Source organism: Punica granatum, chromosome 1 (assembly GCF_007655135.1).
Source record: "Punica granatum isolate Tunisia-2019 chromosome 1, ASM765513v2, whole genome shotgun sequence".
NCBI classification, from domain to species: Eukaryota; Viridiplantae; Streptophyta; class Magnoliopsida; order Myrtales; family Lythraceae; genus Punica; species Punica granatum.
This window is the reverse complement of record NC_045127.1, coordinates 4042971-4289696: the sequence shown is the minus strand read 5'-3', so window position 1 is coordinate 4289696 and position 246726 is coordinate 4042971. Positions and strand designations below refer to the sequence as shown.

Here is a 246726-nt window from a genome sequence, read left to right as displayed (position 1 = left end):
GATTTGTACGTAACATTTTAAAATTAAATTTTAATTTTAAAAAAGAGTGGTATAAATGGTTATGTATGGAGTTCATTTTATGACTTTGTATGAGTTATGTGATTTTAATTTTAAAAAATAGTAGTATAAATGGGGCTTATCCTTTGACTTTGTATGAATTATTTTGTTTTATTATTGGTAGAATTTTATTTTGTTATGGATAAAATTAAGTTAAAGGAAGATTTTAAAATTCATCTCCGAATCCAAATAGAACAATTCTAGGAACCATTGAATATGTAGCTAAGGAAATTTATGTGGTTTTAAAGTAAAATTTTAAAATCAGATCAAAAGGAGTGATATAAATGAGGCTCAACCATTCATTTTGAATGAATTATTTTATTTTGTTGTGAAAAATGAGTGATATAAATTGAGCTCACCATTTGATTTTGTATAAATTATTTTATTTTATTATGAATAAGATTAAATTAAAGTGAAATTTCAAAATTCGACTTTGAAACCAAATAAGCCATTAGACTTTTCTGGTGTGGTTGTAGTAGATTCACAACTTTTTTCCATCAAAAATGGAATATTCCCCAAGCAAGATGCGATTCTGCCTATTTAAAATTTCCACATTTTTTTATAGGTGTATTTAAATATTCACATGTTCATCTAGCTTTATATAATTTAAGCGACTTCATTATTTCAATTACTTTTTTTTCCCTTCTCTTCTTTTTCAAGACAAGGATATTTCCATGCAAGTTAAAAATTCAAAATCCAATTAACGGCGTAGAACTATCGGAATTTTCGCTAAGTTGCAGACACAGAGAGCAACTTGGAGTATCACATCCTGCTTCCGAAAGAGATCTCTCTCATCTTCGGAATCCAATTAGATCTTCGTGAACTATTTGGTCACATAAAATTGGTGAACGTAAAATTCCCTTCTCATCTTCTATCCGTGGACACGAAACAAGAATAATGTAAATATATTGCCCGATGGGATCATGAATCACAATCGTAAACTGTCACATGGATTTTCTTTTATCAATTGTGAGGACCAGATCTGAAAACCCATTTGCTGCACGTGCAGATCGGACAAATTAAGGACCAATAACAGATAAGATAGATAATTAATTAAATTGAAAATTTCACATTAAAAAAAAGAGCGAGAGAGAGAGAGAGAGAGAGAGACCAAGCTTATCAAATAATTTCAAATAAATTGTTTGAAAACAAAAAACAAAAGGACAAGTTGAGTCTGACAGATGATCCCTACTTAAGATTCCGAATCTTGCCCATCCATAATTTTTTTAATATATATATTTCAATTAGTTACGGAAATACATGTTTCTCCGTTTTCCCTAAATTTCCAATTTTTCTACTTGAAGTGATAAGAGGGAATGAAGATAATATAGACTTCTTTGCAAACTAATTCTCATAATAGATTTTTATACTATATTATTTATTTATTTACATTTCTTAAAATATTTTGATTAGTTTGATTGAAATCCCTGGTCCAATAAAAAAAATAATATTATTCTTCTTTTTACATATATTCACAAAACATTTTAATCTATTTGATTTAAGTCCTTAATCCAATAAAGGATTTTTTTGATGAATAAAATGTTAGGTCAGGTTATTAGCCCGCTGTGACTACCTCAACTAATGGAACCTAACCATCGCGAAATATTCATTTCGCTATAGCTCGCTGAGACTTTAGCCCAACTTAGTAACCGTAGCCCCACCAACACACTAATGAATTAAGTCCAAGACCCACTGGATCAAGTATTATAGACTGGCTATCACCATCCCATAATACACTCACATAGTGACGAGTTTTATATCCTTAGTGAGGTTTGAACTCGTAATGTTCAAGTGAAGCGCTTGAAACTTAATCACTAGACTACCGTGCTAATGATTTAATCTAATAGAGGATAGGTGAAAAGTTATAACACTATTACCATTCATCCTTAAACGTTTGCTCATCCATAAATCCCCAAGGGTTGGTATGCTTGGTTAAAAAAATAAAAATAAAGGATGTAGGTCGAGGATCAATTCTACTTCAAATCGGTGTGTAGCCAACAACTGATTTGATTAGTAACTTACTATAATCCGTTTATCTACAGTGATCTTTAATCATAAATATTTTTAAAAATATAAATACTAAAATAATTTAAATAGTAAAAATAATTGAAAATTAAATTCACAAAACTAAAATATCCACAAAAATCGACTTCAATTTACATTTGACTCTTAAAAATTACATCCAACATAACCGAACTCGATTGATTTTTATGTAGATTTCAGTTAAACGAATCAAAAAACATGTATAGTAAATAAAGCACAGGAGTATCACTAGGGGTATGAAAATTGACTTTAATTTACGCTTGATTCCTAAGAATTTCATCCAAAATAACCGAATTGATTAATTTCTACATAGAATTCATTATTTTTTAAAATATTGATTAACAGATTAATTGAATTGGCAAAACGACTAAGATTTTTTTTAATGATTATCCGGTTATATTATTTTTATGGTGTTTTTAAAAGAGTTTAAAGAATAGGGATTGAATTGAAATAATTTTACATAAAAAAAAGTCTAAATTGAGAATTATTTTCAAATTAAATCTAATTTGAAAATAAGTTTTAAAAAGAAGTCTAATTTTGTGGAAAAAAAAACTCATCATTGTCCTCGATCGATGAAATGCCAAAGGACAGACTGCAACACACGTGCCGAGAGGTCATTCGCCGAACAAAAGTGACATGGCCTCACACTCCTCAATTTCTAATAAAACGGACCTATAAGAAGCCCCCAAGCTAAAAAGCATACATCTCAATTGAGATTTACGTGTTTTGTGGACGAATCATCTGATGGCAGAACATTGTTTGTTTTGTCCGGACAGTCAACAGAAAACGAACACGCGCGCACACGGCATTGGTTGCTGGTTCCTCTGCTCTAAAGGAAGTTTCGTTCCGTGGATGTTTCTATATTACGATTATCCTTTCGCTCATTTATGGTCAAGACCTTTTTTTTTTCTGTTTGATTTAAGAAAATAGATGATAAATTAAAAAAATTATAGAAAATAAAAACAGATAGCAAAAACAACAACCAGACAAATGATCTACCTTCGCATTCAATATTTCACTCCAACAAGGGAAACAAGCCAAAAAAAAAAAGTGCAGCGGATGGATGGAGTTTATCTAGTCCTCTCCAATCAAATATCGATTAATTAATAAAATAAACAAACAAAAGTTTGAAAAAATTTTGAAGGTTAGATTATAGAAATAATAAATTAAGTATTCACTTTTGGATTATTAGTATTATTATTATCGTTGTTGGTGCTGCTACTGCTGCTGCTATTATTTGAGATCGATGTATTATATATAGATTCTATAACATATATGCCAGGACAGAAGATTCAATTTCTTCTTGTTATTTATGCAAATATGATTAGAGATGAACATATGGTAGGTGTAATAGGACAAGTGGTAGCTAAAATGCTAATGTGGGGTGCATGAATATACCTACCATAGGTCTGTTACAGCGAGTCAACAACCGAAGTCGTATTCGTTCAATTTTGACACGAATGCAGCAATCAACCTTATGTCGTTGTTCTTACCAAAAAAAAGAAAAACTTATGTCATAGTAAATCATTGATTTAATCGCACAATTTCATCAAGCTAGTCAAATTGGGGCTAATTAAATTTATCCACGTGCGTAAAAAGATAACCCGTGAATGAACTTTCATATTAAAAAGAGATTTTCCTCGAGATATGATTAATATTTTACGAGGAAGAAAGTCTTTTGAGATTAAGAAAAGGCAGAACATGATATCACAAAATGATGTTATCATATGAGCTACTAGCTATGGTTATATTCTCCATAAGATATAGGAACATGGGCGGGAAAAGTGGCATGACTCTTGGAATATTGCTAAGTGATCCTCTTTTGTATTATTGCTAAAACAAAACAAAAAAAATAATATAATACATGTGAGAAGGTGGAGCTAATCAATCACATGAGTAAAATTACATTACGAGACCCAACTCTTACAAAAATTACAACCATAGTCCTTATCTAAGGGGGTAAACAAATCGAACCCAGCCTGAATGTACTAGGATCAAGCTCGGCTTGTTAAGTAACTCGCGAACTTGGGTCCAAGCTTGAGCTTGCGCAAGCCTAAACCTCCAAGTTTGGGCTCGGCTCGTTGTAATAAACGAAGGTTGGAGTTAGCTCGTTTAGACTCGCCAACAATTAAAACTCTATTCATGTTGGCTCGCAAGCTTGAACTCGAATGGGTTGAAATTTGTTCGAGCTCATTTAGGTTCATTATCAATACAAAATAAATAATTCTATACTTACAACCCACGCAACAAACAACATCATTGAAATATAATCTAAGTATCCAATGATGATAGTAATAATAATAATATTATTATTATATATAAAATAAAATGCTCATTTAGGATCGCGAGTTTCTTGAGTCGAAAACCATTGAGCTTGGCTCAGCTCATTTTACTGACGAACTCGAACTCATTAAGATCGAGTCAAATCTAAACTTTCATTGAGCCGAGCCCAAATAGTTCGCTAATCGTCTTATCTCATTTACACCCATACTTATCGCTAAGGTGAGAACTATTACTATTCGCTTCCTTAAAATATATGTAGCCACAATGACATATGTGACAAGAAATTAAAATATATAATATGCCGCACTCTATTTTGTCCATGTACTAGTTAATCAATTACAACTTCACGATGTTTGTGCAGCTAATGAAGATCGGGTTTTTCAGTTTCATCCGACAACTATGGTAAGTTGCTCAGTTGTTGTGCTCTGCTATTATCAAACTGTACTGTGACTTTATTTGTTAAAAATAAATAGTTGATGAGATGGGAAGTTCAACATTAGAGAATGTGTTCCTATTTAGGGAGCGATAAAGAGTAAATAGAATCCAAAATACGGGACTTAAATGCAAAAGTTTTCCTTATTATCAAGAAATTGCAGCTCAGTCCTTTTCCCTCATTTGATTAGCGAGATGGAGAAGTTGGCTAACCTCCCTAATAAACATTTATAAATACTAAATAGACAATCTATGCACCCACCGATTAAAAGCCTATTTTCTATGGCAAATAATTGAAGGGTTTAAATTAATTGAACGGTATGAATAGTGTGACCTTTAATGAATCTTCCCCGGATGAAGGAGGAGAAACAAAAGAAATAAAAAATATATATTCTAGAAAAATGGAAAAGAAAAAGAGGAAAATAAGATTAAAATTATTATTGGGAAGAATCTTTTGGTGTCGTCTTCGACCGTACAATTTGATTGGGCCCGGGCCAAGGCCGGTTGGAAGGCGAAGGAACGCACAAATCGACCTAAATTATTGGCCATTTGCAGGCACAATTACGAAAAGGCCCAGCTCCAAAGCAACTCAAGGCCGAAACTCAACCACCACACCTCCTTCTCTCCTAATAACCCAAAAGAAAAAAAAATCATAAAAAAAAGAAAAAAGAAATTATATTTTTGTGTGTACCACAATTTTTTTTTTCTTGGGTGCAAAGTGTGTACTACAATTAGTCTTTCTAAGTCGAGGTGGACACCGGAGCTTCGTGTATCGATTGCCATGTTGCATCTTTTGACTGATGTTGAACCGTGAAAGAGAGTTTAGATTATGAGAACTAGAAATTGATCAACACTAGTGATGTAAACAGATGGATTCCTTGGTTGCCAAGCGTGGGCTATTAGCGGACTCAATTGAAACACCCGGAAACTTGGAATCCTTTTGGATTGTTGTTACTATTGAGAAGGGCGTTTCGAAGTTGTGAAACTTCATTTGTTTATTCCAAGCATATTAATAATAGAAGACGCTAATTGCAAGGGTCTTTTACAATGCTCGCTCGTATTGATAGATACAACTTTATTGCCAATGGAAAAAATTTTGACATCCTCCACAAGCTAAGGCGATAATTCTATTTCTGATGGGAAAAAAGATATGCGAATTACATCATCGATGTGGAAATTCAATTTCTTACGCTCCCTCGATCATCGTATAATAATTTCAAAAAGTTCCCCTATACAATAATTATATATGTTTTTTTCCTAGCCAAGGGATATACATGTAATTACATTCCGGCGGCCAAACTAAAAAATTTACACGCCCCCGAAAAAAAAAATGGTACTAGTTATTATACAGTATATAATTTTTGGGACCACTAAATTATTATTATTATTATTAATTAAAAATAACAAGCGAAAAATATAGAAATAAATAAAGAATTATTATGTTAGTTAAAAAGAAAAAATAAAATAAAATGAAAACGAAAATTCCTCCCCTGCCCCTTACATGATTACATCTCTCCTCTGCTTGGTTCCTATATAACCGACCTGCCATCTTCCATCCACTTTCGTCTTCACCGGCCAAAGCTCCTCGTCACATCTTTTCTCTTCCTCCGGCGACTTCCTTCCCCTCTGCAGGCTTGCAGGTCAGCGAAACCCTAGAGAGAAAAGATCAGTCATTGTTGTTGAGGGGGGTAAAACCCGGGAGCAGACGAGTTGCAGACATCACGGCTATACACGGTGCACCGCGGCCCCTCCTACTTCATGCCCGCTCCATCCGTCGTAAGGGCTGTTGCAGCGGCGCTCTGAGCGAGCACTCCATCAGCTGCAACCCCTCGCCGCACGGAGGCCGCGGCGCCCTCCCCTCCGAAGGCGGCAGCCCCTCCGACCTCCTCTTCCTCGCCGGCGGCGGCAACAGCACCCTCCTCTCCGCAATCTGCTTCTAGATTTCTCAATTCCTTAGTGTTTCCTGCAGATTAGTTTTGTGTAATCGTAAGCGTACTGTTTAGAGAGAATTTTTGAACTGGGTCCTGCGTGCTTGGGTGGGGATCTTCGCGGGTAGTTGGTGTTTTCGGGGATAAAGCTGAGGAGGAGGAATCTCAGTTTGTCCGGAAAGATGATGCTCAGGATCAAGAGGGTTCCGACCATCGTGTCGAACTTCCAGGCTGAGGACGCCGGCGCTCGCTCTGGTTGCGGCCGGAACTGCCTCAAGAGCTGCTGCATTCAAGGTAAGGTTTGCCGTTATTGTCTGCAATTTAGTTTTTTTTTTTTTTTTCATGGTGGATTTCTGATTTACTAGTTGTCTTTGTGAATGCAAATGACAGGGGCAAAGCTCCCGCTTTATGCCTTCAAGAAAGAGAACTCCGTTGATGGAGAGAAGGCGCAAGAGAAGAAGGAGCCTCCCGTCGAGTTTCTTGACTCGCTCCTTCTCGGGGAGGTAAAGATTTTTGTTATTGCATGGAGGAAATTGAGCCCCAAGTTGTGATTTTTATTCGAAGTTGCCACTTCCGATCATAAGGCTGAGATGTCCTTTTGTAACTTGATTGTAGTGGGAGGATCGGATGCAGAGAGGCCTCTTTCGCTATGACGTTACTGCCTGCGAGACTAAGGTGTGGCTTTGATTTGATCCTCTCTCTTCTGCAACTCTATTTTCCTAGTCCTGTTGGCATTTTGGTTTATCAGCTGTTTTAGGAGTGTCGACAGATATTAGGATAGATTATGCATGAGAGAATGTTATAGAATGCGAGTAATAATGGCTAGTGTACCGTTACCGGAGTTTCATAATTGTAATTCAAATTGAGCTGCGAGCACTCATGCTTCTACTTCCTTGCCATAAAAGTTGCATCAGGAGATACTTGTCTGATTAGTTTTGAGTTAGTCTGAGTGCCCGTATTGGTCTCCTATAGGTTATTCCTGGGGATTATGGATTTGTAGCCCAGCTGAATGAGGGCCGTCATCTCAAAAAGCGGCCAACGGAGTTCCGTGTGGACAAGGTCCTGCAGCCCTTTGACGGAAACAAGTTCAACTTCACCAAAGTCGGACAAGAGGAGGTTCTCTTCCAGTTTGAAGCCAGCGAGGACGGGGATGTCCAGTTCTTCCCCAATGCTCCGATCGATGTTGATAACTCCCCCAGTGTTGTTGCCATCAATGTACACCAATTCACTTGACTACATCTCTAGCTCTTCCTAAGCTTGTTGCAAGTTTCTGGATTTACTGATTTGTGTTTTGTTGTGTTTCAATTTCAATTCAACTGAACAGGTCAGTCCAATCGAGTATGGGCATGTGCTGTTGATCCCTCGTATTTTTGAGTGCTTGCCTCAGAGGATTGACCGTGAGAGCTTCTTGCTTGCTCTTTACATGGCTGCTGAGGCCGCTAATCCGTACTTCCGCCTGGGTTACAACAGCTTGGGGGCATTCGCGACCATCAATCACCTTCACTTCCAGGTATGATTTTGCTATGGAATCATGTATTAAACTGTAATTAATCTGCTTGCCACACTAGTGGATGCGAGCCTGATGTTTTTTTTTTTAAATGGATGCAGGCTTACTACTTGGCCGTGCCCTTCCCGATTGAGAAGGCTTCTACAAAGAAAGTAACTACTCTTGATTCTGGTGTCAAGATCTCGGAGCTTGTGAACTACCCAGTCAGAGGTCTTGTCTTTGAGGGTGGAAACACCCTGCAAGATTTGTCCAACAACGTTTCAGAAGCCTGCAGCTGCCTTCAGGATAACAACATCCCGTACAACGTCCTTATTGCTGACTGCGGGAGGCGAATCTTCCTCCTCCCACAGGTATGTCTCTTCTGCAATAATTAGGTATAGATTTACCGCTGCATTATCATGCACAGGAATTTGAAGTGGTCTGGCTATTGGTTCTACCAGGGTCTCAGAGGTCAAGGCAGGATTAGGGAAATTAATGTAGAAATAATTTGCAAAACTACAAATCTAATACTATTCACTTAATTGGGGACTTAAATGCCTTCATTTTGATATTATGCTAATCTCTTTTAAGTTTGTAACTGCTCTTATGTTCTACTGGTTGAATAAAACAGTGCTATGCTGAGAAACAAGCCCTCGGGGAAGTGAGTGCGGAGCTCCTCGACACACAGGTGAACCCTGCTGTATGGGAGATAAGTGGACACATTGTGCTGAAGAGGAGGGAGGACTTCGAGGGGGCATCGGAGGGGAACGCATGGAGGCTCCTTGCAGAAGTCTCCTTGTCTGAGGAGCGTTTCCAGGAGGTGAATGCCCTTATTTTCGAGGCCATCTCCAGCAACAGCAGGCTGCTCGAGGAGGAGGCAGCTGATCTTGCCAAGAACAGGGAGGAGAGCGGCCCCATCAAGGGAAGCTCTCGCCGCCCCACAATGGTGAGCGGGACCCAGGAGTGCTTGGTTCTGCAGTGAGGTGGAACAGAGCCGGCACGTGATATTAAGTAGCACCTCATAGTTAAATAGCCAACTCCTGGCACATTGCGCCTGGTTTGGGTGTGCAAGGAATAAGCAAAAACTAGTGTTTTGCATCATTGCTCTTATCAGTGATGTTTTACTGTCTTCGCATATGTTGTTGCGGCTGTATGATGTTTTGGTGGTTTCCAGTCTGCGGTCTGATTGAGCCCGTTCTTGTTGGGCTATTGTGAATGAAGATTTGCTGGTTTTCCTTTTCTTTCTGCAGCAACTTGGTTGTGCTCTCCTCCCTCTCTCAGCCTTGTAACAGTGTGCAACTCCTCTCGAGAATAAGAAACGCGGTAAGTTTGATTAAAAGGGACCCCGATCGGCATGAAGGTGGGTCTGTAAATTATTCTTCACCAGGGAGACGTTGTACAGATCTTTTGAGCTCGCGATAATAATGAGTCTTGAGAGGGCCTACATTCATGTTGAAGCTAGCGAGGCCACAAATTTGTTTGAATCAATACAAGTTTGCATCAGCAAGACGATCAACTCCCGGTCATTTTCTGCAAAGTAGAAGAATCTTTTCGATAACGCCATCATTTAATCTACTTCTCTGCATAACAAGCAACCATAGACGTTGGAACCAATAAAAGGGATCGGGGAAGTCCTACGACTCCGGAGATCTCGCAATGTAATGGGTCGATTGCAGAGTCGAATTGATTCCGGTCGTGTAGATGATACTGGTCAGGTCAGGTGATCTGTCTCTCTTCTACAACAATACTGATAAGACAAGTAGAAACAATGAGGAGTAAAGTGAGACAGGGAAAAAGTCTTAGGGGGGTAATTCTGAATTAATCCTTTCTTTGCAACACTAATCGGGTCAATCGGATCCGACTGCCTTCCTTCGCCCGCATCATTTCCACCGATTCTCTCTCTCCCGCTATTTCCATGTTCGTTCCTCCAAGCTTCCGCCCTCTTCCTCTCAGGTCTCCGAATCTTCCGTCCACGGTGAGTTCTCCTTCTCCATTTTATCAATTTGAAGACGTACTGCATTCTCTATATTGTATTCTTGATACAATTCTGCGCAGCCATTTGTGCTTTGATTCAGCTGAGATTGCTTTTGTTTGGTATTTGATTGTTGGATGGTGAAGCTGATTGGTATTCAGCTGTTGATTGGTTTTACTCAGCTAAGACTGCTTTTGTTTGGAAGATATGATCGGAGAGATTTAATCAGTTGTGATGAAAGTAAAAGAAGAGACCTTCCAATGATTCATTGCGACTTGCTCAAGCTCTTGCCGTTTATTTATGGATTTTATTTTCGCCATGAAGTATTTGCTCGCTTTAGAAATGTGGGAATAGGAAGGTAAGCCGGAAGAACTGAACCACGAAAAACGTACGGCTGGCATCATCCTAAGATTCTGAAGTTGATTTTTATCGACTGTTTCAGACTGTAGATTCATAGAATTTTGAGATGAAGTAGGGAGTCCACTGGAAAATTCCAGTAATGGCGACCCAAAGTGCCTCAGTAGATTGTAATGCTCTTGAATTGTGTACTTCGATGTCAAGGATTCGATAGGAATATGTAACATAATGGCTCATGTGAGTATTGTCGTGATTCAATTGAAGCAGTTGCCATGACAAAGTTTTAGACTATAGTTGTCCTATGCTTTTGCTCTGAATTGCATTCCCGTTCAAGATCAAACAGGAAATACTGGAAATCTTAGTAGTTTTCATTACTTTTCCCAATTTGGGCAGTTAATCTCAGCTGTAGAGGTACTGCTAATGGTTTTGTACAAAGTTCCAGCTCCAGCCTCTTCTGTAACAATGCTCTAAATTGCTCGATTGATTTTGCGAGGTGCTCATTACTTACGACTGCAGGAGCCAAATAAATTATCAAGCCAAATACAATTGCTCTGCTTTAATTTGCTTTTGAACTGCAGAGGGAGCGAAAGAGTGATGATTAGAAAACTTCAAATGTGGCGAAGTCTGTCTATTCCTTTAAAGAGTAATAAGATGCGGCGACTGTGAGGCCATTGTAAGCTCCCGTTCCTTACACAACGGCCCTGACACAATTGAAGAGCTCTTGGACAGGCATGTGGTGAAGAAGGAGAAGTCTCTTGACGATGAAGAGGAGGAGCTGCAAGCTTGGCAACAGCTGACAAGCACCCGAAGAGAGGCACTGAGTCTCTACAGAGACATCCTTCGGGCCACTTGGTTCTTCATGTGGCCTGATTTCCGTGGGATGCTGTGGAGGGATGTCTTGACTCTTGAGAGAGAATGCTCGGAGAGAGTTCGAGGACGCCCGATTCGAGAAGGACCCAGAGATCATGATTAGATTACTCATTGGAGGGAGAGATGCAGCGGAATTGGCGTAAGAGAAACTCGCTGAGAAACAGCGAGAGCAGATTGACGAGGAACGTGGAGGCAGTGGAAGCCGATGATAGTCGATAGATGATAATGGAAGACGGATCTGCATATATGTGTATACTCCTTACAATAAACTAGATCCTACTAGATCATTTTTGTCTATCAGGTTTGATCTTCCTATTGAAATTGCGATTGTTGGAATGAATTCGTATCTTTTCCTATGCTTCTTCTACCGAGTGCAGAATCTGCGGATAATTACTGGCACACTTTCAATCGAGTATGCCATGCTCAGACGGTCATATATTGATTTATGGTACTCTAGTCTAAACCATTTTTAGCTTCGGGCATGTAAATCTGAATTATGTCTCGGGGAGTTGCACAGCGCCTCCTATTTATTAGATTAGGTTCTCCGTCATGTTGGACTTGCATCGAGACAGTCCCGACACTAAGCATTAGTAAGTGCTCGAATCCAAGTTCACGGGGTGATTCCGCCAGGGCCAGTAATGCTAACATAGGTGCGAGCTCCTTAGTTCTCCCGTTAAATCCCCGAAATAAAACGGAGATGGTTCCTTAAAGAAATCAGATAATCTTCCTTCCTGTCACAGGCAGATGGAGGGGAAAACGGCCCATCACGAACCATCAATGAATACAATGCTCAAGCAGCAGCACTCATCAATGTCGGACCAGAATCTCAGAACATCGGTCGGGACGTATTGATAATAATAAATCTCATAGTGTAGTGAAAAAGATATATGCGTATATTCTCTCTCTTCGTCCCATGATGATGACGAGCAAGAAAGGTCTCTCTTTTCCTCCAAAGCTCCAATTTTTAAGGAGATAAATCCCCGACCCAGCTCACCTCGTCCTTCGTACTTCTTGTTCATTATATTCTTCTCACCGCAATCTTCCTCCCCGCCGAACTCCCTTGGTTTCCTTGAAACACCGAGGAGCACTTTGAGCAGAGGCCGCCCAATTTCTTCACCTGTCAATTTAAGCTCCTGTCTCTGTTGCTGTGTCATTGTGAGTGATTAGTACCATAACGTCTCCCCTTTCTACTCGTCATCTGTCAGGTACAGGCTGTTGTTGGGGTGTTTGCGTATCGGAAAAAGTTCGTTTCTTTCTGAAGGGCTTTGATATTTGCGGGTTGATAACTGATAAGTGTAGTGAAGCGTGATGCTGTGGCTCTGTGTACTACTCTGCTAGCTTTCTGTTTTCTGTTTGGCTGATGAGAAAACTACCTGTTGTTGCGGTTTTGCTGATGGCTGATGGCCAGTGCTTTTAGTAATTATTGGTTGCAATGTGCTTTGAAGTTAAAAAGACTCGGTTGTTGTTGGAAAATCTCTATTGGGTTTCGTCTTTTACTGTCTTTAACGAGGCAAAGTGACTTTGGCTGTTCACTCTGTGACATTGTATTTCATTTCTTCTATGCCTCAGTGAGTAATGGTGAACTCATGCTCCTGATTTCCAGTTACTATTAGCGGGCTGAAGGTGGGCAAAATCTTCCCTTTTGGGCTCAACCCCGCCAGCCCTTTCTGATCATGCCTGGACACACTCAAATTGTTGTTCAATGTGCTGTAGATTGGATTCTTTTCACAGTTGAATTGCAGTATTGTACTGCCTGTTGTAGCTCAATGACTTGTTTATTTTAATTTTGATAGACTTGGTCATCACGATGGCTACTTCTTGCTCGTTCTCTGCGTCTAATCTTACGAGGCCCAGGACCTCTCTCGAAGCTGTTAATTCCCTACAGGCATCCTCGTTAAATCACTCCACCTTCTCCCTGAACCCGATCAAAACCTTAGGGGTCAGGAGATTCTCAGCATGGAACAAGATCCGTTGCTGCGCTGTGGAACTTGAAAACTCACGGCCATTTTCAGCGGGGAAGAAATTCCAACTCGATGACGTAATTGAAGCCCAGCAGTTTGATCGGGACATATTAAATGCCATATTTGAAGTGGCTCAGGACATGGAGAGGGTCGAAAAGAACCCTTTGCGAAGTCAGATCCTTAAGGGCTACTTAATGGCTACTCTCTTCTATGAGCCCTCCACTAGGACCAGACTCTCCTTCGAGTCTGCAATGAAAAGGTTAGGGGGTGAAGTTCTGACCACCGAGAATGCGAGAGAATTTTCATCTGCAGCCAAAGGAGAAACACTTGAAGGTTGACTCTAGGCATTAAGAAAGTGTTCTTTTGATCATGTTAATTAAGGTAGTAAATTTTCCCTGATCCTGTGTCTTGATTTGCAGATACCATAAGGACCGTCGAGGGTTATTCGGATATTATTGTAATGCGGCACTTTGAGAGTGGGGCTGCCATGAGAGCTGCAAATACTGCTGGAATTCCAATCATTAATGCAGGGGATGGTCCTGGACAGCATCCAACTCAGGTGTTTTACATATCCGTGTTTCTTCTTTGTTAAGCGTCTTAACTTTTATCGTAGTGAGGAGCTTTACGTAGCAGGAGGTTTTTAATCTTACCTCAGTTGGATATCAAGATAATGTAATGGATCATCTGCATGTGTACGTTCTTTCTGTTTCAACTGGAAAGAAGGGAGACAATTTGTAACTTTTCCAAAAACGGTTTGTTGCCGTTTGTTCTAAATTATAAGAAAATGAGTAGGGTACCAGTCTTTCATTCTTCCTTTACTATAGTGACTGTCCTCGCGATTTACTTTATATAATTATATTTGCTGACATAAGTTTCTGGGTACAATTCAGGCTCTTTTAGATGTGTACACGATTGAAAGAGAGGTCGGGAAACTCGATGATATCAAAGTTGCACTCGTGGGAGATCTTGCAAATGGAAGAACAGTCCGTTCGCTTGCATACCTGCTGGCAAAGTATCAAGATGTGAAGATCTACTTTGTTGCTCCTGACGTGGTCAAAATGAAGGTAAAAAGATTATGGGTGCATTTTCAAATCAGAAAAGAGTTCGTCTTTCATTCTCTACTTTTCCTTTTCCCTCTAAATTTATTTCGTATGGTGGTGTTTGCCTTTGTAGGACGATATAAAAGATTATTTGACATCAAAGGGAGTGAAATGGGAGGAAACTTCCGATCTCATGGAAGTGGCTTCCAAGTGCGATATTGTGTACCAAACTCGCATTCAACGAGAACGATTTGGAGAGAGAATTGACCTGTATGAGGAAGCTCGTGGGAAGTATATCGTGGATAAGGCCGTGTTGGACATGATGCAGAAGCATGCAGTGGTGATGCACCCACTTCCTAGGCTCGACGAGGTAATTAATTTGTTTCTAAAATTCACTAGCGATCAGTGGGGTCTTAGCTGCTATGAGCAACCTGGGCTCGCCTCTGTTTGCATACATTTGGTTGGACCGATTTCCCAGACGAGCTACACTATGATAATATGTTGCTTATAGTTTACTCGAGCTGCTAGCTGTTCTTGATCGAGTACTTGCAAAATGATTGTCATCTCTTCAAGGAAAAAGTTTGCCACTTTGGACTTTCGCTTGTGGTCGGTCATACATGACCATATTCCGGGTGGAAATCAGGATTCATTACGAGCAAAGCTCGTATGAACAATTATGCTCAATGGCTCTTCCTTATTAACCGAAAGCTTTTGTTACGTGGGGTAACTGGCTGCTTACTTTTTCTTGAACAAATTCTCGTGTAGATCACGGTGGAGGTCGATGCAGATCCAAGGGCTGCGTATTTTCGGCAAGCAAAGAATGGTCTTTACATTAGGATGGCATTATTGAAGCTCCTGTTGCTGGGTTGGTGAATGTTGCAACTTCATTTTTTTTTTCCATGTTTGCCTTTACCTCGATAATGACAAGGACATCAGCAATGTGTGCTACTCATTGCAATGAGTCTTTTGAGTTCGGAACCTTTCAGTTGAGGTTACTGTTATGCAGTTCTCGTTCGATTGTGGCAACCTCTTACACGATTGATGTTATCTTAACAAGTCGCAGGATCGTCTATACATGTTATATACCGTGTTAAGATTTTGTCCAGTCACCATCTCATCTCGGAAAAGACAATCATAATTGGTTCTTCCCCAGGGTCACTTGGTGAGAGTTCACGTTAAGAACATTTTCAAACATGCAATGAGAGAGAGAGTGGATTTCAATTCTTGATCCCACCCAGAATATCAGGAACATTAACTGCCAAGGTAACTCGATGAGGTTGAGGTTGTTATGCACAGCTGCATGGTCTGAGTGACATGGCAGCTCCCAGGTCCGCCACGTGTTAAGCGGAGTCTTGGAAATGACACGTCTCCTCGATCCAACCCTTCAAATTCTCTCAGGTGAAGAACTTCACCTCACCATTTCTGTGGATTGAGATGAGAGAGCTTTTGCTTCTGGTAACAAACAAGAGCGGGATGGGCTTTAATGGCCGTGGCCTCTCTTCTTTGATAATTCCGAGGTTGATCTTCATGCCTTCAACTCCAAGGCCACCTCTGTGCAATCACGTTATGGTAACTATAATTATTAATTATGTCTGTCGATTGTTGGTCTTTTTTTTTTCTATAATTCATCGATAATTTCAAGTATAGTTTGATTGTTGTTACGTGGTAGCAGAGATACAGCCACCGTGATCATAACGACGAGCGAGCCCCCTCCACGGCGCAGGAGTTCAAGAGGGTAGCGGAGGAGAGGCTGAGTGAGACCGAGCGAGGGATTGCCAGCCAGACGGTTGATAAGACCTATGACGGGACCGAAGAAGCCGTCATGGGGAATTCCGACAGCGAGTCTGTCAAGAAGAAGTACAAGGAACATGAAGAGAATGCTGATTACCCCAAGACCGGAGATGACGAACCGGGGGAAAGACGGGCAAATACCGTAAGAGGTTCTTAGTTTTGCATACCGATCTTCGGTCGACATAGCGCTATCATACAGTATCTACAGTGGTTGTTTGAGGAATTGTATAATGGGCAGTGATAGACCGTTGCTTGCTATTTAACTATGAGGTTGTAAAATGTTATGAGAGTTTGAGATATCAAGTGAGAGGTCTTACGTCTGTTTTTGGCCGATGAAACCGATGGTCGATCCGATTGTCCATTCCGCGTCAAAGTCTTGTTAATCTAGATAGGAGTACGTCTGGCGTCCGCTGTTTTTGAAATGTCGACGTACTGCTTTACTGGAAGATAATATGCTGATGGAATGCAACCGATCGATACATTGATAATGCTTTCGTATAACAAAGGACGTCGATACATTGATTTTTTTCTTTGGTTTGTGCATTAAAAAATCTGCCGACTTATGGGTTTGGTAAGTCTTCTTCCAATCAAATATAATATAATCTAATAATTACAAGCGGGAAATGGCCACAAACATGTGATGCCACAATCCCTAGACGAAGCCGACCTTCTTCCTTTACTTGCACCAAATACATTCTCTCTTTCACATCTAATATACAAATATATTTCTTCCTTATGGCTATAACTCTTGAATATTTCATGAGGAGCTTCTATGGACACTTGAAGTGGTCGACGTGGTTTCAAGAATTGTCGGTAAATGACTGTTCCAATGAAGTGCAATTGTTAGTGAGCGATGACGACACAGTTTGATCAATTCTTTTATGATCAATGTTGGAGTCAGTACTATTTTCATTTTGCCACGATGCATAGAGATTTGTGTACATGTTGATACGACACTCGTAAATCGTCTATTTTGGTAAGAATTCTTTGATAAGAAAGCATTAGCAACGAATGAAATAGTGCTGCATTACAAGGTTCAGTATCAAATTATATAATCTATGTTCATATATTATGTAATGGACTAATTCTTTGTCTACACAAGATATAAGATATAAGATATATACGTGCGTATTGCAAGTTAACGGAAGATAGAGACTTCGTGTACAAGGAAAGGATGGCGAAAGTAATCATAACTCATAATGGCATTTCTTCGTATATACTCCATGGAGTTCAGTGTCTGTCGAAGTACATCTTGTTGGGGATTTGGGTGGAAACGATCGATCCGGAGGCGATGTGGGGTTAACACGATAGGGTTCGAGGCGCGAATGACGCTTTCCAAAGAGAACTATTTATCTCCACACAAAGATGCTAGAGAGTTAAGGCAAAAGTCATCCCGGGATACAACGAAACCTAATGAATTCCTTCAACTAGCAAAATCGAGAATTCCTTAACATTCACTATGATTTCTGAAATTTTCTTAATTATATATTTGAGCACTATAACGTCTCTATTTATATGCACTCAATGTACACTATCGAAGAGTCAGAACCCTTCGTATTGGACGTAACTCTTAGATGGAACATCACCCATGGATAAACAATTAATGATCTTACATGAACACTTAGTTAATGTAGACACTTCCATATGCATTACTTGTCTTGCACTCAAATGTATTCATTGAATAAATGAACCTTCACTTCGTAACCCTAATTCGTCCAAGTACTCATGAATCACACTAAGTGACCCATTAATAAAATCCAATGAATTTGCAATTTATAATTTCCAACACATCTATATGTTCGTGCTCAACCAGATCGGTAGAATACGACCGTCTATGATTAATTAGATCTTTGTTTTTTTTGGGGTAAGAAATTAGATCTTGTATTTTAATCGACAAAAGGTTGCACGCTTTCTTGCCTTAGAAATCAAACACAGAAGTCAATCTGAAGTTGAACGAATCTTCGTGGTTAAGTTGTGAATTCATTTCTGCTCCATTTTCCTAACTAAACATCACCCACTTCCTTTGTCAATTTTGCTTGGGCCACTTCGTCTTCGCCTCACTTCAATTTTTTCTTAAGTATAATGTATTTATTTATTTATTTATTATTTTCGTTGTTATCCTTTTGCCTTATGTGTGCATGCAACGTGTCAAAATAGGTCAACTTATTGTACCAATAAGATAATTTCCCAATAATTAATTTATCAATAAATTCAATTCGTCAAATAATAATGAGAATAAATTGATTACTACTGGCCAAAGAAGCAGTTTGATCTCGGACAGTATCCTATGTACTCTTCTTTCATCCGGCCTTTCATCCCATTGCCATCAATTCCCGGTTAATAATTGCGATGATGGGATGGCCGACCTCATCGATTAACCGTACATTCCCGATTATTCGTCATAGAGCTCATGCGTTCGTGACGAGACTTATAGACGGTGTTCAGAACCAGAGTCTAGCTAGTTGTAATACGAGAACATTTAGAAGGTTGGTATATATTCATAATTTGTACTGTTCTATAATCGCATCGAGCGTAAATAACAACACGGCGATTCAATATCAATACGAGAATCCTCGAAGAGCGCTAGATTGTAACAGTCTCGAATTAAGAAAACTCGATGTCCTTGTCCTGGAATGTGAAAATGCAGAAATGAAGGATGACTTTCAGCAACATAAACACCAAAAGAAGGTACAATGGGCCGAAAACCCGACGGCGGCTAGCTTGACATTAATTCTTGTCATAAAAAAATTATATATATTCTTTTTCTTTGAAAATAATTTTTTGATATTTCTCCATCTCCAAGAGAAAAAATTGTTCAACTGGCCCCTTATCTCATCAGGGGATCCAAAGTCTCAGCTTGCATCTCTTTCTTTGGTTTCATATATGTTGGGCCATTTCATACTGCAGATTCTCTCATACAAGAAATTTCGGATACATTTTTGGCTCGAGAACATACGATCTTGCATTCAGTCAACTAGACAAACGCATTTGCGCTCCACATGGGCAAAAAGAAAAAAAGAGAGATAAATGATTAGGGGGAAAAAAAAGAAAATAAGAAGGGGAGGTTGAAAAAAATAGGAAAGAGAATGGGAGATAGAGGTGAAAGTGGGTAAGTAGATGTGGAAGTTATTTGATAAAATTATTAAAAAAAGAAGATTTTGGAAAATAAATTGCATTATGGAAGTTACTTGATAAATTGTCCAAAATATAATGATTGTAATTAATTAGAGAGAATGTATTATGAGTATTTTAGGGAATAAAAAAATTACAAAAAAAGATTTTGGCTTTATATAATAGTATAAAATAGTATAGATGAATATGAGCTAGAAACTCTTGTATATTACATGGACATGACCATTTTTCATATGTATCAATAATTTTCTTACGTGATACCCTTTTCAGGGCGTAAAAAGAACAGGAAAATAATCGCATGAATTAACGAGGATTAACCAGTCAAACCTTTTATTACAGGAGCTTTTTGCATTAAAACTCGGTTTAGTGGGTCGAATTTAATGGAATTTCATCATAGTAATAACTTGAATATTAAAGTGAAAAAAAAAAAAGTTAACACCAGTGCCACCAAAGGAGCAACGTGACAATAGTATTGTTGACCAAAACCAAAACATAAATGAGAAGATAACTGCTTCATTGACTCCTCTCTCATAGTCGTGTAAGTTTTTCGTCTACATATTCCTTCTAGGCATGATATAAACGTGATGCCTGTTAATCAATACGATACAAGCGTTACACATGAAATATGTAGCAAAGATTACGTATAGCACCAAGTACCATCCTTCGAATCTCGGCTGTCAAATAGACGCTCGATCCGACCGACTTACCGGGTTTGTAAGTTGCAAGAGCGAGCAAGAGTGAACGGTTTACATAGTTAATGATACCATTAGGGGGCCATCCATCCGTCGCCATAGAAATCAGTCAAATGGAGCGCTGATTGCTGTCTGTATGGGGGGAGGGAAGGACAAATATGTAACGGCTAGCTAGCCTGTAATTGGGCCCATAATATCAGGACTGGACTGGAAAAGCAAAGCAAACTTCCTGTCAATTAATGAAATCAATTATTTGTTCTTAAGCTCCCCCAAAAACCCAACAACGTTCATATTCTTCTTTTTGCAAATTCACCATAGTCACTGTTGAATTTCCAAAGAAAAAGAAAAACGAAGACAAAACGAGTACCAAAAATCATTCCCATTTCGATTACATTCAACCGCGAAATTATCGCATTAGCTTCTAACGATGGGAATGGGTAACGGCAAGGCGGCGTGATCCATGATAATAACTTGGCTGACCAACCAATTCCGTCTTTTACCTCATTGGCTAGTTCGAAATTTAGGCCGCGAACATGTCACATGAAAACTTGATTATGGGGAGGCAGGTGGAGAAAAGTTCGATCTTAAACCAACAAATCCCCAAAGCAAAATAAATAAATAAATAAATAAAAGCTACAGTTAATTTCAATTTACTCACCGAACTTTCTCCTCATCTCGATCCACTCCCTGTTGTTTTCGGGTTCTAATTACCTGTCCAATTCGGTCATCGGCCTGCCTGAATGCAACCAAAATTGCCGACTTTGAGTAGGTCTAAAATGCCAATGAGTTTCAACCTTAATTAGTTGGTAAAAAGAATTTTTAGGTAAACATCCCAAGAGCCAATTGAGCCACCTCATGTGCCCATTCGTTATTTTAGACACGGATACATAACCGAAAATCGAAATTATCAGACATTCTCGATAAATATCTATATATCATATCACACTAAACAGTGGATATGAAATCCATTTACCATTTAGAAAATTATACGTATCGTGTAACTCTTAGGTGTTATGCTTTCCGATACGTATGAGGGAACGATTACTAGCGGTGGGAAGCATATGAAAGAAAAGATAATCGGAAAGGACCCGAAACCGACCCGAGGAGGCATGTCCAAGAAGCAAATAGTAAGGTAATCTAACACGACCTGTTTGTTAGTGCAACTGAAACGGTCAAGAAGGTGGGTTCCGTTGGTTGCGGGAAGGAAGAGGAAGTGGATGAATGGCACTTTTAGCTGAAGCAACACAACTACATAAGAAGAAGAAAGCTGCACAAAAATGGCAGCTTCTGTTGTAATCTCTCTCTTCCCCGCCTCCCCACGTCCGGCCCCACCGTAACCACGGCCCATTATTGCACTTTCGGTTTCTCATTAAACCCCCCACTTTCTTCCTCCACTCCCTGCCGCCTATAAATTCACTGGACTTCGCCCCCAGGAAGAAGAAAAACAGCCCCTTCTTCCTCTGTCTCTGTCGAGCTCTGTTTCGGAGTTCGAAAACAGAGCATCGCAAATGGGGCTTCTCAGATCATCCTGCTTCCTCTTGCTCCTGTCAATCCTTTCCGTTGCAGGTGAGCTGCTTCCGTTCCATCCACCATTTACGTTTATTTTCTTCAATGTGGAGTTATTGAGAGACGTTTCTAGCTTGAACTTCGATGAGATTAGGTGGACAACCGAATTTTACCAACGCCCAACTGCTTCCCCTGAGGTCGTCCGCCTTGAAAGCTTATCCTTTCACCTCGACCTGCTCCGGGAGCTCAGAAAGGAACAGCCTTTTCGAAGTTCAACCTTTGTTTTTCGATGATTTTCCGGGGCAAAAGTTGTTCAGTCACTGGAGTTTGATTGATGCTCTGTTTTGTTTATGTACAGTGTTATGATTTATCAATGCATTCTGTGGGATGAAGTCTTAGTTACTTGTTGCTGTTTAACAGAGTCGGGGTCGATAGGAGTGAACTATGGCCGGATAGCGGACAACCTCCCGCAGCCGCAGAAGGTGGTCGAGCTCCTCGAGCAGAACGGCATCACGCGGGTCAAGCTCTACGACACCGATGCCACAGTCCTCTCCGCCCTGGCCAACTCCAACATCTCCGTCACCGTTGCCCTCCCAAACGAGCTCCTCTCCTCGGCTGCGGCAGACCAGTCCTTCACCGACAAGTGGATACAGGCCAACATCTTAAAGTACTCCCCCGCCACAAAGATTGAGGCCATCGCGGTTGGGAATGAGGTGTTCGTCGACCCGAACAACACGACGGGCTTCCTTGTCCCCGCTATGAAGAATGTCTATGCCTCCCTGGTCAAGTACAAGCTTGACTCGGGCATCTCGGTCTCTTCCCCAATCGCCCTGTCCGCGCTACAGAGCTCGTATCCGACCTCCTCAGGGGCGTTCAAGTCCAACCTGACAGGCCCGGTCATCGGGCCAATGCTCGAGTTCCTGCGCAAAACCAAGTCTTACCTGATGGTGAACGCCTATCCGTTCTTTGCCTACATCGACAATGCCGATAAGATCTCGATAGACTATGCCCTGTTCAGGAACAACCCGGGCGTGGTGGATTCCGGCAATGGGCTGAAGTACAGCAGCCTGTTTGATGCCCAGGTTGATGCTGTCTATGCCGCCATGTCCGCGCTCAAGTACGATGATGTCAGGATTGTTGTGACGGAAACCGGGTGGCCGTCTAAAGGGGACCAAAACGAGGTCGGGGCAGGGCCCGAGAATGCAGCTGCATACAACGGGAACCTAGTGCGCCGGGTCCTGACCTCCCGCGGTACACCGCTGAGGCCCAATTTCGACCTTGACGTCTTCCTGTTCGCACTCTTCAACGAGAACCAGAAACCGGGACCGACCTCGGAGCGGAACTACGGGCTGTTCTACCCCAGTGAGCAGAAAGTGTACGAGGTTCCGCTGACGCTGAAGGACCTGGCCAGTGCGCCGGCGTCCAATCAGAGCAAGAGCCAGGTGACACCGCCTCCGGCTCCCACTGAAGGGGAGGTGTCGACCTCTGCTGCTGGGCAGACATGGTGCGTGGCCAGCGAAAAGGTTGGGAAAGAGAAGCTGCAGGCGTCACTCGACTACGCCTGCGGGGAGGGAGGCGCCGACTGCAAGCCAATCCAGGAGGGCGCCACTTGCTACAATCCTGACTCACTCGAGGCCCATGCCTCGTACGCCTTCAACAGCTACTACCAGAAGCAGGCGCGTAAAGCCGGGTCGTGCTATTTCGGTGGTGCGGCTTACGTGGTCACACAGCCTCCTAGTACGTACTCTCGTATCACTTCCCTCTTTAAGTTCATCGATCTGAATAAGTATACTCATCGTTCGTATCAGTGTCGATTTTCTTAAACCATCTAGACTGAGCCTGTCAACTTGGTGTGCAAATCAAACCACTGAACATGAATACCCGGAAATGGATTTGTCGCAATTGCATTTGCATGGATTTAGGTCACCCTAGGCCTTGCCATATTTCCTAATAGTAGTTGCATTTCTTCACACAAAAGCAACATTATATTTGGAAAAAAATTCAAAAAAATGTCGGCTTTTAAAAATCATTGGTTGGTATGAACTTGCGCAAAGGCTTATGCATGTGTTAGGAATGCAATCTTTATCACCCTCGAGGGATTAATCGATCAATTTCGCCATTAGATGCGTAATCTAAGCAAATTTAAAGTATTTGAACATGTCAAGAGGTAGGTATCTTGTTGATCGGGCAATGCCATGAGTCCCGATCGATATCGTCATATCATTAATCGAAACAACGATTTCTTATAGCTTTCCTAAGCTTTGCAAAATTTCTTGCTTCATGTTGACTTGTTGGCTCATATTTTGTTTATCTGTTGATAATTTCTGCAGAATATGGGACCTGCGTATTCCCAACGGGCTACTGAAGAAGAAGAAGAGGATGAAAGGGGGTGGATTTGGTGAGACTTTAATTAGCCATAGACATAGGTTTAGATTTCTTGGAATTTTGGATTTTGTCCTTTTTTATTTTGGTGATGTATTTAATTTTATGTATTTATTATTATATTTATGTATTGGCATCATTGTTTAGGAGAACGAGCCGATTGGTCTGTAATTAAATCATGTTCCTTTCCCATATTCTATTCTATTATATTATTATAGCATTATCTCGAATGAATATTATATATTTATGATGACATGATTACGCACGGATTAAGGTGGAAAACGACATTGAAAGAAGAATTAATTGGACCATCACTTTGTCTGCTGCTCTCTCTGGTTGGCCACTTCTTCTCCTATGTTCTCATCTCATCCTCAAGAAGTCGTTGTCTTAGCAGCAATTTCTGAAAATGTCTCATCGTGAAAACCTAATCTCTACCGAAGTCATTAACCCTCTGAAATCATGAAAAGATCAATCATGCATGAACATGTCATGTTTAATGCGCAACATTGGACGCGCGAGTCATTAGTTTCAGGCTCATTATATTTTTTCTTATCGCAATATAGACTCATGTCCTAATAGGAGATAGGAGAACGGTAGATAAAATGATACGAAAAGTCTCCCACAAGTAAAAGTAGAATAAAAAATTTATTCTTTTAAGTTATAAATGAGGCTTGTGAGCTCATAAGTACAGAGGAAAAATATAAAGTTATGAGATTCCCGCTCATAAAATCAAACACATAATCGCTTAGTCGGACATCGATGACAATACCAAATCCTTTTTCTTCGAGCCCATAATATTTTGTAGTGGTAGCAACTTTCTTTGAACGTAAGAAGATTTAATTGCTGATTAACTATAAAAAAGAAAGATTTAATTGCTGATAGAATGGCCAGAGAACTTTTCGAGGTGTCATGGGCCGGGCCTTATTCGTAAGTGGGCTGACCTCGTGGCTGGCGGCCCACTCCTCTCAATCTGCCGGCTGATGGAGGCCCATCTTATGGCTCCATTTTTCCATTTCATATGATGCATGCAGCAGATGCAGTATGCCCACTTCCTAATGACTGCTTTCATGTTGTGGGGTTCATATAGCTTCATAAAATATCCAATCATCAAGTTGAATTATGAAAGCAATCGACACGCGATATACTTGGACACACACATGTATATATATAAATATATACATACTTGATTTAAAAAGATAAGATCCCAACTTTTGGCTCTTTTTTAAATATAGCCATATACATTTTTTTTGAAACTAAAGCATATATTTTCAAAATAGTTTCATTTATTACCACATGTAACTTTAGTTAAAAATAATTTTCTTAATTTAAGAAAAAACAGAAAGTATTTTAAAAAATACAACATGGGAAAAATTGAAAAGAAAAAAATAAAGATGATCAAATATATAGTGTATTTTTTATATATATATTGGCGCATATATATATGCGTGGGTAGCGTCTGCTGCATTATGTCAATGTACCAATATAATTTTCCTATAATAGGATATATATATATAGATATTTATGAAAGTATATAGAGTATATTTATATTTCTTTATTTATTATGGTATGTTCAACGACTTCATTTTGATATGAAAGTATACACATGTTTCCCTTTTTTTTTCTTGTATATATATGATGTATATTTTTGAAAAGATATGATATATTTAGTATTGATGTTTGATTATTTTTTCTTTACGCTACTTTAATATCTTGACATATTTACTTTGAAAATTGTATTTTTATTGGAAATTGCAGTATTTAAATAAATAAAACAGTTAATATCTTAATTAGCATACAAAATACTTATATAAGTACCTATCATCAAATTTTTAAAATCATCAGCTTTTTTATTTCATTCACATTCCGACATAGTAAAATTTTTTCTTCATTTTCACTCATATAATATACCTCTGTATATTTCCCCTTTTTTTATGGATTATAGGCTGATTTATTATTCATGATTGTTAGAAATATTCTATTTTAGTTATAAATGTTTATTCTATATGCTGTCGGATGCAATTAGTTATTTTGTCAGAACAATTTATATGTATCTTATATAAATGATTTGTTGTAATATAGCACGGATAATATAAATAAATATCATTCATAAAAATTAACCTGCTCGCGCAACGCATGAGTGTTCAATTAGTTTTAAAGGGAGAAAAAAACAAATTTCTCATCATTTTGACTGAAAAATTAATAATTTCTTCTCAATTTTTTTTTGGCCATTAATAATTACTCCTCATGGGGTTTTCTTTTTCCCGGAAAATAATGACGACGGAAATCAATAATTGAATTTAGGAAGAGCCACGTACGACGCCGTTCTGGAATTCCGGCCATTAAGCGAAGCCTCTCCCTCCCGGTACCGTTGACGTTACTTCGCGTCGGTGCGAAGGACTCTCCTCCCAAAGACAGATAGAGACAGAGAGATCCGCCGGAAAATTACAAGAACACAACTTTCTCTCTGGTTTCCGATTCCGTTTCTTCGCCGGAGATATCTCTGAAACTCTTCCTCTGGGTTCGACCTCGAAGCGCGGGAGAGGCTTGGCGGGGCAGCTCTGTGCTTCGTCATGGAGATCGCTCCGGGTCCGAGCGGTTCCTGCTCCAAGGAGCACCAGCAAATCTACCAGGAATGGTTCAATCTCGCCGATTTAGGTACATTCCGTACGCTTGTCCATCGCCTGGACAATTTCCGTTTGTTTTCCACTGTTGAGAGGCGATCGTGTATGCCGGTTCTCGGATTGTGCAGGAAGAATTTATATACGGTTTTCCTTTATCCATAAATGCTGAAGCTTCTTCATTCAATTGACTCAAGTGGAAAGTTGGTATGTTGGTGGTTGGTATATAGCATTTGTCGTTGGGATCTTGGAACTTACTCAAACTGTATATTTTTTTAAAAATGATCGGGGCCGATGGGAAGTCGTTATGAAAGTCATTGGCGGGAGAAGGTGGAGAGTTTAAGGAGTTTACCTGAACACGAAACTCGGATAACTGGTTCATGGCTAAATGTATCCATGAGTTGCTATATGTGACTTTTCGTCTTATGTTTCCATCCGTGTTTGTTTTGATTGATCAGATGGCGATGGCCGCATTACTGGAAATGACGCGATAAAGTTCTTTGGCATGTCGAATTTGCCTCGGCAAGATCTCAAGCAGGTTTTAATTTGTTTGTTTATAAACCTCCACTGACTTGGTCTTCGTTGGCTTTCTAATGATTCAATTTATTAATTAATATATACGCGGAATCTTCGATTCAGTATATTCTAAATCTTTCCAATGAAGATTATATTCCTATTTGCTTTTTTTTTTTTTTTGTGATTGGACCTTCCTTATGTTTTGTTTATGACATGAATTTCCCTCTTGTTGATGACCTGAATTTCCCTGTTGTATCATATCTTTTAAGGTATGGGCAATTGCAGATTCTAAGAGACAAGGATTTCTTGGCTTTGGGGAGTTCATCACGGCAATGCAGGTAGTTTATGTGGAAGTCGAGCTTAAGTGAGGAGTTTACATGATTGTTTCCCAAACCTCACTCTGCTTTTATTTGCAGTTGATGTCTCTTGCACAAGCTGGACATGCAATAACTTCAGATCTTTTGAGCAGTGGAAGTGAGAAGCTTTCCTGCATGCTTATTTAGCGTTTATCATTGGATGGGTTGAGATTCATGTTTTGTTGTTTTTGGTAATTTATTGTCTTTCAACTATTCTTAACCTGAAGTTGTAATAATTGTTACATTGCAGTTGACTTGGAAAATGTGAACCCTCCTGCAATGGATGGACTTGATGCTTTACTAGCAGTAAGTTGATTATATAACTCAGATGATTTTATTATTATTCTATGTTATTTTTTCCTTCCATATACTCCTATCTGATTTTTTTTCCCTTTCTTCTCCTGTAGAAAAAAAGGCGTTCACAAAAAACAAATGAGCCTGATACCAATGGTGAAGTTTTTTTCCCTTTCAATGTTGTATCTATGACGTTTTAATTTCAGAGAATTAACTTGCAATTTTTGCAGGCAGTTCTCACCTCCAACAGTTACCTTCAGCTAGTTGGTTTTCATCAAAGTCATCTAAAAAGGTATTTCTTTTAGCCATTATGAAAGAAATGTCTTCCTACTGGTAGCTGTACTATGTTTATTACGTACTTAAAATATGGGATCTTCCCAGGTGCCTCTTTCATCTGTGACATCAATTATTGATGGCCTGAAGAGACTGTACATCCAGAAGCTGAAGCCGCTAGAAGTTACTTATCGCTTCAATGATTTTGTTTCCCCGTTGTTGGTGAGTGGTCAACTTACTTTAGGCGCTATAAAGAATTTCATTCTTGTCTGATGAGTGCTAGCTATGTCAGTCCATGTTGTGAATGCAATGTTTGATGAACTTATTATTGCTGTTCAAACATTTTTCCTGTAGACAAATAGTGACTTTGATGCAAAGCCAATGGTAATGCTTTTGGGTCAGTACTCCACTGGAAAAACAACTTTTATCAAGCATTTGCTGAAGAGTAGTTATCCAGGCAAGATATCCTCTGTACTCTGTCTCTGCTTTCTCCTGCTATCCCATCTCCAAAATAATTATCAACTTTTTTTGCTTATTTTCTATTGTCAATTTTACAGGCGCTCATATTGGACCTGAACCTACAACAGATAGATTCGTAGTCGTAATGGTAATGTGAAACTTTCTGTCCATGTAGTTTCTCCCACCTTCACTAGCATGTTTCTTTAGGAATGTATTTTATCTCTTTTATATGATATTCAGGATCACTTGGAGAAGTCCTTAACCTTGCAACTTTGTTGTTTGAATATAATGTGCTTTGTCCATTTTCTATATTTCTCTCTATTGATTTCACTTGATTTTTGGGGCCCTTTGTTTATGTATTGGGGTCATGTACCAAAATACTTGTGTACATCATCTGCTCTATTTCTGTTAACTAATATATGATTCCATGCAGTCAGGCACTGATGAAAGAAGTATCCCTGGAAATACTGTTGCTGTCCAAGCAGACATGCCCTTCAGCGGTCTCACAACATTTGGAACTGCATTTTTGTCAAAATTTCAATGCTCTCAGATGCCTCATCCTGTAAGTCCTTGTCCAGTTTCTCGTCTTATTTTTTTTTAAAAGTAATTTCTTATTCTTCAATCCTAAAATTTACTCTTTTCTATGCCCAAACCTGAAGCTGCTGGAGCACATTACCTTTGTGGATACTCCTGGAGTCTTATCAGGAGAAAAGCAACGGACACAGCGAGCTTATGATTTTACTGGTGTAACATCATGGTTTGCTGCAAAGTGTGACTTGATCTTACTACTATTTGATCCTCACAAACTTGATGTTAGTGATGAGTTCAAGCGTGTAATTTCTTCATTACGGGGTCATGATGACAAGATTCGCGTTGTCCTGAACAAGGCTGACCAAGTAGATACCCAGCAAGTAAGAGTTCCGATAGACAATCCTGTACTGTTCAGCACAATTTAGTTCAAGCTTGATCTTCCCTCTGTTCTTGTTTCAGCTTATGAGGGTTTATGGAGCTTTAATGTGGTCACTCGGTAAAGTCTTAAATACTCCAGAGGTTATGCGCGTCTATATCGGGTAGGCTCCTTTATACATCGTATTATATATTCTATTGTGCTTCAGTTGCTTCAGCCCAGTGCCTGTTTTTATCTAACAGCGTTTGATCGATTTTGCAATAATTGCATTTGAGTTTGTAAGTACCGCCATATTCTAAATTTTATGCCTGAGCAGCTGAGCTAATTCTATTGTCTGTCAGAAATCCATACTATGAATATATTACCTCATTTCTGTGTAGATAGCATATAAGATTTATGTAGGGTGGAGAGTTATAGAAACATTCCCTGATTTTCGCTGCACTTATCTGATGCCTTGGCAGTTCGTTCAATGACAAGCCCGTGAATGAGGCAGCTACTGGTCCTCTTGGAAGGGAACTTTTCGAGAAAGAACAGGATGATCTTCTTGCTGATCTAAAAGATATTCCGAAGAAGGCATGCGATCGTAGAGTAAGCTCCTTGCCCTGATGTTGCACTGTCTTAACAGAAATGAGATGTTGGCTGAGACAATTAGTTATCGTAATATACTTGTCCCTTGCAGATAAATGAATTTGTGAAGCGGGCCAGAGCTGCTAAGATTCATGCCTACATTATCAGCCATCTGAAGAAGGAGATGCCTGCTATGATAGGCAAAGCTAAGACTCAACAGAGATTGATCGATAATTTGGAAGATGAGTTCGGCAAGGTCTCTCTGTCTCTGTCTCTCTCGCTTTGAGTTATATATTTATGTTTGTGAATGGAGATTTTGATTGCTTATGCCTTCGTTTACTGGATACAGGTTCAGAGAGAGTTCCATCTGCCACCAGGGGACTTCCCGAACGTGGAGCATTTCAGGGAGATCTTGAATGGGTACAGCATAGACAAGTTCGAGAAGCTCAAGCCCAAAATGATCCAGGCGGTTGACGACATGTTGGGTTATGACATTCCTGATCTCTTGAAGCATTTCAGGAATCCCTATGAGTGAACTGATTGACGAATATCTTGTAATTAAAAGCAATGTCTATGGTTCAGATTATACGAGCCGAGGAATTACTGAGAATGTTCAGCCCAATGTTGTATCGCCGAGTTAATTATGTAGCCTTGAAGATTGATTGTTGGTACATATATCCTCATTAGCTTGAGTTGATAAATAAATTTGTTTTCTGTAGTCTGAATGAGGACGTACGACAGTCCATAACATATTCCGCCGAGGTGTGGAGAGAGGCCTCAGAAGTTTGGTCATTGAAAGATAAGTCATTTGTTTAGTTAAAATAGATGAAATGCTTAACTCTCTAAGTGAATCTGAAACCTCGATTACTCGCTTTCTATCAGAATCATTGTCGTAAAGTTTGATACAACAGTTCGTGATGATTTAAGCACTAAAGAAAGAAGAATTAACAGATGGTCAGTACCCGGTTTTGTAGCTTAGCTGATTTGGAGCAGGGAGAAACGATCTGTGTTCATTATATCATGCCTCATGATGGAAAGTGATCATCCATCAGAGCTTGGTCGCTCTGCAGATGATTGATCCCTTCAGAAAATTGACTGCTGCCTGAAATGCGGAGCTTTCCGATTAACACGACGTGTTTCATCTTATTGCAACCCTGCAGAACTTGTACAAGAAGAGCTCCATGGATACGGCCATGTCACCTTCTATTCCTCATCACTTCTTAAAGCAGAGCCAGTCGTGACACCCTGACTTCCCACCACCACCTCCAGGGCTCGCCCCGCTGTTCCCTTCTCGTCCGCTGCCTCTATTAGTGCTGGCACTTCCGACTAATGCTTTGCAATCCTTGGAGCCGTTGCCTGCGCCATCTCTGACATCAAAAGTCAACCATTTAAAGAGCTCGTTTCGAAGTTCATCATTAGCAATCAGCATCGCACAACGGCCATATGGCCAGGGCAGGCAGGGGAGGAGAAGCCCGCCACCATTTTCCAGTCGAGATTCTTCTTGGCAATGTGCTTTCTCCACACCTTGTTCCGGTTCCCAGCCCTGGACCAGCTGCTCTGTCTCAGGGTCTTGCTGGATACTTTGTCTTTCCAATTCCATCTTCTCTGATTCAAATGAGCCATCCTTGTTGTCTATGTTGCATGCTTCCGGGTTGCTGTCTGGTCCAGCCATTTTCCAACCTTGTTAACCAAAGGCAAGAAGAATAGGCTGTGTTGTCACATTCATTCCCAACGTTGGCCCATATTTATAGTACAGCAGACGCAGCAAATAGGTAAAATATACTTCCCAGCTGTTCACAGCAAGTGCCTTGGGCGGCCTCACACGAGAGCAAAAAGTTATTCAATGTCTCATATTTCACGTCACCAGTCAAGCCATTGTCTATCATTATCTATCGCATAACCATGTCGCATTGTTTCTTCAGATAATAATAGCTTTTAGATTCACATTACACAAATTTAAAGTAACTAAAATGATTGGTTAGCAAGGGAGACAGTTCTCTGAATATCTCCTTCCTTTCCTTTTCTCGTGCGTTACATTTATCCCAGTTTTGTCGAACTATTCTGCCTCGTTAACTCCTCGTATGAATACTTATATATAGATATATATGTAATAAAAAAAACTTATCGAAAAAAAAAACTCCTCATATGAAAAGGGCAGTGATTCAGTGATCTTTATCTGTCCACTGGATAATTATTCTTTTATCTATGTAAAACTAAGCCTCTGCATTGGAAGTGTCGCATTGGCTTTTGTCCTCGACTCTTTGGACTCGAACATAACGTTAACAAGCGAAAGTTTCTCCTCGTAAGACACCGAACTATTAAAATACTACATGACAATCATGTGAGCTAACAATTAGACCAAAAGCTTACTCCTCTTCCTTAATGGGCTTGTTTGAGTCCCAATGACATTGATTATTGAATTGTTTGGCTGATAAGTCTGATTTGTAGAGGCAATGTATAGCCTTGATATCTGCTTTAGGTGGAATAACCATATGAGTTTCTTAGAACCTCTTAGACGGCAAGCTGGACCGAGTTATACAATCGATCGCTGATGCTCCCGCTGGTAGAACCAACTTACATGTTCAGGCAGGATGAGTTGTTAATCATTTGAACTAGTAGGAAAAACATCGATAGCGGAAAAGGAGATCCTTTCTGAGCACAATCAAATGAATAAATAAGCATTTTTAGTTTGATCTTTTATGGGATCTTCCCTTCAACCACCAAAGCCAACAAGAGGAGCTCCGTCCACCTGCTGCACCCTGTGGGTGTTGCTTCTCTGCCGTGATGCCGTCTTCTGGCTTTTGTCCTCCTTTGCTACCCTCTCCGACCCCTATCCCTGCTACAGCACCTTCCCAGACATCAAAAGTTCTCATTTTGAACCACTCGTTTCTACGTGAAACAGGTACGATGCTGGACCTGATGGCCGCCGATGTGAGACCAGGCATTTTTGCCACACATGCATCTCACACACACATATATCGTATTTATATACGTTGGAACAATATCACAAACACAAATATAAGGGTTGATATCTGTCGCAGGAAGGATGGCACCTAGAGAAAGAGAGAGAGTGCAGTGGCGAGCTCAGCTGCTCAGGTGCAACTCAGGAGAGGGGCGAACAAAAACAAAACATCATAGCTACTCCAAAATTTGCAGAACATTAGTCACCAAAAAAAATTTCAGAACATCACTTGTCGAAAAAAAAAAACGCACAACATCTTTGAGGAATTGGCTTCTGTAGATTGGTGTCACTCTATTAATTACTAACTAGCCCCTACGTGCCGGCGGTTTCATGTAGTCATTTTTCGATAATATTTTGTACTGTCGTTATAGACAGCACATTAGAACCGTAGTGTATCATATGATGCAAGAAGCATTTAGCACTTGCGCACCGTGAAAACATAAATTAAAGTATTGTACTTTTCGTATGAGTGCTTGATTGCTCCGAAATATAAAATGTTTAATTAATAATAGTTCATTTTATGCTCACAATTTCTTTCTTTCTTTCTTTCTCTCTTTTTTTTCAAAAAAGAGTTTGAGAATGATTTGGCTATGCTGGAGAATCATTTTTGACTTCAGGACCAGCTGAGAACCCTCCGGCTAAACCTTTTCGTTTTATAATTAAGTATAGAAGTTTTGAATAGAATTATTGTAAATCAACCAGGAAAAATTCTGTTTAGCTCTTCTTGGATTAGTGTGAGGAATTCATGAATGAATTTTTGGTGATTAATATTATTGAGATGTTTTATATGATGAATAATTGCTCGAGGGTGGAGCATATGGATTTGCTAAGAGGTTATTATTTGATGAAAAATTCTGTTCAAATTTTCGCGTCGTGGCAAAATTTTGTTCAAATGGACCTCGTCCATTTATTTCTTGTTCGTTTTCTATTGTCTTCCGCCCTCAGCAGAATCTGTCAATTACAAATTTTTAAATGTGATTTCGGCGAAAACAACTTGCATTGCAAGATGTGACAGGGACAATGAGACAGATTTTCACTCTCGTACCGATCGCCAGTCATTCCAGAACTACTATGCATGTTTCCAGCAACTCAGAGGACCATACCCCCCCGAATTCGAAGCATGAGGTACTGCACAGATATTGTTGTATAGGGTCTTCACATCTTAAGTGGAGTTAATTAAGTCTTACCGTGATATAAACAGATCTCTCAAAACAGCAACACTATCACAGTATGAATGGATATCTATCCTCTGATTATATACCATAACTATATGCAATCACGATGGAGAAAGGGATGGAACCCTCTCGAGAGACCATTACTTCAAGATAGGAACAGATTGCTCGGTTACGAATAGAATGCCACTGTATATATAGCCACAGACTATATACTAAAGATATGAAGGTCAGCCCTGGATATTATCTAATCAGTCGTCGAGCTGGTAAAAGGACGAGAAAACTTCAACACGATTGCTACACACAGTATCTATTCTACGGTGCTGCGTGATGAGCGGAACATGATTAATCTGCTTAGAAGAATTTGTAGAAGAAGAGCTCCTCCGGCTTTGGGGACGAGCAATTCACTTGCTCATCTTCTCTTTTCTGCTCCAAGTCCTCCATATGCGTGTCCATAATAGTGACGCCCCGGTTGCTGATTTGACCCCCTGATTCTGTATCCTTCTCTGCTGCATCCGTTAACTTCAGGCGCTTCTGATTCTCTCCCGACCCCCATGTACTCGTCTTCTCAGCAACCGCAAGCATGTTATAGCCGGCCATCAGCGTGGCCTCACCACCAGTACTTTGTTGTTGCCAGTCCCTCTTAGCCATCTCCGACAGAAAAGAAAACCGAACAAGAATTCTAATAAAGCAGCGGGGAACAGGAAACAATGAAAATCTTTTGTTTCTGTACATGACAGATGTGTAATTACTGAATGAATAGGATACAGAATGTTTGAAACATTCAACCCCATGTGAGATCTCCATCTGAGGTAAGCAAATTAATAAAGAATATGGAAGATGGGGCAAGTTGTTTGCTCTATAGTACTGTTATTTAATAACATATTAAAAGAAGGGAAGTCATAAAGAAGAGGATTAGGATAAGGCCCAAACTTTTTTTATTTTTGTTATACTTTTTGTTCCATGAATGTTGCTACAGTCAACTCCATGAGAGGCAGGCAGAGGGAACGGCATGTTTGGCAGTTGAGTTTGACTGCATCTTGTAAAGCCGAGAGACTCTTCTAGCTTCCTTTATGTGATAAGTTAACCTCTTTCTTTCAAGACTAGTCGATTAGGCCGGGGGTCGGTTATTTGGTAAATGTACGTAAAACATCAGGAAACACTCCCGTCCACGGCTTTTTGGGGTGCATAAAGTATGGAAACACCTAGTAACTACTCATCCGTGGCTCAAATTTAATGACTCGTAAAGTATCTGTCTACAAGTGACTGCATTTTATTGTCCACAGATGCAACTAATTACATGAGGCTGTTCCGCATGGTCTAATCGGCAGCTAAGGGAGAGACAAACACGGAAGGCGAACAGATTGATAGGATAATCATCACGGCTGTGGAGAACTCCGCTGTTACTCAGTTATTCATCGGTCTCAGATTTCCCTTATCGCACGCATGAATCCACTGCTTGATGATTGCTTCTCATTTGGCGTGACTGCCCTTACAGCACCACCATTGCCTCTTCCGCTTTCGCGACTTCCGTGACCAATCTGCACCATCAGCGCTGCCTCTGTTGACCCTCCTACTCTGTCCTTCATTGCCATTTTCCGCCATCCCACCTCCATCAGTACCATCCTCCTCTCCACCCTCACCTTCCATAAGAAACGTCCGCATCTTGAAAAGTTCATTCACGAGGGAAGCATCTTCTATATATTTCCCGAACTTCATTGGACCCAGAACAGAATCAAACTCAGAACTCTTCTCTTTATAGAATCAACATAATCAAAGAGAACATATATATAGAATGTCTTTGAACTTTGCAGTTATCGGACAACTAAGTCCAACCATTTCTTTTTTTTTACCATAAAAAATGTCAAGAACTAAGTATATACCCATATGCTTTAACCTCGTTATCATCGTTTTCAAACTTGAATGAACATGACAATCCTGCCTATTCCGGACTCCCCATATATTCTGAACTCTGAATGTATGGCGCATGCTATGATTAACTCGACCATTTCATGCATACGTAACAAAACATTAGTCCTATGTATTTCCTCATTTATAGCATTACTGGAGCTTTTCAGGTTTTTCCAAATCCAATTCTTTAAACAAATCATTTTTACGGGACAACTTGTCCATCGCCGCCAAATATTCGTTCCATCACCACCACCCGCAGCACTGCCACAACCATGATTGCCACCAGCCCCCACTAGCATGGCTCACTTCCATGAGACGCTCAACTCTGGTATCAGTAGGCACGATCTGGCACTGAATGGAGCCACTATATCCAGTTCGAGATGACCGTCCTTCCTTTCTCTGCTCGAGCGTCGACCAGGAAATTGGTTGTCCAACAGGGTGACGGGATCGGTCTGAGGCAAAGTATTGGCTGCTGTGAGAGTATCACCTCTGTTGTCAAATTATGATCTTGTACATCCTCAGCCGCCTCATCTTCCCGCTTGTTACCACTGGTTTGCTCGGGACACGCTGGTGGTGATAACCCTCTTTGCTCCATACAGGGAAGTAAAGAGAGCAACAGAGAGAACTCGGTGGGTCGAGAACTGACTTGAAATCACATGAGCAAAAGCTCCTGGTTCTAATCTCTCTTTGGAAACTCAACTCATTTGGAAGGAAGGAAGCAGTCAATTGGAGAAGATCGAGTAATAATGAACTTCCACACGCAAAAAACTTCTTCAAGAAACAATAATCAGAATTTCAATGATCAAAATACTATAAATCCCATTAAGAAACATAACTTTTTGCACAAGTCTTACAGGATCTTCAGGCTATAACATATTTTCTGTGAAAAAGGGAGAATTTTCTCCCGGAACCAATCTGCCAGATAGCGCAAACAAGGAACTCATGCATCACTATCAGTTCTACTTACTCCTAAACATCGATAATTCATGGAAAGACGCCCAACATAGGAAGTAGCTCATCAAGTTACATGTCTTGTTCTGACTAATCTCCTGTAGGACCATTTTTGGCCGGCTGTGCCATTCTGCCACCACAACAACCCTTCCGATCACAAACTCATAACGATCATCTCCAAGTATGAGTCCCAATTCAGGTCTGTCCCAGTTCAAACCAAATCATAGGATAACATGCCACGCTAGCTTTTTCCAAATGAGACTGGAAATGAGCTAGTATTTAGTCGATTAAGACTGATCACGGGTGAGTCAGTCTAAACAAAAATCTCGTCAGCACTAAATTCTCAAATTAGGTACCTTTCAAGTGCTAAATTATCCACTCAGTTCATTAATTATTTTACTCGCACGAAGATTAAATTTGTCCGGTTAGTCAATTTAATATATATATATATATATATATGTATATATTTTCATACTCAGAATTGGGTAGGGGCCGCGCGAACGCAGGCCCCCGCTGCCACAAATTATGACGTAGGCTCGACCACTTGGGCCGACCTTAGGCGGGCACCCCTTCGAAGTGCAATGAAGGTCACCAGCCTAGCCCATGGGCTTTCAGGATCGCCCATTGAGCCCGTCCAGGTAAGTATGTTGCCCCATTAGCTGACCCTTCATTTTATAATCCCCTCTTCCCCATCTTCTTCGCTAAGCTTTTCGATGTGGTATTCATATTTGACTTTCTGAAAAAAAAAATTCATTGGTCCGACAACTTCCTGCTGAGGGAGTACTCTCCATGTTATTCGCTTTGGAAATTCAATGTACTCGGAGCAAAAAAAGAAGCGGTGTTCGAGTTATAACTTCGACACGTAGACGTTGGTTGGACATGTTCAATAATCAGAACGTTTGAAATCACAAGGCAATGCAATATAGGTTTTGTGAATACTGAAAACAAAAAGTCATCCATTAAGCCAGCCGACTTTTGGACGGTGAATAACTGAAAGTCGCCTGACACCAGAAATAGCTCATCAAAATGCAGAGTCTTGCTCGAATTAGTTAACATTCTCCTGTACCTCGACATCCGCATTCTATCTCCCATTATATTCCATCCTTCCGCCAGCATCACAGTGCATCCGTAGCTACGGAAAGTCCTCCTCTCTTGGACAGTTCATTCCTTAATGGACCATCTGAGGGTGTATGTATACATGTGTAAACTCAATGGGATGTCATGTTCCTCTGCAAGCCCTAGCTACATCCGCGTGTCTCCCGAATCTGTTGTATCCGGCCTAGTGTGGTTGATTTGCAGGAAGAACCCAAATTTTCTCAAAGCAAAATTGTGCTGAACTATACTTAGCTAATGGTTTAAAACTATTTTCTGTGTAATGCACAATATCATATATTTATCACGCAAACAATCACGAGAAATATATACTTCGGTTGCACATCATGATTCGAACATTAAGCTATTAAACTGTAGATTAAACTTAGAAAGATATAAGAAATAAAGTACTGTTGCCACCAGCGTGGCTTCTCTGAGGGGCTTATGCAGCGGCTTGGCTCATTTGATAGGTGTTCGCTGCCAAAACCCGAACCACCATGGCCACCTCGACCAGTCGCCACTTTGATGTCACGAATGGCAACCAATGTTCCCTTTGCGAGTATCAAAAGTCAACATTTTGAAGTAATGATTTCGAAGCCCAATGTCATCGCCATGGCAGCTCCAAAGAGCTGTGAGAAGATGGTATTTGCATGCGTCGCGGGGGTCAAGCACGTCTACGTTATGTTCTGTAGGCATATGGACAGAAGCTCCTTGCGCATGTTCCCATGCTTTCACTTGACCATGTTCTTTCTCGGCTTCGGATTCCAATCGCAGTTTCATTTTCTAGCTCATTCCTTTTTCTTCCTCGTTCCAAATATCTATTTGATGGCTTCTTTCACCTCTTTATGGTCGAGGGCCATAATATGAAAGTGTTCTTGCCTACATTGTGGATATGCTCTGTTCCTGCTGGGCGCTCATTTCGAGCCATTTACGAAGCAACGGCGAGCAACTGCAAAGCTGACAAATACATACACATATTTTGTGTATAGCCAGGCTACGAGGGCCTAGGGCACCTAAGAGCCACCGGCAAAAAAGATTAATCATCGCTCCGGCGCAAACGCGGGTCCTTACGTAGTTTAATATATGAGAAAGGAGTCCAGACATAGGAAAGATAAACGTGATTGACCGGAAGCAAACAACTTCATTATAACGGGCAACTCAAGAATCACATAATTTATAAGCCAAATGACCAATGGAAAAATTAGGAAATTGAAATTTATATCTAATAAAATCTTCTACTATTATAACTACCATAAATGTTCTAAAAAAAAAAAAGCAAAAGGAAGTTTCAAGTACAATTCATTTTTCTCCTTTCTCGGCCTTTCCCTTGAGCCACCGGGGCAAATAACTATGTTTACCTCCTCTATCCCGTCCTGCTGCTCCATTCTCTTCCACCGTTTGTCTTCCGTCGCTACCCTTGCCAGCATCTGTTGCTGCAACGCCTTCCTCGACATTGAAGGTGCTCCATTTGATCAATTCATTTCTAAACGAACCATCTGAGGGTGGGACGTACCAATTCTGCCTGACTATCATCATTCCCTTTGGTTGCTTGCGTTACTGCAGCCTTGGAAGTCGACGTCGTGCTGTGAACGCGGAAGCAGGTGCCAAAACGATGGTCTTTGCGGAATTAATGCTTGTGGTATTCTCCTTCTTATAGTCAAGGAACTCATCCACATTTTCCTCGGACGAAACTGAGCCAGTGGCTTTCAGTTGCCGATGATGGAGCTCAGTGCCATGGACATCATCCTGAGCCAATTCCTCTGTCTGCGACTTGATAATAGCCGGAGGAAGCAGTGAACGGACTTCATCAACCATTTCTTGTCTGGGTTCCATTCCATCTTCAACCCTTTTGTTGTTGATGAGTGGATAAGGAAGAACCTCTCTGACTCTGTCGTTTACGTCTTTCTCCTGGAAAAGTTACGGGTGAAAAAGGCAATATGCACAGAAAAGGTTCTTCAGTTAAAAGGCGATGATCAGTCAATTTAATTACCTCGAGAAGGACAAGTCTTGAACTGATGATTACCTCGAAATTTAGTAGAAATTTTACATCTGTAGCTTTCAATATTGAACTCTACTTGACAGTGTGAGTAGAAGTTTGAATCGGTCCTGGAACTTCCTTCGGAAAGGACAACCTCCATGCCCGTCTTCCACACGTAAAGACTTCTATGAGAAAACAATAAAACAGTCAGAATTGAGGGCTGTTTGGATTAAAAGTTAATTTTAACTTTAACTTTAACTCAACACACTATATAATAAAAATATACATTTTTCAAGTTAAAAATTTTAACTTTAACTCAACACACTATACAACAAAAACACATATTTCCCAAGTCAAATTTATAATCCCAACTCATTTGTCCTTTTCCACGATCAAAATCAAAGTTACTTTAACTTTGAATCCAAACGCATCGTCAATGATCAAAATGCTAATAGCCCGTTTGATTTTAGAGTCGGTTTTTAAAATTTTAACTTTAACTTTAACTCTGTTCACTATACAACAAAAGTTAACAATACAATTATTACTTTTTCAATTTTTTTAACCATTTAATTCAATTTTTAATACTAAATTCTCTCAATTATTCATTACTTTTTCATATTTTTTCTCATAATTCAACAACATACTTATTACAACCCAATTAAAATCAAAATTCAACTCTACTTAACTTTAAAACCAAACACACTGTAAAAATCTCATTACATATTTTTTAATAATTAAAATTGATCACAATTATTAAATATCTGTTGTCTGACTTAACAAAAGAATATAGAATAACAATCTTTTTTAATTTTCCAAATAAAACAATTTCAGAAAATAAAAAAAGGGAGAAGACATATTTGGGAAGGGAGATTTATGATACGGTGGGGCTTGCCACCGGCCACCATAACCCCAGTTGAGGTCTCCAGTGAATTTTGGGTCCACCGATGACTTCGCCGGGGGTGGTGGTTGCCGGGCTTCAGGCCTCCACCGCCCATCTCCAGCTTCAATCATAAATATATATATATATATATATATATATATATATATAAGATAGCAGTTTTGGGAATTTTTAAACGGGGGCAAGGGGCATTTTCATCTTCTCGAGCAAAACTGGGGCGACGATCAAACATGGTCTCAGGGGATTTAATTTTCTACTGAGAATTAGTTAGGGGCCGCGCGAACGCAGGCCCCCACTGCCACAAATTATGACGTAGGTTCGACCGCTTGGGCCGACCTTAGGCTGGCACCCCTTCAAAGTGCAATGAAGGTCACCAGCCTAGCCCATGGGCCTTCAGGATCGCCCATTGAGCCCGTCCAGGTAAGTATGTTGCCCCTTCAGCTTAGCCTTGCTTTTATAATCCCCTTTCGCCATCTCCATTGCTAAGCTTTTCGATGTGGGTATTCATGTTGACTTTCTGAAAAAAAAAAAAAATTTCATTGGTCCGACAACTTCTTGCTGAGGGAGTAATCTCCATGTGCTTCTCTATTCGCTTTGGAAATCCAATGTTCTTGGAGCAAAAAAGGAAGCAGTCCTCAGTTTGGAGTACATGGTTCGAGTTATAACTTCGACACGTAGTCGTTGGTTGGACATGTTCAGTAATTGGAACATTTGAAATCATAAGGCAATATAGGTTTATGAATACTGAAAACAAAAAGTCATCCATTAAGCCAGCCAGCCTTTTGGACGATGAATAACTGAAAGTCGCCTGACACCAGAAATAGCTCATCAAAATACGTCTTGCTCGAATTACTTAACCTTCTCCTGCACCTTGTGCCGCACTCTATCACCGCTGCCATTGCGACATACTCTGTTGTCCCTAACCTCACCATCAATTATCACAGCCTTGTCTCCTGTTCCATAATTCCGCCAACATCACAGTGCATCCTTAGCTATTGGAAAGTCCTCCCCTCTTGGACAGTTCATTTCATTGCTCAATGGACCATCTGAGGGCAGTGTCATACGTGCTTGTGTAAACTCAATGCGATGTCATGTTGTCCCTCTACAAGCCTTATATTGGAAAAGAATATATTTGCATTTCTTAAACTTGATCGTCCAGCAAAAAAACTTGATCGTTCAGCTAAAGTTTAGCTCGCACAGGCTACGTATAGCTTTACATCTGCTTTGGTTTAGCATACTAATTGCTGTTGAGCAGTTGAAAAAAAAGGAAAGAGTAGCCTCATCCAGGTTTCTTACAACCCTTCAAAAGGCTGCTGGACCGGATTTTCTGAGTGAAAAATCGATGCTCACACCCGCGTTGCGGTTGAAGTGCCAGCTTACATTTTGAATGATAGTTTTGAGGTGAAATTGAGTTGTTAAGCAATCAAATAGTAGGCAAAAAATCGAGTTTACAACAAATAAAAAGAAAAAGAAAAAGTAAATTTCATGTACAAGCAAATTTTAACCACCATATGGGTGCATTTCGCGAAACATATGCTGACACCAGGCGAACTTTACTTGGAGGCTAAGATCAAAATCAACTATAAATAAATAGTTCGTGATCAGGGTCAGGACAAGCCAACACCAAGCCTGAATTATCTGACACCTTAATTTTGCCCTTTGTTGGTCTTTCCCTTGAACCACCGATGCCAAAAAGAGATGCTCCATCTACCCCCCATTGCTGCTGTGCCGACTTCTGCCTTTTGTCCTCCTTTGCTACCCCCACCGACTCCCATCCCTGCTGCATCATCTTCCCTGGCATCAAAAGTTCTCATTTTGAACCACTCATTTCTAAATGATCGATCTGTCGAGGCTAATGCTGAAGTGGAAGAGCTTTGGAATCCACTGCTGGGCCTCTCCTCTCCCTTTGGTTTCTTGCCTACCCATATGCTTTCGCATTGACGTTGTGTTGTAGGCTTTGAATCGGGTGCTGAAAGGATGGGACCGATGGTTGTGATATTCTCGTCATGACAATCAATGGATTCATCCACATTTGCCTAGGATGAAATTGAGCCAATGGTTTTGACATGCCGACCATAAAGCTCAGTGCCACGCTTATCTTCTCGGTCCAATCCCTCCACCTGTGACTCGGTAATAGTTGGAGGAAGCTGAGAATGAACTCCGTCGACATTTTTGGTTTGGGTTGTTTTCTTTCTTCACCCATTTTCTTCCCAGTTCCGAGTATCTGCTTGATGGCTTCTTTAGCGGGCTTTATTGTTGATGGCCATGCTATCAGAGGCTTCTTGCCTGCACTGTGGATGTTCTTTGTTCCTGGCGGGCATTCCTGCTAGTTCCACGGGGCGCAGCGGAAACGAAAAAGGAACAGAAATTCAAAATTTCCTACCCGTGAAACTAATTCCAAGATCTACTAGAAGAATAAGAGTAAATAAAAACGTACCTGGAATATTTAAAGTTGTCGACCGAGCGTCCCACGCGTGACGCCTCTACTGGAATCCACACCGACTTTGTCGACGAGTCTTCGAGATCGGCAGTGCTAGCGACCAACACTCGAAAGAAAACACTAATGCGACACCCGAAATTTTTCAGACTAATGGACCTAATTTGGATTGAACAATTCAACCCAAATTATTATATACATACACATATGCACGCACTATATATATCTGAGCACTTATATGAGTGCGTTTTATATATATATATATATATATATATTATGCATACATATATATCACATATATATGCATACCCTGTTACCCATACTTACTGCCATATATATACACATATATATAGGCTTGAGGATGGGGCAATTTGCTTGTCCCACCGATGTGGGATAAGAGAAATTAAGAATTTCAAGAGCCAAGTGCATGGCTAAGTGTCATTATACAATTGGCCCATGTGTTACATATAATAGACTCCAAGTGGTTCAATAAAAAAATAGCCACTTAGCACACCATTAAATCAAATAAATCGGGTCTAATTAATCGGTAAATTTAATCTCATTAAATATCCGATTAATTGGTCGCACCTAAATCATCTAATCTCTATTAGACGATTTTATTTTTTCAAAATATCTCGTCAATTTAGTCGTAGTGTGTGACCCTGTAGGTTCCCAATTACGTTGACAGTAATATCAAAATCTCTATTTCAATATTACAAACAGTGAGTGGCATCTAGCAATGCATCACTGTTACTCAAGTAATCGGAAAGTCAATTTCTCGACGAACCTTGTGACCTACGTTACCGTGTAATATAATCCCTTTGTCCTCTATATCTCTATTGAGCGCAAGGCATGGTCGATGACATCCTTGTATGGCTCAATATCTCTTTTTCTTGGTTTACCGGGTAAGTCTATCAGAACAAATGAGCTCGATATCGCTATATCGACTCATTTGGGTATGCATACACTTTTAGACTTAACCACCAAGTGGCCGTGAGATATCGCTCCCGTTTCGTAGGAGGGACAAATCCTATCTTGGTTACTCACATTCCTCTCCATGCTCTGTGATATACCCAATAACTGTCTTTATAACCATCCTGTTACAGTGGCGTTTGACAGTATCAAAGTATATGACATTACATGTAGGAATCTATGGTGACCTCAAGTCAAAGGACCATTACACTATAGTCACTTTGAGATATGCTAATGACAGTCACGTAACAACCCATGTAGCAATCTCATGGTGGGTCAGTCCAATACACATTACTCTTAATGTATACATGTGGTGTGATTTGATATCTCCATATCCATGACCTATGAGACTTGGTCATCAATCAACACTCACACTAGTCTAACCGTATTATCGTTGTCCTAATTAACGATAATACTTTTGACTATGGACATTTAGGAATAATGTTCATTAATTATAGGATCTCACAATCAAGTCACACTTGATGCCTATTGAACCTACTATTCCAAGGACATTATTGTGTAAAATCATATTTAGCGCAATCTACACAATAACAGATATGCCTCGTAATATAATGAAATAGATATCATATTACAGAACTGATTATAGATTGCCTCTAGGACATACACCAATTCCCAACTATCTCCCACTTGTACTAGAGCCAATCTGGCATCTGTCAAATGCCAATAGATCTAGTGTGAGCCTCGTGTTGCGCTGCACAAGAGGCTTCGTAAGGGATCTGCGAGATTCTATCTGTTGGTATTCTGAATATCTTCAAATATCCTTTGTCGATGATCTCCGAATGAGATGGAGCGTCAGTATTGGTTTGGATCGCTGGTGAGACTGGGTTCCTTAGCTTGCGCAATGGCTCCATTGTGTCACAATAGAGATCCACTGGGTCTGCGATGCTAGGAACCACAACAAGTTCTGTCAAGAAACTTCTTGATCCAAACGGCCTCTTTTGCAGCGTTAGAGGCAGCAATATACTCGGCCTCGGTGGTAGAATCGGCTACTGTCTCCTGTTTGGAACTCTTCCAACTCACAGCACCTCCATTCAGGCAGAAAACATACCCTGACTGCGATCTACTGTCGTCCTTATCGGTCTGGAAACTAGCATCGGTGTAACCTCTTACAACGAGCTCTTCTTCGCCTCCATATACCAAAAAATCTCCTTAGTCCTTCGTAAGTACTTAAGGATGTTCTTTACTGCAATCCAGTGTCTTTCACCTGGATCTGATGGTATCGACTCGTCATACTCAAAGCATACGGACATCTGATCGAGTGCATAACACATAGCATACATGATGGATCCAATAGCTGACGCATATGGAATCCTATTCATGCGGTCCTCTCCTCTCGAGTAGAAGGACACTGAGCCTTCGAAAGGCTTATGCCATGTAACATAGGCAGCGACCCTTTCTTAGAATCCTGCATGCTAAATCGCCGAAGCACTTTATCTATGTATGCACTCTGACTTAAGCCAAGCAGTCTCCTGGATTATCTCTATAGATCCTGATACCTGGCACGTAGGTAGCTTCGCCTAAGTCCTTCATAGAGAAACACCTCCCAACACCAAGTCTTCACAGACTGTAAGGAAGGAATGTCATTCCCGATCAGAAGTATGTATCTACATATAACACCAGGAAGATACTATGCTCCCACTAACCTTCTTGTAAACACAGGGTTCATCTTCATTCTTGATGAAGCCAAACTCTTTGATTGCATCATCAAAACGAAGATTCCAGCTCCTAGAAGCTTGCTTCAGCCCATAATAAACCGTTGTAGCTACAAACTTTTCCGGCACTATGTGGATCGACAAAACCTCAGGTTGTGTCATATACACATCCTCGAGGAGCTTCCCGTTCAGGAAAGCAGTTTTGACATCATTTGCCAGATCTCATAATCAAATAAGCTGGCAATTGCAAGCAAGATCCTTATGGATTTAAGCATAGCCAACGGGGAAAAAGTTTCGTCAATAAGGCAACAAAAAGTTTACGTCGTTAGTCAACACCATGAACTTGTTGAAACCTTTTGCCACAAGTCGGCCCTTAAAGGTAATCACATTACCGTCCATATCAGTCTTCTTCTTGAAGACCCACTTACACCCAATGGTTTTTGCCCATTCAGGGATCAACCAAAGTCCATACTTGGTTAGTGTACATGGACTCCATCTCAGATCTCATGGCCTCCAGCCATTTCTCAGAGTCAGGGCCTATTACGGCTTCCGCATAGGTTGTAGGCTCATCATTATCTATGAGCAATACGTCATTGTCTTGAGTCACGAGAAATCCATATCTCTCGGGCTCATGACGTATCCTACTAGACCTACGAGGCTCCTGTGTCACCTGTGTAGAAGATTGTGCCACAACAACTTTGTGATACTTGTTCTGCACATCGCCCGTCGATGGTCAATGTCATTTTGTGGTAGAACTTCCCCAAGTTCTAATTTCCTCCCACTAGTTCCTTTGGAGAGAAACTCTTTCTCAAGGAATACCGCAGTTCGAGCGACAAACACTTTGCCCTCGATGGGATTATAGAAATAGTATCCTCGAGTTTCCTTAGGATACCCCACAAAGTAACATTTGTCCGATTTAGGGCCAAGCTTATCCGAAGATAATCTCTTCACATAAGCTTCGCAACCCCATATCTTTAGAAAAGACACTTGGGTGGGCGCTTCCCATACCACATCTCATATGGTGTCCTTTCAACTGATTTCGACGGAGCATTGTTTAATATGAGAGCAGCTGTCTGTAGAGCATATCCCCAGAAGGAGTCAGGTAAGTTTGCATGACTCATCAAAGATCGAACCATATCTAATAAAGTTCGATTCCTCCTCTCAGCTACACCATTCCATTGTGGTGTTCCAGGTGGAGTCAGTTGAGATAAATCCCACACTGTTTAAGATAGTCAGCAAACTCATATAGCTCAAATATTCACCTCCTCGATCTGATCGAAGAACTTTAATGCTCTTACCCAACTGATTCTCCACTTCATTCTTAATTCTTTGAACTTTTCAAAGGATTCAGATTTGTGTTTTCATCAAATACACATATCCAAATCTACTGAAATCATCAGTAAATGTAATGAAGTAGAGATACCCACCTCTAGCAAGCTTGTTCACTGGTCCACATACATCAGTATGTATGAGAGCCAGATGATCACTAGCTCGCTCACCTTTTCCAGTAAAGGGGCCTTAGTCATTTTCCCCATTAAGCAAGGTTCGCATGTCTCGATCGATTCTAAATCAAACGAGTCCAGTAATCCATCTTTATGGAGTCTAGAGATGCGATTCTCGCTAATATGGCCTAAACGACAATGCCAGAGGTAAGTCGGGTTCGAATCATTAGATTTGAGCCGTTTTGTTTCCACATTATAAATAGGCGTATCTAGATCAAGAACATCAGACCATTACTTAAATGTGCACTGCCATAATATACATCATTCATGTACATAGAACAACACTTGTTCTGATAGTGAAACAAAATCCCTTCTTGTCCAAACAAGAAACAGATATTATGTTTCTACTAATAGCAGGTACATAATAACAGTCGTTAAGATCTAATACAAGCCCAGTAGGCAAAACTAGGTGATAAGTCCCTACATTTAATGTAGCAACTTGCTCCTTTCCAACTCGTAGGTCCACCTCGCCCTTTGCCAACGATCTACTGTCCTTTAGGTCCTGCATATTTCCACAAATATGAGCACCACATCCGGTATCTAATACCCAAGATGTAGAAGTAGTAGATACATTAATCTCTATAACATGGATACCTGAAGTGGAAGTCCACTTCCCTTCTTCTTCTTCACTCTTCCAGGTTATCTTACAATTCCGCTTCAATGTCCAGTGTTTCCACAATGGAAGCAGTAATCATTCTTCGCCACTTTGGCTTTAGCTTCAAACGCACCCAAGTCAAAATTGGATGCACCTTTAGCCTTCTTGCCTTTACTCTTGCTCTTGCCCTTTCTTTTGGTCCCTTGGACCATTAGAACGGATGTCCCCTTGCTGATATCATGCTCAGCTGTTCTCAACATGCTAAGCAGTTCAGGCAATGTTTATTGTAGTCATTCATATTATAGCTCATAATGAACTGACTATAAACTGCTGGGCAGCGACTGTAGGACTAATCTGTGGCCAACTCTTGACCAGAGGAAATCCCAGTCTTCCCAGAGTCTCGACGTACCCAATCATCTTGAGTACATGAAGGACCCCAGTGCTGAAAAAGTGCTTTAGAATTAATGCTTCTATAAGCTGCTAATGCAACAATAATAAGGCATCAAAAGGTGAATACCTACTGGATCCACAGGAAATGACGTATATTTTATAGCAACCAATCTAGTGATTGTGAAATTGAGAGCGAGTTTCCTGGGAACGTAGAAGTTTGAATTGGTCCTGGAACTTCCTTTGGACTCCCTGCCTTCTATTCACTCAGGAAATTCAATATGGGAAGGTAGGGAAGCAGTCAATTGGAGATGGTTGGGATATATCTTCCACAAACAAGACTTCTAAATAGCAACAATAATAAGGCAATCAAAAGGTGAATACCTACTGGATCCACAGGAAATGACGTATATTTTATAGCAACCAATCTAGTGATTGTGAAAACAAGAGCTCATCCATAAGGTCAACTGACTTCTAGACATCGATGATTGAGTAGACGACACCCAACATAGGGAATAGCTTTTCCAGCAGACCACGATAAGCCCGGTCTGTCCTTGACCTTTCCATTCCTACAAGCTTTTCGCCTGCCTGGAATTAGTATGCACCCTAGTCATTGCCAATGACTGGTCTGCCCGAATCGTTACTGTTATATATATCGGGAGTCCACTTGAACGGTTCATTTCTCCATGAACTGTCTGGAAGAAGTAGCCCACTAAATCTGATTGCAAACTCATAGCTAGCTATCATCTCCTGGCACCCATCCTTGTTCTAGTTCTGTCCCGGTTTTGAACAGATGCGTGCATGTTTGCAATTGCAACTTTCAGGCCTTCCAAGATCCTCTCAATTTATCATTGGGCCACGAAGTCCAACTCATGGTTATGCTTTACAGAGCAAATGGATTAATTTTCTTTTTGTAGTGAGGATTGAGTAGGGGCCGCGCGAACGCAGGCCCCCACTGCCACAAATTATGATGCAGGCTCGGCCGCTTGGACCGACCTCAGACTGGCACCCCTTCGAATTGCAGTGAAAGTCACCAAGCCTAGCCCATGAGCCTTCATGATCACCCATCCAGCCCATCCAGCCCATCCAGGTAAGTATGTTGCCCCTTAAGGTGGGCCTTCCTTTTATAATTCCCCCTCCACACACACACACACCCCAACCCCCCCCCCCTCTTTCCATTCTCTCTCGATGCGATATGAGATTATTTATTATTTACTTTTCTTTTCCTCCAACTTTTACTTATTGTTTAATCACTGATATGAACAGTGGAGCATGGAATCAAATTTATAAACGGACATTCCAATCACATTCATACATCACCATACGTCCAACCACAGCACTTACACCATCTGTTGCCAGTCATACCGTCTGCCACTCCCTCCCCGGTCCGTCACCACCGCAGCTCGCTGCACAAGGCCATACTTGAATCGCCATTATGCGCCACTTCTTTCACTACTCACATAAAACAACACATCCTCCTCATCCACAGCCTTCGCCACGGCCATCAATGGTAATGGACACAAAATCATGAAATTACATTCACACAATCTGCAACTTTTTGTTATCTGTATATGATATGAAATAGAAGTATATTCGGAAGGCTGGAGCTTCCCCGACATTTATAAGGTTTGCAACACGAACAGTTGATCCCCTGCAGACCTGAGAGAAATATATTCTTAGTCCTTTCGGAAGGCTGGAGCTTCTCTGACAGTTATAAGGTTTGCAACACGAACAGTTGATTCCCTGCAGACCTGAGAGAAATATATTCTTAGTCCTTAGCCGGGTCAATCATTTCCATGGCCCTTTTGGTATCCTCCAGTAATAGATATATCAATGCTCTCCTGCTTCCAGCTTGGTCATGTAGTAATCTCATCATCTTGGTCTCAATCAGCAATCCAATGATGACGGAAAACTTCCTTTCGAGGCAGCCATGTTCCCATCAGTTGAGAGAATTGACCATTTCCTACCATGCTAAAACAGGCAGAGGTAAGTTTCTCTTCACCATGGAAATGAAATTAAGTGATCATCGAGATTTAGCAGTCTTTTCAAGGAGAACAGAATGCCAGGGGGTTCTGTGAACGAGCCCGTTTTGCTTTCAATATTCACAAGCAGATGTTCTTATACACGTACACATCAGACAGTTTTACAGCTGGTCACCACAAAGGCTAGAAACACTTTATCCTCTCCTATTTTTTAAGTAGTACATAAAGAAAAACCAATAAATGAAAGGAAGGAACATACTAGGAAAGAAAAAAAAAGGAAAAAAAACACTCCGTATTAGTCCTATCTATCATCTTCATTTTGGTACCCAAAGCAACACCATTGCTTCCACGGTGACTTCCCAGGTCGTCGACCCTTGCTACTACCTTCCTGGGTGCCAGTCAAGCTTGAGCCTTTCTGTCCCTCACTACTGTTTATGCCGCTATCGCTACTTCCTTCTCCACCTCCATTGGGATCAAAAGTTGCCATTTTGAAAAGCTTGTTTATCATCGAACTGTCAAGGAAGGCCCCACAAGGGGCCCAATAATATGCTGTGTCATGAGCAACTGCTTTAGTTACATTTTCCACTTCATACCTCGTGATGATTTTAAGGATCGACTGACTGATAGGATTTCAGATGTATGCTGGGGCTGGGGCCAGGTCTGCCGTCTCTGCTGTAAAGCGTTCTGCTTCCTGGTTATGAGTTCCCCCTCCAACTTCCCGGCTTCTCTAGTAAGTTCGGATCTCCACTCTCATTCAGTCGTTCTGCAAGCTCTTCTGCTTTTGCCTGCTTTTCTGACGTCCACAACTCTGCTGAACTTTTCAAATCATTCTGAGCTTTTTCACCTTTTGACAGGTTGCGTCCAATTCCATTTTGTATTTCTTGATGTCATCGATAATTCTTGCAAGCGATTGCTATGAATCAGTCCTGATGATGCATTGTGTTGGGTTTCCCTCCAATTTGGAGGAAGTTGGGCTCAAATTGTATTGGGCTTTTATCGGGCTTTAATAGGCCCAGACCCATTTTAGTTAGGGTTTATATTTGTTAGGCGGCATATATATATATATATATATATATATATATATATATATATATATATATATATAGCAGCAGCGGCAGAAAAGTATATAGGAGAAGGCTGTAGAAGAAAGAAGCTGCAGACAGCAGAAAAGGGGCAGCCGCAAGCAGACAGCAGACAGCAGAACAGAGGAAGAGCAGAGGAGAATTCTGCTTAACAGTGGCAGCGCGCAGCTGGAGATCAAACCTCGATCGGGATATCAAACGAACTCCGATTGGGACGAAATTTTGACAGCAGCTTCACAACACGTGGGGCTAACTTCTGAACGGTCAGAATTTCTATTCGAGCTCTGTAGGTGCTGTTTCAGCTGATTTGTGAACCACCCGGTGTGGGTGACGAATTTAGTATTTGGGTGATCCAAGAGAGTGTTTCTCTTGAGTTTGGTGATCCAAGGGTTTACCCTTGATGAAAGACATTGTATAAACTTCATAGTGGATCGTTGATTCGGAGTTGGTCCGTGGTTTTTCCCCACATTGGGGTTTTTCACGTAAAATTCTTGGTGTTGTTTTACTTTACTGCTTGTTGGTTGATTGATTAGTTCCTATCTCGATTACACTAGAAGGGGAGGAAGATTAATCGCTGTGTTATTGTTTGGTTGGTTGAGTACATCCCTAACCCCAACAAGTGGTATCAGAGCTTCGGGTTAGAGAAGTTTGAGTTTTTTTTTTCGGTGTTTTCGAGATGGAGGAGTCTACAGGATCCATGTTCAAGTTGAATGCAACCAACTACTCTATATGGAAGTCTCGGATGGAGGATCTTCTATTTTGCAGGGATTTGTACGATCCCATTGAAGGGGATTCCGCGAAACCCAAAGATAAGGATGACAAGGCTTGGGAACGCACAAATCGGAAGACTATTGGTTTGATTCGGCAGTGGATAGACAATAGTATTTATCATCATGTTGCTCAGGAGACAAATGCAAAAGCTTTGTGGGATAAATTGACAAATCTCTATGCGAGGAAGATACCGCAAAATAAGGCATTCCTCGTGAAAAAACTGGTTCATCTTCGTTTTCAGGATGGAGGTGATATGGCTGCGCACATGAGTAATTTCCAGGATATTATTAACCAGTTGACGACCTGGAGATAATATTACCCGATGAGTTGCAGGCTTGTCTACTTTTAGGGACTCTACCGGATAATTGGGACACACTTGTGGTTGCATTAAGCAATTCTGCGCCAAACGGGAAGCTATCGTTGGCTACGGTGACAGACAGTTTATTTAATGAGGAGACTAGAAGGAAAGGCACGGGAATTTCCATTCAGTCTGAAGCTTTGGTTACTGAACAACGGGGAGAGGGGGAGAAGTCAAAGCAGAAATTTCTCTTCCAAGCATAGTAACTCACGTGGCAAATCGAGGGGCAGATCAAAGTCGAAGACGAGGAAAGTGGTCACTTGCTATCACTGTGGAAAAGAGGGACACTACAAAAGGGAGTGTAGAGCTCTGAAGAAAAATCAGAATGGCAACGGTGAGAGCAAGAAGGAAGAAGGCACTACAGCAGTGGCATCTGATGGAGAGACCTACATCATTTGTGATGAAGCTTATGTGAATTTCACATGTCAGGACTCTACCTGGGTTGCAGATACAGGTGCCTCGTTTCATGTCACTCCTCATCGGGATTTCTTCTCATCTTACACTACCGGGGACTATGGTTATGTGAGAATGGGGAATGGACAATCATGCAAGATTGTCGGTATTGGTGATGTCTGTCTAGAGACGAGCTTGGCTGCAAGTTGTTTTTGAAAAAGGTGAGGCATGTTCCAGAAATTCGCCTTAACCTAATCTCGACGGGTCAGCTTGATGATAAAGGCTACAGTAACGAATTTAGCAATGGGAGATGGAAGCTCTCCAAGGGTTCGTTGATTGTGGCACGGGGTCAGAAGACCGACACTCTCTACAGGCTGCGTGCCAGACACAATTCGGTCGAATTAATGTTGCTGAGGATTATCCTATCGAGCTATGGCACAGGAGACTCGGACATATCAGCGAGAAAGGTATTCAAATTCTTGCTAGAAAGCAGTCTTTGCCCGTTTAAAGGTATGCACTTGAGCACTTGTGATCACTGTTTAGCTGGTAAGCAGAGGAGAGTTTTTTTGTTAGAAGTCGTCCCTCTAGATGCGATAATATACTTGACCTTGTGCATACTGATGTTGTTTGTTTCATGTCGGATAGATCTCTTGGTGGTGCTATCTATTTTGTGACCTTTATAGATGATCACACCAGGAAGGTTTGGGCTTACCCTATAAAAACTAAAGATCAGGTGACTGAGATTTTCAAGAACTTCCATGTAGCAGTGGAAAGAGAAACGGGCATGAAACTGAAATGTGTCAGAGCTGATAATGGTGGTGAGTATAGGGGTCCTTTCGAGAACTATTGCAGGACTCACGGTATCAAACTTGAGAAGACGGTACCGAAGACACCACAACAGAACGGGCTTGCAGAGAGAATGAACCGCACAATGTTGAGAGAGTTCGTTGTATGCTTTCTCAGGCGAAACTGTCTAAGCCTTCTGGGGCGAGGCAATGAGGTCAGCGGTTGATCTTATTAATCTTACACCGTCAGTTGCACTTGATGGAGATGTACCCCAGCAGGTGTGGACCGGCAAGAAAGTATCACAAGCATCTCAGAGTATTCGGGTGCAGGGCATCTGTTCACATTCCTCGAGATGAAAGATCAAAACTTGATGCCAAGGCAAAACAGTGCATCTTCTTGGGTTATGCACATGAAGAGTTTGGGTACAGGCTTTGGGACCCTGATAGCAAGAAGATCATCAGGAGCAGGGATGTTGTCTTCTTTGAGGACCAGACAATCGAGGATTTGCAAAAGTTAGAGAAGGCCAGTGTAGGCAATCCTCACGAGATCTCTATTCCTGTACCGGTTGATGTAGAGAATCCAATGGAAGAGTACCTGGTGAGTATGAAGAAACCACGACTGGGGGGAGATTCCTCAGGTAGATGATGATGTGACTACGGATGATACAGGCTCGCAGTTACAGTTAGAGCCTGCAGATCTACCTAGACAATCTGATAGAATAAGACGACCATCTACAAGATATCCGCCTCATGAGTATGTGCTACTGACTGACGGGGGAGAACCTGAGTGCTATGATGAAGCTGTGGCACATGAGTACAAGGAGCACTGGTTGAAGGCGATGAATGAGGAGATGAACTCCTTGTCTGAAAATCACACGTATGACCTAGTGAAGCTACCGCAAGGTAAGAGAGCATTGAAGAACAAATGGGTCTACAGGTTGAAGACAGAGAACTCGCGACCTCGATACAAAGCTCGACTGGTAGTGAAAGGTTTCAACCAGAAGAAAGGAGTTGACTTCGAGGAGATCTTCTCGCCGTTGTCAAGATGTCATCGATCCGAGTTGTTCTCGCACTGGCAGCTAGTCTAAATTTGGAGATCGAGCAGCTCGATGTAAAAACAGCTTTCCTACATGGTGACTTGGAGGAAGAAATATATATGGAGCAGCCTGAAGGATTCCGAGTTAAAGGTAGGAGAGCATTTGGTGTGCAGGCTGAGGAAGAGCTTGTATGGGCTTAAGCAAGCACCTCGGCAGTGGTACAAAAAGTTTGACTCTTTCATGTTGAGCCATGGCTACACACGGACAACTTCAGATCATTGTGTGTTCGTGAAACAATTCTCGGATGGTGATTTTATCATTTTACTGTTATATGTGGATGATATGTTGCTTGTCGGTCATGATATGAGCAAGATTGCAGAGTTGAAGAAAAAGCTCAGCAAGTCCTTTGCCATGAAGGATTTGGGACCGGCAAAGCAGATCCTTGGGATGCATATTTCTCGTGACAGATCAAGTGGAAAACTTTGGCTTTCTCAAGAGAAGTACATCGAGAAGATTTTGGATCGGTTCAACATGGGTAATGCTAAACCAGTTTCATCACCACTTGCTTCTCATTTCAAACTTAGCTCGAAGCAATGTCCTACAAGTGAGAAGGAGAAAGAAGAGATGAAGAAAGTTCCTTACTCATCAGCTGTAGGAAGTTTAATGTATGCCATGGTCTGTACAAGGCCAGATATTGCTCATTCTGTTGGTGTGGTTAGTCGTTTTCTCTCCAATCCGGGGAAAGAGCATTGGAATGCAGTTAAGTGGATTCTGAGGTATCTCAGAGGAACATCCAAGGTGTGTTTACACTTTGGCACTGGTAAGCCGGAGTTAGTGGGCTACACGGATGCAGATATGGCAGGAGATATCGATTCCCGGAAATCCACTTCGGGATACTTGATGACTTTTGCAGGGGGAGCTATCTCATGGCAATCAAGGCTTCAAAAGTGCATCGCTTTGTCTACAACGGAAGCCGAATACATTGCGGTGACCGAAGGTTGCAAGGAGATGTTGTGGTTGCAAAAGTTTTTGCAGGAGTTGAGCTTGAAGCAAGAAAGGTATGTTCTACACTGTGATAGTCAAAGCGCAATTCATCTTTGCAAGAATCCCACTTTCCATTCGAGGTCGAAGCATATCGATATCAAGTTTCATTGGATTAGAGATGTGTTGGAGTCCAAGCTGGTGAAGCTAGACAAAGTGCACACTGATGAGAATGGAGCTGATATGATGACAAAACCTCTTGCTAGGGAGAAACTTCATGTTTGCCGAAGTATAGCCGGTATACTTGAAGCCTCCAAATAGTCGGGAGGGGGAGTTTGTTGGGCTTCCCTCCAATTTGGAGGAAGTTGGGCTCAAATTGTATTGGGCTTTTATCGGGCTTTAATAGGCCCAAGACCCATTTTAGTTAGGGTTTATATTTGTTAGGCGGCATATATATATATAATATAATAGCAGCAGCGGCAGAAAAGTATATAGGAGAAGGCTGTAGAAGAAAGAAGCTGCAGACAGCAGAAAAAGGGCAGCCGCAAGCAGACAGCAGACAGCAGAACAGAGGAAGAGCGGAAGAGCAGAGGAATTCTGCTTAACAGTGGCAGCGCGCAGCTGGAGATCAAACCTCGATCGGGATATCAAACGAACTCCGATTGGGACGAAATTTTGACAGCAGCTTCACAACACGTGGGGCTAACTTCTGAACGGTCAGAATTTCTATTCGAGCTCTGTAGGTGCTGTTTCAGCTGATTTTGTGAACCACCCGGTGTGGGTGACGAATTTAGTATTTGGGTGATCCAAGAGAGTGTTTCTCTTGAGTTTGGTGATCCAAGGGTTTACCCTTGATGAAAGACATTGCATAACCTTCATAGTGGATCGTTGATTCGGAGTTGGTCCCGTGGTTTTTCCCCACATTGGGGTTTTCCACGTAAAATTCTTGGTGTTGTTTTACTTTACTGCTTGTTGGTTGATTTGATTAGTTCCTATCTCGATTACACTAGAAGGGGAGGAAGATTAATCGCTGTGTTATTGTTTGGTTGAGTACATCCCTAACCCCAACACATTGGTCCTCCTTGACAGGCCTTTTCCACAACGATTTTTGGTGATAATGTATCTCTTGCTCCCTGTGCTCGGCTTTGGGGATTCCAAGGTTCGTGCATACCACAAGTAGCACAACCAGGATTGAACATAAGCAATAACTCCATCTGTTCAACATTTTACTGCGTCAAAGTTAAACTTTGTTTTGTCCTATATTTCTACTCAGAACAGAGGACAACAAGTTTCGTCTGATGTCTAAGCAATCAACTGAGGGTTGGCCGAGTAGATATCTGTCGTTGAGCTTAGAAAAGTAAGTCAAGTATAAAGTACTTCGCCTGAAACAAGAAAAACAGAAAACAGCAAGTGCCGCAATGGAAAGAGCTCCAGAATCAAATAACAACTTGTAAAAGATCTGAATAGGGGAAAGCATGTCCCGCATCGCCGAACAAAGCAAAATGGCCTAACAAGAAATTCTAGCTTACAGGTTCAAGTTTGAAGCTTTTAGAATAGCCGATGTTTCTTGAACACCACAAGAAATCCAAACTCAGCTATCTTTAGAGTGGTCTAACAAATAAGAGAAAGCCCTTTTTACTTCCCAGTTCCATGTTGTACGTTCTCTTCTGTTGATTGTATTCATATTTAGTTCCTTCAGTTAACTGTAGTTCACACAAGAGTTAGCTACAAAATCGTTATTATAGTCAATGAACTCATCCACATTTTCCTCTGACGAAACTGAGCCAATGGCTTTCACTTGCCAATGACGGAGCTCAGTGCCACGGACATCATCCTGATCCAATTCCACTGTCTGTGACTTGATAATAGCTGGAGGAAGTGGTGATTGGAGTTCATCAACCATTTCTTGTATGGATTTCATTCCATCTTCACCCATGTTGTTGATGAGTGGATAAGGAAGAAGCTCTCTGACTCTGTTGTTTACGTCTTTCTCCTGGAAAAGTGACGGGAAAAATATGGCAATATGCACAGAAAAAGGTTCTTCAGTTAAAGCCGATCCAATGATCAATCACCTCCAGAACTAGAAGGACGAGCCTTGAACTGATGATTGCCTCAAAACAAACTGCCTCCTCCAGATATCGGCTCTAGATTTACGTTGCAATCAACCTTGGAGACCCGACCCTATATATATACCATGTTCTGCGCGTCTCTGAAATTTCGTAGAAATTTTACATCTGTAGCCTTCAATATTGAACTCTACTTGATAGTGAAATTGAGAGCAAGTTTCCTGGAAGGAACCTTCACTCCGGGAACTTCATTCGGAAGGAAGAATCTCCATGCCCTTCTTCCACACACAAAGACTTCTTCGAGAAACAAAGAGAATTTCAATGATCAAAGTACTAAAATCTTATTAAATATTTTTTAATAATTAAAATTGATCACAATTATTAAATATCAGTTTACTTACCAAAAGAATATAGAATAACAATCTTTGTTAATTTTCAAAATAAAACAATTTCAGAAAAAAAAAATTTAAAATAAAGAGGAGATAAGACATATTTGGGAAGGGAGATTTTATGATATGGTGGGGCTTGCTGCAGGCCAGCGAATTCTGGGTCCACCGACGACTTTGCAGGGGGCGTTGGTTGCCGGGCTTCTGGCCTCCATCGCCCATTTCCAGCTTCAACCGCAAACATGGGGCAGGGGGCATTTTCATCTTCTCGAGCAAAACTCTATCCAGCCCACTCTATGTCGAGACGATCAAACATGATCTAAGCGGATTTAATTTTCTACTGAGAATTGGTTCAAACATGATCGAAGTGCATTTAATTTTCTACTGAGAATTAGTTAGGGGCCGCGCGAACGCAGGACCCCACTGCCACAAATTATGACGTAGGCTCGGCCACTTGGGCCGACCTTAGGCTGGCACCCCTTCGAAGTGCAATGAAGGTCACCAACCTAGCCCATGAACCTTCTTGATCGCCCATTGAGCCCGTCCAGGTAAGTATGTTGCCCGCTCAGCTTACCCTTCCCTTTATCATCCCCTCTTCGCCATCTCCTTTGCTAAGCTTTTCGATGTGGTATCATTATTCATGTTTGACTCTGTCTGTCCCCGACCTCACCATCCATTATCACAGCCTTGTCTCCCGTTCCATAATTCCGCCAACATCACAGTGCATCCTTAGCTATTGGAAAGTCCTCCCATCTTGGACAGTTCATTTCATTGCTCAATGGACCATCTGAGGGAAGTGCCATACCTGGTACAACATAAGTACGTGTGTAAACTCAATGCGATGTCATCTTGTCCCTCTACAAGCCTTCTGTTGGAAAAGAATGTACTTGCATTTCTTAAACTTGATTGTTAAGCTAAAGTGGCAAGGCCTGTCAAAGCCCCCAAAATAAAATCGGTTTCCCCATAACTTGTAGTAAGAAAAGAGTGAGAGCCGAGTCGAAATCCCAAATGAGGCTAAGGGATTCTCTAAACCAATAACCCAGCAAAAGTAACGAAAGGAGAATTTTGATAATCAAGAAATTAAATTGCAGCAAAAACAATTTAAAAGTGCAAGGGAGAGTCAGTAATCAATAACCAGGAGACATATGACTTGAGTTCGAAAACCACCTAGCGTTTGAGTGATCATAGAAGCATCAGAATGTAAATTTCAGTCGCTAAGAGTCGAGTTCCCGCAACGGCAAGGAATCAACTAGCATCTAAATTCTAACTAGTCAAAACACCGTCTAACTAGTAAGTTCATCAAGTAGTTAACAAGGTATCGACCGATTTCCTAATTAACTAAGCAACGGCTTTAAGCACAATGATGCCTTAACCCGAGCGATAAATCAATTCGTCAATTAATTGACTCGTCCTATCATTCTCTAACCAATTAGGGCGGCAACTATCGTTCGTTCCTAATTAGTCTTGCTTCAAATCGATTTCTAAAAACACCGTAGTAGTCGTCGATAAGCTAGCTTCCTAATATCCTATTCACGACCGTGAGAGAATACTTGTAACGATAACATTCAAGAATGAATAAGTGCTGAAATCAAAATATTAAAACCTGTTCCTCACAACCAAACAGTGAGATTTCCGTTCTCAAGTCAAACGAAACGAATTAACCACACATGGTTATGCAGGAACCCATGAAAACTGACGATCGTTGGAAGAACACTCTGCAACTACCTGCCTCCTTTCCCAGTTTCTCCTCTCCAAAAACTAAAAAACCCTAAACCTAGATGATCCTTAGGTTTATATATGTCCCTCAAAAATAGGAAACAGTAATGAACCTATTTCTTAAAAACTCTCATTGTAACTAAAGGGGAATCCTTGGAGTTGCAAATAAATCGGGGATTGATTATGAACTTCCTCCCGCATCAATTGTGCATCCGTGCAAGTTCCATGTTGATACTTCAATGGTCTCCAATTCATCCCGAACATGCATCAAATTGCCTCCAACACTTTTCTCGCACAAGTTTTCCTAGAAACCGTCATTCAAGCATCAAATACCATGAAAACAACATAAAACCAAGTCTAAATTGTACCAATTTCATGGATAAATCCTCCCTTATCATAAAGTTAAGTTTACTTCACACGGGCTACGTATAGCCTTACATCTGCTTTGGTTTAGCATACTAATTGCTGTTGAGCAGTTGAAGAAAAGGAAAGAGTAGTCTCGTCCAGGTTCCTTAGAACCCTTCAAAAGGCAGTTGGACTGGATTTTCTGAGTGAAAAGTCGATGCTCACACCCACGCTGTGTTTGAAGTGCCAGCTTACATTTTGAATGATAGTTTTGAGGTGAAATTGAGTTGTTAAGCAATCGAATAGTAGGCAAAAAATCGACTTTATAACAAATAAAAAGGGGGAAAAAAAGTAAATTTCATGTAGAAGCAAATTTTAACCACCATATGGGTGCATTTTGCGAAACATATGCTGCGCCAGGCGAACTTATCGCAGGCTAAGATCGAAATCAACCATGAATAAATAGTTCGTGATTAGGGTCGGGACAAGCTGACACCCAAGCGTGAATTATCTGACACCTTAATTTTGCCCTTTGTTGGTCTTTACCTTGAACCACCGAGGCCAACAAGAGATGCTCCATCTACCCCCCATTGCTGATGCCCCGACTTCTGCCTTTTGTCCTCCTTCCCTACCCCCACCGACCCCCGTCCCTGCTGCATCACCTTCCCTGGCATCAAAAGTTCTCATTTTGAACCTCTCATTTCTAAATGATCGATCTTTCAAGGGTGATACTGAAGCGACAGTGCCTTTGTAAGCATTGTTGGGCCTAAAAACTCTCTCATCTCTCTTTGGTTTCTTGCCTGCCCATAGGTTTGCACATTTACGTTGTGTCGTAGGCTTTGGATAGGGTTCTGAAGGGATGGGAACGATGCTTGTAGGATTCTCGTCATTACAATCAATGGATTCATCCACATTTGCCTTGGATGAAATTGAGCCAATGGCTTTGACATGCCGACCATAAAGCTCAGCGCCACTCTCATCTCGGTCCAATCTCTTCACCTGTGACTCAGTAATAGTTGGAGGAAGCTGTGAATGAACTCCGTCAACGTTTTTTGGTTCGGGTTGTTTTCTTTCTTCACCCATTTTCTTCCCAGTTCCGAGTATCTGCTTGATGGCTTCTTTCGCGGGCTTCATTGTCGATGGCCATGCTAACAGAGGCTTCTTGCCTGCATTGTGGATGTTCTTTGTTCCTGGCGGGTATTTGGTTCGGGTTGTTTTCTTTCTTCACCCATTTTCTTCCCAGTTCCGAGTATCTGCTTGATGGCTTCTTTCGCGGGCTTCATTGTCGATGGCCATGCTATCAGAGGCTTCTTGCCTGCATTGTGGATGTTCTTTGTTCCTGGCGGGTATTCCATGGTAGCCAACAAATACATAGGATTCTGACAACAAATACACTCCCGTGTATATCCAGAATATGCCTCGGCACCTTAGAGGCACTTGGAAGATATATATAGGATTTACCAAATAATTATTCTCCTGTCCAATAAATGCCACAGCATTCTGTCTTGGAGGGTCTCCTGGGATCGGAGATTTCACTAGCAGACATCTACGATTAATTAAGGCCTAGACAAAGAATAACAAAATATCCTTCCTTGCCATTGCTCCACTTTGATTGTTACATTTAGCCGAGTTTAATTTGTTGAATTTGTGTGCGTTAATTTTAATACGTTGCTTTGTTAACTCCTCAAATGCAAAGGACGGCGATTTCTCTAATCTTCACTTGTCCACTAGATAGTTATTCATTTAATTTTGGCAAGAGTGTCTCTCTGCATTGGAAATGTTACATAGCCTTTCTCGTCGTCTCTTCGGACAGGCTAACAAACATCTCGGTGTACCTAATGTTAAGAACGAAGGGTTTTTACTCATATGATACTTATACAAATGCTAAATGACAGTCATGCTGGCAAATAATGCAGAGGCCCTCTCCTCTTCCTTCAAAGGCTTGTTTGAGTCCAATTATAATGCAATTTCCTTCCATTACCTTTTGAATGTTGTTTGAATGACATCAGGAAACCTATCTTGGCAACAGCATTTGCATTCCTTAAACACGATTGCTTAGCTGAAGTTAAGTTCGACTCGTATGTGCAACATATAACTGTTACATCTAACATAGCTGACCTCGAAAAATCGATGCTCTCCCTGTGGTCATGGTTGAAGAGCCAACTTACATTTTCAATTGATAGCTCGAGGAGATATTGAGTTGTTAAACATTCAAATAGTTGGCAAAACATCGATGCTGACAAATGAAAAACAAAAGGAAGTTTTGAGTACAAGAAAATGATGAATAGGCAATTTATTTTTCTCCTATGTTGGTCTTTCCCTTGAGCCACCAGGGCAAACAAGAGGTGCTATGTTTCCCTCCCGTATCCCCTGCTGCTGCTCCATTCTCTTTCACCGTTTGTCCTCCATCGATACTCTCACCAGCACCTGTTGCTGCAGCACCTTCCTCGACATTGAAAGTTCTCATTTTGAACCATTCATTTCTAAAAGAACCATCCGAGGGTGAGCTGAAGAAATTAGGCGGGCAAGGTGCAGACCATTCGTCTATATCATCTATAACTATCACCTCTCTCTTTCGTTTCTTGCGTACCTGCAGGTTTGCAAGTTGACCTCGTGATGTGGACGCAGAAGCAGGTGCTGAAACGATGGTCTTTGCGGAATTAATACTCGTGGTATTCTCGTTATTATAGTCGATAAACTCATCCATGTTTTCCTCTGACGAAACTGAGCCAATGGCTTTCACTTGCCGATGACGGAGCTCAGTACCACGGTCATCATCCTGATCCAATTCCTCTGTCTGCGACTCAATAATAGCCGGAGGAAGCAGTGAATGGACTTCATCAACCATTTCTTGTCTGGGTTCCATTCCATCTTCACCCATGTTGTTGATGAGTGGATAAGGAAGAACCTCTCTAACTCTGGCGTTTACGTCTTTCTCCTGGAAAAGTTACGGGTGAAAAAGACATTACGCACAGAAAAGGTTTTTCAGTTAAAGGCGATGATCAGTCAATTACCTCTAGAAGGACAGGCCTTGAACTGATAATTGCCTTGAAACACTCTGCCTCCGATGGATATCGGCTCTAGATTTACACAATCAACCTTGGAGACCCAGCCTTATATATACACCTTGTTTTGCGTGTCTCTGAAATTTCGTAGAAATTTTACATTTGTAGCCTTCAATATTGAACTCTACTTGATAGTGAAATTGAGAGCGAGTTTCCTGGGAATGTAGAAGTTTGAATCGGTCCTGGAACTTCCTTTGGAAGGAACAATCTCACTGCCTTCTATTCACTCAGGAAATTCAATGGGGGAAGGTAGGGAAGCAGTCAATTGGAGATGGTTGTAATGTATCTTCCACAAGCAAGACTTCTAAATAGCAACAATAATAAAGCAATCAAAAGGTGAATACCTACTGGATCTACAGGAAATGACGTATATTTTACAGCAACCAATCTTGAGATTGTGAAAACAAGAGGTCATCCATCAGGTCAACCGACTTCTAGACATCGATGATTGAGTAGACGACACCCAACATTGGGAATAGTTCGTGGAGTTTTGTGTTTTGTTCATGGAGTAGTGTGTTTTGTTCTAATTATTCTTCTGCGGGGCCTTTTCCGGCAGACCACGCTAGCCCCCGTCTGTCATTGACCTTTCCATTCCTACAAGCTTTTTGCCTGCCTGTGAATTAGTATGCACCTCTAGTCATAGCCAATGACTGGTCTGCCAAAAAGCGTTACTGTTATATATCGAGAGTCCTCCACTTGAACGGTTCATTTCTCAATGAACTGTCTGGAGGAAGCAGCCCACTAAATCTGATTGCAAACTCATAGCTAGCTATCATCTACAGGCACACATCCTTGTTCTGGTTCTGTCCCGGTTTTGGTCAGATGCGCGCATGTTTGCAATTGCAACTTTCAGGCCTCCCAAGATCTTCTCAATTTATCATTGGGCCACGTAGTCCCAACTCATGATTATGCTTTACAGAGCAAATGGATTAATTTTTTTTATAGTGAGGATTGAGTAGGGGCTGCGTGAATGCAGGCCCCCGTTGCCACAAATTATTCCTAGTCCTTAGCCCAGTCAATCATTTCCGAGGCCCTTTTGGCATCCTCCAGTAATAGATATATCAATGCTCTCCTGCTTCCATCTTGGTCATGTAGTAATCTCATCATCATTGGTCTCAATCAACAATCCAATAATGACGGAAGACTTCCTTTCAAGCCAGCCATGTTCCCATCAGTTGAGAGAATTGACCATTTCCTACCATGCTAAAACAGGCAGAGGTAAGTTTTTCTTCTCCATGGAAAATGAAATTAAGTGATCATCGAGATTTAGCAGTCTTTTCAAGGAGAACAGAATGCCAGAGGGTTCTGTGAACGAGCCCGTTTTGCTTTCAATATTCACAAGCAGATGTTCTTAAACACGTACACATCAGACAGTTTTATAGCTGGTCACCACAAAGGCTAGAAACACTTTATCCTCTCTATTTGTGTAAGTAGTATATGGAGAAAAACCAAATAAACGAAAAGGAAGGGACATACTAGGAAAGAAAAGAAAAGAAAAAACACTCCGTACTAGTCCTATCTATCATCTTCATTTTCGTTCCCAAAGCAACACCATTGCTTCCACAGTGACTTCCCAGGTCGTCGACCCTTGCTACCACCTTCCTGGGTGCCAGTCGAGCTTGAGCCTTTCTGTCCCTCACTACTGTTTATGCTGCTGCTACCGCTACTTCCTTCTCCACCTCCATTGGGATCAAAAGTTGCCATTTTGAAAAGCCCGTTTTTCATCGAACTGTCAAGGAAGCCCCCACAAGGGAGCCCAAAAGGGACCAAGAGTATGCTGTGCCGTGAGCAACTTCTTTAGTTACATTTTTCCACTTCTCACGTCGTGATGATTTTAGGGATCGACTGACTGATAGGATTTCAGATGTACGCTGGGGCTGGGGCCAGGTCTGCCGTCTCTGCTGTACAGCGTTTTGCTCACTGATAATGAGTTCCCCCTCCAACTTCCCTGACTTCTTTAGTAAGTTCGAATCTCCACTCTCGTTCAGTCGTTCTGCAAGCTCTTCTGCTTTTGCCTGCTTTTTGACATCCACAACTCTGCTGAACTTTTGAATTCATTCTGAGCTTTTTCACCTTTTCCACACATTGCGTCCAATTCCATTTTGTATTTCTTGATGTCATCAAAATTCTTGTGAGCGATTGCTTTGAATCAGTCCTGATGATGCATTGGTCCTCCTTGACAGGCTTTTTCCACAACGATCTTGGTGATAATGTATCTCTTGCTCCCTGTGCTCAGCTTTGGAGATTCCAAGTTTCGTGCATACAACAAGTAGCACAACCAGGATTGAACATAAGCAATAACTCCATCTGTTCGACATTTTACTGCCTCAAAGTTAACTTTGTTTTGTCCTATATTTCTACTCAGAACGGAGGACAAGAAGTTTCATCTGACGTCTAAGCAATCAACTGAGCGTTGGCTGAGTAGATATCTGTCGTTGAGCACAGAAAAGTAAGTCAAGTATAAAAGTACTTCGCCTGAAACAAGAAAAAACAGAAAACAGCAAGTGCCGCAATGGAAAGAGCTCCAGAATCAAATAACAACTTGTAAAAGATCCGAATAGGGGAAAGCATGTCCCACATCGCCGAGCAAAGCAAAATGGCCTAACAAGAAATTCTAGCTTACAGGTTCAAGTTTGAAGCTTTTAGATAAGCCGATGTTTCTTGGACACCACAAGAAATCCAAACTCAGCTATCTTTAGAGTGCTCTAACAAATAAGAGAAAGCCCTTTTTACTTCCCAGTTCCCTGTTGTTCGTTTTCTTCTGTTGATTGTATTCATATTTAGTTCCTTCAGTTAACAGTAGTTCACACACAAGAGTTAGCTACAAATCGCATTCATAGCCTCAATTCTGTACATAAAAATAGATAAAACATTGATGCACTGGAATTGTTTGAGCAGCAGTTACCTCCAGAAGAACACGTCCCTAAACTGATGCTGAGAGAAAAGAACATGATGTTCGTCCTGAAATTATTGCCTCGGACTCACTGCTCCCTGTTAATGTCGGCTCTATATAAATATAAGCAATCAGCGATTGGGATCCGGCTTATTATATAACATATATTCTGTGGCTCTCTGACTTTCAGGTAATTTTTACATCCATAATCTTCTAATTCAACTCTACTTGAAAGTGAAACCTCGAAGAATTTTCCTGGAAATACACCAGGGATGATAGCTTGGATGCAAATTAATATAGTATAGCCAAATGTCAAAGTGAAATGCTTTTATATACAAGGGATATTATCATTTAGAATTACCTACCCTTGACAGCAGCTTTATGAAAGCTAGATATACCGAATCATTTAAAATACACCGAAGCAACAATGTTGTGTGTTAATTTAAGATACTTCCGTGCTCTGAAAAGATTAGTTTATTAGAATATGCGATCTATAATACATTCAATCACCTATAAGTAACTTGGAGTGGGACGCACACGTGTCTGGAACCATGGGATGAATCACAGCACCAGCACAGCCATGACAAAGCCTCGATATCCAGCAACCAATCTTGAGATTGTGAAAACGAGCCCTGGAAGTCCATGGTTGAGTAGAGACAGGATAGTTCGGGAGTTTTGTGTTGCAGAGTATGTGTTTCAAATTCTTCTGTTCATCAACCACCTAGCCCGTCTTCATGTTACCACTGCTTTTTGCTTGCTGGTGATGACCCTCGTCACTCCATATGACAAGCCAACATGACTCGGTCATCAAGAACTGGCTGGAAATCACCTGAGCAAGCTCATGATGAACGTTCTTGTCCAGATCGAACTCTCTTAATATGCAGGTTCCACTAAATCAGGTCAATCACAGCTTATCATGTAGACACACATCAAATTGATTGAAAATTTAATTAGTCCGAGAACTTCCTTCTGGTAATCTCCGAGTTTGTCATTCGGAATTCAATGCAGGCAAGATCTTCTCAATTTATCATTGGGCCACGTAGTCCCAACTCATGATTATGCTTTACAGAGCAAATGGATTAATTTTTTTTATAGTGAGGATTGAGTAGGGGCTGCGTGAATGCAGGCCCCCGTTGCCACAAATTATTCCTAGTCCTTAGCCCAGTCAATCATTTCCGAGGCCCTTTTGGCATCCTCCAGTAATAGATATATCAATGCTCTCCTGCTTCCATCTTGGTCATGTAGTAATCTCATCATCATTGGTCTCAATCAACAATCCAATAATGACGGAAGACTTCCTTTCAAGCCAGCCATGTTCCCATCAGTTGAGAGAATTGACCATTTCCTACCATGCTAAAACAGGCAGAGGTAAGTTTTTCTTCTCCATGGAAAATGAAATTAAGTGATCATCGAGATTTAGCAGTCTTTTCAAGGAGAACAGAATGCCAGAGGGTTCTGTGAACGAGCCCGTTTTGCTTTCAATATTCACAAGCAGATGTTCTTAAACACGTACACATCAGACAGTTTTATAGCTGGTCACCACAAAGGCTAGAAACACTTTATCCTCTCTATTTGTGTAAGTAGTATATGGAGAAAAACCAAATAAACGAAAAGGAAGGGACATACTAGGAAAGAAAAGAAAAGAAAAAACACTCCGTACTAGTCCTATCTATCATCTTCATTTTCGTTCCCAAAGCAACACCATTGCTTCCACAGTGACTTCCCAGGTCGTCGACCCTTGCTACCACCTTCCTGGGTGCCAGTCGAGCTTGAGCCTTTCTGTCCCTCACTACTGTTTATGCTGCTACCGCTACTTCCTTCTCCACCTCCATTGGGATCAAAAGTTGCCATTTTGAAAAGCCCGTTTTTCATCGAACTGTCAAGGAAGCCCCCACAAGGGAGCCCAAAAGGGACCCAAGAGTATGCTGTGCCGTGAGCAACTTCTTTAGTTACATTTTTCCACTTCTCACGTCGTGATGATTTTAGGGATCGACTGACTGATAGGATTTCAGATGTACGCTGGGGCTGGGGCCAGGTCTGCCGTCTCTGCTGTACAGCGTTTTGCTCACTGATAATGAGTTCCCCCTCCAACTTCCCTGACTTCTTTAGTAAGTTCGAATCTCCACTCTCGTTCAGTCGTTCTGCAAGCTCTTCTGCTTTTGCCTGCTTTTCTGACATCCACAACTCTGCTGAACTTTTGAATTCATTCTGAGCTTTTTCACCTTTTCCACACATTGCGTCCAATTCCATTTTGTATTTCTTGATGTCATCAATAATTCTTGTGAGCGATTGCTTTGAATCAGTCCTGATGATGCATTGGTCCTCCTTGACAGGCTTTTTCCACAACGATCTTTGGTGATAATGTATCTCTTGCTCCCTGTGCTCAGCTTTGGAGATTCCAAGTTTCGTGCATACAACAAGTAGCACAACCAGGATTGAACATAAGCAATAACTCCATCTGTTCGACATTTTACTGCCTCAAAGTTAACTTTGTTTTGTCCTATATTTCTACTCAGAACGGAGGACAAGAAGTTTCATCTGACGTCTAAGCAATCAACTGAGCGTTGGCTGAGTAGATATCTGTCGTTGAGCACAGAAAAGTAAGTCAAGTATAAAAGTACTTCGCCTGAAACAAGAAAAACAGAAAACAGCAAGTGCCGCAATGGAAAGAGCTCCAGAATCAAATAACAACTTGTAAAAGATCCGAATAGGGGAAAGCATGTCCCACATCGCCGAGCAAAGCAAAATGGCCTAACAAGAAATTCTAGCTTACAGGTTCAAGTTTGAAGCTTTTAGATAAGCCGATGTTTCTTGGACACCACAAGAAATCCAAACTCAGCTATCTTTAGAGTGCTCTAACAAATAAGAGAAAGCCCTTTTTACTTCCCAGTTCCCTGTTGTTCGTTTTCTTCTGTTGATTGTATTCATATTTAGTTCCTTCAGTTAACAGTAGTTCACACACAAGAGTTAGCTACAAAATCGCATTCATAGCCTCAATTCTGTACATAAAAATAGATAAAACATTGATGCACTGGAATTGTTTGAGCAGCAGTTACCTCCAGAAGAACACGTCCCTAAACTGATGCTGAGAGAAAAGAACATGATGTTCGTCCTGAAATTATTGCCTCGGACTCACTGCTCCCTGTTAATGTCGGCTCTATATAAATATAAGCAATCAGCGATTGGGATCCGGCTTATTATATAACATATATTCTGTGGCTCTCTGACTTTTCAGGTAATTTTTACATCCATAATCTTCTAATTCAACTCTACTTGAAAGTGAAACCTCGAAGAATTTTCCTGGAAATACACCAGGGATGATAGCTTGGATGCAAATTAATATAGTATTAGCCAAATGTCAAAAGTGAAATGCCTTTTATATACAAGGGATATTATCATTTAGAATTACCTACCCTTGACAGCAGCTTTATGAAAGCTAGATATACCGAATCATTTAAAATACACCGAAGCAACAATGTTGTGTGTTAATTTAAGATACTTCCGTGCTCTGAAAAGATTAGTTTATTAGAATATGCGATCTATAATACATTCAATCACCTATAAGTAACTTGGAGTGGGACGCACACGTGTCTGGAACCATGGGATGAATCACAGCACCAGCACAGCCATGACAAAGCCTCGATATCCAGTTCAAGATGATCGTCCTTGCTTTCTTTGCTGGAGCGAGCCCTGGAAGTCCATGGTTTGACAGAGTGACAGGATCGGTCTCGGGCAAAGTACTTTAGCTATTGCGAGAGTATGACCTCATCCTTCAAATTCATGATCCTGTACCTCATCAACCACCTTCCCGTCTTGCGTGTTACCACTGCTTTGCTTGAGTCTTGCTGGTGATGACCCTCGTCACTCCATATGGAAAACAAAAGACCGAGACATGGAGAACTCGGGGCATCAAGAACTGGCTGGAAATCACCTGAGCAAAAGCTCATGATGAAAAAAAGTTCTCTGTACCAGATCGGTCTCTCTTAATATGCAGGTTTACTAAAACAGGTCAATCACAGGGATTATCCATGTAGACATCACAATTCAAGATTTGATAGATGAAAATTTAAATTAGTCCGAGAACTTCCTTCAGAAGGAATAATCTCCGAGCTCTTCTGTTCTATTCGGAAATTCAATGCATATGGGAAGAGGTAGCAGTCAATTGGAGATGGTTGAGTTATTATAAACTTTCCATAAGCACACTTCATCAAAAAGTAAGAAGAAACAGTCAAAAGTTCAATAATCAAAGCACTGAAAATCTCACGGGATCTAGAGGCAATAACCTATTTTTACGGAAAGAAGGAAAATTTTCTTACTGAACCAATCTACAGATAGTGGAAACAAGAACTCATCGATCAGGTCTATTGACTTCTAAACATCGTTGATTGACGGAAGGTCACCGAACTCAGGAAATAGCTCATAGTTACAAGTGTTATTTTGACTAATCATCTGCAAGGCCTTTTCCGCCAGTGCACCACCACTTCTGCCACCACGATAACCCCTGTCTGGCCCAGACATTGCCACTGTTACAGCTCTGCCCACCTGTAGCAGTCACTCCACTGGCATCAGCACTGGCTGGTCCATCTGAGCCTCCACTGGTATCAAAGGTCCTCCACTTGAACAGGTCATTCCTAAATGAACGGTCTGAAGGTTCTGAGGGGCCAGAAAGTTCATCTGGTAAAAGCCCCGGTTCAAAGCCAGAACATTCGACTGGAAACTCATCGCTCGGTACAAGCCCCAGTTCAGGTTCCATCCCGGTCTTTTCCGAACCTTTACGGGGCTTGTGGCGCCTTTTCCTGCAGCAGCATATGTTTGTAATTGCAGTTCTGCAGAGCCATGTCCAGTTGGATTTGTACGAAAAATCCATATGCTGTTGGGTGTGAGAAAAACATGGATGAATAGATCGAGTCAATACTCAATATACATAATCTTCTGTAGGATCACCATCTTCGTACCCCTGTAACCTTACTGACCAGGCCTTCAAATTGATTGATTTTTGAACTACGTTTTCTATGGTCAGTTCTAGCAATATCAAGATTTTGTGGCCATGTGATTTATTTATCTGTTACTGATACTCCCCCCTCACACGTTGGCTAGAATAGTTTTTGGAGGCCTATCGTGTGGCATTATTAGAGGCCACAACCGTGTAATCTAAAATGTTTACCTCGTTGAATAAGATGTGGTTTTGTTACTTATTCACTAATATGTCTCCCTGTCTCTGGCAATTCACTGAGATTCCCCAGGCGACCTTTCATAGCTAAGCAAATGAAAACAAGCATATTCAAGTAGAAAATTGCTCGACTGGAATCGCGGGAAGGTCTAAGGACAAGATCACCTAATTATTTCCCAGTGGGAAGTAAGAAAGAATGGCCATCAAACTTCAAATAACACCTTCGTAAGCAGTGCAATCATGGGAAAGCATAGCCCCCCATCACCCGCCAAAGCCAATTTAGATCGAAGATATGGACAGGGTGCGCAGCATAGCTTTAGGTTTATAGATGAGCCACGGATCCTAGACAACATTACAGCATTAGAATTCGAGAAAAGTAATCTTGAATATAAAAATATGGAAACATAAAACAGATATGTGACGTTTGCAGAGAGATGCTTATAATATCCGCATCCAATTAACAGCTAAGAGAGTGATCAGTTCCATTAACCTTAAAGCAAGCTTGAAAAGCATCTGATTCGTTTGAGGAGCAGTTACCTCTAAAATAGCAAGTTGAACTAATGCCGAATGAAAAGAAAAAAAATGATAGCTCGTCCTAAATTCTTACCTCTAGCACGATTTTCGATCTAAAGTCAAGCAGTCGACCTTGGAGACCCTGGGAAAAAATTATAGCATACTTTGCACTTCCCTGAATTTTATAGGAATATTTTTTTTTTTATCAGTGGCCTTCAAAGTCAGCTCTACTTGAAAGCGAAATTGAGAAGAAATTTCCTGGAAATTAACTGGCGACGGTAGCTGTTATGCACAATGTTGTATTAGTCAAGGTCAAGAGTGACGTGCATTTTATACAGACATTGTAAGTTAGACCCACCTGGATGTCGGCTTGATGAAAGCTAAATATACTAAATATTGAATGTGGACGGTAACTCTTTGGCCATGTTTTCCCTGAGCTTTTCATTGGGAAAGATTTTTCCGTTCCAGCTACTTCTGTTTTCTTCTATGTTCAATCAGTTGGATGGCTTCTTTTACCAGGTTTCTGTTGTCACAGGCCGTGCCATCGAAGCAGTCTTGGCAACATAATGGATGTTGTCTGTTCTTGGTGGGCATTACTCGTTATCTGAACTAGCGGAACTACCGGCTTTCACGGAGAATACAAAGGCCATGTAGCCCACAGATAATATATGTGCATGCATATCCAGGACGAGAACGTAGGTGCTTGGGGAGAGCTTGCAAAGATATACTAGGAAAGCGTGCATGATTCATACGCCTGACATATCACTCAATTTTTCGCACGCAATCACTATCATTAATAGCATTTGTCAACAATAAGATCCTGTCAGATGAAAGTCACGAAAATCTGTAGGGAAGTACCTAAATTAAGGGGAAGTAGGATCTCTAATTCATCGGAGTGTCAAGTTCCTTAAAATCATCTCCAAAGGCTCTGTCCCCAGTATTTGTCACGTTTACTAGAGTTGTCCAACCCTTTTCTAAAAATTATAATCTTGCACAAACTGTTTCTTTCATCGATGTCGCTAAGAAAGACCCCGACAAGAATCCCAGAAACTGACTGAAATGTGCCTGACATCGGAAAACAACACTAATAATCAGAATACATCTCGTGTTAATCTAATATATGCATTTTCCTGCACACGACTATTGCTGCCATCACAACATCCCACTGCCCATGCATTGCATTCATTCCATTGGCATCGCCATCCGGCAGTCCTCCCCGAGCTTTCACAGTTATCAAAAGTCCTCCAGTCGAACAGTTGCGTTCGTGGACTAACCATCTGAGGCTGATGTGGATCATGCATATAAACTCGTTCCAGTTATCAAAAGTCCTCTGGTCAATGATGTCCCGACACAAACCTGGCTCTAGTTCCATAATCCATCCCGTGTTAGCAGCTATGATAGTTTCCGCTACTGTTGAATTACAAGGAATAATATTAGATTATGGGAAAGTAAGCTCAGAAATCTCATTTTAGAAAATGTTATATTACAATGTCGGTAAGTATATTATATTTCTAGAAAGGTACATCGTAATATAATATCTCAACATTTGGTATCAAATATAGATTGATGGGAAGTTAATGAAAATTTACAATAATACCCTCATTAATAAGGTATTTAGGCGAGTAAAAATTTAAAGTTAAATTAAATTTGTAAATAATCATAAATTTTAACTACTTATTTCAATTTATAATAATTTGCATATATCTATAAATAATTAAAATTAAGAATTTAAATATAACCTTTCAAATAATAATAATAATAATCAATTTTTAAAAATTTAGTTGAAATAAAAACAAGTAAAATATTTTTTGTCTATACATAGAGGCTCGTGGGGAGCAGCGGCACCTCCCGACCCCTGCCCAGCTCGAAGCTCCGATTATAGAGGAGGAGTAGGATGGCTATGAGCCGCGGGAGAGCGCAGGGAGAACTTAGGGAGGAGCGGCGACAGCAGAGGAGAAGCACGGGAGGAGCGGCGGTGGCAGAGGTGTCCGCAAGCGGAATCATGGCGGCGCGTGGCTCCGGTCGACCAGCAGAGCGCGTGGAAGAGGTAAGGATCAGGGGAGAAGAAGAGAAAGGTATGTGGAGGTCAAAGCAGAAGAAGAGAATGGTATGTGGAGGTCAAAGGAGAAGAACATAGTAAAAAAAAAAACCCTTCAAGTTGGAGGCCAAAGCCCACCTGAAGGAATGCAATCCCGTGAACCCCTGATCAAGCTTGTCACCGAGCAAACCCGAGAAGCTGCCCTTGAACGCGGAAATTTTCGCCAATGAACCTCCCAAGTCCACGGGAGGCTCGGCCACGTCCACGGGAGAGCCTCCCACGCCACATGAAGCTCGCCAAGCCTCCCATGCCTACAGGAGGCTCGCTGAGCCTGTCCAATACACGGAAGGCTCGCCGAGCTTCCCGCTCCAGCAGGGGGCTCGTCAAGCTTCTCCTGACTCGGGCCGATAAATTCCCGCGCCCGACTCGGCCCGATTTAATGGGCTCAGACCCAATTAGCTATCTAACAGGCCCAGGATAGTTGGGGCACAATCTCCGTCATCTCAGTATAAATATCAATCCTACAGTCATGTACAAGCCAATTCACTGTTCTTATATTGTGATTTGAATCTTCTCTCTAGTAAGACTCTAATTTGAGCGTCGGAGGGGGTCCTCGGGAAACCTTCCAAAGTCCCCAATTGACCTCGGGGTCCTTGGTCCAGGGCATTCAGAACAGTAACAACCAAACACGTGGGATTAACGAGGGCATGAGAAGTGGAAAACAAGAATAGAAGGAGATTGAATATCTATTGAGTGAGATTCGTCCTACCAGGAGAATGTTCCTTTTCCGATATTTTTCTCCAAAGTTAAAAAAAAAAAAATTTGGCTAATCCGGTGTGTTTGGGCTTTGCCAGACTAATCCCGAGACTCCGTAAATCCCCGGTAGCACACAAAACGGGTAATCACGCCAAAAACGTTACAGTGGCTTCAAGGGGTTTCGAATCCGGGATCGAGTGGATACTTAAATTCCTCCTTACTACTAAGCCAAACTCCTTAAAACGACGTGTACTGATTACGATAACTGCATAGGATATTTGGTCAACTTTGGCCAGAAGTCAAATATGCAGGGGTCTAGTTGCAACTCAATCTATACTTTGGGGAGGGAATTTTGTATTTTTCCATTTGCTTTTGGATATTATATTCTCTAGTCCAGCCCACTGATCTTCAAGTGGGCCGTATTCGGAAAATCCATGAGGCTGAAAACACTACTGCATTCGATAAGAGGTTCACGCGGAAAAAGTCGAATTTGCCAGGCCTCCATTCGCTTCGTCTAATTGCCTCGACGATATCTGGCGTGGATCAGCTATTTATAGAACACGAAGTTACATTAGACCCAGATGAGCCAGTTTATTATTAGGGTCAATGTAAGCTTAGAATCTTTGATTCGGCCAGCACCATACGAAGACTTCTGCCCCGCAACACCCCCATCATCCCACTGCCCCTTACATTCATGCCACCGGCATCTCCATTGGCTGGTTAGCCCCGAGCTTTCAAAGTTACCAAGGAAAGTCGTCCATTCGAGCAGGCTCATTCCTTCAGGACGAGTCACTCGACTCGAGTGCTGTGTGCGAGGATGCAATTGCATGTAACTCGAGACAGTTATGTCCCCTCACGGCCCGTCTTAAAATTCCATCCCTTGGTTTCTCCTCTAGCAGAAAAAGCCAACATCGGGCTGAAAACAGAAATTTGAACTGGAGATTGTATAGGGGCCGCGCGAACGCAGGCCCCCACTGCCACAAATTATGACGTAGGCTCGACCACTTGGGCCGACCTTAGGCTGGCACCCCTTCCAAGTGCAATGAAGGTCACCAAGCCTAGCCCATGAGCCTTCTTGATCGCCCATTGGAGCCCGTCCAGGTAAGTATGTTGCCCCTTTAGCTGACCCTTCCTTTTATAATCCCCATGTTCTCGTCTCCTTTCCTAAGCTCGCCGATGTGGTATTATTCAAATTTCTCTCCAGTCCTTTTTATACATTGCCCCTTCCACTCTCGTTAATTTGTGTCCTGTATATACTTTCTCAGAGCAATATTAGCGATGGATTTGGACCCTTGCACCAGCACGCACGCCATAGCAGCCGTCACCTGTTCAAACGTGCTAGCATTCGTTTCCTGCCGTCCATCACTGCCACGACGCGCTGCACCACCAGGTCATCCTTCCTCGTCCCCAGATGATGCTGCTGCTTCCACTGATTACAGCGAGAGTAAAGCTACTGCTATATCTTTTGTGAAGATAAAGCTACGGCAAAGGCAATCGCTCTTACATCAAATTTCTGCATCTTGAAAATTTAGTTCGTAAGGAACGATTCTTCGCCTTGTTTCCGGGATTTAGACCTATAATTCCATAAGGGTGTCCTGGAGGCCCATATGCATCTGATCGAATCCATCAACAGATCTCTTGAGCGGAGAGCAGGGATAAATGACATCCTAAGACAGCAACTACCAACCGGTAATCTCCACCCTTGATGGAACGAATAAAGCTTAAAAAAGAATTAGTAATATTTCTCGATTTAATTACAAGATATATATACATTTATCTGTTATTGAACTATATATGACTCGAGCATAGACTTTGTTTGCATGTTCCATAATCCATATAGAAAGCCAACAAGATATATGTTTCGTTGAGTAGCTTGGTAATACATATAAAAGCAGTGCTCCCTTTTGTCATCTTAAAAGAGTAACTAGCTGAATCGCGCGTCAGGGGATGACTTCCAAGGGAAACATGCTAACCCGATTCGCCAGTCAGTCTGCCATGTATCAGTTGCGTGCCCCGCCATACTGGCTGAGAAGCTGACGCATAAGGTTCGAACGAGTGGCTCAAGAGCCAACTCTACTGAAAATTATCCCTCCCTTAGCAAAAATCTTGTCCACCGAGTGAGAATCAGTCTCAGTTACATATCGACTGTGGCATTAACAACTTCTTTCTAGCCTAGCCCATCGCTGCCCTCCCTGCACTATGCCTAACCTTGGTTATCGCGCTCATCCAGATGATCTTACAAAGTGTTAAATTTCTGACGGGCCTAAAAGAGATTAGGTCAGTGTGCATTTTAAAACTCAAATTGATAAGATACGAAACCCAACTCTCTTATAAACTCGACATTTTCTCTTTATATTTTCCATGGGAGATCTAGGATCCCACGAAGCATGTAAGTGCTGATTCCGACTTTCCACAATAAATAAGACATTAAACCGAGCCTCCAATGCTGCAAGAAGATCTAGTCATTTTAGCATGGCCAACCAAGCATTAGGAAACTCCTGGCAGTCTTTCGATGACAATTTAGCTACTGATCCTCCCAACCCAACCATTAGAAAACTCCTAATTCCATCGAAAGAGTCTCATGGCTACTGATCCTCCCGATCCCAAAACAAAACATTATGCCCTCACATAGATCATTCAAGAGACTAGCTAGAGTCGAATCAATCAGTATTTAAAGAAATCGTGAATGTCACAGTTGGGTACGATGCGACAACCGCAAGCAACAAATGACAAAGTCAATCACGTATGGGCTGACATTATTTGAAATAATTCCCATGCTCATATTAATCCACAGATCATACAAAGATATAAGTGTCGTTATCAAATCATGTTCCGGAAGGATTCATCAGTTGCAAGTGCTTTGCCTGCAATCCTTATTATTGCTAATCAAGGATCTACGCGCATGATCATTTGCACTTTCCAGGAGCAGAAGAACCACTTCTTCTTCCACCGAGACTTATTCTTATGGCCAGCCGCTGCCGCCGTTCCTTCCTTGGCCGTTGGAACCATCAACTTTGTTTTTGCTGCTGGCCCCATCATCACCAACCGGTTCTCTCACATCAAAGGCCTTCATCCTGGAAATTTGGTTTCTTATAAACTCATCATTTCCAATAGGACGATGTGTACTGGGACCACTGACAGTCGATTTTGTTGTCTTCTGCACCCATATTTCTCGCTTACGATTCGATATTTCTCGCTTACGATTCGATTGTCCCATCGCCACCCCCTTGACCCGCATATATCAGATAATATGTTACAGCCAAATATGATAATCCCAAGAAATTTAATTTAGATTCCAGTAATTCACACGAATTATCTCGGATCAAATGCCCTCTAAATGGAGGGGAGGGGAGGGGAGTTAGGTCAGATCTTCTCACCAACTACACTGCCGAATCGAAGTAACGGGGGGGGAACGACTTTTCTTTCTTCTCAGCTATAAAGTATAAACAACCCACCAGCCACCTGGTCCTCCCCCTTCCTCCGGGTCTCTCCTCTCTCCACAATCTGTAACATATACACAATCACAGAGTCTCAGTGAGAGAGGGAAAGAGAAGCAAGCAGTAGTCAAATGGGTTGTGGGAACTTCTTCATCATGCTGGTGGCCCTCTCGGTGGCTCTTATCACTTACAACATCCTCATCTCCGCCAACGTCCCGCTGATGCTCGACCTCCCGGGCCCGTCCAACTCGAGCCCTCCGTCAAAGATATCGGTTGACCCGGTCATCGAGATGCCGATCGAGAGGTCGTCCAGGCGGTTCGGGGGGCAGCAGCAGCAGCGGAAGAGGATGTTCCACACGGCGGTGACCGCTTCCGATTCCGTCTACAACACGTGGCAGTGCCGGGTGATGTACTACTGGTTCAGGAAGCACAGGGACGGTCCCAATTCGGAGATGGGCGGGTTCACGAGGATTCTGCACTCTGGGAAGGCTGACAAGTTCATGGACGAGATCCCCACCTTCGTTGCTCAGCCTCTCCCTTCTGGGATGGATCAGGTCAGTCAGTAGCTTCAGTTGGGCTGTTTCGCTCTCTGCACCTCTTTTCCTTGAATCAGTTGACTTTGATGGATGGCATCACTGCCTTTTTTATTTTTATTTTATTTTTTTACCATCTTTTTCCTTTTCTATACCTCTGTCCTCTCTCTCCTTTCTGGGTTTGCTGAACTAGGTATAATCAGTCGACTCTGATGGCATCAGTGCCTCATCAGTGTTGAAACATGACAATTTTGGTACTTCTACAGTGTTGAATAGCTGGTAAATTGTCAGCGATTGATAACTTCCGACAAGTTGGCCGGAGTTATAATGGTTACAAGATAGGTTCTGGAGCTCTGTGACATGGTTGTTGATGAGCACCATCTGATGGTCCAGAAAGAAGTTTCTGAAGAAATGGAAGAAACTGAAGAAGTGGCATTGTGAGGCTGGAAAATGATGTCATTTTGACTCTACATTTGTAGCTTCTCCTCAAGGAAATGATCCATTTTTGTGGATTTGACATGTTTGACTACCTAACATAGTAGGCTGTTTTACACAGCAATTTGATCTTCGCCTTGCATTGGTATAGCTGCATGCGAGGAGTATTTTCTGCCATTTTTCCACTTGTCACCGAGAACTAAGAAAATTCAAACAACTAACTTGCCTTTCTGGGGCTCTTTGTGCAGTCCCAAGCAAAAATTTGGCCTAGATCTGTTTTTGCCGAGGTGCTGAAGCTAAATATCATTTGCTATACTTCTGGATTCTTATGTCCTATGTTGTATGTTGAAGGTTGTAATCTAGTTATATGTCATGTACTGTTATTCATCGAACTTTTAGCCATTTCTGAGTATTTGCTTTTCCCCATTCTCAGGGTTATATAGTCCTGAACAGACCATGGGCGTTCGTGCAGTGGCTCCAACAAGCAGAGATTAAAGAAGAGTATGCACTTAGAATTTCCCTAGAATTTCATCTGACTAGCTGAGATAATTTGGCATTTTGAAATTTCTTATACTGGAATATGTGGACTGCTCTTACATTGTCTCCAGTTACATACTGATGGCAGAACCCGATCATATTATTGTGAAGCCGATACCGAACTTATCAAGAGATGGGCTTGGAGCTGCCTTTCCTTTCTTCTATATTGAGCCTAAAAAGTATGAGAGTACTCTCCGGAAGTTCTTTCCTGTGGAGAAAGGACCAATAACCAACATTGACCCAATCGGAAATTCCCCTGTTATTGTTGGAAAGGTTTGTTTGTGTGTGGATTACAAACAGTAATTATATTTGCTGATCGTCTGATTTCTTACTTTTCTTTGGCAATTTCAGGAGTCTCTCAAGAAGATTGCTTCAACATGGATGAATGTTTCGTTGGCAATGAAGAAGGATCCTGAAGCGGATAAAGCTTTTGGTTGGGTTCTCGAAATGTGAGATCTCTTCCGTACATTGTGATGGTTTTGTGATTTTGGAGGTTAAATTGCAGGTTTACGTTTTCTTCATCTGGTGCCTTCCATCTATATAGGTATGCTTATGCTGTATCTTCAGCTCTGCATGGTGTTGGTAACATTCTATACAAGGATTTCATGATTCAGGTTCATCCTGCCCTTCCTTTTGCTGTTTCTGTTTCTGTTTCTGCTACTTGTCATGAACATTGAGGAGAGTTTGAATTAGAGTAGGGTAAATTTCAACATCACCCCTTATAATTTAGTAAATAGCCAACGACGCCCCCTCCTTTCAGAATTAGCCACACACCACCCCTCCTTCAGCAAATGTGGTTTCAAGAGTGCTTAATTTTTGCCACCTGGATGCTGTGTCACTATGCTCCTTAAAGTCGGATATGTCGGATCAGTTTATGGAGCAGGTTCATACAGCATCCACGCTGTGATGGTTAAGTACTCTTGGTGCCACATTCGTGGATGGAGAGGTGGTGTATAGCTAATTTTGAAATGAGGAGGTGTCATCAGCTATTTACTAAGTTGTAGACGGTGTCATCGAAATTTACCCATTAGGGTATTGAGCTGGCATTTTAATAACTTCATTTTCCATTTCCTTCATCTTTGTCTTTCTTGGTTTTAGTTTGTCAATCTTGTATTATTTTGCATCTTTAATTCTTCATTTTAAGACTGATGGGAATTTTTGTCTTAAATTTTCTGATTGTACTTCTACTGTGGCATGATATGATTGCAACATTGATCAGCTGATGCAAATATTTCTAATTTATGGCGTGTGACAGCCTCCATGGGACACAGAGTTGGGGGAGAAGTTCATAATTCATTACACTTACGGATGTGACTATAATATGAAGGTATCCCTTTACCTGAGCCCTCTTGTCGCTCTCTGATGTCATAGGAAAGACAAAAAGGGAATGTTTTGTAAAGATATATTCCCAGCTTATTTGTTATCTCTTGCGTTTCTTATGAAAAATCTATGTAGCCCATTTGTTTCATGAATGTCTTGAGGTTGGAATATATGCTCCTATAGGATCGGCATGAAAATTATTTTTAACGTGGATTTTGTCATGAAGTTTGATGCACACAAGACATCTTTATACTGTTAGTAATATGCATTGCAGGAATTTGTGTAAAAGGAGTACATTTTTTGGTTGGTTTTTGTGAATAGTTAAGATTTAAAATGTTAGAGCTTCTAATGGACTTTTGGATCTCACGGAGTCTATTATTTCTGCTTTGTTAATCAGGGTGAGTTAACCTATGGAAAGATTGGAGAGTGGAGGTTTGACAAGAGATCATTTGATCAAGTTGCTCCTCCGAGAAACCTTCGGCTGCCTCCAACTGGCGTGCCCGAAAGTGTGGTATGTATCGTTTCTCCAACTTCTCTAGGAGTCTAGGACTTCATTGTGATCTTCTTAGGTATACAGCCAGTATAATCTTTAGAGGACAATTTTTTAAAAGTCTGTTTCCTTCTAATATGTCTCAATCAAAGCATAGAACCTGATACCTTTTTTGTGAATGGACGAGACTAAAACCGGAAAATGCATACTAAGTTCTTGGGGCAGAAGCAGTGAAACAATAGTTTTCATTTGAAAATTTTGGTGATTCCTCCAATCACAAGCTTGAGCTCTCGAGTCAAATCTCTGGCAGGTGACGTTGGTGAAAATGGTAAATGAGGCGACGGCTAACATCCCGAACTGGGGCTCCTGAAGATAAATTCCACTTTGCAACTTTTACAGGGTAAAGAGATGGTTACCAAATCAGTGAAGGTACCGGTGAAAATAAAATTCAAAAGAATTTCGTGGAGCTTTAGACAAAGAAAAGCGTTCTGACTAGTTATCTCCTGAGACTTAAGCATACCAAAGAGCAGAGCCAATGCCTGAGCCTATGCCGACTGTAATGTAACTCTTGGATGTTGTGGGGTTCAAAGGGTATGAAGCGAATGAAGTTGTAATTTCTTTGTTCACAAGTGTATTTGACGCAGAGCGGATCACGATTACTCGCGCCTAAATCTGAATTTAGACATATCTGAAATAAAAATTGAAAATTTGGGTATTATTCTGAGAAATTAAAACATATTAAATTTAAAGATTAAAACGAAAATCTGGACATTTTGGTGGTAATTACTCTTTATAAAAATTGAATCGCATAAAATGAAAGTGCCACAAAAGTCGGAATCAAGAATTCAATGTTAAAAAGAACTGAATAAAAGATTTTTCAGTTCCATCTATATTAGTATCAATGAACTTTATGGCTTTCGTATTGGTGTTTGATTCCATGGATGATAGAAATGCACGTCATATGTAGACAGGGATGTCATTAAAAATTGTCATGACTTGAAGCTCAGATTAATTAGATCTCATTAAATTATCGGATAACAAATGGTGCACCTAAAAATAAAGAATTTTCATGGAAAAGAATGGCATTCACAATATCTTTGAAAATTTTCAATTAGTTGACAACAAAACACATATAAATTTCATTATATCATTCATTTTGGAGTATTGATGAAAAATAATATAAAATACCATTATTAAAATTCTCGTTATTTTTGAGGAAATAATCCCTGAGAATTCTCTCTGTTCCATACTATGATCACATAGAATTTCGAGGGATCTTACTCCTTGAAAAAAAAGCACTTTGAAATCTTTTACTGGGAAATTACCGATAGATTTTTCCCTTAGAAATTTATGAGGGAACATCCCTAGAAAGTTCTATATTTCTTTAATTTTTTGATATTTTTAAATTTTTCAATGGATTTTTTGAACAGAAATCCATCGGTATTTAGGGAAAAAAATATTGGACAGGCCCGACGAGAATGCTTAGGCACCGGCCTAAGCCTGGCGAGAATGCCTGGGCCGGCCTAGACAGCACAGGAGAAGCACTACCCAGCACGCTCTAGCCCCCTAGCAGCCCCGTTCCCCCTAATCGTGGGTTGCACGCTGCGGGGCTCTAGTTCAAGTTCTCCCCTTGACACGTGCACGTTTTACTGCTCCAGCTATTATCATTTCTCGTCACCTTTTAACTTTTTACTGCACTTGTTATATATATGAAATTTTTCATTTTAAAACTATTTTTTATTTTTTATTTGTTAATATGTTAAATACCCAGCAATAATTTTATATCTCGACCATATTATAGTTTGTACCTTTTTAATATGATTTTTCTCTAGTGTATATTTTATTTATTATTTTACCTACAAAACTTTTAATGTAAAATTAGTATTCATTTCTTTCATTTTGATAATTTTTTAAATACTTTACATAATTTTTTTGTTACTTTTTTGAAGATTTATATTTGTGGACCTAACTATTTGTGATTCATTTCTACTCAACATCACAACTAAGCATGAGCAACTTAATAGTTTGACAAATATTTGATGCATTTATAGAGATCAACCTATTTAATTTTTACTACCGAAAAGTATTTAATTTTTGAACTACTTATCAATTTTTTTATCAACAAAGAAATGTTAAACACATTTTTCTAGTATAATAAAAAATTAATTCCAATTATTATTTATAAAACTGAGCCTTTTAATATTTTTAAAAAATATTTTTTTTCTTTTAAAAATTTTTAAAATATATATTTTTGGACTTTTTATATGCTTTTAGTAACTGTTATTTTTTAGTTTTTTTTTTTGAAAACTTACCCATGGAATTTATCCCTCGGTAAGCCCTCAACAATATTGAGGGATAACCGAAAAATTTCCCTCTGTAATTTATTTTATTTAAAATTTTTTTTTAATGTTCTTAATTTTTAAAATTAATGAGGGAATGGATGGCTCGGTATTTTTTCCTTAATTTGTTTAAATTTTTTATTTGTTTTATTTACTTTTTCACTTTCTTTAAATTACAGAGAAATTACTGAATGATTTTCCCTAGGCAACATTTTTTTTAAATTACCGAGGGATTTAACCCTCGGATATCTCTTGGTAATTTTCGATGGTGCCATCCCCGGAAATTTTCTGAGAGATCCCTTTCTTCATAAATCTCTCGAAACAGCGCCATTTTTAGTAGTGTACATACTAAGTTCATACATGGGTTTACATTTTTATTTGGTGATACTACGGAAATTCTTATCATATTAGTTGAATTTAAGACTGCAGTGATTACAATATGCTTCCAAGAAGTAAACTCTATTGAACTGTACTATGATTTGCCACAAAATTCTACCGATGTACTCTTTCCCTCTCTCTGAATTAATTCTTTATAACTAATTATACCTAACTTTTTGATAATATTTCATTAAAGTTTGGTTTGCTCACATGTTTGGCTACGCTTATACATGCAGGTAAATGTGTACCTTCCTTCTAGCATTCTCCTAGGTGTGGGAAATTTTGGCACATCACTACCACTCTAGAGATCAACTGGTTCGGCAAGCCTAATTTATCCTCTCCCCTCTTATGGTGCTAAAGCCTGGAGAATGCACAATCTCTTATGTCCATGTCCTTATTTCGGCTCCCTAGATCAACTCTAAATGAAATTGACCGAGCTGCAAGTCGATTCTGGTGGGGGAACTCAAAAGAAATAGGACATACCTTCACTCCAAAAAGCTGGGCCGCTCTATGCCAGCCTAAAGCATCCGGAGGCTTGGGCTTTCGAAGGGCTGAAGACTCCAATCGCGCCATGCTTTCCAAAACGGCTTGGGCCCTCACCTCTAACTCAAATAGCCTAGCCTCGCGAGTAATGAAGGCAAAGTACGGGAGTCCCCTAGCACCAAACCAACGTACTCCAGCTTCCACTTCAAGCATTTGGAAAGGACTTCTATGGTGCAGAAATACACTTCAGGCAGGTACGTGTTTCTCCATTGGAAATGGCAGTTCCACCTCCGCATGGCATGACCCTTGGATCCCAGGTAATCCGTCCTTTAAACCTATCCCGAGTATAGGTATTCAAGCCGAACCAGACACCAAGGTACGTGACCTAATGCTCTTCCATCCCAAAAGATGGAACACCCCTCTGCTCCTGAATCTCTTCGATCAAGCCACGGTGAGAAATATCTTGAAAATCCATATCCCTCTAGAAGATTATGGTGATTCAATTGTATGGACTCCGTCCTCCTCAGGATCGCACAGTGTCAAATCTTTCTATCTTCTAGACCAGCACCACAGATTCAACACCTCCCAGACCACAATCTGGAAAAAGCTTTGGAGCTTAAAGATTCATGACCGCCTAAAAATCCATTTATGGAGAGTTGCTAGTGAATGCCTCCCCTGGTTCTCTCAAAGCGATACTCCTTGTCCGCTTTGTCGTACCAGTTCCGATAACTTTGCACATCTCTTTCGAGAATGCATCTTTTATCGTGTTACTTGGAGGGAATCACAATGGGATATATGCGCTGAAGCAATCCCATGCATAACTCCTGCTGATATTGTCAACTTCATTGCGAATCCTCCTGTTTGCATTTCTCGCCATTTGACTAACAGCTTACACTTATCTCTTTATGGCTCCATCATTTTATACCGTCTCTGGTCTCTAAGAAATGATGTTTTGTTTGCAGGACGCATTGCCGACCTATCCGAATGCCTTCGTTGCATCAGGCGCGCTTTCACAGAATACAGCACCTGTCGGTCTCCACTGCCTCATTTTGAGCCCATTTCGGGATCTGACCAGCGAGAAGAAGAAGCAGGCAGTCTCTCCGAAGAATGGAGCTTCATACACACTGATGCTGCATGGACCCCAGAAAACGCCACCCTTGCAGGAACTAGAAGCCAACCAAACAGGCTCATATCACACTCATGGATTTCTAAAGCAGAAACGGTCTCTCCCCTGCAAGCTGAAGCCCGAGCAGTCTTGCTCGCAATCTCCGCGGCGCTTGACCAAGGATGGCAAAAGATCTGGATTAGGTCGGATGCCCTGCTGCTAATTGAAGCTATTATTTCTCCGCATCGCTCCCCTTGGGAAATCAAACCTTTAGTCTCCGACATCGTTAGATTATTAGCTCTTTTCTGGGACTGGAAATGTACTTGGGTTCCACGATCGGATAACTCTCAAGCTCATGACTTAAGCCAGCTTGGCAATAAGTCAAATTTTCCTTCCTTTTGTATGTTTGAGGGTTATCCAAAGTTTGATGTACCTTTTATGAATTAATACAACCCCTATCTTATTTATCAAAAAAAAAATGTAGTTATGCCAAACTACATGGACATTAAGGGTTATGACTATGTTTGGTTATCGGGTTAAGGTTAAAGATAGATGGGATAAAACGGTATTTGAAATACCAAGATTAATAATTAATATCTTAATCTAGTGTTTGAGTAAACTGGTTGGATGTAACGTATTATTTAGGAAACTCCTAACAGTCTTTCGATGAAAATTTAGCTACTGATCCTCCCAACCCAACCGTTAGAAAACTCCTAATTCCATCGAAAGAGTGTCATGGCTACTGATCCTCCCAACCCCAAAGCTAATCAAGGATCTACGCGCATGATCATTTGCACTTTCCAGGAGCAGAACCACCTCTTCCACCGAGACTTATTCTTATGGCCACCACCAATTGCCGTGTCGCCACCGCTGCCGCCACCGTTCCTTCCTCGACCACCTCCGCCATTGGAACCATCAACTTTGTTTTTGCTCCTGGTTCCACCATCACCAACCGGTTCTCTCACATCAAAGGTCTTCATCCTGAAAAATTGGTTTCCAATAAACCCACTATTTCTAATAGGACGACGTGTACTGAGACTACTGACAGTCGATTTTGGTGTCTTCTGCACCCATATTTCTGCACCCGTATGCACGGGGCCCTGCTCTTCAGGAGGATGTTCTTGCTAGTGCTCGCGTGGTAATTTAACTAGTCGATACCCACATTTTACGCGGCAACTTTCTATCAATTTTTGTAGAATTAAAAGTAAAAAGAAACTAACACATATAACATACAAGTAGATATAAATATGAAGAAAAATGTTAAAAACTATATATTTTATCAGGTGGACCAAATAAATAATAGAAATTGTGAGTGCGAATACGGCATCTAGCCTTATAGAAATGCGAAAAAAAATAATCTTGCAATATAAATCCAATAGGTTAGCCCGATGGTTAGAGGAAACAATTTCATCGGCGGAGATCCGAATTCCCATTCTTGTATTTATATGCATATGGCACATTGAACTCGAACAATTTGACATACATCGTGGAGCTCTTTTCAATTATCAAGAAAAATTTTAATTTTTTCAGAAATTTAATTATTTATTATCATACACAAATGATATGGACACGTAATTAAAATACATCGAATATGGTCAAACAAAACATAATGTAAGTTCATTAGACTGAAACCGAAAGGTCAAAGCGACGTGGAGCTGTAGATTTGTGATTTTGTTTATGTGACGCTTTCTTGACTATATGCCCTGATTTTTATATATTATAATTGATTTATTTATTTGTGTGATCAGTGATGTGCTGCTTCCCCGCCGTTGATTAAAATACTTTACATATTGAGGCGGGATATGAAACGTCGCATCAAAGTGGAACGGAGGCTTGGCCTTGCATGGTGCTCAAGCGAACATAGATCAGATTGAGATATTCATAAACACGCAGGAATTGAATTCATAATATGAAGAGAATTGAGTTGAATAATCATAATCGACCAAACTCACAGTAAATTCGTTACGTGCATATTGGACGAACCTCAGACTCGGTAAATCATATCCTTGAATAAACTGTATGGGAGCTAAAACGAGGTGGTAATTTACGAGAACCACGTAGAGTGGTTGGTCAACTTTGGCCAGAGGTCAAATATTCGGGGTTCTAATTGCAACTCAATCTATACTTTGGGTTGGGACTTGAATTTTTCATTCTTTTCGGATATTATATTCTCGTCCCAAGCAAAAGTCCCATCAGGCAATCCAGAGCTAGTCCAGCCCACTCTTCAAGTGGACCGGATACGCAAATCCATGAGGCTGAACAGACTGCACTGGGCAACAGGTGCACCGGTAAAGTCGAGCTCATCCATCCGCTTCTTTAACCACCTCGCCGATGATATTCGGATCATGAATCACTGCTTTATAGAATGCGAGGATTACATTACAGGGGTAAAAGCCCGTTTTTGGGTTCAATGTTGCATTGAACCGACACCATACTAGTGAATGGGAATCACATAAACTTGTAAAGGCAAGTCTTAACGGCATGGCGGGCAACAAGCCCATTAGTTTTCTCCGTCGGGTGGAAGGAATCCCAGAACACGTACTTACTGGCATCTGCACAGGTGAACGGGTTGTTCTTGTTGCACAGATAGCCCATCTCGAACAAACCGGTCCCACAGCATGCTTCCACCGCATTCTCGAATCCTGATAAAAATCGTATATAGAAAGTGAGAGCTCTTCTTCAAAGCATAGAGTATAAAATGTTTCGGGTCGAAAAATACCTACCATAAGACTCCGGGTTCTGAATGATATCGAAGAGGATACCATACGGATTAGGAACTACTACTTGAATTCCTTCAAGCTCTTTGTTGAGCTTCTCCACCAAATCCTCCAACTTCCCATTGAACTCCTTAGCCACATTGTTATACTTCTCGACGCAACGATTCCCGAACATCACGCTCCTGGTCCGCTCCAGTGGCAAGCACCCCATTGGGGGGAGCCCGCTGAGTGAAATCTTCCGTGCCCCAAGACCGTAAAGCTCGGAGACAAAGTTCCTGGCAATCCCAAGAAGAAAGCTCTGGTACCCCTCGATCGAGTATTGCAGCGACCGGCCCGGGACCAGGTAGTAGTTTTCGAGGAAATCGTTGGTTCCCACACTGATAAGGTAAAGGGACTCTCTCAGGACATTGTCAGCTTTTACTCTGCCCATGTAAGCCCTCAGCTCTTCCTGGTACTTCTTGTAGTACTCCAGTTCTTTCCACAGAGGTATGACCGACTGTAAAGATACAAGAATTCGAGACTAGTTGCGCCGTAATTTCAGGGGACACGAACGGAAGAACAGTTGATAGGTGGAAATTCCAGAAATTGTTACATTTAATTAGCCTGGAAATGGTGCATGTGACTTACCAGAACATCAGAAGTTGAATTGTCATATCCAGTTCCAGCAGAAGCAAAGCAAACTCCGGTGGAGAAGTCTGTTATGTTAAAAGCTGGATCCAAGTAAGCCGGAATTGTGGGATTGATCTCGAACGCCTCGGAAATGAAGTCTGAGCAGACCCGGCCATTCGAGAACCGTCCTGTGGCTTGACCGCCATAGAAATCCCGTCCATATGGCTTGAAATTGCTCTTCACGACGGTGGAGATGTGATTGTTGTTCCCGGAGTCCACAGAGGAGTCCCCGAACACGATGATAGACGGTACTTTTGCAGAAGTTTCAAGGAGCTGGAGGACGAAATGCGATAGGAAGTACAAGTTAGCGATTATAGACTTACGAGCCATTGTAACTGATTTCCTGGAGGAGATTCGGATTTGTCATATACTTATTTTGAGAATTCAGGCAATGCGGGACTACTATCAGTCTAGCTAGTGAAGACATCAAGCTTCGAGAGGAAGTTCGCGACCACTGTCATATTTCTCATGGAAATTGCTGCCTGTCTCACGCAAAAGCGCCAGTGTTTTCTGCCCTCTTTTGTTGCAAAATGGACTGCAGGAATTAGACACTGGTTCACATTTCTATTGTGATCCCTCAATCAAAGTTAGCATGATCTGATCCCATTCTCACTATCATCCAGCAGAGGTGCCGTAGTTGCTTGCTGAGAACTGATCACATGAAATAAGTCCTTCGATTTCCCGGAATCATATCTTCAAATTATGAAATGATGTCCCCTCAAAACAGCTTCAAATTTGCCGAAAACACAGCATAACATGCTCTCAAGATAGGACACTCACGTCCATAATGCTGCACCAAAATTCTTTACGATCTGAACCAGTGTATATAAAGAGCGTGATCATACCAACAGGGATTAGAAAAGAAGTGAGTTTGATATATTTTTCCATCTGGAATTCGCATATTTAATAGATTATTACATTAATTATATAGTTAAGGAAGTTAAGCAGGATCAGCATAGATTAAGGTCAATAAGAAGATAGAGTTGACACGCACGATACACTAATTATGAATTAAGGCTAAGGACTTTACTGCAGCTGGTACACATCATCAGCTTTAAAATTATTTATCAGGGAACAAAAATCAAATCACAGTTACAAATTTCACGGAATTTCTGCCCCCTTTTTCCATATGATCTAAATCAGGTTCATAATTCGCCGGGCATTGCTGGGACTCAATCGCAACCGGTCCCTGTTGAGACTCTGTCACCCGATCCCTACCTCCATATTGGCATTACGCCCCGCGTAACATGGTCAGAAAGGGCATGGCATGGGTGGGAGATGGAGTAAAGTAATATTCGAAAGAGACTCTTTCGGAGTTATGTGTATATTGTACCAGCGGATCAGGTTGGAGTTGGAGATCCCTCTAATGTGTAAAGGTCTCTTTCTTGCTTTAAAGAAAGAGAAATTAATAAGAAAGCTCTTTAATTGGTCGAGCAACTTTGGCATTATTTTTTTTTAATTTCTTGTCTTTTTTTTTTCTTCCTCTCTTACTTGGATTTTTCTCTTGTATTGATCCTATGATTATTGAAACTCTCTGTACTACTTTGTCAAAACTCCAAGAATCCGATATAAATTATTCTGACATTTCACGTAGATTTCGCTGTATTATTGTATTTTAATCTTTCGGAGTAGTCCAAAATGGCAGGCCAGCGGCCACCAAGATTGGCCCCACCACATTCATCCGTGTGGTCCATCTCTTGGAACCAATCAGAACGTGATTTTTTTTATTAGATTTCCTTAATCGACATGTATATGAGGTCTGTCGAGGTACGATTCCCACATTTCTTGGGAAACCTCGGAGAGAGACATAAAAGGAAATTCCAGAACGAACACGGAGAAACAAAGTGGGGAGAGTCCGCCATGGGAGCTGCTTCAAAGCTCCAAGCTTTCTGGAACCACCCAGCCGGCCCGAAAACCAGTTTGTGCTCCACTCTTTGCTCTGCTCTGCTCTGCTGCCCTCTTCATTTCTGTTTTGTTATTGTTTTTCATATCCTGGTGATAGAATTGGAAAAAAAAGGAAAGTCTTCTGACTAATGAGATCATTCACGATTCGCGATATCATTCTGTGTCTTATCAGCTGATGAATTGAATCGGTTCATATTTGAATTTATGTGTTCCGCTAGCTGGCAACTAGAGTTCTTGGTAATAGATAACTTACATTAGGAAAACACTAGAAATCAGCCACTTTTATTTGGGAAAAGGCGGTGATACTTGATGCAGTCCCGGGAATATTAAGACTGACCATGGCGTGAGGGGCCTTGTGTACGGTGGATGAGCTGAATTCTGCTACTATTTTACTGCTAACAAAGGAGGCACTGTTAGGATTCAAAGTGAAATATTTGATCTAATGTGATTCAGGATAATGTTTATATGTATCTTGTTCTTGGGCAGTTCATTTTTGGGCCCCGACGTTCAAATGGGTGATCAGCATAGCAAACGCGGCCGACTTCACAAAACCGCCCGAAAACATCTCCTACCCTATGCAGCTTGGTGCTCACCTTCTCCTACAATATCCTGTGCTGTACTTTTTCCATTGGATTTCTTGTTTTCAGCTAATTCGACATTCTCCTCTTGGACGAGGACTGCTGTAAAGAGCCATTATTATAATGCCGTTTTCGTGCAGTGGTTGCTTGCAGCGGACTCATCTGGTCACGCTATAGCATGGTGATCATACCGGTAAGATTGGCTTCGACCAAATTCAGTGACCCTTTTCAGTTTTCAATCACACATACTAATCTATTTTTATATTTTTTTTCTGGTACTACTACATAAATTCTCTTGTGGATTTCTTCTTAATGCTTGGGAAAATTGCAGAGGAACTTGAACCTGGTGGGTGTAAACATGGCTATGGCTGGGACGGGATTTTATCAACTCTCTCGGAAAATCCGGTGAGTATTGCTTTTGAAGGTCTCAACGATGAGTTGCTTCATTCTTAACCCATTCTTTCTTTTTGTCAGGCATGATCACTTTTCCGAGACGGAGACCACTGCAGATCACGAATGACGGAGCAGATCAAAACGGATTGATGCTTGTTTGGCTTATCCTATGACCATGCTTTTGTTAATTAATCGGGATAACTTCTTGTTCTAGGTGAATGGGAGATGACCCTTGTTATTTATTAAAGTGGCTCTAATGTTTCAGCAAACTCTGATAAAGTTCAGCCTGAAGTCGGATAATTTCAGTTTTCTCATGATCGCATTTACTATCCGAGTTATGGATTTGTCGAAGTACAGTTCTCAGCTGCAGAATAGAATCCGAGATGAACTAGTCCAATCGAGGCAAAAAAGATGAACAGCAATCACCTAATATTTCCTTCAAAAAAATAACAGAGTGAAAATTATCGAACATTGGATGACAAAGCGATTTGATTGCAATCTAAACGAGCCTTTTCCTTGTATAAAGCCGGATAAATTTCTTGTACTAATTTCAAGAACCAAACACAGGATCCGCATTGATGGAGTTAGCATCAGCACTTGACGAGATGCATCTATAATGCATCATCGAAGAACTTGCTAGGACCCGAGATGCTCGTTAAGACAAATTGTGAGCGGTGTTATGCACAGTTGATGGGAAATGCTCGATGAGAAGAAATCTTCCCTTTTTTCGGTGAATGAGAAGAAATCTTCCCTTATCTATCAAGAAAGAGAAGATATCTTCACTCGTTCTCTAATATATCATAGAAGGGTAAAATCGTCAACAGATATATGTAAACCTAAAACCCTTTGGGCTGCGGTCTTCTTTCTTCCTTCTCAAGCACACTGTTCTGCTCAAAAACCCTTCCCTCAGCCCGCAGAATCAATCCCCAATTCCCCAAATCTCTCTGTGAAATCCCCCAATTTTATTCTTTGGTTGTAATTCATATTCAATTCTTCCTCCATCAGCTATGTCAGCGTCTAGGGTTTTGACTCGCGTCTCCCGGGGCCTCAGCCGTAGCGCTCTGCTTGTCTCTCCCGCGCAGAAGCAACGTTTCTCTGTCCTCTCCGGCCAATTCCACAGCTCCTCACATGATTCTCCGGTACAGGTTAGAAAAAAGTCATCAAGTTCGGATTTTTGCTTTGAATCGAGGTTTTGCTAGGGTTTAACAGTTATGTCAATTGGGGAGCGTTTGCGTTTTCTCCCGGTTCCTTGGTGACGTCTAATTTGGGATTTGGTGATGCTTAGCTACTGTGCTTTTGTTCTCCCGACAAAGGGGAAAAAAAATGATATTTGATGTTTATTATGCAGCTTAGGCTGTCATGGTTTGAGCTTTAAGTAGTTCAGAGCTTTGTATCGATGATAACCTCTGATTACGATGCTCTAAAAATTGATATGTTGTGCAAATTATTGACAATTGCACAAGTTGGAAATAATCATTATACTCTGAATCTCTTATCTTCCTTCATTGACACAATATATCTGCGGAAACTCGATTTTTTTGAGAGGATTCATTGGCTTATGCTTATAGCGAGCTAGCAGCTGAATTTGTAGGTTCAGCTGCCTTGTTCCCACTATGCTTATCATTTTATGTTCCTTTAAACGTTTGTCCAAATTTTGACTGCTGGATATAAGTCGGGATATTGAATTAAGTTTTTGGTTTTGGTTGTTGGATAAACGGACATGGCTTTTCTTTTTTTGGTTCTGAATATCAGCAATTATTCAGCTCAAAGATTACGCCTGTTATCTTACACTGAGTGCATGATTCAGTAGGATGCATGACTCACTCTTCTCCTATCTCTTGGCATTCGATTAAATATCAGGCTCATGTGTTGAATCAATTTCCTCATAGTTCATCCTTGTTGCAACGATTTGGAATCTCCTCATCTGCTACCCCTGAACCAGAAAAGGAGCAGGGGAATACTGCAGAGAAGGAGAGTGCTGAGGCCACAAAAGGAGGTGAGGAAACGAAAGCGCCTGATCAAGTGGGAAAATCAGGTTCTCATTTGGAATCAATTTGGGCAGTATCTAAAACTATTATAGAGGAGCAGAGGTAATAACGAATTGCATTTTTCTGGTTTAGATTCAGAGAGCGAGGATGAGCTATCAATGGAGGATTTGGTGAAACTTGTGGCGGAGAAGGAAGAACTTCTGAAAGCGAAGCACAAACAGATTGAGGAAATGCAAGACAAGGTCCTGAGAAGCTACGCAGAAATGGAAAATGTGATGGACAGGACTAGGCGAGAAGCTGAGAATGCAAAGAAATATGCCGTACAGGTTTGGTCTATTTAGCAGTTTCACTTTGTATATTGTTGCTCTTACTGTGTTATTCTGTTCATTAGTTGCCTTTTTTTTTTCTTCTCCCCATCGGTATGCTAATTTTGGTACATGCTACAGAGTTTTGCGAAAAGCTTACTGGATGTTGCTGACAATCTGGGAAGAGCTTCTTCTGTTGTCAAAGAGGGTTTCAGTAAGATTGATACTTCAAAAGATGCCAGTGGTGCAGTTCCGTTGTTAAAAACTCTCCTGGAAGGCGTTGAAATGACTGAGAAGCAGCTCTTGGAGGTACTTGATTTTCATTTTGATAGCGGTAACTACTTAGGTGGCTCAGGAGTGAGAATGATGGACCAAGATTCTGTTTAGTTACTATTAAAGTGATTGCTGAAAAGCATAGGATAAGTCGTGGTTATGGGAGTCCGATCAGATAGGTCCTTTGTAGCATGAGCAATTTTACAGTAATATATCACTTGGTTTTTGTGTATGGATCTCACAATGTGATTAATTTCTGTGGAGTTGTACTGCAGCGCATCATTTTTTCATGTTAAGTCTTATCTTTGCCTTTATTTTCAGGTATTTAAAAAATCTGGAATTGAAAAATATGATCCGACAAACGAACCATTCGATCCACACCGGCACAATGCGGTCTTTCAAGTACCTGATGGTTCAAAACCTCCGGGCACAGTCGCGGCTGTTCTAAAGGTATGCCATTAATATATCTGATGTTTTGAGCTGTCATAATGGAGTATTATGTTTGTCCATTACCTCTTATTGGAAAAAATATGATTAGAGGAATAAATATTGGATTCATTGCTTGTGTTTTCCTTGCTTTCTTTGCTTTTCAAGAAGGAAAACAGAAGATTGGAATAACTTGCCCATCTTATGTGCGTGTGTATATATATACCAAATAAAAGAGTGCTAAAGTCTCTTTTCAGCTCCTCTTCAGTTCTTCCTGTTTCTAGCAATACACCTTATTCTTAGAGAGGTCGACTAGGGATCAGTCTTTTTATGACGTATTATCTGACTATCTTAGTTACTCGGGTTTTTGGAGACTGCCATAGGCCCATAGTAGTTCATGGAGAAATTTAATGTATCGGATTTTTTACCAACAAAAGTAAGTCCGGTTTTTATGGTGTCATTTGCTAATTCATTCCAAAGACATCATGAAGACTGACTAATTGTTTTCTTTTTGCAGCCTGGGTACATGCTCTATGACAGAGTTCTGCGACCGGCTGAAGTTGGGGTGACCAAGGAGGTGGAGAACAACAATGACACATCTGACAACTGATAAGCTGTAGCTCGAAACACCATATGGCGCTGGAAAATTTGGTTGAGCAATTCAAGAAATGATGGAACACCTTCAAATCCATGTATCTGGAAATGTTGGCAGGAGGAGGTTTCTGACAACTTTCAAAATTTTGCATCTGCCTGTGAGAGAAACATAAACTGTTCTAGCATAGCTTAAAGAGGCATCTAGCGAGTTGAACCTTTTTTTTTTTAGCCTTTTTCCCTCATATTTATTGTGTATCAACGTAGGAGAAGATCTCCTTATTTTGGTTGCCAGAAAATTTTTTGCTTTTTCTTGCCAGTCCAGGATAAAATATATCAAGATGAGTCTGCTCATTTTCTGTACTTCTCGCTTCTACTGGAGATCCTTATAGCTGCTTTGCAGTCTTGCAAGATTTGCTTTCAAATCTATGTTTCCATAATGAAAATTAATACAACATTTCTAGTGGCTGATAATGCGCCGATGCTTGCATAACACCCGAGTTGAGGAACGTTTTACATTCTCCCCTCGAGATCTCGGAAATGAATCATCTTCGTCATGCTCCTTGAAAGACAAAGAAACTGATCATCTTCCACTCAGCAAGAAGCAATAAAGCTTCCTAACTATACGTACCCACATAAACACTATGTATTTTAACCGAGCAGAGTGAGACAGTCAGAACACTCTAGATTTTTCTATATGTACAGCTGCACCTGAAGCGCCTGAAGCCTACTAATTACAATCTAAAAACAAAGGTAGAAGACCCAACCCAATGCTCCAAATCAGTATCTTCTCTGGCCGGGACAACATCAGCATCAACCAGTGGACCAAAACCCACTTGAGCTTGCTTCCTTCAATTGGGCATCTTCATCCTCAATTCCACTGCTGTTTCCATTGTCTGTACCTTCCAAGTCCAATCCCAGATTCAAGTCGCTCTTTCTAGAATCCTGCAGGAAGAGATTACAGACATAATTTAATTTTTTTTCCCCGGCAGATTATTAAACATTCAAGAGTTATAAGCGGTCACAATATTCCTTAGTCACAAGCTGTTACATAAAATCCCGATAATAAACCCATGTCTTGTTGAAACAGCCTACTTCAAAAGGCCATATGGATCCCGTCCACATGCTAAAAACTAGTTCCCTCTCAAACGAATGGATCATTCAGTGAATTCTCAATGTTCCAGCATTTTTTTGCTCTCCCATTTTCTTTTTAAAAATTGATAATGTGTTCACTTGTGTTAGAAATAGCACCAAGAGGGCAGGAACCTATATCCAAAAGGATACATGAGAGAGGTACAAAAGAGAGAAAAGAATAAAAGTCGAACTGATGACAGAGAGCCAACCAGAACAGCAGCATCCTAATCCTATTAACCATTGTCCCAAAACACGTCCATTCTACAAGAATGCTTTGTAAACAAGCCTTTCAGAAAGGGCAAGGCAAACGAGTGAACTACAGAAAATAGAAATTTAATATCCTACATTCCTAAAAAGATTATAAACCACATAAATTGTATAATAAAGACTATTCAGCAAAGACAAAAGTCAATGAAGTTGGGTTTTCAGCATCACCTGCATCTCCTCATCCATATCACGCTTCTCAAAAATCTCATCATTCTTAACAATTGGCTTTCGAAGAGCTTCTTCATTAGACTTCTTCGCAACAGCCTTACTTTGTTCATCTAGTACAGCAATCTGCACAGGTATAAGGATCAAGCCCATGATCAATTTGACATATGACAAGCAACAGATGGACAAGTTAACTTTGCAAGTTGAAAATATTGATATGAAAACAAGGATCATAAACAGTAGTCTGCTCTTGAATATCTATCTACAATGAACCAGAAAACGAGCAAGCACTCTGGACATGTTTCATTCTGCAGAATTTTCTCATCAAATTCTAGAAAACTATTTTACTTTTACTTTTTCTTCAAAAAAAAAGAGAGAGACAGAAAGCAGAGAACCCTTTGAAAAATAAAACATACCTGAAAGTTTTCCCAGAAATTCTTTTCTGAAAACAAGTAAATATCCATAAACCATTGAATTGAACATGGTATATAATATATAGTGCCAAAATGAAAATCTGGGTATGCAAATCACTATTCTCATGATTTTGCCTAAAATTAAAGGTGGTGGCTTGTCCAACAAAAACTTTCAAACACATATGGGAATCTCCGACGAGGCAACTGTGGAAAAACTAGAAATCATAGAACTTCAGAGATAGGTTACCCAGAAAAAGAATTACACGACTTGGGAGCTGGGACTACTACTATAGAAACATGTTCAGCAGAACATGCCCAAATGGGAACCGGAACCAGAGCCAAAAACACCGACATGGTGACTACCAGGTTCACCAACAACATAACCCTAGGGACAAGCAAAGCAACAGCAGACTAATACTAAGAAATTCCCAGCAGAAAGAACAAGGAAACAACCATCGGTTCACTCTTCCAGACAAAATCAGAGGACAAGAACTCATTTTTCCAACAGAAGCTGGTCAATCGTCGCCCAAAAACCCTACAAAGGCATAGCATGCAAAAACAAAAAGAACAAAAAGGATAACTTACGGGAGTGTAGCGGAACTTGCGCCTCCGGGGCTCCTCCTCCTCCTCGGCCGCAGCTGGGGCGCCGCCACCGGAGGAGATTGGGGTCCAGCGGCAGAGGCAGAGGCTACTTCCAGAACCGTTGGCCTGGGAGTGAGAGCTGCTGAGGGTCGGCTTGGAGGGTGACACGTGGACCCACTTCTTCTTCCACCTCCTCACCGGGCCGTTGAACACGGTGGTGGAGCCATACCGAGACGACGACCGTCCCATCCTGGACCCCACTGCGTCCATCTCGGGCCCCCGGAATCAGCTTTCCAGGCCGGGTACTTTTGTTGGGCTCGGTCTCGTTGGTGGGGGGGTGGGGGGGAGAGGGAGAGAGGGAGAGAGAGAGTGATGAATAGTAAGAGAGCTGATTAAGCGCAGACAGACACAGAGACAGAGTGGCGGTTTTAGTTAAAGAAAAAAAAAAAAGGAATGTTCAACAAAATTATGCGTATGGCCTCTTGACTTTTTGACCTTTTAAGTTTCACCCCCCATATTTTCACCCCCAGACTCATTTGTACGGAGGAAAACTGCAATTAAGCTCCTAAAGCACAAGCATTTTTGGGAATGATGGTGTGCTCGATTTTGCCAACAATAACTTGTAATCACGTTATATTTTTAGATTACGATCATTTTTATTTTGAAATTGAAAAGTTCTAACGAATACCTTTATGTTTTATTTTTTTTATTCAATTCACGAGAAAAGAAAATAGTTCAAAATTTTGTTTTAAATTGAAAGTATTTTCCAACGACTTTCTCGAATTAGATAGAAGTTTTGTGATAATTAATTGCATGAAGTTCTCCTCATACCATTGAGAATTGCTTCAAGCTAGTCTCTGAGTGATAAAAGTTATTACAATCATTAAAATTTCTCATAAATAATCTAAAAGAGCTTGCTTGGTTATTTAAGAGCATGATTTTCATGATGAAAACTCATGTCCAAGTCATATTTTAAAGATCATGTAGGAAAATACTCCCTATTGAGTCACTTACACAATCTATAAGGCGGGAATGACCCATGCCAAGAGCTCGGTGCAAGGAGGCGCTAAACTTGAAGCTCCACTTTATGGGTTCGAACTTCGAATCCATAAAATGAAACAATTGAGGGGTGCAAAATTCGACTAACACAAAACATGGGGGCAAATGTATTTGCCTATTAAGGACCTGTAATTCTCCGCTCATGAAACGTACCGCATTGACTCATTTCGTTCCCCCTCGAAATATCTCTGTTTTATCTTCTTCTTTTTCTTCTTCTTCTCCATATCATCATCATCTCCGACGGTCCCAACAGAGCTCAAAGCCAGCAGCTTTCTCTATCCACTGCAGCAACAGCGAGCTCGTAAAAGCTCCTGCGGATGTCAACAATGGAGCTCTGTATCAGCTCCACAGCCCCACATCGCAGTCTTCACTCCTCCCTCTCTAGAGACTCTTTGTCTCTCCCAAGTTGCTCGAGCGTTCGATTCAGGCAGACGGGTCTCAATTTCCAGCACAAGCTCTCATTCCTCTCGGGCCACGCTCACCCGCTCGAGCCTCTCGTTTCACCTTCTATTCCTCGGCGCTTTGCTGCTTCTGTTGCCGTCGGTACCGAGAGTGACCGGCTTCCCGCGGACATTAAAGTTTCAGAGGTTGAAGAGCCCAACAGCAGAGTGAGTTTCTGTCTTCGATGGGGGACAATGATTTTGTCGTGGATTCATAGTTAGAATGATCTTTTGATGATTCATTGCTCAATATCGTTTATTTACTTTGTATTCATCAGGTTAGACTCAGTGTAGAGGTTCCACCTGCTGTATGCGAGGATTGCTACAGAAGGGTCATGAAGGAATTGACGAAGCAATCGAAGGTGAATAACTTCAATTTTAGTGCCTCCATTGCCATGCTAAATGCTAAGTAGTATCGACTCGAAGAAGCAAGTTTTCAGCTTTTGTGAGTTTCACGTTGAATTGGATGATATGCTGTGCCGATTTATACATGTAAATGAAAGGCAGCCTTAGTTTAAGTTCAGTCATTAGTGTCTCTGATATATTCTGGAACCCAGATCCCGGGATTTCGTCCAGGAAAGCATGTCCCCGAGAGTATTCTTCTCAGTTACGTTGGAAAGAAAAACGTACAGAAGGCCACGGTTGAATCCATACTAGAGAGGACTATTCCACATGCAATGTCTTCGGTAGGTCAAACTAATGTCACTGCCTTTATCATCGGGATGATCTAGTAGATTAATGTCTTTGACCGAGTGATCGTATTCTTAGAGAAAAAAAGTATTTGTATTACATAGGTGTCGGGGAGGGCTTTGAAGGATTCTGTTCGCATTGTTACCAAGTACTCTGATATGGAGCAGGCCTATTCATCACAAAGCTCCCTCAGGTTGTCCTTACATTCATGCTATTTCTTTTACCTATCTGTCAGTCAAAACGAGGAGATCATATTGCGAGTGAAATCGATGCTTACTGGAAGTTTTTGAGCATGTGCATCCTAATTGATGGTTTAAATTTTATTTTAGATACGACGTTATCGTAGACGTGGCTCCTGAAGTTAAATGGGTTCCTGAAGATGGATACAAGAACTTGAAAATTGTGGTCGAGATTGACCGCGATATTGATGCACAGGAAGCCTGCAAAGAAGAATTGAAGCGTAGGCACAAGTCACTAGGTGCATTAAGGATAGTAACTGATCGAGGACTACAGGTAACTAATGTTTAAAGCCACAATGACATTGCTAATATGCTCACTTTTTATTTCTATTATTGAAAAGTATTTTTTTGCTCAAGTGCAATGTATATTTAGGCTGAAAAGGACACTTCATGTGTACTGTGTATTCCCAGTGTGCTTAGCTCCATCATGAAACTTTTGCAGATGGGTGATGTTGCTGTCCTAGATATATCAGCAACAACAATTGATCAAGACGAGTCTAATGTCCAAAGAATTCCTTCAGCAGAGAGCAAAGGTTTGTGCAATTTTTCTAGAAAATGGTTAGACATGGCATAAAAGGAAAAAAAGAAACTACAGAAATCAGTGGGAATTTAAAAATGTTGTAGTTGAATTGCAAAATGAGAATTTTCCTCGGTCTACTGCTGATTCATCTACAGGATACCAGTTTGATACTGAAGATGGTGATAAAGTGCTCCCTGGTTTCGTCGATTCAATAATTGGAATTCGGCAGGGTGAGACGAAGGCCTTCCCTCTTGCTTTTCCTGAATCATGGAGGCAAGAAGATCTCCGTGGTGTCAATGCTTTATTTACAGTGAGTACACGCGGTATCTTGTTTCCAATATAGCTTGAGATTCATGGAAAATTTTGTTGTAAAGAAAGGTTCACAGTCAAGGGACTTGGAAGTGCTGTTCGGAGATACTCTTTAGGATGAGTTTAAAAGATGACTTCATTAACTTTTTGGATAAGTTTTTGCTCAAAGATTAATCTTTCGGATAAGTGGCAGACTTAATTAATTTATAATATGGATCGTATTTTTTTTTCCCCATAGTTTCTCAAATTTTAAATATCTTCACAAGGAAATGACTGAAAACTGGATCGTGATGTTTAGGAAAAAAGTTTCTGTTCTTGTTTTCTGAACACAGATCTGATGGAGTCAAAATTTTTTTTGGTCCTGTTCATTATGAAATAGTCGAATGGCATTTACTGTAACTGTACCAGATATTTTTTTATTGTGACTTTTTATTTTGGAAGGCAATATAAGAGAGTTGATCTAAAATTATTTTTCATTGTCTTCTCCATCTGCAAGTACATACAGGCCCTTATATGTTAGACGAAGCTTCTTCTCCAAAACTAAATATTTACGCCCATGTACAACTTGGTAGGTTGAATGCAAGGAGCTATTCTACAGAGAGTTGCCAGAATTAGATGATTCCATCGCCGAAAAGCTTCTTCCTGGATGCACCACCCTTAAGGAGGTAACTGCTTCATACAATACCTGCATAATTTCTTTAATGTAAAAACCCAAAGTTGGTTAGCCTATGACAAATTGTTTCCCATCAACCTTCAGGTTGAAGAGTCACTGTCGGCAAAATGCCGAGAAGTAGAGGAGACTGCTAGAGAACAAGCAACCGATAATGCTATACTAGACCAGCTCCGCAAGGTTCTTACAGCAATTTGACAGATACTTCTGATTAGTGTTCTCTCCTGACTAAAAAGGAGAAAAACTTCATTCATCAATGAAGCCAAATGAAGGAAAAATGGATATCTAGTAAAGAAAGCAAATATTATATACCTTGAGTATAACTAGACTTGTTTCCTTCTACCTTCTTTAGATGGTGGAGATTGATATACCGAGATCGTTGTTTGAGGAACAAGGCCGACAACTCTATGGAGCCCAACTTCTACAGATGCAGGTCAGTGTTCATAAACTCTCCGTTTCGGAAATTTATTCCCCTATGGCAACTCCATGTCTTTGTGGGTTATCTTGAGACAGGCGAGCATGAAGTTAAACGAGCAGCAGTTGGCCTCTCTTTCTAGCCCAAAGGCAGTGAACGAGTACTTGGAAAGCCAGAAGGAGAACATAATTAGCATTATAAAACAGAACTTGGCGGTGGGAGATATATTTAAACGCGAAAATCTCCAGGTAAATACGAGATTTTCATCATCTTTAGAAGATGATACATTTGTACTATTCCTTGCCTGGATAATAGTCAGACCTAACTAAGCGAATGGAATAAAATCCTTGCTTTGTCCATTCATGAGTTCCCGTTCTTGAACAGCCCCATGTCTCCTTTCTGATCATCGGAGATTGATAATTGCTTTCCCAACTTTATGCAGTTCTCCTCTGAGGAGCTTGTCAAGGAGGTCAGGAGCTCCATTGAAGAATTCAAACGGCATAAACAAGATTATGATGAGGATCGTATCCAGGAGCAGGTTCGTGTGGCCAACTCGATTTCAGTGAAATCATTTATTGGGTTTTTGTTCCCTTTGTTTTGAATATCAGAATCCCGGAGCATTTTTTGGTGTCTGAATCTTATCGGAATGAGAATGTGAATGATGATCAGGCTGCTAATTAGTTTCCTCTTTTTTCCGAAAAATGGTAGGTTCAAGAGATACTGGAAGGAGCCAAGGTGCTCGAGTGGCTGAAGGAGCAAGCAGAGATCCAATACGTAACACGGTGAAATTTACATCAATGGAGCCAGATGGAGTTTTGTTTCCTACGAGTAATATTCGTTCTCCTTTGTACAAATTGGCTTAGCATAATGAGGTTGGATTGTAAATTTCTTGGTGCCCCGACGGAAGAAGCTATCCCCGAGCATATGTCCGGATCCTCTTCCTTTTGGTTTCAACAACAGGGGGGGTTGAGCATACAGCCAATGGACCACTTCCTGGCCTTTGTTGTTTCAACCTAGACGGTTGATTCGTGGGGGATCGAACTTTGCACAAACCGAGAACATGAAGACCTCGCTCCAGAAAATCCGACACGAGACTGCTTCTTGTCCTCGTGCTCAGTGGCACTTATGCTTAAGCGAGTATCTCGATTTCTTTCACAATCTTAAAGGGTGTTGCTAGCGAATCGAGATCACAAGGATGCCAAAATCCGAGTTTCCCCGGACAGAAACGTCGAGATTTGAAGCATCGGGACTGATTGATCTTAGCTTAACAGTCCAATGGGCCAACTGGAGCTCAGCATTAAAAAAAAACTGTTTTAAGTTTTTCAAATAAATTTGGTATTTTAAATAAAATCAAGTGTGGAAAAATTGATTTTTTTTTACTATTATATCTTGTATGGAATGCATTTAAAATGTAGGAATTCATTAGCAAAGGTTTTCAAAATTTGAAATTAAAGTTGTTAGTTCCAAATGAATTGAATTCTGACTAAATCTTGTTGATTTTAGGCCGATTTAAATTCCAATGTAAATCTTACATTTTTAAAGCAAATCTGGTGTCATTTGGATTCCAAACAGCATATTTCATTTGAACTCTCGTGAAATGAATTGAATTTTTGTGTTTTGGAGGATTCTAAACGGACTGTTAAGCTCTCGAAATATATTAAGTGAAATTTGATTGAGTTTGACTAAGGAAAAAATATAATTAATAAATAACCTAAATTGATTCATGTATTTTGACACTTAATTCTTTTAAATAAAGTTTGGGATAAGCTTGGGAATGAAGAAAATTAATGTTTGGGGGAGTTTTGTTCATTATTGGGTCTCGAATATGAATTAGTCGGAATCAATTAAATTTTAATCCATCAACATACAGAGCACAAGAAAAAAGGGAAATCTAATTTCCCTGATTCTTAATGAATAATAAGGGAAAAAGAAAAGGAAAAAATAAAGAAATTGGAGACCACGTAGCTCACACAGAACAGCACAGTAGCAGCTGTGGTTAGAGAGAGAGAGAGAGAGAGGAGTGAACCGACTGTGTGTCGCAGATCGACTGGGTTCGTCTCTAGAGAGAGAAAGAGGAAGGACTGTAGAGAGAGAGAGAGAGGGTGGGAGCGTGAGGTGGGGGAGGTAGAGGTAGAGAGGTGGGGGAGAGAGAGGGAGATGTCGGACCTGGACAGACAGATAGAGCAGTTGAAGAGGTGTGAGCCGCTCAAGGAGTCGGAGGTGAAGGCTCTCTGCCTCAAAGCCATGGAAATCCTTGTCGAGGAGAGCAACGTCCAGCGCGTAGATGCCCCCGTAACTGTAATCCCCTTTCCCCTTCTATCTCACTCAGTCACTCAGTGTTTACCTACGTTCACTTCAATCTTCCCCCTTTTCAGTTAATTCAGTGCCTTGTTTCTTCTTCCATTGAATTTCTGCCAGTAGAGCAGTAGGGCAGACAGCTACTTGCTTCCTTTGGTCTTGTGGGGTTTGCTTGACTAGTCGGTTCTCAGTTGGGGTTTCGATTTCTTGATAGGCAATTGGTTATCGGGTGCTCTCTTGGTGTCTTATTGTTCCACTTCTTGATGTTTCGACCTAATCCTAATCTCTCACACGCACAAGAACGGCATGATAGAGAAAGCGTTCTATGCAATGTTCAGGTTCAGTCACCTCATTGTTGTTCACGCCCAATGAGATAATAGCAGGCACCGATTTCTTCGTGGTCGTTCTTTAGTATGTAAAATTTCGGAACTTTTGATTCCATTTCGGGTGTTTAGGTGGGGTTGAACTTGGAAAGAAAGTGATTGTTTTGTATGCTGTTCTAGGTTCAGCTTCTGGTGCAATGACTTGAATGATTTTGAGGCTCTTGAATCTTGAACTTATGCAGTCTTTGCGCAGATTTGCGGGGACATTCATGGCCAATTCTATGACATGAAAGAGCTCTTCAAAGTCGGAGGCGACTGCCCGAAGACCAACTACTTATTTTTGGGGGATTTTGTTGACAGGGGGTTTTATTCTGTCGAGACGTTCCTCCTTCTACTTGCTCTGAAGGTAAATCATTGATATCCTTTCCTCTCCCATGCAAGCTGCTTTTTGTTCTTCAATGATGCATCTGCTTTCTTTCCAGAACTGATAATTTTTTGCTCCAATTATAGTATAGGTTTCCCTTTGCTTTATGAGCTTACATTTTTGTCCCTCCACTTCTTTTCATGAATCACGCCAATCTCGTTTGCAAAGTTGACATTGACTGGATCCTTCTTCTGAGGTGCACTTTGTGACCTTCTAATTCTGGGTTACAACTTATACGAGGACAAGTGTTTGTTCCTCTGAGGACGGGGTGGTTTGGATTTCATTTTTCAGCTGCCTGCTCTGTGTAGTTCAATTATTCAAACAAGCACTTGTGCCAGTGCACAAACAACATTCTATTTTGATGATAAATTGTTGCATATAACTGAATCCACCAATCTTCCATTTGGTTGCTGGAGTGATGTCACAAAAGTTTCATGAGTTCCTTGAATGTTTGAGGAGATCTCATACGATCATTATAGATTCTTGATGGCTTATAATCTTTTCAGGACTGTACAGTGGGTGTTGGTGAAAATTCATCTCAGCTTCATTTGCACTTTCCATGGCAAATATTAGTTGCGATTTTGCATGCATGATCTGGATTCCTATCTTCTGTTTTTCTTCATTGCCATTTTAATCTTTATGTTTATTTTTCTCTTGACCATGTTATATCTGCATTTAGGTCAGATACCCTGATCGAATAACACTTATCAGAGGAAACCATGAAAGTCGGCAGATTACACAGGTGAACCCACATTCTATATTATTTTTCACCAGAGGTTTTTAGTTAATTTATGCTTTTGTTCTTTGTATCTTATGTATATTCAGTATGCTTACATTGTTATTGCGTTGTATAGGTATATGGTTTCTACGATGAGTGCCTGCGAAAATATGGCTCGGCGAACGTTTGGAGATATTGCACTGATATATTTGATTATCTAAGGTTTGTCATTCTTTTATGCTTTAGAAAGTCAAGGCATTTTGAAGTATTTGTTGCTACTGATTGTGCTGCAGCATTACAAATATTTCAAATTGTTATATGTTGTTTTTGTGGGCATTCTTTTGCACAGACTATTTATTGTTGCATATCGGAATTGGTTAAGCTATGATGAGCAGTTTTGCTTGTAGATTTTAATTATAATGTGTATTACAGTTTGTCTGCGCTCATCGAGAACAAGGTTTTCAGTGTCCATGGTGGTCTCTCTCCTGCCATATCGACACTAGACCAGGTAAGAGAACTCATCCCTGCATATCTTGACTTTTTGTCCATATCTTCTAATTGAGAATACTAGTATAGACCTGCAACTGTTGTCTTTTTACTTGTGGTAGGGCATTCGCTTCATGGTAGAGCCAGTAGAATAATTTAGGTTCTGCAAATAGAAATTGAATAACTGGGAGATCTTCAAAGAGTGGAAGACGCAAATGTAAGACCTGATACCATGTTGTTTTTTCTGGGTCTAGTATCCATGATGTTTTGGGTCTTCTAGGATGGCTATGAACAATAAATTAATGAAGAACAGATCATTCACATATAACCCCTGGCTACTTCTGTTCTTTATGTTACAGCTTCTATATATATTCATGCTTTATGCTTTTCAGATCCGAATAATTGATCGGAAGCAAGAAGTGCCTCACGATGGTGCCATGTGTGATCTGTTGTGGTCTGATCCCGAGGACACGGTTGATGGGTGGGGCCTGAGTCCGCGAGGTGCGGGTTTCTTATTTGGTGGCAGTGTTGTCACGTCTTTTAACCACTCGAACAATGTCGATTACATATGCCGAGCACACCAACTTGTGATGGAAGGATATAAGTGGATGTTTAACAACCAAATAGTCACAGTGTGGTCCGCCCCAAACTACTGTTACAGGTAAGATATAGTCAACTCATAGTAATTATATAAGTTCCAGGTCTCACTCCCCGTTGCATGTGCTGTAGGTGTGGTAATGTAGCTGCAATTCTTGAGCTCGATGAGAACTTGAACAAGCAATTTCGGGTGTTTGATGCCGCTCCGCAGGTTCGTGCATGTCTATTCCCCTTTAGATTGAATTGATGGAAGTTCTTCAACTTCAAACTAAAGAAATAATATTTCAAGGTTCCGGTTTCTTGTCGGTAATCATTATTTTCTAATGGTGTGCAGGAATCGAGAGGGGCCCCTGCCAAGAAGCCCGCACCAGATTACTTCTTGTGATTCTTCAGAGCTCAGACTTTTCTTCCCACTCGAGATAGCCGAAATTTCTCGGATCATGAAGATGATGCAGTGAGTTGTAACATGGAGATGGTTGTCTGACCTCTCTACGAATGTCTCCACACCGAAGTCGGGACTGCTTCCGGGTCACTGCTATTATTGAGAGAGTGCCTTCCATTTTTATTTTTTTCCCCCTCTTTTTCTCTACCCATCCGTGATGTTTTATTTTCAATTGTATGTATCCATAGTTCCTTCGTTGTGTGTGATGAAGGCTGGTTGATTCAATTGAAAACCCCACCATTTTTGTTTGATTGATGAAGAGATGATGATGATGTTTACGGTAGTTAATTTCCATAGAAAATTTGTGGAATGAAGAACACATAAAGAGAGGATTTTTATCACTACCATCCCTGCCTGTCCCGTCGGGTGTTTTATTTTTTGGCTCTGGACTTTGGAAAAATAAGGGTTTTTTTTTTAAATGAATAAGGTTGTGTTTGTTTGGACTTGAAATTTCAGCACTTAATGTAAGTGTTAAAATTTTAAATAAAAGTTGGGATTTTATAGTTACCTCGGACTCTCTCTCTCTCTTTTTTTTTTAATTTCAATTTTGATTCAGCATTTTCATATTATTTTAATATTTTCTGAAAAAAGGAAAATAAAAAAAGGGAAGTTGCAGGCATCAAGACATCAGGGGGCAGTGATGGCTCCGATTTCGGCCATCATTGCCCCCAACAAGGTCGTTGGCGATCTTAACCTCGTCTAAGGAAGTGATGGCCTAGATAGGGTAGGAGCCTCGGTCGCCCCCTCTCAGTGGCCGATGCTTGCCTCCCTCTCTCTTCCTCTTATCGGGTGCGTACCCAGATAGGACTATTCTGCAATTACGAAAAGCTTTTGGGGCTTTGCTGCAAATTAATAAAAATGGGTGCATGACTACGGGAATAAGTAGATTTTTAATTATTTAATTCATTAGGTGCTTTATTGATTTAAATCTATCTAATCAAGTCATCTTCTTTTTGTTAATCATAAAGCCGAACTATATTGAGTGCAAAAAAAATTAATTTAAACACTTATTTGTGGTAATCAAACACCATCTAAGTTTTTCAGTCGTGTAATATCTAATAAGCAATAGCCGGCATAGAGAAATTGAAAAAAAATGAATCGCCGTTAAGTGAGATGACATATGCTTTTGGCTTCCCGATATGAACCAAGGGTTGTAGCCGAGGACAAATTTGTGCATAAGTTTAATTAATCTCCAACTGCATGGACAAGCGTATGCTGTAAAATGTCGTAAAATGATAGTATTGGACTAACCGGAATTGATCGCAGGTGATTCAACGTATGTTATTTATGTGGCCGAAAAAAAAATCCTATTATTCATTAATAAGATCTAAAAAGTTCACGATTAGGATAATTTTATTCTTTAATAGTCCAATCAGGCTCAAATTAACAGTCCGTACGAATTCTAAAGTGCATATCGAAGAAATTTGACAACTGAATAGTGTTGGAGAAATCCATACATGGTAATTATCATGCTTTTTTCAAAAAAAGAAAGTGGTACCAAAACTTTATTTTTGGCAGCTAGTTTTTTCCCCCCCCAATAAATACATATCCGACGTGGCGGTCTGCGAGCGGTCACTGTACGCACCGCGGAGCCGTTTACTGGGACAAGGCGAAATCCCCAAATTGGCCGAACCCCGTGCCCTAATTTTTTCCCCCCATTGGACCGGTCCGCTGCAATCCCATCTCGTCTCTCTCGCTCTCTCTCTCTCTCTCTCTCTCCACTCTATCGCTGTGTACATCCGCGGCATCGCAATTTCTCGCTCGCAACGCTCAAATTTTACACGAACGAGGCCTTTACCCGCCAAAAGGTACAAACTTTAACCTTCAACACCCTCCATTTTCATCTCCCCCGCCCCAAACATTTCGAAGTCCTTCTTTCCATCTCTCTCTCTCTCTCTCTCTCTCCTCTTCTCATGTCTTCACTCTCTTTCTGTCTCTGCCGCAGGTCCTCCTGCGAGCTATTATGGATCCGGAGGCCGCCCCCTCTCCGAAGATGGAAGCCCCTGAACCGGAAATCCCAGAGGGTGTTCCGTCGCCTGGTGCCGGGGACAAGAGAAGGGTCTCCGATGGGGAGGACGCGGAGCCGACCCCGCCTTCGCCGAAGAAGCCGCGCCGTGGAGCTGGGGACCTGGGCAGGGTGGCGGAGATCGTGCTGGTCTTGTCGGCTATGGGGAGGATGCGAGGCGGGAGGGATCCCACCGAGGTGGAGCTCGGGCTTATGGCGGAGGCGAGGGAGAAGCTTGCTGCCATCTGCGAAACCCTACAGCCCAAGGATATTGTGGGTAGGGATGCGGTCGGGCGTGTGATTGAGGATTTGGGGCTCAATGGGAAGGCTAGAGATCAGCGGTTGGGGTTCAAGGTTCCCAAGTTGTCGATAGCTGAGAAGCTTGCTTTTACTCGGAGAAAGGTATACGCTTTCTGTTGTGTTCTTTTGTGTCGGTTTGACTGTGTAATAGTCATGGTCATTGGTTGAGTAGTCGGTAGTTCGATGTGTTTCCGTGGGAAATATGAGATTTTGAGTAGGGTATGTTTTGAACAAATGAAGTGCTAAGAAGGATGAGGAAGAAGTTCATGTCTGCCGTTTTAAATAGAGAAAGGACCTAGAAAGAAGGGGATGTTTGATTTAATTGCCGAGTATAGACCATTCAGATATCCCTTTACTTCTACCATTTGGTATATTCTATTGAGATGCCGTAGCTGGGTATATGGAGTACAAGGTTTGCTCCGATTGATGGAATTTTTAGGTAAAGATATTAGAAGAATTTAAAAATGATAACTGTATACAGTTTTGGTGCTATATATTGGGATAGATTTTCTTTTGGATAGTCCGAGATGCTGTTTTCCAAGTAACATTACGTTTAAATCCTAAATGTATGCTGTTCACGCCTTTTTTCAATTAGATGGAAGAATCGAAGAAGTATCCTATCCACACCACTACATATATGTCTCACCCATTGCAAGGAAGCTTCAGTGTGGGAACTGATAATAATCGGGGAACATTACCGGCACGCACATTTCAATCAGATAAACCCAGCCAGCCACCAATCTCTGCTGGAGGTATTTTGGGTTCTCCATCTCTGGGAAATGTTGCTTCATCAACCCTTGCCAATTTTTGTGCGGGAAATTCTACATCTATGACATATCACTTTGGCCCAAGTGAAGCAAGGACATCTACAATTTCCAGTGCATTACCTGTTGGCCATTCAGTTAAGGATTCTTCTTCAGTAGCCGTGCCTAAAGTTGAAGGACCACCGGATGTGGTTGAAATTGGATCTATTCCATCCAGAACATCAATTGTACAAGGTACATCGGTAGTACAAGGTAATTTTACCAAGCTTTCTGTTTGATGACCTCTCCGGTTCTATCTGTGGGCATACCCGTGTTACAGAATGAATTTCACCCTGACTTACTAAATACTTGCATGATTGTCAAAGGATGGCCTTACCGTTATTTTTCTATTATGGAAGACCCTCTTGTTTTGCTTTTTATTTCTTTAATTGGCGTGTCTTATTGTAAGTAATCTTGCAGCAAGTTCATCTTTAACTCAGCCATCGGTGAATGCTCCCACATGGCCTGTACAAGCACAACCAACTTCATTAAACAGAGTTGGACCAGAAAAGAATGTACTTAATCATACGCCAGGCAAGGTTCAGGAAGCTTCTAGTATGATGATATCACCAGCGCCTCTGCAAGCAGCAAGAGACCAAACCCGTAGACAACATATTACAAGAGCTGCATCAGGTCCACCACCTGGTGTGCATCACCAGCCACTGCAGGGTGTTACTGCTGCTGCACCTTCGAATTATTCCAATCACTATGAGATTGCGAAAATTGTTCAGAAGTTTTTACCTCCAAAGCTTCCTGAGCACCCCACCTGGACTCCTCCTTCAAGGGAGTACATGAATAAGGCTTTAGCCTGCCAGATCTGTCAGATTACGATCAATGATGTGGAAAGTGTGCTCCTTTGCGATGCTTGTGAAAAGGGATACCACTTAAAATGCCTGCAATCTCAGAATCAGAGAGGTATTCCGAAGGTTGAGTGGCATTGCCAGAAATGTCTTGCACTAAGCCACGGGAAGCCTTTGCCTCCTAAATATGGTCGTGTCATGAGAAATATGGCTGCACCAAAAGTGACCGCAAATGCCAGTGCTGTTCAGTCATCTTCTGAGAAAAAAGTGGGAACTGATTCAGAAGTCAATCAGCAGAAGGTGACATCGATTGAGAGCTCCGGATCACATAATCCTGCTGCTGGGGCTGCTGTCAGCAACAATCATGTTAAGTCTTTCTCTGACGTCCAATTGTTGAAGGGAAGAGAGATGCAGGGGAACAATCCATTTGTTAGAGAAGAAATGCAAGAGAAGCCTTCTTCTCAATGTGCTGCGAGCAATTCCATCACATCTGTTAGCTCAGCTTCTGGTTCTCCAGATGGTTCGTTCAATAGGCACATGAATAAATGTGAACCATCTAGTGGTGAAGCAAGACCAGATTCCCAAGCAAAGTCTGAGACTCCTGCCAATGAATCTGAACTTTCTTCGTCGCTGCAGAATCCATTTGATAAGAAAGGCAAAGATACAGCAGAGTGTGCTGGAACTGCTTTGGAAACATGTGAAAACAGCAACACAGAAAGGAAAGAGGCAGAAAAGTCTTACACGGATGATAATGTTGATTCCGATGTTGTAACTAATTCAAAGCAAGAGCAGCCTCGTGCAGAAGAAATTGTTGATACTAGTACTGGATCCGATGCAAAGGGAGAGAAGTCTTGTGCAGAAGAAAATGTTGATTCCAATGCTGGAAACAATGCAAAGGAAGAAAAGTTGTGTGGAGATGATGATGCTGGTTCTAATACTGGAGATGGCAAGCAAGAAAAATCTCGTGAAGACGATATTGATTCTAACACTAGAAGTGATACAAAGCAAGATGATGCAGATGCAGGACAGCAAGATCCTGGTCCAAGTCTTGTTGCTGATGTAGCGGGTACAGAGAATACTGGTCTTCCTTCAGATGTCTCAGACTGCGCTCAATGGCTTGGAGATGTTCTTGAGCTAGCTGATGGAAAGGCATTTTATGGTTCTTGCTGCATTGCTGGAGTTACGTATACAATGAATCAGCATGCCCTTTTCCATTCCGATAATGCGAAATTGGTGCCCTCTAAGCTTCAGGCAATTGTTCATAACATTCTCTACAGACTTGGAGCCCCTTGTTTCCTGACTAATTTATACAGTTAAATGATTGATTACTTTACTGATAGCATTAGAAAGTCTATATGACATTGTTTAATATTTTGGAGCTACTTGCTTTTGTTGCCTTAGCTTTTTGATATAGGAGATCTATGAATTTCGTGGCAGGCAATGTGGGAAGACCAAGTTACTGGGCTGAAGTGGGTAAAGGCTAATAGGTGTTACTTTCCTAGTGACTTGCCTGATAATGTTGGTCGCCCATTTACAGAAACTAATGAGGTAATTACTTATTTCATGTTTACCAGGTCAACAATTAGATCCAGACTTGATTACTGAGACACTCAAAATTGAAATAGAAAAAACAACCAGGTTATAACATGTTGGTAGAACCTTTTTTTATGCCCCAATGTCACACGTCGCACTCAGAAGATTGATTTTTGTTATTTTGGTGTTTTCTGAAGCCATATAAATTCTCAGGCACGTATCCTTCCAGGTTATATCATTGAGGGACACAGGATTGGCATATTATTGATTGGTTTCTATTCTGAATGCCTTATGAACTGTTGTGTTCGTCTGCTATAGGTTTTTGAATCAAACCGTGAAGTGACTTTCGTGGCTGGAACAATTCGAGGCCCATGTGAAGTTCTCCATCCAACCAAGTACAAGGAAGAAACTGAAAGGCGGAGCCATGAGGGAAATGTTGGACTAACGCCCGTCTTCTTATGCAAGTACGTAATTAATGCTTAAATATGCTTTATTTCTTTCTAACCATTTTTTCCTTCTAACAAAGTCGATATTGTGGAGAACATATGTAATGCCTTAACTAATAAGCTGAACTTATGTGCACGCTGTATTATTGTATATCTTTTAGTCACTTCTTCCATGAAGTTGATCAGGGAACGGCACAGCCAATTAGTATTGAAATGCTAACGGGCGGATATGATTGTTTTACAGATGGTTTTATGACGAAACTAAAGGTCACTTCCAGGCCGTCTCCAGTTAAAGTCTGTCTGATAATACTACAGGTGCTGACGATTTGTTTCCTAGGTAGCAGTTGCATGGTGAATCCTTTGTCAGGTACTAAATGGTACTATTGGAGTTGAAATTCTAGAAATGCATTCTTATCTTAAGCCCGGTTTCTTGCGTGAACGGTCGCGCCTTCTCTGTTATTCTCTACTGTTATGAACCGATCAAATTCCAATAAGCTGAAGTGTCATTCGGATTTCAGTTTTTCCATATGTTCTCCTCTGCCCCGTCTTCTTTCTAATGCGGTTGTTTTTTTTTGGTCGTAGCAGGTTCTCTTTTTATTCAACTTGGGCGCCTCAATGGAAGTATGGCTGTAAGGTTGTATGTGACATTAGTCCGAAAACAGATAGCAGCTTCTCAATAGCTTATTGTAATAGTTGCTTTTGTATTAGATTTCATTAGGTGTCCCTCTTAGGATAATGTGTCTTCTTCCGAAAAACATGGAATTTTCTCGACGAAGCAGTGCGGAATTCCGCTCGCCAAGTTATCAATTGAGTTGTAACAAATTGAAACGGTAGAAATTCCTCAGTTAAATGCCTATGATGTCTCGTCATCAAGTTCCTTTAATTCAAAGTCCTCAATCTTGTAAGATATCTATGCTAGCATTAAGGTTTTTCGACAATTTTTTTTTTATTTAGGATTAATATCTGTTTGAGCGTACATATATAATGGAATTTTCAAGATTTCTATGACCGTCGGATTGGAGGAAATTCGAGTGTGCTTTTCAATCTGACTGTTCCGAGGATAGACGATACGAAGTTCTCTCCCCTCACGGCGACATTTCTCGTACCATATGAAATCCAAAAATAGAAAAACAAGAAGATTAGTATTAAATTATTAAGGAAGGCAAAAATGAAAAAGAAAATCTAACATTATTAGATAATTTTTTTTTAAAAAAAATTGCACATACTGTGCTCCTGACTGGTCACTCTCCAGTCTCCCGCTCGTCGCCCACTCTCCTTTCCACTCTCTGTCTCAACATCGGAAGAAACTCTAGCAAGGCCTCAACGGAGTCATCGCCGACCTCGTCATCCTCACTTCTCAGTCTCAACAACAGAAGAAACCCTAAAACCCCAGCGAGACCTCAACGCCGACCTCGTCATCCTCAGCCTGCGGAACGCCGGCCTCCCCCGTCTTCACCCACGGTCTCGGTCGGAGCCGCTGAGCCTGCTCCTTGCTTAGTGTCGTCTCATCTCGTCCTCAGCCTCGTCCCCTCCTCCTCCTTGCTCATCATTTTCTGCCTCAACCCGACAATCTCCTCTGGTAGTTCCTCTCCTCTACCTTAGTCTATATTACGATATAACATATCTCGAGTATCACCAAAATCATGTAATTTTGTGAAGTATTTTTTGTTTTAGGCTAGACATTATTTGTTTCCCATTTAGACTTTATATGCCTAGGAAATAATTCAGATGAATGCGTCCATATAAGTGTAGCCTGACTGATGAATAATATGAGTGAATACACTGCAGATATTCATTCTGCAACATTGTCTCCATTTCATCATCGGTTTCATACCGATCTCTTCAGTCTAGTTGTTGCTAAATTCGAGTTGAGTTTCCTGAATTTTGCATGATCTATAAGCTTTCGGCCTCGTCATTATCTAATTGATTCTCCCTTCTTGATAGAGATGGAGAGTATACGAGTTGATATTGTCAATACTGAAGACAAAGGAGCTTCAATGGTTATGATTGATGGGGTCCAAGGAGATCGCCACTTGACAAAGATTTCCTTAAGAGAATATGATAAAAACGACAATGTGGGAGAGTTAGTGGAGGCTCACGGCATAACCCATCCGAATCTCATCCGCTCGTACGTATTCAACCTACAAGCTCGGACAGTACTCTGCGAGCCAAACGTAATTCCTCTCAGTCAGTGGGTTAAACACAATCATAGGATGCTGAATACGAGTCTACAACGTCCTTATCATGGAGCAGTTTTGTACATTTGTGATGATGTAAAGAGGATCATAAGGGGATTGCTGCACCTCCTGATTTATATCCACGAAGAGAAAAGGCTGTATGCGAGGAAGTTCACCATGGACAACGTGGTGGTCGTGGAGGGCGAAGCCAAATTTGCTAATCTACAGCTGTATAAGTTGGCTGGTAGTTCAACTCTGCAGGAGCGGGCTAAAACAAATGATTTCGATTGCCTCGGTAAAATTCTTGGGCAAATGTTTGGAAAAAGAAGTCTGCCTAGGGATATGACAAAGTTCATAGCTGCATTGGGGGACCCCCAAATCAGGTACTATTTTCAGTGAGTTAATAATTCTATTCGAGGAGAGGAGGGGTACAATGGGAATTTAATTGAAAATGCAAGGGTAGTATTGGAAAGTGAATTTGGAGAAACACCAATATATATCTGCTTCATATTTTAAATATAGTATGAGAAGTATGGATATGTATTACTTTTCCCTATCTGCACCGCCCATGAATTATCTATTCTTTTTTCTGATTTTTCTTGTCGTTCTTTTGAACAGGAATCGCTACAAATTGCTCCAGGTGCATGTGGCGCTCCAGAATCTTCAGGAATACATGGGAACCATTGTAGACTTGGTTCAAAATCGTAAATATCTTGACCAAAACGATGAACAAGCATATTTTTCTGTAATTAATCGGTTTAATTATCCAAATTGGCATCAAGCATTCTCGAGCACAAGTATGTTGTCTTGGACTTTAAATTACAAACAGGTGACATACTCGACGAGCAACCCTTTTAGCCTTTTAAGGTTTTTAAGGAATGTGGTCACGCATTTGCCGGAGCAGCTGGTGCAAAAGGTAAGTTCACCTCTTACTGATTTCTTTAATTTTTTATTTCATAATTTTTTTTTCTTATTTTTGCGTACTATGTATATGGCTTGAACAGAATGTGCAGTTTGTCTCGGATGATATTTCCCTCGCCATCTTGAACCATTACCCAGATTTTGTGGTAGATGTTCAGCGTAAACTCCATGACCGTGACGACAGCTTACTTGGCAAGCTGTGAGTTTCCTAATTACTTCATTTATCATAAATAATATATATGTGTTTTGTTATGTATGAATTAATCAACTAAAAGTTTCCTCTCTGTTAACGCAGGCTCAGATATAGCATTTACAAATAGATGCAGAGGTGCAGGGTAAAGGTTGAAGCTAACATGAAAGAAAGGTTCGGATTTGCACATGAGCGGTATATAGATATATATAGATATACACTATGTTTAGGTGTATTAATATATCTGTATTGTATATGCTGTGCATGTCGTGGCTTTCCTTTGATCTGTTGTCTTTTTGTAACTGAACTCGGTGGCCGTGACCAGGAGAGGAGAGGCTCAAAGTTCAGGGGGAGGTACTTCTATGGATTGATTCTTACTCAAATAGCAGCAGGTGCTCCTGCTGATCAGTTACAGGCATGCTATCGGGTATATGCATAAGTAGTAGTGAGATGTTCCATCTGCCCTTAACCCGAAGCGAAGCAAAGAAGAGGAAGAGGGGCAGGGGGAAAAGAAAAATATGGTTTATATATATATATATATCCGAGGACGTACAAATGTTCAAGCCAACGCGAGAGTATTTTCTCGCGCTTTTGCTAGTGATGATTAAGGACTCCATTCGATCATTTTGTTTACAAATCTTTTGTCTTTTTGGATAACATATTATATTTTTGACAATGATGGTTTTATTGGTTCTTATCAGCGTCTGACACTGAATTGCCCCCCAACTCACTAAAGCTTTAAATTTTGCACGATATTGGAAAATCTTGCTCTCTCTTTGTTTTGCAAGATAGGATATTTTTCTGCAGTCTATATGCAGACGAAGTCGAATGATAATAACCTGCTTGGAGTTTTATCAATGTCAATGTTTGTTCTTTCCTGTTTTGATGTGGCTATGTGCATTTTGGTGCAATAATCTTGTTTTTCGAGTTGAAAAGAGGAGGAAAACGGGATTTGTGACACTTCGGGACCTTCACTGCAGTGCAAATCCATGTCACATGCCTATGACTTTTCTATGCTGTCCGAAGTTACACCATTTTAGATGCGTTCGAACAAAGAACATAATGACTTTCACCTGTATGGCAGGTTTGACGAGGGATTTTGGCTTCTCCCGCTCTCAGTGGTTCCCTTTCTAGGGCCTGCTCTCTATCTCATTCTACGGCCATGGTTTCTCGGCAACACCGAGCTGTTGCTTCCGAACAAGAATAGAGGAACACAATCTGCCAACGTGAGAAAACAGGGTGCTCCCGGTTTCTTATCTTTTTTGTTAAGACTCCACACAAAAGAATTGCCCATGCAACGACTCGACAGAGATCACAGTTTGATTGAACATAGTGCTAATGTTTTGGTATTGAAGAGCAAATTCTGTATATCGACATTTCTGTAACTTATTATACAACCAAATACATACAGAAGGAAACGAAACGGTTTTAAGTGGAAAGCAGAGCAAACTAAAGGGGAACAATCCTTGACCAGACTATCAGGCATTGGCTGCCTCTTGTGGGCTCTGCTCTACTCTGCTTCCTTAGAGCCCTTGACAGGTATCACTACTCCCATACTGTTGTCCGATGCAATGGCTTGGACAGCCTCCGCATACAGCATTTTCCCCAGGTTCCCGAATCGCCGCCTGAAGGTTGGTAACCGAGCCATCGAAGCTACCATTCCCTGTAATCTAAAACATAACATGAGAGATTAATTCCTAGTTACGACAAAATCTTGGAGAAAACAAAACCGAGCCTGCCACAGACAGTGACGGACGTGCAGTCGATGGCAGTGATTGACTATTTGGCCAATCCAATTCCTACCCCCGGGGATCTTGCGTTTTTACGAGATAGAAACTGATGGTTATTCGATAAGCCAAGATTGAATCCCGACCATAAACAACACTCCAGAATTTTGGAACAACCGTACCTCCGTATTATGGCTTGCAGCGACATTACCACTAAATGGGAATCCTGTGTCGTCTCAGTCCTCGGGCTTCTCGTTCTTGTACCTCATGACTATCTTTGTCAGGCACATCTCTTCATCTTCGCTCAATCCAAGGAACCACTCCAATACTCTGTCCCTCGGGCTGTTCATCCTTGTGAGCTCCGCATCATCAGCCGCAAATCAACCAAGAAATACAAAGGTACAATTAAACACAAAGAAGCTCTTCTACCTGAGTCGGTTGGATATCGAAGAATATTGATTAGGAGTGACTTACAGACCAGCAGACTGGACAAGTTAAACTTTGCCGAAGCTCGCAGGCATTGTAAAATGGTCCAAGTGGGAAGTTTGATACCCATTTGTTCTGCTGCTAGAGGAGGAAGAGCCATACTGAGGAACCCAGGGGATAGCTTTTGTTTGAAGGAATATGAGAAGTCTCAGGACCTTGACAGTAAGAAGAATCGTGGGTCGTACTGATGGCAGGCTGCTCTCCGTAAAGCTTGGGTAAGATTGGTAGTTTGGGTAGGAGTAAGGAGGGTTGTCCTGAGACGGGTAATTGTTCGGTATGTGCTGCTGTGACTGCGGCAGATAATCATAATGGTCTGAGGAATAATTATGTGGGATTTGTGGGATCCGAGAGAACTGTTCCGAGGAGTAACCCGTGGACTGATGTTGCTGCTCGGAAGGGTAATTCTGGGGAATGTGTTGTTGAGGGGTTTCTTGATAGTACGAAGAATAGGTAGAACTTTCTAGCTGTGTGTTTGGAGGATGAGGAGCATGAAGTTCGCGGGAAGGATAACTGGAAGAAGAGTGGATCGGAGGAGATCTTGGTTTTGTGTTTGGAGGAGGAGGATGGGCATGAAAGTCGTGAGAAGGATGAGTGGAAGAAGGGCGGGGTGGTGGAGATCCCAAAATGTTGGCAGAATGTTGACGCCCTATTCTCTCATGAGGCCGAGGTGACAGGTCAGGCTCCGGTGCTGGATTCACACCAAGGTCCTGCAAAGTGAATTAACAGTCATAAACGATATCAACCTCTGATTATTTCTTGGTTCAATAAAAATGGTAGTTTAAACATCAAATAGGCAGGGCAATAGAACCAATAAGGCTAAACAAGGAACTAGATACAGGAAACATACATAAGATCCACCAAATGTACTCGGCGGCACAGACAGATCATCTTCACCAGCAGGAGGCCCAGGGACGGGCTTCCTTCCTTCCTTCGTTCAAAGCCTTTCTTATATCTGCTGCTTTCCAAGCTGCATACTTCTGTTTCTGCTCAAGCTGTATGAAAAGAAAAATCCTCGACGATTTGATTCATAAAGTAGAACTGACATAATAGGTCTTGGACTTCGACGGTTGCTAGCTACTTTGTATAAACACTTGGATCGATAAAGGTTTTACTAGTTCAGCTGACTGATTGAGTGTATATAATATAAATCAATCATTGTATGAGAAGCTTCTAATGGCGTGAAGAAGTGTAGAGACCCGACATGATTCGTGAAGGATTGCGAAATCCGGCCGAAGACCAAATCTGGCAAAAAAGGCAAGAAGAATCAAAACATCAACAACTGTAGCATGATAATTGACACTTGATGGGCTGTGTAGGCACATCCAGGTTCGGGCGTGGCAACGAAGAGCAATTATTGAATCATTTTATCAGTTTTTCTTTTTTCTTTTTTCTTTTTTTTTCCTTTTTTTTTTTATATAACATAATTCTAAAGCCAAGTTCATAGTGGGATAGCGTACATTACAAAGTCAAGAAAACAAAAGCCCGATATAATTGAAAAATACATTATGCAAGAGACTACATCATTGTGTGATCCTGTTGTATAGAAGATCTCTAGGTATGTCCCGGAGTTATGCATATATCAACCCGATCTCATAAAGCCTAACACAGAAAGATGACTCAGATAGGTTTGGCAGCAAAAAGGGCGTCCACTAGAAGCTACAATCTCCAAGGTGGGGGACACAAAATTCTTGAAAAGCAAGAAGCCAACAAATAAATTTCTAAAGAAAACTAAATATTATCAGGAAGAGAATGCATCATACAAGTCAGCTCGCCCAGCACGATCTTGTTTATCAGCCTTTGCAAAGACATTCAAGGCAAACCCTTCCATGCAAACTGTCTTCGGGCCCAAGATTTAGCGATTTCTTGTCCTGTAAATGACCATAATGTCAGCTAGAACACCCCGCGGGGGGGGAGCTCTTGTGATGGCGGATGCTCACTTACGGAGTTGAATCAGGCAGAGGCAGGAAGAAAATCTTACATTACCCCACTACTGTAAAATCAGTCGGGTCTGACCAGAGCCATCTCTTACCCAAAAAAGATTTTTGCAACATAAAGAGTTAAAATGACAAATTTAATAGTAATGCATGCAGGAAGAGAGGAGAGGCTCCTGAGACAAGAAGCTAAATAGTGCAATGCAATTGAAATAAGGTTTCTCCCAAGTCATTTTGGCTATGCTGCCTTACTATTGTACTGCCACACGACATTATATATCGCAAATGTTAGCGGCTACAAAAGTCTCAAGTTGAAGATGAGACATAATACACTAATGAAAAATATAATTATGACAAATCATCCAAGACCCTTCAGAAGTTGACAAGATCACGGAAAAACTGTGCAGGCATTACAGGCAGCCCAACACGACAATTAATTTGAACTGCAAACTGCAGCCCACCAATTGTTTTCCGCACATAAATATTAGGCAACCAGTCATTCAGAAAAATAATAATCTGGGGCCTAGGTACCAGTGCAATCGTTACTGGAACCAAATGAAGCCTCCATAGAAGTTCTCCCACTTAGTAATGTTAAAATAAAAATTATCTGAAGCTCACTAACTCCCAAAACTAGCTAATATATCAGCAGAACTAGAAATACTGAGACATGTAACTAGCACCAGAGATGGTCATTTTAACTTAAGCCCAAGGAAAAAAATAAAATTCCCAGTTGAAATCTAGCTGAAGCAAAGGATTATTAAAACTGCCACGAGTTTACAAATAATGTATGGGCATTACAGGCAGCATGAACAACTGAGAGATATTCAGCTGCAAAGCGGATCCCAGTTATCCAATTTAGCACTTGAAGATCGGGCAACTGCGCAACGTCAACACAGCACCCCTTAGTCAGTGCAAATGGGCCAGGAATCACGAAGAAAGCACAAATTCCACTTCGTGCGGTATTCACCTTCAATGGTAGAACTACATGGAAACGCATCGTTTCAATATTAAAGTTCCAGAAATGTCGGTCGAATCAGCTCAAAAGTACAATCAAAGATAATCTCGAGTTCGATAAGCAGATACTGCATCCCATTTACCCCACTCTCGACATATAAATGGATCGGTAGATTGATGGATTGGTACCTTTTCCAGCTGTTTGATGAGGGAATTCAAGAGGGCGTTGGCGGTCTTCGTACGCTCCCCTGCAGGGATCTTCGGACCACGATCCATCGCATACAGTCTACCTGACAAACAAGGTGGGGAGAAGAACAACAACAAACAGAAATGGAAGCTCGTCACTAATCAAACAAGACCTAGCACGAGCTACCTCCGAATGAATACAAGGGATTCTTGGATGAAGGGTTTTCACGGCCTTACAGTTGTAAGCGACGAGGGGCTCGTGCTCCTGCAGCTCATCAGCTCTCTGGAGGTACGGCAGTAAGATCTTCGCCGGCTCGTGATCACTGGCCATGGCTGATCCTTCAGCTCCTTCCCCTGCTGCTGTTCAGTTAGGCGACACGGAGAGAGAGAGGACCAAGAGAGGAGGAAAGAGGCTCTGTGAAATTGATGACTTTGACGTTTTAAACGACGACGTTTCTTTCCGCGGCCTTTAAAAAATGCGATCTTTTCTTTCCTCTTTTTTTTTTTTTTTTGGCCCTCCTCTCTTTTCTTTTAAGATCAGAAACGAATCAAAACTCGAACCCAACCCAATTGACGACATACAGGCGGCGCAGGGAGCCCTGGCAGAGCCAGTTGCCGTAGCCGAGGGGAGGCAAGCAAGCAAGCAAGGTTTGATCAGAGAAGGGAAGGGCAGCGTGAAAGAGGTAGGCGATCGGTGAATCTATCGTCAGCGACTATGAGTGAATGATTTTAGGGATAATTTGTAGTTTGTAAACCCTAATTATCCTCCTCCTCCTCCTCCTCCTTCCTCACCGATTGAATGATTTTGCGATTGTTGTCAGTTGCTGACGTTCAATTTCGAGACTGGTCTATTGCTGTGTGCTGCGGTTGTTGTTGCTTAATAATTAGTGTCAGTTTGATGTTTGAGCTCTATAACCCTCGATCGCTCCGTCTGTCGAGTCCTCTGTTTGTGTCGATCCTTTCCAATTTCCATCCACCTTGTTTTCTACGGGGAGCCTCTTCCCATTGTCTATGCTATGTATGTACCTGCCTTAGTTTTTGATACGATTCATCCATGGGCATGGTGTCTTCTTCTATCCGATAATATATATATATATATATATCTTGTCTAATTGCTTCTTTGCTTGCTGCTGCCTATCTATAAATTACAGGTACGTAGTAAGTTTCCTAGTTTCCGAGAGGGAGGGAGGGAGGGAGGGAGGAGCAACGATGCCCGACCAGCTTGTTACATGTGATGAGAGTGGGACGTCGGTATATGTGGTCTACTTCCACCCTGCTTACCTTGCCCCCAAAGACCTCAAGACCGAGTCACTCTACACAATCCATGCTTTCCCTGTTACCCATCTTCCTCATGAGCCCTTGCCACAACAGCCCGTCCTCACTCTCCGGCCCCGTGATCTCCCAATAGGAATGGGTTTCGCATGCATTGGCTCCTCAATCTACATGATTGGAGGCAGGTGGTGTTTTCCTTCCCCAAGAAAAGATCCCTCTCTTGACGTTTATATCCTCGACACACGCCTTCTCCCCCCAGCCACCTCACATCCCGTAGAGAACCCCCTCGCCTATCTGCGGAAGGGGCCTAGTCTGAGAGCCCCCAAAATTGACCCACTTGTCATCCCTCTCCTTGGGAAGCTGTACCTGCTCCCAAAGTCGTTCGCTCCTTCTTCTTCTGATAAGGACGGACCATGGGCTGAAGTTTTCGACCCATGCTCCGATGAGTGGGTGTCCCTCCCCGAACCCAAACTCGATCCTGATGACTTCACTTTACCGAGCGATTACATAGTGCGATCTTGCAATGCTATGGGATCTTGCATTGTACTGATGCTGGGCTGCTATCTGGTCTACGAGCTGGATTGCAACCATCCATGTGAAGGATGGAAGAAGAGCTCGAGGTTTGGCTGGTTGCCGGAGGTTCAGCAAACTCGTGGGTCCGAAGTTGTGGATGGTCTTTGGTATCCTTGGTTTCCGTTCCCATGGTTTCCGTTCCCATCTCACCTCGAAGGGGCCTGTCTCTTGGCCTGCGATCTTGCACAGGAGAACAAGGATCGGCCACCGGAATTCATCCCGGTTCGCCATACTGGACCTGGGAAAATAGGCAGTAAAATCTATTCTGGGCAGCGCAGGGTGCTGGATATTGGGGGTGGGCAGGCTGTGATTTTCTCGTGTGGTTTCATCAAAAATACTGATCTAATGGCACATGACTATGGAAAGTTGCGTTTCACTTTTGACGTTGTTCGTCTGGAAAAGAAAACTGGTGCTGATGAGAGGAAGAGAAAGCAGCGTGGCAATCCAAAGGGTCGTTTTATCAATTGTGTCCTGCTTAGATCATTGAGCTATGTGGTTGGGGAGGTCGGCTCTAGTGGATACCTCTGCGGTTGTTTTCCCATGTGAGTAAATACATGCCCGTTATCCCTCTTGAGGTTAACCGTGAAAAGAAGCTTTCGCGGTCCTATATTTTCTCGTTCTGGTTGGTCGTGACACCTTTTGTATATATTCCATCCCCTTTGTTTTCTGCCGGGGAGTTCTTAACCCTGTTATTTAATCAGGGGCTTTACCCGTATATTCACTTAGTTTTGTGCCCCCGTCGATTATATGTGTTTCTTTCTTCTAATTTCTCACATCGGGAAAGGAATGACTGGCTGATATCCATCCTGATGCTCGCCTGTACGTATATAATGTGTGTCTGTTTAATTGTACACCAAAACCTCGAGGACATATATAGCAGAAGCAACTGTTGTTGGCTCACAAGCTTGAATTTTGCGCAATTAATTAGTAATCATAGGTTATGATACGCATGCATTTCTTTTAATTGGTTTAGCTCGGGAACGAAAGGTTCAGATTGGCACATGAGCTGTATATATGTTTAGGTGTATTAATATATCTGTATTGTATATGCTGTGCATGTCGTGGCTTTCCTTTGATCTGTTGTCTTTTTGTAACTGAACTCGGTGGCCGTGACCAGGAGAGGAGAGGCTCAAAGTTCAGGGGGAGGTACTTCTATGGATTGATTCTTACTCAAATAGCAGCAGGTGCTCCTGCTGATCAGTTACAGGCATGCTATCGGGTATATGCATAAGTAGTAGTGAGATGTTCCATCTGCCCTTAACCCGAAGCGAAGCAAAGAAGAGGAAGAGGGGCAGGGGGAAAAGAAAAATATGGTTTATATATATATATATATCCGAGGACGTACAAATGTTCAAGCCAACGCGAGAGTATTTTCTCGCGCTTTTGCTAGTGATGATTAAGGACTCCATTCGATCATTTTGTTTACAAATCTTTTGTCTTTTTGGATAACATATTATATTTTTGACAATGATGGTTTTATTGGTTCTTATCAGCGTCTGACACTGAATTGCCCCCCAACTCACTAAAGCTTTAAATTTTGCACGATATTGGAAAATCTTGCTCTCTCTTTGTTTTGCAAGATAGGATATTTTTCTGCAGTCTATATGCAGACGAAGTCGAATGATAATAACCTGCTTGGAGTTTTATCAATGTCAATGTTTGTTCTTTCCTGTTTTGATGTGGCTATGTGCATTTTGGTGCAATAATCTTGTTTTTCGAGTTGAAAAGAGGAGGAAAACGGGATTTGTGACACTTCGGGACCTTCACTGCAGTGCAAATCCATGTCACATGCCTATGACTTTTCTATGCTGTCCGAAGTTACACCATTTTAGATGCGTTCGAACAAAGAACATAATGACTTTCACCTGTATGGCAGGTTTGACGAGGGATTTTGGCTTCTCCCGCTCTCAGTGGTTCCCTTTCTAGGGCCTGCTCTCTATCTCATTCTACGGCCATGGTTTCTCGGCAACACCGAGCTGTTGCTTCCGAACAAGAATAGAGGAACACAATCTGCCAACGTGAGAAAACAGGGTGCTCCCGGTTTCTTATCTTTTTTGTTAAGACTCCACACAAAAGAATTGCCCATGCAACGACTCGACAGAGATCACAGTTTGATTGAACATAGTGCTAATGTTTTGGTATTGAAGAGCAAATTCTGTATATCGACATTTCTGTAACTTATTATACAACCAAATACATACAGAAGGAAACGAAACGGTTTTAAGTGGAAAGCAGAGCAAACTAAAGGGGAACAATCCTTGACCAGACTATCAGGCATTGGCTGCCTCTTGTGGGCTCTGCTCTACTCTGCTTCCTTAGAGCCCTTGACAGGTATCACTACTCCCATACTGTTGTCCGATGCAATGGCTTGGACAGCCTCCGCATACAGCATTTTCCCCAGGTTCCCGAATCGCCGCCTGAAGGTTGGTAACCGAGCCATCGAAGCTACCATTCCCTGTAATCTAAAACATAACATGAGAGATTAATTCCTAGTTACGACAAAATCTTGGAGAAAACAAAACCGAGCCTGCCACAGACAGTGACGGACGTGCAGTCGATGGCAGTGATTGACTATTTGGCCAATCCAATTCCTACCCCCGGGGATCTTGCGTTTTTACGAGATAGAAACTGATGGTTATTCGATAAGCCAAGATTGAATCCCGACCATAAACAACACTCCAGAATTTTGGAACAACCGTACCTCCGTATTATGGCTTGCAGCGACATTACCACTAAATGGGAATCCTGTGTCGTCTCAGTCCTCGGGCTTCTCGTTCTTGTACCTCATGACTATCTTTGTCAGGCACATCTCTTCATCTTCGCTCAATCCAAGGAACCACTCCAATACTCTGTCCCTCGGGCTGTTCATCCTTGTGAGCTCCGCATCATCAGCCGCAAATCAACCAAGAAATACAAAGGTACAATTAAACACAAAGAAGCTCTTCTACCTGAGTCGGTTGGATATCGAAGAATATTGATTAGGAGTGACTTACAGACCAGCAGACTGGACAAGTTAAACTTTGCCGAAGCTCGCAGGCATTGTAAAATGGTCCAAGTGGGAAGTTTGATACCCATTTGTTCTGCTGCTAGAGGAGGAAGAGCCATACTGAGGAACCCAGGGGATAGCTTTTGTTTGAAGGAATATGAGAAGTCTCAGGACCTTGACAGTAAGAAGAATCGTGGGTCGTACTGATGGCAGGCTGCTCTCCGTAAAGCTTGGGTAAGATTGGTAGTTTGGGTAGGAGTAAGGAGGGTTGTCCTGAGACGGGTAATTGTTCGGTATGTGCTGCTGTGACTGCGGCAGATAATCATAATGGTCTGAGGAATAATTATGTGGGATTTGTGGGATCCGAGAGAACTGTTCCGAGGAGTAACCCGTGGACTGATGTTGCTGCTCGGAAGGGTAATTCTGGGGAATGTGTTGTTGAGGGGTTTCTTGATAGTACGAAGAATAGGTAGAACTTTCTAGCTGTGTGTTTGGAGGATGAGGAGCATGAAGTTCGCGGGAAGGATAACTGGAAGAAGAGTGGATCGGAGGAGATCTTGGTTTTGTGTTTGGAGGAGGAGGATGGGCATGAAAGTCGTGAGAAGGATGAGTGGAAGAAGGGCGGGGTGGTGGAGATCCCAAAATGTTGGCAGAATGTTGACGCCCTATTCTCTCATGAGGCCGAGGTGACAGGTCAGGCTCCGGTGCTGGATTCACACCAAGGTCCTGCAAAGTGAATTAACAGTCATAAACGATATCAACCTCTGATTATTTCTTGGTTCAATAAAAATGGTAGTTTAAACATCAAATAGGCAGGGCAATAGAACCAATAAGGCTAAACAAGGAACTAGATACAGGAAACATACATAAGATCCACCAAATGTACTCGGCGGCACAGACAGATCATCTTCACCAGCAGGAGGCCCAGGGACGGGCTTCCTTCCTTCCTTCGTTCAAAGCCTTTCTTATATCTGCTGCTTTCCAAGCTGCATACTTCTGTTTCTGCTCAAGCTGTATGAAAAGAAAAATCCTCGACGATTTGATTCATAAAGTAGAACTGACATAATAGGTCTTGGACTTCGACGGTTGCTAGCTACTTTGTATAAACACTTGGATCGATAAAGGTTTTACTAGTTCAGCTGACTGATTGAGTGTATATAATATAAATCAATCATTGTATGAGAAGCTTCTAATGGCGTGAAGAAGTGTAGAGACCCGACATGATTCGTGAAGGATTGCGAAATCCGGCCGAAGACCAAATCTGGCAAAAAAGGCAAGAAGAATCAAAACATCAACAACTGTAGCATGATAATTGACACTTGATGGGCTGTGTAGGCACATCCAGGTTCGGGCGTGGCAACGAAGAGCAATTATTGAATCATTTTATCAGTTTTTCTTTTTTCTTTTTTCTTTTTTTTTCCTTTTTTTTTTATATAACATAATTCTAAAGCCAAGTTCATAGTGGGATAGCGTACATTACAAAGTCAAGAAAACAAAAGCCCGATATAATTGAAAAATACATTATGCAAGAGACTACATCATTGTGTGATCCTGTTGTATAGAAGATCTCTAGGGATGTCCCGGAGTTATGCATATATCAACCCGATCTCATAAAGCCTAACACAGAAAGATGACTCAGATAGGTTTGGCAGCAAAAAGGGCGTCCACTAGAAGCTACAATCTCCAAGGTGGGGGACACAAAATTCTTGAAAAGCAAGAAGCCAACAAATAAATTTCTAAAGAAAACTAAATATTATCAGGAAGAGAATGCATCATACAAGTCAGCTCGCCCAGCACGATCTTGTTTATCAGCCTTTGCAAAGACATTCAAGGCAAACCCTTCCATGCAAACTGTCTTCGGGCCCAAGATTTAGCGATTTCTTGTCCTGTAAATGACCATAATGTCAGCTAGAACACCCCGCGGGGGGGGAGCTCTTGTGATGGCGGATGCTCACTTACGGAGTTGAATCAGGCAGAGGCAGGAAGAAAATCTTACATTACCCCACTACTGTAAAATCAGTCGGGTCTGACCAGAGCCATCTCTTACCCAAAAAAGATTTTTGCAACATAAAGAGTTAAAATGACAAATTTAATAGTAATGCATGCAGGAAGAGAGGAGAGGCTCCTGAGACAAGAAGCTAAATAGTGCAATGCAATTGAAATAAGGTTTCTCCCAAGTCATTTTGGCTATGCTGCCTTACTATTGTACTGCCACACGACATTATATATCGCAAATGTTAGCGGCTACAAAAGTCTCAAGTTGAAGATGAGACATAATACACTAATGAAAAATATAATTATGACAAATCATCCACGACCCTTCAGAAGTTGACAAGATCACGGAAAAACTGTGCAGGCATTACAGGCAGCCCAACACGACAATTAATTTGAACTGCAAACTGCAGCCCACCAATTGTTTTCCGCACATAAATATTAGGCAACCAGTCATTCAGAAAAATAATAATCTGGGGCCTAGGTACCAGTGCAATCGTTACTGGAACCAAATGAAGCCTCCATAGAAGTTCTCCCACTTAGTAATGTTAAAATAAAAATTATCTGAAGCTCACTAACTCCCAAAACTAGCTAATATATCAGCAGAACTAGAAATACTGAGACATGTAACTAGCACCAGAGATGGTCATTTTAACTTAAGCCCAAGGAAAAAAATAAAATTCCCAGTTGAAATCTAGCTGAAGCAAAGGATTATTAAAACTGCCACGAGTTTACAAATAATGTATGGGCATTACAGGCAGCATGAACAACTGAGAGATATTCAGCTGCAAAGCGGATCCCAGTTATCCAATTTAGCACTTGAAGATCGGGCAACTGCGCAACGTCAACACAGCACCCCTTAGTCAGTGCAAATGGGCCAGGAATCACGAAGAAAGCACAAATTCCACTTCGTGCGGTATTCACCTTCAATGGTAGAACTACATGGAAACGCATCGTTTCAATATTAAAGTTCCAGAAATGTCGGTCGAATCAGCTCAAAAGTACAATCAAAGATAATCTCGAGTTCGATAAGCAGATACTGCATCCCATTTACCCCACTCTCGACATATAAATGGATCGGTAGATTGATGGATTGGTAACTTTTCCAGCTGTTTGATGAGGGAATTCAAGAGGGCGTTGGCGGTCTTCGTACGCTCCCCTGCAGGGATCTTCGGACCACGATCCATCGCATACAGTCTACCTGACAAACAAGGCGGGGAGAAGAACAACAACAAACAGAAATGGAAGCTCGTCACTAATCAAACAAGACCTAGCACGAGCTACCTCCGAATGAATACAAGGGATTCTTGGATGAAGGGTTTTCACGGCCTTACAGTTGTAAGCGACGAGGGGCTCGTGCTCCTGCAGCTCATCAGCTCTCTGGAGGTACGGCAGTAAGATCTTCGCCGGCTCGTGATCACTGGCCATGGCTGATCCTTCAGCTCCTTCCCCTGCTGCTGTTCAGTTAGGCGACACGGAGAGAGAGAGGACCAAGAGAGGAGGAAAGAGGCTCTGTGAAATTGATGACTTTGACGTTTTAAACGACGACGTTTCTTTCCGCGGCCTTTAAAAAATGCGATCTTTTCTTTCCTCTTTTTTTTTTTTTTTTGGCCCTCCTCTCTTTTCTTTTAAGATCAGAAACGAATCAAAACTCGAACCCAACCCAATTGACGACATACAGGCGGCGCAGGGAGCCCTGGCAGAGCCAGTTGCCGTAGCCGAGGGGAGGCAAGCAAGCAAGCAAGGTTTGATCAGAGAAGGGAAGGGCAGCGTGAAAGAGGTAGGCGATCGGTGAATCTATCGTCAGCGACTATGAGTGAATGATTTTAGGGATAATTTGTAGTTTGTAAACCCTAATTATCCTCCTCCTCCTCCTCCTCCTCCTCCTTCTTCCTCACCGATTGAATGATTTTGCGATTGTTGTCAGTTGCTGACGTTCAATTTCGAGACTGGTCTATTGCTGTGTGCTGCGGTTGTTGTTGCTTAATAATTAGTGTCAGTTTGATGTTTGAGCTCTATAACCCTCGATCGCTCCGTCTGTCGAGTCCTCTGTTTGTGTCGATCCTTTCCAATTTCCATCCACCTTGTTTTCTAGATAAGCTATATATATATATATATCTTGTCTAATTGCTCCTTTGCTTGCTGCTGCCTATCTATAAATTACAGGTACGTAGTAAGTTTCCTAGTTTCCGAGAGGGAGGGAGGGAGGGAGGGAGGAGCAACGATGCCCGACCAGCTTGTTACATGTGATGAGAGTGGGACGTCGGTATATGTGGTCTACTTCCACCCTGCTTACCTTGCCCCCAAAGACCTCAAGACCGAAATGTGAAATTATCACTGAACTCATACGCGATTGTGCTCATTTTCAATTTAAAAATTAGATCTGATAGATTGTGGTATTCAATCTCATATAAATTTTTAATAGTTTTTTTCTATTCAATTTTCCATATATGTAGTCATATCTCAACACCCGTTTCCACGTGACAACATGTGGCTTTGATGCTTCATCTACACGTGCCACATGGATATGAAGAATCCGCACTCAAGAACTGAATGCGAGCCGAGGCTAGACTTCCTTGCTCGAGAGGACGGGGGACGACAAATGAAAATGAATGCCACACTTAAGCTTGAGAGGAGACGCTCGACTATTAGAAGTCGGCAAGATACCTGTGATTTCTTTATCAATTTTTTCTTGTAGAACAACATATCTCAACACAAAATATTTTCGTACTCGAAAAACAATGTTTCGAAATACGGAAACATTGCTATGAACGACTGTATACACAACGCAATCAACTATATGTGCAGTTGACTGTTTATACAATGTTTCGTAACTCGATGTTTCGAAGTACAAAACTTTTTCGTACTCGAAGAACAACTGTTTCTTACTTGTACAGAAGCAAAGTGACGAGACAGTCGACCGCATGTGATTGATTGTATTGCAAATGTCGAGGCTTTATTTTTCTTACAAGTGCAAAACATTTTTTTTTTGGAAGATGAAAACATTTCATACGCAGTGACTGAAATCTTCGGCCACAGGATGCTGGAAAATCCCCCGTGTACACGAAGAAGCATAGCAGTCGCAGGAGACTTGAACTGTAAGCAAGCATGCACATAGTGAAAGAAGCAGAAGAGAGGAGTGATTCCATTGATTCTGATGAGCCGCAAGGAATAACTTGACTGCCCAAGCAATGAATATAATCCTTCCACACCTTTTTCTTTCCTATTTCTCCTCCCTCCTTCATGAAGAGACCATAAAAACTCCTACCAGTCAATCCCCCAGGGAAGACGTTTTCCGAAGAAGACGAAAATGACGATGATCATGTTCGACTAGTAGTTCATGACTCATTCATATTAACTCGAAGTTACGTACTTATGGTCCATCAGCATTCCATACGTATCTCAATCTGACTAGAGGGAGGAGGAGGAGAAGCAATGATCCTTTAGGCGGCAACATTGTTGTTCATCCAGCTAGCAGCAGCCTTCTTCATGCAATTCTTTCGGGTTCTCTTCCTCACTTTTGATTATGTTCCTTGTCCTGCCTGCCTCTGCTCTTCATCTCTCTCCTCAGTTCAAGTCTCGGCCCGGAGAGATACTTTTCACTTGTTATCTTTTCGACATGGAATTCGCGGACTTCTTCCTTCTCCTTCTTCTGCTTCTGCTTCCCCTGCCCCCCGGCCCAGCAGATTTACCAGGTCTTATGGAGGCTCCATTGAATTACTCCGATGCGGTCTCATCAGTCCCGGCATTTTCTGTTCCTTTATCGGAAAGGTTTCACATAATTCATCCGAATAGCTGTTTGTCGAGTCGAGCCCGTCATGCGGTAACTTTTCTTTCTGGCTCGAATGTTTTGATAGAATACCGTCATAAGTACATATCAGTTATCACCGTGTAATAAATGTATGGTCCTCAATAACACCTTCTAGTTCTGCCTCCAATATTATAGCGCTGTGAAAATTCAAAACTCGATATTCGAATGAACTTTCTTCTGAACATTCTCCCTTATCCCTTTATATCCATTATTTTTTTCTCGGGAACTCTAATTGATGTGCCTTGTACCACAATTAGGAGAATGATAATGAGGAGAACAGGACAATAGAGACTCCGATCGAACCTGAGCATACAGTGAAGAGATGCAGCTGTCATCCGGAGCCTAACATCAGTCCATGAAGACCCTGACTATGTTCCTAGAGGACCCATCTACCGGAATCCCCAATGCTTTCCACCGGTAAATTCCCATCCGAATTCATATTATTCCGACCAATTATATCAACATAAAACATGTGGAAGAAGAAATTTCCAGCAGACTCAAATTATCCACAATATGATGGATAGAGAATTTCTGAATAGAGTAGAAGTCCATGTGTTTTCTTCCAAAATGCCGCGTGTAGCGCCCCTTCGCATGTGAAGTTTTCATCATTAGACATCTTATAACATTGTTGCTGTAGGAGTTACCTCGAAATGGACAAGCTCTTCAGGATTTATGTGTACCGAGGAGGAGAGCCTCCCATGTTCCATTATGGTCCGTGCAAGAGCATATACTCCACGAAGGGATTATTCGTTAGTGAGACGGAGAAGGGCAACATTTATCTGACCACAGACCCTGATGAGGCCCTCGTATCCTTCCTCCTGTTCAGCATCATCATGATGGTTGAATACCTCTACAAACACGGGTCCCATGAGATTAAAACGCCATAGGACGTGCAGTCGTCGACTACATCAATATTATTTCTACAAAGCATCTAATCTGGAACTGGAGCCTCCGGGCTGACCATTTCATGCTCTCATGCCACGATTGGGTAAGGAATCGAGAGTCAAAAGTTCCCCTTTTCACCACTTTCTCTAGTTTTACTCCGAAGATCTGGAATTGTTCGTTCGTGAATGAACTATTTTCATCTGGTTCAACAGAAATCTGGACAATTCCAGCAAGGTTTACCAAATTTTCTAAAAACGTTTTGTTCAATCAAAAGATAGTCCACCATTTGCAATCACAAGTGAACCTGGTGGTTGTCCCAAATTTATCTTGTTACTCCGAAATTCATACCATCGAGCCTGACAGACCATGAGACCCGCGCTTCGAAAGGCTCACAACGTAAATCCCAATATCTACAAGAAAAGTGACCAAATCCTTCACAAATAAAGCAAGTACAGGAGATAAATCATGACAGCACGCTCATCACTTATCAGCGTCCAAATCACAGGTCCATAAAACTCGGGAACACTACTACTGACTCGCTGATGGTTTTGTAAGAAGCTCAAGCGATTCCTCAGGTAGTCCACTGCGACAGAGACATCATCAAAAGCTTAAGCCCCAACAGCGAATCCAACAGCCTTGTGGGCCTCGGCAATTTTCTCAGGCGGTGGCCGGTAATTGCTGCCGTATTGGTATGCTTGGGCTGGAGTAGGAGCCAGGACAGATTGGGATGAGACACTCCCATTTGTTCTGCTGCTAGAGAAGGAAGAGCCATACTGAGGAACCGAGGGATAGCTTTTGTTTGAAGGAATATGAGAAGTCTCAGGACCTTCATAGTAAGAAGGATCGTGGGCCGGTACTGATGGCAGGCTGCTCTTCGTAAAGCTTGGGTAGGATTGGAAGTTTCGGTGGGAGTAAGGAGGGTTGTCCTGAGACAGGTAATTGTTCGGTATGTCCTGCTGTGATTGCGGCAGATAATTATAATGGTCTGAGGGATAATTATGTGGGATTTGTGGGATCTGAGAGAAATGTTCCGAGGAGTAACCCGTGGACTGAAGTTGCTGCTCCGAACGGTAATTCTGGGGACTCTATTGTTGAGAGGTTTCTTGATAGCACGAAGAATAGGTAGAACTTTCTGGCCGTGTGTTTGGAGGATGAGGAGCATGAAGGTCATGGGAAGGATAACTGGAAGAACAGTGGAGCGGAGGGGATCCTGGTTTTGTGTTTGGAGGAGGATGATAAGCATGAAAGTCATTAGAAGGATAACTGGAAGAAGGGTGGGGTGGTGGAGATCCCCGAAATGTTGGCAGAATGTTGATGCTCTATTCTTTCATGAGGCTGAGGTGACAGGTCAGGCTCCGGTGCAGGATTCACACCAAGGTCCTGCAAAGTGAATTAACAGTCATAAACAATGTCACCGTGGAATGTTAATCCAGAAAATTCAACCTCTGATCATTTCTTGGTTTCAATAAAAATGGTAGTTTAAACATCAAATAGGCAGGCAATAGAACCAATAAAGCTAAACAAGGAACTAGATACAGGAAACATATATAAGATCCACCAGGCGTTCTCGATGGCACAGACAGATCATCTTCACCAGCAGGAGGCCCAGGGACGAGCTTCCTTCCTTCCTTCAAAGCCTTTCTTATATCTGCTGCTTTCCATAATGCTTGCCTTTGGGACAGAACTAACAGATGGCAAGCTCCTGAGATTTTGTGGATGCGTGCAAATTATTGTGTCAGTTCTACTTCATGAATCAAATCACATCAGGCTGAAGGGGAATAAATTGGTTGAGAATCTAAACGAAGATGCTTGCAGCATATAACGTTTTCGCAGTATTCCGGTCACAAGTACGCATTTAAAACATTTCAGAATCATACACAATAGCTTCACTTCCAGGGAATATAAAAAGGGAGGAACTGAATGTGGAAAGATGAATAGTTCCCAAGATAAGGTTTATTCATGGTCTCAGATAACACCAAAATCCTTTGCGGTTGTACCCAACAATTATTGAATTGTTTTCTCAGTTTTTTTTTTCCTTTTTTTTATATAACATAATTCTAGAGCCAAGTTCATAGTGGGATAGCGTACATTACAAAGTCAAGAAAACAAAAGCCCGACATAATTGAAAAATACATTACGCAAGAGACTACATCACTATGTGATCCCGATGTATAGAAGATCTCTATGGATGTCCCATAATTATGCATATCACAAGCCGATCTCATAAAACCTAACACGCAAAGATTACTCAGATAGGTTTGGCAGCAAAAAGGATGTCCACTAGAAGCTACAATCTCCAAGGTGGGGGACACAAAATTCTTGAAAAGCAAGAAGCCAGCAGATAAATTTCTAAAGAAAACTAAATATTATCTGGAAGAGAATGCATCATAAAAGTCAGCTCGCCCAGCACGATCTTGTTTATCAGCCTTTGCAAAGACATTCAAAGCAAACCCTTCCAAAAGCAAACTGTCTTCGGGCCCAAGATTTAGCGACTTCTTGTCCTGTAAATGACCATAATGTTAGCTAGAACTGGAGGGGGAAGAAAAAATACTTCTGTTTCTGCTCAAGCTGTATGAAAAGAAAAAACCTTGACGATTTGATTCATAAAGTAGAACTGACAAAATTATTTGCATGCATCCAAAAAATCTCAAGAGGTTGCCATCTGATAGTTCTGTCCCGAAGACAGCATTATGCAAAAAACAAGAATCAATGCACATCAGGCTGAAGGGGACCAAATTGGCTGAGAATCTCAAAGAAGATGCTCGCAGCATAAAACGTTTTTGCAGTATTCCTGTCACAAGTACGCATTTAAAACATTTCAGAATCATACACAATAGCTTCACTTCCAGAGAAGATAAAAAGGGAGGAACTGAATGTGGAAAGATGAATAGTTCCCAAGATAAGGTTTATTCGTGGTCTTAGATGACATCAAAAACTTGGGTTGTACCAACAATTATTGAATTGTTTACTCAGTTCCCCCTCCCTTTTTTATATAACATAATTCTAAAGCCAAGTTCATAGTGGGATAGCGTACATTACAAAGTCAAGAAAACAAAAGCCCGACATAATTGAAAAATACATTATGCAAGAGACTACATCATTGTGTGATCCCGATGTATAGAGGATCTCTACGGATGTCCCATAATTATGCATATATCAAGCCGATATCATAAAGCCTAGCACGCAAAGATGATTCAGATAGGTTTGGCAGCAAAAAGGGCGTCCACTAGAAGCTACAATCTCCAAGGTGGGGGACACAAAATTCTTGAAAAGCAAGAAGCCAACAAATAAATTTCTAAAGAAAACTAAATATTATCAGGAAGAGAATGCATCGTACAAGTCAGCTGGGCGTTTATCAGCCTTTGCAAAGACATTCAAGGCAAACACTTCCAAATGCAAACTGTCTTCAGGCCCAAGATTTAGCGATTTCTTGTCCTGTAAATGACCATGATGTCAGATAGAACTGGGTTGCCCACTTACGGAGTTGAATCAGGCAGAGGCAGGAAAAAAAAATCTTACATTACCCTACTACTGTAAACTTGAGTCGAAATCAAAATCAGTTGGGTCTGACCAGAGCCATCTCTTACCCAAAAAGATTTTTGCAACATAAAGAGTTAAAATGACAAATTTAATAGTAATGTATGCAGGAAGAGAGGAGAGGCTTCTGAAACAAGAAGCTAAATAGTGCAATGCAATTGAAATAAGGATTCTCCCAAGTCATTTTGGCTATGCTGCCTTACTATTGTACTGCCACACGACATTATATATCGCAAATGTTAGCGGCTATAAAAGTCTCAAGTTGAAGATGAGACATAATACACTAATGAAAAATATAATTATGACAAATCATGCAAGACCCTTCAGAACTTGACAAGATCATGGAAAAACTGTGCAGGCATTACAGGCAGCCCAACACGACAATTAATTTGAACTGCAAACTGCAGCCCACCAATTGTTTTCCGCACATAAATATTAGGCAACCAGTCATTCAGAAAAATAATAATCTGGGGCCTAGGTACCAGTGCAATCGATACTGGAACCAAATGAAGCCTCCATAGAAGTTAAACCACTTAGTAATGTTAAAATAAAAATTATCTGAAGCTCACTAACTCCCAAAACTAGCTAATATATCAGCAGAACTCGAAATACTGAGACATGTAACTAGCACCAGAGATGGTCATTTTAACTTGAGCCCACGGAAAAAAATAAAAAATAAAATTCCCGATTGAAATCTAGCTGAAGCAAAGGATTATTAAAACTGCCACGAGTTTACAAATGATGTATGGGCATTACAGGCAGCATGAACAACTGAGAGATATTCAGCTGCAAAGCGGATCCCAGTTATCCAATTTAGCACTTGAAGATCGGGCAACTGCGCAACGTCAACACAGCACCCCTTAGTCAGTGCAAATGGGCCAGGAATCACGAAGAAAGCACAAATTCCACTTCGTGCAGTATTCACCTTCAATGGTAGAATTACATGGAAACACATCGTTTCAATATTAAAGTTCCAGAAATGTCGGTCGAATCAGCTCAAAAGTACAATCAAAGATAATCTCGAGTTCGATAAGCAGATACTGCATCCCATTTACCCCACTCTCGACATATAAATGGATCGGTAGATTGATGGATTGGTACCTTTTCCAGCTGTTTGATGAGGGAATTCAAGAGGGCGTTGGCGGTCTTCGTACGCTCCCCTGCAGGGATCTTCAGACCACGATCCATCGCATACAGTCTACCTGACAAACAAGGTGGGGAGAAGAACAACAACAAACAGAAATCGAAGCTCGTCACTAATCAAACAAGACCTAGCACGAGCTACCTCCGAATGAATACGAGGGATTCTTGGATGAAGGGTTTTCACGGCCTTACAGTAGTAAGCGACGAGGGGCTCGTGAAATTGATGACTTTGACGTTTAAAAACGACGACGTTTCTTTCCTCCTCTCTTTTCTTTTAAGATCAGAAACGAATCAAAACTCGAACCCGATCCTATTGACTACGTACAGGCGGCGCAGGGAGCCCTGGCAGAGCCAATTGCAAGCAAGCAAGGTGTGATCAGAGAAGGGAAGCAAGGTTTGATCAGAGAAGGGAAGGGCAGCGTGAAAGAGGTAGGCGATCGGTGAATCTATCGTCAGCGACTATGAGTGAATGATTTTAGGGATAATTTGTAGTTTGTAAACCCTAATTATCCTCCTCCTCCTCCTTCTTCTTCTTCCTCGCCGATTGAATGATTTTGCGATTGTTTTCAGTTGCTGACGTTCAATTTAGAGACTGGTCTATTGCTGTGTGCTGCGGTTGTTGTTGCTTAATAGTTAGTGTCAGTTTGATGTTTGAGCTCTATAACCCTCGATTGCTCCGTCCGTCGAGTCCTCTGTTTATGTCGATCCTTTCCAATTTCCATCCACCTTGTTTTCTACGGGGAGCCTCTTCCCTTATCTATGCTATGTATGCACCTGCCTTAGTTTTTGATGCGATTCATGCATGGGCATGGTGTCTTCTTCTATCCGATAATATATATATCTTGTCTAATTGCTCCGTTGCTTGCAGCTGCCTCTCTATAAATTACAGGTACGTAGTAAGTTTCCTAGTTTCCGAGAGGGAGGGAGGGAGGAAGGAGCAACGATGCCCGAGCAGCCTGTTACATGTGACGAGAGTGGGACGTCGGTATATGTGGTCTACTTCCACCCTACTCACCTTGCCCCCAAAGACCTCAAGACCGAGTCACTTTACACAATCCATGCTTTCCCTGTTACCCATCCTCCTCATGAGCCCTTGCCACAACAGCCCGTCCTCACTCTCCGACCCCGTGATCTCCCAATAGAAATGGGTTTCGGATGCATTGGCTCCTCAATCTACATGATTGGAGGCAGTTGGTGTCTTCCTTCCCCAAGAAAAGAAGATCCCTCTCTCGACGTCTATATCCTCGACACACGCCTTCTCCCCCCAGCCACCTCACATCCCGTAGAGAACCCCCTCGCCTATCTGCGGAAGGGGCCTAGTCTGAGAGCCCCCAAAATTGAGCCATTTGTCATCTCTCTCCTTGGGAAGCTGTACGTGCTCCCAAAGTCGTTCGCTCCTTCTTCTTCTTCTGATAAGGACGAACCACGGGCTGAAGTTTTTGACCCATGCTCCAATGAATGGGTGTCCCTCCCCGAACCCGAACTCGATCCTCATGACTTCTGCGAACCGAGCGATTACGAAGTGCAATCTTGCAGTGCTATGGGATCTTGCATTGTATTGATGCTGGGCTGCTCTCTGCAAATCTACGAGCTGGATTGCAACCATCCATGTGAAGGGTGGAAGAAGAGCTCGAGGTTTGGCTGGTTGCCGGAGGTTCAGCAAACTCGTGGGTCCGAAGTTGTGGATGGTCTTTGGTATCCTTGGTTTCCGTTCCCATGGTTTCCGTTCCCATCTCACCTCAAAGGGGCCTGTCTCATTGCCTGCGATCTTGCACAGGAGAACAAGGATCGACCACCGGAACTCATCCCAGTTCGCCATACAGGACCCGGGAAAATCGGCAGTAAAATCTATTCCGGGCAGCGCAGGGTGCTGGATATTGGGGGTGGGCAGGCTGTGATTTTCTCGTGTGGTTTCAGCAAAAATACTGATCTAATGACGCGTGGCTATGGAAAGTTGCGTTTCACTTTTGACGTTGTTCGTCTGGAAAAGAAAACCAGTGCTGATGAGAGGAAGAGAAAGCAGCGTGGTGATCCAAAGGGACGTTGTATCAATTGTGTCCTGCTTGGATCCTTCAGCTATGTGGCTGGGGAGGTCGGCTCTGGTGGATACCTCTACGGTTGTTTTCCCATGTGAGTAAATACATGCACGTTATCCCTCTTGAGGTTATTATATATATATATATATATTAACCGTGAAAAGAAGATTTCCTGGTCCTATATTTTCTCGTTTTGGTTGGTCGTGATACCTTTTGTATATATTCCATCCCCTTAGTTTTCTGCCGGGGAGTTCTTAACCCTGTTATTTAATCAGGGGCTTTACCCGTCTATTCACTTAGTTTTCTGCCCCCGTCGATTATGTGTGTTTCTTTCTTCTAATTTCTCACATCGGGAAAGGAATGACTGGCTGATATCCATCCTGATACTCGCCTGTACGTATATATAGTATATGTCTGTTTAATTGTACACCAAAACCTCGAGGACATATATAGCAGAAGCAACTGTTGCTTGAATTTTGCACAATTAATTTTTGCTTATGATAAGCATGCATTTCTTGTAATTGGTTTAGCTCGGGAAAGAAAGGTTCAGATTGGCACATGAGCTGTATATAGATACACACACACACACACACACACACACACCATGTTTAGGTGTATTAATGCATCTGTATTGTATATGCTGTGTATATCGTGGCTTTCCTTTGATCTGTTCCCTTTTTGTAACTGAACTCGGTGGCCGTGACCAGGAGAGGAGAGGCTCAAAGTTCAGGGGGAGGTACTTCTATGGATTGATTCTTACTCAAATAGCAGCAGGTGCTCCCGCTGATCAGCTACAGGCATGGTCTCAATTATGGATCGATCGAGCCAAGCGGAAGAGGGTCGCTTTTGACTTTTTGTTTCATGCTTTCGTAATCAAAGTTGTTCGTTAAGTAGTGAAAGCATAGTATTTTGGCGCACACATTTTTTTTACATTGAAATATGGATCATAATTTTCGCCTTTTATTTAGTTGGACTTTAAGATAAGCTTTTGGCTCCTTATATTCTTTTTGGCGAGTGTCTTCCAACCCATCATCTACGATCTGCTGTTTCTTTTTCCTTTCGAGGTTGCCAATGAATGGAGATCTATCGGGTATATGCATAAGTAATAGTGAGATGTTCCATCCGCCCTTAACCCGAAGCGAAGCAAAGAAGAGGAAGAGGGGCAGGGGGAAAAGAAAAATATGGTTTCTATATATATCCGAGGACGTACAAATGTTGAAGCCAACGCGAGAGTATTTTCTTGCGCTTTTGCTAGTGATGATTAAGGACTCCATTCGATCATTTTGTTTACAAATCTTTTTCTCTTTTTGGATAACATATTACATTTTTGACATATTCAAGCTCTCTGCAGTCCAGAGACATGTACTTCCTGCTAAAGCTCTCGTTTTTGAAAGGAGATGATGGTTTTATTGGTTCTTATCAGCGTCTGACATTGAATTGCCCCCCAACTCACTAAAGCTTTAAATTTTGCACGATATTGTAAAATCTTGCTCTCTCTTTGTTTTGCAAGATAGGATATTTTTCTGCAGTCTATATGCAGACGAAGTCGAATGATAATAACCTGCTTGGAGTTTTATCAATGTCAATGTTTGTTCTTTCCTGTTTTGATGTGGCTATGTGCATTTTGGTGCAATAATCTTGTTTTTCGAGTTGAAAAGAGGAGGAAAACGGGATTTGTGACACTTCGGGACCTTCACTGCAGTGCAAATCCATGTCACATGCCTATGACTTTTCTATGCTGTCCGAAGTTACACCATTTTAGATGCGTTCGAACAAAGAACATAATGACTTTCACCTGTATGGCAGGTTTGACGAGGGATTTTGGCTTCTCCCGCTCTCAGTGGTTCCCTTTCTAGGGCCTGCTCTCTATCTCATTCTACGGCCATGGTTTCTCGGCAACACCGAGCTGTTGCTTCCGAACAAGAATAGAGGAACACAATCTGCCAACGTGAGAAAACAGGGTGCTCCCGGTTTCTTATCTTTTTTGTTAAGACTCCACACAAAAGAATTGCCCATGCAACGACTCGACAGAGATCACAGTTTGATTGAACATAGTGCTAATGTTTTGGTATTGAAGAGCAAATTCTGTATATCGACATTTCTGTAACTTATTATACAACCAAATACATACAGAAGGAAACGAAACGGTTTTAAGTGGAAAGCAGAGCAAACTAAAGGGGAACAATCCTTGACCAGACTATCAGGCATTGGCTGCCTCTTGTGGGCTCTGCTCTACTCTGCTTCCTTAGAGCCCTTGACAGGTATCACTACTCCCATACTGTTGTCCGATGCAATGGCTTGGACAGCCTCCGCATACAGCATTTTCCCCAGGTTCCCGAATCGCCGCCTGAAGGTTGGTAACCGAGCCATCGAAGCTACCATTCCCTGTAATCTAAAACATAACATGAGAGATTAATTCCTAGTTACGACAAAATCTTGGAGAAAACAAAACCGAGCCTGCCACAGACAGTGACGGACGTGCAGTCGATGGCAGTGATTGACTATTTGGCCAATCCAATTCCTACCCCCGGGGATCTTGCGTTTTTACGAGATAGAAACTGATGGTTATTCGATAAGCCAAGATTGAATCCCGACCATAAACAACACTCCAGAATTTTGGAACAACCGTACCTCCGTATTATGGCTTGCAGCGACATTACCACTAAATGGGAATCCTGTGTCGTCTCAGTCCTCGGGCTTCTCGTTCTTGTACCTCATGACTATCTTTGTCAGGCACATCTCTTCATCTTCGCTCAATCCAAGGAACCACTCCAATACTCTGTCCCTCGGGCTGTTCATCCTTGTGAGCTCCGCATCATCAGCCGCAAATCAACCAAGAAATACAAAGGTACAATTAAACACAAAGAAGCTCTTCTACCTGAGTCGGTTGGATATCGAAGAATATTGATTAGGAGTGACTTACAGACCAGCAGACTGGACAAGTTAAACTTTGCCGAAGCTCGCAGGCATTGTAAAATGGTCCAAGTGGGAAGTTTGATACCCATTTGTTCTGCTGCTAGAGGAGGAAGAGCCATACTGAGGAACCCAGGGGATAGCTTTTGTTTGAAGGAATATGAGAAGTCTCAGGACCTTGACAGTAAGAAGAATCGTGGGTCGTACTGATGGCAGGCTGCTCTCCGTAAAGCTTGGGTAAGATTGGTAGTTTGGGTAGGAGTAAGGAGGGTTGTCCTGAGACGGGTAATTGTTCGGTATGTGCTGCTGTGACTGCGGCAGATAATCATAATGGTCTGAGGAATAATTATGTGGGATTTGTGGGATCCGAGAGAACTGTTCCGAGGAGTAACCCGTGGAATGATGTTGCTGCTCGGAAGGGTAATTCTGGGGAATGTGTTGTTGAGGGGTTTCGTGATAGTACGAAGAATAGGTAGAACTTCTAGCTGTGTGTTTTGGAGGATGAGGAGCATGAAGTTCGCGGGAAGGATAACTGGAAGAAGAGTGGATCGGAGGAGATCTTGGTTTTGTGTTTGGAGGAGGAGGATGGGCACGAAAGTCGTGAGAAGGATGAGTGGAAGAAGGGCGGGGTGGTGGAGATCCCAAAATGTTGGCAGAATGTTGACGCCGATTTCATTATCGATAATTTGTACTGCCGATTTCATTCCATCCTGTAATGTTTGACCCGCCTGGGCTCTCACAAGCAAGGAGACATGGCGAACCGAATAATATGGTAGTTTCCCAACTATGTAGAGTCTGCTGTTCTCTATGTCATGTTACATACGATTATCGCAAATACAACAGAGCATCCATTTTCGGTATTGTTGAGAATGGACGTTTTTCGATCTGATATACGTACATCGTACTGTAAGCACGGAGCATGAAACCAACGCTCACATTACATGCAGGACGATGGAACATCAGAGGCGGGTCAATACACAAATGGCCGAACTGTATGGAAGTAACCTGAGAGGTGACTATAGGCGAACTTGACCCCTGCACTCCCCCGTCCGAGACGGGAGCAGCCTTCATGGAAGCTGCTGATAGGCCGGGCCAGGCACGCGTCCCACCGCTCGCTCTCGGGCAACGTTTCCGCTACCATGTAGACTCCGTGAATGCTTGATAGTTCACGACTTCCCCTGATTTTGTTATGCAGAGAACCGCCACCTCGGCACCTGCATTTCCCAGACACAATAGAGAGCTTAAATCTTCTACACTTCTTCCATGGATCATTGGAAGCCCAAGAATTGATCATCACTAGATTCACTATTGAGAATAGACCTCGGAATTTCAACAAGTTTTAAGGCAGGGATGTAAAAAGACAAGAAACACATTTTCCGATGGAAGACCATGCAACTAAGTCCGGCGTAACATTATATCCAAGGTCCATGAATTGACAAGCATTATCGCGTAAAAGATGTAGAGGCTCCCTTAGCATCCCCGACTGGAATGCAATAACAATGACATACAGCAAGATCATTAGACCAATCAGCATACTTTTTGTGGCAATACGGAATCAGATCGATGTCCACAATAAGGAAGCTGTGATAGAGTCAGAATGAATCTTTAAGGAAAAATAGCAAATGGAAGGTGGAAACATAAGAGTAATTCAAGCTTTGCTTCTGAAGCGAAGCAGATTCAATCCTCAAATCGAAAACAAGATTTTGACACAAAAGAAGCAACCCATTGCTCCTCCATAATGATCCGAATAAGACATTACACAGAACCACTATGCAAAAATGCTCAAACCCGATAATACAACATTGTAAATCAACCTGGAACTGACAAGAATTGATGCCGATATGAGACAAAGCAGACTGAAAACGGATGGAAAGGCTTGCATTTGCAGGCTAACACGACTAAGTTGCGAAGACCAAACACTCGATCGTATACGATCACGGTATACGGCTATGACAAGACATGACCGGTTCTGCCTAACACATGAAAGTGCTATCCTTAAGCAACAGTACCTTGCATATGCTAATCTGAAAATGATCGATGTCAGTAATACAACGCTCTGATGCAAGATTGACCCGAATTTCTCGCAGGACTCACAGAGAAGATATGAGAACCACCCCAGCAGAAGTGGCTGAGCCAATTCAACACAGACCGGACTGAATCACTCACCCATCAAACCACGAATTATCAGTTCAAGAGCTCAATTAGTTTCTACCTTCAAGGATGTGATCCTCGGGACCAATGGAGGAATCGCCGCACACGTCGAAGACAACGCGTCCCCGGATCTCACCGGTCCACCCGTGGACTCCGGCGGTCAAGACCACCAGAAGGGAGAGGCCCATCACAAGCTTCATTTGCGCCTCTGATTCCATGGCGGTGGGTGTAACCAGAAAAATGAGTGCTTGCTTGGTTTTCTGCTCGGTATACCGCGAAGGGGCTCTCGCTGTCTCTCTCATGGCGATTTCGTGGGCCGCCGCTTGCCGGGCCCATTTCATTTGCACAGTTAATTGGGCCTTTACTGGGCCTCAACCGTTGTGCTCATAGCTCTGTTCCAACTTGGGATGTGCGGTTGGTAGGGGTGAGTCCAATAGGATTCGAAGATCCAGCCTCCCGAAAATTAGAATCCCCAAACGCAGATGCGAGGTCCACGTGAATTCTCATACGTTTAGCCGTCGGACCAAAAGAGTTCCTCAAAAATCGCATTAATGTGGAATTTAGCATTAAGTGTTGTTTGTAATTATAGTTATCATAGTCTCACGAATTGTTCATGAGATGAATGGCCAAGTATCCTACTTTAGAGATGATTCGTAGTATGGATTTTTCACCAAAATTATGCAGTTAAAAATTGATTTAATTGATGATTCCTTTTGCTTTGCTGATTGCATCTTTCCCTGTTAATTTCGCTTGGTGCTTCATCTTTATTGGTCGTCTCATATTGAGGCATCGACCATATCACCGACCCTTGCTCGACGGAGGAGACCCCATCCTCGGGCTCGGGTCTGGACCAGAACACTGACAATTTCCGATCAACTTGTGTTTCCTCTTCCTACGAGATAGATACAATAGATGTGATCAAACCGGTTGGTTAAGGCCAAACGTGAACCGGGAACCATAAACCGTCTACAGAAATGGCGAACGACGATGATCTTCCCTGTCATGGTGGGGGAGCCCGCCATAACCACGTACTCCTCTCCTCAACGTAATTCTCTCCCCTCCTCCGTCAGAGTTCAGACCCCACTCATTCTCCTGCTTCTTCTTCTTCTTCGTCTCCTCCTCCCTCATCCTTTCTTTCAAAAGATTTATTTTGGCTCTTCTTCGTCTTATTCTTTCTCCACTGCAATGGCGTACGACAGAGACCGCATGAGGACGAGGAAGCTCTTCTACGAGGCAAGAGAGGAGGAAGTATTCTCGCCTTTCGAAGGGAAACCGAGGCTAGGAGGACCGCTTGGTTTATCGTAACTATCAGTTTCTATCTCCTAAAAACGCGAGGTGGTAGGATTGGCCAAAGATTCAATCATTGCCATCGACTGCACGTCCATCACTGTCAGTGGCAGGCTCGGTTTTATTTTCTCCAAGATTTAGTCATAACGAGGAACCTCATGTTACCTTTCAGATCACAGGGAATGGTAGCTTCGATGTCCCGCTTACCGACCTTCAGGCGGCGGTTCAGGAACCTGGTGAAAATGCTGTATGCAGAAGCTGTCCAAGCCATTGTATCGGAGAACCGTATGGGAGGAGTAGTGATTCCAATTGAGGGCGACAAGAGCCCGAAGGAAGCAGAGCAGAGCCCACAGGAAGCAGCCGTTGCCTGATACTCTGGTCGAGGATTGTTTCCTTTTAGTTTGCTTTGCTTTCCGCTTAAAACCGTTTCCTTTTCTTCTGTATTTATTGGGTTGTAAGAGAAGTTACAGAAATGTCGACATGCAGAATTTACTCTTCAATACCAAAACATAAGCGCTTTGTTCAATCAAAATGTGAACTCTGCCAATTCGTTACATGGGCAATTCTTTCGTATGGAATCTAACAAAAAAGCAAAGAAACCGGGAGAACCTTGTTTTTCTCACACTTGTGGATATGTTTCTCTATTCTTGTTTGGAAGCAGCGGGGCCTGATAAACTCGGTGATGCCGACACCGTTGGTCATAGAACGAGATAAAGAGCTGGCCCTAGAAAGGGAACCAATGAGAGCGGAAGAAGCCAAAATCCCTTATCATACCTGCCCTACAGGTGAAATTCGTTATGATCTCGTTCGAACGTATCTAAACTAAATGATAGAGAGACAGTGTACCGTACTACCACTGGACGAGCTTACCATTTGCGGGAAGTCATATCATTGTAAATCCAAAAGGGCGCAAATGCGGACAGCAGAGAAAAGTCGAGGCATGTGACATGGACCTGCAGTGAAGGTTCCGAAGAGTCACAAGTTTTTTTGCTCCCCTTTCCAACTCGTAAAAGAAGATGATTGCACCAAAATGCATATAGCCACATCAAAACCAAAACAGACATTCACACAGATACACCCCGAGCAGGTTATTATCATTCGATTTCACATGCAGATAGATTGCTGGCAAATTTCCTATATTGGAAAACGAAGAGGGAGCAAGATTTGCAATACATAGCCAAATTTAGAGCTTTAGTGAATTGTGGGCCAATTCAATGTCAGATGCTGATATGAACGAATGCTAAGAACAGATGCATGATAAACCGCTTCCATTGATTAAAATACTGTAATAATCACATTATTTTCGAGCGATCGTTTACACACCAATCCGCTTTCTCGAAAGTACTGGTAGAACTCTTTCCACCCATCAGCATTTGCTAGAGCTGCATAGCCGAATAATCCTAGTCCCCCAGCTAGCAAAACCTGACACATGTTACCATTGAGCCAGATTTTCAAGTTAGAACTAAAGCCAAAGACGTGTGAATTCTTCAAAGTCCCTACAAATAGATGACAGTAAAGTGAGATAGATGAAACTTACAGCAGCGGTTATCTTCGACTCGAGAAAAATTCAAGGGCCACATTTTCAATTCACGCTCTTCAGTAGGAGGTGAGGGTGGTGTCCAACGAACAAAGCAGGGAAGAAGAGCATAGACCCCACCTGCAAATGAAAGAACTAGGAAAGGCCACGCTGGTATACTCCTCTTTGAACTGCATATGTAGAACAAGAAAGTTGATATAAAAATTCTCTTTCAAGCAGAAAATTAGTTCATATTAGGAAATGAAGTGAAGGGTGCATGAAACAGACCTCCGGCCTGTTGGTAACAATAACATGCTGTAGACAAAAGGCCATAATCCCATAATATACCAAAAAGACATGAGCACTTCATTCATCCTAAAACCATCATCTCCTTTCAAAAATGAGAGCTTTAGCGGGAAGTACACGTCTCTGGTCTGCAAAGGGCTTCAATATGTCAAAAATATAATATGTTATCCAAAAAGAGAAAAGATTTGTAAACAAAACGATCGAATGGAGTCGTCAATCGTCACTAGCGAAAGCGCGAGAAAATAGACTCTCTCTCATGTTATATTTACCGGGGTTTGGTTTGGAGCGAGATTAAAGATATAATAGAGGAGCGCACTCCACAAGCAAAACAGCAAAATCGAAGTTGTCCAGTCCTTTCCTTTCCCTCCATCTCCATTGTCGGCAAGCTCGCTTTTTGAGGAAGCTTCCCTTCTCATTTCTGGGAATTTTGATTCTTGACCATCCAAGAAGCTGCCACGAGTCCAAAGGAAGTGCTTTCCACGGACTGAGTTAAGCAAAGTTTTATATTTGTAGGGTTGAACAAATGGGGGTAAATTTGTCGTTCGTGACATTTATGGGAGTCCGGTGGTGAGAAATCGTGCTAAGGGACTTTACAGGCAGGTGAGGGCAGTGGCAAGAGATGATGTTGCTGGTAGCGAACATTGTTCTGGATGGCCTGCCGAGCTTAGGTTCCGCAGCAATATTGGATGGTAGGAGTTATATCTGGAAAAAGGCAGATTATGGAATAGAGTTACAGCAGCTATAGATACATCCTCATTTGATAAGCATCAGCATAACGCGGGAAGAAATTTGATTAGCAAGACAAATGAGACTGCTAGCATACTGCTCCAGATGCCCTTAATGCTTTTAAATTAAATCATATCTCAATATCCCATTGTTCCTTCACGACAATCAGAGTCCATCCACTACAGACATCACGTCCTAATTAGAAAACATAACATTCTAGCTGAGTTTTGTCATTCCTCAACCTCAAAAACATACAACTGACTTATTGAACACCAAAATTGAATACCACAAACAAACACAACGGGTCAATTATCGGCCATCGTGATCCTTACCAAGATTTAATGAATGAATCTACAGCCCAACAGCATAAAACAAACCCTAAAACCCAAAACCAAAACTGAAAACTGCAAAAACTCTAAGATAGCTCGGGACATATCTCGAACCTGTCATCTGCAAAGTCATCAGAACCAAAAAAAGAAGCAGAGTAGTAGGACGAACAAACGAGAAAGAAGAGATATTTACCTCATTAGTGACCAGAACCATTCCATCCTTTATATTGACCTCCGCTATCTTCCTCAAAAACTACCCATATAAGTTGCCCGCGTTCACATAAGCCTAACAAACAGACGAATTCGGGATTATGGCTGCAAATAGCAGTTGATATAGCAAGTTTTTACATTAATTTTACACTAGCCGTGCTGCTGCTGCGGAAAAGCACAAAGCTAACGAGTCAAATGAACGGATGGGATTTCATTTGCGAGTAAAGGTTCAATTTTTAAGAGGAAACCACGCCTGAATTAACGGGCAGAGCAGAACCCTCTTGCCGTAATCAGAAAGCAGCGGTTCATCTTGCTGCTTTCCTCAATGAAAAGCCATAGAAATGCAGAATTTAAAGTCGCCCAGCTGAAGAAGAGGAGCTAAGCTCTTTAGATGGATTGAAGCAATGGAAATGGGATTACCTTTGAGAGCATTGGAGGACTGTCCCCACAGAACCCAATCCTTGTTTTCAAGCTTATGTTCAGCTGCTATGAGGACCGTCCGAGTTTTTCTAGTATCCAATAAAGCCGCCACCTCAGCTCTACCATGGAAATTGATTGAGCTCCTCCATATTCTGTCAAAACTTTTGCTCTTTTAATAATCATTATTTTCATTTATAAATGCTTTAATTATTGGCCTGGACTGAACGGGTTCATAGACAGGGGAATGTATATTTTCAATGATTGGAGTAGTAATCTATGGACGTGATCATTTGGATATGACGTGGTTACACTAAAGTGAACATAAGTTCGTGCATAGCTTCTACGATAACATTCATCACCAGGGATAAGGACCCGAGATTTGACCGGAGGTGCGCGAGCGAAAGCGAAAGCAATTTTGTCGAGTTAAGAGGGGGAAAGTTAACTATTGCAAACATATTTTGCGCAACAAACTTGATGGAATAACAAACAATCCTACCAACCTAGATCTTGGCTAGCACATCTCATTGTTGGTTCAACCTTCGTCCTCGGAAAATACTAACACTTGTATGAGCGTGACATGCTACAGATGTTGCCCTGCGGCGGTGCCGAATCTCAAACATACCACGCTACAATAATGTATACCGTCGGAGTCATTAAGAACTTCAAACGGAAAGTATAAATGAATTATAGATATCATATGTATTAAAAGACTAACAAAAAGGCTCGTACAGTCCATAGAAAACCATACTGATGAAGTGATTTTTGTGGCTTATGTTGAGGTACGGGGAGCTAATCATATTCGACAAGTTATGAATTATGTTGTGTTTGGTTTTGGAGTTGAATTTTAATTTTAATTGGTTTGTAATGATTGTATTGTTGAATTATGAAAAAAAAAAGTGTGAAAAAGTAATGAATAGTTATGAGAAATTAATGCTTGTATTGTTGAATTTTAAAAAAAGTAACGATTAGTTGAGAGAAAGTAATAATTATGTTGTTGAATTGTGAAAATAGTAATGATTATGTTATTGAATTGAAGATAAATTGAATAAAGTTAAAATTTATTTCACAAACCAAACAAGCCTGGACCAAAAGATGTCTCCAATAGAAATGATTGGTTAGCAAATGCGCCTAAATATAAGTCCATCAACACAACTCCCGGGAGTTTTGTCTAGTGGTAAGGAGGAGTTTAAGTATCCATTTGATCCTGGATTCGAAGCTCCTTGGAGTCACCAGAGCGCATTTGGCATGATTATCCGTTCCGTGCGCCACCGGGGATTCACGGAGCCTCGGGAATTAGTCGGGCGAAATCTGGACACCCAAGTTAGAAGGAAAAAAAAAATCCATCAACACTCCAGAACAGCTGATGAAGGTAAGAAATTTCTTAGTTTTCAAAGTGGAGATCAATTTCAAGGATTTTTTTTTTTAGTCAATAAATTTTGCGAGTCATATGTCGCGCTTTGATTTGTTAATCATTATAACTGGATTATGTATGCTCAGTTCCAGGAGCTACTATGTGTTCAAATCAGCGATGTCAAATATCTACTTTGTCACTGATGCATTTCTTGCAATAAGAATTCAAGGCATTTCATGGTTGTCAAATGTTTATGGAGTGTTTTGAGTTGTTTAGGGAAGTCACATTTTGCTTCATTTGCAGGGCCATAAGCTAATTGAGACCAAAGGCGATGCGGATGGACTAAATAATATCAGTAGAGGCGCACCACGAAGTAATGTCAGTAGATTTCTTCTTGAGATAGATGTTGGTGCTACACAGGGGTCAACATATGGCAAATCATACCCAAAAGAAAACGTCCATGGAAATAGAACTACGAGAGATGATGTGTCTGGTAGAATGACCGAATCTCCATTGGCAGGGTCTATATCCTCGATATCTGCTAAATGGCGTGAAATCTTTACGCATGCTGCTACTCCAGGGGCAAAGTCTTCAAATTTGACTCCTTTTGTCGGCACATCAGTCGGCATCATGCACGAGTAAGGGAAGTGCAAAGCGTGGTTTAAGTTAGCCATCTATTCAATAGAGCACTTCCAGGATTAGAAGTCCGGACACCTCCAAGTACTTCAGCTTTTTAAGGAGGGGATTGGAAAATTGAAACTCGGGATATCGACTTACCTGTCAGCAAATTCTCCCCGCAACACAGCTCGTGTTGCAGGTAGCATTGAAGTGCCGAACAAGAGTGCACATACTCCTGTTGCTAATTTAGAGCGTCCCGATGATGATCCAAAGGAAGCAGACAATAAAAGAATGCTCTTAGCTGATAGCAGTGGAATTGCGAGCCCACATAATATCGACGCAGTTGGTATTTAACGGTGTCTCCTTCTCATAATTTGGCAATGACAATGTCTCCTTTCACAGTTGATATATATATATATATAAATAATAACCTCCAGAGGGATAACTCACACGAGAAAACAACCGCAGAGGTCTCCACCAGGGCCGACTTCCTCAATCACACAGCTGAATGATCTCAGGAGGACACAATTGATAAAACGAGCCTTTGGATCGCCACAGTGCTTTCTCTTCCTCTCATCAGCACTGGTTTTCTTTTCCAGACGAACGACGTCAAAAGTGAAACGGAGCTTTCCATAGCCATGTGTCATTAGATCAGTACATTTACTGAAACCACACGAGAAAATCACTGCCTGCCCACACCCAATATCCACCACCCTGCGGTGCCCGGAATAGATTTTACTCCCGATTTTCCCGGATCTTGTATGGCGAACCAGGATGACTTCCGGTGGTTGATCCTCCTTCCTCTGAGCAAGATCGCAGGCCACGAGACAGGCCCCTTTGAGGTGAGATGGGAACGGAAACCAAGGATACCACAGACCATCCACAACATCGGACCCACTAGTTTGCTGAAGCTCCGGCAACCAGGCAAACCTGGAGCTCTTCTTCCATCCTTCACATGGATGGTTGCAATCCAGCTCGTAGACCAGATCGCAGAACAGCGTCAATACAATGCAAGATCCGATAGCATTGCAAGATCGCACTTTGTAAGCGCTCGGTTCATGGTCGTCACAAGGATCGAGTTTTGGTTCAGGAAGGGACACCCACTCATTGGAGCATGGGTCGAGAACTTCAGCCCGTGGTTCGTCCTTATCAGAAGAAGAAGGATCGAAAGAATTTGGGAGGACGTACACCTTCCCAAGGAGAGAGATGACAGTGGGGTCAATTTTGGGGGCTCTCAGACTAGGCCCCTTCCGCAGATAGGGTAGGGGGTTCTCTATGGGATGTGAGGTGGCTGGGGGGAGAAGGTGTGTGTCGAGGATATAAACGTCAAGAGAGGGATCTCTTCTTGGGGAAGGCCAATCCCACCTGCCTCCGATCATGTAGATTGAGGAGCCAATGCATGCAAAACCCATTAGAAATGGGAGATCACGGGGCCGGAGAGTGAGAACGGGCTCTTGTGGCAAGGGCTCATAAGGAGGATGGGTAACAGGGAAAGCATGGATTGTGTAGAGTGAATCGTCCTTCAGGTCTTTGGGGTCAAGGTAGTAGCGTGGTAGTAGACCACGTATACCGATGGGACAGGCTGCTCAGGCATCGTTGCTCCTCCCTCCCTCCCTCTCGGGAACTTGGAAACTTACTACGTACCTGTAATTTATAGATAGGCAACAGCAACGGAGCAATTAGACAAGAGAAATATATTATCGGATAGAAGAACACCATGCCCATGCATGAATCGCATCAAAAAGGCAGGTGCATACATAAGGGAAGAAGCTCGCCGTAGAAAAACAAGATGGATGGAAATTGGAATGGATCGACACAAACAGAGGATTCGACAGACGGAGCGATCGAGGGTTATAGAGCTCAAACTTCAAACTGAAACTAATTATTAAGCAACAACAACCGCAGCGCACAGCAATAGACCAGTCTCTAAATTGAACGTCAGCAACTGAAAACAATCGCAAAATCATTCAATCGGCGAGGAAGAAGAAGAAGGAGGAGGATAATTAGGGTTTACAAACTACAAATTATCCCTAAAATCATTCACTCATAGTCGCTGACGATAGATTCACCGATCGCCTACCTCTTTCACGCTGCCCTTCCCTTCTCTGATCAAACCTTGCTTCCCTTCTCTGATCACACCTTGCTTGCTTGCAATTGGCTCTGCCAGGGCTCCCTGCGCCGCCTGTACGTAGTCAATAGGATCGGGTTCGAGTTTTGATTCGTTTCTGATCTTAAAAGAAAAGAGAGGAGGAAAGAAACGTCGTCGTTTTTAAACGTCAAAGTCATCAATTTCACGAGCCCCTCGTCGCTTACTACTGTAAGGCCGTGAAAACCCTTCATCCAAGAATCCCTCGTATTCATTCGGAGGTAGCTCGTGCTAGGTCTTGTTTGATTAGTGACGAGCTTCGATTTCTGTTTGTTGTTGTTCTTCTCCCCACCTTGTTTGTCAGGTAGACTGTATGCGATGGATCGTGGTCTGAAGATCCCTGCAGGGGAGCGTACGAAGACCGCCAACGCCCTCTTGAATTCCCTCATCAAACAGCTGGAAAAGGTACCAATCCATCAATCTACCGATCCATTTATATGTCGAGAGTGGGGTAAATGGGATGCAGTATCTGCTTATCGAACTCGAGATTATCTTTGATTGTACTTTTGAGCTGATTCGACCGACATTTCTGGAACTTTAATATTGAAACGATGTGTTTCCATGTAATTCTACCATTGAAGGTGAATACTGCACGAAGTGGAATTTGTGCTTTCTTCGTGATTCCTGGCCCATTTGCACTGACTAAGGGGTGCTGTGTTGACGTTGCGCAGTTGCCCGATCTTCAAGTGCTAAATTGGATAACTGGGATCCGCTTTGCAGCTGAATATCTCTCAGTTGTTCATGCTGCCTGTAATGCCCATACATCATTTGTAAACTCGTGGCAGTTTTAATAATCCTTTGCTTCAGCTAGATTTCAATCGGGAATTTTATTTTTTATTTTTTTCCGTGGGCTCAAGTTAAAATGACCATCTCTGGTGCTAGTTACATGTCTCAGTATTTCGAGTTCTGCTGATATATTAGCTAGTTTTGGGAGTTAGTGAACTTCAGATAATTTTTATTTTAACATTACTAAGTGGTTTAACTTCTATGGAGGCTTCATTTGGTTCCAGTATCGATTGCACTGGTACCTAGGCCCCAGATTATTATTTTTCTGAATGACTGGTTGCCTAATATTTATGTGCGGAAAACAATTGGTGGGCTGCAGTTTGCAGTTCAAATTAATTGTCGTGTTGGGCTGCCTGTAATGCCTGCACAGTTTTTCCATGATCTTGTCAAGTTCTGAAGGGTCTTGCATGATTTGTCATAATTATATTTTTCATTAGTGTATTATGTCTCATCTTCAACTTGAGACTTTTATAGCCGCTAACATTTGCGATATATAATGTCGTGTGGCAGTACAATAGTAAGGCAGCATAGCCAAAATGACTTGGGAGAATCCTTATTTCAATTGCATTGCACTATTTAGCTTCTTGTTTCAGAAGCCTCTCCTCTCTTCCTGCATACATTACTATTAAATTTGTCATTTTAACTCTTTATGTTGCAAAAATCTTTTTGGGTAAGAGATGGCTCTGGTCAGACCCAACTGATTTTGATTTCGACTCAAGTTTACAGTAGTAGGGTAATGTAAGATTTTTTTTTCCTGCCTCTGCCTGATTCAACTCCGGAAGTGGGCAATGGCATCACAAGAGCTCACCCCCCATTCTCTCCCCCCCGCCCCCTCCCCCCAGTTCTAGCTGACATCATGGTCATTTACAGGACAAGAAATCGCTAAATCTTGGGCCTGAAGACAGTTTGCATTTGGAAGTGTTTGCCTTGAATGTCTTTGCAAAGGCTGATAAACGCCCAGCTGACTTGTACGATGCATTCTCTTCCTGATAATATTTAGTTTTCTTTAGAAATTTATTTGTTGGCTTCTTGCTTTTCAAGAATTTTGTGTCCCCCACCTTGGAGATTGTAGCTTCTAGTGGACGCCCTTTTTGCTGCCAAACCTATCTGAATCATCTTTGCGTGCTAGGCTTTATGAGATCGGCTTGATATATGCATAATTATGGGACATCCGCAGAGATCCTCTATAAATTGGAAGAATTCGGTCGGTTGAAATTACATGTCGAGAGAGGGATCTTCTTTTCTTGGGGAAGGAAGACACCAATTGCCTCCAATCATGTAGATTGAGGAGCCAATGCATCCGAAACCCATTTGTATTGGGAGATCACGGGGCCGGAGAGTGAGGACGGGCTGTTGTGGCAAGGGCTCATGAGGAGGATGGGTAACAGGGAAAGCATGGATTGTGTAGAGTGACTCGGTCTTGAGGTCTTTGGGGGCAAGTTGAGTAGCGTGGAAGTAGACCACATATACCGACGTCCCACTCTCATCACATTTAACAGGCTGCTCATCACATGTAACAGGCTGCTCGGGCATCGTTGCTCCTTCCTCCCTCCCTCCCTCTCGGAAACTAGGAAACTTACTACGTACCTGTAATTTATAGATAGGCAGCAGCAAGCAACGGAGCAATTAGACAAGATATATATATATATATATTATCGGATAGAAGAAGACACCATGCCCATGCATGAATCGTATCAAAAAGGCAGGTGCATGCATAGCATAGATAAGGGAACAAGCTCCCCGTCGATAACAAGGGGGATTGAAATCGGAATGGATCGACACAAAAAGAGGACTCGATAGACGGAGCGATCAAGGGTTATAGAGCTCAAACATCAAACTCATACTAATTATTAAGCAACGACAACCGCAGCACACAGCAATAGACCAGTCTCTAAATTGAACGTCAGCAACTGACAACAATCGCATCAATCGGTGAGGAGGAAGAAGACGACAATCGCAAAATCATTCAACCGATGAAGGAGGAGGAGGAGGATAATTAGGGTTTACAAAATACAAATTATTAGGACCCTTAAACCTCCATTTGATTTTACAATAAAATTCTATCAATTATAAAATAAAAATCGACAATACAATTATTATTTTAAAATTTTTTAATCATTTAATTTGATAGGGTTGGATTTCGAGTTTTGATTCGTTTCTGATCGCCTATTTTAAAGGCCACAGAAAGAAAATATTGTCTAGAACTCAATTGGATGACAGAAGAAACGTGGTCGTTTAAAACGTCAAAGTCATCAATTTCACGGAGCTTCTCCTCGTCCTCCCTCTCTTCGTTCTCTCTCTCTCTCTCTCCGCGTCGCGCAATTGAACGGCAGCAGGGGAAGGAGCTGAAGGATCAGCCATGGCGAGCGATCACGAGCCGGCGAAGATCTTACTGCCGTACCTCCAGAGGGCCGATGAGCTGCAGAAGCACGAGCCCCTCGTCGCTTACTACTGTAAGGCCGCGAAAACCCTTCATCCAAGTATCTCTTGTATTCGTTCGGAGGTTGCTTGTGCTAGGTCTTGTTTGATTAGTGACGAGCTTCAATTTCTGCCGTTGTTGTTCTCCCCACCTTGTTTGTCAGGTAGACTGTATGCGATGGATCGTGGTCTGAAGATCCCTGCAGGGGAGCGTACGAAGACCACCAACGCCCTCTTGAATTCCCTCATCAAACAGCTGGAAAAGGTATCAATCCATCAATCTACCAATCTATTTATATGTCGAGAGTGGGGTAAATGGGATGAAGAATCTGCTTATTGAATTGAGATTATTGTTCATTGTGCTTTTGAGCTGATTCGACCGACAATTCCGTAGCTTTAGAATTGAAACGATGGGTTTCCATGTAATTCTACCATTGAAGGTGGATACTGCGCGAGAGACTTAATTGAAAACGTGGAGTTTGTGCTTTCTTCGTGATTCCTGGCCCATTTGCACTGATTAAGGGGTTCTGTGTTGACGTTGTGCAGTTGCCCAATCTTCAAGTGCTAAATTGAATAACTGGGATCCGCTTTGCAGCTGAATATCTCTCAGTTGTTCATGCTGCCTGTAATGCCCATGCATTATTTGTAAACTCGTGGCAGTTTTAATAATCCTTTGCTTCAGCTAGATTTCAAGCAGAAATTTTTTTTTTTCTTGGGCTTAAGTTAAAGGACCATTTCTGGTGCTAGTTACATCTTGCAGTATTTCTAGTTCCGCTGATATATTAGCTACTTTTGGGAGTTAGTGAGCTTCAGATAATTTTTATTTTAACATTACTAAGTGGGAGAACTTCTATGGAGGCTTCATTTGGTTCCAGTAACGATTGCACTGGTACCTAGGCCCCAGATTAATATTTTCTGAATGACTGGTTGCCTAATATTTATGTGCGGAAAACAATTGTTGGGCTGCAGTTTGCAGTTCTAATTAATTCTCGTGTTGGGCTGCCTGTAATGCCTGCTCAGTTTTTCCATGATCTTGTCAAGTTCTGAAGGGTCTTGCATGATTTGTCATAATTATATTTTTCATTAGTGTATTATGTCTCATCTTCAACTTGAGACTTTTATAGCCGCTAACATTTGCGATATATAATGTCGTGTGGCAGTACAACAGTAAGGCAGCATAGCCAAAATGACTTGGGAGAATCCTTATTTCAATTGCATTGCACTATTTAGCTTCTTGTTTCAGAAGCCTCTCCTCTCTTCCTGCATACATTACTATTAAATTTGTCATTTTAACTCTTTATGTTGCAATAATCTTTTTGGGTAAGAGATGGCTCTGATCAGACCCAACTGATTTTGATTTCGACTCCAAGTTTACAGTAGTAGGGTAATGTAAGATTTTTTCCTGCCTCTGCCCAATTCACCTTTCGTAAGTGGGCAACACCATCACAATAGCTGATTTGCTTCCCCCCCCCCTCCAGTTATAGCTAACATTATGGTCATTTACAGGACAAGAAATCGCTAAATCTTGGGCCTGAAGACAGTTTGCATTTGGAAGGGTTTGCCTTGAATGTCTTTGCAAAGGCTGATAAACAAGATCGTGCTGGGCGAGCTGACTTGTATGATGCATTATCTTCCTGATAATATTTAGTTTTCTTTAGAAATTTATTTGTTGGCTTCTTGCTTTTCAAGAATTTTGTGCCCCCACCTTGGAGATTGTAGCTTCTAGTGGACACCCTTTTTGCTGCCAAACCTATCTGAGTCATCTTTGTGTGTTAGGCTTTATGAGATCGGCTGCGATATGCATAATTATGGGACATCCATAGAGATCTTCTATACATTGGGATCACACAATGATGTAGTCTCTTGCATAATGTATTTTTCAATTACGTCGGGCTTTTGTTTCCTTGACTTTGTAATGTACGGTATCCCACTATGAACTTGGCTCTAGAATTATGTTATATAAAAAAAGGGGGGAAAAAGAGAAAAAAGAAAAACTGAGAAAACAATTCAATAATTGTTGGGTACAACCACAAGTTTTTTGATGTTATCTGAGACCATGAATAAACCTTATCTTGGGAACTATTCATCTTTCCACATTCAGTTCCTCCCTTCTTATCTTCTCTGGAAGTGAAGCTATTTTGTATGATTCTGAAATGTTTTAAATGCGTACTTGTGACAGGAATACTGCAAAAACGTTTTATGCTGCAAGCATCTTCTTTGAGATTCTCAACCAATTTGGTCCCCTTCAGCCTGATGTGAGTTGATTCTGATTTTTTGCATAATGCTTGTCTTTGGGACAGAACTATCATGTGGCAACCTCCTGAGATTTTTTGGATGCATGCAAATTATTATGTCAGTTCTACTTTATGAATTAAATCGTCAGGGTTTTTTCTTCTCATACAGCTTGAGCAGAAACAGAAGTATGCAGCTTGGAAAGCAGCAGATATAAGAAAGGCTTTGAAGGAAGGAAGGAAGCCCGTCCCTGGGCCTCCTGCTGGTGAAGATGATCTAACTGTGCCATCGAGTACGCCTGGTGGATCTTATGTATGTTTTCTGTATCTAGTTCCTTGTTTAGCTTTATTGGTTCTATTGCCTGCCTATTTGATGTTTAAACTACCATTTTTATTGAAACCGAGAAATAATCAGAGGATGAATTTTCTGGAATAACATTCCATGGTGACATCGTTTATGACTGTTAATTCACTTTGCAGGACCTTGGTGTGAATCCTGCACCGGAGCCTGACCTATCACCTCAGCCTCATGAAAGAATAGAGCGTCAACATTCTGCCAACATTTCGGGATCTCCACCACCTCACCCTACTTCCAGTTATCCTTCTAATGACTTTCATGCTCATCATCCTCCTCCAAACACAAAACCAGGATCTCCTCCGCTCCACTCTTCTTCCAGTTATCCTTCCCACGACCTTCATGCTCCTCATCCTCCAAACACACAGCCAGAAAGTTCTACCTATTCTTCGTACTATCAAGAAACCTCTCAACAACACATTCCCCAGAATTACCCTTCAGAACAGCAACATCAGTCCACAGGTTACTCCTCGGAACATTTCTCTCAGATCCCACAAATCCCACATAATTATTCCTCAGACCATTATAATTATCTGCCGCAATCACAGCAGCACATACCAAACAATTACCCATCTCAGGACAACCCTCCTTACTCGTACCCGAACTTCCAATCTTACCCAAGCTTTACGGAGAGCAACCTGCCATCAGTACCGACCCACGATCCTTCCTACTATCAAGGTCCTGAGACTTCTCATATTCCTTCAAACAAAAGCTTTCCCTCGGTTCCTCAGTATGGTTCTTCCTCCTCTAGCAGCAGAGCAAATGGGAGTGTCTCATCCGAATCTGTCCTGGCTCCTACTCCAGCCCACACATACCAATACGACAGCAATTACCAGCCACCGCCTGAGAAAATTGCCGAGGCCCATAAGGCTGCGAGATTCGCTGTTGGGGCGTTAGCTTTTGATGATGTCTCTGTTGCAGTGGACTTCCTGAGGAAGTCGCTTGAGCTTCTTACAAAACCATCAGCGGGTCAGTAGTAGTGTTCTCAAGTTTTATGGACCTGGTGATGATGGTGGTGCTATTCTGATTTGGACGCTGAGAAGGGATGAGCATGCTTCATGATTTATCTCCTGTACTTGCTTTATTTGTAAAGGATTTGGCCACTTTTCTTGTAGATATTGGGATTTCTGTTGTGAGCCTTTCAAAGCGCTGGTCTCATGGTCCTGACCATCTCGATGCTATGAATTTTGGAGTAACAAGATAATTTTGGTACAACCTCCAGGTTCATTTGTGATTGCAAATGGTGGAATATCTATATTCAGAAGTAATCCATTTCGTGGATAGCAATCATAGAAGAATTTCCGAAGAAACTGAGCCGAGTGATCAAACACATACACAAAAAGGTCTGATAAACACATTATCCTGAGCAATTGACAATCAATACGGACATTACTTTTCGAAACCCCTCATATTGAAAATTTGATAATCAATATAAACATTGCTTGTTCGAACTCACTACTCTTTCTTTATCCTTTTCCGTCAATAGTTACATCCATAATAGCAGAAACACAAACAAGATCAGAGCAGCATAGAGCAAGAAGCTAATGTAATTTGATACAAATTCACTAGAAAATGAATCACTTAGCGACTACCTAACTGACACAAGAACAGGATTGAAGATAGAAGAAAGAGCAGTCCAGATTAAAAGAAGAGCTTCCGAGTGGAAGATCTCAATGGGACAGGGGAAGAAGGGGTTAATGGCTTGAGAGGAAGAGGCATTTTGTTTTCTTGTCCAACAACGGCAGCTTTATCGCTCACTTTGGCGGCCTTTGGGTCACCCAAAAGAGCCTTCTGAAACGACTGTGAGAAACCAGTGGCAATTATTGTAACATGAATCTCTCCATTGTAACGGTCGTCCACAACCGCTCCAAAGATAATGTTGGCAGAAGGATCTGCTAAACTTGTGACAACCTAGAAGGGAAGTCAATAAGCAAATCAATTAAGAGAAAGAAGAAACATCATAGTACAGAGGAGCAAATTAACATACTAATGATCAACCTATTACCGCATACTGACATCGGCAAAATCAAGTACGCCTCATTTAAATTCAATCCAAGTTGGACAAAGTCAAAAATCACTGGAGTCATTATATGCTAAAGTAAACATCCGATACGCCAGCTCAGGCATCTAGATTAAGGTTTTCCAACTTTTCCTACTTCAGTTATGTTAGAAATATTAGCCCGTTTGGTTTCAGAGTTTGATTTTAGAATCATGATTTTGATTTTAACTTTACCCACTACACAACAAAAACACACGATTTCCAAGTCAAATTTATAATACTATCTCATTTGTCCTTTTTCCACAATCAAAATCAAAATCAAAATCAAAGTTACTTTAACTCTGAAACTAAACGCACTCTAGCTTTTGCATATAAAGATTGAAACACTTTGAGGTACCTGAGAGACTCTGTTCACTTCCTGCAAGGTTATGTCCCTTCCTCCAGTTATATTGTATACAATTCCAGTGGCTGATTGAATTGATGATCCAATCAAGGGAGCCAAGGTAGCTTGTTCAGCCGCTTCTTCTGCTCGGTTCTTGCTGGAGGAAACTCCTACACCAAGCATCGCAGTTCCCGAGTCTTTCATGACTGCCTTCACATCTGCAAAATCAACATTTACAAGGCCTGGAATCTGCAAAATGTAAAGAGGCAGCAGTTACTAATTTACTTAAAACATTTATATGCATTATAAATAATACAATATTTAATTCCTCAATGACATAACCAGTTCTGAGCATTTTTCAGAAAAAAATTCAAGTTTTATGTTAATATACGTGCAACATCAAGAAAACTTGGACTGGTTGATATATGACTAAGAAAGAACATGTTTCGCAAATAGTCATTACAACAAATAGGCAAGCCCAGTCTATGCAAATAGAGGTCCTACCGTGATTATATCGGAAATTCCTTGGACCCCCTGACGCAGAACATCATCAGCAAGAAGAAATGCATCCTGAAGGGGTGTTTGCTCATCTGCAATATCCAGCAATCGGTCATTGGGAATCACTATAAGTGTGTCAACATTCTTCTGCAACTTTTCAATAGCCTCCAGTGCCTGAAAAGAGCCCAATGGAGATGTAACTCATTAAAACTACAATGATAACATGCAACTGTATTTTACAATAGTCATGCTTCTTAGCCTTGAAGATATCTTTAGATAATTTACTCCCGAGTACATATAGGGGCCCTTTTAAATGCACATAAAAAGGGGAGAAAAAAGTTTGTCATTGTTACCCTTCATATTTTACTCCAGACAAGAGCTCCAAAGAGATAAATCACTACTTTTCCCAGAAAAGAACTTTGACGGTATGCAGTTTCTATCTGAAAGTGGAAAAGCAATTTGGACCCACTCAATGGTATTGCGAACCATTACAAACTACTCAGCTCGATGTCAGACATACAATATGTAACCAAATAGCCTAAGGATCATTTATTAATGTGAAATAGCACTTACTTGCATAGATCTTTTCCGCCCCTCAAAGCTGAAAGGGTATGTTACGACCCCAACAGTGAGGTAACCAGCTTCTTTTGATATTTGGGCGACAACTGGAGCAGCACCGGACCCAGTTCCCCCACCCATACCAGCTGTTATGAACACAAGGTCTGAACCTTTGAGAGCATTTGCTATTGTTTCCTTTGATTCTTCTGCAGCCTGCTCGCCTAGAAGTGGATTCCCTCCTGTGCCTGCAACTCCATCAACGTCCTTAGTGGGAGGAGGAGCAATCACAGATTCCTCATGAATTACAACGAATCTTTGGAAAAGTATAGCGGGGAAAACTTAAAAAGCCTACTAAGATCCAAAGATAGTGACAAACCCAATCCACGAGTTAAAAGCTCTCCAATTTGAAGCGGGTTCTCGGCTGCAGACTGCAGGAGGGCTTGCGAATCAGTATTTATGGCGTAGAAGTCCACAGCCTGAAATGTGGAAGCACAATGGTAAGTTCATAGATAATTCACATCCCGGTAAACACCAGAGCGAGATACATAGGATTGAAGTGACGAAAGAGCACAAATTGCAGGATCATCCACTTAAGAATGTTCTCCGTAGGAATCAATCGAACTATTCACCAAATTATGCTGCTCAGAAGGTCAAATTGGATGTCTAGAAATAGAACCCCACATTTCAACTTACGAAGTGAAGGTAGGTAAATGCCAATGGAACTCGAACCCGTAGCAGTAAACAGGTTAATACACGAGGCACAAGCAATATAATCGGTATACGAACAATGGAAGTTCAAGGAAACACAGAATTGATTGAAATTGAGCATGAGAAATCAAATTCATAGCTCAGGCGCTCCACCGCCCCAAATGTATGGGAAGCGCAATCAGTTCATTCCATTGCGTGATGCCCACGTGTGAGATTGCTCTACGATTTCACAAATTTGAGCTAAGACCCTCAAAAAGTCGAGCGAAACCCACCTGCAAGCCGCTCCCAATCATGCGGTTGACGGCATTGTTGCCGCCTCCACCGACGCCGACAACCTTAATCTTGGCGGTCTCCATGGGCACGAAAGAGCAGCTCACGCCCCACGAACTCGGTCGGCTCCGTCTCCTCGCAGTCTTCCGTCTAGAAGAGAAGGTCACTGTCGAAATGGGGCGGGAGAGCGCACTGTGATGAAGAGGAGTAAGAATTGAAGAAGAAGCAGGAGACGAGGAGGACGGGGAAGAAGAGGAGGAGCAGATGAGCTCCTTCAGGTGAAGCGAAGAAGCCATTTTTGCTTTGATTCCTCTGAGCTTCTCCCACTCAGTAGTCTGTGCAATGGAGGGAGAGACGGACAGCGAGAGAGAGACAGAGAGAGGGAAGACCAAAGTTGAGGTTTTTTTTAGGGTTTTAGGAAATTTTAATCATTAATTTTTCTTTTTCTTTTTTTGGATATTTTTGGGGAAAATCGTAGGGAAGCTGATGGATCATGGAACGCAAGCAAAGAGATTGAGTGGGCCCCCCTTCCCCTCGTGGTTGTACCATCACAAGTTCATCTTTTTTTTCCATAGCGTTAAAATGTTAGGTTGGCAATCCACGGGGTTCATTAAATTGGATTAGCACTTATTCTTCTTAATCAATATTTCCGATTCGAGTATTGTAAATAAAGAAAATTCATGCCGTGAAATATTTATCTTTTAATCCCGATTCGAACTGAATTAATTCGTACCCTTTGAATTTTTAAATATCAGACCTTAAATGATTGAATATGAGTCGGGTAATTAGGTCAACTGCAGACCCGCTACTAACAAATGGCTTCCGAGAGTAAGTAGTTGAGGATTGTTCGGAGTTTCAGTGTGCAATGTCTTATTGTCCTTGTTGATGCAACAAGAGTTAAACCCATATACTCGGCACCATATAATCGGAATGATCGATTTACAGTGGTTCCTCGTATCAAATGGTTCGCCAGACGGAGCTGGCCCGTGGACAAGTACAATGGCTTGGTTTACAGCAAGGGAGTCATGTGCCTTCATTCCCCCTCGCTTAAGATCTGGACAATGAGTGGCTTCATCTGTGCGAAGATATACAATCGCCCACCTTCAAAACATCAAGAGGAAACAGAGGGTCAGCGTGTTCGTAGCTACGCAAGGGACATGAACCGAAACAGAAGCGGCTCTCTCTTCACATGACTGTTACATTTGAATCTCGCTAAGAATCGACTCCGAATCAAGCTGATATATGTGTAAAACAAAGTCTACTGCATCATCTGAGAAACAAAGCTACAACATCTGAAGCTGTTATGAAATGCATAACGCAATTCACGTTTTTCTCAGAAAGTTATCTGAACTTGTCTTGAGAAATCACGTTCAGCCCAACATTATCTCTAATCCTGTATACAAGAAGTAGAAACTGTCCATGAAAATCACTTTAATGGAGAGAGAAGCCAGAGCATAAACTTACATCATCCAACGACAAGATGTGGCTGTAACAATTAGTGTGAGGCGTAACCTGCACCGTAGATACAGAAGCAATTATCGGAACTGTTCGGAATAGGCTCACACAACAACGAGCATCATAATTCTTCTCCATTATTAGCATCATACAATAGAATGAAACCCAGAACTGATTAATCCGAGCAAACTGCATTCATTCCAAATTGCACACAGCCCAAGCACAACAGACTGACAGCACAGGATACAATACACACGCCTAATTCAGAATTGAGCGGACAACTACCTGCCTCCATCCAATTTTCAAAAGGCCCCCGGACAGTCCAGCCCCGGAACATAGGGACGCGTTTTTAACAAATGGTTACAATTTTTGTGGTAGTTTAGTTGCACAGATTTGCTCTTTCTTAATTTGGTAAGTTCGCTGAATCTTTCCTTCCCGTAACTTACCTACCTTAGTATTCCCCAATGGCCTTGTCATCGACCCCGTTCCTCGTCAGTATAGCCAAACACCTGTAACCGCCATGAATGCCAGTGTCAATGGCCCCGAAACTGCCCGGTGGAGCCGCCACCTTCCAACCAGGCCCCTCTTCGCAGCCATCTCAGCAATTTGGTAAGATCGCTGAATCTTTCCTTCCCGTAACTTACCAACCCGTAGTATTCCCCAATGGCCTTGTCATCGACCCCGTTCCTTGTCAGCTGAGGAAAGAATAGCCAAACACCTGTAACCGCCACGAATGCCAGTGTCAATGGCCCCGAAACTGCCCGGTGGAGCCGCCACCTCCCGACTAGGCCCCTCTTCGCAGCCATCTCAGCGGCCACGCAAGCTCCGTGGAGCACGAAGAACCATGTCACCTCCCACGTGGGATGAACGCGGGCGAGGTAGTAATAGATCAGCTCATGCATTAGGCCTGAGACGATGAATGTCGCAATCGTTGCGGGTAGTGAGGACAACTTGTGACCTGTGACAGGTGCAAAAAGACTCCGCACGGGATGGTATACTGTCGGGCGGAGAATGCTCGTGACCATAAGATTCCACCGTCGGCCCCAGAAGTCCTGCAAGGAAGTAGCCAGGTATGGCTCGTTGAACTGTGGCTCGAGCTCGTAACCTAGAAGTGCTCGAGCAGGGATTGCGGAGATGGCCAGCACGACTTCCAACTCAAGGTACGTGTGGACGCAATAGAGAGCTAAGACAAGGTTCGGGTGCATGTAAGGCCTGTTTTCGTAGGCCTTAAAAATCAAAGCAAGAAGCACCACTTTGATTGCTAATAGGACATATCTAGGCACTATAAAAGCATCTCGGCTTGGAGCATGGGTTTTATCTAGTGATTGTGGCTTGATCGGTAAGCAAGCGACTGAAATGAAATGAAGGAGATTCCGAGACTGTGCTAGAGGTCCTTTATCGAAGGCGAAAAGAAGTAGCTTGAAGTTGCCGAGCCAGGCAAGGAAAAAGGCAGTAGGTCCCCCGATATGGAAGGACGAAAGTTTCAAAGGGAGGACGGTGAAGAGGAAGACGATTGGCAGAAGAGCCAAGAGTCTCAATGTGCCCTGTGGAATGGCAGATACAGCAGAGCTACAATAATAGAGGGCAGCAATGGTGCAGATCCATACGGCCACAAAGCTCTTGAGCTCTTCGTCCATTTCTGATTCGCGTTATCTCGGTTCCACGCCTCCCTCTCCGCTGGTACCTACTGCTCTCCTAATACAACATAAATGGAAATGGAGTTGGAATGTCAAAATACTCAGCGATAAGAGGCTCTGGCATGAGCATGAACAATAAATCTAGGCAAGAGCAGATTGTGGCATATGACCAGCGTGAGATGGATCCTGCATTACATGTTAAGAAAAGAGTGTTAAATTACATCGTGCAGTAAAACTTAGGTGGGTGCTATAATTAACCGTTAAGTTTCTTTAAATTGCTCTCCGAGTAATTCAGAGGAGAGCATAAGCAGTAATAATCAGAAGCTCACAACCCAACAAAATACACATTGCTTCTACTTCAATAGGCATTGAAACTTCCTGCTAATAAGCACCATGAACAGACACAAGAAAAGACTTCAAGTCATCATGTTCATACCAAATAAAAGCTGGATTACACGCTTATCATGGGGAAGTAGAAGTGAAATAAGAGGAAGATGGACTCGAACGGGGAGGCTCTCTTTTCCCATCCGATATGATGGCAAACGAGCCAGGGTTAAAATTTATTTCAGACATCATAAACTCAGCTTTGTTTGGTTTTTGAATAATAATCCAACTCTACTCAATTTAACTCTATTCTTTTCCAAATTCAACAATATAATCATTACTGTTTTCTCTTTTTCTTCCATTTAGTAATATTTTCTTACTCATATTTTTTCCTAATCATTTTTAAACTTCCATTTAATTATATTTCCTCACTCATATTTTTTCCTAATCACTTTTAAAATTAATTTTTTAATAATAGATTTATCATCTACCTTCACATCTATATATATATACATATATGTATGTCTCACACATCAGTATATTTGCCAACACTTGCAATCATCTTGAGTTTTATCACTTATTCAACTCGAAAACCAAACGCAAGCTAAAAAATAGAGAAGCCCTGCAAGAGAACAGCTAGCAAGCCACAGAATGAAGACTTCCAATGTTTACATACTGACAAGCTTGCCCAGAATATGAGGACATAGAAATACTAAAAGAATGGCACGACACCCATAATTTCCTGAATGCGAATGAAAGATTATAAGCCCACCAAAACGGCATTTTGGCCATTGCAAATGGATTGTTATGATCATTTGGGTTCGGATCGACATAAAACATTAACTATGGTTCTTACAGCCACCAAACAACAATAATCTCCTTGTTATGTTGTAATTCTATGACATGACATTACACTTTAAAATCTACGAAATGAGACCGAACCGGTCGAACTCATGGAGTTGTTCGTTCATGCAAGTATGTTGCAAAGCATTCTGATTGCAACTCCAACTCACCAGTAGAAACAATTGAATCGCGTTGACTAATACGACTCCCATTTGACTTGACAGAGAAATACTCAACTCTGTTTCTCAACAGATGCTATGCCGACAATAACAAACAAGACAGGATTTGGAGCGAGGAATCGTGAATTTGACGAAAACCAACGACATCCGTGCCATTTCGTAGACAGTACGATACGCTGATGTGAAACGGGAGCAATCTCTCGTGCAAACATATGCGTACAGATGTCAAATGTACTGCATCGCATACGCCGGAGATGGAGCGCCGGCTCCCAATGAAACCAACACTCAGCCCGACAAGCACAAATTCCGGAGAAGCAGAGAGAGATCTGAAGTTGGAGAAGGGAAGAGGCTTACTCGAGTTCATGAAGCTCAGCTCCTCTCTCTCTCTCTCTCTCTCTCTCTCTCTCTTCCCCGAGCTGCTACGTCTTCTCTGCTGCTGCTGGACAATTATTATTTTTTAATTAATTAATTAATTAATCTTTTTTCTGCCTGAAATTGAATGCGGGCGATGAAAGTCGTTGAAGAAGAAGAAGAACGTTTGAAGTTAAACTATTCAAACTTGGGCCGTCATGTCCAATGGGCCATTGGACGAAGTTGACGGAGCTCGAAGAGAGTAATTGAGTGAGCCCCTCTCCCCTCATCACGAGATTTTTTTTTTCTGGTAATAAAAGTAATATAATGGCGATAGAAAATAAAGCGAAATTAAAAGGCACATAAAGCTCATTAGAGAAGATTGAATTTAGAACTTCTTTGCTCCGAATCGGCTGCTTGTGCCATTCCATTAAGGCCCATCCCTCATCACAAGCTCATCTTTAGTTCAGCGCCATGTTATACATGGTTTTTGGGAATCAAGTCGTAATGCAGTAGTTGAGGATTATTCCGAGTTTCAGTATGTATGTTAAAAACAATGTAAACACGGACATGATATTGCAGTATGTTATTGAGTATTTGACAATATGTTGTTGATGCAACAAGATGTAAACTCATATACTTGACTACATATAATCTGAATGATTCTCCAATGTGAATTACAGCAGTTCCACCCATAACGGGAAGCTATCAAATGGTCCGTGAGACCGAGCTAGTGTTTAGACAAGTACATTGGCTTGGCATGCACCGAATGTATCATGTGCCTTCATTCCCCTTCGCTCAGGATTGGGACAATGAGTGGCTTCATCTGCGCAAGATATACAATCGCCCACCTTCAAAACACCATGATCAAACACATGGGTCAGTGTGCTCGTAACTGAGCAAGGGATATAAATTGAACCAGAAGCATCTCTATCCACGGAATAAAAGTGCATCTCAAGCAGTAAGGTCTCGCTTTAGTTCCCGTGACTGTTAGATCAGAAACTGGACCTAGAATAGACTCCATTCTATTGCGATGTTTATGCAGCACAAAAACAACAGTTTTCCTTTCGGAGACAAAGTCTACTGCATCATCCCAGAAGCGAAGCTGCAACCTCTGAATTTGTGATAAAACGGACAGTGCAATGCAATGCACTTCTTTTTTGGGGAATATATTCTGAACTTCTCTTGAGAAATCGTATGCAGCCCAGCATTAACTCTAATCTTGCATACGTGAAATAGAAGTATCCACGAAAATCAATTTAACGGAGAGGGAAGGCACAGCATAAACTTACATCATCCAACAACATGATATGGCAGTAACAATCAATGTGAGACGTAACCTGCACCACAGATATAGAAGAAATTACAGGATTTTGTTGGAAATAGGCACACAACAAATAAGCAGTATAATTCTTTTTTCGGTAATGCGAGCAGCATAATTCTTTACCAATAGTAACATCATACAACAGATTGAAACCCGGAACTGATAAATTCGAACAGATTGTGGTGATTCCAGAAACAAGAAAAGTACAAGCAAGACAGACTCACAGCAAAGGATATAAAATACACACCATGCACTTCAGAAAAGGAGCTTCACTAATTATCTCACAGCAATGAAGATTGCCGAGTAACGAGATTGATAACCCACTTCGAACTACAAAAAGCTCAACCATTTACCTCTCTGCTGATTCCATATCCCACAGAACTACCTCGCTGAAAATGTAAGGTCATCCGAAGTATATTCTCAAGCTTATACATACGACTACGAGCTCAACATTTTGGAAAAAGCTGAAAACTTGGTATTTCCAACATCAATCAAACAACACGAAAGACTGCAGACCAAATCACAAAGGGAAAGAACACACCAAAAACACATTATAAGTACAGACTTCAATCCAAGAATCGGAATAACAAAAATTGCAGGAAAGATCAAAGGGAAAGAAGGGAACTTACAAATTAGTGGAGGGTCCCACGTCGCAGCAGATTCTGGCACAGAGAGAAGCAACGACACCAACCACAACGAAGATTAGGGTGGTCACCAGGAAACCCATCTCCAGTTTCAATCGAATTCAGAAGTCGAGCGATGAATGGCGGTAAATTTCTGCAACCAAAATCAGAACCCAAGAATCGACTTCAGGTTCAACGAAGCTACAATTGAACTGAAGAGCGAGAAGATTGTCGATGGAAGCTAACCAATTTGAGAGGGAAATTTCCAAAAGAGAAAAATCTTACACAAATCCATGGAGATGCTCTGCTCTGGGGCCTACCCGCCATGGGAGGAAGCTTCATAGCTCGGAATACGAACGAAGGAAGTGATGGAGCTCGACGGGATTTGTGAAAGTAAATGGGCCAAAATTCAGTAAGCCCATCAGGCCCAAATGGATTGTACGGCCCAAATGAGTTTTGACTCAATTTAGTCCTTCAAGTTTAATTTTATGGTCACTTTAGTCCCTCCATGATAAAGAGGCAGGCTTTCCATTAATCTGACCCATAAATATCATCAAATATCGAGCTGATGGTTCTGTTGATTGTTACAAGGCACGCCTTGTTGCTCAGGGATTCACCAGCAACCAAGCATAGATTATCATGAGACCTTCAACCCGGTTGTCAAGCCATCCACCATCCATCTTATTTAGTCTATTGCTCATTCTTTTGCCTAGTCCATACGTCAATTAGATGTAAAAAATGAATTTCTTCATGGACATCTTACTACATATATTAGATGGACTACATCAGCCCGATATATATATGTAGTCCATCTAATTGTAACGAAACTCTAGAATTTTAGATCTCAGTACCAATAGTATTTCTTGGAGAGATCTTCTCTTTTATCGTGGCCCTTTTGGGTGTTATTCATTGGGTTTAGACGTGTTCTATTCATTTTTAGTCTAAATTCAAATTTAGGAGCGAGAAATCCTAATTCACGTTTCGTCAATTATCTTTCTTTTTTTTTTTGGTTGTGCACCACTTGGTATCAAAAAGCAGAATGAGTCCTAATTAATTCAGGTTCGAACTGGATTGGCTTATTAAGAAGCTTCGCAATCGTGGATTTTATTCATTCATAAAATTTAGACTCGAGAACTTCTTCCAAGGGAACAAGTTCCGAATCACCTAAGCAACTCCATCTTAGTTATACCCATCATCATTTAAAATATGCAGATGTACACAGAGAGTGAGAGATAACAACTTGAGGGCAATGTACAAGAAGTAATTAAAGTAATTAATAAACAAATGTTGAAAAAAATTATTTTTCATAATTTTTTTCGTATTCTATGAAAACATAGAATTTTCATGTTTTTTATTTCGAGAAATATTAGAATATTGAATTCAGAAAAGCATTTCATATGATCCCAAGAAAATCATTTTAGGTATAGAAAAGTATCAAAAAAAGGGTGTATTGTCGAGTAGCGCAATACCTCATCTAAAATTTAAAATATACTAGATTTGATTCTTGTTAATTGTTTATATAATCCTCTTTATTTAACTTTTTATTTTCTTATATTAGGGCATGAATCTCTATTAAAATCGAAAAAAAAGTTATATAGTTTTCCATTATAAATTATTCTGCAGCAATTTTATTTATCTAATTGTTCTTTTCCATTGTCAATACCACTTCTAAACCACGGCTGAGTAACCGATCAAAGAGTAATGCCGGAGTAGAAATTATGAATTATGATAGAGCAAAATTGTTTTATGAGATCGCAAGTATGTCGTCGTATTAGTTGAGATTGATATCATTCGCCATCAGCTTGACTCGAACCCATGGCAGTTGAGAAAGTCTTCTTGGGTGTATCACGTATATCACAAGCTAATGATTGTTCAACACATCAACTCAAAATGATATGAAATCTGTGATAAATTTTATTAAGAAAAAGATTTTTTTGTTGAATCCTGCAACGAAATGGCACGTGATTGATATACCCGTTGCACACGAGAGAAGACAGTTAGATATATTTGTTCTTCCCTAGGTTGGTAATAAGAGCAATGGAACTCTCCTTCACAAAACTAAGCAGCCCGTAGAATTCCTCCATGGCCTTCTCATCCACGCCATTCCTTGTCAATTGAGGAAAGAACAGCCACATAGCGGTCATCACCACAAACGCCATTGTCAATGGCCACGAAACAGCCGGGTGGATGCTCCACCGCCTGCCGGCCGGACTCTTCTTGGCGGCCACCTCAACGACCACACCGACTCCGTGAAGCACGAAGAACCACGTCACCTCCCACGAGGGACGATCCCGCGTGGCGTAGCAGTGGAACAGCTCATGCATTAGGCCCGAGACTATGAATGTTGCAAGCATCGCGGGTAGTGAATTCAAATGCCCGTGACCCGTAACTGGCGCGAGAAGATTCCGTACAGGAAGGTATACCGTGGAGCGGAGGAGGCTTGCGGCCACCAGATTCCACCTATGGCCCCAGAAGTCTTGCAACGACGTAGCAAACCAGGGCTCATTGAACTGCTGATCGAGCTCGGACCCTAGAAGGGCTTGAGCAAGGGCTGCAAAGAAAGCGAAAACGAATTCTACCAAAAGGTACGTACGGAGGCAACAGAGAGCTAAGACAAGGTACGGGTGCATGGAAGCCTTGTATCCGTAGGCCTTTAACGTCAAAGCAAGAAGCACCACTTTGATTGCTAGAAGAACATTTCTAGGCACGATAGGAGCGTCCCGGGATGGAGTACGGGTTCCATGCCGTGATCGTGGTATGATGGGTAAGCATGCGAATGAAACGAAATGGAGGAGGTTCGGGGAGTCTGCTAGAGGGCCTTTAGCGAAGGCAAAAAGGAGGAGCTTGAAGTTGCAGAGCCAGGCAAGGGAGCCGGCAGTTGGTAACCCGAGAAGGAATGAGGAAAGTTTCAAAGGGAGGACGGTGAGGAAGAAGAAGATCGGCAGAAGGGCCAGGAGTCTCATTGTACCCTTTGGAATTTGAGACACAGCCGAGTAACAATAATAGAGAGCAGCAAATGCCCAGATCCATATGGCCACAAGGTTCTTGAGCTCTTGGTCCATTTCCAGACGCTCCAATACCATTTGTTGGGATTTAAAATAACCACCCACAGGTTTCTAACAAAGCACTTCGACGACGAAAATTAATGGTGAGAAAGGATACCTAACGTGGGAAAACTTCAAAAGGGCAAAGAAAAACACCACAAAGACAAATGACAAGGTTTCTACTATGTCAATGTCCACATTACGCACGTAGACATTGTCTCTCAACGCCAAACTAATCTCACTGGGAACTCAACACCTCTCTCGCTACCTGAACTAATACACCCTGATTAATATAGCAATACCCGAAATGATTGAATACCCAATCACTCAAAACCCCTTTTCCTTGCTCTCAAAATAGAGCATGCACTACAAACTCGCACACCCTCTTTCCTATCCCTCTCTTGTCTCACTCTCTCTGAGATTGTTTTTCTTGGTGTGTATCAGCAGAAATGTGCAAGGCTCTCCTTACATTGGAGATGAATATTATATGTGATAGATAAACAAATGAGCAAGGGGATGGGTAATTATCTCAATCCCATACCCTGCACATGGATTGAGATAAGATTTGGCTTGAAATCTTCTGACATCAACTTGCCTGAACGCCTTTTTTTGTTTTGTGGGGGGGGGGGGGGGGGGGGGGGGGGGGGGGGGGGGGGAATGTGAAACTTGCATAAAAGCTCTGGCCAAGCTTCCTCCCCTTTTTTTTTCGTCTTTTTTTTTTTATAAAGCTACTGGGGCCGGAGCCCATACCAAAAATAAGCACATTAATATGTATAATGGGAGTGTCTACCATAGGGAGTCCCCTAAAAGTGTAATTTTAAGGGTATCTCAAAAAATAGCGAGTCTCATTATTTTGTAAGATAACTTATTTCTGAGTCTTGTTAAATTTTTAATTAATAAGTTTCTTACAAAAGAGTATATTATCTTATTAAAAAGTAAAATTTCTTATTATTTAACTAGTGTCTTATTATATTTCAAAATAATAAATTTCTTGTTAAATTTGTTATTTAATAAGGTAGTTCACTGAAAGTCTTTCGACACACTATAACGTGACATATTCTGATTAGTCTCCGCAAACTCCCCCTTTAATGAGGCCCCGAACATAAGATTATCTCTATGTATACTATATATTTTTGAGATATGCAATATCATGCGACAAAATCTGCCGATTTCATCCTCCGAATAGAAATATTGGCAGGGGATGTAGCAACTTTATGGGCAATAATTCTGCATCTCCTATTTCAGCAGATTTCGGAGGATTGATTAGAAGCTTTCTTTTTCTTTTTCTTTTTTTTAATAGAAAAGTCCATGGACCTACTACAATCATAACATGTATAATATTTGGTAAGAGCAGGTTGTGGCAATTGATCGTCGACACGATCGAGATGGAACCTGCATTGCAATTTTTCCAAGGGAAGCGTGATCAAGTCATGTTGTGATTCTATGAGACTCCGCAAAAAGCTTATGAAATTAGAGATGCGAGGATGGGGATTATAACTTTCGATTCTTCGACTTATAAATTATTTTCTTACAAAAACAAACTTATATATCATTTTAGCTTTACCGTAATTTGGTAATAAGACCACTAAAAAGTCTCCTTCCCATAACGTAGCAAAACGGAGAACTCCTTCACGGCCTTCTCATCCACACCGTTTCTCACCAGTGGAGGGAAGAACAACCAAAAAGCGGTCACCACCACAAAAGCCATTGTCAATGGCCCCGAAACAGCCCGGTGGAACCTCCTTCACCTGCCCAGAGTACTTCTCTTTGTGGCCACCTCAACGACCAGACAGACTCCATGGAGCACAAAGAACCACGTTACCTGCCACATATGCCGAACCCGTGTGGCGTAGCAGTAGACCAACTTATGCGATAAGCCAGTGAATGTGATTGTTGCAATTGCAGCTTGTAGTGCAGCCAACTCATGACCCATAACGGGTGCAAAAAGACTCCGTACAGGATGGTATACTGTGGAGCGGAGGAGGCCTTTGACAAAAATATTTCACCAGCAGCCCCAGAAGTCTTGCAAGGACGTAGCGAGGTAGGGCTCGTTAAACTGCAGTTCGAGCTCGGACCCTAGAAGGGCGCGAGCAAGAGTTGCAAACATAAAAAACAGGATTTCTAATGAAGGTATGTCATGACGCAGTAGAGAGCTAATGCAAGGTACGGGTGCATGTAAGGCTTGTATTTATAGGCCTTAAAAAGAAAACCATGAAGCAACACTTTGCCTGCTCGTAGGACATTTCTAAGCACGATCAGGGCATCCCAGGATAGAGCAAGGGTTCCATCAGCAGGGGATTGTGTTTTGACAGGTAAGTATGCGATAACAGGTAAGATGACACACGACGAAGAAGAAGAAGAAAAGGAGGCACATGGACGACAGCCAATGATTTCCATGCGTGCATGTGTATGTACAGACGTAATCTAGACTCAGCGTTCCAATTGGAGACATTGTGTGTGTACTCTGATTCTTCCTATATTTCTATACAGATGAGAATAGAAATTTAAATCTCTTGGTTCGGAACTTCCAAGCAAAGGCCTAATAGAAAATACATGCTGTGAGAATTTTATCCCTTAGTGGACCGACTCAGCTCGACTGGATTAATCGGGGCTCAATTAAGCTTCCATACCTAGGTTCATACCAAAAGAAAAAAAGGCCCGGTGTTGTTTCCAAATACACTATGTGATGAAGGTATTATGTGTAACGAGTATATCACATGGTGTTGTGTCTATTTATCGCCGATTTCTGGTATACTTCTTACTATAAATGGGGGCTACCCGAGGAGGCTTCAACATGTAAGCTATTATTCATTTGGCAAGCAGCTAGGTAGGCATTTTGAGGGTGGATGGCCTCTCCATCGGCAGCCACCGCCACCCATTGAGATCATGGGCAGCCTCTGAGTTTGTCTGCAGCCTTGACAGGGGCGGTAGTCAGCGACTCAGCAATGCAGAGGTTCACCACCCCCGAATTCCTCTCCATTGGGGTATTTATTGACGCAGTTCCGTTGAAGTACTTATTCATTTTAATAGCATTCCCAAACCAAGTCTTCGTAATCGATATCAAAGAGTAATATCGAAGTAGAAGTTAAATTTATTTCTAACAATTGTTTTTTTTTTTTCTCTCACTTTTGTAGTTACATACTTGTGCTCTTCCCTAACTTGGCAAAAGCACTGAAACTCTCCTTCCCAGAACATAGCAAACCATACAGCTCCTCCATGGCCTTGTCATCCACGCCGTTCCTGGTCACTTGAGGCAAGAACAACCACACACTGGTCACCATCACAAACGCCACTGTCAATGGCCCTGAAACAGCCCGGTGAAGCCTCCACCACCTGCCCAGGCTCCTTTTCGCAGCCACCTCGGCCACCACACAGACTCCTTGGAGCACGAAGAACCATGTCACCTCCCACGTGGGACGAACCCGTGACACATAGTAGTAGATCAGCTCGTGCATTAGGCCTGAGACTGTGAATGTTGCGATCATAGCTAGCGGCGACGCGAACTTGTGACCTGTAACAGGTGCAAAAAGACTCCGTGCAGGATGGTATACGGTGGCACGGAGAAGGCCTGAGACAAAAAGATTCCACCGGTGGCCCCAGAAGTCTTGCAAGGACGTAGCGAGATATGGCTCGTTGAACTGTGGATCGAGCTCGGGCCCTATAAGGGCTCGAGCAGGGATCACAAAAATAGCCATCAGGAGTTCTGCTTGAAGGTATACCTGGACGCAATAGAGAGCCGAGGCGAGGTACGGATGCATCAAAGGCCTGTATGCATAGGCCTTAAAAATCAAAGCAAGAAGCACAACTTTGATTGCCAGCAGGACATTTCTAGGCATGACCAATGCATCTCGGGATTGAGCATGAGTTCGATCTGCAGGGGATTGTGGTTTGACGGGTAAGCATGCGACCGAAATGAAATGGAGGAGGTTCCGGGACTCTGCCAGAGGGCCTTTATCGAAGGCAAAAAGAAGGACCTTGAAGTTACATAGCCAGGTAAGTGAGGTAACGGCGAGTAACCCGAGATGGAAGGACGAAAGTTTCAAAGGGAGAACGGTGAGGAAGAAGAAGATCGGCAGAAGGGCCAAGAGTCTCATTGTACCCTTTGGAATTTGAGATACAGCAGAGTAACAATAATAGAGAGCAGCAAATGTCCAGATCCATACAGCCAGAAAGACCTTGAGCTCTTCATCCATTTCCGATGCCTGTTATCTGATTCAGTTCTCAATCGCGCTTCTACCTATCGATGGGTCTCCAAACTCAAAGGGACTAGGAGTTGGGATACGGAAATACTTATCGATAAATTAGCTGGAGAGGCTGTGGGATAAGCTTGAACATCCATCTAGGCAAGAGCATATTGTAGCAAATGATAATCAGCAAGAGACGGAACCTGCAATATGTACATTTTGAGAAGCGCATCTCTATCGCAGTGTCGGGAAGTAGTATGCTATGTATATAATAACAAACAAGGGGGTCATTCGACCTTTTCAACAGCGAGAAATCATAAATTGTTTTACGATGTTGGCAATCGCTGCCTGCATAATTTCGCATTCAACAGTACGCTATGTTGCGGGATGAGAAACGAGGCGCCGATATATATACATACATTCAACCACAAAAATCTTAATCTGGATATATGGAAAGAGAGGAGTCTTACTGGAGTTCATGGAGCTCATCTCTCCCTCTCTCTCCGCAGTGCTGCAGGCAATGGATTTATTCTTGGCTGATGAATGCTATCCATGAAAGTAAACGCTGAAAAGAAGACGACGACCACAGACACTCGTAGTTTAAGGACGTCGGGACCAATAGAAAGACCGGAATGTTATGCTTCATCGGCCAAATAAACAAATAATTTATTTATCATCCAACGGTCAAAAAAACTGATTACACCATAAACCTTCTTAAAATGGGAAATTCTATGATTGCATCATAGACCTCCCCGAATAAAATATATATATCCCTAATTTTCAGGTGGCCGGCCGGTTGTACGCAAAAAAAAAAAAAAAAAGGCACATGGACAGCCGTGTTCCAATAGTTCTCCTTAATCTATTCGGTGCATGCTGCACATGTTTGAGATCTGTTTATTCGGTGCAAAAGAAGTTGAAATAAATAATTATTTTTATTTTCATACTTTTGAGATAGATATAGATTAAACTTTTGAACGATAGATAAAGTCCTTTCACTTGGAGAAACTGCACAACAGTCCTCAAGGCTTTATGTAATTCGCTTTTCATGAGTTGTTTGCGTAAATGGAAGTTATATATATAGCGGGGATAATTGCGCCATAAAGCCTAACGTTTGAAGGAATTTTTAGTTCCAGTCCAAACTTGATTTTTTACCTGAGATATCCCGACGTTGACGTGTTGGTTTCACATCTAGCCTGATGCTAACATTCCGTTCAAAATTGACGGAATTGCATACGTGGCACGTTAATTTTGTAATGTTGCTTACATGTGTTACAAATTTACGTGCCACGTGTGCAATTCCGTCAATTTTGGACGGAAAGTTAACGTCGGGCTAGATGTGAAACCAATACGTTAACGTTGAGATATCTCAGGTAAAAAATCAAGTTTGGATTAGAACTAAGAATTCTTTCAAACGTTAGATTATATACTGCAATTAACCCTATATAGCTAGATATTACAACAGAATGCACACCAACACACACAATATCACTTATAGACATAATAGAATAATCATACTCTAGAGATGTAGGTGAATACTTAAGAAGGGAGATAATGCATGGCCAGGGACCGATCTGCTAGTTCCACGAGGCGCAAAGGAAGCGAAAAAGGAACAGAAATTCAAAATTTCCTACCCGTGAAACTAATTCCAAGACCTACTAGAAGAATAAGAGTAAATAAAAGCGTACTTGGAATATTTAAAATTGTCGACCGAGCGTCCCACGCGTGACGCCTCTACCGGTATCCACACCGACTTTGTCGACGAGTCTTCGAAATCGGCGGTGCTAGCGGCCAACACTCGAAAGAAACACCGGTGCGACACCCGGAATTATTAAACTTAATTGGACTTAATGAGTTTAACAATTCAACTCAATAATCCCATTTTATATACATACATGTATATCATATATACACGTGCATATATGTTGTATGTTATCTATATCTAATATCTCAATACACTGCCATGTATATATAATGGCTTGGGGAAAGGATTTCAAGCCATTTGACCGGTGTGGGACAAAAAGGATTTAAGGATCCCAATTGTATCTTATATACATACACATATAGCCATATATATATATATATATATATGTATTTGCATGCGTGCACAGACACATACAAACATATATATATATTTATGTATATTACTTTTGTGGGCTATTGAATTTAATAAATCGAGTCTAATTAATCGACATATTTAATCTCATTAAATATCCGATTAATCGGTCGCACCTTAAATCGTATAATCTCTATTAGACGATTTTATTTGTTTCAAAATATCCCGTCGATTTAGTCGTCGTGTGTGACCCTGTAGGTTCCCAATTACGTTGACAGTAATATCGAAATCTCTATTTCAATATTACAAACAGTGAGCGGCATCTAGCAATGCATCACTATTACTCAAGTAATCGGAAAGTCAATTTCTCGACAAACCTTGTGACCTATGCTACCGTGTAATATAATCCCTTTGTCCTCTATATCTCTATTGAGCCCAAGGCATGGTCGATGACATCCTTGTATGGCTCAATATTTCTTTTCTTGGTTTACCGGGTAAGTCTATCAGAACAAATGAGCTCGATATCATTATATCGACTCATTTGGGTATGCATACACTTTTAGACTTAACCACCAAGTGGCCGTGAGATATCGCTCCCGTTTCGTAGGAGGAACAAATCCTATCTTGGTCACTCACATTCTTTTCCATGCTTTGTGGCATACCCAATAACTATCTTTATAACCAGCCTGTTACGGTGGCGTTTGACAGTATCAAAATATACGACATTACACGTAGGAATCCATGGTGACCTCAAGTCAAAGGACCATTACACTATAGTCACTTTGAGATATGCTAATGACAGTCACGTAACAACCCATGTAGCAATCTCATGGCGGATCAGTCCAATACACATTACTCTTAATGTATACATGTGATGTGATTTGATATCTCCATATCCATGACCTGTGAGACTTGGTCATCAATCAACACCCACAATAGTCTAACCGTATTATCGTTGTCCTAATTAACGATAATACTTTGACTATGGACATTTAGGAATAATGTTCGGTAATTATAGGATCTCACAATCAAGTCACACTTGATGCCTATTGAACATACTATTCCAAGGACATTATTGTATAAAATCATATTTAACGCAATCTACACAATAACAGATATGCCTCGTAATATAATGAAATACATGTCATATTACAGAACTGATGATAGATTGCCTCTAGGGCATACACCAATTCCCAACAATCTCCCACTTGCACTAGAGCCAATCTGGCATTTGTCTAATGCCAATAGATCTAGTGTGAGCCTCGTGCTTGCGCTGCACAAGAGGCTTCGTAAGTGGATCTGCGAGATTCTCATCTGTTGGTATTTTGCATATCTTCACATCTCCTATGTCGATAATCTCGCGAATGAGATGGAAGCGCCTGAGTATATGTTTGGATCGCTGGTGAGACCTGGGTTCCTTAGCTTGCGCAATGGCTCCATTGTTGTCACAATAAAGATCCACTGGGTCTGCGATGCTAGGAACCACAGCAAGTTCTGTTATGAACTTCTTGATCCAAACGGCCTCTTTTGCAGCGTTAGAGGCAGCAATATACTCGGCCTCTGTGGTAGAGTCGGCTACTGTCTCCTGTTTGGAACTCTTCCAACTCACAGCACCTCCATTCAGGCAGAACACATACCCTGACTGCGATCTACTGTCGTCCTTATCGGTCTGGAAGCTAGCATCGGTGTAACCTCTTACAACGAGCTCTTCTTCGCTTCCATATACCAAAAACATCTCCTTAGTCCTTCGTAAGTACTTAAGGATGTTCTTTACTGCAATCCAGTGTCTTTCACCTGGATCTGATTGGTATCGACTCGTCATACTCAAAGCATACGAGACATCTGATCGAGTGCATAACATAGCATATATGATAGATCCAATAGCTGACGCATATGGAATCCTATTCATTCTGTCCCTCTCCTCTCGAGTAGAAGGACTCTGAGCCTTCGAAAGGCTTATGCCATGTAACATAGGCAGGGACCCTTTCTTAGAATCCTGCATGCTAAAGCGCCGAAGCACTTTATCTATGTATGCACTCTGACTTAGGCCAAGCAGTCTCTTGGATCTATCTCTATAGATCCTAATACCTAGCACGTAGGTAGCTTCGCCTAAGTCCTTCATAGAAAAACACCTTCCCAACCAAGTCTTCACAGACTGTAGGGAAGGAATGTCATTCCCAATCAGAAGTATGTCGTCTACATACAACACCAGGAAGATTACTACGCTCCCACTAACCTTCTTGTAAACACAGGGTTCATCTTCATTCTTGATGAAACCAAACTCTTTGATTGCATCATCAAAACGAAGATTCCAGCTCCTAGAAACTTGCTTCAGTCCATAAATAGACCGTTGTAGCTTACAAACCTTTCCGGCACAATGTGGATCGACAAAACCCTCAGGTTGTGTCATAAACACATCCTCGAGGAGCTTCCCGTTCAGGAAAGCAGTTTTGACATCCATTTGCCAGATCTCATAATCATAATAAGCTGCAATTGCAAGCAAGATCCTGATGGATTTAAGCATAGCTACTGGGGAAAAGGTTTCGTCATAGTCAACACCATGAACTTGTCTGAAACCTTTTGCCACAAGTCGGCCCTTAAAGGTAATCACATTACCGTCCATGTCAGTCTTCTTCTTGAAGACCCACTTACACCCAATGGGTTTTGCCCCTTCAGGTGGATCAACCAAAGTCCATACTTGGTTAGTGTACATGGACTCCATCTCAGATCTCATGGCCTCCAGCCATTTCTCAGAGTCTGGGCCTATTACGGCTTCCGCATAGGTTGTAGGCTCATCATTATCTATGAGCAATACGTCATTGTCTTGAGTCACGAGAAATCCATATCTCTCGGGCTCATGACGTATCCTACTAGACCTACGAGGCTCCTGTGTCACCTGTGTAGAAGATTGTGCCACAACAACTTGTGGTACTTGTTCTGCAACATCGCCCGTCGATTGGTCAATGTCATTTTGTGGTAGAACTTCCCCAAGTTCTAATTTTCTCCCACTAGTTCCTTTGGAGAGAAACTCTTTCTCAAGGAATACCGCAGTTCGAGCGACAAACACTTTGCCCTCGATGGGATTATAGAAATAGTATCCTCGAGTTTCCTTAGGATACCCCACGAAGTAACATTTGTCCGATTTAGGGCCAAGCTTATCCGAAGACAATCTCTTCACATAAGCTTCGCAACCCCATATCTTTAGAAAAGACATCTTGGGACGTTTCCCATACCACATCTCATATGGTGTCCTTTCAACTGATTTCGACGGAGCATTGTTTAATATGAGAGCAGCTGTCTGTAGAGCATATCCCCAGAAGGAGTCAGGTAAGTTTGCATGACTCATCAAAGATCGAACCATATCTAATAAAGTTCGATTCCTCCTCTCAGCTACACCATTCCATTGTGGTGTTCCAGGTGGAGTCAGTTGAGATAAAATCCCACACTGTTTAAGATAGTCAGCGAACTCATAGCTCAAATATTCACCTCCTCGATCTGATCGAAGAACTTTAATGCTCTTACCCAACTGATTCTCCACTTCATTCTTAAATTCTTTGAACTTTTCAAAGGATTCAGATTTGTGTTTCATCAAAAACACATATCCAAATCTACTGAAATCATCAGTAAATGTAATAAAGTAGAGATACCCACCTCTAGCAAGCTTGTTCACGGGTCCACATACATCGGTATGTATGAGAGCCAAAAGATCACTAGCTCGCTCACCTTTTCCGGTAAAAGGGGCCTTAGTCATTTTCCCCATTAAGCAAGGTTCGCATGTCTCGATCGATTCTAAATCAAACGAGTCCAGTAATCCATCCTTATGGAGTCTAGAGATGCGATTCTCGCTAATATGGCCTAAACGACAATGCCAGAGGTAAGTCGGGTTCGAATCATTAGATTTGAGCCGTTTGGTTTCCACATTATAAATAGGCGTATCTAGATCAAGAACATACAGACCATTACTTAAATGTGCACTGCCATAATATACATCATTCATGTACATAGAACAACACTTGTTCTTGATAGTGAAACAAAATCCCTTCTTGTCCAAACAAGAAACAGATATTATGTTTCTACTAATAGCAGGTACATAATAACAGTCGTTAAGATCTAATACAAGCCCAGTAGGTAAAACTAGGTGATAAGTCCCTACAGTTAATGTAGCAACTCTTGCTCCATTTCCAACTCGTAGGTCCACCTCGCCCTTTGTCAACGATCTACTGTCCTTTAGGTCCTGCATATTTCCACAAATATGAGCACCACATCCGGTATCTAATACCCAAGATGTAGAAGTAGTAGATACATTAATCTCTATAACATGGATACCTGAAGTGAAAGTCTCACTTCCCTTCTTCTTCTTCAACTCTTCCAGGTATATCTTACAATTCCGCTTCCAATGTCCAGTGTTGCCACAATGGAAGCAGTAATCATTCTTCGCCACCTTGGCTTTAGGCTTCAACGCACCCAAGTCAAAATTGGATGCACCTTTAACCTTCTTGCATTTACTCTTGCTCTTGCCCTTTCTTTTGGTCCCTTGGACCATTAGAATGGATGTCCCCTTGCTGATATCATGCTCAGCTGTTCTCAACATGCTAAGCAGTTCAGGCAATGGTTTATTGTAGTCATTCATATTATAGCTCATAATGAACTGACTATAACTGCTGGGCAGCGACTGTAGGACTAAATCTGTGGCCAACTCTTGACCAAGAGGAAATCCCAGTCTTCCCAGAGTCTCAACGTACCCAATCATCTTGAGTACATGAAGACCCACCGGGCTACCCTCAGTCAACCTTGCCTGAAAAAGTGCTTTAGAGATCTCGAATCTCTCATGTCGGGCCTGCTCTTGATAGAGCTGCCTGAGATGCACGATCATATCGTACGCCTTCATGTTCTCGTGTTGCTTCTGAAGCTCCGAGTCCATGGTGACTAACATGAGACATCCGACGTTTACGGCATCATCATGATGCTTACTATAAGCATCTTTCTCAGCTTGGGGGGCATCGTCAGGCGGTGGCGCAAGAAGAGGTTGCTCTAAGACATATAGCTTCTTTTCTTGGGTGAGAACAATTCTCAAGTTTCGATACCAACCAAGGAAATTATTCCCTGACAGTTTGTCCTTATCAAGGACGGATCGCAAACAGAAAGTACTAGAAGTGCTCCCTGCCATGGTAACTACCATAGAAATATACAAAATAAGTATTATGACACAACAATATTTAATGAGGACTTTATAAATATTGCTCCCACTATTTATATCAAATCAATGACCCTCAACATTGATTCAGAGAATATCATTCTCATAGTAGCTCAAGATCCATATCTCACCAAGCTCTGAGTCAGCGAGGGCTGATTCACCCAGAACTGGCTATTTAGGTAGGGAACTCACTTTCCCAATTGCATCACATGCAACTCTTGATTAGTTGAGTGAATAACTCCTTATTCAAATCTATCTTATAGATCGATGCCCAACTACATGCCTCTGAACTCCTAATCCTATTAGGCTTGCTCAGTTAAGTCCGACCCACTGGTAAACACAACGTCTTACTAGGATAGATAAGGGCATCCTGCGAAGGCAAGGTCTACACACTCATCGATCTTGGTCTTGACGAGCGTTACACGGTGGAAGGATATGGACTTAATATTTTGAGGGATTTGATTAACATTTAATCGATCTCACTATACACTATTATGTAACTATTACATAATAGTCCACACGTATAACTATTATACTAACACAACTAGGACATAGTCCATGTCTAACAGTCATGCACCGCAAATATCAAACATAATCATACCAGTACCAAGCATAAAATCATATTTTATGCTATTATCTACTCAGATTCTAACTAGCTAGGCTCTGATACCAATTGCTAGTTCCACGAGGCGCAAAGGAAGCGAAAAAGGAACAGAAATTCAAAATTTCCTACCCGTGAAACTAATTCCAAGACCTACTAGAAGAATAAGAGTAAATAAAAGCGTACCTGGAATATTTAAAATTGTCGACCGAGCGTCCCACGCGTGACGCCTCTACCGGTATCCACACCGACTTTGTCGACGAGTCTTCGAAATCGGCGGTGCTAGCGGCCAACACTCGAAAGAAACACCGGTGCGACACCCGGAATTATTAAACTTAATTGGACTTAATGAGTTTAACAATTCAACTCAATAATCCCATTTTATATACATACATGTATATCATATATACACGTGCATATATGTTGTATGTTATCTATATCTAATATCTCAATACACTGCCATGTATATATAATGGCTTGGGGAAAGGATTTCAAGCCATTTGACCGGTGTGGGACAAAAAGGATTTAAGGATCCCAATTGTATCTTATATACATACACATATAGCCATATATATATATATATATGTATTTGCATGCGTGCACAGACACATACAAACATATATATATATTTATGTATATTACTTTTGTGGGCTATTGAATTTAATAAATCGAGTCTAATTAATCGACATATTTAATCTCATTAAATATCCGATTAATCGGTCGCACCTTAAATCGTATAATCTCTATTAGACGATTTTATTTGTTTCAAAATATCCCGTCGATTTAGTCGTCGTGTGTGACCCTGTAGGTTCCCAATTACGTTGACAGTAATATCGAAATCTCTATTTCAATATTACAAACAGTGAGCGGCATCTAGCAATGCATCACTATTACTCAAGTAATCGGAAAGTCAATTTCTCGACAAACCTTGTGACCTATGCTACCGTGTAATATAATCCCTTTGTCCTCTATATCTCTATTGAGCCCAAGGCATGGTCGATGACATCCTTGTATGGCTCAATATCTCTTTTTCTTGGTTTACCGGGTAAGTCTATCAGAACAAATGAGCTCGATATCATTATATCGACTCATTTGGGTATGCATACACTTTTAGACTTAACCACCAAGTGGCCGTGAGATATCGCTCCCGTTTCGTAGGAGGAACAAATCCTATCTTGGTCACTCACATTCTTTTCCATGCTTTGTGGCATACCCAATAACTATCTTTATAACCAGCCTGTTACGGTGGCGTTTGACAGTATCAAAATATACGACATTACACGTAGGAATCCATGGTGACCTCAAGTCAAAGGACCATTACACTATAGTCACTTTGAGATATGCTAATGACAGTCACGTAACAACCGATGTAGCAATCTCATGGCGGATCAGTCCAATACACATTACTCTTAATGTATACATGTGATGTGATTTGATATCTCCATATCCATGACCTGTGAGACTTGGTCATCAATCAACACCCACAATAGTCTAACCGTATTATCGTTGTCCTAATTAACGATAATACTTTGACTATGGACATTTAGGAATAATGTTCGGTAATTATAGGATCTCACAATCAAGTCACACTTGATGCCTATTGAACATACTATTCCAAGGACATTATTGTATAAAATCATATTTAACGCAATTTACACAATAACATATATGCCTCGTAATATAATGAAATACATGTCATATTACAGAACTGATGATAGATTGCCTCTAGGGCATACACCAATTCCCAACACGATCTGCATGAAGAAATGTAAACTGTGGAGTAACATAAAGATTTTTAGGTATGCACTATGATACCCAGAAGCTTAGTTGAATCCCAACTAATTCAGGTCGAGTCGATACCCGCTAAGGGGTTAGACTATCGTACAACACTAAAAAATCATGATAATATATATTTATATCGTGACCGGTAAAAGATTGACATGTATCCAATAATTTATCAAAGATGGTGTAGCGCAGTAGCGCACGTGCATTGCCTGGTGGTGATCAAGATATTTCATGTTCCATACTTAATGGGATTATCTATGTAATCCAAAAAAAAAAAAGGGTAGATTACTTAAGATATACCTAGGCCATTCATTCGAAGTTAAGTAATTGCTGACTGCTGAGGCAGGTAATATAATATACTTGAGCAGCAATCTCTCGATGATTTCAATGTGCGTAAAAATTCTAGTGTCCTCAATGTTCTATTTGTCATGCAATTCGATATGGTAAATCAATTAATTTCAGCTGCGATATCTCATAGGCCTGCGAGCCATGACATGTCCAGGAATGGGCCCAATCATAGGGCTGCACCATCACCCGACCCATTTCCTTTTGGGCCCAACCCATAAACCCAAGTAGTATGGCATATCCCTATACTCCAATACCGGCACATTCACGACCTCTCCATTTACTGACTTAAAGCCTCGGAGCGAGAATAATGGAACAAGTCCTGAGACTAAATCAACGATTGCGGCCTGTATGGACTTTATAATAATTATTGCCTTTATCTAATAAGCAAGTGCAATGAAAGGCTATATTACCCGGTCTAAGACTACCATGTTGGCTCCGCATCCATATGACGATTTAAGTATACGTACAAAATGTTACATGATCCTGACATTATCGACCCGGATCAGACAAGACGCGATATCTCCGCGTGCGTGTCAGCATCCGGAGCTCTTAGACCATACAATAGTTCTCTTTTGAGTAATAGGGCCCATGTTAGCAAGGGCACATACGTATTTGGAAGGACAAACCTCCATGCATTGTCCCTGTAGAATAAATTATCACACTTTCTTGCTGGGGGGTACTTAATTGCCGATCAAGGTGGTCCGATATATCATAGGAGCCGGGGGAGAGGACAAGTGACCGTTCGAGAACAAATGTTGTGAAATTCGAAATGATTATCCAGTTAATCTAAAAGCTCAATTGATAATGGTGGTAGAATTCGAACTCTAAATTCAGGAATTTTTTTTCAATTCCACTCTTATGGAAATTCTCTTTTGACATTATTACTTTATATTTGGCGAATGTTCCGCCCCTTCTATGTAATATATTGATAGCACATGAGAATTAAATAAGATGGTTCCAATACATAAAGCTATACAAACATTTGAAGCACGTCGAACATGGGCTCATCTCAACTCGAAATTAATATTCGGGTTATCCAATTTTCAGAGGTCGAGACTTAACGGAATGATCATACTACTTATATATAGACCTTAACCGGCAAGTACCTTGCTCAGCCCATTAATGATTTTACACACAATCTACGTACCTTACAACTTACACCCACGACACTTAAGCTTAAGCATTCTTCAAACCGACAAGATTCAATAATGTGTTTTGCCTTGTTTATGAGTCTTCACGTCACATGTTTTTATATATCCGTCATCGAGTTCAAGAGCGTTGCATCCATGGAAGTAGTTAGGGATCAAGGAAAATGGTGGACATGGAAGAGATGAGGAGTTTCGTCGACGTCTGGGCCTCTGCAGTTGCATTGCTCTGTTACTGCTACGCCGTGGCAGCTTCCGTGCCAAAGGGCGCAGCTAGGCTCGCCTCCTTCCTGCCCGTTTTCTACCTCCTTGCCGTCCTTCCCCTTGGCCTCTCATCTTTCCATCTCGTCACGCCGTGCGCGTTCCTCCTCGCATGGCTTTGCAACTTCAAGCTCCTCCTCTTTTCCTTCGGTACAGGACCTCTCTCTCGCTCCCCGAACTGCCTCCACTTTATCCTGGTCGCATCCTTACCCATTGATATCAAACTAGTCGACGCTCCGCCTGTGGAACCAAGATTATTGGAAGCCCGGCCATCTGATCACCCGATTAACTGGAAGCACAATAAAAGCAGATGCTCCGAAAGATCGGGTTCGACTTCGCCTAATCTCCATAGGATGGTTCTGCTGGCAGCCAAAGCATTGGTTGTGGCTTTAGCCGTTCATGCCTATGACTACAAGCCCAGCCTACACCCCTACTTAGTCTGGGCCCTCCATGGCGCCATTTGGTTCTTCGGAATAGAACTCGCACTAGCCGTCTATGCAATCCTGGGCTGGGCCATTCTTGGACGGTCGGGACTCAAGCTGGACGCCCAGTTCAACGAGCCATGCCTTTCGACCTCCCTGGAAGACTTCTGGGGCCGTAGGTGGAATCTGACTGTCTCCCGAATCTTCCGCCTGGCCATCTACAATCCATTACGGAGTGTTTGTGTCCAGATGCTGGGCCCTGACCTCGCTTGCTACCCTGCCACGATCGCTACGTTCACCATCTCTGGCTTGATGCACGAGGCTATGTGCTATTACTTCATCAGAGTAGCCCCAACATGGGAGGTCACAGCATTTTTTGTAATCCAAGGAGGCTGTTTGGTCGTAGAGAAGGTGGCAAAGAAGCGGCTCGGGGACTCGTGGCAGCCCAACAGGGTTGTCTCCTGGTTCTTGACCCTGGGGCTCTTGGCTATGACAGCAGTTCCGCTGCTCGGCCTCCCCTTGACCAGGAACGGCGTTGATGAGAAGGGCATCAGGGAATGCCATGCTGTAGCCAATTTCATTAAAGAGAAAGTTCGGCGACTCATCTCTGCATCGACAGGATGATCCCCAACTTATGAATTAAGCAGGACGAGGCGAAGCTAAATCTTGTACATATGAATCAGAACCACGGTAAGTGTAAGTAATTGACACAAACACCACCACATCGAACCCCTTCGTGAACACATCAAACCCCTTCGTGCACCAGCATTCCTGGATCAGAGGACAAGAAACACAATGATATTTTGATGGATTAACCCATTGTATCATAGAATTTTCTGACATTTACACCAGAAGGTATTAATAATGTTCGGTCAGGTCTTCCCGATAACTCATCGTGAATATTCACAAGTGACTCACATGACACCCGAATGGTGTCGCTTCATCGCTTAACCTCGAGTTCATTATTTATCAAACCCCCATGGTCATGCACTGTCCACAGGCACGTATCACTAGGGGTGCTAACACCCCCTAGTCATAGCTCTCACCAAAGTGCCAGAATAGGACTTACACAAGACTCACTCGTAGTTCTTCCCAAACTACTACTCAACGGTCCTCCGCACTGACATGATTACTTGCAGCTTTCTCCAATCCTCACATTGTTTTACATCAGTTCCGCTCTCGGAGCAGGCCCAGCTCCTCTCGAATTTGGTCCCGGCGCACCTTGAGCACATCTTATTCTCACTATCTCACTTCTCTAGCAGGCTTTCTCCTTTCGTTGTGTACTTCGGCCAAGTGGGACAGAGCTTTTCGTAGAATCTTCCCCAATTATCTGTGATGTCAATAGCCAAATTACCCATTCACTGCCAAAGCCATTCCCTGTAAATTTGAAGCGGACATGTTTGTCTCTCTAAATGAGGAGATAATATACTTTAAACGCAAGAGGATACATGCATTCATGACCTTAGCTATCTAATTGATACGAAGAAATTGCTGGCTTGCTTGCTTATGAAGCTTTTCACACAAGTTTTTCATATATTTATCTACCTTTGCATCCATGGAATTGAAAGGAACGGAAGAAGAGAACCAAGAAGTCGATGAAAATGGCGGATTACTATAGGGAAGAGATGAAGAGCTTCATCAATGTCTTGGGCCTCAGCAATTGCATTGCTCTGTTACTGCTACGCTGTAGCAGCTTCCGCACCAAATTGCGCATTGAGTCTTGCCGCCCTCCTGCGCTTCATCTACCTCCTCGCCGTCCTTCCCCTTGGCCTCTCCTCGATCCTCCTAGTCCTGCCTTCTGCGGTCTTCCTAGCCTGCCTCTGCAACTTCAAGCTCCTCCTCTTTCATTCTGCACAGGCCCTCTCTCTCTCGCTCACGGAGCTGCCTCCAACACCCTCCAAACCACCCCCCCCCTACAGAGCAGAGCCAAGATATCTGGAAGCACAGCCCGTGGATCAGGACCCGACTAGGAAGCACGTCCAAACAATACAGAAACGCTCGTGGGTTTGCAAATGCTCCAAAAGATTAGTTCTTCGCGTAATTTCTATTCGATGGCTCTGCTGGCAGACAAGACATTGCTCGTAGTTTTGGCTCTTAGGGCCTGCGGTTACAGGCCCTACTACACCCCTACTTAGTCTGGTTCCTCTATGGCACCATTTAGTTCGTCGGATACAGCTCCTACTGGCCATGCACTCGATCCCAGGTTGGGTCATCCTTGGAGGTCTAGGACTCGAGCTCGAGGCCCAGTTTGAGGAGCCATTGCTTGCGACCTCCTTGGAAGAATTCTGGGCCTGTTGATGGAATCTAACAGTCTCTGGAATTCTCCGCCTGTCCCGTCGACAATCCCGTATGGAGAATTTTGTTATTCCTCACACTCACTCAACTGATCAAACACTCACAAACATTATGCAGTGAAAATCTGCAGAATTGAACATAACAGAAGAGAACGGATACGGAGAGAGTGAGGAAGAAAAATGAAAAACTTCATACGTACAGAAACTGTCAGTTACAGCCCCTTTTAACAAACACTAGCCCTCACGCGATTGCTTTCAGGCTGGGGGCAAACTCGAATATCGGTTTAGCAGTCCAAATCGTTGTTCTCGAGTTTAGGAAGAAACTCGATTATTGGATTAACAATCCAATTCATTGAATTACTGAATTGCACATACTAATACCTAAACCCGTATTGAACTGAACACTGAAGAAATTGCTAGGCTGCAACGCGGCCATTGCGAGGTATTCATTGAAATTGAGATGGCTGCGTTACAGCCTAGCAATTTCTTTATTGTGTTCAGTTCAATACGGGTTTAGGTATTAGTATATGCAATTCAATAATTCAATGAATTGGATTGTTAATCTAATAATCGAGTTTGTTCCTAAACTCGTGAACAACGATTTGGACTGCTAAACTGATATTCGAGTTTGCCCCCAACCTCAAAGAAATCGAAGTAGCCCCAAACATGGGAGGTCACGGCATTCTTTCTAACCCGAGGAGTTTGCGTAGTCGTCGAAAAGGAAGTGAAGAAGCGGCTCGGGACATGTGGCTGCCTAACAGGGTGGTCTCAGGGGTCTTGACCTTGGGGTTCATGGCCGTGACAGCAGTTCCGCTACTCAGGCCCCCCTTAACAAGGAACGGCGTCGACGAAAAGGCTATCAGGGAATGCCGTATTATAGCGAATTTTGTAAAGGAGAAAGTTCGACGACACATCTTTGCATCAACAGGATGATCCAGACAGAGGGGCCTGCAATCTTAACCAATCTCCTGTTAGGCTAACTGCGCAGACCTCGCCGAACTAAATCTCTCGTGTACGAACCAGAACCACCCTATGTGTAATGCCATGCTTGGTTGTCTCATTGACAGTGGATCGAACTGGTTGATGGCAACCAGTGATTACTGGATGAAGGGCCAAATCTATCTACACCATTATGATCATGGGAATGATATCTTGCTCGATCAGTAGTCTGACACCACCTCAAAACAAGCACCACATCCAACCGATTTGCACAACAATGCTCATCGACTCTGGTACGAGAAAAACGGGACGGCGCTGTCATATTTTGATTGTCCCTCCTAAAACTCGGTGGCATTTATGTCAACAGGTAATTAGAGCAAAGGGGGTAGGTAGGTACGTTTGTTCAGATCTAGTCTTCTGAATGACAAATAATGGTGAACATTTCGGACAGGTAACAACTGAGGTCGATTATACTGGAACTGGGATGGATAATATGAATTACGCAATCGAGAGCTATCTAACTAGGCCTTGTGAGGCACTTTAATTTTATCCGGAAAAATATGTACCATGAACGCCCACACTTCACTTGCAGGCCTAAATATACGAGTGGGCCATAGCCATATCTTATAGATAACATCCACTGTCTATGTAGAGGTCTAAAATCCCATTATACCAACAAAAACTCCAAAATTTTACCCAAAAAAATACACGCATAAGGAGCCAAGTATGACATCGTTAACTAGGATTTGGAGGCAGAGATGTCAGGTGGATAGGACATAAGGTTGTTATCGGGGACGACAACGTAGTGATGAGACCGTTGAGGGTAAGTGCAGTCGATCATGGTTCCTAACTCGTCCGAAACAAGTCTCTGGACTCTTCGGGTGTGTTCATGTATATATTCAACACTGTCCCAAAACAGAATGTGCCAAAAAAGGAAATGGGTAGGGAAGAGATGAAGAGCTTCATCACCAGTTTCATCCCTCTGCTACTGCATAGCAGCTTCAGTCCCTAAAGGCACATTGAGGCTCATCTCCCTCTTGCCCCTCTTCTACCTCCTCACCGTACTTCCCCTCGGCCTCTCCTCATTCCATCTAGCCGGGCCGACCACGTTCCTCCTCATGTGGCCCTGCAACTTCAATCTCCTCCTCTTCTCCTTTGGTGCAGGCCCTCTATCTCGCTCCCCGAACTGCCTCCACTTTGTCTGGGCTTCCTCGCCCATCAGAATCAAACAAGACCACCGGAGCAAAATCCTCAGCACCCTCAAACTCAATGACTCATAACAGCCACCCTTGGAAACACCACCTGACATCAGAGAAACCGTGGGCAAACAAGAACCATGCTGTCCCTGTCCAGAGCCACCGACATTAACCAATGCTCGGAAGGATTTGGGTCTTTACATAATCTTCAAGGAATGGTTCTGTTGGCTACTAATGTGTTGCTTCTATCTTTACTTTCTCATGCCTACAACTACGGGCCCTTCTTACCCCCCTGCATTGTTTGGGGCCTCTACTGCCGACACGCTTTCCTTGAAATAGAACTCGTGCTGGCCATCTATGCAATCCCTGCTTGGGTCGTGCTGAGAGGGCTTGGGCTCGAGCTTGAGCCACAGTTCGACAAACGTCATCTCACAACCTCCCTCGAAGTCTTTTGGGGCCGTAGATGGAACCTAGCAGTCTCCGGGATCCTCCGCTTGACCGTCTACAATCCCTTGCGGAGTATCTGTGTCCCAATAATTGGCCCTGACCTAGGCACCTATGCTGCTGTCATCACCACATTCACAGTCTCGGGCTTAATGGACGAGGCTCTGTTCTTTTACTTCACGAGAGCAGGCCCCACATGGGAAGTCACGGCATTCTTTCTAATACAAGGAGTTTCATGATCGCTGAGAAGGCGGCAAAGAAGCGGTTTGGGAAAACTTGGCAGCCTCACAGCCCACAAGATGGTCTCACGGGTCTTGACATTGGGGTTTTTAAGCACGACCGCGATTCAGTTGTTTGGTCTCCCCTTGACGAGGCCCGGGATCTAGGACAAGGCCATTAGGGAATGGCACGCCAAAAAGCTCACCTCATCTTTGGATTGTCAGGATAAGAAATTCAAGATCACTTCATAAACGAGTTTCCCCAAAAGAACTTGGATACATCTTTTGGTACAGATTCCGAAGAGCTCAGCTTTATGTGATTTCCTAAAGGCTTCCCAGAAAATCATTCTTTTGATGCCCAATTGGGCTCTTTTGTTTCTCTTCCAATGTTGCCCCAGATGCACCATCGATCGAGTAATACAGGATTGTTATCTTCATGACACAAAGCAACTATATAGTGCATGCATCTCATGGAACAAAAAGTAGTCTAAACTCCTGCTTCAGCTTTATATCTACCAGTCAAGCTATTGGAAATCTTAAACGGCACCTAAGGACAAGCCTGGCATACTATGTGCTCACATACATGGACTTGACATTGTAACATTTCCTTTGGCCAAAACGCAAAGAGAATGACCTGGAATATGAACATTCGCAGCATTCCCTATTCGTTGAGCCAGCCTGAAGAATTCGTATGGGAGAATGGATTGTACGGGCCCGACGCAAAGCCTTGCTGATGTCCGTGATATTCTCCTGGATGAGGTGCTCTCAGGTCACGGAAACCAAGCGTGCTCACCCCCCGAGGGTCAGGTCCTCCCCCACTACCCATCCTTGATGGTTCGGGCCTGCTCATCCCCACAGGATCAGGTCCTCCCCCGCCACCCATCCTTGATGGGCCGGGCCTGCTCATCCCCAGAGGATCAGGTCCTACCCCGCTACCCATCCTTGGTGGGTTCAGCTCATCGAGACGGGGGGCATACCTCTGCATTGTTGAAGTGGTCATCCGATAAGACAGTTCAGTCAAGGGCGAGGCCACCGGCCCGTAGGTGGATGAAGTGGGTCGTGCCTGGGGATATGGTAAGTCAGGCACCACGGGGTAAGAGGTTCTCTGGGACATGTCAGACTCTTGCCAACCATAGAGACGGACCTGTGTTCTCATGTCGAGTTCTCTCCAGTACCTCTCGTCTGCTTCAGTGGTGGAGGAAGATCCATAACCATCTGGTCTCTCTCTCAGATGCCCCATGTGAGGCTCCTCCAAGTTCCGAGCCCTAAGCAACAGGAATCAGGAACACATTTAGGCGCAATCGCGTGAACAGATTTTGAAATTTCAATAAGCAGAAATTTGCATAACGGCAGCTCACTAATATTTGGTTTTGATTCCAAATCCCGTAGCTCCCTCATGCTTATAAGGTGATCCACCACTTCATGCAAATTCAGGCTCGTATAAAAGTATCCCTTAATTTAGTCATCTTTCTTTCCGTCAATTTTTCCTCTTCTCGGTCACAGTTAATTTGCAATATGGGTTCCATGTTACCTGTACTCAGGATGAGGGCTCAAACTGTTTGAAAGCCTCTCACTTACGAGGTACTCATCATTGTTGAGGCCATATGTCCTTCCGATATCCTCAATTATGTTGTCCAATCCCAAAGTATAATCTTCCTCAAACTCAGGATGCAAATTCTCAACGTGAGATTGATGATTACTCCCCCCAATATTAGCAGCTAGAGACATGTCCGATGAGTTTCTAGACTGCACACTGAAAGGAGATCTCGCATTTGTCTCCCTTGGTGAAGGGCGAGATATTTCCATGGCCATTTTATCACATTGCCTCTTTCTAGAATCCTCAGGAGACTGACTCTCCTGATTTTCAGGACCGTCTTTCCTGCTATTGCCGAGCGAGAAGCTTCCATTCTGGCCTTCAGTCACAACCTTACTCTCTTTGGTCTCTTCAGCCCTCTCATTTTGTCTGAGAATATCACCATTAGATACTGAAGGCACACCACCCTGCTTACTTCGATCAGCTCCTGAATAATCAGGAAACTCAGTAGCATTGCTTTTGTCTTCTAGATGGCCCTGCCTTTGGGCTACAGCCTTGTGTTTCGAAGTCCATTTGGGATGGCTCCAAAGATAGAGGAGTGGAGCGTTCAAGTTCCACTGGTCCATTTGTTTGTCGCTCTCATCAACAGACCCAGGCAAGTAAAATGACTGCAAATAAACTTCAGTCAGATATAATATTCCTTTTGGAAGAACAAATAAACATCATCTCAAAGTAAAGTGCCAAAAAGCCACATTTGTACCTTTCCTGATAAGAAATTATCATCCTCCCAGACCAGATCATACGCAAACTTCTTCTTATCTAACCTGCAGAGCACCAGCATATAAATCACATTGCAAGAGGAGGGGGGATGGGAAGGAGGTAAAAGAAAAGGCTTACCTTTGCGTCTCTGGTGGAACGATGAGGATGAGAAGTTTTGGTTTAAATTCAAGAGCTTTATCGATAAACTTGTTCGCCAAAGCCGCATTGACACCGAAGGGAGGATTAAGGCCCATGATCTGATTAGAAGCATCACAAAAAATCAAAGTTTCTTAAGATAGGGCTAACAAAGATCCCCACTCAAAAGAAAAGGCAGGCATGTTGAATACCAGTTTATTCCCAGCAGGCAGCTCTTTTGGACTGACAGTCATCCAATCCCTTTTCTCGAAATTGAACGTGTTCTGCCAAAAAATAATGGAATACAAATAAACAGTACATTTACCATCATAAAGATGGCTTTGGACTGTAACAACAAAATGCAAATTTCTTGCATAGATATGGGTGGAAAAGAATGTCGATGACAGATCTCATTATAAGAAGTTAACCAAGAAACTTACCTTTGCTGGGAATAGATCATAATTCTTGTATGAGCACTTCTTCCCTGTTTCTTTGAGCTTTTTTTCCAATAGGCAACTAAAATCGTTTGCACCACAGCAGAAATCAACAATCTGTTCAACAAAGTGGAGGCAGTTACTTTGGAGACTTTGAAAGAAACACTATCAAGCATCCTAGGAAGAAAGAAATGCTATTTACTCCCGCCTGTCATTGGAAAAGAAACACTGCAGCAACTACTGAGACACACAGTAAAACATAAATGCCACACTATGTATACATTATTTAGCATGTAGTGTCGATTTCTGATGTAGTAAAAGTTCGACATGCATTTGCAAGACAAACTTATTTTTTGAGAGAAAAATATGCTTGAAATAGGTTTCAGTAAACAGAGGACTGCAATATTGCCTGTTTAGCCTCACTCTCTTAGCGCGGTTAAAGGATCATGTTTACAATAAAATGTTCATCCAAAAATTGATAGTTTGGGAAAGGAAGCTACAAATATTCCAAATTGAATTAATTATAGCAAGTAAAGAAAAAAATAGAACATATTTAAAGGAAATCAAAAGATTCCATGTATCACATCATTTATAAACCTTCCATGGAACTCGTCAGCAGAATGTAAAACAGCAACAAACTATATTTATTTATCATGGCATCGTAACAGACGAACATTGGAAACAAAGAACCTGACAGAAATCACTAAAGTAAATGATTAAATGCTTACCGTATCACCATTTTCAACATACCAATGCAGCTTGTCAGCAATCTGTACATCAATAAATTGAATTAGAAATGTAATAACCATGACAATAGCGATGACCTTCCTATCTCTAAAAAGATCAAACACTCCAAGTTATGGCGAGAGGACAACTGCTAGCCGCCTAAAGGAGAATTTAATCTCACAAAACAATACTTCCACACTTTCTGCCACAGCGCGTTCTTTCTAAATTTTTTATCTCCCCCATCTATCTGATGATAAAAACCAGGGGAACAATATAGAATCATAGCATTGGCATAGTCCCATAAAGTCCATAAAGTCCCTCATAAAATGACGAATTCACTAGGAAGAAAATTGCTGAGATTTCCTTGATAGAAGATTCATATTTCAACTGCAATACATTCAGCTGCCATTAAAAATTATAACTGAAGCAAGGTCATGATGAGAAAAATAAAGTTCTCCAAGTAAGCAGATAACAACAAAATTCCCGTATGTGTCCCCCAGTAAATATTCAGAATGAAAAACAAACATGGCCAAAAGATGATGTGATAATATATAATTTTTCAGCTCATCCAATGTATTAGATTGTACATCTCCTAGATGAGCTTAAAAATTAAAGCGTCATAATGATAATATCAAAATCATTCTCTAACTGCCAGCCCATGGATTTTTAAATTTAGACATATTTTTTCAAAATTAACATGAAGTGATCTAAATCTGATAAAAAGAGTTTTTACTGCCAGAAACATTAGATAATTCTAATTAAAGATGAATACCTCTTCAAGCTTATCCACTTTCGTGAAGTGTCGACCAAAGGATGTGTAGCGCATTCCAAAAATAAATGGTGAAAGATATACTTTGAGCTTGTCCTGCAGCAATAGAAAACAGAATAAGCTAGTTACAGCTTATAAGAAGTACCAGAACATGAATTTGTCTCTCAACTTCTAGCTAGAGAGATTGATCCGGGATTCTTTAGATATCATAGTGTTTTTACAACTGTTACAAGGAACAATGTACAACAGAAAATGCAGACTCAGATGGAGCTAAATTTATATTAGTAACATCATTAAAGGGTTCAGCTAATACAATCACAAGTAATATCTTCAAGAAGATGCGCTATAATCCAGTTCCAATAAAGATTATAAAAAATACTTGCAATACACATATATACATATATATTACATCTCCGGAAAATAGCATTTAACGGTATGGGAATATCCTAATGAAGGATCCACATTTTCCTACAACAAAGATAGAAGAATTATGAACCTTCCACTTAAACAGCTGGCTCAAAACATCCGGATCACAAACTGCTTGTGCATCTTCAATGCTTCCACCTTCCTCTATCTTCTGCAATGCTGTCCGAACAGCCTGCACATGTAAACTTAGGAAAATCACATTTTGCAATTGACAACAATACAGCAATAAAAACAAAAGAGATACCTCAACGGCACCCTCCAGCTTTCCCATAGTAATTGCTTTGTCTACATTAGACTTAAGGGATTGTGTATGAGTAGATGGAAGTTTCTGCTTTTCTAACACATCTTGCATACTCACTGAGGATGTTGCATCTTTTATTATATCTCGAATCCTGCTTTGCAAATAGAAAGTCTAACAATAAGATGATCTTGATCAATAAAATAGGTGCCTGATTAGCACTTAACGATAATTTTCTATCCTTAATCCCTTCAAAAGATGATAAAAGAATTAAAGAACAGAAAATTTAATCAGCCATAGGTGCCATCACTAACCTCCTCTCTGAATCAGCATCTAATGGGGGCAGAGAACTGTCTAACTTCTTCAATGTAGTTTCTGAAGCAAGAGTCTTATCTTGTTTCACAGCATCTACTTGCTCAGTCTCTGAGCCCTCCATATAAAGAGAAAATAACCTTTCACCCAAGGAGACAGTGTCTTCCTTTTCCTTGGCTGCTGAGGAATTTCCCCCAGCCAGTGAACCCAACTTCTTGTTATCCTTTGAAGACTGTCCAGATGCATTTGTCACTTTGGCTTTCTTCGGAATTTCTTGTTCAGTGGATACCTTGGCCCTTTTGCTTTTTAAACTTCCATTGGCCAGAGAAGATAATCTTTCCTTCTGATCTGATGTTTTCCTAGGCGTTCTACTCAGGTATTCATCTGAAGCAGGTGACTTCTCTGCCACTTTTTTTTCTATGCCTGCAGGCAACTCCCGCGTTGGTTTTTTCCTCTTCCCACTTATAGCTGTCTTTTTCTCTTCTACATGGGGAAATTTTAGGTGATCCCTGACTGGAGTCCCGAGTCCTTGATCAAGCTCATGCTTTCTGGCAAAGAGCGATCTCTCTGTGAATAATTTACCTAATTTATGGATGAAGTAAGTCTAGTGTGGAAAGAACATAGCTTACAGGCAGTATATCAATATACGATTGAGCAGTAAATCCTCCCATGCCCTTGTTTCTTCATCCTCTGTATCTTCAAAAGCAATTTCCCTGATTCGTGCGCACACATTATATAAGCAACAAAAAAAAAAAAGTAAAGACAACATTCAAATAAACAGATATTGCTACCTTCATGCTGAAATAAAAGGAAAATACGTACTTAGGCAAGCATTTTCTATGGTATGATCTAGGGCAGCGCCTGCACACGGCAAACTGTAACTCGGGCATCTTCTTATTTTCTCCTTTACCACAAACGCAGCATTTGTGACTAGGGCAAGTAAAAGATTTCCCTCCAGCAATATTTTTTTGAAGTTCCTTTGCAGCATCTGCATCTTTAGGATGGAGCAATTTTGCAACACAGTGTGGATGGTAAAAGCGGCTACAGGTTGCAGAGACACAGGCAAAGACCTTGCAGGACATTAGGTAATTGGGATTAGAATAATCCCAATTATGAAAGAACATAACAAAGAACACTCATGTAACCCAGACCAAGGACATTATTAGAAGATTTAGTAATCACCAAAGTAATTAATATGCTAAATTAAGACAACTAGCCAGAGTCGCACTTGAAAAAATTGCTCTTTACACTGGATCAGATCAGCTGGTTGTACTAAGAACTAGACCCATGCCTGAATTAGATTCATTTAATCTCAAAATGAATAAGGACTTGTTGGTCGATCATGAACAGCTGCCTGAATTAGATTTATCTAATTTCAAAATGAATATTGGACTTGTTGGAACCCCTTTCCATTGAATTGAATTCACATTTTAAAATTACTTAAATTGTGTTTAACCACGCGCTATAGCTGAATGTGTTATAGAACAAATACCCCTGATATTATCGTCAAAAACTGTTCATGCTTGTTCCAGGGTTGGGAACATCAACAGAGCAATCCAACACACACCTTTTAGGCTAAGCACAGATTTGAGACCATCTAATGGAGCAATTCACATAACAGGTCCTTGACATGCTACCACAGCAAAAAAACGCAGGCTTCCAGCATACCTCGGCACCAGAGGACTTATCTGAGGAGCCCAATTTCCCACAAACAAAGCATTGATGCTGCTTGTATTCACAATTTTTGCAGAGAAATTGCTGTATTGCCTGTCAAAAGACAAAAAGTGATTATTATGTGAAGGAAGAGAAAACGTTACAAGCATCTTCAATGGAAATTTAACAATGCCATACCTCCACTTCAGCATTTGTAAGTCCTAGGGACTCGCACGTGGAATCTTCACCAGCTTCTGCTGTTGCATGAAATGACCTCATACACCTTCCCTCGCAGCTAATTTCCCCACAAATACCATTAGATATTAGTTAACTGAAAGGCCTCATGCTTGCTTGATGAGTACAAATTCGTAAGAAACGTTAACTCAGCAAGTATGCAATCAGAAATTTTTGTGCACAATATAAACACATATAATTCATTCTAGAGGTTGTCCAAGTCTCTATGGGACAAAAAGTTGCAGTCAAAAGATATACACCATCTACCAGAAAAATTCATTGAATTCTCAAAATTAGTAACCACTTTTTAAATTGCTAAAAGAAAACACATACCACAAAAGCTCGCCACCATTGTCACAGATCGCACAAACCGAATCAAACACGTCTTCATCATCCTCAGCATCAGGATCATCTTCCACAACCTCCATTTCATCATCTTCAACTATAAAGCCAGGCTTTGAAGTACTTTGAACACCCTTAAAATAACATGAACACTCCGACTCAGATACAGTAAATAATGAAGAATTTAAAGTTGAACACGGTAGCATAACGCAGAAGGGTAAGCAGACAAAAGGAACAAACCTCACTAGACTGTTTCCTCATCCACTGCTTCCCCTCAAGGAATGTGGTTAAGAACTGTGCAAATAGTAAATAACATTATTGTGTTGGAGAAGAAAGCAAACCATAGGCGCTATCCGCAAAACTCAGAAATTCGTGACCAGCAGATCCATACTACCGACATAACAGCAAAACAAATATGTCATTTTACACTAGTAATAAGAAATTCTCCTTGATAACGGGGCTAAAAATGGTTAGAACACTGGTGAATTTGCATCCTCTTGACAGAGCTCACTAAGTTCTCCATCCCTTTTGAGAATCTAATAAAATAAGCAATAAGGCAGCTTAATAATATGAACATCTAAGATCATCTCACTCATGAAATATGGTCCTCTCTGAATTGCAAGGCGCTACTCAAATGAATGATCAAAGCGCCGACCGGATATACAATATCATAGCCAGTTAGAATGAAGACTCGCAAGAACAAACAACTTGAATCTTCAGGGGCAGTTAGACGCTCATAGAGGAAGACATAATTCAAGATTTCATGGCACAGAAAACATACCTTGCACTTCGCTAAGCTATCGTCCTTCTTGATAGCTTCCTTGACCAAAGATGTGTGATTTGCCAAGTCTTTTGCACCTGGCCTCACCTCGTACAACCTAAAATTGACAATAAATTGACACATTTAACTGGAGCATGACACAGGCAATCCACTTTCTGCACAGTGGATCCAAAAAAAGCAACTTTATGTCGTTAACTATCAACCAAAGCGCCGTGAGCATACCTAAAAGCCTTAGCCATGTAGTCCCAGAGAGATTTGGCTGACGACTCGGGGTTCCTCTTCAAGTAATGCAAGCAATTCACGGTGATCAGCACGTTCCTGATCGTACCCTCGTAGCTCTTCCTCGGCTTCTGGAGCTTGAACCAGCAGTTGTCCTTGGAGAGCACGGATATCTCAGCGCTCACATTGTTCAGGTCAATCTTCCACGCCTGGACCTCCCTGTATATCGCCTTCAGCCCCTTGTCAGCGCTCCCGTGCAGAAATACGCCACCCTTCGGACCACTGGAGTCCTCATGAGGGTTCACGCTATCCTGCTCATTCCACAGGAGGGGGAGCACCGAGAAGGAGATGGGCTCGTCGTCGTGGTCCAAGAAGTAGTAGTTCGAGACGAGCTCCGGCCGCTTCTCGGCCTCGTCGTCGGAAGAATCCATGACCTGAACGGAAGTTCCAATTTTGAGCCCCAGTCAATCTTCTGGCGCAAATTGAATGCCGTTTCGCGGGTATATTCACTCGCCCAACCAAGAACAAAATCAACCGGAGATGACCGAAATTACCTTATCCGGACACCGTCAGAAGAGGGTTTATTAGAATCCTACGCGAAGCACAGAGACGACGGGATCGTATGGTTTGGTCGGCTGAGAAGGTACGGGCTTGAGATTATCAATGGCGGAGACGGAGGGGGAGTGAGTGCCCTGTTGCAGAAGAGACCGCCTGCATAATCTTTGCAGACGTCATGTGAAACGCCACGTTTTCCGCAGAAGGATAGAATCACTGGGGAAAGTACACTTTTGGTTCTCAATCTTGAATTCTTTTCCATTTTCGTTCCGGAAGTTATTTTTCTAATCAAAGTCAACCCAAATGTGCAGATTTAGTCCTCCTTACTCAAAATTGTCAAGTACAAGGGAAAGAAAATGAAAGAGAGGGACTCCAGAGTCCCATGTCCAACCATTGTGGAACTTCCATATCCCTATTCCTTTATCGATCTTGTACATTGTTCTTTTCGTTCCACAATGTCATGGCAGCATGGTCGTGATTGTTGAAATGTGGAAAAAATAGAAGATAAATGGGATCTGAAAATTCATTTTATATGGTATTTGTTTTCTTTTTTCGTATTTATCATGACATGGCTTATGGTATAGATGTTGAAATAAATAGGATATATCATCTAACTTGTAAGTACGTTGAGTAATTCGCTCTCTAAACAAGTTAAGAGAAAGATTGTCAATTATCATAATTTGACAGTAGGATTTAACATGGACTTGAGCTTTTTTCTTAATTATAAGGAAATTTATGAGCCTAGTCTGGGAAAATCGAAAACAAAATAGAATGGTACTGGTAATTACACATACGAGAATGCATTTTATTGCATTACATCCTTTATCTAACTTGAGGTAAATTTTTGATTGGGATTAAAATGCAAATATGAAAAAAGAAACAAGGTGTTCCAACAGGGAGAGGTGTGCCACGTGGCATCTGTAATTGGACCGTTATAAAAACTAAATCACAAGTTCGTTCGTTCAACTATTTCTCCGAGGGCCGTTTCGTCATTTTCAATGAGACACAGGAAGAGAAGAGAGAGATAGAGAGAGACATATCTCTCTGGGGAAGAGAGAGAGAGAGAGAGAGAGAGAGAGACGAGACGAGACGAGAAGAGTCGCAGAGAGAGAGAGAGAGAGAGAGAGCTGTAGAGAGAGAAGTGGCAGTTAGCTTGTCTCTTAGAGAGAGAGAGAGAGAGAGAGAGAGAGAGAGAGAGGGTTGAAATATAGGGGGGAGGAGAACGGCAACAATGGCCACTGACCAGGAGATATCCCAAGCCCTACATTCCCTTCTCAGGGACTCCTACTCTTCTTCCTCCTCATCCTCCTCGGCCAACCCTAACAAGCCCCCCGCCGCCGCCCCCTTCACCTCCTTCGCCGACGTCGTTCAGCAGCTCGAGTCCAGGCTCGGCCTCGACCTCACCCACAAGGTCGACTTCATCCGCTCCCAGATCCAGCTCCTCTTCCGGCCTCAGCCCCAACCTCAGGCTCCGCCTCAGCTGCAGCAGCAGCAGCCGCCCTACCCCCCTCTCCTCCACCGGAATGACCACCAACACTTCGGCCTCCAGCAGAGCCCCAATTTCTACCCCCACCACCACCCCCACGCCGCCGCGTCCTCCGCCTTCCACGGCTTCCCCTCCCAGTACGCTCCCGCCCCTCCTCCTCCCGTTGCTCCCGCAGCCAGACCCGTCGAACCCCCAAAAGAGAGGTATGCACGTGATTCATGATTGTATTAGAACAAAATTGGTCGCATTTCCACCAATCCTAAGATAAATCAAGTACGGATTCCAATTTCGGGAATTGGACTGGCATGACCTGACATGAGATTGAGGTAGTTAGAGCTAAATTAAGGTAAAGCTCTCACCAAATCGACCTCAATTGCCTGCCGTATGTTGATGGACATCTGGCTTTTTCCTTTATTGGGGGATCGAGCTAAGACAAGGGAAAGATTTGCTTTTTGGTTTTCTGTTTATGTTCCGTGTTTCGGTATTTTGATCGTCTTGCTTTTGCATAGAAAAGGGAGGTTTTTCTAATTTTTCTCTGGAGCAATTGCTGTATTCCCGATGTTTGGTTAGAAAAATTGAGTGATGAGGAAAAGGATGAAGTCGAAGCTCCCGTTTGATGATAACCTGTTCCCGAGTTCCGTTGTCACTGTGCACTGCTGTAGTAGGAAAGTCCTAATCCTAACCATATGAAGAAATGTGTGTGTTTTATTAGAAATTTCCAACTTTTCCAAGACCAGACAACCTTCTAGCGGCCAATTTTAGTTCGATCTCCTGGTATCCGTTACGTTGCTACCACAATGTTGCACAATAGAGCAATGGCAGAATTCTAGAGCGAAGCTTGGATACCAATTGGATCAGTACCATCATTATTTTCTTTCTAATGAGGTTATCTGTGTAAGGTTTTGGTTTATAAGTGGTTGCTACTAAGCCATTTCAACTGGGTAAAGATGATGCCTCCTTAATATGGGAGGTGTCCATATGCCTGTAAAATCAGTGCTAGTTTCTCTCTCTCTCTCTCTCTCTCTCTCTCTCCTTCCAGCTATTCTTGGATGATGGAAAAATGCCAATTAGTCTGCATATCATTGGCGTTTTTGTAGTCTTTGAACATATAATGCTACTTACATGTTTGCCCGTCAACTGAGGGGCTCTGCTCTGTCATCTTTATAGGTTGACAGGACACCTTCATCGGCCTAGCAATCTTTACAGAAGTTGCTAGCTTTTCCTTTTTTCCTTTTATTTGGGCAGTCTTTCCTCCCCTTGTACATTTGCTCTTGGACAGGGGGAAGTCTTGCTCAAGTACCCCCTTTCCAAGTCACAATCCCCGAATGGTCTTACTTTTTTTCTTATAATTCAAACTGAAAGTTGCTTAGTGTGTGTTATTTTAAATTATACATTGACACATGAACTGATGAATTATCCCCATTGTTCAATGCAGTGCACCAGCGAAAGCCAAGAGAAAAGGTGGGGCAGGGGGTTTGAACAAACTTTGTGGTGTTTCACCTGAACTTCAGGCCATTGTTGGCGAGCCGGCTCTCCCCAGAACTGAGGTCCCAATCTTATACTATATACTATATATTGAAAATGACATTTTCGTTTGGATTTGTTTTGTTTTTCTTGTGGCTGTGAAAAAAAAATCCCAATATTACAACATGTTGATCTTAATTTCTTTGTGTTTTTTGTATTAGATTGTGAAGCAGCTATGGGCTTACATAAGGAAAAACAATCTCCAAGATCCTAGTAACAAGAGGAAGATAATATGCAATGACGAGCTGAAATTGGTATTTGAAACAGATTGTACTGACATGTTCAAGATGAACAAGTTACTGGCTAAGCACATCATCCCCCTCGATCCAACAAGTACATAGCTTACATGACTTTGGTCTATCTCAGCATGTTTAGAGATGTGAACTTGGAACTTTATTTGACTGATTTACCATATTTTTGTCCTCACAGAACAGCCAGTTGTTAAGAAGCAAAAGTCAGATGCTGAGACTGGAATCAGGAGTACTGAACCCGGTCCTTCTGTGAAGATTTCTGATGCGCTAGCCAAATTTTTTGGTGTTGATGAAAAGGAGATGCTTCTGACAGAAATTAATAAACGTATCTGGGAATACATAAATGTGAATCAGCTGCAGGTGTGTAACAAACTCTGTAACTTCTCGGTTTTCCCTTCTAATATACCATTACAAGGAATATACTTTGAGCTTGGTGGATACTACCTATTCGTCTCCATTGACCATTTGGAGGTCAATATGGACAGCTGTTAAAAGATTCTTGATCATGACTGCGTGAGATATTATTGCTTTGACAAATTATGTTGAATTTTTGCTGAACTTGTTAGTGGCGCTGAATTAAAACATTACATTTATGATATTGTTATTAGGATCCACAAGATACAATGCTGATACAATGTGATGCGAAGCTTCAAGAGATTTTTGGATGTGAAAGCATTCACGCTTCCGGGATATCTGAAGTTTTGGCACGCCAGTATATAATCAGCTCGTGACTGATTAGGAATTGCTGGTACGTATTGTGTTTATCCTGAGTTTTCTTTGCCTGCTGTTTTTACATCTCTCGTGGAACTAAACTGATTATTCGATGGTTTTTGTTTGTAGATGAGCTCGTTCGCCGCTGCTACTCTCTTACAAGGCATATTTTCCAAGTTTCGTAGTGATTGCTTAGTCTCTCTTGTTCTAAGACAAGCCCAGATTATTAGCTAATGTACAGAATCAGGTGCATAACTGAAGTTTATCTCTGACAATGCATTTCAGATTAGGCTTGTTTGTGGCACTCTGATTCTTTTTTGTAGAGTGCATTCGATTGAAAATCCAGACGAAATGTAAATGCAGATGCTGATCATCTAGTGCAAAGTAAAGATCGTCGTAATTGGAGCTTTTGTGAATTTCGACTTGGCTAACTCATTACTTTTGATGGCTATTCTTATGAAACATTTTGATTATTTTTCTGCAATGGCATGTATGCATGCTGAAAACTATCGAGGCCTTTCCTAAGCTCATGCCTAGGGGTGAAAGGTCCATGGAACCGGGTGAGCCTGGCCTCACAAAGCCACCATATCAAGCATTTCCAGAATAGTCGGGAATGGTTATCGTGACTTTAGATTCAAGCTATGGGCATTTGAGATATGAGCAGAACATCATCCCCTTGGAAAAGTTTTTACAGAGCCGGTGGAACGTCTTTTCTTCTGCTACGCATAATCAAAGGCTTGTGAACCACTCCTGAGTTCGTATACTACTAATAATGGTCATGGGAGGTTTGTGAACCAGTTACAGCAACAGCACTAATAAAAAATCATTCCTAAGCAGGACCTCATCGAATGGTCACATGATTTAATACGACTGTCATTTATTCTGGCCCACTCATCTCGACCAGGCCTCTCAGTGATTTGTCTCATTAAACTCAAAGATAATTTCTATATTCTGATAATGTCTCCTCGATACCTTTCCCGTGAACCCTGCAATGGTCACATGAACACCTTAATACTGGGGACAAAGTCTCCTTAACATAGTTTATTCATTTCATTGCACGAGAACAGATTCGTGTGCGGTAATAAGCCGAGCCGATCTGATACTTTAATTGATCCTTAATCTTTGATACTATAAGTATGGGTTGCCTATGGAACCACTTCCACATAGTTGCAATTCCCATTCCTGAAGGAGAGGAACAGCCCAGGGAGGAAGAATGCCTTCCAAGACAAGTATGAAGTTAGCTCTTGCACTGGCACTCGTGCTCTTCGTCTTTGCCGTGGCAGATGCGACAGAGATCTGCAAGATCGACACGGCCGAGCTGGCGGAGTGCCTGCCTGCAGTGACTGGCAAGTCTCCTCCACGGCCAACCAGGAAGTGCTGCGGGATCGTGCGTAGGGCAGATATGCACTGCCTCTGCCAGTACAGGTCCGTCCTACCGGCCATGGGGATCCCTCCCGAGAACGCCTTCGCGCTACCCAAGAAGTGCGGCCTGAAAGCCAGACCCAAGTGCCGAGGTAAGGCTTAAAAACTCAGTAGCTCGATACGAAACCGCATTTGTTGCGTAGGATTCCCGAAACCTTACGAGCTGGTCTGAAACAAGTTCCTCATTTTCTTGCAGGGCCTCATTGATTGGGCTAAGAGCAGATTGCAAGAGTCCACTGTGCTGTAGTTGGGCTTGCCTCGCATGTTTCTTTTGCATTGATAATTTGGCTTCCCGATTATCATTATCCTCGTTTTGGTAATCCTATTAGCATTGTGTGATTCAATTCAATAAACATTTCGCGCCAGAAGCCCTATACGTCCACTCTTAGTGCTATCAATCGTTGCGACACTGGTTATTATGTGTTACGTATAAACTTACTTCGGAATACACCTTTCAAATCACGACATCAACATTGCCCTTTCACTATTATCACCGATGACGCAATTGTCTAGAGATAGAGTCATTGTCAATACGCAATGTGTGACAACAAACCCGTGAATATTAACCAACGTGCCAGGCTGTTAGAGTTGCTATTATTGTTCGAAGATATTTAGGATTTGCAATGGGGCAAAGGAGAAAAGGGCAAAAGGACCCGAAAATGAAGAAGGACACTGCCGTTGGAGATTCCAATTCAAGGTACAATAAATATTGCAAGTCCGGACATTGGAATTGACTCCTCGGCCTCTCGTGGATCCCCCCTAGCTCCCACGGAATATGGAAAGCGATATCTATGGATTTCTTCGATTTTTCGTTCCTTCGAGATTATCTTCGTGTCGAACACGGTTTGTGTTATTAGACAATCTCAATATCCACTAAACAATGGAGCACGGTTGAGAAAAGATACTTGCATATAGATCTTTGATTTACTAAGCTCCGTCCCAAGTCGAGAAAGCAGTGAAACACGAGTATGAGTGTACAATACTACAGGCTAAATCCAGGATTTGTGACATTTGATGGCCGTGATTATCTCTTGTTTCAAATCGAGCGTGTACAATCCATTTAAATAGACAAAGAAAAATATATACTTTAAAAGGAAAATTCAAGAAAATCGTTCGATGGGTAACATCATAGCACTACATCATGCGAGTTTCTGAGACTTCAATACATGCCTTTCATTTTATTTATGTTTCATGGATGGGGAAATCATGAAATTGATATGTGGGGATGATCACTAAACAGCATTTTCTCCACAATTTTAATTGGGAAAAGTAACAAATTGTGAAAAAATAATAAATAATAATTTTTTAAGCTGTGGTTGTGTCAACATTATTAACCTCTCTACCTAATGCTTCCCAGTGCCATTATTATACTGACAGGTTGTAATTGAATAGGCCTCAGTTCAGTGTTCATCAATTTATAAATTAAAAACATAAAATAAAATAAAAGAAGAAGAAGAAGAAGAAGAGAATTTTATCTTTTTCCTAATTATTTATTTTTATCAAAGTAAAATGACAAATGCACATGCAAGCTGGTTATTTAATTCATCCATCCAAGCTCCAAAAGCTACTGTTGGATAAAAAATTCTACCAATTTATCGTTAATTTTGACTTATTCAATTATGTGATTACATTGTTCAATTATTAAATGAAACTTATATATTTCTTCATTATTTTCCACAGAACCAATATTATGTTCATCGACCGTTAGGTTTGTGTTTGTTTGTAGAGATATGGGATCCACTACTTCCCTATGGACCACGAACGTAAAGTAATTGTAACTTTACGTGGTGATAGAATTTTGCTATTTCAGTAATGTAATCGGGTATTATGCTAGGATAATTTTTTTTCGGTAAGGAGAATTAGATTCTTTTTTTTTTTTTATAAGTGCATGTTTATGTTAATCTTGCTATGTGCTGATAAATATTCTATGTTCTCGCTTTCCTTGAGTATGAAGCTTCTATAAAGTCACATTGATTAAAATGGATTTAATTAATTGATGATATTTGCAGCCAAACATATTTGACGTAGTCACATAATTGAGATCATTATGAACATAGAAGTGTATTATTTAGACCTCCATTTGGTAAATAATATTAGCATTTTGTAGAAGAACTTAATTAATATTCGAAATTATTAATAACAGAAGTTGCTTTTACTTACTACGTACACGAGTTGGCAATTAAGGCAACAAAAAAAAAAGAATAAGAATAGGTCATTTTGGTTGTTGGAATAAACCAAAGTCAATCGGAGCTTGCTTGAAATGGCTGGTTAATTATAAGTAAATAAATCCTAAGATCACACCATACCTAATCACATGTGATTTCATATTGTCTCTCTAGGTCCACTTCCCAATCCAACAAGTTTCACGCAAAACAAATAGATCTATATACAAATAACGAACATAATATAAATATACTAATATATGAACTCAGAACACTTGGTGTCTGAATAGAATTTAATAAGTACATATTAGTATATATTTTATGAAAGGAATTTTCTAGGTTCTTATTTATTTAAATATTTATTTTTACTTTCATAATTAATTTTAATAAAAAAGTATTTTTTTAAAGATATCTCATCATAAAATTTGATTTATTGATTTCTTTAAATTTTATAGTGTATATAAAATAATTATTTGAAATAAATGATAAGATTTTATCATATTTATAGATATTATTTAATAATCTTGAATTTCTCAAAATAAAAATTAATATTTCGTGACATCAATATTAATATCAAAAGAAGTATATATTAGCATTTTTTTTTCTAAAAGGAGTTTTCTAGGTTTTTATTATTTATTTATTTTCGAAATTATTTTGATAAAAAATATTTTTAAAATATATCTCATTATAAAATCTGATTTCTTGATTTCTTTAATTTTTATAATTTAAATAACATAATGTATTTGAAATAAATAAGAAAATTTTATCACACGTATAGATATTACATAATAATCTTGAATTTTTTAAAACTAAAATTAATATTTCATCTCATCGATATTAACATGAAAATAAGTGTATATTAGTATATATATTTATACATGATATAAATATATTAAAATATGATTACGTTACATGGACAACCTTCAGTATATATAGGAAGAAAAAGTATTTATATACATTATACGTTTTTATAGAAATCTATTTTTAAAAAATAGATTAAATAATATTTTATAGATATATTATATATATGAATTATATATTCTTTTCGCAAAACAAGTCAGATTTTTTCACAAAAAAAAAACCAAATTCTATTTAATATAGATTATATATAATAGTTATAAATATGAATTATCACACATATACTCGGTGATCTATCTAACTCTCAAATAATACCTCTACAACTAGATGTGAGCTTTCGAAACGTATATATCTTAAATGCAAATGAGTTGATTAAATTTATACTTTGATTTTTTTCTCTCATTTTTATCATAATTTTCCTTCTTTTTTATATCTATTCTCTAGTTTTTTTTCCTTTTTATCTTTTTTTTTTCAAGATTGGTGATGCGAGTTTCCTCTCTTGAAAGGCTACCCCTATACACAAACTCACGTAAAGTAAATTTATCTGCCACTAAATGTAAATGTTGTTCATTTATTTTGTTATTTTTGTTTCACTTTTGATTCTTTGAAGAATTTTTATTTTAAAATTTTTAATTATAATTTCTTTCATATTGATTTAATATCCCGTGCAACGTACGGGCTTCACGATTAATAAATAAATATATATATATATAACAAGAATGTAATACATATATTGTAATCCAATCAAACATTGGGCATAAATTACAAATCAAGAAACCAAAAACAAATAACGTGTTTTCCATATATATGTTGATAATTATATATAATGTTGACTTTGCCTTGGCAAGTAAACTCGGGTTGGAGTCATATGTACGTGGCGGTTGCTATCAGCACAAAAACAGACATCCCGCAATGTTACCGTCCGTTTGAATCATTCTTTACGCGGCTTCTCATGACCAAATATTGAGTGATTATTACTCGTCATGTGTAACACTCAATTGATATCTGAAACTAAAATACTGGCTCCATAATAGACTTACATATTCACACTTACAAGCATTTTAATTGATTTTTACTCGTTCAAAGTGAACGAATAATACTCATTTTAATTGATTTTCACTCATTTAATATTTTTACTCGTTCAAACTAAAATACTGGCTCCATAATACTCGTTCAAAGCATTTTAATTGATTGCCAAACATGTTTTCTCCCACCTTGTTTTTGGTCAATTAATTGCATCGAAGTCATTGACTATCGAAAAAGAGATTCTAGATTGTCCACACCAACGTGAGCACCAGCAACTTTATGTGCTGGGGGGGGCCGATTCATGTGTGCGCGCGTCCGACCAGCCCCACGATGCTGTCATGACCCAATCACGGTCGTCCGTTTCCGTTCGACTTCCCATGTGCTGCCAGATGGCTTTGGAATCTTCCTCCATATTGCTCCCTGTTTTTTTTTTTTTTCACAATAACAATAAGAAAAATAATAGTAATAATAATAATTAATGAGTTAATGAATTCTTTTTTCTAGTTATAGGGACAGTTCATGTGGCTAGTATAATAAAATATAAATTATATTACTCTATTAGTTAATAAATGAGCACAAGTAGTCTTAATATGGGTATCAAACCGATAACATTTTGATTATTAGATGAGGGCGTGCGATACTGTATTACACCCTATTTATACGAGAATTAATGAATTTTCGAGTGGGGAGAAAAATGATCTCCCTATATGTCTTCCAATTTTCTATTTTTAAATTATTATAATTATATGCAATTTACATGCATAGATTGTTAAGTTCCGACGATTTACATAAATTTTTTTTCTCGAAAAATCAAATAAAAGTCATTTGGCTGTATAACAGTGCTCATCAGCAATCATAGTTTTACTCTTCTCGGGATGTTGTTCGACTTATAGTTTCACGATGATCCTTGGATATGTCCGAATAATACTTGTTTTGCCACTGCATGCTGGTAAATATGCAATTATATGTCGGAAATATTGAGTGCGTTTTATTCGGAAGTTCAACGCCAGAAAACATTGCTTGGATTTGATTTTCCAATGTGCGAAAGACTTTATTTGGTCTTGGAATTTTTTTTACTCTACTCTATTTAACTCTATTTATCTTCAATTCAATAATATAATTATTATTTTTCTCCTTTTATTCAATTTTTTAATCATTCAATTCAATTTTTATACTAAATTCTCTTATCTATTCATTACTTTTTATACAATTCAACAACACAATGATTAATTTCTCTAAACTATTTATTATTTTTCTCATTTTTTTCATAATTTAACAACATAATCATTATTTTTTTATTTTTCGCCTTCTACCTTATTATTACAACCTAAATAAATAAATAAATTAATAAATTACATATTTAGAATGGAATTGAGTAACTCAACTCCATTTTCAAACAACCACTACGAGTTATTAACTAACAATCCGTAATTTTGCTCATAATTCCTTCTTTTCCCACTTTAAAACTCAATGTTCGCTATTGGCAAGCAGTGGATTAAAATGGTTAGAAAATTTTGTGGTCAGCCTTCTTGATCTATCGCTCTCGCCATCAAATTGGCTTAATTTTCTAAATAATATAATGAATTAAAAGAATAAGGACCATTAAATTATTAAAAAAAGACGAAGTTAGGTAGGGCCCCTGATTGATGGTCTCTAATTTACCATTTGTCATTTTTTTCCCTGAATTTTAAATGACCAGCTGACAATCTTCCTCTTATTTATATTGACCAAGTCATCGATACAGTAGCGTACAATGTGCGGGGCATGAATTTACTACTCCCGTGTCCTTTTTCTTTTTAACTACATAATATTCAAAAATTTAACGGCCAGATAGCAGTTAATTTAGATTCGAGCCAAATTCGATTTACTAAAAAGTAAAACTTTTTCGACTATAAATTTCTTATATTCATAATACTGAATCCGAAATTTTATTAAAAAAATAAGCGTTGAGTCATTTTAATTAACATACATTTATCCTTTTTTTTTAATCAAGTGGCGTGGGAGCTCACACTAAAGGCTCCACATATAAAGGAAAAGTCCACTTTTACTGGCACTAATAATAGTTGTAATAAGTTGAAAATATAAATAATCAAGAACTTGTGTGAAAACCTTTTCGTACATGTCCTTTTTCATGTAAGTTGCATATATCCCATCTCTATCTGGACCATAGGTGGTCTTTGGCTTACACGCTTTAGAACGATGATTTCCGCGTGGTGCATGAACTGGAATAACTATGATAACTTAAATTACTTAATACATGCAAAAATAATTGAAAATAAAGGCAAATAGCATATTAACGTTTCGAATAACATTTGTGCGCGTAGCTTCAAAATGACGGTGGTAAATTTCTCTCAAAGAAATATGCCCAAGTCATCCATAGTTTAATGGCATAAACAATTTGCTTAATTATCTGCAAAGATTGGCCTCTAGCAGGCTGCGTTCATGACTCTTACATTATTGGGCTGACCCTTTTATGTTATTTTTATGTCAAAATCTACAATTTACTTATCTATTTTTTATTTTCTGGAAACTTTTTTTTTTTTTGGTGAAGTAAATGATTTGGATTGACCTGAGCTAATGGAGAGTAGACCAGCAGAGGATAAGTGCACGCACAGTCCCTTCCACTGATTCCGATACTTGTACGGTCAGAGCTAATCTGACAAAAATATTTCCAGTAGATGAAATTGATTGTTAACATGATGCCGGGATGACTCGACTTAGCTCTTTCAATTTCAGATAGAAAATGATCCAAATTTTCTACTGACCGATGCATGCATACAAAAATCGTAGACTGAATTTTCTTTTATCTTAATCCATTTATGCGTTCAATTATTAATTAGGGACTGATTAATGCATGTTAATGGTCATAACAAGGATCGAGCGAGCACGTGCTTACCAACGATACTTTTTTTTTTCTGACACTAGTTGAGACTAGCGCGTGTTGCGTCGTCGTTTATCCTATACACGAAATATTTCCAATAGGTTTCAGACTCTCTTGTACCGTCAATACAATTAAAACTCCGTTTACTAATAATACAGTGCACCAACGTACTATACCGGATGTTGTAGTTGTTTGCCGAATAAACATTAAGGTTGCGTTTGGTTTCATAGTAGGATTTTAAAATCAGATTTTGATTTTGAAAAAGAATGGTATAAATGGGGTCCACCCTTTGACTTTGTATGAGTTATGTTGTTTTGTTGTGGAAAAAAGTAGTATAAATGAGACCCACTCTTTGATTTTGTATGAGTTATTTTGTTTTGTAGTGGATAGAGTTAAGTTAGAATTGTGATTCTAAAATAACACTCTAAAATCAAACAGGGCCTAAGGGCCTGTTTGGTTTCAAGATTATATTTTAGAATCACAATTTTAATTTAATTCTACTAATTACAAAACAAAATAACTCATACAAAGTCAAAGAGTGAACCCCATTTATATCACTTTTTTCCACAACAAAACAACATAATTCATACAAAGTCAAAGGGTGGGCCCCATTTATTCCACTCAAAATCAAAATCAAAATTTTATTTTAAAATCCTACTATGAAACTAAACGTAATCTAAATAAGACTGCAAAATTGATCTCTTTTTCACATAAAAGGTGCACCGACATTAGGGAAGGAAAGTACGCATTTTTCACTAGACCAAGTCTTATACAATTGTAAAGCACGACAAGTCATTTTTCTAATTTCTCTCTCTCTCTTATTTATCTTGAAACATGAAAGGTTCCATGCATGGGTGATGTAAATGGATATTACTCATCAACTTGAATATGTGATATCCAATCAAAATATTTAAAAGTAAAAAATTACTCTCGAAACGAGTAGATTTCCGCATGCAATCACTTTAACAAGGAAGTAACACTCATTCAAAATATAATTCGGTAATGGGACCATATATATGTAAATTATTCATTTTTTTTATAACTGGATACGTGACTACTTCATTTATGAATATTTTATTTTATTAGCTAAAATTAAAGACTAATTATTATTTATTGGCGTACCTAATTAGATTCATCTCTTTGCGAACTTCCATATATGAACGCGTGAACTTCCTCGTCCCATGCATGTTCATTGCCTTGAGTAAATATCTGGTCAGTACATTTCAGATCTCTAAGCATCTCTCTCACATATCGAAGTATTCACTAGGTAACATAATTCGATTTTACAAGAAATTCGCAGTTTATGCACTCGCGGCCTCCTCTTGTCGGACAAGATAACTGCGGGGAGGACTCTGTATCATCCATTGTCCCATCCGTGACGCACGTCAATCGCCGCTGGGCTCATATAAAAATCTCAGGTCCTGAATAACATAGATGGCACAGTCGATCGACTCTTTAGAGACACGAGGTGGAGTGAGTTAAGAAGGCTGTTTGAAAGGAAACAGATTTTACTAACCGTGGACAAGCCAGCTGGCTCCAGCCGACAAGAGTCGGCTTGCCCCAAAATTTAGTTAACGTGCGAACGCGTAATATCGAGATCGGTACGCTGACATCTCCGGCCCCAACAAAAAAAAACCCAAAAAAGAAAAAAAAACATCATATACATTAAATAAATAAATAAATTCACTAGAAAAAGGCCTGCTAGAAAGTGTTTCCAGCGCAACTCCTCTCTCTTCTCTCTCTCTCTCTCTGTCTCTCTCTCCTCTCTCTCCCTCCCTCCACCGAGCAAATCTCACACGCGTTTCTGGAGAAGGGAGATACCACTTGCCGGACATCAGAGAAGCTCCTTTTCACGGCCAGCCGGCGAGCAATGTGTAACTCACGCGCCGCCGCCTTCCTGGAGGTCCTCCTCGTCAGCTCCCTCATAGCTCTCGCCTCTGCTCAGGGATCTACCAAATGGCTCACTCTGTCCGGTAATCTACCTCTACCGTCGAGCTGATTCCTCTGCTTGCTTACTCGTTCTGTATATGCATTTACTTCAGTTCGACTTGGGAGTGAGCTTGTGTGAGGCTGGTTGCGAAGAAAGAGGAGTGGGAGCGGAAAACTAGGTGGAAGGGGACGTTGTGCTGCTTTATTTCCTTTTTCGTGCTGAATTGCTAATTTCGGATGAGCTGAAAGATTGGCAAACTTCGTTTAATTTTGGGTTGATCTGGTTCATTCAATTATGTGTTCGCCGTAACTCGTCGTTAAAAGATACGCTGAAACTACCGTTAATTTCGGCTGTTCGGTCATCTCTTCAGTTCTGGAAAGAAACGAAATGATTTTTGCTCTGTTTCAAATTGTGTCTGATGATTTTCATGTTCTCTTTAGTCGAAAATAGCTGAGGTTTATGATAGATCTTGCGTCAGTCTAAAGATCAACGAGCAATTAACAGTGTTTTGCGCAAAATCCTCTGCGAAGTTATTTCTCTTCCCAGTTGAATAGTGTACTTCACCTGGCCGTTGCAATCGAGTATGAAGCCGATCCTTAGCGAACTCCCTGTCTTTTTTTGTGCAGGAAATCCGCCATTGGTTATAGCACGGGGTGGATTCTCGGGGATATTTCCGGACTCCAGCTTGTTTGCTTACAACTTGGCAATGATTACGAGTGTCCCGGACGTGGTCATGTGGTGTGATGTCCAGTTGACAAAAGACGAGGCTGGTATTTGTGCTTCTGATCTCAGGCTAGACAACTCTACTAGCATTGCATCCGCCTTCCGGGATAAAGAGAAAACTTATGATGTCAACGGTGTGTCCATGAAAGGGTGGTTCTCCATTGATTTTACCCTCAAAGATCTAGCAACCGTCTACTGTAAGTTTGAGTTTCCCAGAAAAAACCTTCTCTTTTGATTCTTTGTGGCTTTGCATTCATTACTTCCGTGCAGATTCCTCTAATTCATGTGACAGCTTACGAGATGTGTCGAGATATTTTGCTTTTATGCTTATAAATGTCATTGGATTATTTAACAATGTATGTCCTAAAAAAAATTTTAAGTTTGGGAGATTTCGAATATTAAAATAAATCTCATGGGTTTGTGGCATAATATATGCCCCAAGCGAATGCGCGAGCCTTCGTTTTGACCATTTTGTGTTGTAACAAACTGTGGTGCATTCCTAGTATCCTACTTATGAAGAGATGGCTAACGTATCCGTCTGACAGCTGCTGTTGAGGGCTATTCATAATTTATTTCTCATAGTGTCTTTGTTCATGGACAGTAACTCAGGGAATCGGTTCTCGATCGCCTAGGTTTGATGGAAATTTCTTACCAATACTTACAGCTCAAGAAGTGATTCAGCAGTTGAAACCACCAGGTCTCTGGTTGAACATTCAGGTAATCGATATATTGCAAGTCTCAGTGCCTTCTTTTTCTACGCCTTAGGTTATATGGCTAAGTTTGCCAGTTATTACCTCAGCCTAATAATTCTGTCCTATTACTTACGCAGCATGACCAGTTCTTCTCACAACATAATTTGAGTATGAGAAATTATGTGCTTTCTACCTCAAGAAGCGTGCCTGTTAGTTACATCTCATCACCAGAGGTGAATTTTCTGAGGAGTATTGTGACACGATTTAATAGAACCAGGACAAAACTGGTTTTCAGGTTTCTGGCACGAAATATTGTCGAGCCTTCTCGCAGCCAGACCTATGATTCTCTTTCAAAGAACCTTGCATTCATCAAGACATTTGCTTCAGGGATCCTCGTCCCAAAGGCTTATATTTATCCAGTTACTCCAGAAAACTATGTGCAACCTTATTCCTCCATAGTGTCAGATGCCCATAAAATTGGACTGGAAGTTTATGCATCTGACTTTGTTAACGACCAACCTCTGAGCTACAATTACAGTTATGATCCCATAGAGGAGACGTTGCACTACATTGACAATGGCGTATTCTCTGTCGATGGTTTGCTCACAGATTTCCCCATTACTCAATCTGAGGCCATTGGTGAGTCCTAACATCAAACTCTATGAGATCACGTAGAATATGCGCAAATTGAATCATCCCTCTTCAGCTGGGAATGTAATTTAAGTTTGTAGAGGAAGTTAATTTTTCTGGTCCTCAAGGAAAGATTGGCATCTTTTTCAACATCATAATAATAGTAGTTAATGCTACAATTTTCAGCAGAAAAATTGCTTTATTTTCCCAAAAGCCTGCTGAGTTGCTTACTATATTAAAATGGAATTTCTCAAGTGTCATTGCTCTTTATGTGTTGGTTTAACATTTTGGACTAATTGTTGATCTCACACTTATGTAGCAATTGTTAACTTCATAAAAACAATAGCTTCAAGATGCTGACTTCCCTTTTCCTGTACAGATTGCTTTGCTCATGTAGGCAAAAACAATTCAAGACAAGGTACTTGAAGTATTATTAATTTCTTGAAATTTGAATCAGCAATCAGGAAATGCATATAGGCTTACTTACATGATTATATGTTCTTTCCACAGTCAAATTTTTGGTCATCTCGTATAATGGAGCAAGTGGGGACTATCCCAGTTGCACTGACAAGGCATATACAAAAGCTATACAAGATGGGGCTGATGTTATCGATTGTCCTGTTCAAATGTCAAAGGATGGGGTCCCTTTTTGCTTCCAATCCATCAATCTCATGGAAGCTAGTAATATTGCCCAATCAGAGTTCCGCAATCGCACAACTACAATTCTGGAGCTTAGGCCCGGCCCTGCAATTTTCAGTTTTAGCCTTACCTGGAGCGAAGTCCAATCATTGACACGTAAGTCTAGCATCCTTTCTGCTCTAACTCAGAACTTCCTTTTTTTTTAAGAAACTTACATACTCTGTGACTGAATTGCTCTTTCTTCAATTTAGCCAAGTTCCTTGTTATTTTGAGTGTCCTTGTGTAGCCAGGAGTTATCAACCCATCACTAGGGGCTCTCTTTATATAAGCAATTGTTGATTTCGCTGATTCCTCTACTGGAATTTTCACTCTGCAATGACACTTTCTTTTTTGAATTTCTGCAGCACAAATCTCAAACCCTTATCAGGCCTTCTCCTTGTACAGAAACCCAGCAAACAGAATGGAAGGGAAGTTTGTATCTTTGTCAGATTTTCTAGCCTTGGCAAGGAATACTTCTTTGTCGGGCGTCCTGCTCCGCATAGAGGTGAGTTAGCAGAGATTTCTTATTCCTGCACAGTGTACTCTCTCGTAGAAATTTTGTTGAAGTCTCTTGAATGGGGTTTCAAGTGGGTCTTTGGCTAATCGTATGGTAATTGAAACATGTGTTACGGTCTCTTTTATTATCCAGGCCTTCAGTCCATGAAAAGGGCAGTTGATCTGATTTATCTGTCCTCTAAAGCCTATGTCTTTGATTCTTTTATTCACCTTCTTAAATATTAAAAGTTTTAGTATAATTGAATGAAGGGGGAGTAATGTAATAGCATACAGGTCGTGGAACTGTACTCCCTTTTCATTCCAGCTCACCGAAGTGGGCCATACAAATATATCAAACCACTGTTTGGTGTTGATATTTGGCATATAACAGTGCTCTCTTTTTTCTTGGACCAGAACGCTACCTACCTCGCTGAGAACCAGGGACTGAGTGTAACTGATGCTGTCCTTGATGTCCTGAGCAAAGCTGGCTACAATAACCTGACGACAATGAAGGTTATGATTCAGTCCACCAACAGCTCAGTCCTAACTAAGATAAAAGGGCATGGCAACTACGAGCTCGTGTATGAGGTCGACGAGAACATTCGCGATGCCGCGAACTCCACCGTGGAGGACATCAAGAGCTTTGCCAACTCTGTTGCCGTAACAAAGATGTCTGTCCTACCCACAAACTCACTTTACCTCACCATGCGGACTAATACTGTCGCGAAGCTACAGGCGTACAAGCTTCCTGTCTACGTACAGCTCTTTAGCAACGAGTTTGTATCCCAGGCATGGGATTTCTTCTCAGATGCGACTGTTGAGATTAACTCTTTTGTGACGGGGGCGGGTGTTGATGGCGTGATCACAGATTTTCCAAGGACAGCTGCTACTTACAAAAGTAAGTACTTGCATTTCTGATTTTCCTTTCAGGAGTATTATTATAAATATCTCGTTAGATGATGAGCTTTTGGAGTCTTGGATTAATGTAGGAATACGTTATCATACTTTTAGTTTGCTTCTTATGCATCACTAGATTAATTCAAGGGTGAAAAGGCTCATATACTAGAGCTTACTGCAAACGGCCTTTTCTCTTAATTATTCACCAGTCCTCTTTCTACCATTATTTGACTCGAGAACCGGAGGAATTGTAGTATGATGTACTCGGTCCATGAAACACCCATGGACATAAATTGTTGGGACCACAGCAGGCCCTACATGCATGTGGATGTTCTTCGTGATTTCCTACAATCGTTGGAGTTCCATTGTCTTTTGGTATCTTGTTCTCCTTTATTGACAGAGACCGATATTTTGGTTGATGCAGGGAACAAATGTCTTGGGTTGGGTGCCAAAACTCCGGCTTACATGACTCCGGTTGGACCCGGGTCCCTTGTGGAGCTCATCCCCCCCTCAGACCTTCCACCCGCGCAGCCTCCTTCTCCAGTCCTCACGGACTCCGATGTAAATGAGCCACCACTTCCAGCCGTTGTAGCGAAAGCCCCTTCCCCAACCCCAGGGGCAAACATACCCACTGCCCCTACCCCAAGAGGCAATGGCCAGCCCAAACTTTCTGCCCCTATCTTCCTCTCGGTTCTACCGGTCCTTGTCGCCTCGTTGTTTCTTGCACTGTAAAACCGTGGCCTACGAGTTCTTGGTCATCTGATAACATGCTGATTCAAATGCGAGGATCTCATGTCAATGGGCCTCGTGATGGGTCTCGATCGGGTTTTCCTTTCTCCCCCTTCACTTTCTTACTCTTGGACAGCATCAGATTCTTTCCTCTCGGATCTTGTAGGTATAGTCATTCGTCATGTAATTTAGATACTCCGAGTTCGTTCAAAGGTACATGCTGATTTGGGGTCATTCCCTTTTTTGGGTCATTGTAATATTTATCATTATTGTTCACTTATGAATCTATGATTCTTGTGTGTATCTAATCAATCTGTATGGACATAACAGCTGACGGCGATAATGTGGGATGGATTTATGCCCCTTTTCTTCTCTCCCTAAGCATAATCTATCCCTCGAACTGGAATGGTAATGACAACACGATTGTATATCCAATTCGATATCAGCGAACAAAGTGTTCGTGCTTCGGAGGCACCCTCTGTGGCTTGTACCTTCAGCTTCCTTCAATTGGGACCATCAAGAATTAAGATCTGATTGGACATCTTAGCTCAGTTTTTTGTCATGTAAACTTGTATGACGACAAGAACATGAAACCAAACCTCGTTTCTCAAATTTCAAAAGTATTACCATAACGATGGGTTTCGCCATATCTCATATGCATAGCTCGCAGTGCCGTGATCAAGAAACAAATACTAATAAGATTTGAACGCACGTTGTTCTTGCGATCGAATTTAAACACATGTTGTCACCCTATTGGTCATTTCTCATGTGCTAAACATGATCTTCCTCCTTAATAATTCTTTTTTTTTGTTAATAATAAAAAAAGCACAAACATTTTACATTTTAACAATTCTATCACGAACTTTTTTCCTTAATTTAAAAATACACAAATTTTCGATTTGACATCAATTCTAGCATAACGTTAAATTTTTCGTTAATTTGGACGGAATGGAGACCGCAGAGGGCACCGGCGACTCCAATCGGGGGGAGGGCGCCGACTACCCCATTCGAAGGGTGATAGCCGAGGTCGTGGCTTCAACCCTCAGAATCAGGAGAACCTTCTGTGACCTCGATTCCATCCAAATTAATGGAAAATTTGACGTCGTATTGAAATTATTATCAAATTAAAATTTTATGTATTAATTTCACGTTAGAATCATTAAAATGTCAAAAGTTTGGAGATTATTATTATTTTTTTTTTTGGCAAATTAAAAAAGTTTCCTTAAAAAACCCGGTAAGTGTTGGGAATAGTAAGCAGCCATGAACGCAAGACAAACCTCTCTCCTCGGAGCCATTGTCGTCCTCTTCCTCCTTAACTGCCTCTCCATCTGCCTCTACTTCTACCCCTTAACGGAGAACCGCTCCCCGTTGACGGAACCCACCTCCCACTTAACGGAGCGCCGCTCTAACTTGGCGGGAGACCGGCATCATCCCGCCAGACCCCGCCGGCTCAAGCGCTGGCCCTCCCTGCCGTCCTACCTCCCATGGACGCAGCAGCCCAGGCCCCCCGTCAATTCATGCGAGGCCTACTTCGGCAATGGCTTCACCCGCCGCGTCGACCTCCTCCCTTCCTCCCCCGGCGGCGGCGGCGGGGGATGGTTCCGGTGCTTTTACAGCGAGACACTGAGGAGCTCAGTGTGCGAGGGAGGTCGCCTGAGGATGGTGCCCGAGAGGATCAGGGCCTCGAGGGGAGGCGAGAGGCTGGAGGAGGTGGTCGGGAGGGAAGAGGATGAGGAGCTGCCGGAGTTCGAGGACGGTGCGTTCGAGGTGGAGGCTGGCGCGGTGGATCTGGGATTGCGGTATCGGTATGGGAGAGGCGGGAAGCTCCTGAAAGGTGATCTCTTGGACATGTACGTGCCCAAGGGAGATGTGGACAGGCATCGAATGGGGGAGCTGCTCGGGTCGATTCGAGTGGTCGAAGCCGGAGATTTCCACTGCGATCAGGTAAGCATTTTTTAGTTCCCGCAGCGGCTGGTTTTTCGGGATTTAGGGGTTTTGAAATTCATGAGTTTGTACCAATGAATCAATAGGTCAGCTGATTGGATAATCTAAATTTGTTTCCAATTGAATTGGTTTTGTTTCTTTATGGATGTAATTACGGAGCTTCAATCATTGATCATGTTCTCTAGGCACTATAACCGAAACTGAAAATGCCCACCAACATCTTCCTTAATGAGTTCAAGGACTGTAAAGTTCATTCCTTTTCGGTATGTGAGTGCATTGAGGAGTTCAATAGTGTTTGATTTACTAGGATCAGTTCGGAAGCAGATTGTGATAATGCCGTTTGGATACTTGATTTCATATCAATTTTTCTCCTTAGATTGGTGATACGCTTCTTGATCGCAGTGGGTTGAGGAGCCGACACTGCTAGTCATTCGGTACGAGTACGCAAATATGTTTCACACGGTCACTGATTGGTACAGTGCCTATGTCTCTTCTAGGGTTACCGGCTTGCCGTATAGACCCCATTTGGTCTTTGTGGATGGCCACTGCAAGGTATGTCTAAGGAAATGATAAACCTTCGTATGTATGTCTGAGGAAATGATAAACCTTCGCATGCCTTCTAAAGTCTCCAAATTCGTATGTCTTCACATGCCTTCTTCTATCACTTTAAGATTCATGTGGTTTAGAAGTTTCCTAAGATCCAAAGTGTGATGTTCTTATTATACTGCTATCCCATCTCTGGGTGCTAGCTTTGATGAGCTAGAAGTTGCAATGGAAGATTGCTTTGGATTGGAATGTAACGATCCTTTTCTATTGAGAGCTCTTGTCCTTGGCTGAGTTTTTCTTATGAAGTAGCAATTGGCACCTCAAGTTGTCATGTCATCTGATTCTGTTTTCTTTGGTTAAATATGTCAGACACAGCTAGAAGAAACATGGGATGCTTTGTTTTCAAGCCTTAGACATGCCAAAAACTTTAGTGGCTCAGTTTGCTTTCGCCATGCCATTTTTTCTCCTCTGGGATATGAGACTCCTCTATTCAAGGGGCTTTCTGAGGAAATTGATTGCCATGGAGCACCGGCTCATGACTTGCAGCGGAACGCAGATGACCAGAAAACTGCTCGGCTTCATGAGTTTGGAGAGATGATCAAATCATCTTTTGGTTTGTCGACTTCCGAGCACCATAATATGATTTCAGCGTCAGGTTATAATGTCCTCTTTGTTCGGCGTGAAGACTATTTGGCTCATCCTCGCCACCGTGGAAAAGTTGAATCGAGGCTAAGCAATGAACAAGAGGTTTTTGAATCTGTACGGATTTGGGCATCAAACCATCTAGATTGCAAAATAAATGTTATCAATGGATTATTTGCACATATGCCCATGAAAGAGCAGGTGGAAGCCATTCGAGATGCATCAGTCATTATCGGTGCACACGGTGCAGGTCTCACTCACACAGTGTCTGCACTTCCTAAGACAGTGATTCTCGAGATCATCAGCGAGAAATTTCGGCGTCCTCACTTTGAGCTAATTGCCCAGTGGAAGGGACTGGAATACCACGCCATCAACCTCCGTGGATCATATGCTGCTCCTTCAGTAGTCATTAAGAAGCTCGGGAACATCATGAGAAGTCTTAATTGTTGACATATGATGGATCGCTAAACTAGATGTCTCCAGGAGAGGGAAGATTTGTGGAGCTTCATCGGCTCCGAATGGGGATTCCTTCCTTGACAGTGTTCTTTGCCTTCTTGGTCGTCCACTGTTGCTTCACTCTCTGTCATCCATTGACATTAACATTTCGCGATTTGCCGGGACAGCTTACCTCACGTGGAACTTGGAAAATGTCAAATCCGATGCATGTTTCCATCATTATTTCTGAATGCATCGACATGCTGAACCCCGAGTTGCTTCAATAGTTTCACGGTTTTTCCACGAGAAGTGATGAGAGGTACCATTTTCGGGCTGATGAAGCCCGGCCTTGTCATCTGCGCTTAACAACTTCACATATCAAGGCTTTGCAGAAGTATTGGTGGCTTCTCGCTTGTAACACCTTTTATTTTATTTTTTGAAATAAAAATGATGAATAGGCGTTTGCTCAAATGTATATAGATTTGAATCATCGATTGGTTTTATAGCAATGCCATGTCCTCGATTTTGTTTCCTCCAGCCTCTATCGGGATCCTGTTTAGGAATTGCGATCGTATGCCTTATGACTATTGCACTTTCTAATGGAGAAAATGAGTCGGTATTCCGCGTCATTCACTTCTTTTATGTCACATAGATCACGGATTTGTGTTGCACTTGTTAAGTTGCATCGGCGGATTTCGATGCAGTCCATGCCAACACTGCGATTACACTTCAATATCAATCTTATTTCAAAAATAACTTTGATTTATTTGTGTACTTATTTTTTAGTTATTGTCAGTGGTTGGTTTGTATAAAACTGAAAGGGAAAAATTACGTGAATATCATAGCAAGCGAGGAGGGAGGACTGTGTATAGAAGAGAAACTGAGCCCGGCACCGGCGTATGGTTCTTTGCCGGCCAGTGAGCTGATCAGGGCTGAGCGTGACGGCGGAGAGAGACTTACGCCTCACCTTGTCAACTCAGACCCACCAAAATCTCATCCTCCATTGACTCACTTTCGGCAAACAAGTCCCACTGTATCACCAATCTTCATCATTGTCTTCCTTTTGCGGGTATCTGCTCACATGTTCCTCGTTTTCCACATGCCTTTTCGATGCATTGAACGCGTATTCGGTCATAATTCGATAATCAATTGTCGCCCTGCAAGCTTAAAGTTCTGCGATTAGGCTGATACTGGGGCTCCACTGAGCTCGTGCCGGCGGTGTGCTTTCTCTGTTCGATGAAATGCCACAGAGAGATGGCAGTTTTGCAGCTTTTGCTCATCGTGATGTTCATCTTTTACTTTGTTTTCACTTTCTGACCCGAAAGAAAAGAAACTTGGACTGAACATTAGAACGGAAAGAAGAAGTATTGGTTTAGTTGGAGCCGACGAATCTCCATATTGGAACTTGTAGTTTGAGCTTCGGGGGTGATATGATCTTGCTTGATGAATGCTGTTTCTTACTGGGATGTACGAAAGGGAAGATTTTTATAGTTCCCAATTCAATCTCAAGATAGGAGCAGAGCCGGTGTAAACGTTTGTATATGTTGGATTAACTGCCTCTTCTCTGGAGTTCCTCGAAATGATCGTTTTCTGCTTATTTTCTGAATCATCAATGTTCCAGTAGCGTGTTCGTTTTTCATTGCCTGAGTTTTTTATTCCTCGGTGCAGTGCGGGAGATGACACTCTGCTACCCTTCGACACCAAAGAAGCTCGCAATGACTGTTGGATTCTTCTTTGCTGGGGCTGGACTTTTCGGTTACGGCCTTCATCTTTGGTACGTCAATGCAGCTCCGCAGCGAGCGCGAATACAGGCTCGCAGTGAATTCGTCAAAGAAAAGTTGAGGAGGAAGTATGGGGATGGCCGAAGGTAGGAACTTTCCCATGCGTAGGATCACCTTCCTTTGCTCAAATCCAGGGGAAGAGGAAACCTTAGCCGTGACATTTCAGCGGTTTCCATTTCTCGAGTTGCACACATATGGGATTTCTCCGGATGAAGGAAAAGTTGGAATTCGAATCCTTTGCAGTTTGCACCATATGCTGAGTTTTATGGACTGGCTAAAGCTGAAATCGGTAATGCCTATCATGTAACGTTTTTTAGCTTCTTTAGGTCATTATGAATCTGTCTCTTGATCGAGAAGCATGAGCTAGCTAATCTGAGGGATGATGCTGCATGAATTTGATGCTTTGAGCAATGAAATAACCAAAGTTCGGTTTAGCTCCATCTACAGTAGGCCGTTGCTTGTATAGACCATCAGCTCTTTTGTTGACCTTGTAAAATTGTCATAGGGATAATCCAGTGACTGGTAATAGATGACCCTAAGGTGAGGTTTTTTGCCATGGCACGATGATTCCATTGAAGTTGCTTCCTGGAAAATTACTCGGAATTGCACTCAACGGGATAATTGCAAAATCTCATATAGATCCGAGAACGCCAACAAGGAACTACCTTAGGTGGCGTTTGATTGGTACATTGCCGGGTAATGTTAACGTGGTAATCTCATTCTCATTAGATAGATTCTCACCGTTTAAATTACCGGTAATGCGACATAGACATGTTTGGCACGTTCAATCTATATTGATGGTAAGGTAATCCAACCTTGAAAGTTTGGACATCGCGCAAAATTACCGAAACGCCCCATTTATAATCTCCCTTTGCCCCCTTTCCTCTTCAACCCACGAACCATAGCCACCCCAATAGCCCACACTGGCAGCCCACCTTCACCGTCATTCTTCTCCCCAAGGCTCAGATTGAAGCCCCCGAGCTTCAAAATCAGCCTCTGAGCCTCGAAATCAAAGCGCAAAGGCTTCGATGAAGGCTCTACGCTCTGATTCGAAGCACCGATCCTCCGATTCGAGGGGGAGAGGCTTCGGTCAAAGCCTCACTGCCTCGATTCGAAGCTCAGATTTTTCGATCGAAGTTCCGTGCCTTGATTGGAAAGAGGTGACAAAGAAGAAGAAAAAAAAAATAGGGCGTCGATGATTGCATGACAAGAACGGCGACAACAGTGGCAGAGACGACAGTGGCGGGTAACTGTCAGCGGCAATGGCTGTGGCTGTTGACATTGCGTGCAGGTGGTGGTGAATGGTGAATAGGGGTGATGAAGCAAGGGCAGATTCGGTATTTAGGATTTGCAATAAGAGTGTAATCCACATTCCCACTTCTTTCCCATTATACTGGTAATGTAGATTCCCAGAGCAATCCACATTACCGGTAATGTGGGTGAGCCAAACATGGCAATGTGTAGGCCCTGAGAATTTAAAGGCCACATTACCGGTAATGCATAGAATCAGAAACAGACATTGCTGAACACAGAAGACAAGGGACTCAGGTTTCCAAGGTTGCAAGTACTGGGCACCATAGAATTGAAAACAGATATTGCTGAACACAGGATTTACGAATGAGAGAGGCTGCAAGTTCATTCTATTTGATACAACAAGAAGTACTATAGATATGACAATAATCAAATTCGCAAACACAACTCGAGATATACTGCCTGCCTCATCTCAGCTCAACCAGAGTATCATCGGGAAGTAGTAGAAACTACAAAAGACACAGAAAAGGTCTAATAATGATTTTCAAGTAACAAAAATTTAGGCAGCTCCTGCTCCCTTGCCCTTCTTCCTCTGTAACTTCTTCATGTAGAACTCCAGCTCCTTGCCCTCCAATATATATCTGTTCCAGAATATATCGGCAAACCATACTTAGCACATATGATTAAGCCAACCGACGTGTATTTATATGTGAATGACGCTCATAGGTCATGACCGTTTAGCACGAGGCGTAATGGTCAGTTTCACTATCCGAAATATATCAGATCTCTCACGAATTAATCGAGTAAATAAACAAATTATCATCCCCCAACTGTCGGTATTTGTGATGATGAAAAATCAGAAGTCACTCACCCATCTGCACGACCACATTGACCGGGTCGGGATGAGATGCATGCAAACAAACGGCCGCTTCCAAACTGCTCTTCGATGTGTGGGTCCAACTGTCGCTTCTCTTGACGTTTCGCCAGTTTCCTCTGGACATGGTTGCTCTTCTTCACCTCCTCAGTTTGAGCTTCGCCCTCCTACAATCAATACCAGTGACAGTGTTACGTTCAATATATCAATATGTCATGTCACTGTTAAACCAGATAAAAAACCACATTTGCATGCCTTACCTCTCCTTCTTTCTTGGCAGCAGCTTGAGCCTTCTTCTTACGACCAATATCGACGCCATAGTGCTGGAGATACCACTGCTTGAAGGGAGCAGCATCAACCTGAACAATGGCACTCTTCACCAGGGTCTGAGTACGGACCAACTCATTGTTCGAAGCATTGTACACCACATCGAGAATTCTCGTCTTGCGGGTAACCGCCTCGCTCCCCCAGGAGTAGTTACCGGTGTCGAGCCTCAGAGCGCGCCACTTCACATTACCTCCTCGGACTCTGATCCTTCTCACCGTCTTGTTGCTTGACAGCTTTGTGTTGGCAGGTTGCCTTCCGAGCTCATACCTACCAGACACAAAGCAAACAGTGAATTACAGACACTTGATCATTGAGAAAAGTAACTCTTCGCTATACAGACGAAAAACCAAGTATCCACCTAAGTCTAAATCAACTAATTCTCGAACTACAAGTTGAGATAATGAATCAATAGATTCACAAATGCATGCACTCCTCGCTGGACATTAACAAGCTGCAACCTTCTCAACTTTAGGCAGAAAATTTGATCATTAAGAATGATTATGAAACTTCTGGGAAAGACTTCCATTGAGAAACCCAAAGCAATATTCTTCCACCAATCACAATTTCCCACCAAGTCCCAACCACAGCAACTAAACAGAAAATAATAACGTGGGCGGACAGACAAACTGACAAATTAGGGTTCTTACTTTCTCTTCTTCCTCCAGGCTTTCTTCTTGCCTCCAGTGGCACGCCTCTTGTGCATAGAATCACGGGAGATACCTGCGGAGCCATCGAAGCAACGTCAGCCGGAACAATCCCCCATTGAAGAAGCTGACATTTCAACCGTAAAGATCGGATTTTTATCAAGCTTATGGAGCAGAAGCAAAGTACCCATTTTGGCCCGTTGACAGCTCCCTGCTCTCCCTGTACGGCAAAGGTCTAAAATGCCCGCCGACCACCTCCTAGGTAATGTCCGGAGAGCGAGAGGAGCTTCAGTTCAGCTATTGCATTAAACCCTAGTTAACTAAATTACAGTTATGCCCTCGGGCTTGGGCTCCCCAAAAGGGCCCATGAGGCCCATTTGGCAAATGAAATCACCAAAAAGTCCCCACCTTCTCTTGATATTTACGTCCGAGTCCTCCAGGTTCCGGAGCTCGACAGTGGCAGCGAAAGAATCGGAACCCAATACCCCGTTATCCCTGCAAGTCCCCAACTTGTCCACCGGAATCATCAAAGCTCCCGACATTGATCGGCAAAGTCTGCTCCTTTTGTTGTTTTCTCAGCTGCTGAGCCGAGTTCGCTGGAGAAGCATAATTTTTTTTGCAGCCCTTTAACACCCTAGCTATGGGTTTTTCTCTGTTTTGCCCGTTGGGTTCCCATACATTACTCGGGAAGCATCGCAATGGAGGCTTCGAGCTTCAGAGGTCATCTAGTTTACTGAGGCGTGATGTGGGTTTCAGCTTCTTGAAGCATGAGACCTGCCCGCAGAGCAGGGCAGTGCTCTGCAGGTGTGAGCCTGCGGATTTTGAGGAACGAAAGAGTGCGAATGAGGTATGGGGATGAGAGTATTCTGCTTGAAAGTTCAAATGCTTTTTGTTACTTTCAGTCGAATCAGGAAATGAAGAATTATGATTATCGGATGATTAGTTCTCTTGCTGCTTCAGTTTAGTGTTTATTGCTCATGAGGAGAAGGCCACTTTGAAATATGTTCGTACTCCATTTTGTAGGAATGCAGAAGTCTTATTATTTGACTAGTTACATGGAGTTCGATTTCGATATGTTTGGTAGAACATGATCTCTATGATCAAGTTTGCCCCGATTGAGTCCACTGGGGAAACAACTGCTCCGTATCCAATATGAGCAAGCCAGATGAAATAAGCACTGAATGTCATGGAAACAGGAAAATGTGAGTCCAGTTATCAAAATTCTCTGGTCTAGGTCTTTATATCTGTGAAAGTAGTAATTGAGAGTTCTTAAAGGATATTATGCATTTGGTGCCGATTTTTAAAAATTGTCAGTACATCGTAGCCCCTGCTTGTGTGTGGCTGGCATAAATTATGTCCTCTGCCAATATCTTTTCCGCAAGCAATGTGCAACTTTTGATGGCAAGTCAAGTCCTAGGGAGTTATATTGAATGAAGTCCCATCATTTTATTTCTCGAATCTTTCGTTGTCGTCATTATATTATTTTCAGTCCCAAACTTCTGGAGTGGAAGTGACCTAGATCAGCAATCAGTAGCATCATATGTTTCGAAAACTTCATATGTAGCATCTTCATCTATTACGTTGAAGAAATATGGATACATGCCATCTTGTTGACAATAACCATGGCATTCTCCTTGTTCTTCTTGCAGTTCCTGTCAAGAGGATTCATGTCTTGGACACTGTTCATGAATGATACCGCATGAGTGAAAACTGAATTTCTGTGGGAGTAAGTCGAAACTGCAACTTTAGTAATTCTTTGGGTGTATATTACAAGTCCAAATGCATCTGTTGGTTCTCTTAATATATAAAATCGTATGAGATCATTCCTGTTTGTCATTCCCTCGCCAAAATTATTTAAGCTCTCCTTAAATGCTCAGACACAGTTTTGTTTGTTGAAAGGTCAGGAAGGAGATAGAGCGATGTTATGACCTCATCAATAACATCGGGAGGGGAGTTGTTTACTTAGGTTCCTCCAGGATGGGACCAGATCACTTGCACTATTCGCAGGCGTTCAAGTTGGCTCGAGAGGCAAGTGCTACAACCTTCCACGAGTTTCATTCCTTGCTTCTTGTGTGAGCTAAAACTTTTTTTTTTTTTTTTTGGATTTTCTGGTAACTGATTCTCATGGAGTTATTATCACACGGTTCAAATTCAATGCCTAGATAAATCAAATTGCATAAAGTGTGCTTTAGCCCAAGGTGGAGTTGCACCTTAACTCCTAACTGGACCTCTGTCTCCAGTCTAAGGGCCTGGACCATTCATATCGAATAATGATGGGGGGCCTACAGAGTACCTTGCAGAAGAGACTTGGATGTTACCTGATATTCTTTTTACTGCAATCGATGTTTATCCATACTTATGAGTCTCTTCCTTTGTTTATAGAAATTCAACAGATCGCCAAACTTTTGGACTGTACTTCATGGTCAGGGGCTGGTCCTGGACTCATGGATGCTGCCACAAAGGGTGCTTTGGAGGCAGGAAAGCCAGTTGGTGGATTTAAGATAGGTAAAGAAGCCAGTGAATGGACGACCTCGAATTATCACCCTTACCTACCTTCAGAATCTTATCTGACTTGCAGGTATACTCTCTATTTTTGTTTTCCTGGAAGTTAGAAAATTCTGCTGAGAATTCATAGAAAGTTGATGGAAAACAAAAAGCCTATTCTCTCATCGAGAAAAGAATGTTTTGTCTTTAGAAAATTCCGGTGATAATTAAGCCTTCTAATTTTTAAGAAACTTGCAGATTTTTCTCTACACGGAAGCACGGGTCAGTGGACGCTGCAGTTAGGAAAAGCAACTCTGACAGAGCTGCAGTAGTTGCTCTCCCTGGTGGAATTGGAACGTTAGATGAGATATTTGAAATTATGGCTCTAATTCAGCTGGAGAGGGTAGGTTATGAGCTTCCGGTTCCGTTCCTGTTGAACTACGACTCTTTCTACTCAAAGCTGTTGGACTTTCTTGATGATTGCAAGAGTTGGGGTACTGTCTCCGAAGGAGAAGTTGGATCAGTGTGGAAGGTCTGTGACAATAACTCTGAAGCTTTGGAGTATTTGTCCGAGTTTTAGGCCCTGTTTAGTTTTAGAGTGTTATTTTAGAATTACAATTCTAACTTAAGTCTACCCACTATAAAACAAAATAACTCATACAAAGTCAAAGAGTGGGCTCCATTTATATTACTTTTTTCCACAACAAAACAATATAGCTCATACAAAGTCAAAGGGTGGGCCCCATTTATACCACTTTTGAAACCCATTTATACTACTTTTTTCCACAACAAAACAATATAGCTCATACAAAGTCAAAGGGTGGGCCCCATTTATACCACTTTTTTTCAAAATCAAAATCTAATTTTAAAATCCTACTATGAAACCAAACGTAACCTTACAGTCTCCCTTGGAGGGCAAGTGATGTGCAAGATGCTGTCTCTTGATGAAATGATTGGCAGACCAGTAACTCATGTTATTCTATCGGAGGTTTCGACCTTTATTTGAGGCTAATCTCAATGTTGAATAACAGTGTCGTTGTTATAGTAGGCATTGATGACATTGTCATTATTGGATGTGAAATTTCAATCAAATCATCAGGAATTCTATGGCTGGAAATACGTTTGCTCCTCTATCATCATTCTCTGTTCCATTATGCAACTCTCGGTAGGACATATTGGCAAATACGAACATCATGCATTACCACATTACAGAAGAAAGAAGTGGGTCCATAAATATTATGCAAGGAAAAACAATCACTTGAACAATTTCATTATCAACCACAAATAAAGCCTCAAAGGTAGGGCATTCGTGGGTACTGTTGCACTGTCAAAATTCGAACCCAAGACACCTTCTCCACAATCTCAACTACCTCTGTACAGATCACATTCTGCTTAGTGATGAAGAACAGCATCATTCCAAATTTAACAATTTGCAGCAGAAGATTTTCTCTTGCTGGGTTTCCTGAGGGACTCGCAGAATGTGGAGAAAGCTCCCTTCATTTCATCAGGAAGAGGCAATGGAAGAGGTAGAGCCAGGTGGGTCGGAGCTTCAAAGTGGGCCCAGTTTCTAGTTGAATGGTAGGGAAGAGCCAGTGCTGGCTGCTGCTTATTGAGACCTTCGATGATAAATGAGAATGCCCCGAAAGTGAGGCAGCTCTGTAACAGGGCCTGTGGTGCACCTGGAGATTAATATGCAGGAAAAGCAAGCAGAGTGGTCCACCTTAGAACTGGAACTTCCAAAATCATATCCATAAGACAGTTATCTAATACACTATTTATCCCCAATCGAAGCCCGGGTTGAAAGCTGAAATCTCGGGCGATGATACCGAATTGTTCCAAACTCAACTATCAAGGGAAGAAGGATTTATAATTGACACTGGCACTAGTAATCATCTCAAATAAGACAGTTCCAGCAAGAAGATCGTCGTCACGTAGAACCATGCTAACGATCATGAGATCTTATCTTGACTGCATGTGATAAGTTGGGATGAGGAATTGGTTAAAGAACAGTATGCTCCAGCAAATTTCTTCGTAACGAATACAAATAAGGGCTTTCTCTAACTTCCTTGCTCATTATGTAAATCTGAACAGGGGATACGAGGGTAGACGATAAATCTAAAGAACTCTTCTTTTCTTTTTTTGTTTGCCTCAAACCCAAACAAAGACTCTTTCCTGTGACTATAAACATCAAAAAGCTCGTGTTTTTGACAAATTCTGTTGCTTTATTGGAGAAGTATCATACCCGGAAAGCTAAGGGCCAGCCCCGTGCAACATCCGGCAATTCCAGCATTGAAGACTGCATAGAAAGGACAGAACATCACAATCCAAATTACCAATGAATCAAATCGGGCTAGTCATCGGGTTGATGCCATACCATCATCCTTCCCTCTCAGCCTTTTCAAGAAGCAAACAACCAAGCTGTGGACTCCAGACAGAACAGCAAACGCCTGAATAAAAAGAATCATTCAATTGTCAGAAACGAAAAGTAAATCGATTGCATCACAGCACTCTCATATATGCGGTTTCTCATACCTTGGCGGAAGACCCGGCTTCCGAGAAGGACCCTTTGAAGCCTTTTTTCTTGACTAACCCAGCTCCTGCATAGCATTGCCACGCAAATTTAAGTATCTTCATCTCACATGAGAACAATCCTGAGCCCAAATGTACAGAAATCGAAGGAAATGGAAGACAATCGAAGCCAAAAGATGAAATCTTTGAGGGAGAAAGATTAGAAGTCTCGGACGAGCTTGCCGCGTTCTTCATATATATTAGCTAGGCATTTGAAACCTTCCTATTCCATCAGACAGAGAGAGGGGACGGACCGTAGCCGAAGATGGAACCCATGAAGGCGCCGCCAGCAGCGTCGCCGGCAAAGCGGAGGAGGCACACTGCTGGGCCGCTTGGTGGACTAGCCGCCACCAAAGAAGAATCCAAGTCAGAGTTAGGGCTAGGGATCGTGTCGGAGCTTGAGGTGGTCGCCGGCTCAGTGTCTGAGACCAGCAGTGGAGAGTCCGGCGGCGCCATTTTCCACGAGACTGCTTTGCTATCCTCCGCCTCCTCCTTTCGAGTACGAATAAATCACAGAAACGGCGACTCCGGGAATGTCGTCGTTATATAGCATCGTCATACGCTGTCGTTTCTGTATAATGTTCCCTCTCCTTTTTTCTCTTATTTTTATTTTATTATTTTCCCCTTACTTCAATTTTACACAATTTCTTACTTTAGCAAAAGAATTGGAAATTACTGTTGCGTTTGGTTATAGAGTTGAGTAGAGTTGAGCTTTTGATTTTAATTGATTTTTAATAATTGTGTTATTGAATTATGATAAAAAGTACGAAAAAGTAATAAATAATTGACAGAAAGTAATGATTGGGTTGTTGAATTATGAAAAAAATAATTAATAATTAAAAAATTTAGTATTAAAAATTGAATAAAAATGAAAAAGTAATAATTATGTTATTGAATTGAAAATAAGTGAAATAAAGTGAAGTAATTTGGAATAGAGTAACAAACCAAACATGCCATATTTTCATATTCTTTTTTTTTTTTTTGGTAAACACGAGATGTTTCAGTCTATTGACTGAATTTAATCTCCACCGACTTCGACTGGCCGGGACATAATATGGCTCCAACTTAATTGTCGTTCTTCCTATACTTCCATACTCTTCTCACATTTCTTCTTTTCCACGTTTCATATGTACTGAAAGAGCTGAAAATCTGGAAATACCAATCATCTCGGACCATGAAAAGCAAGTTCGATTGTGTAGGTACAAGGTCGTTTCTTTCACGTATTAGCACCAAGCCGAGCAGTAACATTAATGCGAGATCAGATCAACAAGGGCCACACAAGGAGCAATTCAACCAAGATTTTATTACCACGAGAATCAATTAAACACATTAATATGCTCGAACAACAGATATCGAATGACAAATCCTGTATTAAACAATCTGTGATATAGATCGGCAGAAACCTGAGAAGGGTCCCGCAGCAAGTACGATGTTAACTTAGTACGGATCCTGGTATATGGGCCCGAACTCCTCTCTCCATGCTTGGTCATCGTCTGTATGCGAGATTGTGCTATGAGCATTGTTATAATCGTCCTCCTTGTATAGCGGGGGCAATGCGGAACCAGGCAGCTTGCTCTCTGCAAGGTACTGTTTCATTGTGATCATCTCCATCTTGTGCTTCCTCTTCACCTTCTCGAGCTGCTTCTCCAGTTTGTCGTTCTCTTCCTGGAGTTTAGCCAAGTTCTCCTGCATAAACAAGAACATTATCCATGGAATCATGTTAGAATTTGGACAGGAAAACGGAGCAAATGACTCCACAGGGATCATGGTCGCAAATGTTATGAGATATTCCTCGAATACCAAATAAATAGCTCGTCTGATCAGATCAGATATGAGCAATGTACTAGTATTAAGCTAATGGAAGGATGCACCAGCAGCGGACCATGTTATTTTCTCATCGATGTTATTCATGTGACGCGCGAAGAAAACTTGCAATACCATACATTCAGGAATGGAGATTATACTAAACCAGAAAAATCGAGCAGTTAACAGCACTACAACAATTCAAGGGGTAATCCAAGCATCAGAAGTAACCGAATTAGGTACGATAATCTCTTACCTCTGCAGCAGATGTTGCCTGCTCAGCTTCTCTCAATCTCACCAGCAGCTCACCAGCAGCATGGACAGCTTCTGCAGTGTCCCTCAATTGAATTCTAAGCCTTTGGTTCTCCTTCTTCAAGAACTCTCTCTCCTTCTCCCTTTCCACCCTCTTTGCAGACAGCTCTGCTGCAAGTGATTTAGCAAAACGAGACCCGTGACCTTTAGCTCCGGCCTTAGCAGCAGCCCTCTTAAATTCCGCTATTCCCTCCATGATTGCCCGGTGCTTACCCACCAAGTCATTGTACTTCTCTTGAAGCTCAGCATAGTGCTCGACCATTCTTGCGTGTCCGAGGACAGCTCTGTGAAGGGCATCATCCAGTTCCTCAGTACAGTTCTTCTCTACCCTCAACTCACCCTCCAACTTCTCCGCACGTCTTCTATGAGTCTCTATATCGACTCTCAGCTCATCAGTCAGAGAGATCCACTCGCTCTCCATCTCTGTCCATCTTTCCCTTTCCCTCTGAAGTTCTTCCTCGCTATTGTTATATTGAGAACCTCCACTGATACTCCTCTGCAGTTGTACCGATCGCCTCAGCAAGGAAGATCTCAGTTTATCAATGGACTTACTGGGGAGCGCATCAGGATACGACGGCTGTAACTTGCTCCTTAAGGAATGGATCTCCTTAAGCAGTTCTTCCTTCTCATCGGCATCAAAAGAAGAGCTCCTCTTCCCATGTTTTAGCTCCTCTTGAACTTCCCTAATTTCACAGTTTTCCTCAATGACTTTGTCGAAACTAACATCCTCATCTTTTTGTTGTTCGAGCAATAAAATTTCATTCTTTGGGGACTCAGTACAAAGAATTTGGCTTCCCTGACCATCTCTCTGCTCCTTCTCCAGTTTGTACTGCTCTACCTGTTAGAGATCAGCGATCTAATCATGTTAAAACATAATGTAGAAGGCATAGGTGCCAAAAGAAAAGCGTAGATACAAAATATTACCTGACGATTGAGCTGCTCGATTTTAGCTGCTTGCTCCTTACAAATGCTTTCAAGTTCCTGCACTCTCTTCTTGTCTTCTGACAGTTCATTCTCCTTCCCATCCACTGGAACAATCCAAGTCTTCAAGCTTTCCTCAACCTCATCAGAGTCCACTCTTCTTCTTTGGCAAGAAGGACAGAGAAATGAGGAAGACCGTCCATCTAACGACCGATTCTCAATTTGAATCGAGGCATTGGTCTTGTCAAAGACTTCTGAACTAGGTTGCAGAGTCAAGTGTTCAAAGGAAAAGGCAACTGGCGACTTAGTTGATGCTGCTGAACTTCGCTGATGATAGTCAATGAGCTCTAGACCTCTCTGGAGGCTAGCAGCTAAGGACTGGCTCGTCCGTAAGGAGGATCTGATGTGTTGGGACTGTCTGAGAGATCGTTTTGATACACTGGAAATGAGCTTTGAGCTTTCAGAGACATTTGTTCGACTCGCCAGATTGCTTGATGAGAAGACTGTGCTCTTTCTCTGAAGTTTCCCGATCTTCGGGGACTCTGACAGTATTGGCTCTTCAAGAATCTGAGAGTGACGGAGAGAGTTGACCGAAATGCTACCTGTTAAAGTAATATTCTGCTTCGAACGAACTTCATCACAAGATTGTCTCGAATCAGTTTCATCAGAAGTATCGAATTCTTCTGGACAATTCTTGAAATCTTCACTGAAAGCATCAGTCCCGCAGCTTTCTACTTCTACAGAGTCCGAATTCTCTTTCTCAGACTGTTCTATTGACACGTTTTCTTCAGATGTCTCCAATTTATCCAACTGCTTATGGAGTTCCTTCACGTCGTTCTCAACAATATTTATTTCTTCCTCAGAATCACATTCCACAGGAGGTAGCATCAGAGACCGGTTAAGGCTCACTCTCAGTTGGTTCAGGCTTTCCCGTGCATACTGTCTGTGGAGATATCTCTGTCCACTTTGCACTGAGTTATATCCATGGGATTTTGCTTTGATAAGTTCTTCCTGCAATGGACATATTTGCATATTCTTCAACTTGCTGATCATGTAAGCTATATTATTGCATTATAAATTTAAGGAAATAGTATTCTTTAGTACCTTGAGTTGACGAATTTGATCACTCAAACCATTCATATCCTCCTCCGTGATCTCATTTATCACCGGCTCATTCTTCACACATTTTACCCGCTGGCCGAATCTGAGAGTGCTCAGTATCTCACTGTCATTCCTGCTCCAACAAAAGCATAACAAATGTAAGCAACAGAGACATAGAACTTGGATGTGCATTGCATGAAAAAATAGAGAAGTAGTTCGAGAAATTACTTATTCTCTGAAGAAATGGCACAGATCACAGTGAGCTTGGCATTGCCACCAAATGATTCTCGTAAAAGATGTGTTAGCCTTGAGCCCTTATATGGAATATCTTCATCTGTTACTTTACTTCTCTTTGCTAAAGCACTCACAAGATGTCTGCAAGCAGAAAAGAAAGTTATCATGAACAAATTTCACCAAGTGGAGCGCCGATTAATGGTAGATAAAGTAGAACGAACAGGGACAGCTAAAAGGTTACAGTGATCTACTCTAGTCTGGTTTGATAAAAAAAATTTCAAATTATTCATGCTTTTGCTCAATTTAACAAGTTCCAGAACAGTACCCGAGGTGAGATAAGGACTTCTTCACATTCTTTGCTTCCCTGGTACATTCTTTGCTCGGATCGTCAATTTTGTTCATGTCTGATCCAGCAAGATCAACGAGGCTGATTCTGCTTGTTTTGGAACTCGTAAAGCACTTGGATGATGCGTCCTGTTCAAAGCCACATTTTAGCAATGGAACCAGTGGAACGAAGTAACTTTTCTCACTTATGCAATCATTTCTACTTCATAATTGATAATGTTTATATAGATACAGCTTCTGCAAGACAATTTTTGGAAAACAAATTTTGAATTTAACAATACCTTGCACCAAGACTCAATAACACATGTAAAGATGATATGCGACCTAGAGCTCTTGGAGTTCGTGGTTGTCGCTCCAACTTTTCTGGAAGAAAGCCCCTGTAATATGGTCAAAAGCAAAATAGATGAAGATACAATCGAAACATGAACCACATGGAAGTTACATGGTTTCTAAAATGCCTTGAGCAAGAAATCTCATCTAATGTGGACAGAAGGGCGTTGTCTATGTTACCTTTATTAACATTTGCATAGCATCTTCGTAGCTTGTCACATACTCCTCAGTCAAATTCTCAACGTATAATCCATTCTTTGGATCATCCTTTATCTGTAAATAAAGCGAGTCCATAATGCATAAAGCAGAAGACTGATAACTAGTGTACAAGAGTGTGCCGTCAAATAATAATTTACGAGTGTTGAGGAATCAGTGGGAAACAAAATCTCACATCAATCAAAAACAAATAAATAGATGGGCTTATATGTGAAAACCACACCAAGCCCAATCGGTTCGACCTCAGTTGTTGAGGACACAACGTGTAAATGAAAATTCAATAATTAGAAACCTATGTGAACTAGTAATGAATCTATACCTGAAGATTTCTCTGGGTTGGATCGAGCAAATCCCCAATTTTTTCATTGTATATCTGCAGGATTACACAAATTGTGTAAAGAGCTAATTCGGATGTTGCTAGAATAATGCCTGTCAAGCACAATTTATGTTTTCAAAAGGACGTATACCTCTAGAAATGAACAGCGGCACTGATAATTGACTTGCTTCCCTTCCCAGGCCTCTTGCTCCTTCATTAAGTGTTCAGAACAACTTAGTCGAGCTTGCACACTTGATATTTAAATATCCCAAATTCAAAATCTGTTACCTTTTCAATCTCAGAGAACAGAATCTGGAAAATACGAGGAACGAGACCCTGATCACTGCTGGATGATGGCTCTTCAAACATAGAGCTGGGAGGACCCCACATGGTGTATGTCTTGCCACTTCCGCTCTACCAAGATTTCAATAAGATTACTTACTTTGCAAAACCAACAGTAAAGCTAACACAATGTTAGAGAGAACAGAATTAAGGTAGAATACCTGTCCATATGATAAGATGGAGGTGTTGTAACCTGCCAGTGCATCCTTAACCAACGGCACACCGACTGTTTCGAAGATATCTCGCTGTTTGCGACCAACCATCACATTTTGACATTAAAATTACGCTAGTTGGCCAATTTTGTGGATGAACAGAAACGAATTTTGTCCAATAAGTAAAGGGCACAGATATTTGGTTCCAGACCTGGCTTGTTCTCGCATCAAAAATCGAATCGAAGGTAAACTTGCGATCTCCAAGCACTAATGTATCTGATGAAACCTTCTTCACCATGCTGCTTCCTCCATTTTCACGACCATTCGGAGGTCTAATTCTTACGACCACCTATCACATTAGAATAGGATTTTACTAAAGATCAGCTCGGAAGCAAAGGAGAATGAAGCCTCAAGAGCTAATCATCTGCTCAGTATTACCTTCACAGCTGGATCTGCAGACGCCAGATCTTTACATTTATCATCAGATACAGTATTCTCCTTCTGCGGAGATATCAAGTTTAGCACACATATTAGTTCAACTAATTATGGATAATGCTATACAAAAGAAAATAAAAGAAAAGGCCAATTAAACAACCAAAAATGGAATTCAAGCATTGTGGCGAAATGATTGTAAAATTGCGCATTTGAAGATCCCGATTTGGTGAATGCTACTTGCCTCTCACAACTTCCAGCTACAGAAAAGCATCACCATACCAGGAAATTGCAAAATTTAGCTGCCACTAGATCAATTCATAGCTTCAATACACTTCAGTTATCTCACAGTGAAATCTCAAAGTTTCCCTAAATAGTGCCGGTCACTCAAGAAAGTCGGATTGGTCTACTAGAATACACCAGAATGGATCACGTAAAAGCCTGAAATTGCAAAATGATTGCAAAACCGCGATTGAAAATTTCCAATTAGGTCAGTGCTACTTAATTCTCGGGATTTCCGAACTACATGACATGTCAAAAGCGTCAATTTACTGGGAAATCGCAACATTCAGCTCCCATTAATTCAATTCATAGCTTCCATTCACTTCAATCATCTCATAGTGAAATCTAGAAGCTGCCCTAAAGTGATGATCACTTAGGAAACTTGGTTCAGTCTACCGGAACACACCAGATTGGATCTAGTAAAAGCCTGAAATAGCAAAATGAAGAACCAGATAGCACTGATTCACCTCGACTGGAAGCTCAGGTTTCACCGATACTTCATTGAAACCCTCCGATCCAGAGACCTCACTCGATGCCTTCATCTTCGGAGGAGGGACCAGAGCACCAGGAGCTTCGGGAAGATTGGAATCCAGCGGAGGTGTGTTCTCAGCGTTGGATTTGCGGAATGTAGAGTTTCTGGACATGGATTTGTGCTTAGACGAGACGGATCTGGAGAGTAGGCTCCTTATCGAAGAGGTCGACAAGCTGCTCCCCTTGAACCCGGTCTCGGGGATTGCTACGCTCTTGCTGATAGACTTCATTGTTAGGATTACAGTGAGAGCTGTAGAGAGAGAGAGAGAGAGAGAGAGAGGTTTGAATTTGATTGAATGTCGAGCCTGAGGGAGGGAGCTTTTGTGGCAGAGATGCGAAAGGGAGAGCGGCTCTTGACCGTTGCGGAATTTTTTGAATTTTTGTTCGTCGCCAGCATGCGGTCCACCGAAATGACCAAAATCTCCCTCCCTCCCATTGTAAATTTCCAAAAAAAAAAGATGAAAAAGAAAAATTAAAGTTTTTTGGCAATAAAAGAAAAATGATCAAATTCAATTGGGTCAATGAGTAGCACTTCCTCCGTTAGTAGCAAATCGAGGCGACCTAATAAAGCCATATTGGAAATTAAAACAGGTATATTATCTGAACGGTCCATCAATAATCTTATAGTGACAAATTTAAGTTAATAAGTTTGGTAAATGATCGAGAAAATGCAAATTCCTTTTTTTTTTGTAGAAGAGTAAAATGTGAATTATATAAAATCTCACAATTTGTAATTCAATGTAATATTTATAATTGACGACCAACTTAGAAGTAATATTATGATAAAGATTGATAGTTTATTTTACCTTTTTATGTAAAATAAAATGACTGTACTTCATTCATTCCAAACTTATTTAGGTAGATGAATCGATGCCTGTGCATTTACCGAATAAGAAAAGCTTTTAAGTTCATCAAAAAAGGAATAAGAAGAAAAGCTTTTCAAAGGAAGGCGAGGGGCATTATCGCCCATCTCGTTGTCAATTCAAACTATATAGCCGTTGCAAAGAAGGTGGGTGCAAGAGGAATAAGCCAAAAGCTTTCATTGATGGTTTTTTCTAATTTAACCGTGTAAAAAGTGGTTTTCTTCCTTAGATTTGTCTCCTAATTAATCAATTTCCACAATCTCAGTGCAGAAAATAACTATTAAGCTTCCCAAAGTAACGGGTTTTTTTTACGGTCTAACATCTTGAATTTGCCTAACGTGAGTTTTCTATGTATACATTGTTGAATCACGGAGTTCATTTGATACTAAATACAATACGTATCAGTAGTAAGAATTCCCGCGTGGCATTCTGGTTTTCAAAAATTCATCTTGGATAGAGATATCTGTCAATGAATTGTATAGGTCACGAACTCATGCTTCATCCGGTCCGTGAGAAAGAAGATAAATTTCTTTTTATAGTTGTGAAGTCACAAACTCGTGTTTCACCCGGTCCGTGAGAATGCCGCTTACTCCATTTTAGATTGAGAGCTCGAGAAGGTTTGGACGTTATATATCCGTGAAATAGGTAGGCATCCAGTTAATATTTGATTTTGTTAAGCTCATTTGTTCGAGCATTCTATCGGAGTTTGCGTACGGTAGTTCTTCTAACCCATGTCTATCTTTCCTTCATGGTGCTCAAATTTCTTTCCGGCTAGTTCATGGGCTCATTGCGATCCGTTGTGTCCCCTTTTGAGTGAAACCATAGTTTCAGAATCGAAGGGTCGCCAATGGGATGTTTCTAGTCGAGGCTCGAGTTCCCTTTCATAGCATAACGAAACTTTCAAGTGATGGCTCTGAGAGGGCATGACAGGCTCACTCGAGGCGTACATTTAACAAGCGAAGGAAATCCGCAAACATCTGCATTTACCCGCAAGCAGGATGCATCTATGCTGAGCTTTGCTCACCGGTGATCCCGAAACTGAAAGCACAGTGCCGGAAACACCATCAACCTCAGCGGCAGTTATAATGGGAACAGATCTACGAATCGAATCATAAAAGCGATCACCGACCCGAGCCAAAGTTATGCTGCAGTTGGAATTGTCGACAAGTATGTGAAAAAACACGAGGCATTTCACTGACTCTTTGGTCAAGATTACTCTC

The 246726-nt window shown here is 41.5% G+C and overlaps 38 protein-coding genes, 1 long non-coding RNA gene, 4 other non-coding genes and 4 pseudogenes across 80 annotated transcripts; 23 read left to right on the top strand and 24 right to left on the bottom strand.

Moving 5' to 3' along the window:
- The first annotated feature begins 6372 nt into the window (after window positions 1-6372).
- On the top strand, window positions 6373-9478 carry LOC116208477 (GDP-L-galactose phosphorylase 1-like). The gene is made up of 7 exons (XM_031541955.1): window positions 6373-7037; window positions 7134-7246; window positions 7359-7418; window positions 7716-7958; window positions 8068-8253; window positions 8352-8600; window positions 8861-9478. The coding sequence occupies exons 1-7, from the start codon at window positions 6926-6928 to the stop codon at window positions 9209-9211; spliced, it is 1314 nt and encodes a 437-aa protein (XP_031397815.1). The 5' UTR covers window positions 6373-6925; the 3' UTR covers window positions 9212-9478.
- A 1720-nt stretch (window positions 9479-11198) lies between these two features.
- LOC116188408 lies at window positions 11199-11784 on the top strand (annotated as a pseudogene).
- A 393-nt stretch (window positions 11785-12177) lies between these two features.
- Window positions 12178-16540, top strand: LOC116208621 (aspartate carbamoyltransferase 2, chloroplastic-like). 5 transcript variants are annotated; one of them, XM_031542472.1, is made up of 8 exons: window positions 12178-12583; window positions 12998-13051; window positions 13222-13722; window positions 13809-13948; window positions 14280-14453; window positions 14563-14799; window positions 15195-15998; window positions 16077-16540. In XM_031542472.1, the coding sequence occupies exons 3-7, from the start codon at window positions 13236-13238 to the stop codon at window positions 15300-15302; spliced, it is 1146 nt and encodes a 381-aa protein (XP_031398332.1). In that variant the 5' UTR covers window positions 12178-12583; window positions 12998-13051; window positions 13222-13235; the 3' UTR covers window positions 15303-15998; window positions 16077-16540. The 5 variants fall into 5 exon arrangements, with proteins under 5 accessions (XP_031398332.1, XP_031398193.1, XP_031398263.1 ...); XM_031542333.1 differs by lacking the exon at window positions 12998-13051 and having other exon boundaries at window positions 12178-12633; XM_031542403.1 differs by lacking the exon at window positions 12998-13051 and having other exon boundaries at window positions 12179-12583.
- Window positions 16541-21327: 4787 nt separating this feature from the next.
- On the top strand, window positions 21328-24155 carry LOC116192268 (glucan endo-1,3-beta-glucosidase 12-like). Its single transcript, XM_031520763.1, has 3 exons — window positions 21328-21610; window positions 21971-23287; window positions 23881-24155. Exons 1-3 carry the CDS (start codon window positions 21553-21555, stop codon window positions 23913-23915), a joined length of 1410 nt encoding a protein of 469 aa, XP_031376623.1. The 5' UTR covers window positions 21328-21552; the 3' UTR covers window positions 23916-24155.
- Window positions 24156-26260: 2105 nt separating this feature from the next.
- LOC116193027 (EH domain-containing protein 1) lies at window positions 26261-30647 on the top strand. Its single transcript, XM_031521753.1, has 16 exons — window positions 26261-26587; window positions 27009-27088; window positions 27336-27404; window positions 27483-27540; window positions 27673-27728; window positions 27830-27872; window positions 27947-28008; window positions 28098-28211; window positions 28344-28446; window positions 28547-28596; window positions 28882-29010; window positions 29108-29359; window positions 29439-29518; window positions 29817-29943; window positions 30035-30178; window positions 30272-30647. Exons 1-16 carry the CDS (start codon window positions 26503-26505, stop codon window positions 30455-30457), a joined length of 1638 nt encoding a protein of 545 aa, XP_031377613.1. The 5' UTR covers window positions 26261-26502; the 3' UTR covers window positions 30458-30647.
- A 6756-nt stretch (window positions 30648-37403) lies between these two features.
- Window positions 37404-37564, bottom strand: LOC116193329. Its single transcript, XR_004154241.1, has one exon. It is a non-coding gene; the product is annotated as a U1 spliceosomal RNA (small nuclear RNA).
- A 3589-nt stretch (window positions 37565-41153) lies between these two features.
- LOC116193386 lies at window positions 41154-41314 on the bottom strand. Its single transcript, XR_004154293.1, has one exon. It is a non-coding gene; the product is annotated as a U1 spliceosomal RNA (small nuclear RNA).
- An 8065-nt stretch (window positions 41315-49379) lies between these two features.
- Window positions 49380-49550, bottom strand: LOC116193356 (annotated as a pseudogene).
- A 9138-nt stretch (window positions 49551-58688) lies between these two features.
- LOC116193398 lies at window positions 58689-58849 on the bottom strand. The gene has a single exon (XR_004154304.1). It is a non-coding gene; the product is annotated as a U1 spliceosomal RNA (small nuclear RNA).
- A 3681-nt stretch (window positions 58850-62530) lies between these two features.
- Window positions 62531-63573, bottom strand: LOC116192173. The gene is made up of 2 exons (XM_031520638.1): window positions 63369-63573; window positions 62531-63292 (listed from the first exon to the last, which is right to left on the bottom strand). Exon 2 carries the CDS (start codon window positions 63233-63235, stop codon window positions 62648-62650), a length of 588 nt encoding a protein of 195 aa, XP_031376498.1. The 5' UTR covers window positions 63236-63292; window positions 63369-63573; the 3' UTR covers window positions 62531-62647.
- Window positions 63574-70464: 6891 nt separating this feature from the next.
- Window positions 70465-72174, bottom strand: LOC116193094. Its single transcript, XM_031521848.1, has 2 exons — window positions 72090-72174; window positions 70465-71182 (listed from the first exon to the last, which is right to left on the bottom strand). The coding sequence occupies exon 2, from the start codon at window positions 71177-71179 to the stop codon at window positions 70754-70756; it is 426 nt and encodes a 141-aa protein (XP_031377708.1). The 5' UTR covers window positions 71180-71182; window positions 72090-72174; the 3' UTR covers window positions 70465-70753.
- A 3561-nt stretch (window positions 72175-75735) lies between these two features.
- On the bottom strand, window positions 75736-75898 carry LOC116193351. Its single transcript, XR_004154262.1, has one exon. It is a non-coding gene; the product is annotated as a U1 spliceosomal RNA (small nuclear RNA).
- Window positions 75899-78120: 2222 nt separating this feature from the next.
- On the top strand, window positions 78121-82259 carry LOC116192237 (hydroxyproline O-arabinosyltransferase 1-like). The gene is made up of 8 exons (XM_031520718.1): window positions 78121-78780; window positions 79628-79695; window positions 79803-80004; window positions 80083-80180; window positions 80276-80345; window positions 80987-81058; window positions 81449-81562; window positions 81852-82259. The coding sequence occupies exons 1-8, from the start codon at window positions 78358-78360 to the stop codon at window positions 81909-81911; spliced, it is 1107 nt and encodes a 368-aa protein (XP_031376578.1). The 5' UTR covers window positions 78121-78357; the 3' UTR covers window positions 81912-82259.
- Window positions 82260-88183: 5924 nt separating this feature from the next.
- On the bottom strand, window positions 88184-89630 carry LOC116211403 (GDSL esterase/lipase At4g26790). The gene is made up of 3 exons (XM_031545772.1): window positions 89191-89630; window positions 88570-89059; window positions 88184-88488 (listed from the first exon to the last, which is right to left on the bottom strand). The coding sequence occupies exons 1-3, from the start codon at window positions 89560-89562 to the stop codon at window positions 88295-88297; spliced, it is 1056 nt and encodes a 351-aa protein (XP_031401632.1). The 5' UTR covers window positions 89563-89630; the 3' UTR covers window positions 88184-88294.
- Window positions 89631-90993: 1363 nt separating this feature from the next.
- Window positions 90994-92439, top strand: LOC116211388 (mitochondrial pyruvate carrier 4-like). Of its 2 annotated transcripts, none has more exons than XM_031545753.1 (5): window positions 90994-91150; window positions 91624-91722; window positions 91856-91908; window positions 92047-92120; window positions 92190-92439. In XM_031545753.1, the coding sequence occupies exons 1-5, from the start codon at window positions 91093-91095 to the stop codon at window positions 92233-92235; spliced, it is 330 nt and encodes a 109-aa protein (XP_031401613.1). In that variant the 5' UTR covers window positions 90994-91092; the 3' UTR covers window positions 92236-92439. The 2 variants fall into 2 exon arrangements, with proteins under 2 accessions (XP_031401613.1, XP_031401622.1); XM_031545762.1 differs by having other exon boundaries at window positions 91624-91748.
- A 456-nt stretch (window positions 92440-92895) lies between these two features.
- Window positions 92896-96054, top strand: LOC116211358 (grpE protein homolog 2, mitochondrial-like). Of its 4 annotated transcripts, none has more exons than XM_031545717.1 (6): window positions 92896-93253; window positions 93969-94143; window positions 94235-94422; window positions 94543-94710; window positions 94996-95124; window positions 95618-95905. In XM_031545717.1, the coding sequence occupies exons 1-6, from the start codon at window positions 93116-93118 to the stop codon at window positions 95708-95710; spliced, it is 891 nt and encodes a 296-aa protein (XP_031401577.1). In that variant the 5' UTR covers window positions 92896-93115; the 3' UTR covers window positions 95711-95905. The 4 variants fall into 4 exon arrangements, with proteins under 4 accessions (XP_031401577.1, XP_031401593.1, XP_031401584.1 ...); XM_031545733.1 differs by having other exon boundaries at window positions 92898-93253; window positions 93969-94104; XM_031545724.1 differs by having other exon boundaries at window positions 92902-93253; window positions 93969-94104; window positions 94229-94422.
- Window positions 96055-96228: 174 nt separating this feature from the next.
- Window positions 96229-98618, bottom strand: LOC116211379. The gene is made up of 3 exons (XM_031545742.1): window positions 98256-98618; window positions 97261-97383; window positions 96229-96636 (listed from the first exon to the last, which is right to left on the bottom strand). Exons 1-3 carry the CDS (start codon window positions 98520-98522, stop codon window positions 96505-96507), a joined length of 522 nt encoding a protein of 173 aa, XP_031401602.1. The 5' UTR covers window positions 98523-98618; the 3' UTR covers window positions 96229-96504.
- Window positions 98619-99474: 856 nt separating this feature from the next.
- Window positions 99475-103727, top strand: LOC116214588 (trigger factor-like protein TIG, Chloroplastic). Its single transcript, XM_031549974.1, has 13 exons — window positions 99475-99919; window positions 100030-100113; window positions 100309-100437; window positions 100546-100634; window positions 100771-100954; window positions 101123-101213; window positions 101356-101510; window positions 102082-102174; window positions 102267-102359; window positions 102532-102612; window positions 102693-102842; window positions 103037-103132; window positions 103303-103727. Exons 1-13 carry the CDS (start codon window positions 99629-99631, stop codon window positions 103378-103380), a joined length of 1614 nt encoding a protein of 537 aa, XP_031405834.1. The 5' UTR covers window positions 99475-99628; the 3' UTR covers window positions 103381-103727.
- A 584-nt stretch (window positions 103728-104311) lies between these two features.
- LOC116214598 (serine/threonine-protein phosphatase PP-X isozyme 2) lies at window positions 104312-108226 on the top strand. Of its 3 annotated transcripts, none has more exons than XM_031549985.1 (8): window positions 104440-104892; window positions 105458-105621; window positions 106319-106381; window positions 106494-106579; window positions 106790-106865; window positions 107236-107504; window positions 107573-107651; window positions 107775-108226. In XM_031549985.1, exons 2-8 carry the CDS (start codon window positions 105502-105504, stop codon window positions 107823-107825), a joined length of 744 nt encoding a protein of 247 aa, XP_031405845.1. In that variant the 5' UTR covers window positions 104440-104892; window positions 105458-105501; the 3' UTR covers window positions 107826-108226. The 3 variants fall into 3 exon arrangements, 2 of the variants coding, with proteins under 2 accessions (XP_031405845.1, XP_031405840.1); XM_031549980.1 differs by having other exon boundaries at window positions 104464-104892; window positions 105469-105621; XR_004158285.1 differs by lacking the exons at window positions 107573-107651; window positions 107775-108226 and adding an exon at window positions 106966-107060 and having other exon boundaries at window positions 104312-104892; window positions 105469-105621; window positions 107236-107376.
- A 1230-nt stretch (window positions 108227-109456) lies between these two features.
- On the top strand, window positions 109457-114658 carry LOC116211765. 4 transcript variants are annotated; one of them, XM_031546300.1, is made up of 8 exons: window positions 109457-109690; window positions 109828-110289; window positions 110783-111203; window positions 111411-113041; window positions 113228-113338; window positions 113642-113787; window positions 114014-114136; window positions 114355-114658. In XM_031546300.1, the coding sequence occupies exons 2-7, from the start codon at window positions 109846-109848 to the stop codon at window positions 114060-114062; spliced, it is 2802 nt and encodes a 933-aa protein (XP_031402160.1). In that variant the 5' UTR covers window positions 109457-109690; window positions 109828-109845; the 3' UTR covers window positions 114063-114136; window positions 114355-114658. The 4 variants fall into 4 exon arrangements, with proteins under 4 accessions (XP_031402160.1, XP_031402148.1, XP_031402142.1 ...); XM_031546288.1 differs by having other exon boundaries at window positions 109530-109690; window positions 110783-111185; XM_031546282.1 differs by having other exon boundaries at window positions 109530-109690; window positions 114014-114146.
- A 333-nt stretch (window positions 114659-114991) lies between these two features.
- LOC116211831 lies at window positions 114992-117765 on the top strand. The gene is made up of 6 exons (XM_031546362.1): window positions 114992-115348; window positions 115714-116329; window positions 116565-116862; window positions 116951-117066; window positions 117163-117231; window positions 117383-117765. Exons 2-5 carry the CDS (start codon window positions 115716-115718, stop codon window positions 117185-117187), a joined length of 1053 nt encoding a protein of 350 aa, XP_031402222.1. The 5' UTR covers window positions 114992-115348; window positions 115714-115715; the 3' UTR covers window positions 117188-117231; window positions 117383-117765.
- A 610-nt stretch (window positions 117766-118375) lies between these two features.
- Window positions 118376-122813, bottom strand: LOC116211882 (protein HOMOLOG OF MAMMALIAN LYST-INTERACTING PROTEIN 5-like). Its single transcript, XM_031546417.1, is given in 8 exon segments — window positions 118376-118727; window positions 118967-119977; window positions 120118-120262; window positions 120472-120512; window positions 121031-121096; window positions 121098-121138; window positions 122345-122445; window positions 122579-122813. Coding segments are annotated over 6 exon segments (348 nt in total). The 5' UTR covers window positions 122673-122813; the 3' UTR covers window positions 118376-118727; window positions 118967-119977; window positions 120118-120257.
- A 63-nt stretch (window positions 122814-122876) lies between these two features.
- Window positions 122877-141580, top strand: LOC116211803. 5 transcript variants are annotated; one of them, XM_031546342.1, is made up of 4 exons: window positions 122877-123024; window positions 123493-124728; window positions 125304-125370; window positions 141351-141580. In XM_031546342.1, the coding sequence occupies exons 2-3, from the start codon at window positions 123551-123553 to the stop codon at window positions 125347-125349; spliced, it is 1224 nt and encodes a 407-aa protein (XP_031402202.1). In that variant the 5' UTR covers window positions 122877-123024; window positions 123493-123550; the 3' UTR covers window positions 125350-125370; window positions 141351-141580. The 5 variants fall into 5 exon arrangements, with proteins under 5 accessions (XP_031402202.1, XP_031402195.1, XP_031402211.1 ...); XM_031546335.1 differs by having other exon boundaries at window positions 125304-125393; window positions 141374-141580; XM_031546351.1 differs by lacking the exon at window positions 141351-141580 and adding an exon at window positions 126063-126456.
- On the bottom strand, window positions 128657-130722 carry LOC116211861 (protein HOMOLOG OF MAMMALIAN LYST-INTERACTING PROTEIN 5-like). Of its 4 annotated transcripts, none has more exons than XR_004157767.1 (4): window positions 130499-130722; window positions 130219-130365; window positions 129169-130102; window positions 128657-129058 (listed from the first exon to the last, which is right to left on the bottom strand). XR_004157767.1 is itself a non-coding variant. In XM_031546390.1 (4 exons), the coding sequence occupies exons 1-4, from the start codon at window positions 130590-130592 to the stop codon at window positions 128981-128983; spliced, it is 333 nt and encodes a 110-aa protein (XP_031402250.1). In that variant the 5' UTR covers window positions 130593-130722; the 3' UTR covers window positions 128657-128980. The 4 variants fall into 4 exon arrangements, 3 of the variants coding, with proteins under 3 accessions (XP_031402250.1, XP_031402257.1, XP_031402265.1); XM_031546390.1 differs by having other exon boundaries at window positions 130089-130102; XM_031546397.1 differs by lacking the exon at window positions 129169-130102 and having other exon boundaries at window positions 130499-130721.
- Window positions 134240-138726, bottom strand: LOC116209856 (protein HOMOLOG OF MAMMALIAN LYST-INTERACTING PROTEIN 5-like). The gene is made up of 7 exons (XM_031543627.1): window positions 138499-138726; window positions 137198-137295; window positions 136576-136651; window positions 136412-136428; window positions 135397-135531; window positions 135234-135240; window positions 134240-134945 (listed from the first exon to the last, which is right to left on the bottom strand). The coding sequence occupies exons 1-7, from the start codon at window positions 138583-138585 to the stop codon at window positions 134469-134471; spliced, it is 897 nt and encodes a 298-aa protein (XP_031399487.1). The 5' UTR covers window positions 138586-138726; the 3' UTR covers window positions 134240-134468.
- On the top strand, window positions 138742-142776 carry LOC116211793. The gene is made up of 3 exons (XM_031546309.1): window positions 138742-138969; window positions 139409-140670; window positions 142383-142776. The coding sequence occupies exons 2-3, from the start codon at window positions 139484-139486 to the stop codon at window positions 142681-142683; spliced, it is 1488 nt and encodes a 495-aa protein (XP_031402169.1). The 5' UTR covers window positions 138742-138969; window positions 139409-139483; the 3' UTR covers window positions 142684-142776.
- Window positions 142617-145922, bottom strand: LOC116211851 (annotated as a pseudogene).
- Window positions 145923-146026: 104 nt separating this feature from the next.
- LOC116211890 lies at window positions 146027-146962 on the top strand. Its single transcript, XR_004157772.1, has 2 exons — window positions 146027-146685; window positions 146840-146962. It is a non-coding gene; the product is annotated as an uncharacterized LOC116211890 (long non-coding RNA).
- A 442-nt stretch (window positions 146963-147404) lies between these two features.
- On the bottom strand, window positions 147405-150593 carry LOC116211842 (annotated as a pseudogene).
- Window positions 150594-152153: 1560 nt separating this feature from the next.
- On the bottom strand, window positions 152154-154585 carry LOC116190311. Of its 2 annotated transcripts, none has more exons than XM_031519996.1 (4): window positions 154484-154585; window positions 152854-154047; window positions 152563-152644; window positions 152154-152459 (listed from the first exon to the last, which is right to left on the bottom strand). In XM_031519996.1, exons 2-3 carry the CDS (start codon window positions 153813-153815, stop codon window positions 152566-152568), a joined length of 1041 nt encoding a protein of 346 aa, XP_031375856.1. In that variant the 5' UTR covers window positions 153816-154047; window positions 154484-154585; the 3' UTR covers window positions 152154-152459; window positions 152563-152565. The 2 variants fall into 2 exon arrangements, with proteins under 2 accessions (XP_031375856.1, XP_031375863.1); XM_031520003.1 differs by having other exon boundaries at window positions 152154-152389.
- Window positions 154413-161566, top strand: LOC116190153 (protein HOMOLOG OF MAMMALIAN LYST-INTERACTING PROTEIN 5). 6 transcript variants are annotated; one of them, XM_031519833.1, is made up of 7 exons: window positions 154413-154720; window positions 154858-154954; window positions 156206-156280; window positions 159335-159369; window positions 159933-160008; window positions 160157-160297; window positions 160465-161554. In XM_031519833.1, exons 2-7 carry the CDS (start codon window positions 154868-154870, stop codon window positions 161314-161316), a joined length of 1266 nt encoding a protein of 421 aa, XP_031375693.1. In that variant the 5' UTR covers window positions 154413-154720; window positions 154858-154867; the 3' UTR covers window positions 161317-161554. The 6 variants fall into 6 exon arrangements, with proteins under 6 accessions (XP_031375693.1, XP_031375687.1, XP_031375700.1 ...); XM_031519827.1 differs by having other exon boundaries at window positions 154580-154720; window positions 154854-154954; XM_031519840.1 differs by lacking the exon at window positions 154413-154720 and adding an exon at window positions 154752-154770 and having other exon boundaries at window positions 160465-161566.
- Window positions 161567-161728: 162 nt separating this feature from the next.
- On the bottom strand, window positions 161729-165158 carry LOC116190191 (cell division protein FtsZ homolog 1, chloroplastic). The gene is made up of 6 exons (XM_031519857.1): window positions 164757-165158; window positions 164153-164252; window positions 163792-164021; window positions 163225-163392; window positions 162736-162969; window positions 161729-162250 (listed from the first exon to the last, which is right to left on the bottom strand). The coding sequence occupies exons 1-6, from the start codon at window positions 165048-165050 to the stop codon at window positions 161981-161983; spliced, it is 1296 nt and encodes a 431-aa protein (XP_031375717.1). The 5' UTR covers window positions 165051-165158; the 3' UTR covers window positions 161729-161980.
- Window positions 165159-165539: 381 nt separating this feature from the next.
- LOC116190243 (long-chain-alcohol O-fatty-acyltransferase-like) lies at window positions 165540-169692 on the bottom strand. Of its 6 annotated transcripts, none has more exons than XR_004152631.1 (4): window positions 169547-169692; window positions 166656-168032; window positions 166219-166266; window positions 165540-165855 (listed from the first exon to the last, which is right to left on the bottom strand). XR_004152631.1 is itself a non-coding variant. In XM_031519908.1 (2 exons), exon 2 carries the CDS (start codon window positions 167844-167846, stop codon window positions 166743-166745), a length of 1104 nt encoding a protein of 367 aa, XP_031375768.1. In that variant the 5' UTR covers window positions 167847-168032; window positions 169547-169692; the 3' UTR covers window positions 166327-166742. The 6 variants fall into 6 exon arrangements, 4 of the variants coding, with proteins under 4 accessions (XP_031375768.1, XP_031375791.1, XP_031375783.1 ...); XR_004152629.1 differs by having other exon boundaries at window positions 166660-168032; XM_031519908.1 differs by lacking the exons at window positions 165540-165855; window positions 166219-166266 and having other exon boundaries at window positions 166327-168032.
- Window positions 169693-170086: 394 nt separating this feature from the next.
- Window positions 170087-171917, bottom strand: LOC116190677 (V-type proton ATPase subunit e1-like). 2 transcript variants are annotated; one of them, XM_031520175.1, is made up of 4 exons: window positions 171776-171917; window positions 171497-171644; window positions 170836-170883; window positions 170087-170394 (listed from the first exon to the last, which is right to left on the bottom strand). In XM_031520175.1, exons 2-4 carry the CDS (start codon window positions 171592-171594, stop codon window positions 170328-170330), a joined length of 213 nt encoding a protein of 70 aa, XP_031376035.1. In that variant the 5' UTR covers window positions 171595-171644; window positions 171776-171917; the 3' UTR covers window positions 170087-170327. The 2 variants fall into 2 exon arrangements, with proteins under 2 accessions (XP_031376035.1, XP_031376036.1); XM_031520176.1 differs by having other exon boundaries at window positions 171737-171823.
- A 1570-nt stretch (window positions 171918-173487) lies between these two features.
- Window positions 173488-174573, bottom strand: LOC116209154 (probable long-chain-alcohol O-fatty-acyltransferase 5). Its single transcript, XM_031542743.1, has one exon. The coding sequence runs from the start codon at window positions 174571-174573 to the stop codon at window positions 173488-173490; it is 1086 nt and encodes a 361-aa protein (XP_031398603.1).
- Window positions 174574-177534: 2961 nt separating this feature from the next.
- Window positions 177535-179469, bottom strand: LOC116190294 (long-chain-alcohol O-fatty-acyltransferase-like). Its single transcript, XM_031519982.1, has 2 exons — window positions 179189-179469; window positions 177535-178921 (listed from the first exon to the last, which is right to left on the bottom strand). Exon 2 carries the CDS (start codon window positions 178725-178727, stop codon window positions 177669-177671), a length of 1059 nt encoding a protein of 352 aa, XP_031375842.1. The 5' UTR covers window positions 178728-178921; window positions 179189-179469; the 3' UTR covers window positions 177535-177668.
- A 10533-nt stretch (window positions 179470-190002) lies between these two features.
- Window positions 190003-191396, top strand: LOC116190235 (long-chain-alcohol O-fatty-acyltransferase-like). The gene has a single exon (XM_031519896.1). It carries the CDS (start codon window positions 190012-190014, stop codon window positions 191149-191151), a length of 1140 nt encoding a protein of 379 aa, XP_031375756.1. The 5' UTR covers window positions 190003-190011; the 3' UTR covers window positions 191152-191396.
- Window positions 191397-192168: 772 nt separating this feature from the next.
- Window positions 192169-195817, top strand: LOC116208397 (long-chain-alcohol O-fatty-acyltransferase-like). The gene is made up of 3 exons (XM_031541842.1): window positions 192169-192527; window positions 194719-194965; window positions 195067-195817. Exons 1-3 carry the CDS (start codon window positions 192169-192171, stop codon window positions 195637-195639), a joined length of 1179 nt encoding a protein of 392 aa, XP_031397702.1. The 3' UTR covers window positions 195640-195817.
- Window positions 195818-195845: 28 nt separating this feature from the next.
- Window positions 195846-204915, bottom strand: LOC116189998 (protein ENHANCED DOWNY MILDEW 2-like). 2 transcript variants are annotated; one of them, XM_031519675.1, is made up of 21 exons: window positions 204735-204915; window positions 204184-204614; window positions 203962-204058; window positions 203421-203474; window positions 203172-203314; window positions 202803-202899; window positions 202620-202718; window positions 201774-202021; window positions 201581-201664; window positions 200954-201499; window positions 200646-200793; window positions 200472-200573; window positions 199979-200071; window positions 199209-199250; window positions 198487-198597; window positions 198259-198330; window positions 198050-198168; window positions 197913-197976; window positions 197150-197820; window positions 196763-196883; window positions 195846-196681 (listed from the first exon to the last, which is right to left on the bottom strand). In XM_031519675.1, exons 2-21 carry the CDS (start codon window positions 204609-204611, stop codon window positions 196280-196282), a joined length of 3741 nt encoding a protein of 1246 aa, XP_031375535.1. In that variant the 5' UTR covers window positions 204612-204614; window positions 204735-204915; the 3' UTR covers window positions 195846-196279. The 2 variants fall into 2 exon arrangements, with proteins under 2 accessions (XP_031375535.1, XP_031375530.1); XM_031519670.1 differs by having other exon boundaries at window positions 195846-196883.
- A 916-nt stretch (window positions 204916-205831) lies between these two features.
- On the top strand, window positions 205832-209138 carry LOC116190303. The gene is made up of 6 exons (XM_031519988.1): window positions 205832-206424; window positions 207657-207768; window positions 207907-208078; window positions 208175-208356; window positions 208605-208744; window positions 208837-209138. Exons 1-5 carry the CDS (start codon window positions 205967-205969, stop codon window positions 208725-208727), a joined length of 1047 nt encoding a protein of 348 aa, XP_031375848.1. The 5' UTR covers window positions 205832-205966; the 3' UTR covers window positions 208728-208744; window positions 208837-209138.
- A 634-nt stretch (window positions 209139-209772) lies between these two features.
- LOC116190610 (putative lipid-transfer protein DIR1) lies at window positions 209773-210511 on the top strand. The gene is made up of 2 exons (XM_031520171.1): window positions 209773-210221; window positions 210326-210511. The coding sequence occupies exons 1-2, from the start codon at window positions 209921-209923 to the stop codon at window positions 210334-210336; spliced, it is 312 nt and encodes a 103-aa protein (XP_031376031.1). The 5' UTR covers window positions 209773-209920; the 3' UTR covers window positions 210337-210511.
- An 8237-nt stretch (window positions 210512-218748) lies between these two features.
- On the top strand, window positions 218749-224180 carry LOC116190032 (glycerophosphodiester phosphodiesterase GDPDL3-like). The gene is made up of 9 exons (XM_031519714.1): window positions 218749-219029; window positions 219613-219906; window positions 220311-220426; window positions 220539-221040; window positions 221411-221449; window positions 221542-221826; window positions 222075-222214; window positions 222619-223102; window positions 223526-224180. Exons 1-9 carry the CDS (start codon window positions 218927-218929, stop codon window positions 223831-223833), a joined length of 2271 nt encoding a protein of 756 aa, XP_031375574.1. The 5' UTR covers window positions 218749-218926; the 3' UTR covers window positions 223834-224180.
- Window positions 224181-225071: 891 nt separating this feature from the next.
- On the top strand, window positions 225072-229618 carry LOC116190137 (beta-1,2-xylosyltransferase-like). Of its 2 annotated transcripts, none has more exons than XR_004152605.1 (3): window positions 225072-225774; window positions 226690-228466; window positions 229066-229618. XR_004152605.1 is itself a non-coding variant. In XM_031519801.1 (3 exons), exons 1-3 carry the CDS (start codon window positions 225091-225093, stop codon window positions 227410-227412), a joined length of 1557 nt encoding a protein of 518 aa, XP_031375661.1. In that variant the 5' UTR covers window positions 225073-225090; the 3' UTR covers window positions 227413-228026. The 2 variants fall into 2 exon arrangements, 1 of the variants encoding a protein (XP_031375661.1); XM_031519801.1 differs by lacking the exon at window positions 229066-229618 and adding an exon at window positions 226177-226326 and having other exon boundaries at window positions 225073-225774; window positions 226690-228026.
- A 1115-nt stretch (window positions 229619-230733) lies between these two features.
- On the bottom strand, window positions 230734-232567 carry LOC116190405 (40S ribosomal protein S8-like). The gene is made up of 5 exons (XM_031520087.1): window positions 232462-232567; window positions 232278-232350; window positions 231564-231897; window positions 231301-231470; window positions 230734-231070 (listed from the first exon to the last, which is right to left on the bottom strand). The coding sequence occupies exons 1-5, from the start codon at window positions 232463-232465 to the stop codon at window positions 230989-230991; spliced, it is 663 nt and encodes a 220-aa protein (XP_031375947.1). The 5' UTR covers window positions 232466-232567; the 3' UTR covers window positions 230734-230988.
- Window positions 232568-232712: 145 nt separating this feature from the next.
- On the top strand, window positions 232713-235367 carry LOC116190450 (probable cytokinin riboside 5'-monophosphate phosphoribohydrolase LOGL10). 4 transcript variants are annotated; one of them, XM_031520130.1, is made up of 6 exons: window positions 232713-233121; window positions 233298-233476; window positions 233924-234000; window positions 234179-234302; window positions 234668-234852; window positions 235017-235367. In XM_031520130.1, exons 4-6 carry the CDS (start codon window positions 234252-234254, stop codon window positions 235336-235338), a joined length of 558 nt encoding a protein of 185 aa, XP_031375990.1. In that variant the 5' UTR covers window positions 232713-233121; window positions 233298-233476; window positions 233924-234000; window positions 234179-234251; the 3' UTR covers window positions 235339-235367. The 4 variants fall into 4 exon arrangements, with proteins under 4 accessions (XP_031375990.1, XP_031376004.1, XP_031375998.1 ...); XM_031520144.1 differs by having other exon boundaries at window positions 234174-234302; XM_031520138.1 differs by lacking the exon at window positions 233298-233476.
- Window positions 235368-235939: 572 nt separating this feature from the next.
- On the bottom strand, window positions 235940-237845 carry LOC116190422 (chloroplastic import inner membrane translocase subunit TIM22-2-like). The gene is made up of 5 exons (XM_031520108.1): window positions 237581-237845; window positions 237291-237355; window positions 237133-237205; window positions 237001-237054; window positions 235940-236437 (listed from the first exon to the last, which is right to left on the bottom strand). The coding sequence occupies exons 1-5, from the start codon at window positions 237780-237782 to the stop codon at window positions 236181-236183; spliced, it is 651 nt and encodes a 216-aa protein (XP_031375968.1). The 5' UTR covers window positions 237783-237845; the 3' UTR covers window positions 235940-236180.
- Window positions 237846-238606: 761 nt separating this feature from the next.
- On the bottom strand, window positions 238607-244949 carry LOC116190011 (kinesin-like protein KIN-12F). The gene is made up of 15 exons (XM_031519683.1): window positions 244580-244949; window positions 243837-243899; window positions 243610-243747; window positions 243408-243491; window positions 243193-243318; window positions 243056-243115; window positions 242908-242961; window positions 242553-242645; window positions 242324-242419; window positions 242023-242171; window positions 241692-241838; window positions 241467-241596; window positions 240366-241373; window positions 239386-240279; window positions 238607-239012 (listed from the first exon to the last, which is right to left on the bottom strand). The coding sequence occupies exons 1-15, from the start codon at window positions 244871-244873 to the stop codon at window positions 238764-238766; spliced, it is 3585 nt and encodes a 1194-aa protein (XP_031375543.1). The 5' UTR covers window positions 244874-244949; the 3' UTR covers window positions 238607-238763.
- Window positions 244950-246726: the final 1777 nt, after the last annotated feature.

What these genes read in the sequence shown, in the direction of transcription:
- LOC116190011 (XM_031519683.1), bottom strand. Translation starts at nt 244,873, where the DNA reads ATGAAGTCTATCAGCAAGAGCGTAGCAATCCCCGAGACCGGGTTCAAG. An exon ending in TTGATGCGAGAACAAGCCAG is followed by an intron (nt 243,492 to 243,609) that starts GTCTGGAACCAA and finishes GGTCGCAAACAG; the next exon opens with CGAGATATCTTCGAAACAGT. An exon ending in CCATCTTATCATATGGACAG is followed by an intron (nt 243,319 to 243,407) that starts GTATTCTACCTT and finishes AAATCTTGGTAG; the next exon opens with AGCGGAAGTGGCAAGACATA.
- LOC116192268 (XM_031520763.1), top strand. Translation starts at nt 21,553, where the DNA reads ATGGGGCTTCTCAGATCATCCTGCTTCCTCTTGCTCCTGTCAATCCTT. An exon ending in GTCAATCCTTTCCGTTGCAG is followed by an intron (nt 21,611 to 21,970) that starts GTGAGCTGCTTC and finishes GCTGTTTAACAG; the next exon opens with AGTCGGGGTCGATAGGAGTG. An exon ending in CGTGGTCACACAGCCTCCTA is followed by an intron (nt 23,288 to 23,880) that starts GTACGTACTCTC and finishes TAATTTCTGCAG; the next exon opens with AATATGGGACCTGCGTATTC.
- LOC116209856 (XM_031543627.1), bottom strand. Translation starts at nt 138,585, where the DNA reads ATGGATCGTGGTCTGAAGATCCCTGCAGGGGAGCGTACGAAGACCGCC. An exon ending in TCATCAAACAGCTGGAAAAG is followed by an intron (nt 137,296 to 138,498) that starts GTACCAATCCAT and finishes GGTCATTTACAG; the next exon opens with GACAAGAAATCGCTAAATCT. An exon ending in GATAAACGCCCAGCTGACTT is followed by an intron (nt 136,652 to 137,197) that starts GTACGATGCATT and finishes TACTTGTGACAG; the next exon opens with GAATACTGCAAAAACGTTTT.
- LOC116214598 (XM_031549980.1), top strand. Translation starts at nt 104,752, where the DNA reads ATGTCGGACCTGGACAGACAGATAGAGCAGTTGAAGAGGTGTGAGCCG. An exon ending in TCCTTCTACTTGCTCTGAAG is followed by an intron (nt 105,622 to 106,318) that starts GTAAATCATTGA and finishes ATCTGCATTTAG; the next exon opens with GTCAGATACCCTGATCGAAT. An exon ending in CCATATCGACACTAGACCAG is followed by an intron (nt 106,866 to 107,235) that starts GTAAGAGAACTC and finishes TATGCTTTTCAG; the next exon opens with ATCCGAATAATTGATCGGAA.
- LOC116190405 (XM_031520087.1), bottom strand. An exon ending in CTGCCAAGAAAGAAGGAGAG is followed by an intron (nt 231,471 to 231,563) that starts GTAAGGCATGCA and finishes TATTGATTGTAG; the next exon opens with GAGGGCGAAGCTCAAACTGA. An exon ending in CAATGTGGTCGTGCAGATGG is followed by an intron (nt 231,071 to 231,300) that starts GTGAGTGACTTC and finishes ATTCTGGAACAG; the next exon opens with ATATATATTGGAGGGCAAGG.
- LOC116211403 (XM_031545772.1), bottom strand. Translation starts at nt 89,562, where the DNA reads ATGGCTCGTAAGTCTATAATCGCTAACTTGTACTTCCTATCGCATTTC. An exon ending in ATTCAACTTCTGATGTTCTG is followed by an intron (nt 89,060 to 89,190) that starts GTAAGTCACATG and finishes GTATCTTTACAG; the next exon opens with TCGGTCATACCTCTGTGGAA. An exon ending in TCAGAACCCGGAGTCTTATG is followed by an intron (nt 88,489 to 88,569) that starts GTAGGTATTTTT and finishes GATTTTTATCAG; the next exon opens with GATTCGAGAATGCGGTGGAA.
- LOC116211793 (XM_031546309.1), top strand. Translation starts at nt 139,484, where the DNA reads ATGCCCGAGCAGCCTGTTACATGTGACGAGAGTGGGACGTCGGTATAT. An exon ending in CTCTACGGTTGTTTTCCCAT is followed by an intron (nt 140,671 to 142,382) that starts GTGAGTAAATAC and finishes CCTGTATGGCAG; the next exon opens with GTTTGACGAGGGATTTTGGC.
- LOC116211388 (XM_031545753.1), top strand. Translation starts at nt 91,093, where the DNA reads ATGGGAGCTGCTTCAAAGCTCCAAGCTTTCTGGAACCACCCAGCCGGC. An exon ending in CCCAGCCGGCCCGAAAACCA is followed by an intron (nt 91,151 to 91,623) that starts GTTTGTGCTCCA and finishes GTTCTTGGGCAG; the next exon opens with TTCATTTTTGGGCCCCGACG. An exon ending in CTCCTACCCTATGCAGCTTG is followed by an intron (nt 91,723 to 91,855) that starts GTGCTCACCTTC and finishes GTTTTCGTGCAG; the next exon opens with TGGTTGCTTGCAGCGGACTC.
- LOC116208621 (XM_031542262.1), top strand. Translation starts at nt 13,102, where the DNA reads ATGCCTGGACACACTCAAATTGTTGTTCAAT. An exon ending in CAAAGGAGAAACACTTGAAG is followed by an intron (nt 13,723 to 13,808) that starts GTTGACTCTAGG and finishes CTTGATTTGCAG; the next exon opens with ATACCATAAGGACCGTCGAG. An exon ending in CACTTCCTAGGCTCGACGAG is followed by an intron (nt 14,800 to 15,194) that starts GTAATTAATTTG and finishes ATTCTCGTGTAG; the next exon opens with ATCACGGTGGAGGTCGATGC.
- LOC116211861 (XM_031546390.1), bottom strand. Translation starts at nt 130,592, where the DNA reads ATGGCCAGTGATCACGAGCCGGCGAAGATCTTACTGCCGTACCTCCAG. An exon ending in GCCCCTCGTCGCTTACAACT is followed by an intron (nt 130,366 to 130,498) that starts GTAAGGCCGTGA and finishes CTTGTTTGTCAG; the next exon opens with GTAGACTGTATGCGATGGAT.
- LOC116190311 (XM_031519996.1), bottom strand. Translation starts at nt 153,815, where the DNA reads ATGGGTTTTGCATGCATTGGCTCCTCAATCTACATGATCGGAGGCAGG. An exon ending in CTCTGCGGTTGTTTTCTCGT is followed by an intron (nt 152,645 to 152,853) that starts GTGAGTTATCCC and finishes GCTCTAAATTAG; the next exon opens with CAACAGGAGTATGTGCACTC.
- LOC116211765 (XM_031546300.1), top strand. Translation starts at nt 109,846, where the DNA reads ATGGATCCGGAGGCCGCCCCCTCTCCGAAGATGGAAGCCCCTGAACCG. An exon ending in TTGCTTTTACTCGGAGAAAG is followed by an intron (nt 110,290 to 110,782) that starts GTATACGCTTTC and finishes TTTTTCAATTAG; the next exon opens with ATGGAAGAATCGAAGAAGTA. An exon ending in ACGCCCGTCTTCTTATGCAA is followed by an intron (nt 113,788 to 114,013) that starts GTACGTAATTAA and finishes ATTGTTTTACAG; the next exon opens with ATGGTTTTATGACGAAACTA.
- LOC116211358 (XM_031545708.1), top strand. Translation starts at nt 93,116, where the DNA reads ATGTCAGCGTCTAGGGTTTTGACTCGCGTCTCCCGGGGCCTCAGCCGT. An exon ending in CACATGATTCTCCGGTACAG is followed by an intron (nt 93,254 to 93,968) that starts GTTAGAAAAAAG and finishes ATTAAATATCAG; the next exon opens with GCTCATGTGTTGAATCAATT. An exon ending in CAGTCGCGGCTGTTCTAAAG is followed by an intron (nt 95,125 to 95,617) that starts GTATGCCATTAA and finishes TTCTTTTTGCAG; the next exon opens with CCTGGGTACATGCTCTATGA.
- LOC116208397 (XM_031541842.1), top strand. Translation starts at nt 192,169, where the DNA reads ATGTCTTGGGCCTCAGCAATTGCATTGCTCTGTTACTGCTACGCTGTA. An exon ending in CAAACAATACAGAAACGCTC is followed by an intron (nt 192,528 to 194,718) that starts GTGGGTTTGCAA and finishes GAAGAGATGAAG; the next exon opens with AGCTTCATCACCAGTTTCAT. An exon ending in ACTGCCTCCACTTTGTCTGG is followed by an intron (nt 194,966 to 195,066) that starts GCTTCCTCGCCC and finishes AACACCACCTGA; the next exon opens with CATCAGAGAAACCGTGGGCA.
- LOC116190677 (XM_031520175.1), bottom strand. Translation starts at nt 171,594, where the DNA reads ATGGGTTTCCTGGTGACCACCCTAATCTTCGTTGTGGTTGGTGTCGTT. An exon ending in GTGGGACCCTCCACTAATTT is followed by an intron (nt 170,884 to 171,496) that starts GTAAGTTCCCTT and finishes TCTGTGGTGCAG; the next exon opens with GTTACGTCTCACATTGATTG. An exon ending in ATATCATGTTGTTGGATGAT is followed by an intron (nt 170,395 to 170,835) that starts GTAAGTTTATGC and finishes GGTGTTTTGAAG; the next exon opens with GTGGGCGATTGTATATCTTG.
- LOC116190422 (XM_031520108.1), bottom strand. Translation starts at nt 237,782, where the DNA reads ATGGCGCCGCCGGACTCTCCACTGCTGGTCTCAGACACTGAGCCGGCG. An exon ending in AAGCCGGGTCTTCCGCCAAG is followed by an intron (nt 237,206 to 237,290) that starts GTATGAGAAACC and finishes CTTTTTATTCAG; the next exon opens with GCGTTTGCTGTTCTGTCTGG. An exon ending in GCTGAGAGGGAAGGATGATG is followed by an intron (nt 237,055 to 237,132) that starts GTATGGCATCAA and finishes CTTTCTATGCAG; the next exon opens with TCTTCAATGCTGGAATTGCC.
- LOC116190137 (XM_031519801.1), top strand. Translation starts at nt 225,091, where the DNA reads ATGAACGCAAGACAAACCTCTCTCCTCGGAGCCATTGTCGTCCTCTTC. An exon ending in GAGATTTCCACTGCGATCAG is followed by an intron (nt 225,775 to 226,176) that starts GTAAGCATTTTT and finishes TCTTGATCGCAG; the next exon opens with TGGGTTGAGGAGCCGACACT. An exon ending in TTGTGGATGGCCACTGCAAG is followed by an intron (nt 226,327 to 226,689) that starts GTATGTCTAAGG and finishes TAAATATGTCAG; the next exon opens with ACACAGCTAGAAGAAACATG.
- LOC116190610 (XM_031520171.1), top strand. Translation starts at nt 209,921, where the DNA reads ATGCCTTCCAAGACAAGTATGAAGTTAGCTCTTGCACTGGCACTCGTG.
- LOC116190191 (XM_031519857.1), bottom strand. Translation starts at nt 165,050, where the DNA reads ATGGCTTCTTCGCTTCACCTGAAGGAGCTCATCTGCTCCTCCTCTTCT. An exon ending in TGATTGGGAGCGGCTTGCAG is followed by an intron (nt 164,253 to 164,756) that starts GTGGGTTTCGCT and finishes TCCACATTTCAG; the next exon opens with GCTGTGGACTTCTACGCCAT. An exon ending in GCTTTTAACTCGTGGATTGG is followed by an intron (nt 164,022 to 164,152) that starts GTTTGTCACTAT and finishes ATGGAGTTGCAG; the next exon opens with GCACAGGAGGGAATCCACTT.
- LOC116192173 (XM_031520638.1), bottom strand. Translation starts at nt 63,235, where the DNA reads ATGGGTGAAGATGGAATGGAACCCAGACAAGAAATGGTTGATGAAGTC.
- LOC116190450 (XM_031520138.1), top strand. Translation starts at nt 234,252, where the DNA reads ATGGGACCAGATCACTTGCACTATTCGCAGGCGTTCAAGTTGGCTCGA. An exon ending in CGTTCAAGTTGGCTCGAGAG is followed by an intron (nt 234,303 to 234,667) that starts GCAAGTGCTACA and finishes GAAATTCAACAG; the next exon opens with ATCGCCAAACTTTTGGACTG. An exon ending in GAATCTTATCTGACTTGCAG is followed by an intron (nt 234,853 to 235,016) that starts GTATACTCTCTA and finishes AGAAACTTGCAG; the next exon opens with ATTTTTCTCTACACGGAAGC.
- LOC116190303 (XM_031519988.1), top strand. Translation starts at nt 205,967, where the DNA reads ATGGCCACTGACCAGGAGATATCCCAAGCCCTACATTCCCTTCTCAGG. An exon ending in GTCGAACCCCCAAAAGAGAG is followed by an intron (nt 206,425 to 207,656) that starts GTATGCACGTGA and finishes TGTTCAATGCAG; the next exon opens with TGCACCAGCGAAAGCCAAGA. An exon ending in TAAATGTGAATCAGCTGCAG is followed by an intron (nt 208,357 to 208,604) that starts GTGTGTAACAAA and finishes TATTGTTATTAG; the next exon opens with GATCCACAAGATACAATGCT.
- LOC116211379 (XM_031545742.1), bottom strand. Translation starts at nt 98,522, where the DNA reads ATGGACGCAGTGGGGTCCAGGATGGGACGGTCGTCGTCTCGGTATGGC. An exon ending in GCAAGTTCCGCTACACTCCC is followed by an intron (nt 97,384 to 98,255) that starts GTAAGTTATCCT and finishes ATACCTGTGCAG; the next exon opens with ATTGCTGTACTAGATGAACA. An exon ending in ATATGGATGAGGAGATGCAG is followed by an intron (nt 96,637 to 97,260) that starts GTGATGCTGAAA and finishes CTCTTCCTGCAG; the next exon opens with GATTCTAGAAAGAGCGACTT.
- LOC116192237 (XM_031520718.1), top strand. Translation starts at nt 78,358, where the DNA reads ATGGGTTGTGGGAACTTCTTCATCATGCTGGTGGCCCTCTCGGTGGCT. An exon ending in CCCCTGTTATTGTTGGAAAG is followed by an intron (nt 80,005 to 80,082) that starts GTTTGTTTGTGT and finishes TGGCAATTTCAG; the next exon opens with GAGTCTCTCAAGAAGATTGC. An exon ending in CTGGCGTGCCCGAAAGTGTG is followed by an intron (nt 81,563 to 81,851) that starts GTATGTATCGTT and finishes AATCTCTGGCAG; the next exon opens with GTGACGTTGGTGAAAATGGT.
- LOC116214588 (XM_031549974.1), top strand. Translation starts at nt 99,629, where the DNA reads ATGTCAACAATGGAGCTCTGTATCAGCTCCACAGCCCCACATCGCAGT. An exon ending in GTGTCAATGCTTTATTTACA is followed by an intron (nt 101,511 to 102,081) that starts GTGAGTACACGC and finishes ACAACTTGGTAG; the next exon opens with GTTGAATGCAAGGAGCTATT. An exon ending in TACTAGACCAGCTCCGCAAG is followed by an intron (nt 102,360 to 102,531) that starts GTTCTTACAGCA and finishes TACCTTCTTTAG; the next exon opens with ATGGTGGAGATTGATATACC.
- LOC116190032 (XM_031519714.1), top strand. Translation starts at nt 218,927, where the DNA reads ATGTGTAACTCACGCGCCGCCGCCTTCCTGGAGGTCCTCCTCGTCAGC. An exon ending in CGAAGTCCAATCATTGACAC is followed by an intron (nt 221,827 to 222,074) that starts GTAAGTCTAGCA and finishes GAATTTCTGCAG; the next exon opens with CACAAATCTCAAACCCTTAT. An exon ending in GCGTCCTGCTCCGCATAGAG is followed by an intron (nt 222,215 to 222,618) that starts GTGAGTTAGCAG and finishes TTCTTGGACCAG; the next exon opens with AACGCTACCTACCTCGCTGA.
- LOC116190235 (XM_031519896.1), top strand. Translation starts at nt 190,012, where the DNA reads ATGGTGGACATGGAAGAGATGAGGAGTTTCGTCGACGTCTGGGCCTCT.
- LOC116208477 (XM_031541955.1), top strand. Translation starts at nt 6,926, where the DNA reads ATGATGCTCAGGATCAAGAGGGTTCCGACCATCGTGTCGAACTTCCAG. An exon ending in TCAATCACCTTCACTTCCAG is followed by an intron (nt 8,254 to 8,351) that starts GTATGATTTTGC and finishes AAATGGATGCAG; the next exon opens with GCTTACTACTTGGCCGTGCC. An exon ending in GAATCTTCCTCCTCCCACAG is followed by an intron (nt 8,601 to 8,860) that starts GTATGTCTCTTC and finishes TGAATAAAACAG; the next exon opens with TGCTATGCTGAGAAACAAGC.
- LOC116193094 (XM_031521848.1), bottom strand. Translation starts at nt 71,179, where the DNA reads ATGGATTTTTCGTACAAATCCAACTGGACATGGCTCTGCAGAACTGCA.
- LOC116189998 (XM_031519670.1), bottom strand. Translation starts at nt 204,611, where the DNA reads ATGGATTCTTCCGACGACGAGGCCGAGAAGCGGCCGGAGCTCGTCTCG. An exon ending in ATAATTTCTTATCAGGAAAG is followed by an intron (nt 197,821 to 197,912) that starts GTACAAATGTGG and finishes GTTTATTTGCAG; the next exon opens with TCATTTTACTTGCCTGGGTC. An exon ending in AGCCCTCATCCTGAGTACAG is followed by an intron (nt 196,884 to 197,149) that starts GTAACATGGAAC and finishes CCTGTTGCTTAG; the next exon opens with GGCTCGGAACTTGGAGGAGC.
- LOC116190294 (XM_031519982.1), bottom strand. Translation starts at nt 178,727, where the DNA reads ATGGATGAAGAGCTCAAGGTCTTTCTGGCTGTATGGATCTGGACATTT.
- LOC116193027 (XM_031521753.1), top strand. Translation starts at nt 26,503, where the DNA reads ATGGAGATCGCTCCGGGTCCGAGCGGTTCCTGCTCCAAGGAGCACCAG. An exon ending in CTCGGCAAGATCTCAAGCAG is followed by an intron (nt 27,089 to 27,335) that starts GTTTTAATTTGT and finishes ATATCTTTTAAG; the next exon opens with GTATGGGCAATTGCAGATTC. An exon ending in AGAAGGCATGCGATCGTAGA is followed by an intron (nt 29,944 to 30,034) that starts GTAAGCTCCTTG and finishes TGTCCCTTGCAG; the next exon opens with ATAAATGAATTTGTGAAGCG.
- LOC116209154 (XM_031542743.1), bottom strand. Translation starts at nt 174,573, where the DNA reads ATGGTATTGGAGCGTCTGGAAATGGACCAAGAGCTCAAGAACCTTGTG.
- LOC116190153 (XM_031519814.1), top strand. Translation starts at nt 157,695, where the DNA reads ATGGCGAGCGATCACGAGCCGGCGAAGATCTTACTGCCGTACCTCCAG. An exon ending in GCCCCTCGTCGCTTACTACT is followed by an intron (nt 157,789 to 157,917) that starts GTAAGGCCGCGA and finishes CTTGTTTGTCAG; the next exon opens with GTAGACTGTATGCGATGGAT. An exon ending in TCATCAAACAGCTGGAAAAG is followed by an intron (nt 158,019 to 159,259) that starts GTATCAATCCAT and finishes GGTCATTTACAG; the next exon opens with GACAAGAAATCGCTAAATCT.
- LOC116211803 (XM_031546318.1), top strand. Translation starts at nt 123,551, where the DNA reads ATGCCCGACCAGCTTGTTACATGTGATGAGAGTGGGACGTCGGTATAT. An exon ending in CTCTGCGGTTGTTTTCCCAT is followed by an intron (nt 124,729 to 126,062) that starts GTGAGTAAATAC and finishes CCTGTATGGCAG; the next exon opens with GTTTGACGAGGGATTTTGGC.
- LOC116211831 (XM_031546362.1), top strand. Translation starts at nt 115,716, where the DNA reads ATGGAGAGTATACGAGTTGATATTGTCAATACTGAAGACAAAGGAGCT. An exon ending in CGGAGCAGCTGGTGCAAAAG is followed by an intron (nt 116,863 to 116,950) that starts GTAAGTTCACCT and finishes TGGCTTGAACAG; the next exon opens with AATGTGCAGTTTGTCTCGGA. An exon ending in GACAGCTTACTTGGCAAGCT is followed by an intron (nt 117,067 to 117,162) that starts GTGAGTTTCCTA and finishes CTGTTAACGCAG; the next exon opens with GCTCAGATATAGCATTTACA.
- LOC116190243 (XM_031519908.1), bottom strand. Translation starts at nt 167,846, where the DNA reads ATGGACGAAGAGCTCAAGAGCTTTGTGGCCGTATGGATCTGCACCATT.